Here is a 288,358-nt window from a genome sequence, read left to right on the forward strand (position 1 = left end):
TGTGCCACAAGAGCAGTGGCTGTGTCGGATTCCGTTTTTCTCTTTGACTGACTCATTCATTCATTCACCAATCGGCTAAAGTAGCTGCTGCTGAAGGAGGTGCTGAAGAAGAAACTACACGGAGAGAACTGACGATGACCACCACCTCCTTCACGTTCAAGGCTACGCGTTAGCTAGCAGGTTACTTGGCTCCTGCCCTTGAGGAGGTCATAGTCCAAAGAGAACAGAGGAAACAGTGTGGGATGCTTGCAACCTGTGATAGTGCTCTGGGAAGACAGGACATTTTCATAGAGACAGTGACCTTGAACCCGGCTCCCAGAGGGTGATTGCTGTATGGGGGCAGAAAACATAAAAGAAGAAACCACACACAGAGGCAAGGGGGTGTGACAGAGAGCCTTCTGGGGACAGTGGCCTTAGATGGCTAAATGACTGCGTGCATGGGCAGGGGGCAAGCTGGGAGACCCAAAGAGGCCAGGCTGCAGACATCCCTATTGAGCAGCTCGGAATTGGGGCCTTTAAAGCATCACAAACAGGGGCTGCAGCAGCCTGAGCAAGCAACAGACTTCATCCTTGGCCAGCACAGCGTTCTTGTTTCACTGCTGTCCGAACACCCGTGGCCCGGGGTGTGTTCTCTCTGACGCGGCCCCACCGCGGGGCTGCCTCCTCGAGAATTTGGGCGTGGGGTCCCTGCACACAGGCAGTACAAGGGCCACTGAAAATACTGGAGATTTTTAAACAACATCTAAATGGTAGAACACAATTTTGAGGAGGTGGATAAATCTAGAAGAGGGTCAGCAATGGGGCACCTGCCTGCTTGTCCCTCCCCGTGAGCACGTAAACAAGACCAATTCAGTGGGCAGAAGAGGGGCCCGTGTGAGGGACACGCCTCTGAGGTCAAATGAAACCCGACTTTCAACTGGGGGGAAGCTGGGCGAGGGTTTCGCCACATGGCCATCCGGGACACGTAACATCCTGTACCCGTCACAGAGGGCCAGCCAGTGCCACTGCCCTGGCCTGTAAATAACCTGTACGACATTAAGGCCCTTTCTTCCCAATCCTCCTCTTGCCCCGGCCAGCCCCACTCTCCACAGAGCAGCAACCAGAATACTCTCTCAGAGTCATGACAAAGGTCGGTCTGTCCCATGCTGAAAACCCTCCAGTGGGTTCGCAGATCCAGACAGGACACATTACCCATCAGACCTCACTCCCTGCTCCACGTGAAAGCCGTCCAGCTGCAAAATTTGAGGCCAGATGCGTGGCTCTGCCTGGCCCTCAAGTTCTCTCTATTCTGTGTGCCAGGAAAGCTGGACCACAGTCTGTTCCCCCAAACACGGCCAAAGGCTCCCCTATTCGCTCCTGCCGCCGCCCCTGCTGCAGAGAATCTTCCCCGACTCCCAGCGCAGGGGGAATCCCCTGCGGAGACTGATCCCACCAGGAGTGTCCCCTGTGGACATCACCTCTTCCGTCACCTCTGCCACCTACAGTGTTACCTGGCTCCCCCCCCCCCCCCCGCCCCGTGCCCCACAGCAACAAACAGCACCATCGTCACCCTTGGGAGGCCGTGGTTCTCTGTGGAAATCCAACCCCTTACCCCGGCCTTCTGACAGCTTCCCAAGGACTGTGCTCCCTCCTCCCCTCCCAGGGCATTCCTGTCCATCATTACCCTCAACACGCTTTTAGCCCTCCTGGTCCCTTCCCTCACTTCTTCAGGTCTTTACTCAAGTGTCACCTTCTCAGAGAAGCCTTCTTGACCAGCAGTTATAAAACTGTAATTCCGAAGACGGAGGGTCCAAGATGGCAACTGAGGAGACCCCGAACGTGCCTCCTTCACGGACACACCACATCTTCCCCAAATCCACACCTGCATACAGAGAAGTCCCTCCTGAAGAACCACCAAGGGCTGAATGAACAGCTCCTGTGCGACAGAGGACAAAGGGACCACAGAGAGCAAAGTGGGAGAGACGGACCCCACCCTGGTGTTGCCAACTGCGGCAGGACTAAGGAACCTGGAGCAGATCTGTCTGCCCTGTGGCGAGAGAGGAAAAAAACCCGCCAGTGTGGCAGGATTCTCGCACAGAGGGACGGGACACTGAGGTCTTTCTATCCAGGAAGCAGCTTTATTCGTGCCAGCATCGGCTCAGTGGGTTCAAACCCCAAAACTGAGCCCCCAGCATGGTGAGGTGTAGCCTTTTATAAATTTTCTACTTCTTGGTCTCGCATACATGGTAATACACAGACATAAGGTCTGATTGGGTGGCCTCATGTTACAGGGTCTTGAGGAATGTCACGTACAGACGGACAGCATCGTGAAGAATGTCATGTTCAGTCAGAGAGCCAGGTTGCGTTCCCTTATCTTGAGGGGTTTTTTTTTCTCACCACATTCCTTAGGTAAGGGACTCTATCACAACACTTTGTTTTTTCTAATCATTCATTTAAAAATTTTTTAAATGTCTCTTTATTTATTTATTTTTGAGAGAGAGAGACTGAGCTGGGAAGGGGCAAAGAGAGAAGGAGAGAGAGAGAGAAGCCCAAGCAGGCTCTGCAGTGTCAGCACAGAGCCCAACTAGGAGCTCAGTCTCATGAAACCTGAGATCATGACCTGAGCAGACATCAAGTGTCAGACACTTAACCAACTGAGCCACCCAGGCGCCCCTCCCCAAAAAAGCTACAGTTTATAGAAGGAACCAGGGGTCGATCATCTGCCAAATGGCAAGGGGGCTGCTGGGACTAGGTCCAGCGTCGGGTGAGCTGGTGGGTAAAACAGGTGATGTTCCCCTCTACTTTGATGGCAAGGTCCTAGTGCCCTGGCTGGCCTGCCACCACACTCAGCCCCGGGGCCCTAACCTGCACAAGCCCCGGCCCCATACCCACACCTGTCCAAGCTCCAGCTTTCCCATCACAGTGAGTCCCAGTGGGGCCAACACTGGGACACCCCCACCTCTCCCCTGGCCCATGCCTGTGAGCTATTCCATCAGGCAGCCAAACCCAACAGGCACACATGGTCTACACAGGCGATGTCCCTACATAAGGCCATTCCTGAATGGCTAGAACCAACTATTCCACCTAATTCATAGCAACAAACACAGAAAGTCAGAGTGAGGACACAAAGGAATATGCTCCAAATGAAAGAATAAGACAAAAACTTCAGAGAAAGAGCTAAACAAAACAGACATAAGCAGTAGGCCCAATAAAGAGTTCAAAGTAATGATCCAAGTCGATCCTACACAAAGCAACCTACATATTCAGTGCATTACCTATCAAAGTAACACCAGCATTCTTCACAGGGCTAGAACAAACAATCCTAAAATTTGTATGGAACCAGAAAAGACCCCGAATAGCCAAAGCAATCCTGAAAAAGAAAACCAAAGCTGGAGACATCACAATCCCAGACTTCAATCTGTATTACAAAGCTGTAATCATCAAGACAGTATGGTATTGGCACAAAAACAGACACTCATATCAACGGAACAGAAAAGAGAACCCAGAAATGGGCCCACAAAGGTATGGCCAACTTATCTTTGACAAAGCAGGAAAGAGTATCCAATGGAAAACAGTCTCTTTAACAAATGGTGCTGGGAGAACTAGACAGCAACATGCAGAAGGTTGAAACTAGACCACTTTCTCACACCATTCACAAAAATAAACTCGAAATGGATGAAAGACCTGAACATGAGAGAGGAAACCATCAAAACCCTAGAGGAGAAAGCAGGCAACAACCTTTTGACCTTGGCCACAGCAATTTCTTACTCAACATATCTCCAAAGGCAAGGGAATTAAAAGCAAAACTGAACTATTGGGACCTCATCAAGATAAAAGCTTCTGCACAGCAAAGGAAACAATCAACCAAACTCAAAGGCAACTGATGGAATGGGAAAAGTATTTGCGAATGACATATTGGATAAAGGGCTGGTATCCAAAATCTATAAAGAACTCACCAAACTCCACAGCCAGAAAACAAATAATCCAGGGAAGAAATGGGCAGAAAACATGAATAGACACTTTTCTAAAGAAGACATCCAGATGGCCAACAGATACATGACACAATGCTCAATGTCACTCATCATCAGGGAAATACAAATCAAAACCATACTGAGAGATACCAACTCACGCCAGTCAGAGTGGCTAACATTAACAACTCAGGCAACAACAGATGTTGGTGAGGATGCGGAGAAACAGGAACTCTTTTGCACTGCTGGTGGGAATTCAAACTGGTGCAGCCACTCTGGAAAACAGTGTGGAGGCGCCTCAAAAAATTAAAAATAGAACTACCCTACGACCCAGCAATAGCAGCGCTAGGAATTAACCCATGGGATACAGGAGTGCTTATGCACAGGGGCACTTGTACCCCAATGTTTATAGCAGCACTTTCAACAATAGCCAAATTATGGACAGAGACTAAATGTCCATCAATTGAAGAATGGATCAAGAAGATGTTATTTATATATACAATGGAATACTACTTGGCATTGAGAAAGAATGAAATCCTGCCATTTGCAGCAACATGGATGGTACTGGAAGGTATTATGCTGAGTGAAGTAAATCAGAGAAAGACAGATATCCTATATTTTCACTCATATATGGATCTTGAGAAACCTAACAGAAGACCATGGGGGAAGGGAAGGGGAAAAAAATAGTTACAAACAGAGAGGAAGGAGGCAAACCATAAGAGACTCTTAAATGCAGAGAACAAACTGAGGGTTGATGGGGGGTGGGGGAGAGGGGAAAGTGGGTGATGGGCATTGAGGAGAAAACTTGTTGGGATGAGCACTGGATGTTGTATGGAAGCCAATTTGACAATAAATTTTATTTGTAAAAAAAGTTAAAAATAGAATTACCCTATGACCCAGCAATTGCACTACTAGGTATTTATCCAAGGGATACAGGTGTGCTGTTTCAAAGGAGCACATGCACCCCAATATTTATAGCAGCACTATTGGCAATAATCCAAGTATGGAAAGAGCCCAAATGTCCATCTATGGATGAATAGATAAAGAAGACGTGGTATATATATACAATGGAATATTACTCGGCAATCAAAAAGAATGAAATCTTGCCATTTGCAACTATGTGGATGGAACTGGAGGGTATTATGCTAAGTGAAATTAGTCAGAGAAAGACAAAAATTTATGACTTATATGAGAACTTTAAGAGACAAAACAGATGAACAGAAGGGAAAGGAAGCAAAACTGATATAACAACGGGGAGAGGGACAAAACATAAGAGACTCTTAAATACAGAGAACAAACTGAGGGTTGCTGGAAGGGTTGTGGGAGGGGGGATGGGCTAAGTAGATAAGGGGCATCAGGGAGGACACTCGTTGGGATGAACAATGGGTGTTAGACATAGGGAATGAATCACTGGAATCTACTCCAGAAATCTTTATAGCACTATATGCTAACTAATTTGGATGTAAATTTTAAAAAATAATAAAAGAAAAAAATAAACAAAAGTATCCTCCAATACTAGTGTAATTTATTGAGTACTTAATAATATAGTGTTAAAAAAAAACTGAAGGAGAGTTTCCCAGACAAAAAGTTAAAAGGAGCTTAACACCACTAAACCAGAAAAAAAAAAAAAAACTGTTAAAGGAACCTCGTTAAGTGGAAAGAAAAGGTCAGAATTGGAAGAAAATTATTTTTAAAAATTTCATGAAGAAAAACAAACTGATAGTAAAGATGGCAGGTCAATTATTTATAAAGCAAGTATGAAGGCTAAAAGACCAAATCAATTATATCTAAAAAACTGGTTATAGGACTTACAAAATAAAAAGATGTAAAATATGACTATATAAAAATATAACGTGGAGGGGATAAAAATGGAGTTCTGCCAGAATGTTTTTGAACTTTAGTAATTATCAATTTCATATAGACTACAACATACTTAGGATGTTATATATGAGCCTCACAGTGACCTCAAAACAAAAATCTATAGAAGATATACAAAATATAAAAAGAAAGAGACTTAAGCATTAACACTAAAGAAACTCATCAATTACGAGAGCAAGAAAAACAGAACAACCAGAAAGCAATTAACAAAATGGCAATAAGTAAATACCTACCAGCAATAAGTTTAAGCAGTTTCAATGTTCCAATGAGAAGACATATGGTAACAGAATGAATTTTTCAAAAAGACCTACATAGGGGCACCTAGGTGGTTTAGTTGGTTGAGCAGCTGACTCTTGATTTCAGCTTAGATCATGACCTATTAGTCGTGAGGGCAAGCTGTGCATCTGTCTCTGCACAGAACATGGAGCCTGCTTGGGATTCTCTCTCCCTCTCTCTCTCTGCCACTCCCCTGCTCACACACATGTGATCCTCCTCTCAAAACAAACATTAAAAATTTCTACAAAATTATAAAGACCCATCTATATACTGCTTATAAGAGATTCACGTCAGACCTGTATGTTCAGAAACACACAGACTGAAAGTTAACAGATGGAGTAAGATATTCCATGCAAATGGAAGGGGAAAAAGACTGGGGTAGGAAAACTTACATCACACAAAATAGATTTAAAAAAAATTTTTTTTCCAACGTTTATTTATTTTTGGGACAGAGAGAGACAGAGCATGAACGGGGGAGGGGCAGAGAGAGAGGGAGACACAGATTCGGAAACAGGCTCCAGGCTCTGAGCCATCAGCCCAGAGCCTGACGCGGGGCTCGAACTCACGGACCGCGAGATCGTGACCTGGCTGAAGCCGGACGCTTAACTGACTGCGCCACCCAGGCGCCCCCAAAATAGATTTTAAAATGTAGTGTGTGATGAGCGACAATGAAGACCATTACACAATGATAATCAATCCAACAATAGTATATAACAATTATAAATACAAATCCACCCAATATTAAAGCAAATTTAAATGCCTAAGAAAATATCATACAAAAAAGGTGAAACCGACAGTAATCCAAGAAAAGTAGGGGACTTTAACAACTCACTCACATCAATGGATAGAACATTCAGGAAGAAAACCAAGTGGTAAACAGTATCCTTGTGCTGAAAGGTAACAATCTGCAACCAAGAATCCTCTATCCATGAAGACTGTCATTCAGAATAGAGGGAGAGAAAAAGAGTTTGTCAAACAAAAACTAACAGAGCTTGTGACCAATAAACCAGCCCCACAAGAAATACTAAAGGGGACTTGCTGAGTAGAAAGGAAAGACTATAAGTGAGAGTATGATAAGTAAGAAACAAAAAAGCAGTCAAGGTAAGTATTTCTGTTAAAAAAAAAAATCAGTCAAGGAATTCCCAAAACAAAAGGATATAAAATATGACACCATATAAAACCCAAACCAGGTGGTATACAGAATGGCTTCAAACTTAAGCGACCATCAACTTCATATACACTGCTATATGCAGATGTTATATACAAACCTAACGGTCACCATAAATCAAAAACCACTGATAGATACGCAAAGAATAAAGAGAAAGGAATCCAAGGATATCGCTAAAGAAAGCCAGCCAACTATGGAAGAGAGCATGAGAAGGATCAGAGAAAAACTACAAAGGCAACCCCAAAACAAGTAACCAAAGGACAGGAACACGTATCAACAATTACTTTGAGTGTAAATCAACTGCATGCTCCCATCAAAAGACATAGGGTAAAAGAGTAAATAAAAAATCAAGATCCATCCATACGCTGCCTACAACAAACTCATTTCAGACATAAAGACACTTGCAGATGTTAAGTAAGGGGATAAAGAAACATTTATCATGCAAATAGAGGTCGCTGAGTTCTCCAAGTCCTGTATGTGGTCTTTTGCCTTTCCCTCTTTTTTTTTTCTGCTTCGTTATTCTCCATAATTTTACATCCATTGTAGCATCCATTCAAGACTGCATCTCGGTTACAGCAGTTTTAAATTTTGGCCTGACTAGATTTTATTTATTTTATCTCTACAGAAAGGGATTCTCTGGTGTCTTCTATGCTTTCTTCAACCCTAGCTAGTGTTCTTATTATCGTGGTTCTAAATTCTAGTTCAGACATCCTGCTTATATCTGTGTTAAGTCCCTTGCTGTCATTTCTTCCTGTTTTTTCCTTTGGGGTGAATTCCTTCATTTTGTCCTTTTGAAGGAAGAAAAGGATGGCTCAGTCGGTTAAGCATCCAGTTTTAGCTCAGGTCATGATCTCACGGTCCCCGAGTTCGAGCCCCACACGTCAGTCTCTGTGTTGACAGCTCAGAACCTGGAGCCTTCTTCGAAATCTGTGTGTCCCTCTCTCTCTGCCTCTGCCCTGCCCGTGCTCTCTCTTACAAATTAATATAATTAAAAATTAGGGGCGCCTGGGTGGCGCAGTCAGTTAAGCGTCCGACTTCAGCCAGGTCACGATCTCGCGGTCTGTGAGTTCGAGCCCCGCGTCAGGCTCTGGGCTGATGGCTCAGAGCCTGGAGCCTGTTTCCGATTCTGTGTCTCCCTCTCTCCCTGCCCCTCCCCCGTTCATGCTCTGTCTCTCTCTGTCCCAAAAATAAATAAACGTTAAAAAAAAAATTAAAAACAAAAATCAGCTAAAGGGAGCTAGATCCTAGGTGTGTTTCAGTCTGCTTCTTGAAAGAAATTTGATACAACAGAGGGAAAAAAAAAAAGAGAGAAAAAAAAGATAAGAAAAAACTTAAAAATTACAAGAAATTTATAGAATAAGATGAAATAAACAAACTTTTAAGAAAAATAAAGTAAAAAAATAAAAATAAATTTTTCTCTTTCTGGTGAGTTTTGTGGCTCAAGTCATGCAAATTGTTGCATTGATCCTCAGGTCAGATTCCTAGGTTTTCAAAATGGTTTGGTGCTGATCCATCGGCATTTCAGGGACAAGACAAGGTCAGGATGTCCGTGCAGCTCTGCCATCTCAACTCCTCAGAAACAGTGGCTTTGAATGAAACCCTGGACCAGATGGGCTTAGCAGGTATATTCAGAATAGTCCATCCTAAAACAGTAGAATACGCACTCTCTGCAACATTCCCAGAAAAAATCACGTATTAGGCCACAAAACAAGCCTGAACAAATTCAAGAAGATCAAAGTCATACCCCCGCATCTTTTCTTACCACAGGGCTATGAAACTAGAAGGCAACCACCAGAACAACTCTGGAAAGACCACAAATATATGGAGGTTAAATGACATGCTACTAAGCAATGAATGGGTCAACCAAGAAATCAAAGAAGAAATTAAAAAGTACGTGGAAACAAAAATGAAAACCACAATGGTCTAAAAGCTTCAAGATGCAGCCAAAGTGTTTCTAAGAGGGAAGCAAATAGTTAATATAAGCCTAACACAAGAAGCGAGAAATTTTTTTAAAAACCTAACCTTACACTGAAAAGGAACTGGCGGGGGGGGGGGGGGACAACAAACAAAACCCAAAAGCAGGAGGAGGAGGAAATAATAAATATTGGAGCAAAAATAAATAACATAGAAACTTAAATAACGATAGAATAGATCCTTGAAATCAGGAGCTGGTTAAAAAAAAAAGAGAGAAAGAAATCAATAAAACTGGGGCACCTGGATGGCTCAGGTGGCTCAGCCCTGAATCAGGGAAAAAAGGAATTTGAACAGGTTTATTACCAGCAAGGAGAATTAATCAGGAATCAAAAAGCTCCCAACAAGCAGTCCAGGACCAGACAGCTTCACAGGCTAATTCTACCAAACATTCAAAGAAGTCTTAACACCTGTTCTTCTCAAACAATTTTTAAAAATACAAGGAAATTGGAGCGCCTGGGTGGCTCAGTTGGTTAGGCGTCCGACTTCAGCTCAGGTCATGATCTCACAGTCTGAGTTCAAGCCCCGTGTCGGGCTCTGTGCTGACAGCTCAGAGCCTGGAGCCTGCTTCGGATTCTGTGTCTCCCTCTCTCTCTGCCCCTCCCCTGCTCATTCAGTCTCTGTCTCAAAAATAAATAAAAACATTTAAAAAAATTTGTTTTAAATATAAGGGAAAATTCTAAACTCATTCTATGAGGCCAGTATCACCCTGATACCAAAACCAGATAAAGACACCACAAAAAAAGAGAACTATAGGCCAAGATCTCTGATGAACATGGATGCAAAACTCCTCAAAAAAATACTAGAAAACTGAATCCAACAATGCATTTAAAAAAATCATTCACTAAGATTAACTTGGATTTATTTCTGGGATCCAAGAATGGTTCAATATTTGCAAGGCAATCAATGTGATACATCACATCAATCGGAAAATGGATAAAAAACATATGATCATTTCAATAGATGAAGAAAAAGCATTTGACCAAGTACAACATCCATTCCTGATAAAAACCCTCAACAAAGTAGGTTTAGAGGGAATATACCTCAAGATAATCAAGTCCATGTAGGAAAAACCCACAGCGAACACTCTATTCAATGGGAGAGAAATAGAGTTCTCCCCCAAGGTCAGGAAGAAGACAAGCATGTCTCCTCTCACCAATTTTATTCAACCTAGTACTGGAAGTCCTGGCCGTGGCAGTCAGACAACAAAGGGCATCCACGCTGGTAAGGAAGAAATAAAACTTCCACTTTCTGCAGACGACATGGTACTAAATAGAGAAAACCCACAAGACTCCACCGAAGAACTACTTGAACTGACAAATGCATTTAGGAAGCTCCAAAGATATAAAAGCAAATGTGCAGAAATCTGTTGCATTTCTATACAGTAATAATGAAACAACAGAAAGAGGAAATAAAAAACAAACCCATTTGCAATTCCACCGCAAGTAATAACATACTTAGGAATAAACTTAACCCAAGAGGTGAAAGACTGGCACTCTGAAAACTGTAAAACATTGATGAAAGAAAGTGAAGGAAACACACAGAAAAAATAGCAAGATATTCCATGCTCATGGATTATAAGAACAAATTTTGTTAATCTGTATTAGCCAAAGCAATCTACACATTTCATGCAATCCCTATCAAAATACCAACAGCATTTTTCACAGAGCTAGAACAAACAATCCTAAAACGTATATGGAACCACAAAAGACCCTGAATAATCAAAGCACTTTTGAAAAAGAATAGCGAAGCTGGAGGCATCACAGTTCCAAACTGTTATATTACAAAGCTTTAGTAATTTAAACAGTATGGTACTGGCACAAAAATAGACACATGGATCAATAGAACAGAATAGAAAACCCAGAAATAAACCCACAACTATTTGCTCAATTTATCTTTGACAAAGCAGGAAAGTATATCCGATGGGAAAAAGACAGTCTTTTCAATAAATGGTGCTGGGGAAACCTGGACAACTACATGCCAAAGAGTTAAACTCGACCACTTTCTTACACCATACACACAAAAAAACCCTCAAAATACAGACCTAAATGTGAGGCCTGAAACAATAAAAATCCTCGAAGAGAGCACAAGCGGTCAACTCTGACATCAGCCATAGCAACAGTTTTCTAGGTATTTCTCCTGAGGCAAGAGAAATAAAAGCAAAAATAAACTATTTTAACTATACCAAAATAAAAAGCTTCTGCACTGCAAAGGAAACAATCAACAAAATTAAAAGGCAACCTACGAAACAGCAGAAGATATGTGTAAATGACTTACCTAATAAAGGGCTAATATCCAAAATATATAAAGAACTTATACAAGTGAACACCAAAAAAAAATCCCCCAAATAATCCAATTTTAAAATGGGCAGAAGGGGAGCCTGGGTGGCTCAGTCGGTTAAGTGTCCAACTTCGGCTCAGGTCACGATCTCACTGTTCCTGAGTTCAAGCCCAGCATTGGGCTCTGTGTTGACAGCTTGGAGACTGGAGCCTGCTTCCAAATATCCTCCCTCTCTCTCTGCCCCTTCCTCACTCATGCTCTGTCTCTCTCTCTCCCTCAAAATAAATAAACAAACACTGAAAAAAAATTTTTAATGGGCAGAAGACATGAACAAATATTTCTCCAAAGAATACATCCAGGTGGCCAAAATACACATGAAAAGATGTTCAACGTCACTCATCCTCAGAGAAATGCAAATCAAAACCACAATGAGGCATCACCTTACACCAGAAGAACAACTAAAATCAAAATCCCAAGAAACAAGTGTTGGCAGGATGTGGGGAAAAAGGAACCCTCTTGCACTGTTGGTGGGAACACAAACTGATACGGCAATTTTGGAAAACAGTATGGAGTTTCCTCAAAAAGTTAGGGGGTGCCTGGATGGCTCAAGCGGTTAAGCATCTGACTCTTGATTTCAGCTCAGATCACGATCTCATGGTTGGTGAGACTGAGCCCTGCATTGGGCTCCATGATGACAGTGTGGAGCCTCCTTGAGATTCTCTCTCCCCCCCTCTCTCTGCCCCTCCCCTGCTCACACACTCTTTCTCTCTCAAAATAAATAAACTTAAAAAATAATTTAAAGGGGCGCCTGGGTGGCTCAGTCAGTTGAGCATCTGACTTCGACTCAGGTCATGACCTTGCAGTTCGTGAGTTCTAGTCCCACATCGGGCTCTATGCTGACAGCTCAGAGCCCAGAGCTTGCTTCAGATGCTGTGTCTCCCTCTCTCTCTGCCCTTTTCCTGCTCATGCTCTGTCTCTGTCTCTCAAAAATAAACATTAAAAAAATGTTTTTAATAAATAAAAAATAATTTAAGAAACAGAACTACCCTATGATTCAGTAATCACACTACTGGGTATTTACCCAAAAAATACAAAAACACTAATTCAAAGGGATACATGCACCCCTATGTTTATGCATCTCTATATTTATTGCAGCATTATTTACAATAGCCAAATTATGGAAGCAGCCCAAGTGTCCACTGATAGACAAATGGATAAGGAAGATGTGTGTGTGTGTATGTGTGTGCGTATGTGTGTGTGTGTATACAAAGGGCACACATACACACACAATGAAACACTATTCAGCCATAATAAAGAATGAAATCTTGGATGGAGCTAGGGAGCATAATGCTAAGCAAAATTAGTCAGAGAATAAATACCATGTGATTTCAGTCATATGTGGAAATTAAAAAGCAAAATGAATGAGCAAAGGTGAAAAAAACAGAAAGACAAACCAAGAAACAGGCTCTTAACTACAGAGAATAGACTGACTGTTACCAGAGGAAGGGGGGTTGGGCAAATAGGTGATGGGGATTAAAGAGTGCACCTGTCTGATGAGCACTGGGTGATGTATGGAGGTGTTCAATCACTATATTGTACACCTGCAACCAATAAAACACTTTTGACTACACTGGAATTTTTTTAAAACACTAAAAATTCAAGATTTACATATATGATACTCAATTTCAATCTGGACTGAGCAGTATCACAATGGTGTTTAAAGGTACATGTGACCACATTGCCCGTCTCTAAAAGTTAACTCCCAAGAGGAAAGATACTGTGGTTTGTGAGTTTCCTTTAACTTTGGTTTTTCATGTTAACCTTTCCTAGGACATTTGATAATTAGAAGTAATTGGTTTTAAAATTTGGTGCCTATCATCATTGTTGCAATTCGTTATCAACTTATGTTTTGAATTTCATTACTGAAATATGTAAATGGTGTCCTATAGCTTCATGACAGAACTTGTAATGAGCTATTCTGGACGATTCCACTAGATGAAACTAGAGATAGAAAATAAAAAATAAAGTGAATTTGAGAAATTGGCACAGGGCATATTTGGATAGATCTAATTAATCTTCTCTAATAAAGTTTTCTGGTTACAGAAATTAAAATGTCCACCAGTAGTGGAAGAATTATCACTACCCAACCTCAGGAGATACTATATAAATCTACAGTATCACAAGTGTGGTACTTTTGACAGGGTCCGCAGACAGGTTAATGGAATAGGGTTTGAAAGTTCAGAAATAGACTCAAATAGAACATGGGAAATATTTTTAATTGATACATTTGTCTTGATTATACAATGAAATAATATTTGGGCCACTGAATTAAATAAAATATTAAAATTTTAAGAAGAAAACAGTAGGGGCATCTGACTTCGGCTCAGGTCATGACCTCCCCATTCATGGGTTCGAGCCCCACATGGGCTCTGTGCTGACAGCTCAGAGTCTGGATCCTGCTTCAGATTCTGTGTCCTAGCTCTCTGCCCACCCCCACTCATGCTCTGTCTGCCTGTGTCTAAATGAACAAGACAGACAGACAGACAGAAAGAAAGAAGAAAAGAAAAGAGAAAAGAAAGAAAAGAAAATAAAAGAAAGAAAAGAAAGAAAAGAAAGAGATAAAATAAAGAAAGAAAAGGAAGAAAAGGAAGAAAGAAAAGAAAGAAAGAACAAACAAGGGGTGTCTGGGTGGCTCAATTGGTTAAATGTCTGACTTTGGCTCAGGTCATGATCTCATGGTTTGTGAGTTCGAGCCCTTGGTCAGGCTCTGTGCTAACAGTTCACAGCCTAGAGCCTGCTTGGGATTCTGTGTCTCCCCCTTTCTGCCCTTCCCCTGCTTGCACTCTGCCTCTCCCTCCCTCCCTCCCTCCCTCCCTCTCTCTCTCTCTCTCTCTCTCTCAGAAGTGAATAAACATTTAAAATTTTTTAAAAAAAGAAAACAGGATCTTTGAATGATCCATTAGATAAGATGGAATTAACCATGAAAACACAACAGAATACACATTGTTTTCAAGTATACATGGAACATTCTCCAATACAGGTCACATGTGAGATCATAAAGCAAGTCTCAATAAATGTAACAAGACAGAGATCATAGCATGCATCTTTTCAAACCTCAAGTATGAAAGCTAGTAATCAGTTACAAGGAAAAAAATAAAAACCATCATGGGCAAATGACAACGTAGTCAACAACCCATAGGACAATGATAAATTCATCAAGAAATCAAAAAACACATGAAAACAAATGAAAATGAAAACACAATGACCCAAAATTTTGCAGTCACACCAAAAGCAGTTCCAAGAGGGAAATTAAAGTGCTACAAGTAGACATCAAGAACAACAACAACAACAAAAAAATCACAAAATTGTTTTTAGTATTACAACTAAATGAATTAGAAAAAAGAAAGAAATCTAGTTTCTAGAAAAACTAACAAACCTCAGAGTTGAAATAAATGAAGGAAGAGACTGAGAAAAAAAAATCAATAAAACCAAAGCTGATTATTTGAAAAGGTAAATAAATCGATAAACCTAAAGCCAGACTCATGGAAAAAAAAAATCAATAAAATCAGAAATAAAATAGCAAAAGTAATACATGACACCACAGAAACCATTAGAAGAAACTAAAAAAAAAAAAAAAAGTATGTTAAAATATTCAGTAACAAAAAGCAAACAAATTACAAAAATAAAATCTTCAAAAAAATTAAAAATGGGGGGCACTTGGGTATCTCAGTTGGATAAGCATCCAACTCTTAACTTTGGCTCAGGTCATGATGTCACAGTTTGCGAGTTTAAGCCCCACATCGGGCTCCGCGCTGACAGCTCAGAGCCTGCTTAGGATTCTCTCTCTCCTTCTTCTCTCTCTGATCCTCCCCTACTCACTTGCTCTCTTTCTTTCTCTCAAAAAAAAAAAAAAAAGGAAAATCTGAATAGAAAAATAATGAAATTGAATAGGTAATGAAAGACCTCAACAAATAAAAGCCCAAGACACAAGGATTAGAAAGTGATTGCAATGAGAGATTCAAGAAGCATTATTTTCTATTATCAAGCTATTCCCAAAATTAGGGGGGAAAAAAGATTCCAAACACATTCTTAAAAAAGAAAATTACCTGGAGACCAACACCAAAGACATTTACAATGAAAGAAACTATAGGCAAATAAGCCAGATAAACATATGCAAAAACCTCCACAAAATAGCAGCGAACTATGTTCAGAAACATATTAAAGTCATCATTCAAGACAAACAACTTGAATTTACTCTGAGAAATACAAGCGTGATATTAAAAACTAAATAATATACCACATTAACAAAATGAAGGATAACAATCAGGTGAATGTCTCAATAGATGCAAAAAACCAACGGTAACACTCATGTAAGTTGATCGTGAAAACTCTCCAAAAAGTGGGTTTTGAGCAAACATACCTCAGCATCATAAAATGAACATGTGATAAACACACAGCTGACATCATACTCGAGGGTGAAAACCAGAGAACAAGAAGGCAATCTTCACTTTCACCACTTTGACCCGGGGTATATTCCAAGTCCCAGCCACAGCAGTCCCGCAAGGAGAAGAAAGGAGAAGCATCCAAATTGTTGACAAGGAAGCAAAACCACCACTGTTTGCAGACGACATGATACTCTGCCTAGAAAACCCTGAGGACTCCTCCGAAAGGACCATTAGAAGATGTGCATTCAAGAATGTGGCAGGATGCAAAACTCACAGACAGAAATCTCTTGCGTTTCTATACACTAATCACCAAGTGACAGACACATGAAACAATTTCATGTCCACTGCAACCAAGAGAACAAAATACCTAGGCATCACCTCAGCCGAGACGGTCCAAGACCTACACTCCACAATCTAGGAAACACAGATGAAGGACACTGACGATGACACAAACGCAAAGATATTCCATGCTTACGGAATGGAAGAATATTGTTCCAAGATCCTTCCTACCAAAAGCAACCTACAGATCCAAGCCATCCCTACCAAAACACCAGTCATATTTGTTACAGAACAAGTGATCCTAAAATGCCCGTGGAACCACAAGAAACACCAGAGAGCCAATGCAACCTTGAGAAAGAAGAACAAAGCTAGAGATGTCACAGTCCCAGATTTCAAGGTTTGCTGCAAAGCTACAGTAATCAAAACAGGATGTGACTGGGGCAAAAAGGGACACGTACATCAAGGGAACAGAAACCAGAGCCCAAAAATAAACCCACACTCAGGGTCAATTACCCTATGATAAAGGGGGCAAGAACATACAATGGGGAAAGAGGCTCTTCAATAAATGGTGCTTGGAAAACTGGACAGTTATGTGCAAAGAAAGGAAATAGGACCACTCTCTCACATCATGCACAGTAATAAGCCTACTATGGATTGAAGACCTAAATGTCGGACCTGAAACCCTAACACTCCTAGAAGAAAACACAGGCAGTGATCTCTTGGACACTGGCCCAGCAACATTTTCCTAGACATATTGCCTCAGGCCAAATAAAAATAAACACTAAAGCAAAAGTAAATAATTGGGACTACACCAAGATAGAAAGCTTTTGCACAGTGAAGGAAGTCACCAATCAAATGAAAAGGCATCCTACTGAATGGGAGAAGTTTGCCAATGACACATCCCATGAGGACCTAATATCCAAAATTTCTATCAAGGACTAATACCAACCAATGAATAAACGTCTGATGGAAAATCAGGCAGACGGCCTGAACACACAGTTTTCCAAAGAAGACTCACGAAAAGATGCTCGACATCACTCATTAGCAGGGAAATGCAATAGAAAACTACAAGGTGTCAGAATGGCTAGTGTCGACAGTGGAAGAATTAACGAGTGTTGGCCCAGAACCACAGTGCCCTGGGGGTGGGAACACCAACTGGTGGAGTCACCAGAGAAAATAGCATGGAGATTCCTCAAAAAATTAAACACTGAAATCCTACATCATGCAGTAACTTTACTAATGTGTATTTACCAAACATAACAAAAATACGAATTAAAAATTATATATGTATCATTCTATGTTTACTGTATCATTATTTACATTTCACAGTTAGGGAAGCAGTCGGCGATCACTGATAAATAGTTAAAAAGCAGTGATAGATGGATCGTGGAATAGTACTCAGCCACGAAGAAGGTTATGTTCTTGCCTTTTTCCACAACATACATGGACCTAGAGGGTGTTAGGCTAAGTGAAATTGGTCACCCAGAAATAGACAAATGCCAGAAGAGGACACGTGTGTGTGGAATCTAAACAACAAAACAAACCAACACAAATCGACTTCTCAACACAGAAAACAAACCATAGTTGCTAGGCCAGGGGTGTTACGATGGGATTAACTAAATAGGTGAGGGGGATGAAGAGGTTCATACTTTCAGTTGTAAAAGTAAGGGCGATGCAAAGCACACTAGGGAACATCTTCGGCACATTGTAACATTTCATACTGACAGCTGGTAATTATGACAGTATCATGTCTAGGAGCTCCACTTCAGTAATAAGTGTCCCAGCAATTGTGTTATCAATAGTCCCCGGGCGCCCAGATTCTCCAGAGCAATTATCACCGTCTGACTTAACATGTGCCTTGTTTATTGCCCATCTCCCTGTCCTGGAATAGAGACTCCCCGGAGGCAGAGGCTTCATCTATTTGATGCTCAGTGCACACATGACGAACCAAGTGCCTCTGTTGCCACATTCCAGGCGTCACCTTAAAACGTGTCTAGAGGTGGCCGAGGTCCCGGCTACGCACACCTGCACACACTGGAGGTCTGGGGGCTGGGTCCTAACTCTCCTCAAAAGCCACGCGCTCCTGGAGCCCCCACCACCTCATCCTCGGGGGACAAGACGCGCACGGCCCAGAGGGGACTGGGCCAAAGAGCCTCAGGCCTTGGCTAGGATGGGGCCCTCGTGTTCTGATGTACGAATGAGGAGGTGTCCCCAGAGATGACAACAGGCACAGTCAGCATCCCGACGGGGCAGGGAAAGGCAGACGTCCCGGGCCGGGTGACCACACACTCAGGTGGCGCTCAGCAGGGCACCGGGACGGTCGTCAGCTTTGCCGTCCACAGCAGCCGCGGCCTAGAGAAAGAGGCGGCTCTTGCTCCCGGAGATTTTTAGTCACCTCGGGCTCAGCACACACCCTAGAGTCAGCTCTTCACATGTGGGTCCAAGCGCTCCGTCTTAGCGCGGCCCCGGCACTCTCGGCCCCTCCTAGAGGTTAACCAAGTTGCCCGAAGCCACCCAGCGCAAAGCGATCGAGTCGGCCCTCGCGCGGAGCTCGTTTCAGGCCCCAGCGGCCCAGCCTCCCGCGAGGCCAGGGGCGAGGAAGGGCTCACAGCCGCTGAGGTTGGCGGCCCTTCCTTCGGTCTCGCCACCGCCCCGGCACGAACGGCACGCGCAGAGGCGCGGGGGGCCGGCGCGCCCGTGGGCGGGCGAGGAGCTGCCGGGGGAAGAACCCCGAGAACCCCACTCCCCCGCGGCTGCCGGGGCGCCGGCGCTCGCCGCTCAGGCCCCCCTCCTTCCTGGCCGCCGTCCCCACGGCCTGCCCGCTCCTGCAGGTCGCCGGGCCCCCTCGAGGGCCAGGGCTCAGGCCGCAGGCCGGCTGCGGCCACGGTGCTCGGTGCCGTCTCCCCACGCAGACGCGGCGTGGGGGGCAGTAGCGCAACCCCTGCGCACCAGGGGCGCCGTGGGCAGTGGGGTTCCCAGTCCCGCCACCACGGACACGGCGGGGGGGGGGGGGGGGAGGGGAGGCGGGACGCCCGGTGCCCCGCGCCCTGCAGGATGCTTGCTGGCATCTGGTTCCTGCCCACGAGACACCAGTGCCCGACAGACCGCAGGTCCTAAGACTGGAAGATGTGCCCCCACCATGTCAAAGTCCCTGGGGCGGCAGCGGCGGGGGGTCAAAATCACCCCGGTGGAAAGCAGTGCTGTACCCAATATAAACGCTGAAGGAGAAGGCCGAGGAAAGGGAGCACGGGAGAGCCCCAGGGCACAGGGGGACACAGTCTGGTCCTAAGAATGAGGCGTGCCTGGGCCCCTGGGTGGCTCAGTGAATGAAGCCGGTGACTGCGGCTCAGGTCACGATGTCACGGTTCGTGGGTTCGAGCCCCGCATGGGGCTCCGTGCTGAGAGCTCGGAGCCTGGAGCCCGCTTTTGGTTCTGTGTCCCCCTCTCTCTCTGCCCCTCCCCCGCTCCCTCAATTTGTGTCTCTGAAAAATGAACAAACATGAAAGAAAGGGAAGAAAAGTCACTAGTTCTGACCAGTGAGACAGGACAAGAGTGTCATTCCTGGTCCCCAAGGTGGTGCAAAGCCCGTGCTGGCTTTTCCAGTCTCTGTCCCCCTGTGACGGCACCTGAGAAACCACACGTTCTGTGTGGCACAGGGACAGCAGGTCCCCCCAGAACTGTGAGGAACAGAACAGCCCAAACGCACGCAGAGCAAGGGGTGAGCCCCTGAGGTGTGGTCGGGGTCCATGCCAGGGCCTCGCCGCTGTGACTCACAGAAATGGGCAGAAGGGAGAAGGGAAAACCCTTCTGATGGGGTGGGGTGGGGGGGCCTGAAGGAAGGAGGGAAGTCTGGCTGCTGGTGGCCGACCAGGAGCCTGGCTGTGCTGGAAGGGCCGTACTGTGTGGGCGAGCAGGCACCCGCAGGGCACAGAGGGAGGCCAGCCACCCGGCAAGGCAACGCGACAGGTTGGGGGAAAGCGATTTTTCAGAATCCTCCCCCGTGAGGACTGGGGGCAGCACTCACCTGCAGGAGGGTCTAGGAGCTGAGAAAAACCGGGAGACCGTGGGGGACACGTGTTCTGCTTCTGGGCTGGCTTCTGGTGGGTCCAGGGTGTGAAGGTGCCTCACACTGTCCACGAACACGCCGGTGCTGGTACCTCGTGTCAGGCCGCGGGGTTTTCTGAAACCAGCCCCCGCCTCGCCCAGGAGCCCAGTGCCCCGTCCGTGTGCGCAGGTGCCCTAACGAGGTTGCATCAAGGGCAGCCAAGCGCGCAGGTGTCTCCGATTCTGTTTCGGACCCGGCGTTTCGGGGCCGGTTTGTGGCCGGCATTGATCCGACGCGTGTTCTGCGTGGAAGAGAAGTGAGTCTAATTCGTAAGGGTCTGTCGCTCCCCAAGGCCGCGGCTCCAGGAGGCGGTGGGTGTCTGCAGCTGCTCACCCAGACCTGAGAAGCTTCGCTGGCCTCGGCCTAGCCGAGGACACGCCGCTGACTCAGCCGGCCTTGCGAACGTGAACATGCAGTTGGGGAGAATGTGGGGGCCAGTCAACGGGTCTCCTTCTCCCCGCGTCCAGAGACACGGTCCCCAGCCCAGCAGCCACGGGCAGCCTCAGCTGGGAATTTTCTAGAGACACAAACGCTCCAGCCGCACGCCTCGCCCTGAATCAGAAACCCTGGGAGCGGAGCCGAGTGGGTGTTTTAACAAACCCTCCAGGTGACTCCAATGGCTGTTCAGGTGACAACGCGCACGTGTGGGGGCCCACCTGCCTCTAGCGGGAGGAGGAGCGGGCCGCACCCGGTGCCTCCAGCAGACAGCCAGGTCCCCACGGGCGTCCCCACGGGTCAAGGCGAGGCTAGCCCTGGGCACCGCCTCCTCTGCACACTCACCAGCCCGGCAACCGCTCCCACCTGCTCAGAAAGGGGGCGGGTGGGCCAGGGGCGGAAGAGCGACTCGTGGAAGCTGGAGGAGGGAGGTGCCCCCACCCGTGTGTTCCTTCACACGTGCTGCTGTGGGTGATTAGTGACCGGAAGTGACCACCTTTTTCCCTTTTGAATTTTTTTTTTTTACTGTTTATTTTTGAGAGAGACAGAGACAGTGCAAGCAGGGGAGGGGCAGAGAGAGACAGAGATCTGAAGCAGGCTCCAGGCTGTCAGCACAGAGCCCAATGCGGGGCTCGAACCCACAGACTACGAACCCGAGATCATGACCTGAGCTGAAGACAGACGCTTAACCCACTGAGCCACCCCGCTCCCCAGCTTTTCTCTCTTTTGGTTGCTATGCCCCTGTCGGTTTTGCCTGATGGGGACTGAAGTTGCTTTCCAAGGTCAAGGGGAGCACTTCTGGTGGGGTGGCTTCTTGGTCTGAGGCTTCAGCTTCTCACTCATCTGTCCCAATTCAGGGTCAGTTTAGCCTTTCTGTCCTCTGCAAAAGACAGCTCGAGGGGCGCCTGGGTGGTTCAGTCAGTTAAGCGGCCAACTTTGGCTCAGGTCATGATCTCGCGGTTTGTGGGTTCAAGCCCCGCATCGGGCTCTGTGCTGACAGCTCAGAACCTGGAGCCTGTTTCAGATTCTGTGTCTCCCTCTCTCTGACCCTCCCCTGTTCATGCCCTGTCTCTCCCTGTCTCAAAAATAAATAAAACGTTAAAAAAAATTAAAAAAAAAAAAAAAAACAGCTCGAGAAGGGACCAGCCGATGGCACGTGGAAAGTGAGAGCTGAGTCCCTCTTTCCTCCCCGCTGGAGAGGCAGTGCTTTGACTTGCCGTTGCCTTAATGCAGTTGTCCCTCTCTGGATGTAAGCCACCTTCCTAACTCTCCTGCCTCTCCGTTGCCCATTTTTGCCCTCTCGTGACCTTTCGTGGCTGCACTGAAGGTTGGCTACTCCCTTCCCTTGGCCAGAGGAGGAGAGACTCAAAGAACAGAAAGGATCCCGGAAATCATTCAGTCCCAACACCTCATCTCCCAGCAGGCCCATCAGAGGCACAGAGCGGGGGAGAAACATCCAGGCCCTGACTCCCAGTCGGAGGCAGAGACGGACCGGTGCCCAGGTTTAAGACCACAGGTGAAGACCACTTCTCCCTCCTCCACAGCTCCATAAACAAGCTTACGCGGCCGTGTCTATAATTGGGCTTATCTGTTATGACACCGTCGACAGAAGCAAATGATAATTTGTCACCTATGTTTTTAGATAACGTCCCCCCATATCACAAGCCATGGCTAGACCATGGGTGGAAAATGTCTGTGTGGGAGTACCGCGGGGAGTTGGAGGTGAAGGTTGCCGGAAGGTGAATTCACAGACCCGGCACCTTCCTGGTTATGAATCAGTGGCTCGAAGGGCTCGACCACGTGATTTCCTCGGGCCCTCCAGTCTACGCTGCTCTAATACGTAAAAAGCAGTCTTGAGGGGGCGCCTGGGTGGCTCCGTCGGTTGAGTGACCTACCCTGGATTTCGGCTCAGGTCATGATCTCACGGTGGGTGAGTTGGAGCCCTGCACGGAGCTCTGCGCTGACAGCATGGAGCCTGCTTGGGACTCTCTCTCTCCCCCTGTCTCTGCCCCTGCCCCGCTCGCTTGCCCTCTCTTATTCTCCATCTCAGAAGAAACACACACTTTACGGAGCCGTCTTTCAAACGCTGGCATGGGACACCCGACTTCCAGATCTACTACGTCCCGGGGGCAGAAAACTTGTGCGCCAGCTTCCTCTTCCAATCGAGGAGGAGCCTGAAAGACAGCAACCTGATGAGAAACCACAACAAAGTATGTGATTCTCTTTTCAGTTGCAAAAATGCCTGATGACCAAAGGTTTCAAGCGAATTATGAGACCAGTTTGGAAACAAATCCTCCTTGGCATGAGACCGACGGCAGGATCCCCGCCAAATCGAAAGGTTATTTGCTTAGGGGTCTGTCCCCGTTAGGAGGACATTTGCTTAAACGGCTCGACTCCTTACCCTTGAAGAACATCGGGGACAGGTGGAAAATTCAGCATCATGTTGGCGTATTTTGCCTTTTTTTTTTTTTTTTCTGGAAATCTTTAAGAGGTAACTGTGGCTGCGGGTGCCTGCCGGGTGATTGTAACACATTTCGTTCTTGGAGGACTTCAGAGCCACTGTTAAAATGGCTCAGAAGGCACACTGTCACCCAATCCTCTGAGCTTCAGCCCTGGGACATCTGAGCCACCCCAGAGTGTCAGACATAGTGCCCCTTGGTGAATTAATAATGCCGCGTCACATCCCAGCTCTGCCCCCACACTCCTCAGGCTTCTTTCGCCCAACACTGGCCAACTCCAAACTGACACTCTGTGAAATCGCGGCGGACGAGGACGGGGCAGGCGGGTGGTGCCGGTCAGCAGGGCAATTCCTTGAGAACACGCTATTTATACATTGCCTACCACGAGGGTGCAGAATCAGGCGCCCTAGGCTGATGTTAGAATATGTTTATTGCTACATTTATATACAATTATACAAACAGCCCAGACAGGAGAGGGAATGTAGCGTCGATTTCTCCAGACTCCACAGATGTGCACAAGTAAACGGAGCGGTATGCCACGACGTTTGCTCTCAGTTCGAAGCCAAAAATAAGTCACATACGTTTTGTGAAAAAGTGGAAAATTCTAGGAAATGCTCTCCATATATCCCTCCTTACAAGCTAGACATGCAGAAAAAAAAAAAAAAGCGGGTTCTCAGAAGCCGATGCCTTCAGGCATCTCTTGAGGGGGCAGTGCCTTGAAGACAGGACGAGGCGGATGCTTGGGGCCACAGGGCGCAATGCACAAATTCCCAAGTCCCGGCCCAGCTTCCTAAGGTCTGTCCCTAGGAAAGGCAACCAGGAGAGATTTGGAGAGAGACAGAACAGCGAGCGAGGGAAAACCAACAGTAAACTGAGCCGTGAAGAGAACCATCGGCGAAAGAGCCCTTGGTGGGGGGAATTCTTGTCCATCCGGTTCCAGCTGAGGTTCAGGGTTCGGGGGGGACAGACACATTCAGAACATCAGGCACGGCTTGGTATGTCCTCATCCTACAGCTCGCCGTGTGTCAGATGCCAGGGACCTGCACGAAGACAGGGAGGGAACAGGAAAGTCAGGAGAGAAAGGACTGGGCTACACCTGCATATTGGCATCGCAGAGCTGGTGAGGCCTCGGACCTGGACCTCCTCCCACATTTCGTAGGGGACACTTAGCTACGGTGGAGTGTGCTGCTGAATTATGGGGGGGGGGGGGGGGAGCGCTCCTGAAGCCGTGCGGTGAATACAGGCTGTTCTGGGACGACCAGAAGGCAGGTGGCTCCGACCGCAGCCCTGCTACCGTTCCCATCTCAGAGGGAATCTAACGGAGCGGATCTCGCCACGTTCAGACCCAGCACTGCGAGGGGTGGGTCTGAGACCACTCGTGTCACAGGTACGAACACCTTCGTGACGTGAATCACGGGAGAGCAAGAGGAGCAGGCTGGGGGTGGGGTGGGGGGACAGGTGTGCCCAAGGGGTGAGCTCACATTCCCTACACCAGCTCTGCCTTCTACACCTCAGGCCACCTCCCCCTCGAGGGTCCGGCATGAGGGTCTTCAGATCGGGTCTCACCCGGCCTCCCAGGCCACAGTCAACCTAGCCCCTCAGACAAAGGACAAGGCCTGGAGGATGAGAGCAAGAAGTCTGGGAGTCCGGACACCCCAGACCGCCAGAGGCTTTGGGGAGCGATGGGCAATTTGGCCCCCTGGCACCTGTGTCCATGGGGCCTCTGTCCCTGAAGAAACCAGCCAGTTCTCACTTGTCTGTGACTGTGACTTGTACGTGAACCTCTGATTCCTCCTCCCCGTAAGGCCACGGGCTGGCCACAACAAAGACCGCGTGAGATTTCTGCTGGGACGCCCTAAGGACAGCAGCAGAAGGAGCAGAAGACCACTCGCGAGTCCCTATCCCTTCTCCTGGGTCCACGACATCAGCCACAGAGGCCCCGGCACTTTTCCAAGGCCGCCAACTCTGTGACATCTCAAGCTGAAGGATGTGGCGATTGCCAACTCCTTTGATCCTTTAATAAATTCATCTCGGGATAATTCAGAACTCTGTCATTTGATCTTGACTTTCCCGGTGACTCATGCAGAAACCTTCTCTTCCTGCTCCTGACGACAAGAGCACACAGTTAAACTCGCTCAAAGGATTTGCTCAAAAAAAGCAAAAACGTTAACGGATGACAACCGGTGAGGGGACAGTCGCAAATCATCAGGTACATCTTAACTTGGGGGGCTTTTGCCCATCGGCAAACAAGATGGAAAGACTTACGTAAGTCCCTGCATTGGAAGCAACGGTTTAAAGAGGAGTAGCCAGAAAGAGAACTGTCTGTGGCTTTCGCTAGGACGTAAGAGCATGTGTGAAGTGGGGATTTTAGCTCAAATCCCAGGAATCAGGAATAGGACTAACTGGGACTCTATGAATTTACAAGCACCTACACCACTTTCAAAACAATGATGCATGTGCCACAAGCCTTTCCAGTGGACGTTGAAACACTGGAAACATTTGGGTGATGTCACAGAACGTCCGAGCTTCTTGGACGACCTTAAACTCATTTTGAAGCAATCCAAAATCCTAGGCCAACAAAGCACATCATTTCTAAAAATTCTGGACCTGGGTCGAACTTATATGACCATTTTTTAAATCTCATTTAAAAAAAAAAAATCTAGGGGCGCCTGGGTGGCTCAGTCGGTTGAGTGTCCGACTTCGGCCCAGGTCATGATCTCACGGTTTGTGAGTTCGAGCCCCGCGTCGGGCTCTGTGCTGACAGCTCGGAGCCTGGAGCCTGCTTCGGATTCTGCGTCTCCCTCTCTCCGTGCTCCTCCCCCGCTCGTGCTCTGTCTCTCTCACTCTCAAAAATAAATAAATGTTAAAAAAAAATTAAGAAAAAAAAAAAAAAAAGAAATGGGAAGGGTCTTAACAGTCTCCGCCAGAGAAATTAAAGAATTTTAAAACAACCTGTTTCAAGGTAACCGTGTTGGTCAAGGACTTTTAAATGTTTCCAAATTGAGATCATTGCAGAACACGAACCTGGCTGCTGAACCGATTCTGGATCTCTTCTATTCATTATATATGGACAGCCCTTCATTTTTCAGTATTTCTGAATTCCCAGCAGCACACGGCATCATCTGCGTGAGCTTGCGCTGCAATACTCCACATCACAAAAGAGAACAGTCTAAAGCAGCCTGTCCCATCAGCGCACATAGATTACGGACAAAGTCTCATCTTATCCAACGTCAAAACTGTTAAACTGGAGGAAGATGTGCTTGACTGGCAAAGAGCCCAAGAGATGCAAACAAGGGAGAAAGAACCTTCAGGGGGTGGAACTAGATGGTGTGACTGTAGGGGTTTCTCCAGGTGACCTCCTTTGGGGATTCACTCCACTAGATTAATGGTTCCAGGCTGTGGGTGAACAGATTTGGGTCTTATGGGGTCCAGCCAAGGGGCGGGCATGGCAGGTGTCATGGAAAGGTGGGCTGGCCCTGGCCATGGCCGCCATTTGTACTTACCTAGCGAGGGAGGGAGCCTTCTTCCTGTTACATCTGCTTTATACTGCTTTGACAAGAACGCATCTGGAACAGTGCATACAGTTTGGGTCCCCACCTTTCAAAAGAGACATCAGGGGTTAGGAAGCACTTAGCAAAAGAACCCAGAAGGAAGTCAAATAGTACAGAATGACAAAAGTACCCTTGTCACCCTGGATTGGGCAGGGCCTCCTGGGCAACCAAAGTGCCAAAGCAATCTTCTTCCTAATTTTAAACTTTTTTTTTTTCCAATCCAGTCTTGAATCTCCACTGTTACAATGTGGAAATAAGAATCAGGTGACATCTCCCTTTCAAATGGATGCTAGAATTCTAATGGTTGTAGCAACTCCACACAAATAAATCGGTTTCACGAGAATAATGGATCCCAAAGTGTTAAAATAACACTGATCAGATTTTATATTTGATTTGAGGTTCTCTAGTGATTAATCTAGGCACTACTAAAATGTCCTTTGGCCACGAAGCAGACTCACAGACCTCCTTTGAAATCAATATGTCTTTGAAGAAGCAAATTCTCAACAGACTGTGCCTGCCTGCTAGAAGACCGGGGTGGATTAAGACAAACGAGAAATAAAAACCTCTTCTGTGTCCATGTTGGCATTGCAGAGGTTAAAGAGATCGATTCCAGCCCTACTTTCTCTGGTCTGTCTCCTGCAGCTGACTCACCTTCCATTCTCAGGGATAGCCCTTAGAGACACCAAAAATGAAGTCACAGTAAATTCTACAGAGAAATCACGAAACCAGCCAAGCTTATCCACGCCCGAGTTCTCGGACTGGGGAGAACACTGCTCACAGTATGTTCTATGCTGTGGTTCAAGCAGGTAGAAGTGTAGTTACTGGCAATCTCTATCTTATACATCAGTTATGTACCGGAAGGGCATCTGTGGTGAGCTCTTTCCCATGGACAGCACGATATCAGTGGTAGTTGTTTCCAGGCAGTGTAAGCCACAATGAAAACCTGAGGCTTTGTAGTCAAAGACAGTAGAAATCCCTTATTTGTCAAAGCTAGTAATAAAGGAACACAGAAACCATGAAACTTATTAAAAGTCTTAAAATTTTTCTGTAATACTTGAGCTTGAGGTTAAACTGGGCAGGATTAATTAGGTGATTAAGGAGTACCTGGAACCTGAGAACATTTCAAAGGGAACTTGAAGTGTTTTCAAGGACTCTGAAGGTTAGCAGGGCTGGTACTTGATTGTCTCAGATTTCATTAAAAGATACGTCCTGTATTTTTTCCCTTAGTTCCCAGCACTACTTTAACCATGGTTAACCACAACTGAGGTACATTTACACTCATAAAAGAATGAAAGGAGAGACTGGAAGGAAGGAAAAGAAGAAAACAAAGGAAGGAAAAAAAGAATGATTTGCATGAGTATATTGAGGAAATTTGGAAGTGAAAGAATGACAGGGGAGTAAATGGGATAAATGTAAGGTACAAGGAAGAAACAGAATTAGATTAAATGACAGGTGTCAGTGATCACAGAAGAAACCACCCATACATTTCCCTAAAAAGTAACAAAAGCGGGGCACCTGGGTGGCTCAGTCGGTTAAGCATCTGACTTCAGGTCAGGTCATGATCTGCTGGTTTGTTAGTGTGAGCCCCGCGTGGGGCTCTGTGCTGACAGCTCAGAGCCTGGAGCCTGCTTCGGATTCTGCGTCTTCCTCTCTCCCTGCCCCTCCCCCGCTCATAAGCTCTCTCTCTCTCTCTCTCTCTCTCTCTCTCTCTCTCTCAAGAATAAACATTTAAAGAATTGCTTTAATAAAATTAAAAAATTAAAAGAGATCAAGTCAGAAATTTCTAAATTTGCCACCAGGTGGAGCCATGAGATTAAAATAACTTGGTTGAACACCCAATCCTTGAAGCGGGTGGGTCTACTATAGAGGGGCAGGTATCCACAGTACAGGGAGTTCAGGATTTGTGGAGCGCCGAGTCATGGGTTAGGACATAGATCAGATCAAGTTACCTCAGGACGGCAAACTTGGTTTTACAGGAGAAAATCTACCTAATTCAGTATGTTAAAAAAAAAAAAAAGTACACGAAGGTATTATCGCCATATACATTTGCATTTGATAAATTCTAAGCCTTATCTTTATTAAAAAAGAAAATCTAGCAAAATAGACGTATGTATATAAAAGGAAGTTTCATTAACTCAATAAAGGGCATGAACCAAAACCTAGGGCCAACATGTAGTGGCAAATGTTAGAGCTGTTGGAAGCATTCCTCTTAAATCAGAAATTCCAGTGATGTCCAACATGGTACTGAAATTTTCAGTTAAGTCAACACAGTAACGTAAGAAAAGTAAATGTTATACAGATTGAGAAGACAGATTGAGAACTGCCATTATTTGCAGGTGACTATGTAGAAAGCCTGAAAGATTTCACAGATTATTAGAAACAACAAGAATCAGCATGGTCCCTGCACATAGGGTCAGCAAACAAAAATCAATTTCATTTCTATATACCAGCCACAAAGAGTTTTAAAATGTAACTTTTAGAAGTTAGTGAAAATTAAGTTGCTTAGTAATAAATCCAGCAAAAGATACACAGGACCTTAAAGCAAAAATTTAAATTTTGGTGGAAGGCATTAAGGATGATACCAATAAATGGAGAAATATATTCATGACTAGGGATGCTTAATATTGTACAGATGTAATTTCTTCCCAAATTAATCTAATTAATTATTATTAATACATTTCCAAACAAACGCTTTTATCCTTATTTATTTACTTATTTAAGAGAGAGACAAAGTGTAAGCAGAGGAGAAGGCAGATGGCGGGACAGAGAGAGAATCTTAAGCAGGCTTCACGCTGACCATGGATCCATCCCATGACCCTGGAATCATGACCTGAGTGGAAATCAAGAGTCCGATGCTCAACAGACTGAGCCCCTGCCCCTCACATACAATTTAAATGAATTTTTTTAATTTTTCTAATGTTTATGTTATTTGAGAGGGAGAGAAATAATGTGAGATGGGGAGGGGCAGAGAGAGAGGGAGACACAGAATCAGAAGCAGGCTCCAGGCTCTGAGCTGACAGCACAGAGCCCAATGCAGGGCTTGAACTCGTGAACTGTGAGATCATGACATGAGCCAAGTCGGATGCTTAACAACGGAGCCACCTAGATGCCCCCAATTTAAATGAATTCTAATATTTATGTAATAGAAAGGATATCTGGCTGGCTCGGTTGAATATGTGACTCTTGATCTCAGGGTCCTCAGTTCAAGCTCATGTTGGGGGTAGAGATTACTTAAAAAAATAATAATAATAAAATTTATGTAGAATTTATGTAAAATTTATGTAAAATTATGTAGAAAAGGCCAAAAAAACCAAAAAAACAAAAAACAAAGGGCCAAACCTAGTCAGGAGTTTATTATTAAAGCAAGGTGGAGAAAAAAGAAAGCAAGCTCTATCAGAAATTAAGACTCATTATAAAACTAAGACTATAATTAAAACAGAATGCTATTGACACAGGGACAGACTGACCAATGGAAGAGAACAGAGACTGTACATGTGAATCCTTAATATAGGTAAGAAGTGGCAATGCCTCAATGGGAGAGGGATGGAGTATTAACATACCGGTCATCGGATAGAAAAAAAAATGGATCCATACTTCATCCCATACCCAAAGTTACTTCTAGCTGGATTAAGACTCAAGTGTAAAAATAACCAAATGCTTAGAAGAAAATTTAAAAACTCAAAACTTTTAGAGAAGATATAGGGGAATACCTTCATGACCTCAAGGAAAAGAAGAATTTCTTAAACAAGATGCGTGCACAAAAATTGCCACAGATCACAAGGAGGAAGATTTATAAATTAAGCTACAATAAAATTTAAATTCGTATCCATCAAAAACTCATAAAAATGTGAAAAGATGAGGTAAAATTTGGAAGGAGATAACTGTAAAACAGTTAAGTATCAAAAGATTAAGGGCCAAAATACAAAGAAATTCTATGAAGCAATTACATCGAGATAAAGAAGCTAATAGAAAACAAGCAAAAAAAATTCACTTCAAGGAAGAGGAAACATGAAAGGCGCATAAATATAAGAAAGATTCTCAATTATAGGGGCACCTGGGTGGCTCAGTGGGTTAAGCATCCGACTTCGGCTCAGGTCATGATCTCATGCTTTGTAATTTTGAGCCCCACATCAGGCTCTGGGCTGACAGCTCGGAGGCTGGAGCCCGCTTCCGAGTCCATGTGTGCATGTGTGTGTGTGCGTGTGTGTGTGCATGTGTGTGTCTACCCCTCCCCCGCTTGTACTGTCTCTCAGAAATAAATAAAACATTAAAAAATTTTTTAAAAAGATTCTCAATTATATTAGTAATCAAGAACATGCAAATTAAAAACACAGTAAGATACCTATCAAACAGGCAGAAGTTTAAAAATTCTGGTAATATCACATGTGGTAAAGATGTGAATGTATCTTTACTTTGAAAAGTAATTTAATGGCTACATAAACTGAATAATTGCCTCCCAACTAGGTCTCCGCCACCGAGATACTACTGCTTACATTCACTAGAGACATGTCCAACAAGATCTATGGCTATGTTGTCTGTAAAATAAAAAATATTAGAAGACAAATGTCCACCATCAGGGGAATAGATAAATGGTAGAGTATTCAAGTGAATGTACTCACAGCAACAAGAATGAATGAACCACTACTATATTAGTCAAAATGCGTGTGTGTGTGTGTGTGTGTGTGTGTGTGTGTGTGTTAAAACTATCTAAAGCTCATATGCATGCAACGCTAGACATCATATAAACTAGGTATCATATTGCTTGTGGACACAAACACAGTAAAACCCACAGGGAAGTATGATGTAATAGGGGAAGGCCTCGGAATGTCAAAGTTACCGTCGATGTACTATTTTTTAAACTAATACATGAGTATCTATTTTATTTATATATATATATATATATATATATATATATATATATATATATATACACACAGATCCTTTAACAACACAGGTTTGAACCCAAGCGCATAAATCCACTTACATGTGGATTTTTGTGAACGTATTCACAGTACAGTACTATGAATGTATTTCTCTTGCTTATGGTTTTCTTAACAGTTTCTTCTCTCTGGCTAATTTTATTGTAAGAACACAGTAGGTAGACATATAAGACAAAATATGTGCTAATCAACTCTTTATGTTATTGGTAAGGCTTCCACTTAACAGTAGGCTATGAGTAGTTAAGTTTGGGGGAGTCAGAAGTTACATGCAGATTTTTGAGCAGGTGGCTGGCATCCCAGGCCCTCATGTTGTATAAGGGTCAAGTGTATAATAATACATAACATGTTTTAGTAATAATTTAATAATATAGATAACAAGAATGTATACATTCCTTTTTATTTCCCCTAGGCACATTTCTTTCCCTAATACTGTTGTAAAACATTCTCTAGTTGTTATGTGTTTAAAACCATCAGAAATTAATGGAGGAAACATACTACAACAGAGAGAAAAGCTATAGATTTTGGTTCCAGTTATCTTTGGTCTTTGAACCATTAGAATTTGGAAGGTCTCAAAGAAAGCATCTAGGGAGAAAAGTCAATAGTTACTCTGAGGACAGTGAAGAGAAGCATTCATATTATTGCCATGGTGACAGACACTCTCACCGAAAAGTCAGGGCTTCTCACTAGGGCTGTCCGAACAGTTCAGCCTCCTCTGTTAAGAAGGCAAGTTCAGGGGCGCCTGGGTGGCGCAGTCGGTTAAGCGTCCGACTTCAGCCAGGTCACGATCTCGCAGTCCGTGAGTTCGAGCCCCGCGTCAGGCTCTGGGCTGATGGCTCAGAGCCTGGAGCCTGTTTCCGATTCTGTGTCTCCCTCTCTCTCTGCCCCTCCCCTGTTCATGCTCTGTCTCTCTCTGTCCCAAAAATAAATAAAAAACGTTGAAGAAGGCAAGTTCATGGAACCTGTATATACTCATTGAATCAACAACCTGGGGAGGAGGCCCTGTAATCTGCATTTAAAACAAACTCTCCAGGTGATTCTGATGCTAGTTTGAGAACCACTGCTCAAAGTGCTTCCCGTGTATAGAACAAAACAAAACAATACCTTTCATTTCAGCAAAATGAGACCCCTCCATGATCAAAAAAAATTCTAGACAGTCAGGAAAACCACACCACTGGCCTGCGGGTTTTTCCAGCCCTTTAATTCAGGGGTCAGCAAACCATGGCTCATGGACCAAATCCAAACCCAGCTCCCCACCTGTTTTTGTAGAGGCCATGATTTAACGTACATTTTTTTCAAGAAGAATATTTCATAATATAAAAAAAATTAAATGAAATTCAGATTACAGGGTCCATACATAAAGTTTTACTGGAATACATCCTTGCTCATTCATTTATACACACCGATAGCCCCTTTTGTGCTACAATAGCAGAATTGTGTAGTTGTGATAGACATTATCTGGCCTACAAAGGCAAAAATATTTAATACGTGGACGTGGACAGAGAATTTTCCACTTCTGCTTTTGTCCAATGATTAGAATCTACCAACATAAAAGCAAACTATAGGCAATCATAGTGATAGCTTTTAAAAATGCAATTTTCAGGGTGCCTGGGTGGCTCAGTTAGTTAAGCATCTGACTCTTGGTATCACTTCGGGTCATGATGCGGTTGGTGAGTTCAAGCCCCACATCAGGCTCTGTGCTAACAGCCTGCTTGGAATTCTCTCTCCCTCTCCCTGCCCCTACCCTACTCATGCTCTCTCTCCCTCTCTCTCTCCCTCTCTCTCTCAAAATGAATAAATTGAAAAAAAAATTTAATACAAATTTCATTTTAATACTGCAGGCAAAAAATCTAATAGCTTTAAGAATCATAAGGAAAGTTAAATCAGATCCATTTTTAGCTACAAAGTATATCAAATAACCCACATACAGCATTTGGAAAATGTTACTAATTATGCTCCTTTCTCTCTTCAAATATTCTAATAAGTGACAAAGAAGTGACTGATGAATTTTAATGAAACACTCTATCACACTGAGTTCTGAAAACTAATTTAGCAACCTCCTCCTCCAGACACTGACTCAGGTGGTTAACCTCAATGTAAGCCCGTCTTGAATGCTACGCAGACTTCCTTCCTCAGGCCTCACACTGTGGCGGCCTTCCTCTCTTCTCGGGTCTGCAGCTCTCCAGGCAAGAGCCTTCTTCCCTCTGATGCCCAAGCTCTTGAGTTGTCTTCCAGACTGAGTTTACTTCCTTTCACCAAAGACCTACTCGCAGAGTTCCTGAAATATTTTATTCAACGTCTACTGCATGGCTGAGAAAGCCTATTTCTATCCATATTCATTTTCACTTCTCGAATTCATTTTCCTCTGGGTGTCTGAGATCCCTCGAGCATAAACCCTCCCTTTGATTTCTAAGGCTTTGACACTCAATAAAAGGAAAAGGTTGCTTGCTCACCCCCACAAAAGTAAATCATGTATTTCAACTTTAAGTGATATTCACCTAATTTTGAAAAAGAAGCACTAAGCTCTCGGCAGTCTGGTGGAACCAGCCTGTGCAAAACAGGTGAACAAAGAAGTCTGGTCTTCAATTTTGTGGGGTCTGATCTTTAGGTTACTGTTATTCCATATTCACCTTAATATGGAAAGCATTCTGGGGTGCCTGTCGGTGAAGCGTCCGACTTTGGCTCAGGTCATGATCTCATGGTTTGTGAGTTCAAGCCCCGAGTCGGGCTCTGTGCTGACAGCTCAGAGCCTGAAGCCTGCTTCAGATTCTGTGTCTCCCTCTGTCTCTGCCCTCCCGCTGCTCATGTTCTGTCTCTCTCAAAAACAAATAAACACTAAACATTTTTTTTTTAATATAGAAAGCATTCTTCTTTGGCCTTTAAATTAGTGGATACATTCACTTTGAGTTAGTCAAGACAGGAAAATCCGCCAAAGGGCACTGTCCTATAAACATATCTCGGTTGGAAAAGTAGTTAGTGTTTTGTAGTAAAAAGGATCTGGGTGGGCTTCCAATTCAAAGAAAACCAAGCCCAGATGCAAACTATGCCACCCCTGTGCCTTGGGGTAGGTTACTCAACTGTAAAATGGAATAAGGCACCCACCTTCAGGGACACCTGTGGCATTTAGGACATCCTTGTGTGGATGAGGAAAAGGACCCTCTCCTCCAGGCAGATGCCTCCCTGTGTGGCCCCAGGGGCGTGTGCTTGTTGTGTTCACCCTGAATTTACACTTCTGTCCCCACGCTTCTGGCCCTGGACTTTGGTGAGCTCCTTGTGATCTGGCTCCTTCCCACCTTCATCTCACACACCTCTGTCCTCTGGGGTCGCTCAGCTCTGGAGATGTACGGCCCTCCTTTCTGTTTCTTGAACAAATTAAGCCCTTTCTTGCCTCCTAATTTTGCATATGCTGTTCCTTCTACCTGGAAGGCTTTCAAGAGAAGTCTGTAAATTGGTGCCCAGCAGGCCACTTTGGACAAGCAGATAACGTTGTTGGGTTTACAAAGCATTTCCTAAAATGTTTGAAATAGCTGGCATGTAGACTTTAGGAGCTTTTCACATAAACTTGACATTTCAACTGAATCGTCTCAAGCATTACTCTTTGAATGTCCTTTTTAAAAAAGCTGTTTTCTGGCTTTTCTTGGAAAGCCAGAAGGTACAGCAACAGAGGGCCTATTGCATCTGAAAAGCCGCTATGCTCATCAGAGCACAAGACTCCCGTTTATGCACAGCTGCCTTGGGGCCAGGGCACTCGGGGGTCCCTCTGGCGCTTGCATTCACATCCAGATTTAAATAAGGAAGAGGGGGAACCAGGCTTCCCTTGTTTCAGGAGGCAACTTACGTGCCACCTTGTACGGAGACTTTCTGACCTTCCAAGCCCCCATTACCACCCCCATATTTTCCCCAACTCAGTCCTGTGTTCCTTTCATCACATTAAGTTGATACAAATGTGCTGCTTTTATAGGTCAAAGATGCTTGGATAACGGCAATTTCACATAATTTAATTGAATGCAATTCACAACCTTGCAATTACTCTGTGCTTCATGTCCTTCTGTAGAAAATAACACCATTGGGGTAAGGACCTAGTCTTATTATTATATCCTCAGTGACAACTATGTACACAGTACCTGGTGGGTACTAGGTACTAAAATATTTGGATGAATAAATAAAATGCAACAACTCCTCCCAATGGAAGTTCCTTAGCAACTCCGGCACACACACAAGATCTGTTTTCACCCATCCTGAGGTCTCCAGAGTCAGCCCCAGTTAGAAGTAGACTTTCCTAATCTACTCAGCTCCAGAGCTGGCTTTAGTCCCAGACTTCCGCCTCTGCCCACCTCGCCAATGCCCCCAGTTCCAGCATTAGAAATTACTCCGAAGCTGTGATTTTTCCTAGAACCCCTGTACAAACAGCACGAGACCACTGCTGGAGGTCCACCGAGGCGTTCCCTCAGCCTTACGAGGAAGCGGAGGAAGCCGGGGGGCGGTGGGGGTGGGGGGAGGATGACACTTGTCCCTGAGCTAAGTGCTGACAATCACAATGACCTCTGTGTGCCTGGAGGTGCCAGCAAGAGGCTGGCCGCTCCCTGGATCCTGGTATGTGTCCTTGTCTCATAGTCATGCCATCCCTTAACTCTTCTGTTTCCTTCTCTAGACTATGAGTTTTTAAAAATTATCTGTGAACCCTCAAGATCTAACTCCAAGTGCTGAACAGATGTTTAAGAGCGAATGAAATTATTCCAGTAGCTTCGGTCATTCAGATGCCACACGGGGTGCCCCTGGAGGGTCAACATGGACACAGATGCTCATTGGCTGGCTCTCATCTCATGGGCTCGGGAAGGGCTGCGGGGCTAGGGTGCACACCAGCGTCTGCCTCAGACACCTGCACTTGACAGAGGACATGGCAGGGGAGAGGAAAATGCTCTGTTTTCTGTTTTTGGCTGTCATACCTGTTGTATGCACAGGTTTGTGGGAATACTTTCCAAAAGACACTGTACAGTTAAGTGGGGACAAAAAACTATTCTAATTCCACAGAAACGGCTCTTTTCAATTATTTGCTTGTTGCCGGAACCAGTGTGCGCTTTAAGTGCTGTGACAGGCCACCACGCTGGTGGTCACTCACACCGCCCAAATCCCTGAAATCCGTGCCCTGTGGTGGTACGTGCAGCCCTCTCTCCAGGTTGCACCTGACATCCTGTCTCTTCTGCTCTGGCAGCACCTGGGCTGCAGGACCCTCACCAAGGTCCTCGACCAAACCCAGTGTCTCTCCCTGCCCTTTCCCATTGGGAGGTATCTTCTGACATCTCGTCGGCATTCCAGACCTAAATTGTCCAAAATGACACGTCACAGGCACAGACGCAACTATTCCCCTCACGATTTTCTACTGTTTCACGACACCAACTTCTGCATCTCGCACTTCATGCGTTTAAGATATAAACTGGCAATCCCACCACAGCCGGGCCTTCTGAGCCTCCCCGTGCTGGTCTATGTGGTCCCTTCTATCCAGACAGTCTTCCCACCTCTGTCCCCCCTGAGAATAACTCATTCTTGGGGCGCCGGGGTGGCTCAGTTGGTTGAGCATCTGACTCTTGATTTCGGCTCAGATCATGATCTCATGGTTCGTGAGTTCAAGCCCCACATCAAGCTCTGTGCTGACAGCATGGAGCCTACTTGGGATTCTCCTCTCTCTCTTCCCCCCACCCTCCACCCTACGCTGCATGCACGCATGCACACTCCTCTCTTTCAAAATAAATAAATAAACTTAAAACTTCTAACTTTTAAACTTGAAAAAAAAAAAGAATAAAGAAAAACCAAGTCTTAAAGATTGGCTGAGGGGTGGTCTCCCTCCGGAAGCCTTCCCCAGGACCCTCCTGCAAGATGAGGAGCCTTCCTTCTGAGCTTCCAGACGCCATCCATCCGATTCGCTTAACGGACAACACGAGCATCCACCAGGTGCCAATCACCACTCCAGGCACTGAGCACACGGCCTTGCCCAAAGCTCCCGCCTTCATGGAACTTATGCTGCAGCGGAAGACAGACGGCCCCTGACTTACAACTTCACAAGGACGTGAGGGTGATACACACTCAGCAGAAACCACACTTCGAAATTTGTACTTCGCAGGCTAGCACCACGCGGTACGATCCTCTCTGGTGAAGCCGGGCGGTGGCAGAGTGCCCGGTCAGCCACGTGACCCTGAGGGTCAACACCGATAGGCTGACAACCGTTCTGTACCCACGCGACCCCTGCTTTTACCCTCGGCGCAGTATTCAGTCAACAACTGAGAAAGTCCACACTGAATTACAAAATAGGCTCTGTGTTAGTGCTGCCCAACCGTAGGCTAATGTTAAGTGTTCTGGGCATGCCGTCTAAGGTCAGCTAGGCGAAGCTGGGAGGTCAGGCGTATTAAGTGCATTTTCCACTTGGGATATTTTCATCTCCTAACAGGTTTATTGGATGCAACCCCATCATAGGTCGAGGAAGAGCTGCATTCAAAGAAACTACAGATGTTAGATGGCAAGTGCTTCGAGGAAGATGGTGGAAAGAAATGGGTAGGGAATACTGGGAAAGTCCCACTTAAAGTGGTAGATGGAAGGCCACACCGAGGGGACATCTAAGCAAAACCCTGGAGGTGGCCAGGAAGTAAATTATAAAAATATCTGGGGGAAAAGGCGTATCTGGGCCCTGGCTAGTTTAGAGAATGAGAGGGAAGCCAGCTGACTTCGATTCAGTGAGAGAAGGAGAAATTAGCAGATGAGGTCCAACAACAAGTGACCAGAGCTTGGGCTCCGGATGCCACTGAGGTTACGGCTTTTACCCTGAGATGGAAAGCCTTGAGGATTTTGAGAAGTGAGAGGATCCGACTTACCTTTTTAAGACCTCTGTCTTAACAGACTGTAGAAGAGCAAGAGAGGAATCAAGAAACCCCACTAGAAAGCTCTAGCAACAATCCAGGCAAACCCGGTGTGTGGAGGCAGGGGACAGCTGTGGAGGAGGCACAAAGGGGTCATGTTCTGGGTATATTGTGTATTTTGAATGTTGGGCCAACAGCTTTGTGGTTGGGTTGGATGTGGGCATGAGCCAACAAGGAGTGATACGTGGTCGAGGTTTGGCCCCGACTCACTGAAAGAATGGGCTCGCTCTTCATTAAGAGGAGGAGCCAGGCAGGGGCGAGTACGGGGTCCAGGAGGACCCTGAGTCTGGTGTGACATAAGGAGTTTGGCATGTTCATTAGGTATCAAAGTGGAAACACCAGGTAGACGGTTGGATACACGCATCCAAAGTTCAGAAGAGGTTCTGGCTGAAGACTTAAGTTTTCAGCATACTGATGGTATTTAAGGCAGGAACAGTGGATGGAGTCCTTATGAGATCCAGGTGTACCCAGGGAAGGGCTGGGCCTGGGGACACCCCAACACTGGGAGGCTGAGAAGGGGTTATCCATCAGGCATAAGCACACATCAATTATTGATTGTGTCTACTGGCAGTGAACAGTAACTATCTCTTACTTAGGACGGACCACGTTTCTTTTTATCTCCGCAGACTGAGCACAAGGCCCGAGCAATACTTTCTAAGAGAATCACAAGTACACTCCTTAAAGGGCAAACTGAAGCATTAAAAACAGAATTCAAAGCACATGGGTATAAATACTAATATCCACAATACTGACAGATGAACAAAAATATGATGAAATAGAGAACTTACCATTTATTAACATCTTTAATATGCCAGGGAATAAGCCAAATATTCCCTGTGTATTATAATCAATGCCCACAAGACTGGAGAGTGTTCCTCCCACGTAACAGACAAGAAAACTTAGGCTCCAAATGGGTGAGTGGTGTCCCAGGGCCACGAAGCTAGTATGTGGCTGGGCCATTCAAACCAGATGTGAGCCTCTCCTAAGCCCTACAGCTGCCTGCTCATACCTCTTTGCATCTTTCCTCAACACTCTTAGAGGGCCAGTCACACGGGCTATGGAGCTAATGTGGTTCAAACAGGCAAAACCTGGATCTAAGCATCTTCCATAAAAAGGAAAACATCTGCTGAAGAAGCCAGAAAATGTGGGAAAGGGTCCGTGTGCCCCAAGACCAAGAGGAACAGGGGGCTACAGGGTCATCGGACTACTGACGGTCTCTGAGAACACCTAGGACTCCGCACAATCGGATGGCAGGGCCAGGACTCCATGGCACGGGCAGCATACAGAGCAACGGAAACTGGTGACGACTGTAGACCTCTGAGCCTTTCTGAGAAATCAGCCTAGAATTTAGTGTGAATCTAGGGAAAAGGAGGAGAGAGGGAGACCACAAACCACTACGATCAATGTTTCTTCTCTCTGATTAACATGAAACAGCAGTAACCCTTTTGAAACACATTTAGGCTCTATACCTGGCCTCCCCCACAATTATTTGTGGCCCAAGAAAATCATTTCAGAACTAGGTCAAATTTAGAGGCATAAGAGCAGTATGTGATCTAAAGAGAAAGCTGTGAAGTCAAAGGACATTTTAACTTCAGAAAGATCACATTAGTAGCACTGAAATAAGGAAAGACTACACTTACGTTGTAGCTTCAAAGAGGTTATGTTCGAAAAACACTAAGTTGATCTACCCCCTTAAAATTAAAAACAAAAACAAAAACAAAAACAAAAACCCTTGCAGAATCAAATTTCTTCGTTAATATTTTTGCTATTTTTGTGGGGTGATGTGGTAAATAAAGCACTTATTAAGTGTTTCACAATGACCTGAGCTTGTCATTTCCTGTTTTTAATTTTTTTTTTTTTTTTTTATTGTGTAGAGAGAGCGTGAGCAGGGGAGAGGGGAGAAGAAGGGAGAGAGAATCTTAAGCAGGCTGCATGTTCAGCACGGAGCCTGACGTGGGGCTAGACCTACAACCCTGGGATCATAACCTAAGCTGAAACCCAGAGTTGGGCACTCAACCAACTGTGGCTGTTTTAACACAAGGCGGCAAACGAAAATTTGAACCACTGAAGAAACGGTGGCAACCGAAAGAAATTAAGAACCAAATGACTACCAACGTACATTTAGGAAACCCCACCCTACTGATTCTTTTATAGTAACATTTTCTGATTACAGAATTTGAAGAAGTCAGGTAAGTTTTAATGACTGACAGATCTTTGTCACTTGGGCCCTCAAAAGTGACATTATCACTACGTCACCTTTTAAGTAAACTTGATATGCAGAAATCCAACTGATGGAGACGTGTCTGTTTTTCTATTAAAGGTGCTTCCATAAGCATATGTTACTATTTAAATTTGTTAAATGTAAAAAACACACAACATTTAAGTAAAAAATTTCCTGTATTTTTGGAATACCTAAAATATAAAAAAAATCATATGTAGACTTACCTCATCCCCTAGACTGTAACACAATTTCTTAGGAAAAAACAAGCAAAGTGGCACCTGGGGAGCTCAGTCAGCCGAGCATCCAACTTCAGCTCAGGTCATGACCTCCCGGTCTGTGAACTCGAGCCCTGCATCAGGCTGTTTGCTGTCAGCGCAAAGCCCACTTCGGATCCTCTCTGTCCCACTCTCTCTCTATCCCTCCCCCGCTTGTTTGATCTCTCTCTCAAAAAGAAAAAAAAAAAAGCCTCTTGTGGTTTCCCTCTCCTCTTAAAACACACACACACACACACACACACACACACACACACACACACACACACACAAGCAGTGTTTCTACAAGACTACGGCGTATTGTTTGTAACAGCAAAGGATTGGTAAAGACATAAAAATTCATCACAAGTTAAGGAACATCCATAAATTAAATGCAATGGTATTTTTGTACTGCTGTGTGAGGATTTCCAAACTACAACGTTCAGTGAAAGAAGTGCAAAACCATGTGTACGGACAACAGAAAGCCCATAATATACGCATGTGGGTACGTGCACAGGTGGTCTCCAGCAGGAGGCACAGGTGCACAGCCACCTCTGGAGGTAGGTGGAAGACCAGAGGACAGGGAAAGAAGGCTTGTATTTTTTAGTGTTATTCTATCGTATCTATTGACTTTTGTTTCATGTTTCATGTACCACTTATCTTTTAGAATTTTGATGATTTAATGGAGTTATTTTTTTTAATGAGGCTTTAGCCACAGAGTAGCCAAGTAGAGCCTACAAGTACTTTCAGAATTTCACAACTTCAGCACATCATCTGATACTGTTTGAAGCCAAAGAAAAGCACACTTTTCCTAAAAAAAATTTGCAATTTAATACCTAGTTTTCTAGATTTTTAAAAAACAATTTTCTGGGGCACCTGGGTGACTCAATCAGTTAAGTGTCTGACTCTTGATATCAGCTTAAGTCATGATCTCGTGATTCTTGAGTTTGAGCCCCGTGTCGGGCTCTGCGCTGACAGTGTAGAGCCTACTTGGGATTCTCTCTCTCCCCTCTCTCTGCCCTTCCCTAACTCTCTCTGTCAAAAATAAATAAACTTAAAAAAACACATAAATAAAAATAAATAAAAACAATTTTCTTTAAGCATAGATGAAAAGTTATTTTTTAATTACAAAGGAGGGAATTTGGCAATAACTTGATCATTTTAATGCTTAAAAAGGAATCTCCAAAGAAAAATAACCAAAAAATCCTTAACCTGTTTTCTGATGCTTTGCTATGACACAAGCTATTACCATATAAACTCAAAAAAAAAAAAACAACCCACAATTAATCAGTGTTTCACAAGGAAATGCTACCTGTAATGCTTGAGGTAATGTATCTCCTAAAATTTACTTAAGCTAAAAAAAACTTTTTGTACTAAACAATGGTAAGCTTCATGACAGGGATGTCCACTCTCACCACTGTTATTCAACATAGTACTGAGAGTCCTAGCCTCAGCAATCAGACAACACAAAGAAATAAAAGTTATCCAAATCAGCAAGGACATAGTCAAACTTTCACTCTGTGCAGATGACACGATACTCTATCGAAAACCCAAAAGATTTCACCAACAAACTGCTAGAACTGATTGATGAATTCAGCAAAGTCACAGGATATGAAATCAATGCACAGAAATTGGTTGCATTTCTCCACACCAAAAAAGCAGCAGCAGAAAGGGAAATCAAGGAATCTATCCCATTTATAATTGCACCAAAAACCATAAATTACCTAGCAATAAACCCAACCGAAGGGGTGAAAAACCTATACACCGAAAACCATGGAAAGCTTATGAAAGAAATTGAAGACACACACAAAAAAGGGAATAATATTCCATGCTAATGGATTAGAAGAATATTGTTAAAATGTTGATATTACCCAAAACAACCTACATATTCCGTGCAATACTTATCAAAATAACACCAGCATTCTTCACAGAGCTAGAAAAAACAATCCTAAAATTTGTATGGAACAAGAAAAGACCCTGAATAACCACAGCAATCTTGAAAAAGAAAACCAAAGCAGGAGGCAGGACAATCCCGGACTTGAAGCTGTATTACAAAGCTGTAATCATCAAGACAGTATGCTACTGGCACAAGAAAAGACACTCAGATCAATGGAACAGAAGAGAGAACCCACAAATGGACCCGCACACGTATGACCAACTAATCTTTGACAAAGCAGGAAGGAATATTCAATGGAATAAAGACAGTCTCTTCAGCAAGTGGTGCTGGGAAAACTGAACAGCGACATGCAGAAGAATGAACCTGGACCACTTTCTTACACCATACACAAAAATAAACTCAAAGTGGATAAAAGACTTACACATCAGACAGGAAGCCATGAAAATCCTAGAGGAGAAAGCAGGCAAAAACCTCTTTGACCTTGGCCACAGCAACTTCTTACTCAACACATCTCCAGAGGCAAGGGAAACAAAAGCAAAAATGAACTACTGGGACCTCACCAAGATAAAAAACTTCTTCATGGTGAAGGAAACAATCAGCAAAACTAAAAGGCAACTGATGGAATGGGAGAAGATATTTGCAAATGACATATGAGATAAAGGGCTAGTAGCACAAATCTATAAAGAACTTAGCAAACTCCACACCCAAAAAATAAATGAAGAAATGGGCAAAAGACAAAAATAGGCACTTTTCAAAAGAAGACATCCAGATGGTAACAGACACATGAAAAAATGCTCCACATCACTCATCATCAGGGAAATACAAATCAAAACCACAATGAGATACCACCTCACACCTGTCAGTATGGCTAACATCAACAACTCAGGTAACAACAGATGTTGGCGAGGATGCAGAGAAAGAGGAACACTTTTGCACTGCTGGTGGGAATGCAAACTGATGCAGCTACTGTGGAAATCAGCATGGAGGTTCCTCAAAAAAATAGAACTACCCTACCATCCAGCAATTGCACTAGTACCTAATTTATTCAAAGGATACAGGAGTGCTCTTTCCAAGGGGCACATGCAACCTCATGTTTATAGCAGCACTACTGACAGTAGCCAAAGTATCGAAAGAGCCCCAATGTATTGACTGATGAATGGATAAAGATGTGTGTGTGTATGTATGTACACACACACACACACACACACACACACACACACAATGGAGTATTACTCAGCTATCAAAAAGAATGAAATCTTGTCATTTGCAACTTTGTAAACGGAACGAGAGTGTATTATCCTAAGCGAAATTAGACAAATATCATATGGCTTCACTCATATGTGGAATTTAAGATACAAAACAGATGAACAGAAGGGAAAGGAAGCAAAAATAATATAAAAACAGGGAGGTGACAAAACATAAGATATACACACACACACACACACACACACACACACACACACACACACAAACTGAGGGTTGCTGGAGGGGTTGTGGGTGGAGGGATGGGCTAAATTGGCAAGGGGCATTGAGGGGGATACTTGTTGGGATGAGCACTGGGTGTTATATGTAGGGGATGAATCACTGTATTCTACTCATGAAATCATTGCACTACTATATGCTTACTTGGATATAAATTAAAAAAAAATTCTATACCAATTTTTTTTTTGCTTTAGGCTTTAATTGAATTCCTCACCATAAATCTTTTTCGAGTGCTTTATTACTAGAATACTGTCCAACATATCCCTTGCTGTATTTACTATAGTTTGAAAATTTCCTACTCTGATTATACTGTATATTTATTTTAATTGGAGTGATTTTAAATATTGTGTATGATGGGGCACCTGGGGGGCTCAGTTGGTTAAGCATCTGACTTCAGCTCAGGTCATGATCTCACAGCTCATGAGTTCAAGCCCCGCATCAGGCTTTGTGCTGACAGCTCAGAGCCTGGAGCCTGCTTCGAATTCTGTGTCTCTGTCTCTGCCCCTTCCCTGCTCATGCTCTGTCTCTCAGAAATAAACATTAAAAAAAATTTTTTTTTAAATATTGTGTATGATGGGCTTTGATCATACCACTATAAATTTATTTCACTCCTATCCTTTAGAGATACTTCTGATCTCTACTTATTTAAGCTTTCATTTATATACCTATTTTTTATTCTCATTTATTCTTTTTTTTTTTTTCAACGTTTATTTATTTTTGGGACAGAGAGAGACAGAGCATGAACGGGGGAGGGGCAGAGAGAGAGGGAGACACAGAATCGGAAACAGGCTCCAGGCTCTGAGCCATCAGCCCAGAGCCTGACGCGGGGCTCGAACTCACGGACTGTGAGATCGTGACCTGGCTGAAGTCGGATGCTTAACCGATTGCGCCACCCAGGCGCCCCTATTCTCATTTATTCTTGATGACATTTGTGATTCAGTATTTGAGGGTTGTTTTTTTTTTTTTTTCATATAAGCTAAAACACTTCTGCTAAATGGCTGAAAAAGACCAAATCACCTTACTGTACTCTCCTAATCGCCATAAAGCTCAAGTATTTCGTCACTACATGAGCAAATATTTTTTCATATAAACAGCAGAGTTAAGAATGAGTGATTTTACTTAACGTTCAGTTTAGCATAACTTGTAAAGAAGGAACTGACTTTTGATAGATGACACAAACTGAAAATAAAATTTAATTTATAAGTTAAAAATATACTAGGTTTAATGGCAAGTTAAATACAGTAGTTAACAGCTATATGAAAACTTTAATGTTAAATTATGTATCAATACTGGCTATTCTAATATAAACCATTATTAATAAGGTTGCTTATGCTCAATAAACTTTAAGAAAATCAGACCCATTTACATTTGACTTTAAGGAATATGCAACTCCTCAGTGGCAGAGAAGTAAGCTAACAAACGTAAAATATTAGCCAGCCTGCCTAGTGATGAATTGCTAACTTTCAATGCTCCCTGGCTGCTGTCATTGTACAAAAAGACGAGAACACTTCCTGACCAGATCACTCAAATCCATGCCATGCTTCTTGTTTGCTAATTAGCACCTAATTAGCTAATTAGGTGACCTCTAACTTAAATCCTAACTAACCCCTGCACATTTTATCACACTTTTTCTTCTGGTATTTACTTTACTTTATACATCTTAATTTGGGTCTATGTCTCAACTCCGTGACTTAACTACAATTTCCACAACAGAGTCAAAGGGTTATCATCCATGCCCTGAAGTCTAACAGTGCTCTGCACAAACAGCCAACAGCAATTCCTCTGCAAACCCCTGGGTGTGAATGTGTAGGTCTGTCTGTCCGTATTAGTCTTACCACTTTGTGGAAAAAGCCACGCCTCCTCGTCTCCCATTCAGCATGTCTTTCATGACACCCTTGAACTGAAGACCTTGTAAATTCCTAATGTCTAAGAACTGAAGCATCATGGCTCACAAATAAAGGTGGTAGAGAACATTTTCTTACCTGTAGACATCAGACCAGTAATTTAGAAGATATACTTGCTTCCAGTCTTCAAAATGCTTGAGAACACCCCAAAAACGTGAATGCCGATAATCTCCCCTAAAGATGGAAAACTACTTTTCCAGTGAATACATTTTCTATACATTTTGATGCAGAGTCAGTCTTTCATACAGCCTATGTCCCCCGAATTCATCATAAACATCCTTAAAGCATCAGCATATCCTGGAATGTAATATGGCTCAGCGTATTAAACTATATATAAAGCATACAGATGATTAGGTTCTGGGTTCTAATTCTAGGGTTTACACTATTTGGTACCACATTTGCAAATACTATTTAAAAAGTAAACAGACCACTGAATTACGATTTCCTTTTGCATACATTAAAAGATTTTATGTCTTTTGTAAGTACTTTTAAAACATACAAATTAAGAAGGTGCAAATTCTACATTTAACCTACATACCAATGGTAAGCCATTAGATTTTAAAGTTAGGAAAACGACCCACCCACTTGCAACTTCAATTACCAAGAAATTGTATTTATCTACATTCAAAAACTTTTATGGCCTAAAAATTGGACAAAACAAGAAAAACAAGAAGGAAGAAACCCCTAACATATCATCTGAGCATAAAGAGATGAATCAAGTCATATGTTTGGCAAAAGCTACACTGATGAAGCATAATCAAACCTCAACTTGGAAAAACCTACAGAAATCTCCCAAGTAAGTTGTTTGAAGCTGTCACAGCAAATGAATAGCTGCATGTGTATATTCTGAGATCATCTTCACGGAGTTGTGTCTGGGTAAATAATAGAACCTCTTCATAATATGAAAGAACCATTTTTCTAACCCCTTAAAAGCTACTACAAAAAAATAAAACCTTGTAAGTTTCTCGCAATCACTTACATTATTAGGACCAACCGGGGACAGAAACGGCATCGACACAACGGTTATAAGCACGTTCTGCATTAATAGTTTTCAACTATGAACAAATATTAGTGTTTCAAAGTACATGGATGTTAACCCTGGGTCAGGCATTACACTCGAGGGAAGACAATGCTTCTGGAACCAGAATGCAGAGAAACACTCTGAAACAGACCATCAGATTCAGAACTCTGAAACGGCTTATAAAAACCAGAGGCCAAGAGAGTCTAAGACCTGGAATTATAACTCAGAATCCAATCCATTTGTTCTTGAATGTCTTTCATTTCTGGTTCTCTTTGTGTGCTGATGAAGAACCTCTCTCCAGAAGGTCACAGATAAAAGAAAAACAAACAGAGGTCTTAACTGTCCCCAAAGAGGTCATTTGGAAAATAAGCAGAAGAAAAAATACCAACTACACATAGCAAATAGGAAAGCAAATTACACCTAGGTGTTTCCTTTAAATTCTCAGCAGATAGTAACAGAATTCTTTACCGTGACCACAGCCTTTCTTCAGGCTAATTCCTGTATGTGAAGTTCTTCTACTTAGCTTTCCTTATCCTCTGTACTTCCTAGGACACCTGACACAGCAGCATAAATTCTCTGTTGGAGCAAAGTTTAGTTATTGTCCCCTTAGTAACTGCTTTCCCCCAAAGCACCCAATGTCTTCAAATCAAACTAAACTACCTCAGCAGAGGATTCAGGGCTCCATAAATTCCTGGCCCAGCCACCCTAGCTTTACTATCCTGTAGCCGACGCACAATGAATCACATTTTCTATTCCAGTCAGGATAACCTCCTCTTTCTAGACCCTCATCGGTGTACATAATAATTCTTCTGCCCTGCCTCTTTACAGCAACACCTCATCAAAAAAATTTTTCTCTTTAAAAAACATCAAGACTAAGGGCACGGGAAACAAAAGAAAAAGCAAATGGTCTTCATTAACATTAAAAAGCTTTTGTGCCACAAAGGATACTATCCATAGCAAGAAAAGACAACCCAAAGGATGGGAGAGAATATTTGCAACTTTTGTATCTGGCAAGGGATTAACTCAGGTATCTGATAAGGGATTCATATCCAGAATAAAGAACTCCTACAACTCAAGAAGAAAAAGTAAACAACTCAATTTAAAAGTGGACAAAACATGAATAAACACTTCTGCAAAGAAGATATACATATGGTGAATAAGCATATGGAAAACACGTTCAGTATCAGAGAGAAATGCATCATAGGGAAATGCAAATCAAAACCACAATGAGATACCACTTCACCCATTGGAATGGCCATTCAAAAAAAAAAACCCAAAACACCCCAAAATAACAATTGCTGGTGAGGATATGAAGAAGCTGGGGGCCCTTAGGCACGGCTGGTAGGAATGTAAAATGGTGCAATTGCTCCACAAGATAGTACAATGAGTCCTCAAAAAATTATCACATGATTCAGCAATTCTACTTCTGGATATGTACCTCAAAGAACTGAAAACAGGGACTTGAACAGATATTTGTAACGAACACAGCAGCCTGTTCACAAGTCAAAATGTGGAAATAATCCAAATATCCATTGACTGATGGATTAAAAAAAATGTGGCATATATCAACAATGGAATATTATCCAACATCTAAAAAGAGTGAAATTCTGATATATATGATAATACAGATGAGCCTTGAAAACATCATGCTACGCGAAGTAAGAGATAATAGAAAAGGACAAATGTTCAGAGTCACCTGAAGTAGTCAAATTCAGAGAGACAAAAGGTAGGATGGGGGTAACCAGGGAGCAGGAAGGCAGAAGAATGGGGCATCAGCGTTTTAAGGGCACAAGTTGTTTGGGATGATGAAAAAGTTCTGGAGATGAATAGTGGGGACAACTGTACAACATGAATTTACTTAACGTCACTCAACTGTACATTTGAAAATGGTTAAAATTTTATACGTATTTTAACAATTAAAAAAAAAAGATTCAACTGAAAGCTAACTCCATGAAACTTTGTTTAATACAGAGATTACTAATGACTCTAGGTGACCGGTTTATCAGCAGGGTCTAAAATGAATCTTACTATAAAGTTAGAAAACTTTCACAATAAGGCACTTGTTTAAGGCTATCCTTAAATACAGTGTTTAAAATTTGATGTATGCAATAAAAATTAAGTAATTTACCAGAGAACAAGCAAACTTGAGAAACTACACCATGTACTCTTATTCTTGGCCTTATTCACTACTTTTCTTCTATTGATTTTCTGTACATTATAGTTTCTTTCAACATACAACTGTATCTTTTATCCAAGATAGCTAAAATTTCAAAGTAAACAATTATCTAAATGGCATGAGGGCATGTAGGAGTCTAATGCTGGACTTGAATTACACAGACTTTTCAGTACAAACCAAAGGAAAGGGAGGGAGGAGGTAGTGTCTTCTAAGTCTAAAACATTCATGCATTTCTAGCTCTGACACCTAAGTTACGACATTTTAAGTTGCAAAAAATTAAAAGGGATATCACAGTATACGTTATAAACACAGCAAAAGAAGAATTTCATATAATCCATGTTTCGTCAACAGGAATGTTTCCAAGGATCATCACGTAAACCTGCGAGACTCTGAAGCCGTATTACCAGGAAGATGGACATTGGCTATTTAGGTTTTGTGACATTAACAGAAACCATCGCTACTTTTAGGAACAAACTAAATGACATGCATAAATATAAAAGTGAATCTTAATTTTTTAAATGATCATGAAATGAAAGTGAACAATTGGAACAAAGTAACAAAAATAATAATTACAAGGATGGAAGCAACTGATGTGATGGAAGCCGGGAGGAATCTGGGCATACAAGTCACAGCAATCAACCAAGTGGAGCTGCCATCTTAAAAGAAATCTAGTATTTTAACAGACTAATGCGAGTGACCTAAGAGCTAAGATATATTAGTATCTGAAGTTCCACGTTTTAAGACAGGCCAAAATGAAAGGCACAGTCATTCTCATCTTGCTTCTGTATCCTACAATACAGCATATAAAAATATAGTGGCTTTGGGGCACCTGGGCGGCTCAGTCGGTTAGGTGTCCGACCGGCTCAGGTCATGATCTCACGGCTCGTGAGTTCGAGCCCCGCATCGGGCTCTGTGCAGACAGCTCAGAGCCTGGGGCCTGCTTTGAATTCTGGGTCTCCCTCTCTCTCTGCTCCTTCCCCGCTCATGCTCTCTCTCTCTCTTCTTCAAAAAATAGATAAAAACATTAAAAAAATTTTTTTTAAATGTAGTGGCTCCATGAAGCTCTGTAAAGAAAGAGTCTGGAACCATTTAGTAGCTAGAAAACTCCAGAGCCAGGCGTAAACCTGAATTTAAAAGATGTGCCACTGGGCAATTATCTTTTAACCTTAAAATTCTGTAGTGAATGAGAGATACTTGAACTCCTAAAGCAGTGTATGTAACCAGAAATCAGATAACTTCATATCAGTGTTTCAGGGAAGTCACAATACTGAGGCAACAAAGCAAGGAGTCATGATTTTTCCAGAAGGAAAATGGCAGCTCTTAAAATCTTGAAAGATGGACCTATTAAGAAGTAGGCCCACTAGGAAAAAAAATGGAACTTTAGATTACTTAATTGGAAACGTCAAGGATGGGAATGTGATAAGCTCTGATATGTGAAACACTATTGTGAACCAAGGCTTCCTCGCCACCAGTCAGCATAGAATGTGAGGATTGCCTTGACATTTCATAAAGTTATCAAAACATCTGCAGAATCCACTGAACTTTTGAAATGTACTAGAATGCTGTCCTTTTACACGATAAACCGCAAGAGCAACTGAGAGATTATCTTCTAATTACAAAATGAAGTACAGAATAAGAAAACGCTAAGAGTATGGAATAGGCCCACCAGTATAGCTCCATATTTGAACGATTTCCCTTACCCTTAATTAAGGATACCTAAACTTTGGTTTGCTACCAGCTCAGTAAATTAACGATAAAGGCACTAATTCTTTCTACTTAAAGTTTTAAGCTTTAGAGATTAAGATGTTAAAATTTAAAAATTGTTTTCCTCATGCATACACATAATGGGATGCTTTGGGATCTAAAAAGTTTTTAGCTTCAGTTCTAAAAATATCACTAATCAACAAGGTAATCGAACTTCAGACAGGAAGTAGTGGGCATTTTCAATCCTAACACTAATATTGAAATTGCTGTCCAATGATAATCAGGAGTGAGGATTCCAAAAGAGCCTAAGACAACTCGGTAAGTGGGAATTCTAGTTCTTAAAGAAAAACCCTAATTAGATACAAAGGAATCTTATAAAATTCTCTTTTCTGACCAGATCAGAATAAAGAAATCACTACCTACTGGTAAGACAAAAATAAGGTGACAGCTAAGTATTACTATAAACTGAGAAGTCATCTTGCTTTTCCTTTTGGAATACATGACTTACTTAAGATGAATAATCTTTATGTTAAAAACCAGTAAGCTTTTAAGAGACAATAACTTTCTAGATTTATGGTAACTGCTCTGTAATGTCACTTTAAAATAAAAATACATATTTAAATAAATGCACTTAGAATATATATAATTCTTTAAAGAACATTAGCATTTTTATAGCAAGATCAATGGCAATGAAACTGTATCTTCGTTAGGAAACAGAAATTATCAATATACAATTAAAGCAATAATTAAAAATCCTAAATGATTTTGTTATCGAGAGAGTCGATTTAATGATTTTTCACAGAATTAACAATCACTATTACTTCCATACCAAAAGAGGTACAATTTAGGGGAAAGATAAATCTGTGAGGACTCTGAAAATTTACCCTATCCACTTCTCATTTTTAAGATGTGATGATTTGTGGGTCTAATAAAGATTATGATTCTGAGAAATATGCAAAAAAATCCATGTTAAATAACAACAGTGGACCTTGAAGGCATGAGCTTTTGTCACTTTATTGTTAACCAATGAATGTTATCCAAAATTATAGATGTAACTGTAGCTTAATTGTACAACACAGAATTATGCTAATGGTAAAACCTGCTGGAATTTACCAAATACTCATTAATATATTTTTACATTGCTATATGAGCATGTGCTCTCAACTGCTAATAATAAAAGTCATAACTGGCTTAATCACTATGAAAACTCATATTGCAAATAGTTGTTTCCTGTTTAGAAAAATTCACACAGCTTTAAAAATGGATTAAATCCATTTTAATCCTAATCTACAAATAGATTATAAACAGCAAATATAACTGGTAATTTTTCAACACTGAGAGCAAACTGATGCAGCAGTGATAGTGCACACAATTCAAAATGTAGAAAATTAATAAAAATCCAGTGGAAATCCAAGTTTTCACCTATTATGGCAACTGCTTTGCTACTTTGGAAAAGCGAGCACGCACGCCTTGGAGCATGACGAGTTCACCACCTGTCCCGCGAATGTGCTCAAGCAGAAACACTCTCTTCCACAGTGTTTTGAAGCATGTGCACAACCACCACACAACAGTCACGTCAAGGTTATCAACCAGTTATCTCTTGTCCTACAAAGTCCAAAAATATATTAAATGCAACCTTTCCTTCTCATATGTCTGCCCAGATTAATCCTTTTCAAGTCAGCAAAATCAAAAAAAGCACAAGAGATATTTTCAGACACAACTTGAATCTACTGTGCATGAAAATGCTTAACAAAATGGCAATTTTAATAGATAAATGTAAATTTGAGTGCATAATACCACATGAAAAGTAGCTGAACCACACAGAGAAAACAAGGCTTTCCTTATCTCCAAGTCTAGATGTTTTACAATAAAGAAAATGTTAGAACATATGAATATTAGAACATCTTTCAAACTGGAAAGATTTCTTCTTCTTAAGACATAATTGAACTTAATATAATCTAAAATTATAATTTCTAAAATAGGATTAACAAACCAAATTTAAGTATTTTTAGTTAGAGAACAAAAAAATAAGCACAATGATTCAGAAACCAAATCTGCTAAAATGATTATGTAACAATTATATCAAGAAATGAAGGTACAGACATTCATATGCTACAAGGGAAAATCTCTCGCGCGCACGCACACACACACACACACACACTTCCTCAGACACAGAACACCCCTCCAAGAAGATAGTATACCATCAAGAGCTTACAATTTTCATATAAATCAGAGTCCCACAATTCAGCTCAACGACAAGGCAGTTAAAAAATAGTAGCACTCTAAGATATTCTGAAGGAAAAGGAAATCTCAGAAATACTCCTTCATGACTGGAAGTACTGGTGCGTGTTGGAGAACACACTTACATACTCCGTTGTGTTGGAGCGACCAGTCATCGCAGGTGTAGTAGTGAGGTAGTATTACTGTCCCCTCTCTGGGACTGATGTTTTCAAACGCTGCTCTTCCAGAAAGGTCCACGGCTTTTTGAATGAGTATAATCAATGACCAAAAAACATATTTTTTTAATTAAACATCTGTTTGTCTAAATCAATCTTTGAAAGAACAGACTTTTTAAATCTTTTGGAGACAATTAGTATTTGCAGGTAGTGTTTCATCAATAAACTCTCCTAGGGTACTACCACCTGCTGTCTACACCTTTGTCAATGGTAGGCAAAGAAAACCAAAGGATGGCAGGTGATGAAACACCAATCTATTCAGCTGTCAAAGATGACTAATTAAGCAAATATCGAATATCCAATAATGTAAGCAAACTGGGATTTTAAAAACATTAACCACCAGCTGCATACTACACTATTAGATATTCTAATCCTTTTCATGATTCATAGCTGTCTTCTACACAATTATCAAAGACTGTCCACCCTGTCGCCTACCTTCATTTTGACCACTGCCAATGATCTATACGATGGCAGAATTATGGCTATCGGCATGGCAAGATATAATAAGGGCACGCCGAGGAAATCTGAGACAGAATGTGGAAATACACACAGGTCAACTATGGAAGGGTCCAAAGAAAACAGAGTGCTCTACCCAAACACTCATTAAGTCACCATCATCCTTTGAAATGTACAAAGTGCTTACATCACACATACACATTTGTCAGACATGATAATTAGTGTTAATCTTCAACAGAAAAAAAAAATGGAAACTGAAAATGTGAAAGGAGGCGATGGAACACTGTTCTCCATTCCCTGGCCCAAAAGGAAAAGAAAATCAAACATGACATCACACTGCCTTAATGCAGAAGGGCTCCCTCAAGCATGTCTTTTAGCCACCACAGTCAACTGGTGTAAGTGCTTTGGCAAGGTGGGGTGCATTCCATCACATCTGCAAAGGCCTGCTTTTCTCTGTTGGTGGTTCAGCTTATGAAGAACATGTATGCAAAATAACAGCTCTCACATTGCTTCAAACTCATCGATGCGCTGCTTTGTGTTGCCCTGTCGGATCTGCCGAAGAGTCTTGTACTTATCACGGCCTGCTTTCACGTTCTCAGCGTGAAGAACATCATTTTGTGTTTTCTTGGTTTCATCTCTGGCCTGGGCTAATTCTGAACTCAGCGCCTATGTTTAAAAAATAAAAACAATGACTATTATTTTCTTCTTAAAGTTTAAAAAGCTCATAAAAAAGGTTTAAAGACAAAAATACACATACAACAAATCTGACTTTTTTGCATATTAGAATTTACACTGTCACATAATTTCTTTAAAGTGTATAAATTTAAAAAATAAAATTAAAAAATATGAAGTATGTTAATTTGCTCTATTTTGGTGATAGTAGAGGTAGTAGTTAGGGAGAAATACCCACTGTCTTTCACTTCTACACTCAACAACCACGACGATTCTGTATATTATTCCAAAATCCCTTAACTTTCTCTATACAGTAGAGATTTTGAAATCACTTACAAAAGGTTCAATGTAGACAGTATAGGATGTTATTTTAAGATCTAAAATCTAGGCCATTAGAGAACCTTTCTCCAAAGTCTTGATCTATTTATTGCAATTATCACTTCATTTTCTTTTCTTTATTCATATTTAAAGATTTCGCCAATTAAAAAAATCAGAGAACCTATCAGGGAAAAAAGGTCAAATCAAATTAAGATTTCCTACTCTGATCTAATTATGTGCTTTTAATAAACCTACCTTTTGGTACTATGAAACCTGAACAAATAGTTCAGAGTATGTAGTGTCATACAGGTAATCTATTAAATTATATGACTTTTAAGGTATACTTTACTGGCAAAAAACTAAATTCATCTGTCTTTTAAAGATAACATCAAAACACTCCACCTTTTAGCGTGGAGTCAAGCTGTAATTAAAAAATAACTTACCACTTAAGGCCTAATTACCCAAAACTAACACATTTGCTACAATGGAAGAAATCAAGCACTGTGACTACAGGCCAAGCAATCACAAACCAATCACAAGGCCAGCTAAGGGCAAAAGCTTAAAAAAAACTGGAATGTTCCTTTTTAGTAAGTTTGTATTTTATTAAATGGGGAAAATGCTCACTGTACTATACATCTACACACAACTGTCAATTTGAAATACCTGGAGTTGTTTTTTAACACGCTCATTTTTTTGTGTTTCCGTTATACGTTCCTCCTCACTTCTGTGGTTCAGCACCCCGTCGTTTGATAATTCTGCGCTAGCCTCTGCATTATTCTCATCATGCTCATCGTGTTCATTTTCTGTTGGAGGAATGACTGGCGGTGGTGGAGGTGGAGGGGGTGCAGACATCACAGTTTTTAACTCTTCTTTGGTCTTTTCCAAGTCTTCCTGGGCTGCAAAAGCCTGAACGTTAACAATAAATTTATCAGCAACTTCATCTGAAAACTGGTAATGAAGAGAATCAAGTTATCTCTCTTTCCTAATAGAAACTATCTTTCAGGGTAATGAAAATAAGCCCTACGGATGAAAGCTCTACTTTTATAAAGGAATGCCAGGGGGCAAGAATGCCAGAATGAAAATACATCACTTTGCAAAAACTAATAAAATTGTTAACTCTGGCAAGCATAATCAAATATTGCTAAACCTGTTATGCAAATATTTGATGAGAAATGGCATCAGCCTAATGCCAAAGAATGCCACATCCAAGAGATCACATTTTAGCCACAAGAGGGAGCACATAACCCAGTCAAAGGAGGAATCAGCCTGTTTAGTGACCAGTTAATATCACTGATGGTAGGTTAACTAGATATTAAGTGTCTTCTGAGATGACACAACAGGAGGTATCCAACATCAGCAATTATTTTGGTGGTATACAATGTTGCTGTGCCTGGAAAAATCCTGCTTCACACTGTTGTCCTGGTGTAATTACTAATAAGAATACTTTCACTCTAAAAAATGTTCTAATTTGGGTGATAAATTATATGGAGGTCTCACCTATGAGGCACTGTAGCCAAAAACTTTTTAGGTTGAATCCTTCAAGATTTCAGGTCTATCTTCCAGTTTACAGGAAATATTGATGATAAAAGGACAAATGAATGGCACCATAAGGACACACAAAGGAGAAGGGACAATCTGCAGGTAATTCAGTATCAAACAAAGGAATGTCCTACTTTAAAAGAGACTGAGAGCAAACCTATGTAATGCAAGGTGCTAATTTGGACACTGGCCTGGCAAATTAGCTATACAAGATTTTGGGTCAATTGTGAATATACAAATATATTCTATATATAAACCCAGAAATAAACCCATACAAATACGATCAATTAATTTGGAGCAAAGCAGCCAAGAACATCCAATGGGGAAAGGACAGTCCCCTTCAATAACTGGTACTGGGAAAACTGGAGAGATACACGCAAAAGAATGAAACTAGGCCACTATCTTATGGCATACACAGTATCTACTCAAAATGATCACAAACTTGAAAATAAGACCTAAAACCATCAAACTCCCAGAAGAAAACACAGGGAGCAACTCCTTGACACTGGTCTTGGCAATGATTTTTTGGGTTTGACAGCAAAAGCAAAAAATAAACAAGTGGCACTACATCAAATTAAAAAGCTTCTATACAGCAAAAGAAACCATCAAAAAAAATGAAACGGCAACCTACTAAATGGGAGAAAATATTGACAAATCTTATATCCAAAATATATAAAGAATTCATACAACTCGGTAGTTATAAAACAATCTGATTACAAACTGGGGAGAGGATCTGAATAGACATTTTTTCCAGAGAAGACATAGAGATGGCCAACAAGGTCCATGAAACGGTACTCAACGTCACGAATCGTAACAGAAATGCAAATCGTAACTAACGAGCTATCACCTCACACCACTCAAAATGGCTATTATCGAAAAGGGAAGAAATAGCAAGTGTTGTCAAGGATGTGGAGAAAAGGGATACTGTGTGCACTATTGGTGACTATGTAAGTTGGTGCAGCTATTAGGGAAAACGGTACACAAGTTTGAAGGTTTTCTTCAAAAAATTAAAAATACAACTACCATATGATCCAGCAATTCCACTTGTAGGTATTCATACCCCAAAAACGAAAACACTAACTCAAAAAGATATATATACCACCAGGTTCAGTGCAGCCTTATTTACAATAGCCAGGATACGAAGCAAGCTAAACACCCATCAATGGATGAATGAATGGGTAAGGAAAGTGTTGTGTACACACACACACGAGTACTATTCAGCCACAAAAAAGAAGAAAATCTTGCTGTATCAACATGGATGGAACTTGAGGGCACTACACTGAGTGAAATAAGTCAGAGAAAGACAAGTACCATATGATCTCATTTATATGTGGAATCTAAAAAAGAAAAAATTAGACCAACAAAAAACGAGAACAAATTCCTGGTTACCAAAAATTGGGGGTGGCGGGGACGGTGGGGAATGAGCAAATGGGAGAAGAGGATTAAAAAGTACAAACTCCCAGCTGTAAGATAAAGAAGCCATGGGGATATAACGTACAAACAGCATGGAGACTACAGTTAATAATACTGTACACTTGAAAGTTGCTAAGAGTAAACCTTAAAAGTTTTCAGGACAAGAAGAAAAATTCTAACTATGTATGGCGACGGGTGTTAGCTCATTTCACCATACACACAGTATCAAATAATGAAGTTCACACCTGAAACTAATATAATGTTATATGTCTATCTGAATTAAAAAATTTTTATGAATACAGTCTAATACAGATGAGATGAAAAGTGACTAAAATGGAAGCGTGTGTGCAGGACGACCTCACTCTAAACATATAAATGTGTACGTATGCACACACGCAAACAGGAAAAGATCGTGGAAAGATCTGCACTAAGGTGTTAAAAGAGTGATCCTGGTTTGTGGGAATATAATTTTTCTTTTGTGTCACTTCCTCGTATCTATAGTTCAGAGGATTTACCTCTGTGGTGTGATTTTCATTTATTTACGTTTTTATTTATTTTTATTTATATACTATTAAAGCTTATTTATTTTGAGAGAAACAGAGACAGTGTGAGTTGGGAAGGTATAGACAGAGGAGAGAGAGAATCCCACGCAGGCTCTGAGCGGCCAGCACAAAGGCCGATTTGGGGCTCAAACTCATGAAACTGAGATCACGACCTAAGCCGAAGTCTGAGGCTTAACTGACTGAGTCACCCAGGTGCTCCTTTATTTATTTTAAATGTTTATTTCTGAGAGACAAAGACACACACACACACACACACACACACACAGAGTGCGCGCGTGGGAGAGTGCACAAGCGGGTGAGGGGCAGAGAGTGAACGAGACAGAGGATCCAAAGTGAGCTCCTTACTGGCGGAGCGCACAGTCCAATGCGGAGCTCGAACTCACAAACTATGAGATCATGACCTGAGCTGAAGTCAGACACTTCACTGACTGAGCCACTGAGGCACCCCTTTTTTTGTTGTTGTTTTTATTGCTTTGTTTTTCTTTCTTTTTTTAAAGAAGTTCATGTGTCTCTGTGAAATTCTAATAAAATAGTGTAACAGGTTAACAGAGTTCTATCATATTTGAGAGTTATATATACACACATACACACAATTTTCAATGTATCAAAATTTCCCTGTGAAATTTAAACTGCTACCAAGAAAATTTAAGGGTGAAACATTCACACATACTGTAGAAGGCCTTTGGGTAAAAAAATTATTATGGTTACATTTAAAAGTTAACCTTTATTTGAAGTGTGGAGTAAGCTCTGATTTTTCACTTGTGCACTATTTCAACAGGGGCTTCATCTACTTAGGAACTTACACTAGGTACCTCAGAATGTATCATCGTCGCTGCATCCTTCTAATTCCACTTTACATCCACGATTTGGTTGCCATGCCCTTTTGAGTCTACCCCAAGATGTCTCTCAGCAACCTCTGCTCCTCTTGACTCTCAAGTAATCCCACCTCTTGGACCAAGCCAGCTTCCACACCGACGGCCACATTATTTTTATAACACCATACTTAATCATGTTATAATCCTGTTTTGAGATCTTCAAAGTCAAATGTCTACAGACACTCCTTATCATCTTGCCATTGATTTAAAATTAAAGCCCTTCACAACTTAATTTCCTCTCTAATGTCCCAACCACATCTCACAAGATTTCTGAACCGATGCTCGAAAGCACTGCTTGCTTACTGGTTGCCCCTCAAATCCAGCATGTGCTTGCAAACTTCCTGTACTCATTCAGCCCCTCTGTCTACAGTCTCTAACCACTCCCAAAATTGAAGTTCACGATGCAACTTAAACTTCTAAGGGTTTTCCCCAAGCCTGCCTCATTCCCACAGAAATTAATCACCTCTTCTGTGCTCCCAAATACTGAGCTTGCGTCGACAGATCAGTAATTAGTACGATACAAACACATTCATACACACAGGTATCTTTCCCCCTCTCAATCGTGACAGTATTCATCTCCATAAACTCAGCATACTACTGGGTACAAAGTAGATATTCAACAAATGATACTGAGGGAAGAAACCAACGATCACCTTGTGCTGCCACTCAGTAGCTTCCTCTTCCTTTTTCTTCTTGGCTTCTTCTAGAAGTGCAATCTTGGCAGTGAATTCAGCAAGTTCTGCTGCCTAAAATACACAATATAATTACCAATACTAAAAATATGTATTTTCAAAAATTTATATTATGTCAACAAAGCTTTAATGTACATGCTTGGGCTGTATTATGTTCCTCTTTGATGGTCTTTCATTAAAAAAAATTTTTTTTTAAAAAGGTATATTTAAGATCATAAATATCTTATTTGTAGTATAATGAACTAGTAAGGAGATAAAGTAAAAATGGTTTCATTATAGGCAAGTAGTTATTCGTCTTCCAGTAGCAGGAACTTAGAATGTGTAACTCCAGAGCTATTTGTAAACTTTGATCAATAAAGTATTTGCTAAAGCCTACAAAGAAAAAATTTATATAATGCTTTATAGTTTGAAGAGCATGCTATCAAATAATGTCATGTGATTCCCCAACAATCCTATCTGGTGACACTATTTCTGTTTTCAAAGGGCAGAATCTGAGGCTCAGAAAGACCCAAGGACACATAGCAAGTGAATGTCTGAACCAATATTTAATTCCAGGATCTTTTAAATGTCATGCCCACTTAATATATCTAAGGCCACTACACAAACCAACACGAAGACCCCAATAAGTACAGCCCACGGTTATAAGAAGGAATCAGAACGTACTGTCAATTCATCTAAAGTAAAACACACCAGTGGTTTAGGCAAAGTTTAAGTGAATCAGAAATCTTTTGTTAGCAACAGGCTCCATTTATCTTTTATGGTCTTATTTTTAGTTTTTGTTCACTTGTTTTAAGGCAGAAATTAAATGTTTAGATTTATTTCCAAACTTTGCTATTAGATACTACTTATATCTTTGGTGTGCTTTCCAGAAGATCTCTGATGTGCTTAGTTGTACAAGGTTTGCTCTATGCTTCTGTCTAAATTTTCCTTTTTCTCTGAGAAAGAGCTGAGGTTCCTGACCAGTTGCTCCTGATTCTTCATCTGGTCGGCAGCTTGTTTTGCTATAGCGGACTTGGCCTCTTCAGCAGCTCGGCGCTCCTTTTCAAGCCTTTCTGCTTCTTCCTTCGCTCGTTTTCGCTCCTGGTCCAGTTCTAGAGCTTTTCGAGTCTGTTCTTCTAGTTCTGTCAAATTGTACACCCCCCACGAAACAATGGTTAATTCTAATTATTCGCATTATCAAAAGAAGCCGAAATGATGGCAAAGAATCTAATTTGTACAGTTTCTAAAAATTAGCACATCTGGAAATGAACATACATACTTTTATTTTAACTTGGCAAAAGCCTTGTAATTTTCTTTAGTACTCACAATTAAAAAACCTGAAGAAATGAAAACTTTTTGTAATTCAAGTTATGTCATAAAGCTAGAAGCACATCTTTATTTTTAAAAAACTAGTATCTCCAAAGTTTTGATCTAAATACTTTGCCATCTGTTTCAAAACTCTATAAAACAATACACTTTCAAACTTACATAACTTTCTGCTTATCTAAACTATCAGATAAGTAAACCCAAAACATTAAGACTGAAAACAGTAATTACTGATTTAAAATAGGAATTCTGATGTGAATTATATGAATTACTAAAAATTTTCAGTAACTGGTACATACCCATTTTTTGGGCATGAGACAAAATAATATTTGGAGATAAACAACATGAATTTTAATCTTTAAGTGTACAGACCATAAAGTTAATTCTCTTTTATTTGATGTGTTGAATGAAAAAGGAAAATACTACCAGCACAAATCCAAAAATTTTTAAGTGTAGAAGTACTAATTTTAAATATTATTCTAACAACTCTTGTTTAATAACAAGGACATGTTGTGACAGAAGACAAATGAATGCCATCCATTAAGAGACCGCAATGTCCTAAAAAGAATGTCTCCCTTTCTGTGTATTTTAGAAAAGAAGAAAAACTAAAAATCTAGGTCATGAGGTCTGAAAGCTAACTGTTACATACACACTTCTCCTTACCATTGTTAACTTTTTTGGTCTTGGTTGGAATTAATTTAGGTAATCGCAGTTAAGACTTGGGAAGTTTTGAGATGGTCAACAAGAAAAATAACTCTGGTCAAAGTTTAAATTTTCAATAAAATAATGTAAAAATTGTATGCAGCTATTATAGAGATAAAATGTATACAAAACTGGGTGTTACCACAACTAAATTCTAGGATTATTCATTTTAGGATCTGCCTTTTAAAACTGGGACATCAAACTAACCTATCAAACTTTTCTTAAAATCATTCTTTCCATCTAGTTGACTAATATTTATATAAAATAAAGCCCACAAAACTCACGGCTTTTTCATCTAAACAAGCAAACAAATAACTACAGAAAAATTCCTTCTGTACTATGAAAGAAGAAAGAAAATTAAGTGCAGGTTGTAAAGTTAAATTTTAAAATAAATATTCCCCAATATTCATTATTTTCTATCAGTTGTTTGCAATAAAGATTTTGAAGAACGGTAGACAAGGCAATGGTTGTTTTGTGATCTATTAAGAATTATACAAAAGTGTAAATTATTTTAAATGTTGAAAATAAGTAGAAAGCTTCAAATCTACTTTCTTTTAGAAAGGAAGGTTTTTTTTTTTTTAAATAAATTTTAGGAAGGGCAAGAGCAGGAACAGGGAAGAAGGGCAGGGGGCAGTGGGGGAGAAAGAATCTTAAGCAGGCTTGATGCTCAGCTCGGAGCCCAATGTGGGGATCTCTATCCCATGACCTTGGGATCATGACCTGAGCCAAACTCAACAGTCAGACACAACCGACTGAGCCACCCAGGCACACCCCTAGAAAGGAAGGTTTTGAAATGCTTTCTTTCTTCCCTCCCCAGTTAAATGAGTTAGAACAGAGATTGGAAAACTATGGCCCACTAACCCAATTTCTTATTTTTATAAATAAAGTTTTACCGGAACCCATACCCTCATTCACTAAGGTATACAACACCCTCACATGTTTACATACAGCACAGGACTGCTTTCATTCTGCAAGAGCAGGGCTGATGGTCGCAAAAGAGACTGTGTGATGTGGAAAGCCTGAGGTAGTACTATCTGACCCTTTACAGAAAAGTTTACAAACCCAAAAATTAGGTTATTTCTATTTCTATAAAAGAGACGTGCCTCCAAAACCGTGGGTCCCATTAGGATACCTGTAGAGAAGGATTAGCTCAGAAAGGTAAACAGTATCAATATTTTGCCTCTCTGGTTCATAAACATCTAAAACCTACAATTTTTGAGGTCCGGCATATGGGAAGAGGGTATCAAAGAATATGGCTTGTTGTAGAAGATGAGGGGCGCCTGGGTGGCTCAGTCGGTTAAATGTCCAACTCTCAGTTTTGGCTCAGGTCATGATCTCACGGTTTCATGAGTTCGAGCCCCGCATCAGGCTCTGTGCTGACAACTCAGAGCCTAGAGCCTGCTTCAGATTCTGTGTCTCCCTCTCTCTCTGTCCCTCCCCCACTTGTGCTCTGTTGATCTAAAAATAAATACTGAGAAAAAAAATTAAAAATAAAAGTATATTAATTGAAAACGGCAAGGTGCACCAAGACGTATGCCGTATACTCCATTTTATGTAAGAAGGAACAAGAATACAGTTTTGAGTATTTGCTTATTTTGTATGCAAAAAAACAAAAACAAAAAGAAACAAACAAAACATAGGTATTTAATACTCCCAGTAGAGTGGAACAAAGGTGGAGTGGAATGCAGCAAGCAGCCTGAAGCCTGTAGTACTGAACCAGACTTAGCAGATACAGATTTAAACTTTGGGGCCACGAAGGCATCCAAGGTTTGAGAGGCCAAGAGCCTGAATAGAAGAGTAAGCTCTAAAATCTGCACGCTATTGGGGCACCTAGGTGGCTCAGTTGGTTAAGTGTCCTGCTCTTGGCTTCAGCTCAGGTCATGATCTCAGTTTGTGGGTTCAAGCACCACATTGGGCTCTGTACTGGCAGTAGGCGTCCCGCTTGGCATCCTCTCCCCTCCCCCCACCCCCCAGTCTCTCTCAAAAATAAGGAAATAAATAAATAAATAAATAAATAATCATGTTATTTCCACTCAAGATGTTTGCCAACTCTTAAAAGATACACATATGGGGTGTAAAACAAGGAAAAGAAGCAAAAAAAAAAAAACCCAGCTGTAGTAGGCTGAAGAGTGGAGCAAAAAGATCGACACTCTCTTGCAGCCAGGAGTCAAAGGCTGGAGTTCAGGGCCCTCTAAGATAGAAGGGCCCTAGAAAATAAGCAGTCTTTCAGAAGATACTCTCGAGATGTGGCAGTGAGGGCAACAACAGGAGAAGGCCAACCTTAACAACGTCCGAAATCCCGCTCAACTCCACCAAGGCAATCTGCACACAGTGTGCCTGTCAAAAGAAAATCGAATCCTCTCTAAAAGAAAATAACTTCATCCTGAGCCTCCCTAATGTTTCATACTCAACGTTGGGCATGCAACGAAAATTACCAAGCACATGAGGAAGCTGGGACCAAAGGACCCCCACCAATGCCCGTAAAACCCCTAAAAGAAAAACAGACTACTGTAGAGGCCCAAAGATTATCCAGATACTGGAGTCCGCAAACAAAGATGTTGACATAAGTATGATAAATACTACTTATTTAGGAGAGATGAAGCAGCCGCAAGGCACGAAAAAAGATGCTGAGCCCAGAGGAGCACTGACAATAATGCAGAAGCAGAGCTGCGGGCACCTTACAGATCCTCCGCAGGGACGGCGAAGGCCAGAGTCTCTTCTACAATTATGCAAGCTCGTTATCAATCTTTTCTTTATGATTATGAAAATATTGTCCTTTGCTATCTTCTAGAAATTTCATTCTCCCTTCAACATTTAGGTCCACAATCCACAGCCCCTCCACAGAGAAACAGATACTAAAATTCAGGAGATCTTTGACAGGGACCCAGATATACTACTAATTTTACTTCAGCAAAACCTTGAGACACCAGAATCATGCATTAAGTGCCATCCCCCCAAAAGGTAAAATATTTATGACCACCAAACCACCAGTAAAGCTACAAAAGAGCATGCAAAGCTCCTCCTGTGGCTCAGAGTAAAGGTTAAGCAAAGAAAATTTGAAACGCCTAGACTTGTAGACGTCAGGGGAGGACACATCAGAAAAGCCAGAAATAAATGCCAGCTTGGAGGATAAATCAGAGTTAGGGAGCCACCGTTAATCACATCCTCAACCCACAGAATTCTGCAGCAAAAACATCCCAACAGCTCATGATCTTCCTGTCTTGGACTATCCCATCTCCAGAACTTCCCTTCTAGACGTGCTCTATTCAGAAGAGGGTTATGAATAACTAGAAAAGGAAGCCAAAGAACATGGGAAAAAAGGAAAAGTACAGTTAATACAACAAACAGAGAGAGAAGACTACCAACCGAGGAAGGATCCCAGTGGTGCCTCTGCCACCACCACCACAGGAGGAGAGGGTCTACACTGTGAAATACGCAGAACACCGGCACTGCTGACTCACACCGAGCAGTCCAGTCCTGGCAGAGAATAAACTGCTGGAGCTGTAGTTTGTCCTGTTATAAACTAAATGGTTCCCTATGGTAACTTGTTTCCAAGTCATTATTCTCCTTTTCTCAACTTCAGGATGATTTATACAAGTATGCAATGTGTAACAATTAATGCCATTAACAATTAACGTTAACAAATAATGTCATAAAAGATCATTTAAAATATAAGTAATCTGGAAGCCCAGGAGCTGCCCTTGTCTTTGCAACGTGCTTCCTACTGTACATGAGCATGCACTTGGCTGTACACCTATTACTCATCTCTGAGACATGTCAGTTTCAAGTTTTTCTAGATACAACTGGTAACTGAACAGTGTGGCACTGGCAACAGAGAAACAAGTAAGTGGAACAGCACAGTCCAGAAGCAGATCCATACACATACCGTCTTCTGGACTGGTGACAAAGGTGATGGCTGTAGTCCAATAGGGAAAAGGACAGTCTTTGTAGCAAATGGGTCTGGGTCAACTGGAAATACTTTGGGGAGAAAATAAACCTTGACTCCTACAAAACTGGTTATGTATGTACGGAATGTGAACCTACGTGTGAAAAGTAAAGCAGTATCGGGGCGCCTGGGTGGCTCAGTCAATAAAGCGTCCGACTTCAGCTCAGGTCATGATCTCGCGTTCTGTGAGGTCGAGCCCCGCGTCGGGCTCTGTGCGGACAGCTCGGAGCCTGGACTTGTTCAGATTCTGTGTCTCCCTCTCTGCCCCTCCCCTGCTCATGCTCTGTCTCTCTCTCAAAAATAAGTAAGAACACTAAAAAAATTAATTAAAAAAAAAAGTAAAGCGTGAAAAATAACACATTCACAGCTATAAGTAAAAGAGTGATAAATGGAACTTAAAATGAAAAACCTCTCTTCATTAAAAGACACTATTAAGAGAGAAAAAAGGTAAACCATGGAGAGATTTTTCTTTTAAAAATTCATGAAAAGAACTATGGATCAATTAAAAACAATTTTTTAAGAAAAAAAAGACATGAAAACACACTTCACAGGTAGCTATAAACATTTGCAAAAGTGCTCAACATCAGATTATCAGTCATCAAGAAAATGTCCTGGACTCACTATGCTCACCATCATGACTAAACAAAAAACACAAAAAGAAGCACTGACAATAACAAGTCATTAAAGTAATGAAGATGCAGAGCCAATGAACTTCCATTCACCACTGGAAGGAACGAACACGGATACAATCACTTTGGGAAATGATGGCAGGATCTCTGATAAACTGTGGCAGTGATCCTGATCCAGCAATTCCACCCCCAGGGGTATACACCTCCTCCAAATTCATACACAAATGCTATGTTTAAGAATGTTCATAGCAGCCTTATTTCACAACAGCCCCAAAATGGAAAAGCCTCAAATGTCTCCTACCACCAGGAGAATGGATAAATTGTGTGATATACATGCAACAGAATATTACACAGCCGCGTAAAAGAATAAACCACACCTATAGGCATAAGATTTGAGAAAAAGAAGCCACCTACGTGAATTTATATAAAGTTCAAAACAGGCAACACTATTCTTAAGCCTAACACCAAAAGCACAAGCAAAAAAGGAAAAATAAATAAGCTGGACTTCATCCAAATTTAAAATCATTGGGCTTAAAGAACACCTGCATCAAAATGAAGATAATCCACAGAACAGGAGAAATCATCTGCAAATCCTGTACCTGGTAGGTCATAAGACATCTGTACTGAGCTATATAAAAAACTCTAACACCTCAACAACAAAAAGACAACGCAGTTGAAAGATGGGAAATTTGAAAATACATTTTTCCAAAAAAGATATATAAATGGCCAATAAACCTATACAAAGACGCTCAACTTCATTCGCCATTCAGAAAATGCAAATCAAAACCACAGGAGCACTTCAAGGGTACAAGGATGACCATAATCCAAAAGACTGACATCAGCAAGTGTTGGTGAGGCTATGGATCGTACAAACCACATGCTGCCAGCGGGAATGCGACAGGTATAGTCGTTTTAGACACCAGTTCGGCAGTTCATCAAAAAGTTCAACGTGAACTTACACATGACCCATTAATCTACTCCCAACTTTACACTCAAATGAAAACATACGAATACACAATAACCAGTAAACAGATGTTCACAGCAACATATTCACAACAGCCAAATGGTGGAAACAACCCAAATGTTCACCAACTAATGAGTAAGTAAAATGGAGGATACCCATACAATGATTATCATTCAGCTGTAAAAAAGAATGAATGCCTGATACAAGCTACAACAAGGGTGAACCTCAAAAACATGCTCCATGAAAGACAGTTACCAAAGACCACATTCTGCACTTTTCCATTCAGATGAAATGACCAGAACCCACAAGTCTACAGAGCAAAAAAGTAGATGAGCCCTGGGGGAGGGAAGGCTAGGGAAAGAAATCTGATGGACTGCTAATGGGTATGGGGTCTCTTCGGGGTGACTGTTCTAGAATTGTGGGGTCAGCTGCACAGCTCTGAATACACTAAAAACCATTAAACTATATACTTTAAATCATTCATTTTGTGACATTCTACATCATATCTCAACAAAGCTGTTAAAAATTTAAAAGACTAGGGGTGCCCGGGTGGCTCAAGTGGTTAAGAGTCCAACTCCTGATTTCAGCTCAGGTCACAATCTCACAGTCATGGGACTGAGCCCGGCATCAGGCTCCATGCCCAGCATGGAGATTCTTAAGATTCTTAAGATTCTCTCCCCCCCTCTTCCTTTGCTCCCCCCCCCCCCCCGTTGGTGTGCACACCCACATGCGGGCTCTCTCAAAAAAGTAAGATTAAACTCTAATGAAGATACACATCAGAGTCACATTTGGGGTGAAAAAAAGACTGGGAAGGGACATAAGGGAGGTTCCCTGAGTGGAGGTAATGTTCTGTACCTTGCTCTGGGTAGCCACAGGAATAAATTCACTTAGTAAAAATTCATTAAGCTTTATATCTAAGAGACATGCACATTACTACATGTACACTACACTTTAATTAAAATGAAAAAAAAAAACTTGCCAAAAAAGTCTCAGAAAATTAAATTAGGGATTATCTCCTTCCATTCTAGAAATTAGAAACCTAAGGAAATTGAGAAGTTAAAATGACTTTCTGAAGGTCACATTCTAAGTCAATGACAGAATTAAAGCTTGACACCTATTTGTATACAATGTGTACATAAAACAAACGCCCCTGCTCCCAACTGCTTTTATCACACTATCATGCTCACCTCCTCCCGAACACTTGAAAAATAAAATGATCTTTATTATGTTAATTTTATTATTTTCTTTCCTCAAAAAATGTAAGCTCCATGACAGCAGAGACCTTATCTGTTCAGTACTCTATCCCCAGCACCTACAATAGGGCCTAGTACACACTAAGTGCTTGATAAATATTCAGAATGAATGAAATCACTCTACTTTTTTTTTATGGTTTATCTTTTCAAGGTGGGATTTCACTTTGATATTTGCTCAAGCAGTAACTGAATGCAAATATGGCTCTATTATATCTCAAATACAATCTGCAATATCTTCAGAGATGGTTTAAAAAACAGTAACGAGGTGCACCTCGGTGGCTCAGTCGGTTAAGCACCCAACTCTTGGTTTCAAGCTCAGGTCATAATCTCACGGTTTTCTGAGTTCATGCCCCATGTTGGGCTCTGTGCTAACAGCTCAGAGCCTGCTTGGGATTCCCTCTCTCTCCCCCACTCACACTGTCTCTGTCTCTCTCAAAATAAATAAGTAAACAAAAAAAAAGATAAATAATTTAACAGTGATGAATTGTGGAAATGTAAATGGTAGAATGGTTCTGTATAATGATTCACAACACATTTCAAATAATGACTGTAATAAAATTTTTTTTAATTAAATGGTAATAATGAAGTATAGAAAAAGTTTCTTCTCAAACAAAAAAATTTTAGGTTTATCTACTAAATACTATTACTTAGATACGGCCAGAGTTACTGCATTTGAGTGAGAATTCAGCATAAATTACAAGACAATCATGAAGATTTTAGCACAGCCTGGAAAAGCTTTATTATTAGGAAAAAACCAAAACCAAGAAACAATTAGATGTCCTTTGCCCTAAGATGACTGATTGGAAATTGTCTTGATTGGGACACTCTACATTCTTTCTTAGGTTCTATCTTCCTTATTATATTCTTTAGTGTTTCTTGACTTGAGTAGTTCTGTGTGTGTAAATCATTAGTATTTTTATTACACATCCTAAATAAACGAAATTGAAAGATAAGTAGCTATTCTCTCAGAAAGAGATATATGTAAATTAAAAACTGGTATCGTTCAATCTTTCCTTTAGAGTCATGCCAGTATGGTAAATTTCTTTCAACTTTTCCTTGAAAAACACACATTCCATCTGACAGCATTCTTCCTCTCCAAGCACTGCTTACAGTCTTCCACAACATCAGGCACACATGGCCTCCCTTTATCTGTATTTCTATGCATCTTATTTCTGCCAACCACAAAGACTTGGAGCCACGCAGGCTAATTCTCTGTATTCCTAGAAGGCAGCCCGAAAGGCACTTCCTAAGTGTCCACTTTATTCAACAAAAAAGGCACCTGGAGTGGTACAAACAGTATGAAGTTGGAAGTGAGAAAACAGGTTCTACTCTTGCGTTGTGGCCTGCAAACAAGTATATTTAATACCTCTGATCTTTGAACTGAGGCATTTTCTAGCTCTTAGAAGTGAGGTTTCTAATGAGTGAGAATAAGGCTACTAGGGTTTTTCCATTTCTTCTCTTACAATTATTATTTCCAATCCTCTTGGAATCAGAATGATGAACCAGTTTGTGGGTTTACAGCCATCTCTGGGACTTTGACCCGTAGTTACCCATTTGCAAATTCTCCTCCCCACTGCTCCAGAGCATCTCCCCACCATGGTAGCCTGATGTAAGGAATGAGAATAACCTTAAATAGGTTATTATTTAATAAACTTTAATGTTCTTATTTAATTTAGAAAAAATAGAACTAAAAGCTGGTTCTACCAGTTGCCAGGAAAGCAGTTATTAATTCCAGTTAATAGTATATATTTCCAATGTTTACAACCCTCACTAAATACTGTTGGTTGAGAAGAAAAACATCTTATTTTGCTCAACACCCTTTTTCTTCTGTTCTCCCTGCTATTTGTTGTTTGAAAGTAGTATATCCTAGGGGCACCTGGGTGAGAGTCTGACTTCGGTTCAGGTCATGATCTCACAGTTCATGGGTTCGAGCCCCGCATCAGGCTCTGCGCTGACAGCTCGGAACCTGGAGCCTGCTTCAGATTCTGTCTCCCTCTCTCTCTCTCTCTCTCTGCCCCTTCACCACTCATACTCTGTGTCTTTTTCCCTCTCTTTCAAAAATAAGTACACATTAAAAAAAAAATTTTTTTTAAGTAGTATATCCTAGACTTATTTAATATAAACCACTCTCTAAATCCAATTTTCCTTACTATACACTGTAGCATTCTGGTTACATTCTGCATAGGAAGTAGTTCTTCCCAATGTGTTACCAAAAACAAACACTTCTATGTGTTGTGTACTTTTTTAATATGCTAAAATGAACTTTAGAGATGGAGTTCCAAAGGAGTTTATAATAGAATAGCTTAAAACACTTTAAATTACTTAGCTGCCTTAAAGTACTGAAATATCCATAAAGCAACGAATAAAATGGCTTTTGTTGAAATGCTAGCAAGTAGTGAAAATGTGTGTTTACAGAACCCTGAACAGTAAGGGGGGAAAGTTAATATATGCACTCATTTACAACATTTAATAAGGGTACACATGAAAACAGCTCCGTGTTTAAATAAATAAAAAAGAAAGAACACACGAACACAGGAACATTCTATGCGCCTCAGTTAAATGTGTTTCGGATGTGATTCCAGTATGTATTAATCTGACAACTAAGTGGACTTATTCTACAAGACAAATAAGATAACACAGTAAGGAAATATTACATCTGACAAAAGAGGAACGATTGTGAATCCAACACTGAACAGAAGCTCCTACCTTTCTGGGCTTTCAGCGTCTGTTCTTCTATTTGCCGTAGACGCTCCATTAGCTCCTCCTTCTCACGTTCTATCCTCTCCTTCTCCTTTTCTGCTATCTCCCTTTTCTTCTTCTCATTCTCTAATTGTGCCCTTAAGAGGAATTAGAATTGCTTTGTTACATACTAATACGTAGAAATTTTGATGTGAAACTCAAGTACTGTGAGTAAACTTAGAAAAATGTAAGTGTAAGTATTTAAAATTTTGTTTTAATGTTTATTTATTTTTGAGAAAAACAGAGACAGAGCTTGAGCGGGGGAGAGGCAGAGAGAGAGGGAGACACAGACTCCGAAGCAGGCTCCAGGCTCTGAGCTGTCAGCACAGGGCCTGATGCAGGGCTTGAACTCATGGACTGCAAGATCATGACCTGAGCCCAACTCAGACACCCAACGGAATTACCCACCCAGGCACCCCTAAGTATAAGTATTTTAAGAGTCTTCATTATATTCAGCTGATCTCAAAAAACCATCCAGTTGAAAATACAAGACTGCCCTGTGATATGCACATGCACGGGATTACAAGGCATTCTTTTTGTGAGGTCACAGGAAATGTCATCCAGGACTGCTTAAAAAGATATTAACAACTTAGCCATCGTGGAAAGATTTTCAAGGTAAAAATTTACAGAAGCGCTAGGAAAGTAAAACTGTCAGATATATCCCTGTATACAAAGCATATTTTTAATGTGGACTTGAATGGGGGGTGGGGGGAAGCTAGGAGAATTATGACTTACATACTTGGTGAATTCTGACAACACATTACAGGTCAGCACAAAAGGAGTTAACTGCACACTTTTGTTGAGAGAAAGAAGAAGGCTTAAAAGGAGTACACAAGGCTATTTTACTTAAACTGTTTAAAGTAAAACAGGGGCGCCTGGGTGGCGCAGTCGGTTGAGCATCCGACTTCAGCCAGGTCACGATCTCGCGGTCCGTGAGTTCGAGCCCCGCATCGGGCTCTGGGCTGATGGCTCGGAGCCTGGAGCCTGTTTCCGATTCTGTGTCTCCCTCTCTCTCTGCCCCTCCCCCGTTCATGCTCTGTCTCTCTCTGTCCCAAAAATAAATAAACGTTAAAAAAAAAAAAAAAAAATTTAAAAAAAAAAAAAAATTAAAAAAAAAAAAAAAGTAAAATAACCTGGGAAGGCAAGAATGTTCAATCATTAACATGAATTAACACATTTTTAATTGCTAAGGTAGCACCAACTTAAGTTGATATAAATGGCCAGTTTTATCTCCTGCATCTGCCAGGGGCCTAATGAGACTGTTTCTTCTAAATATAGCCAAATTCACTCATCAAACATCTACCAAGAACTTACCAGGGGTCAGACTCTATGTTGAGGGCCAGAAATATACTATTTCATAAATTTAATCAATATTCAATATTCCCATTACTTTAATGGGAATAATTTTCTTTTTTTAGTTAAAAAAAAATCGATTATTTGGGCACCTGGGTGACTCAGTTGGTTGGGTGTCTGACTTCAGTTTAGGTCATGATCTCAGGTTTGTGGGATAGCCCGGATAGCATCCAGGCTCAATATGGACCCTGCTTAGGATTCTCTCCCTCCCTCCCTGTCTCTCCCTCTCTCTATCTGCCCCCTTCCCTGCTAGCATTCACCCTCTCTCTAAAATTAAAAAAAAAAAAAAAAAAAATCAATGATGATTTCATGTCTGATTCTTATCTGAGTACATCTAAATTTCCCCCCAAAACCCATCACTGCCATCTGGTGTCAATTCTGAATTTCAGGCACAAAATCTCTATTTCCAGTCTCTGATAAAGTCATTAGCAAAGTTTTATCATCGAAGCTTTTTTCCCTTACTCTATAAACCTAAACTTAAAAATTCCTGCAGCTCCTAGATATTTAACTGCCCCTGCCACAGAAAGAGGCTCCAGTTTTGGAGCAAACGGGTAGAGTTATAACAAGTCAACAAGAAGTAAGACAGACAGCTAATGGTGAGCTAGTACATCAGGCCAAAACCTGAAGTTCAAGGGCACCCCTCTCTAACTAACTCTAAGCCTATTTCTAACTTTCAAGCCTTAGTAAAGGTGCATTTTCCCATGAAGCCTCCTGTGGTTAAGTAAAGCCACAAATGTAAGTTTTTATTCAGAGTTTAGGTTTGGAAACCCTAATTTGACCAAGTCGTTCTAGTTTAAGAGCATATATAACATATTAACAAACTCTCAATTCTCCACTAACATACAGAAAATAAAGTATTTTAGAATACCTTACCTTTTAAAGAATATCAGATGAACCCAATTACAGGTTTAAAGGGTAAAAGCTAACTTATATTCAGCTTCCATCCAGACTATGCATTAATAATATTAAGCATTATTATACTTCTTATTAAGCGCCAGGGACTTGGCTAAATGTCTGTATGCCACTGTCGTTCTTTCTCACAAAAATCTCTGCAACCTTGAAGCTGGGTCACAGTGACACAAGCAGCCGGCCATGACACAGAATACCGCATGGCTAAGCTACAACTGGTATGTAGGTATCTGATTCTAAACTGTGTCCATTTAAATATATATATACATTTATTTATTTGGAGAGAGAGAGAGAGAGAGAGAGCTAGCAGGGAGGGGCAGAGAGGGAGAAGGAGATTCCCAAGCAGACTCCACGCCGTTTACGTGGAGCCCGACACGGGGCTCGATCCCACGAACCGTGAGATCACGACCTGAGCCAAAATCAAAAGTCAGACACTCAACCGACTGAGCCACCCAGATGCCCCTAAACTGTCTCCATTTTTTATCTGGTAATGATTTTAGCCATCCAAAAAAATGTTCAGGAATTACAGAGTGACTTATCATTCAACCTGGATGTAAAGAACTTAGAGCACAGACTGCAGAGCCCAACAACCCACGGTACAGAACATCGCCTTCACTGCCAAAAATCCAGTTACGGGAGTTCAGGTGACAGAACACGGCCACGCAAAACGGCACTTCCGGGAGAGAGGCTGCCTTGCCGCCCCCTCCCCACTCCGGCAGCACAGGCAGCGCTAGCGAAGAGACCCCTCCCCCCTCTACTGCTGGCTACTCCGCCAGAGGGCTTGACCACAACTGCTTCCACACGTACGGCTGTCATTTTTCTGTCTCTGATCTGGAAAGCAGGGACTAGATGAAGGCTCGGCACGCCATTTCTGAACGACCTGCCAGATCCCTGTGTGCTAGGCTAACGTAAAACCTCCTCTGAGCACTCTAATGAATTAAACGGTCACTAAATTCCTACATGGTACGAGGTAATAAATGTTTGCCAGTGAAAGGTTGCAAAATTTATCTGAGACAGAAATCACGGCATGGTTACTGCGTGAGAAAGGAAACTTCAAGTCTTCCACTTCCATCTGGGCTTCAGAGTAACTCAAATACCGTACGATCACCAAATGGTACTTATTAATCACACTACATACACTAGAAGCCATCCAGCACTCCTCTATGGGAGAGAAATAAAGGACAAATAGGCAAACATATTTAAGAATGGAAATCATGTATCAACATTACAGGGAAGCAGAAAAGAGGGCATTTTATGGAGTGATATGTATGAGGTGTGATTTTTTTTTTTTTTTAACTCATGACAGGAGATCTTAGACATGGGTCTGGAAGGGAAGGGAAGGGATGGAAAGTGAGAAAGAGAGGGTACGGGTAAGGGTGAGAATGCATAGAAAGAAGGAAGGAAGGAAGGGAGGGAGGGAGGGAGGGAAGAAGGGAGGAAGGGAGGAAGGAAGGAAGGAAGGGAGGGAAGGAAGGAGGGAGGAGGGAAGGGAGGGAGGAGGGAAGGGAGGGAGGGAGGGAGGGAAGAAGGAAGGAAGGAAGGAAGGAAGGAAGGAAGGAAGGAAGGAAGGGAGGGAAGGAAGGAGGGAGGAAGGAAGGAAGGAAGGGAGGGAAGGAAGGAGGGAGGAAGGAAGGAAGGAAGGAAGGAAGGGAGGGAGGGAAGGAAGAAGGGAGGGAGGGAGGAAGGAAGGAAGGAAGGAAGGGAAAAAGGAAAAAAATTAGTCTTTGTGAGGGAAATGGAGAGGCTATGATGGCTATGAATATATAGAAAGTAAAGCCCCAATAAGAACCACTTTAAAAAAAAAATTTTTTTAACGTTTTATTTATTTTTGAGACAGAGAGACAGAGCATGAACGGGGGAGGGGCAGAGAGAGAGGGAGACAAAGAATCGGAAGCAGGCTCCAGGCTCTGAGTCATCAGCCCAGAGCACGATGCGGGGCTCAAACTCACGGACCGTGAGATCGTGACCTGAGCCAAAGTCGGACGCTTAACGGACTGAGCCACCCAGGCGCCCCAATAAGAACCACTTTAAAAAGCATGTAAGCCTAAAACCACAATGTGATCCTAAGCTACATGAGAGCAGTGAAAAGGGACAGAGCACAGTCAATCCAAGTTAGTATCTTTAATGATGGGGTGAGGAATTACTGGAAAGTTTCATGCCTACATAAAAAAACGTCTGGCAACACAGTAGACTTCTCTAAGGCAGACAACCTGAGGAAAGCTATCTAAATTACAGAGAACATTTAAGAAAAAAACAAAACAAAAACATCATTAAACACAAACACTAAAAATGGTAAGTAGTAAAATTTTATCTAGCAGAGGACCTATTTAATTCTTATATTCAAATCGCGTTATTTCCAAGATGTTTGAAATATGTAAGTTTATATATGTTTAGAGCTCCTCAGTTTTGTTTTGTTTAGGACCCACTCATTTCTTAAATGACTGTACTATTCTATACCACAAAGATTTCCTCAATGAAAGTTAATTTTATTTTTTTTTATTTTTATTATTTTTTTAATTTTTTTTTTCAACGTTTATTTATTTTTTGGGGGACAGAGAGAGACAGAGCATGAACGGGGAAGGGGCAGAGAGAGCGGGAGACACAGAATCGGAAACAGGCTCCAGGCTCTGAGCCATCAGCCCAGAGCCCGACGCGGGGCTCGAACTCACGGACCGCGAGATCGTGACCTGGCTGAAGTCGGACGCTTAACCGACTGCGCCACCCAGGCGCCCCTGAAAGTTAATTTTAAAGTCCAAGTCAATCTAGGATGAGATTTGGGAATAATGCTGCTGACTCTGGTAATCTGGTTCCAGCGTCCACAGGCTTTCATTATCTATCCCTTTCAGGAACTCTCTAGGATATTTAATAGTATTGTTTTCAAAAGTCTATGTAACCGTGGTTGATAACATCAGTGTCACTGGCGGGGGTCCTGGTGTTGCTCTGTATAATGACTTTTCACTTGAGTTCAACAGTGTCACTGATATGGCTTTAAAGCAAAATATTCAGCAATTCTTATCCTGAAAATTTGGAAATACAAGTCAGAAGGGAAACAAACTTGAAAAATTCCAAACCACTATGGTACCCAAACCAGTGAGTCAGGGAAAAGCAAGTATGTTCAAAAAAAAAAAAAAAAAAAAAGGTACATCTGTGAAATCATGGGAAGCTACCCTCCCAGAAACGTGTCAAAGATTTGTCACTCGCAGAGCACACACACTCATTTCGGAAGAGGATAAGGAGAGCACTCATTCCATTTTAATACAATGAAAACAATGCAAAAATGTAAGCTCAGAGAATGCTAAAAAAACTGAGCATTCTTAAATTTTAGCTCACCTACTCAATTACGCATCACAGACCTAAATTCCATACCTTTCCAACTGCTTCTGATGTTTCTCCTCCCTTGCCTGAGCCTTCATCTGCTGCACTTCAATAGTATCAGGCTTCCTTCTCCGCATGTACAGTTCATGGTTTCCCATACATAAAGCCAAAATCCGCTTATTGATTCTCAGACGAGGTGCATAAAAAACAAAATCCTAAACATAAAGTTTCTGAATTAAAATCTTCATGAAGATAGTGTCTCTCACAATAACATGCACTAAATTTTAATATGTGTATGAATTCGAAAGTCGTATTATACACAGTTCAGAAATCATAAAACTTCCTACCTCCAAGTGACTAGGCCATGTTTGCACTGGACTAGGAAGGCTAGCAGCGAACAAGTGTTTTAACTGCTTCTTAGGAATGAGGATTGTTAACAAACATCACCCACCTTATAGCTGAATCTCAGTTAAAATAAAACTCTAATATTTATGTCATAAAAAAGATTAAAACTTTGTATATTTACTAGCATTCATTATTTTCTCACTGGGAAAGTTAAACTATGGAAAGAGCGAGTCAGGAGCAAGTCAATAAATGAACGATGCCACTCTTCAAATGATTATCACAGCAAAGTGGCGGAAATTAAAAAAGAGTTAATACAGAACATAAAGAATTTTACTTACAGGTGCCTTTTTGTCGATTGGCTTTATAACAAATTTTTTGTCATTAAATGAAATATTTCTGATTTCACTCCAGGGAAAACCAATTTTAGGTGTTAACCTTAAAAAATGAAAGCATTCCTTTACTTAAAAGCAAGAAACAAAAGGCAAAATTCATTAACATTTTGGGGCCAATTTAGCTGAATGACCAGTCTTAAGAGTGCCAGGCTTTCAAATGCATTACCTTACTTATACTACTGACATTATCTTCTAAGGGGAAACTTGATCAGTTAAGTCACATAAAACAAAGAATAACTATCAAAGGATTTCATAAATGTGTCACGAGCCTTGAAAGCATCACACTTGCTTTCTTAAAATTACCTAGAAAACACTAGCAACCCAGAGTGCAGAACTGAGCTTCCTGGGGTTCTGTATTAGCTCTATTTAGAATCAAGCTGCTACAACTATTAAAAATGTTTAAGGAGAGGGAAAAAAGAAGTCTTTGTAACTTTTTGTGTGATTTATAGACCTGTTACTAAATATGAAAATTTTTTAATTCCTTCCTCTCTTTACTTTAAAAATGAGTATTTGTGAATAACATTAAAAACACAATTTTCAGTATCTTTAATTTTTTTTTAAGTTTATTTTAAGGGGGGGGAGAGAAAGAAAGCACACACAAGTCGGGGGGGGGGGGGCAGAGACAGAGGGAGACAGAGAGAATTCCAAGCAGGCTCCACACTGTGAGCACGGAGCCCAATGTAAGGTTCGAACTCACAAGCTGTGAGATGATGACCTGAGGCAAAACCAAGACTTGGACACTTAACCGAATGAGCCACACAGACGCCCCTAAATTTTTTTAATGTTTATTTTTGAGAGAGAGAGAGAGAGAGAGAGAGAGAGAGAGAGAGAGACACGAAGGATGCATGGGGGAGGGGCAGAGAGAGGGAGACACGGAATCTCAAGCAGCCTCCAGGCTCTGTGCTGCCAGCTCAGAGCCCGACAAGGGGCTCGAACCCAAAAACCATGAGATCATGACCTGAGCCGAAGTTGGACACTTAACTGACTGAGCCACCAGGCACCCCTAATTTTCAGTATCTTTAAAATGATTCATTTTATGGTATGTGAATTCTACCTCCAAAGAAAAAAGGTTAAGACATTCACACACACCAATGTTTGGGTCAATGACAGGGCTGGAATTCCAACGTTAAACCTATGCAGCACTTACCTCCATTTTACCACACCACACACATACTGGAATAACAATTTTCTTCTGCTTTTCATATATTTTACTGTTTCAACTACCCATCAAATATGTCACTGTTATCCAATAACAAGTGTGCAAAATGATTATGACATCCATGCTGGCCAAAAGACATCTTTTTAATCAGTCTTCTGAGAACTGAGTATGAATTTCTACCTATTAATAGTTCTTTTAATTCTTAAGGAGATTAAGAACTGAAGCACAGCAAATAATTTTTTCTGCATAAAACTTTATCAATATCCACGACTTATACTGCCCTCTAATGGTCATTCAAATGTCAAAGTTACCTGCTTGAAAAGGGGGGGTGCTGGAACACAGTTGTTTTTTTTTTTATTATTTTTTTTAACGTTTTATTTTTGAAACAGAGAGAGACAGACCATAAGCAGGGGAGGGGCAGAGAGAGAATGAGACATAGAATCCAAAGCAGGCTCCAAGATCTGACCTGTTAGCACAGAGCCTGACGAGGGCCTCGAACCCACAAACCGCGAGATCATGACCTGAGCTGAAGTCAGACGCTTAACTGACCGAGCCACCCAGGCGCCCCCACAGTTTTTTTTTTTAATGTTTATTATTTATTTTGAGAGAGAGAGAGAGAGGGAGAAAGAGAGAGCAAGCACACGCATGCACGCACACAAGCGTGGAGTGGGGGGAGAGAGGGGGAGAGAGGGGGAGAGAGGGGGAGAGAGGGGGAGAGAGAGGGAGAGAGAGGGAGAGAGAGGGAGGGAGAGGGAGAGGGAGAGAGACAATCAGAAGCAGGCTCCAGGCTCTGAGCTATCAGCACAGAGCAAGATGCAGGGCTTGAACCCACCAACAGCAAGATTACAACCTGAGCTGAAGTCAGATGCTTAAGTGACTGAGCCACCCAGGCACCACAAGGAACACAGTATTTTTTAGGTAAGGCTGTACTATGTTTACACATTATTTTGAAAAATTCTAAAGCAATTTCCTCATGTAATTCTCACAACAATCCTGTGAGGTGAGCCTGGCAGTTACATGAATTTCAAAGAGTTAATAACCTGACTAGGGTCACAAAGGCAATTAGTAGCAGAACTGTTAAACGAACCTAACCAAGCTTTTAAAGTTGTCCACTATTTTGACTTTTAAAAATATTTTGGAAATAAAACAGATTTTACCTATTTAAAAAAAAGTGATGGGGCGCCTGAGTGGCTCAGTCAGTTGAGCGACTGACTTCGGCTTACGTCATAAACTCACAGTTTTTGAGTTTGAGCCCCACGTCAGGCTCTGTGCTGACAGCTCAGAGCCTGGAGCCTGCTTCTGATTCTGTGTCTCCCTCTCTCTCTGCCCCTCCCCAACTCATGCTCTCTCTGTGTCTCAGAAATAAACAAACATTAAAAAAATTAAAAAAAAAATTTAAAAAGTGAACCAGTATAGATAAGACCAAAATCCCTTTTGTCCACAATCTCAAATCTTAGTCCTTCCCATCCTGAGCTAACCCCTTCTCTTTCATATTCCCCATTTTTATCTGTAAGCATATTTATAATGGGTAGTCTAGTAGAAACTAATTCAATGATTTTTAAAAGAAAGAAAAGGGAAAAAAGATTTGGGCCACAAAATTGGGTCTGTAAATCCATTTTGCTTTTCAAAACTTTCAAAATATTCTATTCTGAATGATATAGCCTTTTAACTTGCTTGGTAATATAAGTAAAAACTATATTATCAGAGTAAAATTAGTAAAATGCTCTCTTTTAGACTTATTGTTAGAAATGTTTATTTTATCAGATATTTGTAATAATGAAACTAAAATTCTAGACAGAATAAAGAGAAATGCCTTAGAGGAAGACATTACTGGCATGGACTTAAATGTTTATGTGGTACAGCAAATAAATTAAAGAAAATATAAAGCAATTGTAGCTATCATTCCTAAAAGTATTTTAAGAGTCTGATGTATTTTATACCAATATAAAAATTACTACCTGGTCAATTAAAAAAAAAAATAATAATAATAATAACACTATCTACTATGCTTACTTGATATAGTGATATTCTACTTTATTGATGTTCAAAAAATTCAAAACAATTCCTATAAATGTCTAAAAAAAGGTGTTACAAAATACAATAAATCATGTATCTATTAATTTCATTCTCATTGCTCTTGATCTCTTATATATGTTAATTTCAATTTCAACCTATATGCCAAGCATAATATTTAAGGAATTATTATTCACCTATACAGGGAACAAATTTAATTAATTTACTGGACAGAACTCATTAGAGAGCAAAAGAAGTGAATCACTCCATCTGATAAATACACTGAGAAGCAGAACTCTGAAGCTATAAGATGTTGCAAAGATGGAGACATGATATCCAAAAGTCTATGGGGCCCTAACTAATCATTTAAGCAAGCAAAAAAAAAAAAAAAGGCAGTAAGAGTAATCAAGCCAAAAAAGAACTTTTACAGACACAGCATAAAATTAAAGCCATACAGATCATTAATGACTAGTTTTTACCATGCAACTAATTTACTCACTTGTCATCATGCTCATAAATATTCAGACCTAGAGCATCAACGCCTAGCCACAATTCGGTTCCCTTTTTATTTTTTATTTCAAAATAGTTGACTCCATACATTTCTAGATCTTGTGCAATCTTGAGGTATTCCATCATAGAATCTTCCCTGTTAAAATAAAGTTTATTGTAATACACTTAAATAAAGGTAATACCAAAAAAATTACAAAAATACTTTGGATTACAATGTAGTGCTTTATATTTATTCATATAAGTTGAATGATCTTTGGGGGATAATCTGATATATTAATACATGCTATGAAATAAAAATACTTTGAGGAAAAACACTAAGAAAATAGCTACCCAAATACCTCAGCATTCCTCTGTGTTCTTCATGCCAGTTCTGTATTCTTTCTTCCCACTGTTCTTTTGTCAGCTTGTGTTGTTCCAAAACACTGTAAGGGAAAAAAAAATCTATGAGAATGCCTCTATGATTCAAAATCAACATTCATTTAAAAGTCTAGACTTAGGACACCTGGGTGGCTCAGTCGGTTAAATGTCTGACTTTGGCTCAAGTCATATCGCGGTTTGTGGGTTTGAGCCCACATCAGGCTCTGTGCTAACAGCTCTGAGCCTGGAGCCTGCTTCAGATTCTGTGTCTCCCTCGCTCTGTGCCCCTCCCCTACTCATGCTCGCTCTCTCCATCTCTCAAAAATGAATAAACATAAAAAAAAAAAGTTAAAAAAAATGTAGACTCATTCAGTACCTTAACTGTGATGGTGGCTGTCATAAAGACCTATATACATGATCAAATTGCACAGAACACACACACACACAAATGCCTGACTGCAGGTAAAACTGATAAAATCTGGATCAGGTTGGCGAACTGTATCAATATCTTAGTTGATATCGTACCCAATATGCAAGACGTTACCAAAACGTTGGGAGAAGGATACAAAGAATCTCTCTAGTTTTTACAACTGCTTGTGAATCTGGAATTATCTCAAGATAAAAAGTTTCTAGAATCCTGAAATTATTTTAAATAATACATTTTTAAAAAACAGTTACACAGATACTTTATGGGAATTGAAATGTTTCCAATGAATACACTATTGGACAAAAGAAAAAAAAGGAAAATGACTTTCTCATTACTAACAGAAAAATAAGAGAACAGAGTGAAAATCAGAATTCTCCAGCCTTAATTTCTTCCTTTACTCTATGTATTTACTTTCCTTGGTGCTAAATTTAATTGTTATTTTCTTTAGATAATACTTTACATAAAATTATACAAGTGAAAAGTTATACTTTTTACCATCCCACACTCTCCAAATAACTTTGTTTCTTTTTAATCCTCCCAGTATTCCTTATGTTAATATAAGCAAACCTATTTTCTACTACTAATATCTTAACACCAAACCAGCAAATTCTACATGCATATATCTGCTCTACACACTACAGATTATTTATTTCTATTCTCTTCGGGTCAGATAATGATAATTATACATCTTTCTTTATTGGTGAATCCTCAGATCCTACTTTATTAATAGCAAAAGCTGTGGTGTTAAAATATTATCGTTCAACTGCATAAAAAATTTATGTGAATCCTAGGAATGTCTTGGCAGTATAAAGGAATCTCAGAATGTCGTCATGCTTTGCACAAGTTACTCACTATTTAGAATGGATTCCTTAATGAGGTCTCAAACAAACCATTATGTTCTTAAAACGCACTGCTCCTTTCTCTGTGTATCCTCTTTTAAGCCCTTGGCTTTTTGGGAGAGAAGTTTTGTCTTCTCCCTTAGAGCAATTAAGTTTCTACATTTTTCTTGTCTTTATACTTTCTCTTGCTGCCTTGCCTCCACTGCTCACCAAGAGGAATGTAATCAGCCTTGAGGGCATAATCAGTGCAGCCAAGTGCTGGGATCATGCTATTACATAAATCTGAAGGTATGGGTTAACTTGGATGCCAGTAAGATTTATGTTCTAGTTTTTTATACCCTGCGTTTCAAATAGCATTTGTTTGCATTTTGCATAATACACTTGTGCTATTAATCTGTAGGAGTCTGCAGGTATTCAAAAATTCCCGCCCTCTCTTTCTTCTGTCCAGAAAAAGGAGTCTTTCTTCCTGGCTAATCTGTCTGACTTGGCTTTAAATCTGTCTATCTGGGCTTTTAAGGGACTTCTCTCTTCACTTTCCCAGGATCTATACTTCATCATTTATGATGGGACATATTTATTGTCCCCCGCATGTGCACACGCGCACACACTCACACATATATACTTAGATGGCAAAGGACCACCACATCCATATTGCTCACCACTATATGCCCGGTACCAGCACTGAAGAGGTACTCAAAACTTTGTAGAGAGAATAAAGGAATTACAGTAAATCAGCTCTTTCCCATCTTTTAAAGAACATGTCTATAAACTCATGCTTTCCTAGTTTTTTATTTTCTTTTTCACAGCCGAACTTCTAAGAACTATCCATATTCAGTACCTTTCATTTGCATACCTCGCATCTACTGCCTCTAGTCCACCACAATCGGGCTGCAATCACCAACACCATACGGAAGCTTCTTCTACTAAGGTCACTACCAATCTCCTTACTGCTAAACCGACAGACACATTAGTTCTCCCTCATACTTGACCTGTTAGTACTATTTGACACTGCTAACCAGTCCTTCCTTATACCTTGGCTTCCATGATTAACATTCCTCTGCTATTATTCTGGACTCTGGCATTTTTTTTCTCAATTATGCCTTACAGGAGCCTCTTCCCCTATACTTAAAAATTAACTTCCAACAAGATCTGTCTTAGGCCTTTTGTTCATTCTAGATGTACTGTCAAGTTCATCTCTTTCATTCCATGGGATAATTATCTATTTGCTGGTTATTCCCAAAACTGTATCAGACTTTGTTCTGATTCACACCTACAAACGAATACTATCTCCCTTGGTTATACTGGTTATGTTTCAAACTCAGTAGATTCAGAAATGAAATATTCCTCCCCAAAAACATATTCCTTCTCCCCGTATCTTGGCAAAACTGTATTACCCACTACCTAGATGCCCAAGTCAGAAAAGTGGCACATAAAAATTTATGTGTATCTAGTTCTTTTCAAAGGAGAGAGATACTATCTGGTGGATCTGATCATCCACATCACGAGAGAGCTAAACTGTACTGTGGGAGAACAGATTGCTTATCCAGGTTTTTCTATACAAGAACTAATAGCATCCATCAAAGGCATCAAATTGTGTTTGATTTATGACTACCAAATAATCTGATTACTAATTCCCCCCCTCGGGTACTTAGTGAGAAAAAGTGTACTATACCATACATAAAATAAGTTCATCACTATGAAAGTATTTTCTCCATTTTATTTTATTTTATTTTTTTTTTCAACGTTTATTTATTTTTGGGACAGAGAGAGACAGAGCATGAATGGGGGAGGGGGCAGAGAGAGGGAGACACAGAATTGGAAACAGGCTCCAGGCTCTGAGCCATCAGCCCAGAGCCTGACGTGGGGCTCGAACTCACGGACCGCGAGATCGTGACCTGGCTGAAGTCGGACGCTTAACCGACTGCACCACCCAGGCGCCCCATTTTCTCCATTTTAAATACAAAAATTAGTATTCTGGTTTTATTTTTTTAAAGGAAACTTACTGTATGTATGTATTTATTTACTTATTTATTTATTTGGGGTAGGGGTGCCAGTGAATCAGGGGCAGAGAGACAGAGAATCCCAGGAGGGGTGGGTAGGGGGAAGGTTAGAGAAGAGAGAAGTGGGGCTCACCCACAACGGAGCTTATGTATTACCCAAAGTGGGGCTCATGTTCACCTGAAGCAGGGCTCAAGATCACCCAAAGTGGGACTCGAACTCAGGAAACATGAGATCATTACCTGAGCAGAAGTCAGATGTTTAATGACTGAGCCACCCAGGTGCCCAGTATTTTCATTTATGAGTAAGACTCTTTTAAGCTCAGATAGCTTAAAATAGTTCTCCAAACATTACCAACCTGAAGAACACCTATCTGTACCTTCAAAATTATGGACCAGATCTTGAAGGGCACGTGCTATCATCCTCCCTTTTGAACAAAGTGGGTTACAGCACACATACATTTAAAATAAAAAAATTAAATTTTGCTTAAATATGATTCCCGTGTGTAAAATATTATAAAACATCACCTATTAGATGGAAGCCAATTACTTCATCTTGCGCTCAACTAAACAGCAATCTAATCTAACAAAAGAACAACCATCGGGGCACCTGTGTAGGCGCAATTAGTTAAGCGTCCAACTCTTCGGCTCAGGTCATAATCTCAGAGTTTGTGGGTTTGAGCCCCACACTGGGCTCTGCACTGACAAGGAGAAGCTTGCTTGGAATGCTCTCTCTCTGCCCCTCCCTTGCTCTCTTTCTCTCTCAAAATAAATAAATAAACTTTAAAAAAATCTTGGGGAAAAAAAAGATCTATGTAATACCTGAGATAAAGCATGCCTATTCTACAAAAAATTAAGAAACTGTAAGGGTAATGTTGATTATACATAATATTTACCTTAGGCCCTGATTTAAAACTTAACCTCCTGTGCATTTTACTAAGTACAAATTATACCTCAATTATGGCAGAGTTGTGGAATCACTATGTTGTATACTTGAAAGTAATGTAACACTGTGTGCCAAATATACATCAATAAAAATAAAATTACTTAAATCTCAATTAAAAATAAAAACTAATCCTTATCTGAAACAAAATTCTACTGTGCTAGTAATCAACTATTTAATTCAATGCTTGAAAAAAAATCTTGAGACAAGAACTGGGGTTGGAATAATAATTGAAGCTAAATAACCACAGATTATGAGGTGTCCCATATTCCTGAGTCTTTGGTGAACAGCATGTATTATTTTATCTTCTTAGGAAACTATTACTTCCTCTATAGAATTAAAATTAAGTTTTTAACTTTTTATTTTTTTCATTATTGTTTTTAAAGTTTGTTTATTTTCAGAGAGAGAGAGTGCAAGTGGGGCAGAAGCAGAGAGAAAGGGAGACAGAGGATCTTGAAACGGGCTCTGTGCTGAGAGCAGAGATCCTGATGTGGGGCTTGATCTCAAGAACTGTGAGATCATAACCCGAGCCAAAGTCAGATACTTAACCTACTGAGCCATCCAGGCACCCCAGTTTTTAACTTTTTAAAATACTGTTTTGTCGTTAAGTTTATTTATTTAAGTAATCTCTATGCCCAACATGGGGCTCGAACTCAACCCCGAGATCAAGAGTTACATGCTCTTCCAATTAAGCCAGCCAGGCACCCCGAAAAGGTGTCTGAAACTCAGTTTTCAGATGCCTAGTCTAGGGCTCCGCTCAGCACGGAGTCTGCTTAAGATTCTCTCACTCTCCCTCTACCCCTCCCCCCACCCCTGCTCGCATGCACTCTCTCTCTGAAAAATGAAAAAACTAAAAATATATGTTTCACTTACCGCTGGGGTAGGAGTCTATCATTAGCCAGGTAGCCCGGTTTATGAATCTCTTTATTATAATCTCCATACTTGGCCTGAACAGCATAGGAAGCCAAAAGAACTGCTGTTTCTGGAGGACAATATATCTCATCATTTAAGATAGCTTCCTTAACTTGAAGGAAGAAAAGTCTCTGGGTTATTTCTTGAATTAATTCCTCAGAAACATCTTCAGGAAAGAATTTAGCTCTAAATTTGAACTGTAAAGGATTCTCCTTTTTAACATCTTGCTGTGTCACCTGGAACAATAATTTCAAACATCATCAACAAAAATGGTAAGTTCATATCAAATTCTTTTTGAGAAGAAAGTAGGATATGAAATATAAATAAGATTCTAAATCCGTAAGTAAGACTCTAGTGTGTAAGTAAGATTCCAAACTTGTAAGAAGCTTATTCTTTATGTTTAAGTCAAACTGAGTCAGTTACACCTAATATTTATTACACGTTAAGTTTTCAAACAGGAAAAGTGAACATTTCCTTTTTCTAAGATGATAAACTCATGGTAACTTATTGAATTAAAAGACATGACACCTTTAACGACTCAGAGATAATTGTAAAAGGAGGTCTGAGGTCAGTCAGACCCTGCGCTTTCCTAGTACAAATTCATGATCATAACTTCAAAATAACTTAATTACTAGCTGAATTTTATACATATTTTTACCTTTTTATTTAGTTTAAGCCATGTAGAATAACCTTTGCTGTCCACATACTGCAGCCCAAAAAACCAGACCTCACGCAAACCAACTGTTTTCACCACCTTAAAAAAAAAAGTTCAATTTCAGTTCAACATTCATAGTATAAGGAAATGGTCCTGTATTTCAAAAGAAAAACAAAACCACAGAGGTATTATAGGTATATTCCTTTGTTATAAAGATCTTTCTTAAATTTCATGTATTAATTCAAGGAACATTTCTGAAAATTTAAATTCAGGTTTTATATAGTTTATAATGCCATTTCCATTTTATGTGATCCATTTTTTTATACCTCTTCTTCTTTCTCATCTCCCATCATGACCCCAAGAGATCACAAGAAGGCCAGGAAATAGATACAAAGCTGTCATAATCCCACTTGCCTATTTCAATTTATCTCCACAACTACATAACTGGGTAGGCAAGGCAAATAGTATCATTTTGGTGATAAGAGTCCCTGAGGACATGTAAAAGCCATACCTCCTGATGATCCAGCTGGTGATTTCATGCCCCTTCTACTATACCCTTCACCTACCATCAGTATAAATATTCTATGTTCTTCCTTCACTGAGCAAGAAACCATTCTTGGAACATGCCCAAATTTTACCCTTCTGCACCTCTGCTCATGCTTCTTCTTCTGCCTAGAATGTTTCTTCTGTACTTTCGCCCCCTTTTGAATAATTTATTCCTCAAGGCCCAGCTCAACTAACACACCTTCTGTGAATGAAGCTGTCCTATTATACAGATAAAATTAATCACTTGTTCCTTAATGTTCCCACAGCACTTTATCTAGTATCTATAGCTACTGGAACATTGATTCTATCTTATCATAAGTAACTGTATGAGAAGTAGTGTGTCTATTTACCCGCCTTCATTCTTTAAAACTAAGGACAGAGATTACTGTCTTATTCATCTTAATTATGTCATCCTATAAAGAATTAGTAGCCCATGGAAGGTACTCAAAAGTATTAGAGTAAATAGAGTGGGGAGCTAGGACCCACCCAAGAATGTACCAACACTTGGAAAAAGCTTATTTTAAAAAAAAATCTATTTTAAGATGAAAGTGAGGGAAATGAGCCAGGAGAGGTGAGAGTTTATTAGTATTTTAAAAGCTTGAGAGAAAGATTCAACATTAGTTTTAAGTGATATTCTTGGCTTATTTTTTAAAAATAGCTAACAACAGGGGTGCCTGGGTGGCTCAGTCGGTTAAACTCCAACTTCGGTCCAGGTCATGATCTCACTCACAGTTTGTGAGTTTGAGCGCCGTGTCAGGCTCTGTACTGACAGCTCAGAGCCTGGATCCTGCTTCAGATTGTGTCTCCCTCTCTCTCTCTCTGCCGCTCCCTGGTTCACACCCTGTCGCTGTCTCAAAAGTAAGTAAATGTTAAAAAAATTCTTTTTTAAACATATCTAAAAATGTGTCAGGCTTTTGGATTTCAAGATAGCATACTGAACCCTTCAGTTGACTTTCCTTCTCTTGAAAAATTCACTGAAATTACACACACCAAAAAAATTAAAAATAAGAAAAAAACATTTAGCTCTGCTAGGAAAAGTTATCATCAAAAAACAAAAACAAATTTCTACATGATATGGGATATAAAGACTCACACTGATGCAAAAACTGATCAATGCCGGGGCGCCTGGGTGGCGCAGTCGGTTAAGCGTCCGACTTCAGCCAGGTCACGATCTCGCCGTCTGTGAGTTCGAGCCCCGCGTCAGGCTCTGGGCTGATGGCTCAGAGCCTGGAGCCTGTTTCTGATTCTGTGTCTCCCGCTCTCTCTGCCCCTCCCCCGTTCATGCTCTGTCTCTCTCTGTCCCAAAAATAAAATTAAAAAAAAAAAAAAAAAAAAAAAAAAAAAAACGTTGAAAACTGATCAATGCCAAACAACCAAAACTCGAACCTACACAAAGGAGATCCCAGGTAATTTAACTTTGGCAAAAGACAGGTTGTCCCATCAGGGCCAAAGAAAATATTCCAGCTCAGAGCAGCAGAGTAAGAAAGTTACTTAGGTCAAAAGCAAGGGAGAGCAATGTATCAAAGTAGCTGCCTCAACTGTTGCCTTTAGGCTTTGCCGGATTCATGAGCTTGCTAAGGAAAGGCGGGATCTGCCACAGTGGGCACAAAGGGCAGTACCTTAACTAAGTGGAGACCATCACAACAAACACCAGGAAGAACAAGAAGGCTCAGCTGTGAAATTCTTTAAGAGGCCCTATCTCTTCAGTGCTTTTCGTACTACTTCTCAAAGGGCTCTCAGAAACTTTCAGACACATACTTTTGTACGTAAAAACATACTTGAGGAAGGTGGTGCCTGAGTGGCTTAGTCAAACGTCTGACTCTCGACTTCGATTCAGGTCATGGTCTCATGGTTTGTGGGTTCAAGTCCTGAGGAGCCTGCTTGGGATTCTCTCTGTCTCCCTCTCTGCCCTCCCCAACTCTGGCTCTCTTGAGCATGCTCTTTCTCACACTCTCAATAAATACATAAACTTAAAAAAAAAAATACTTGGGTACTTAACTACAATATATGTATACTTATCTATAAATTATACACAGGCAAAAATCACAGTAATACATTATAAAACATGTATTTTTAAAGTAACTTGAAAGAGGACAAAAATATAAATAAACATTTTAGTTTTTTTTTCTTGCATCCTAACAGATCATATTGAACACTTCTTAGGGGTGCGAATACTCTAATCCCACAGGTGGAAGCTGTAAGTGAAGGATAATGTGGGAAGAATCAGGCAGTAAACCAAAGGACCCCAAGCACTCAATTAGAGCCCCCTATGCACAGCAGCTGACCTCAAGCTCACCATGATCAGAAGTAAGGCCTTGCTACACATGGATTTAGGCTGCTATGGACCCTTGTTTGAGAGGACCCCTATCTCTAGTCTGCTCCTGGTCAGGCCCTAAACCTACCTACCTGCCAACCCACTCCATATGCTCACTATACTCAAGGTAAAGCCTGGTTTTAGATCCTAACATTTGGACTCAAGAGAAGTTGTCAGGAAACAACAGCGACTCCAAGAAATAACTGCTTAGGGAGCACATCACAGATAACCATACTCCTTATCTAGAACTTCACTTATACTATGAACTGGGTGTGTATCAAATGCTGTCCTATGTACTTTCCATGGATGGATTCTCACTTAACTCACAGCAACCTCCTCAGGGAAGAAGAGTGCAATCACCATCCTCATTGTACAAATGAGGCAAAGCAAGTAATTTGTGCAAATCAAACAGCTAGAGCTGGGACTCTACCGCAGGCAGTGTGGCTCCAGAGCCCACACTCTTATACTACACAGTATTGCACTATAATAAAGGAGGTGTCCTTTCCCCCTGCTATCCAAACGAAAGCAACTCTGCTTCATAAAAAACAAGTATTTTATTTCTCATATGCAATACCAAAAAGGCCCACTTGCTCATTAGTTTTTGACTAACACAAACACTGCACTATGACATTTCAACTTGCTACAAAGTAAGTACAATGAATACCGACTCCATTAAAATTTTTCAACTGTTTATTTACTTTGTGGGGGAGGAGCAGAGACAGAGGCAAAGAGAGAATCCCCAAAAGACTCTGGGCTGACAACACAGGGCTCAATCCCACAAACTGTGAGTCACAACCTGAGCTGAAATCAAGAGTTGAATGCTTAACCAACTGAACCATCCAGGCACCTCTCCATTCACATATTTATTAAAGTAAAGTAAGATAAGCTATATATTCACAAACAGGAAGCCGAGAAGAATCAAGAGAAGAGGATATCATGTTAGTTCACAAGGTAAAATGTGTATAAGGTATGGTGCATGTAGCTGCTTATGATTTTGCTTTAAGAATTTGCTCACAAAAAAAACCTTTCATCTTACAGAAAGACCTTGTCAGGGCTTTCAAGATCATCAATTACCTAATCAGGAAGATTAAGTATACTTTGTTAAGAAAACAACTTTCCAGGAATTTTTGAATTTTATATCATATTTTGGATCGGTATGTGATAGAATGCTACAAAATAAAACCAAAATATCTACAAGGTTACTTATTGCTGTACACTAGAAATTCTGTCTCCTGTTCTGTTCTCTAAATTCAAGGAAGTCTAACCACAGACTACTGCTCTCTGGCTCAGCTCAGATGTAAAAGCTGACGTAAACATCCACCCTGGAGTCTCATGCCTTGCAAAATGTATCACCTTTCTCCCTTTTGCAATCAAGTCACCTTCCTAACCACTTGGCCTCTGGGTACCAATCTCTTTCCTCCCCTTCTCAATAAAACATCAGTTACATCATCATACTGCAAAACCTGGGGAACTTAAGAGTTTCAAGCTCTACCCACTGAGCTAGCCAGGCACACCTGGAGAGCTTAAAAAAAAAAACAAAAAAAAAAACTAACTAATGATTTACAGTAGGCCCCAGACAATTAAATCAGAAGCTCTGGAGGAGGTTTCCAAGCATTGCTTTTTGTTTTTTTAAAGCTCCACTGGTGACTCAAATGTGCACTCAAGAGTGAGAAAACAAAGAGAAGACCCATAGTCCAAATTCCTTAATATGACACCCATGTTCACTTATCATGAGGTTACAACACCAAACAGATGTTAGGTACCTCCTTATAGCCTATAGTTCCCTGTGCCTCTGCTCCTGCCACCCCCTCTGTCTAGGATCTCCACCCACCCCACTGTGCACAGTATCTTTGAATCCTTTTTTTTGTCCTCATTACAATGCTTTAGATAGCAGATGTTAAAGAAATACATGCTAAATGGTGTTGGGAAAACTGGACAGCAACATGCAGAAGAATGAATCTGGACCACTTTCTTACACCATACACAAAAACAAACTCAAAGTAGATGTAAGACCTAAATGTGAGACAGGAAACCATCAAAATCTTGAGAAGAAAACAGGCAGCAACCTCTCTGACCTTGGCCACAGCAACTTCTTAACTGACGTGTCTCCAGAGGCAAGGGAAACAAAAGCAAAAATGAACTACTGGGACCTCATCAAGATAAAATCTTCTGCACAGCGAAGGAAACAATCAACAAATCTAAAAGGCAGCCTACGAAATAGAAGATATTTGCAAATGACGTATCTGATAAAGGGTTCAAGAACTACAAACTCAACACCCAAAAAACAAATAATCCTGTGAAGAAATGGGCAGAAGATATGAACAGACACTTTTCCAAAGAAAACATCCAGAGATGAAGATACTTATCATCAGGGAAATACAAATCAAAACCACAATGAGATACCACCTCACACCTGTCAGAATGGCTAACATTAACAACTCAGGCAACAACAAAAGCTGGCGAGGATGCAGAGAAAGAGGATTTCTTTTGCACTGCTGACGGGAATGCAAACTGGTGCAGCCACTCTCGAAAACAGTACAGAGGCTCCTCAAAAAACTAAAAATAGAACTACCCTATGATCCAACAATTGCATGTTTAGGCATTTACCCAAGGGATACAAAAATACTGATTTGAAGAGGAACATGCACCCCAATGTTTATAGCAGCATTATCAACAAGAGCCAAAGTATGGAAAGAGCCCAATGTCCACTGACTGATGAATGGATATAGAAGATGTGGGGTATGTGGGATATAGAAGATGTGGGGTGTGTGTGTATATATATGTGTGTGTATATGTGTATATATATATATATATATATATATATATATATATATATATAATGGAATATTACTCAACGATCAAAAAGAATAAAATCTTGTCATGTGCAACAAAGTGGATGGAACTAGAGTGTAATGTGCTAATTGAAATAAGTCAGTCAGAGAAAGACCAGTACCATATGATTCCACTCATGTGGAATTTAAGAAACAAAACAGATGAACACAGGGGAAGGGGAAAATAAAAGGGAAGTAAAGCATGAGACTCTTAACCATAGAGACCAAACTGAGGGTAGATGGTGGGAGGGAGGTGGGGGTGGGTAAAATGGATGATGGGTATTCAGGAGGGCACTTGTGATGAGCACTGGGCGTTATATGTAAGTGATGAATCACTAAATTCTACTCCTGAAACCATTACTACACTGTATGTTAACTAACTTGGATTTAAACAAACAAAAAGATACAAACAGAAAAAAGAAAACAAAACAACCTAATAATTAATTTTAAAAAGTCCTATCTCTCAAATGCAGGAATGAGAAACAACAGTGTCTGTACCGCTGTGCCAGATATCTTGAATAGGTACCGTGAAAAATTTCAAGTGCCACACTGCTGCAATACCAGTAAAATCACAGAAAAACATACAAAGAAGTTGCAACATATTCCACTCTACATTGTCAAAAGCTGCATACTTCATGTGGTTAAACGATACCTGGTCAAAAAGCTGCTTGCCAGTTGTATTGGGCTGAATGGCAAACTCCAGCTCAGCATCCATGGTGGTCACTCTTACGTTGATCTGCAGTAAAAACAGAAGGGAAAATCACTAGGATACAGAATATATTTATTAAGTATTAAACGTGAGAAAATATTATCTGATTCATAAAATAAAGCATAATGTGCAGGCAATAAAGAGCTACTCCATAATTGTACCTAGTATTTTCTTTATTAAAGTAACCAACTTTGATTTTAATCACAGGAAATCTAAAATCTATTTGAAAAAGAACTTACAAAGTCCTCTTTTAAAAACATTTTTTGACTTCTTGGCATATAGTAGGCACTAGGTCATGACCTTTCCATCTTCTCATTTAGCCCCTGCAACAATACTAGGAAATATAGTCATTTCTATAGAAACTAAAAGAGTTCCCATTATTTGCCCACAGGGATATCAAACAGCAGAGTAGGTATTTCAACTGAGCCATAACTCCAAATTCTCTGAATGTCATTCACTATCCTATATTTCTTTCAACACAAAATTCAAATAGTTTTATTCATATTGCAAATATACTGACTTTATAAAAAGCATTCTTTGATTGACCTTTGTTAGACTCTATCCTAAATTCTCTTTTGTATAAATACCTTTCTAACTGGGTATCTCACCAAAATCTTAATATGCCTTAATGAAAATAATTTTAAGGGGCACCCGGGTGGCTCAGTCAGTCGAGCGTCCGACTTCAGCTCAGGTCATGATCTCGCAATTCATGAGTTTGAGCCTCGCGTCGGGCTCTGTGCTGACAGCTCAGAGCCTGGAGCCTGTTTCAGATTCTGTGCCTCCCTCTCTCTCTGCCCCTTCCCCACTCATGCTCTCTGTCTCTCAAAAATGAATAAACGTTGGGGCACCTGGGTGGTTCAGTCAGTTAGGTGGCCGACTTTGGCTCAGGTCATGATCTTGCGGTCTGTGAGTTCGAGCCCCGCATCAGGCTCTGTGCTGACAGCTAGAGCCTGGAGCCTGCTTTGGATTCTGTGACTCCCTCTCTGTCTGCCCCTCTCCCACTCATGCTCTGTCTCTCTTGTTCTCAAAACTAAATAAACATAAAAAAATTAAAAAAAAAAATAAACGTTAAAAAAAAATTTTTTTTTAAAAGAAAAGAATTTTAATTCCAGAGTATCATCTTCATTTAGAGTTTACCATCATGTGGTACAAATGTACCTTTTTAACTCATACTATTAGAACTCTAAATGTGACTTATTTCCCCTTTACATTTACATTCCCCCTGCACATGTAGCTTTTATCTGAAATACATACTCTAATCAAATAAACCTTACCAATCTACCTTTCTTTAAAATAATGCCTATTAGGAAATATGCATACACATATACATGTAACATACATAAACAATGAGGCATAACAACATAAAACCTATTGTCACAGAATATGTATTTGGTCTTCATTCTGTTTCTTGGCAGAGAGTTCCTAAAGCCCCTGGAATTTCCTGAATGACAGAAGTGAGTGGAGCATTTTTTGTTACTCACAAGCCCCTTTCAACCACACCTGAGTTTAGGCTAATGAAGTGACTCCAGATGGGCCCATACACACTTCATGATGGGGGCTGGTAACCACAAGAACCAAGCATGTGATTAGAGCCACTACCCTAATCTCCAAAGAGAGGAGGCTGGGAAGTTGGGTTAATCGTCACTGGCTGTACGTGATTTGATCAATTGTACCTACATAAAGGACACCTCATAAAAAACCTTAAACAAAGGGGTTCACAGAGAGCTTCCAAGTTGATGAATGCATCCAAGTACAAAGAGAAAGGTGGACTGCAAACTCTACAAGAACAGAAGCTCCCGTGCTCTGGACCTTCCTGGACTTTGCCCTAGGTGCCTCCTCTTCCTCTGTATCTTTCATTTGTATCCTTATAATATCCTTTGTATTAACCAGTAATAATAAGTAAAAGTGTTTCTCTGAGTTCGGTAAGCTGTTCCAGTGAATTACAGTACCTGAGGAGGGGACTGTGGGAATCTCCAATGTGTAGCCAAGTTAGAAATGTGGGTAACATGGAGATCCACTATTTGGGATTGGTGTCTGGAAGCGACAGCAGTCTAGTGGGACTGAGCCCTTAACCTGGACTGTCTGTGCTAATCTGGGTAGGCGGTGTCAGAATGAATTCAACTGCAGAACCCACAACTGATGAGTACACAGAACTACAGAATTGCTTGATGTGGAAAACCTATACAACTATCACCAGAAACCGAGTAATGAAAAAGTTTTTCTTTACCCATAAATCTACCACTCAATTTAATAACAAGAAATGGCAAATTATGCTGTGGATACCAATCTATTTCTTCTGAATTTCCCTGTCCTCAATCCCCCACAGGTGAGCAATAAACTGAATTTTTTGTTTGCCATTCTTTTTTTTCAAATAATACTTCTGAGGTGGCGCCTGGGTAGCCCAGTCAGTTAAGCACCTGACTTCAGCTAAGGTCATGACCTCGTGGTTTGTGGGTCAGAGCCCCACGTCGGGCTCTGTGCTGACAGCTCAGAGCCTGGAGCCTGCTTTGGATTCTGTATCTCCCTCTCTCTCTCTCCCCTTCCCTGCTCCTGCTCTCTCTCCCTCATAAATAAATACATAAACATTTAAAAAAAAAAAAAAGAGTAGTTTTGGGGCACCTGGGTGGCTCAGTTAAGTGGCTGCCTCTTGATTTCAGCTCAGGTCATGATCTCACAGTAGGTTCATGAATCTGAGCCCTGTATCAGGCTCCATGCTCACAGTGGAGAGCCTGCTTTGGATCCTGTCTCCCTCTCTCTGCCCGTCCCCTGCATGCACAGTCACGCACTCTCAAAACTAAATAAAGGTGAAAGAAAATTAAAAACAAAATAGCTTCACCACAAATGTGGGTATCTCTATGTAAAATATTTAGTTTTTCTTGATTTTTAGCTGTGTTAAAGTTGTACAGTACTGAATAAGAAAGTCTTCTTTCTTGATATGGGCAATAGCTACAGAAGTATATTTTACTTTATGAAAATTCATCAACTAAACACAGTATGTTCTTCTCAGTATGTATATTCTATTTCAATAAAAAGTTTATGGGCACCTGGATGGCTTGGTCAACTAAGCATCTGACTCTCAATTTTGGCTCAGGTCATGATCTCATGGTCTGTGAGATCAAGCCTCCTGTCAGGTTCTACACTGACAGCACAGAGCCTGCTTGGGATGCTCTCTCCCTCTCTTTGCCTTTCAACCCGTGATCTCTCGCTTGCTCTCAAAATAACATTAAAGAAAAAAGTCTAAACAAATGTTTTTTCACCTTTGTATTTCTAAAATTCATTGATTTTTTTTGTGAGTAGTTATAATTCATTCATTTCTATTGCTATACAATTATTGTTAGAAAATAATTTACCCACTTTCTCGTCAATGGACATTGTTTCTAATTTTCTGGTTATCAAGAATACGGTTATGAACACTCCTGTATATGTCTCCTAATATGTATATATCTGAGTGTCTCTAGAAGTAAATACTCCGATGAACTCCTGGGTAATAAAGTATGAAGTCAAATTTACCATGAAAAAGTGAACTGTCTTCCAACAACAGAAGTCCTGCTGATCTGTATTTTCACTAATAACGGGTATTACTGGATTTTTAAAATATCTGACAATCCAGTGGGTATAAAATGGTATCTCTATACGGTCTCACTGTGCAGATCTGATTCCAAAAGAGGTTGAGAACATTTTCATAGGTATAGTGTGCAGAAATCTAAGGTAGCCCCCATGATCTTCATCCCCTGATGTCACCCTCATGATTATGTTACATTACACGGCAGAAGGCATTTTTTTTAGATGTACTTGACCTCACCTACAGATGTAGTTGACCTCAAAATTGAAGGACTGTGTGTGAGTGGAGCTAAGCTATTCACAGGAGTCCTTTAAAAGCAAAGTGTTTTTTTCTGACTGGTTGCAAAGGTCACAAAAATTCAAAGTGTGACAGGAATTTGATATAAAAGAGGTTCTCCACTGCTGAATTAAAGGGGCCATGGGGCAAGGACCTGACACCAGCCTCTAGGAGCTAAGAGTGGTCCCTGGCCAACAGCTAGTAGGAAAATGGGAACTTCAGCCTCCAGTAATTAAAGATGGATCATTTTTGCAAGAAATGAATTCTGCCAATAGGAATACACTTGAAAGAAGACCCTGAGTTCCAGAGGAGAATGCAGCTGGGATAGACCTTGACTTCAGGCTAGGGAGACCCTGAACAGAGAACCTACCCAATCTTATCATCCCTTATTTCTAACCTACACAAATATGAGATAATAAATGGGTACTGCTTTAAGCTACTAAATGTGTGGTAATTTGTTAAAAAATAACAAAACTAATATATTATGTTTACTGACCACTCAGTCTCCTCATCTTTGGATGTCTGTTAACATCTATTGCTTATTTTTCTACTGGGTTGTCTTTTTTTTTTTTTTTTTCACTACTATGTAGTCAATCTTTACATATGCTACATACTAATACCTTGATAATTATTCGTATCACAAAAAAAAAAAATCTTCTCCCAGTTTGTAGTCTGTCATTCTATTTTGAAGTGTCCTTTATAATAAACATATTAACTTTAATGTTGAAGATATGTTGTATTTATGGGTGTCACTATTTTGGGCCATATTTAAGAAATCTATCTCTACTCTGGAGTCTTGAAGATACTCTTCTATTTCATACTAAAGTTGTTTTTCATAACTTGTCTTCAATGATTTTTGCTTATGATTTGAGGTAGAGATCCAATTTCATTTTTTAATCTCCATGAGGATAATGACATGGGGATTTAAAACATCTAAGTGATGTATATTGATTAGTTAATTTGCTTCCTGAAGACAACTGAAACATATCAAATATCTACAGGTCTGGGTTCTGAATTTGCGCTATTCTGTTGCACTGGTTGACGTACTACTCTGTCAAAACCACGCTGTTTTAATTACTACATCTTTCAAAAGTCTTGCTATCTGGTAGGAAAAGTCTCTCCTCATTATCTTCAAGACTTCTTGGCTATTCTTGGTTCTTTTTTCTTGTTCCTGACTTCACATAAAATCGTAAATTTTCAAAATACCTATGATTTAAAATGGAACAACACTAAATTCATTAGTCTCCTGAGGTGAGAAATAACGTCTTTTCAATACTGACTCTTCCTATCCATGACTGTGGTTCTCTCTGTGCATTAATTTAAGTCTTCTTTAAAATCTTCCAAAAAGTGTTTCTAATTTTCTCCCTAAAAATTCTATTAATTTGGGTACCTGGCTGGCTCAGTCAGTACAATGTGTGACTCTTGATCTCAAGGTTGTAAGTTCAAGCTCCCCCCTACTGGGTGTAGAGATTACTTAAAAAAATAAAATCTTAAAAAAAATCATATTAATCATTTGTTAGATATCGTTCCCATAAATCACTATGATTTTGTCACTATTATAAATACAGGTCCACTATCCGTTGATATCCCAAAGGCGTTGAAAACAAGTTTATTAGCTAACTTCTAGCAAAACCTTATTTTTTTTTTTTTAATTTTTTTTTTCAACATTTTTTATTTATTTTTGGGACAGAGAGAGACAGAGCATGAACGGGGGAGGGGCAGAGAGAGAGGGAGACACAGAATCGGAAACAGGCTCCAGGCTCTGAGCCATCAGCCCAGAGCCTGACGCGGGGCTCGAACTCGCGGACCGCGAGATCGTGACCTGGCTGAAGTCGGACGCTTAACCGACTGCGCCACCAAGGCGCCCCTAGCAAAACCTTATTAACATGAAGTGATGGGTGACTAGCTGGTGAGTTTAATTATACCATTTCAAATGAATACTCACACACTGACATAGAAAAACATTAATGTTTTTGAGGTGATACACCAGGTCTTGAGGGAAGCTTCATGACATGACAGAGGCACATAATAAAGTCTATATTCACCTTTATAAAATCCAAAAGATTCCAAATACTGAAACTCATGTAGCTTAAAGAGTTTCAAACAAAAGATCGTAGATTTGATGAAATATTTTTCCATAACATAATTGTTTCTGCTTTTGCTTTTGTAGAAATGCAACTCATTTCTATACTGATCATTTTATCAGGGGTTTCCCTGCTAATTGTTATAACAGAGCTGTAAATTTCCATGTTTATATAAATCAGGGGTCAGATTGGGATCCCCTCTCTCTGCCCCTCCCCCACCTGTGTACGTGCGAGCTCTCTCTCTCTCTCAAAATAAACATTTAAAAGTATATACACAGGTCTGCGAAGTGTGACTTGACCAAGTTTACGTATCTACTAAGTATAAAAGTAAGCCAACAGATCAGTGGAAAACACAGAAATCAAATTAATATACAATTTGTATCTACCTGCACATATAATTTTGAATCCTTACTCTAAGGAATAATACGTCAATGTTTCCACTCAATTATAGTAACAGTTTTCTAAAGTAACTATAAACTTTCATATTCCTATCAGAAATATTAGAGCTCCAGTTGATTCCCATTCTCACCAACACTTGATATTATCAAGCTCTAATTTTAGCCCTTATAGTGACTATAAAGTGCTATCTCACTGTAGTTTTGTGTTTCCCTGTAACTAAAGACATTGAGCATCTTTTCATGTGTCTGCTAGCTATCAATATATGTTCTTTTGTAAAGCATCTGTTCAAAGTTTTTGCTCATTTTTTAAAAACTGGGTTATCTTATGGAGTTCTAGAGGAATTGTATATTCAATTACTTTCTCCTGTTCTGTTTCGTCTTCTCATTTTCTCATTGCTCTCTTTCAAAGGACAAAAGTTTTTAATTATGATGAAATCCAATGTGTTTTTTTAAACGGTTCAAACTTTCAAAAGAAGTAAAAATACAAAATAAATGGTTAAAACTTCCTGTATATTATCTAAGAAACTTTACCTACCCCAGGGTCACAAAAATGTTTTCTTCTAGCAGTTTTACAGTTTGAGCTTTTGTATTTAGGTCTATGATCCACTTAGGGTTAATTCGGTGTGTAAATTGTGAGATAAGGGCCAATATTCATATTCTTCTATATGGATAACCCTTTGTTCCAAACCATTTGTTGGAAAGAATTTTATTTCCCCCATTGAATCGTGTGAAAGTCTTGTAAAAAATCTAATGAATGCATATGGGTAGTTGCATTTTTGCTTCACTGATTCCATTATCTACCAACACCATATTATCTTATCTTTGTAGTTTGTGACTAGGTCTTAAGATACAGAAGTGTAAGTTTTCCAACTTTTTCTTTTTAAAAATTGCCTTAGCTCTTCCATATAAATGTTGGCAGTTCTACAGACGTTTTACAAGCAGCTAATCAATGTCAGCCGAAGAAGCCTCCTTGGATTGAAGTGATGGAACTGCATTCATTCTACCATTACACTGGGTACAGATGACACCTTAATAGTATTTTCTAGACATAGCTACCAACATTACGGAATATTATCCTGCAAATTTAAGTCGTTAACTTCCCACAAGTTTTCACTGTAGAGATCTCGTACAGTTTCTGTAAATTTATTCCAAAGTATTTCCTATCTTTGATGGAGTTACAAATACTTTTTTTTATTTCATTTTTCAAATTTTATACCAGGATATTAAGAAAGGCTAGTGATTTTTAAAAATATAAGCCTGTGTCCAACAATCTTGCTAAAGTTATTAGTTCTAGTAGTTGGTTTTTAGATTCCTGAAGATTTTCCACATAAACAACTGTGTCATCTGCATCTGCAACAATGCAAATGTACTCTTTGTTACCTACCTGCTGAGTCTTTAAAGTAATTCCAAAGAGATATTCATGCCAGGAAACTCAAATAGCTATAACCAATGACTTTCTTAAAAAGATAGGTGGCCAAAAGAAACATTGAAAGACAACACCTCAATTTTGTTAGATGAAGCAAAAACATTTATCCCAAGAAAAAAGGAATAAATCTTAGTCAAAAACTGTATTAATTATACAACTAGGTAAAATCATACATACACCCTTAAACTAAAAAATCTAAGACTATACAATATCAGCATTGGTGTCACTAGCATCAAAGCTAGAACTATGAGAAAATTAATGCATGGATCCTTCCAACCTCTCATTACTTCCTCCTGCTTAATAAGAAGTTACTATTTACTGAGCACTGAATGTTCCAAGTTCTCATAATTCTCACCAAGTTCTCTTAAGTAACTAATTACATCTCCATTTTTTATATGAGGAAATTAAAAATTGGAGAGTCTGAAGTAATCTAACAGAGGTCACAGAGGGTAAGCAGCAGAGCCAGGATACAAATGAAGAAGTCTGGCTCCAGAACCCACGAATCTCAACTACGGTGCTACCTGTACCTCTTTTTCATTAGTTCACATAATACTTCATTCTAGCCACATTAATCTAAAACAAGACACCGGCAGCAGGATCAGTGCCTTTTTCCTCCCCAATGACTCTACCATAATATTTTGCCTTGTTCCAAGAGGAACTTAATGCTACTGACATTTTATTAAGTAAGTAGTGGTAAAAGCAGCGGTAAAAATACACTTACTGGTTTCGGCATTTTCCTTCTCTTTTTGTCACCTTCTTTAAAAATTCACGTTTATGAATTCTGTTGTCACCTTCAGTTAAAGAAAAAAGAAAGCAAAAGAGATCTATTACTTTCTAATTCTCTAAAAATATTTATACTGTGATTTAAAATAGCACACATCTCAAACAACATCATATACAGCACACCAATCACCAACTCAAAGTTTTAATTCAGTCAGAGACAACACAAAGCAAGGAAGCAAGACTGCTACGGATCCAAATACTGTCTCTGTCTGAGTCAGGTTCACCTCTACACTCAGCCTGGTAGAGAAAGGAATATAGTCAAGGGGAGACACAGATTCAAATTCTAAAGAGATGAACTCAAAAACACTTTCTGACCTTTTTTTCTGTACACCAAAGACAAAAGGAAATTCTGATTAATATAAATTCTAAAAAGGTAACTTTTAAAGAAAATTATTTTCTCTTGGAATTTAAAAAACCCAGGTAGAAAAAATTGTATCAAGTAGTTTATTCACCCAAGGTGTATTAAGCAGTCATAGACCACACACTAGCACTCTGCATGCTACTCACAAGTAAGCTGGTGGCCTTCACTGAAATTTAGAGTTGTCCTTAAGACCAATGTTAAATTCTATCTTCTCTGTGTAAAGCAAAAGTGAATCCTAATCCAAGAAACCCATCATGCTATACTGTCTTAGGGTAAACGTTCTTAAAAACATCTAACAAACCAACCAGAAGATCTAACATTCTTAACCATTAGTCCAGAAAAAATGATTATTCCAGTTTGAAGAGCCACAGTGAGGTACATTAGATAAATCACTTAAAAATCAGCTTCCGCTGATAATCTCTCTGCTGTGAAAATTTATCCACTATACTAGCATCAATATATAATTTTGTTTTAAAACTATATTACAGCTTTTTAAGATGCTATAATTAATGAAGCAGAAAACTGTCCAAATTGGAAAAAAATGAAACACTGAAGTCATTTCCCTAAATTTTATTCAATCATGTGCCAATAAATCTCTCTTTAAAAGGAACCTCCTCCTGAGATATTTTTTATCTAACAGTTGAACCATGGAATTCATTTCCTTAACTCTTAGCTAGGGAAATGTTAACACTCCCTTCCTACAGTCACCTACTTTGATGAATCTTCAATGTTCCTCAGACCTATCTCATTCTCTATCCCCTTTTCTTCCTTCTATTATTTATTGTCTGAGTTCAGATCCTTACCATCTCAGGTCCTCAAACCTCCTCAAAACTGACCTGCCCTTCACATCATTTCTAAGTTAGTAATTGCCAAATCTGTCTCTTTAGAACTTGCCTAACTTGCTTGCTCAAAGTCTAAAGATTACCTCAAATATAACATGACCAAAACATTTAAATCTCTACCCCATAGCCAAATCTGATTTTCTCCAAGTCTTGGTGACACATTTCTAGAAAGTTATAGTATTCTTTCAGGATTTCTTTATATGTACTACATTGGCGGTTATGACCCTCTTTTCATTCTTAATACTGTTAAATTTTACCTTCCCTTTTGCTTGATTACTCTTGCCACAAGTTTGCTTTAGTTTAGCTGTCTGAAGGTCAGCTTTCAGTTTGGCTGATCTTCTGTTTCTCTTATTGCTCTTCTTTTGTTGTTGTTAATTTCTGTCTCTTTCCTCATCGTTTTTCTTCTCATTAGCTGGCTTTACTCTGTGGCTCATTTTCTAATTCCTAAAATTAAACCTTTAAGTAACTCCCAGTATTTTTTCTTTTCTAGTATGTACATTAAGGACATTAACTAAATATGCCCAAGTATAAGGCAACTCCAAATATAAAGTATCCCCTTTTTTGTCAATGAGAATATTTAAAAACAATTTTTATCACCTGAATATGTAAAATGATCAAGTATGTACATTGGTATAGATATTAAAAACCCATGATCTATAAAATACTGAAAAAGTTTACTTCATCTCTTCAGAGAACATAGAACAACTTTAAACTCCACACACAAATGAGACATGAAAGTCTACATCAGAACTTCTTGCATCACAGCAAGGTTTCCAGATTATACAGGCACTTTGTGAATCAGTATATAATACTACCATTAAAGTTTTTACCCCAAGCTACACTATCCATTTATATAAAAGACTAGGAATTTTTCTTGTTTGTACTGTTGGAATATTTTAGTATCTACAGTGTAACCACTATATTATTTTTTTAAAAACCAGATCTATTCTAGATTTACCTCTTTTTTAATGTTTAAACCACTTAGTAAATGGGCTCTGTGAACCTTCCAAACTCCCATGTACTAAAGGCATTTCAGGTCAATGTGCCTGTCTTCAAAAATATTTCCACGCCCAAGAAAAAGAACAGAGCAGTGACAGAGTTCCTAAAAACATAAATATAAATCTCCTTTTCTGGGGAATATTTTTAAAACGTCTTGCCTTATATTTAAAACCATATCATTTCTCTAAGCATCACGTCAGTGGTTTCCATCTCTCTCTCTGTGTGCAACATTCCTCGAATCATTAATTCTCTTCCATTGTTTTTATGTTTTATGTCTTTGATAGTTTGGCATTTCAGTAATTATATATTCTTATTCCTAGAAATTCTTTTTCAGCTTTGTAAAAAAAATCTTAATAATGCCATGCTATTTTACAACATTTTGAATCTTCCGTTTATCCCTATGTTTATTTTCTCTCACTATAAAATTACTCTATTTTCAATTCATTATGGCTTATTTCTTTACAATTTTAATTTTGGACAGAAAGCTCATGTCCCTATCGGTGCTCAGCCTTTTGCCTAGGATCAAGTGTAGAAAGGTCGTGTCCCGAACCCAGTCCCCAGTGCGGGAGTCCTGCAAGCCCCGAGTTGTGTGTATGTATCACTACAGAGGTATTTCAGGCTTGCTCCTAGCAGAGTGTTAGGAATTTTAATTGTTTTAGACTAATTTTTACATTAACTTCTTGACATTGTATTCATATCAGACCCCCACAGCCACATGCTGGAGAACTCAGGAGACACTCAGGAGAGCTTCCACACGTACTGCTCATGTTATTTACTAAACCATACAGCTGTGGTGCCCCTTCTGTTCAATCTCTCATCAGCAAGGAAAAACCAGGGAAAGAAACTGAGCATTAATTATATGCCAGGCTGTATAAACTAAGTTAAAGCACCTAAATTACAGAAAAAGTAGTCCACAAACACAGGGCCAGGTGGGCAGGTAAATAAACACCAAGCATGTAGGTTTGCTGATACTCTGAACTTACACATGAACCTAATACTTGAACAAAATAAAGGTAGGTTTATTTCCTTTTCCTATAAAAAATAATGAATCCAAGTTTTCAATACTAGAGTTACTTCCAGTTATACTCTATAAAAAGGATCTTTCAAGAAGAAAATCTGCATTAAAGTTTTAGGTTTAATAAGGAGCTCTACTGACATGAAAGAAAAATGTATCATAGACCAACATACACACAAAAAAAACAGGTTTTTACACAAGCTAACTAAGTTTTTAAAATCTGCGACAAACCTAATTCATCTACATGAATGAACTGTGAGAACTGGGGGGGGGGGGAGCCTCACAAAAGCATCCACAAATAAGGATATGGTTGAATTTTAAAAGAAGCTTCTAAAAATGGGTGTTTTCAGACCAGTGTTTCTCTCTTAAAAATCAAGTTAGTCTCCACCTTGTTTTATTTCAGTGAAATTATAAATCATCTAAGAAAAGTAATAAGGTTCTACCTCTTTATTTACCAACTGAACATAGAACGATTACTCAACAACGCCTTGTATTTAAAGAATACTACATAGGGGCACCTAGGTGGCTCAATCGGTTAAACGTCCCACTTTGGTTCAGGTCATGATCTCGTGGTTCATGAGTTCCATCCCCACATCAGGGGATGTGTTGACAGCTCAAAGCCTAGAACCTGTTTCTCATTCTGTGTCTCCCTCTCTCTCTGCCCCTCCCCAGCTCAAACTCTGTCTCTCTCTCTCCACCACCCCCTAATAAATAAATAAAACATTAAAAAAATATTTAAAGAATACTCCATAGTTGTATGTTCTTATACATTAATTTTCTACTAACAAAAAGCTGAGGAGACAAGACAGGTCACATTATGGTTCCTTAGTTGAATAAACAAGGTCAACTGAACGAAAATATCTTGCTCTTAGTCGCACAAGTAATCAATGGTCAAATGGCCTTCTGACATCTACCCTAGAGTCCAGAGCTCTACCATATACCCACCTGACTTCCACTTTTTGATATTAAAAAAGTGCTAAATAATTTCACTTGTGGAAATTTACCCAAAGAAAATAATAACAACTATGTACAACAGCAAAGCTACAAAGATTCTAGTTACAGTGTTATTTATAAAAGCGTATGTAATACTCAGACCTTAGTTAAGCAAGCCATGTACGTCTGTAGGCTCTGCCAGACCTCAAGGCAACCAATCAAAATGGTACAGAAAGGGGCGCCTGCGTGGCTCAGTCGGTTAAGCGTTCACCTTCAGCTCCCGTCATAATCTCACCATTTACGAGTCTGGGCCCCAGGTCGGGCTCCATGCTGACAGCTCAGAGCCTGGAGCCTTCTTCAGATTCTGTGTCTCCCTCTCTCGCTACCCCTTCCCCACTCTCTCTCTCTCAAAAATAAATAAACATTTAAAAAAAGTTACAGAGGGGCACCTGGGTGGCTCAGTCGGTTGAGCAACTGACTTCAGCTCAGGTCATGATCTCGCAGTCTGTGAGATCAAGTCCCGTCTCGGGCTCTGTGCTGACAGCTCAGAGCCTGGAGACTGTTTCGGATTCTGTGTCTCCCTCTCTCTCTGACCCTCCCCTGCTCATGCTCTGTCTCAAAAGTAAATAAAAACATTAAAAAAATTAATTTAAAAAAAGATACAGAAAAATATTAAATGATATGGCAAAATATCCACGAACTACTAAAAAGGCAGGTTATAAAGCCATACATACAGTATCATATGAAAAGACCAATATGATCATACTCCAAAATAGCGAGTTCCTGTGAATTAATGTAAATCTGTAGACTTCTAAGATAATGTAGAGCTTTCATAATAAGAAAAACAAATTCTTTAATACAAAAGAACAAAATTACTCTAAGTAAATAAACCTAGGTCAGGCCTATTAACTTCACCATAACATTTAATAAAATCTAAGTAGGTGAATTTTTTTTCAAAAAGAGACTTTAGAAAAAATTCTAATTTTGGAGGAGAAATATGACTAAGAAAAATATATACATTATGATGAAAACAGATTATTTTGTTTAAAATCCCTACATCTAAATAGCAAAATGCTAATAGAATAAAAATATCCAATAGCCAGAACAAAAAGTTACTATGGAAAGAAATAATTAAATATATAAAGATATCACTCAGACTCCACTCAGTAAATGGTTAAATGACAAACTCTCTACAAACTCTTCACAAAACAAATGCACAACTCTGCTGACTAAAACCACAAATCAAATGGCCTTAACGGCCATTTTGATCATACAGTCGTTAAACTAGCAAAATAATTATTATACATGGCAATACCGATGAGCAGTACTGCTAAACAAGTAGATAAACATTGCTGGTAGCACCATAAATCGGCTCCATATTTCTGGAAAGTAAGTTGTCAATGTATAACAAAAGCTCAAATCTTTTCCGAACAGGAAATTCTGCTTTTGGAATATACGCCAAAGAAGTAAAGAAATGCAAAACAAAGTAACCTCTAGCAAGACATCCACAGCAGTACATGTCATAAAAGCCACTAATTAAAGTCACAATGTTACGTGATAACATGATAGACTATTACGGGGGTGTTTGTGTATTATGACAAACTGTCAACATTTACATAAGGGTAAGTGAAAAAGCAGATTATGTAGCCACTTGCTTTAACCATGTAAAAACACAGGTGTCCTTACAAATGGTATCTGGATATAAAGAACTGAACACATAATAATAATCAATATCTTATTTCTGTTAAGTTCCTAATTTTAAAAATCAGAGGAGAACCTAAAAAATGTACTCCACTAAACCGTTCATATATCAGTTTACCAGCTTATATGACTTAAGTAAGAATTCCACCTTAAATTTTTTTACAATGAAGCTGTGTACAGATATAACTAAAAATCAAGTTTTTAGCCAATTTAGTTATTACTGAAAAGTATTTATATCACAGTAATACTGTTTAACCTCAGTAATACATTTCGAGTTCTTCTATGATTTCATTAGTGTGTTTTCTCCTGAAACTAACATCTTAGTACCAGAATGGCCAATTTAATAAAATGTCACATGAAAAGCTAAGATACTGAGGCACCTGAGTGGCTCAATTGGTTAAGCGTCTGACTTCGGCTCAGGTCATGATCTCATGGTTCATGAATTGAAGCCCCCTATCAGGCTCTGTGCTGTCAGCTCAGAGCCTGGAGCCTGCTTTGGATTCTGTATCTCCCTCTCTTCCTGCCCCTCCCTGGCTCATACTGTCTCTCTTGCTCTCAAAAATAAACAATTAAAATAAATTTTTTTGAAAAGAAAAAAGAAAAGAAAAGCTAAGATACCAAGATACATGTCCTGGGTTTCCATCTCTGACTCATCTTGAAATTACTGTCTTTCAGTGTCTTCCTTTCTTTCTTGTAAAAAAAAAAAAATATATATATATATATATATATATATACACACACACACACATATACATATATATTACATAATCACCTAAACCATTGTACATTAGACATATATAGTAAAAATAAACTCTTCTCCCATCCACCCTCATATCTAATTACTGAGAAGAAAGTTACTCCCTCCTTGGTAAATTTCTTCAAGAGGTCTTACCCTACTTCTTTGCACAATCATGGCACAGACATGCTCAACAAGAAGTTTTAAGAGATGCTGCCAGCATACACATTTCCCATCTGCAGAAAAGTAACCGTACGGCTATAAACTCTAAGTACGACGTTTACAGACAATGCATTCACATAAAGCATTTTCTTCTTTATCCTTTAACTCTGAGGGGGACCTTAAAACAGCCTCCTCTCTACCTCACACAATGGAAAAACAGCCTCGTGCCTAACACCTTGAGCTCTAGGAAGTCAGTGGCACAACAGACTCTTCCCACCTGTCAGGTGGTAAAACAGGTGTTCACTCTCGTCCATCCCGGGCCTATTACCAAACCTTCAATAATTTATGTCACACTGCCTAATTTTACTCTTAAGATATCCTTTTCCTCACGCCTGATTGTAATTTTTTTCCCTGCCTTTTGAGACACAGAAGCAATCTCTGAACCAACCGTGTCTCTCCACAGACCAAAAAGTTACAAAAGAATTCCTCTGCCAATTTACTGGGGGATTAGGAAGCAGTATAACAAAGGAAAGTATAAACTGAATTAATAAGGTAACTCTGGCAGTCAGATGAACACAATAACAACATCTACAATAAAAAAGTTCTTTTTCCCCTGCATGGTCCCCCTCCGGTGAAGCCTATAAAGCCCTTCCTAGAAAAGCATTTTTAAATGCTTTTAATGTATTTGAATTTGTATTCAATTTGTATTTGTATTAAATGCTTTTAAATGTATTTGAATAAGATACATTATTAACATTGCATAAAAAAACCAACTATACTGGACTACAATCACCAAAATATAAAAATCACGATTTTATGATATAGTAACATATGTGTTTTTAAATTAAGTAACAGTGTCTACCAGCGGATCTAATGATTAAACTTCCAAGTAATGTCACTTCGACATCTCTGCAACAGCGACGGATTATGAAAATATCTACAATTTCTAATGGAAACAGTCTGTATTAATGCTAATACTACTAGGTGCCCACATTAATAATGGCAAGAAAACGTGTAAAAAACATGCAACTTTTTTTCCCTATCCAAGTTCACAGACCCATAAGCTTAAAAGCTCTAATATACACAGAACTATGTTTATTATGTTTTTAGCTCAATGTTAATACTCAATTTAATGGCAGTATTAATGCACCTTTAGCTATATAATGCCATGTCATTCCTCAAGTGAAGCAAAGAGGACAAAAAAATTTCAGCTCCATTTTGTAAATAAAGAAATAAGGCACAAAACAAGCACAAGGGGAGTGAATGAAGGAATTACCTGTAGAATACTTTTCAGCCACTTCACCTGTATCACCTAACCTTCATAATAACTACCCTTCTTCCCTCTGCCCAAGAAAGGTATCACAATCCCTCATTCTTTTAATAAGGAATTTAGATTCAGATAAGTGACTTGCCCTAAGTAATACGGCTAGTCAACAAGTCAGAGGTCCTTTTAAACTCGAGTCCTGGGCTCTCCTGGTCTTCCTATTCTTTTTTCTGACATCATTCCAGAGAAGCTCATCTGAAATAATTACCAGAGCTTTTCTAGAAGAAGCTAAAGCTCTTTCTTCCGTTGTTTTCAGATCAAAAGACTATCTCTAAAGATGTTACAAGTTACATTAGTACTGGTATAATCACCTTGAAAATGTATTTCCTATAAGGGTGATATACAGTTCCAAATACGGTATTTATAAGTACTTGCTTAGGTAGAAACTGATTTTTGTTCAAGGATATTTTCAAGGAAATGAAATCTTCAACATTTTTGAGCAATTTTTACATGTTACTATAAATGCAAACCAAATTTCTAGAACCTAAAACAAATATAAAGCAGAACTACAATACTAAAAACAAACTTTTACACTGAATTTAGATTCTCTTCTAGAAGAAATCTGGGGGCACCTGGGTGGCTCAGTTGGTAAAGCATCCAACTCTTGGTTTCAGCTCAGGTCATGAACTCATGGGTTTGAGCCTGGAGATGGGCTCTGTGCTGACAGTGTGGAGCCTCCTTGAGATATTCATTCATTCGTTCATTCATTCATTCATTCATTCATTCATTCTTTTTCTTTCTTTCTTCCTTCCTTCCTTCCTTCCTTCCTTCCTTCCTTTCTCTCTCTCTCTCTCTCCCCCCACCACTTGCTCTCTCTCAAAATAATAAAAATAAGCTTAAAAAAATAAACCTATAAATTTAAAGGAAACACCGTATCTATATTGTTCCCAAGGTGGGTAAAAAACAATATCATTTGCAATGATTAATTTTAAATGCTAAAAGCTAAGAAAGTTCAATGCAATTCAGTTTCATTTTACACTTATGAAAACATCAAAAGGTAACATAATGCATGTTTAAAAATGTTAAAACAAACAGATTCATTTAAGTCACCTATGCAGCAGGAAAAATCAAGTCTCAAAATGACCTGACTTCTCACAAACCATTCTAGGCTCTACAGGTTTTGAACCACTGGACACTATAGTAGCTTATTTTCAAAACAGAATAAAGTAATTACGTTTCTTAAATTGGACAATATTCTCTCATGCAATCACTAAGGCTCTCTAGAAGTTCTTTCATTAAGCTTCTAATTTCAAAATATTCAAAACTCCCTTTTAAACACTGGAAGGGAGGGAGCGCCTGGGTGGCTCAGTCAGGTGAGCATCCAACTTTGGCTCAGGTCATGCTCTCAAAGTTTGTGGCTTCGAACCCCACATCGGACTCTGTACTGACAGCTCAGAGCCTGGAGCCTGCTCTGGATTCTGTCTCCCTCTCTCTCTGCCCCTCCCCTGCTCACACTCTGTCTGTCTCTCTCTCTCTCTCTCAAAAATAAATAAATGTAAAAAAAAAATTTTGTTTTAAACTGGAATGGTGCCTGGCTCACAGTAGGGCCTCAGAAGTTTGTTGTCGATTTTGTTGGCATATTAAGTTTACATGTAATATTTGACTTTTTCTGTTGATTATTGTCAAGGGCAATATTTTCCTCTAATTTACATTATCAAATAGCTAAGTAACACACGAATAAGCCAACATACTACAAGAGACAGCAAGGGGTGCCAGGGTGGCTCAGTTGGTTAAGCGTCTGACTCTTGATTTTGGCTCAGGTCATGATCTCAGTTTGAGTTCAAGCCTCGCATCGGGCTCCATGCTGACAGTGAAGAGCCTGCTCGGGATTCTCTCTCCCTCTCTCTCTCTCTCTCTCTCTCTCAAATAAGTAAACAAACTTAAAAAAAAAAAGATTTAAAAAAATAAAAGAGAGACAACAAACATGAATATGGGAGAACAAAACTCCTCCCAACTAGGTCTCCCAAATTTAGACCTCTGTTGTCTCTATTGTCTCTAGTCGAGACATTACTCAAGAGATTATTTTTAACAATCTCATTTGATGATCAAATCAGAGTTAAAGGCCAGACAGTCTGACACTTCTAATGGTAACTATAATTATTCTGATTGTTGGTTAGATGATAGTAATAAGTTCAAGTATACACACCAACCTTGCTAATAACCAAACTAAAACTTTATAGTTTTTCTAAGTCTAGGATCTACAAATGGCTTAATTATCAGAAGTCCTGATGACGGCTAACAAAGTTTAGTCCATTCCATACACTCAGTAAAAGCCAAAGGGTTCCAGATCCAATTAATCATGGCTGAGATTTCCTGTATCCCCATTCTCTCTCCGTTTTACTAAGGGTCCCTCTGTTGCACTCATGTGCCCACATCATTCTGTGTACTAGCCAGGATTTTTAGTTGCAAACAATACCTACTCTGTTAACTTATTGAAAGGTTATTAAATTACAGAAAGAATAGGAAGATTAAAAAAAATAAAGTAGGAAACAAGAAATACTCAACTCACATCGCAGAAAACTCTGCTTAGAACACTGGTGCACTGAAAATTAACTCCTGTTAATATTATTAACACAAGGGCATTTAAACATTTAACACACTTTATACTATACAATACAGCACATTTGTATTCCCATTAGAATGTGACTTTGTCAGTATGTTACTTACCAGATACAAACAGTATTTGGCAGAGAAGTATAAATGTATGTATGCTATCTTAAAGTTGGCCAACTTTTTCCCTACATGGCCAGGTAAATAAACTTCTTAGATTCTGCAAGGCCATACGGTCTCTGTTACAACTATTCTGCTCTTGTAGCATGAAAGCAGCCATAGATAATATGTGCACAAATGATGTGTTCAAATGAAACCTTATTTTTTTTTATTTTTTATTTTTTTAATTTTTTTTTTCAACGTTTATTTATTTTTGGGACAGAGAGAGACAGGGCATGAACGGGGGAGGGGCAGAGAGAGAGGGAGACACAGAATCGGAAACAGGCTCCAGGCTCTGAGCCATCAGCCCAGAGCCCGACGCGGGGCTCGAACTCACGGACCGCGAGATCGTGACCTGGCTGAAGTCGGACGCTTAACCGACTGCGCCACCCAGGCGCCCCCAAATGAAACCTTATTTACAAAATCAGGCCATAGGCTGGATTTGGCTCATGGACCACATTTTGTCAACCCTGCCTCAAAAGTGTTTTAGCAGGAATCAACACTTTTCATTTCATAATTTAAATACATTTGGTAACCAAGAAGATATGAACTCACATATTCATGCTAGATCAATCTTGGGTGTGAGTTCAGGCGGGTGGGATTAAGAAAGAACCCAAGACACTAAAACAATCTAGTGGGAGCAGAGTTAGATAGATGAGGGGCAATCCCATTCCCCCTGCCAGTAACCGGGTTGGATAAGGAATGTATCCCAAGCCTGGTCAGTGACACTAAGAAGACATCTGCTGGGGGGCTGCTGGAAGAGGCGTTCCTTCCCAGTTCTTTGGGAACTGCTGTGTGTGGATGGCAGGTGGCTGCAGCCAAACTGTAACGCTGGAGAGAGCAGTCTCAGGACGAAGCCAATGGGGGAAGGCCACAGGGCAGAAAGTTGTAAAGAGAGTGAGTCCTTGATATCATTACTGAGCTATTCTTAAGTCTCTTAATTTTCTTCATTATTTAAGCCAGATTGAGAATTTCCTGTTATTGTGGCCAAAGCATCTTAAGTAATAGAAGTCCTTGAAAAAGAAGGTTGTTCACCTCACAATTTCACTGCAGCCAGTTTTAGTTAACAACTTTTCACAAATGAAAGAAACATTTAAAGTTCTGAAAGCCCACAGACTACCTACAACTTGGAAAAAACGATCTGTTCCAATTACTAAGATCTATAACTTTATAAATTCTATAATCACGGGGCAAAAAACAAAACAATGTGCTACCTCCTTCCATATGGTACCGAAGACATTCTTTCAACAAGATATTTTTTTCTCTAAATCAGGGGTTGGAAACTTTTTCTGTAAATGACCAGAGAGTAAATACTTCAGGATGTGCAAAATATATGGCCTCAGACATTATAGCTCAAAAGTATCCAGAAACACTATGTAAACTAATTATATTTCTGTGTTCCAATAAAACTTCCTTTATAAAATCAGGCCAGCAGGAGAGATCTGGCCTGTCAAAACAGTTTATTTCAAATGTATATAAACTACGTAGAAATGTAACCAGCATGACTGGATGGACACTCTATTCATCTGCATTGGACTGCATGAAACAAAACACTAAATAAAAAAATTAAAAAAAAAATCGTTACCTTATTTATATATATAAAACTTCTGCAAAATCCAATTTAGAATTCTATTAAAGAGTAACTGATGTTACAGCAGGAAAAAACAATACAAAACTTATGCATATACAAATTTTTAACATCTACCTTTTAAATAAAAGTTATTTTAAATTAGGAAATTTGGAAGGATCTCTATACATACTGTCTACTCAAAGGGGAAAAAAATACCCAAAAAACCCTATCCAACTCCTAACCTGACTGAGCCCCTCTCTTCTACGAAGCTGAAGCTAGACTTCAGTATTAAATGGAATGAGGAAAGTAAATTGTATGGACTATATTTCCTTTCCAAACAGCTCCCAATACAAAGACACATTTTTTTTAAAGTTTATTATTTTGAGAGAGAGAGAGAGTGTGTGTGTGTGCGCAGGGGAAAACAGCAGAGAAAGAGGGAGAATCCCAAGTAGGCTCAGCGCTGTCAGAGCAGAGCCCAGTGTGGGGCACAAAGTCACTAAGTTTGAGACCATGATCTGAGTTAAAGAGTCGGAGGCCTATCCAACTGCACCACCTAGGTATCCCCAAAGACACACATTTTTTTATTTTTAATTTTTTTTTTCCAACGTTTATTTATTTTTGGGACAGAGAGAGACAGAGCATGAACGGGGGAGGGGCAGAGAGAGAGGGAGACACAGAATCGGAAACAGGCTCCAGGCTCCGAGCCATCAGCCCAGAGCCCCACGCGGGGCTCGAACTCACGGACCGCGAGATCGTGACCTGGCTGAAGTCGGACACTTAACCGACTGCGCCACCCAGGTGCCCCAAGACACACATTTTTTAAAGGACACCAATTTTCACTATTATATGCCATACTATAGGGAGAAAACAAAAAGTGAACTTCATCTTCAATCATTAAGCAAGAAAATTTGCACAAGCACAAAAGCACACTTCGCTCTCCACTCTCAGCTCAGAGCCTGCTTCAAATCTTCTCTCTCAAAAATAAACATTAAAAAAATTTTAGGGGCGCCTGGGTGGCTCAGTCGGTTAAGTGTCCAACTTCAGCCTAGCTCATGATCTCATGGGTCCTGAGTTCCAGTCCCAGGGCTCTGTGCTGACAGCTCAGGGCCTGGAGCCGGTTCCAAATTCTGTCTCTCTCTCTCTGCCCCTTCCCTGCTTACACTCTGTCTCTCTCAAAAATAAACATTAAAAAAATTTTTTTAAACGTCTGAGAAACATTAATCTTTTCAACACAGTAATACCATTTCAGTGTTTGTTACACAATAACCTTATTTTTATAGACTTTAAAATCACAAATAAAGGATTTTTATGTTTATCTTTGCCTAAGTTTTGGCATTTTCTGTATCCAAGGAAGGAAGTGCTAACAGCAATACCTATGAAACACAGGAGTAGGAAAGACGTTGAGTAGTTCTGGGGAGTGAAGACAACTTGGAGCTTTACTTTTACATCTTTTAAGATGTAAATTTTTTAAGTTTGTCATAAACTGTATTACTTTCATCTCTTTAAAAATGGTTTAAGGGGCGCCTGGGTGGCTCAGTCGGTTGAGGGTCCAACTCCTGGTTTTGGCTCAGGTCATGATGGTCGAGGGCTTGGAGCTGAGTGTGGAGCCTGCTTTAGATTCTCTCTCTCCCTCTGCCCCCTCCCCCACTCACTCACACTCACGCTCTCTAAAAAATAAAAGTTTAAAATATATGTTTAATAGAAAATAATATTGAGAAATAAATGAATAGGAAAGACAAGATTCTATGAAAGAGGCTACAAACCGAGGACTTCGCTGGGGTCAGACTGGCCACTTGCATCACCCAAGAGGTGAGTACGCACTGGCCACAGGACTGAGTGAAGGTCCCAGAAGCACTTCAGCCATCAGTAACAACACTAGGAGGCTTAAAAATAACCTTCTAAGGGTGGAGTCGAGAGCAATCCAACCCAGTTCCGCTGAATTCAGTAGCAAAAGGGTAATATCAGGGTAGTTAAGAAGTATCCACTAGCCTTTGGTCAGCTGGAGGCCCAAGCTATCCAAGAAAGGGTTCCTTCCTTGAGTTCCCAGATTGAGAGAAGGAGCATCAACTCATACTGGCTCTACCCTGCCAGGCGTGCTCCACCAGCACAGCTCAGTCTTCACAATCCTCACAGAACACATTTCTTTTGGCTTTAGTCTTTGGGAAATACTGGTTAAAACCTGCCATTTTTTAAGCAGCCTAAGTTAAAATGCATTAAGTTAAAAATGGATGAAAAGATTCCCACCATCGTTCCACATTTCAGGCTCTATGAAACTATATGGAGAGGATATTAAACGACAACAGAAGTTAAAATAAAAACGTACCAAGACTTTCATTTCAACAACCTGCCGAACACATAAATGAGTAATAAAATCCAATTGTGCTGTTGGCAATGGTGAAGCAATCAACAAGAAACAACCCTTGCTCCCCTCCCTGAGACTACTGACACCAAGAGAGGGAAAAGCAAAGTCTGTCATTTCTTACCACCAAAGGAAAAATAATCATCAGTTTAAGTAATGACAATGTCTAAAAGGACAGACCCCACATACTTTACCCACACTGAAATTAATTGCATTTATTCTACAAATATTTCTGAGTCTCTCCTACCCACTCTCTTCCACGCGTAGGGACACAGAAGTGAACAAAACAACGTAAATTCCGCAAGAGCAAGAATTTAACATTCCTAAAAGCCACAATTAAATTTTGCCTCATTTAAATAAAGCTACAATTTCCAAGACGTATGTATTCATTCTTTAATAATGTTACCTGTTTACTAAATTCCTCCCTACATAAAAAAAGTGATTAGGCAAAGAACCAAAGTCCGTGACGATCCTTTTTACTAACTTCAAAAGGGGTGTTCTACCTTTTGCCATTTTTGTCATATTAGTTTGAAAGATAAAGCACACTAGTGAAAGCAATGGGATTCTGAAAATTAAACACACACACACACACACACACACACACACACACACAAAACAATGCAGCCCTGAATAGTAATCTCCTCTCAAATCTAATAATGCTGTTTTGGCAAATGGATTAAGCCATTATTTATTTACCCTGCCACATGAACGGGGCAATTGTTCATTCAGAGCTCCGTCCGACATATAAAAGAGTATTTAGTGTTCTAAAAACTGTACGCTCCGTAAACAATAGATTGCAATGTCGATGTCCGTACCCCTTCATCAAATAAACCCTTATTATCTCAGCCTTTTACATTTGCACCATGCCAGCCGTAGGGCCACAGGACTCACTAAAAAGTCTGGTACAAACCCTCAACCGTATTTTTAAACTGATCTCTGATGAAACGGGACTTCACTCAATCTCGTTAGGGGGAAAAAAGAAAAGAACCCAGTAGCGGGCACGGTGCAGGAATCCTGACCTCTCTGTACAGGAAGGGATGCGCTTCACCCAAGCCGCAGTAACGCAGAGCCCCTCTTTCAGACTTCGCCCGGCAATCAGGCGGAGGCGCGTTCACGGGAAGCGGGAAGCGGGGACCGGGGCCGAGACCGCAAGCCGGGCTGCCGCCTCCGCGGCCGGACAAAGTTGCGAGGCTCCGAGGCCGCCCGCGGCCGCGGCGGCAGGTAGACAGAGCGCGGCGGCCGGGGACGGCGGGCCTGGCCTCGCGGGGGCCGGGGCCGGGAGCGGCTCGGCGCCCCGAACCCCGTTCAGGACACAACATCCCTTTGCCGCCAGGGCCAACGCACTCTCTCTAGTAATTCAACACCCTTACTTTCAAACTGGAGGTCGGTGGGGGGGGGGGAGGGGCAGAAAGGAGGGGGAGAAGTTCTAATAAATTCCCCCCATCCCGCACTGCAACACAGAATTCTACCCAGGCTCACGGTATTTTCTGGGCGCCCCGAAGGGACGAGCCAGGCCGCGCCGGGGCCGCGCCCAGGCGGCGGGAACCCGCCGCTGCCCGGGGTCTGGGGGTCCGGGGCCCACCCCGGGGGCGGACGGCGCGCCCGCGCCGACCAGAAACGCCCGGCGGCCGCCTCGCGCTTCGGGCCGCGCCCAGCGCCTGCCGCCGACCCCGGGAGCGGCCTGGCGGGCCGGGCCGGGAGCTCGGCGGCGCCGCGGCCCGCGGGGCGCGGACACAGAGGCGCGCGAGGCCCTCGCGAAGCGGCCGCCGGGCAGCGCGGGCCCCCGCAACTTCTCGCCACCTCAGCGTCTCCGGAGCCGCCCGGGAGCAGCGACTGGGCGGGGGGTGGGGGGGAAGGGAGGGCGCCAGCGGCTTACCCCGAGAGCGAGCGGCTCCTTCCCGCCCCGAGCGTGGCCGGGGCGCTGCGCGGCGGCGCCGGGCGTCGCGGCTGCGGCCGGGAGGGAAAGGCGGCGGTGGGAGCGCTGGGCCGCCGGGGACAAGAGGCGCCGCCACCACCGCAGACAGCTCCGCAATATGGCCGCCCGGCGGCTCCTCGGGGGGAAGGCGGGGCTGCCCCGCGCCCCCCGCCTCCCCCTGCCGGCCGGCCGGCCTCGCGCCGCGGCCCGAGCGCCAACGCCGCCGCCGCCGCCGCCGCCGCCGCCGTGAGGGCCGCCCGCGCCCCGCCCCCCGCGCTCGCCGCCGCCCGCCGCACGCGGCGTCGCCGGGGGTCGCGGCGCGGGGTGGGGACGCGCCAGGGCCAGCGTCGGCCGCGGAGGCCCGCGGGAAGCCCCTGCCGGCGGGACTGGGCCGGAGGGACGCGGGCCGTTGGAGCCGAAGCTCGCGGCGCGCCCGCCGCCACCCGCTCCGCGCACCCCCGGGAGTGGAAACTTGAAACTCCCGCGGGTGCCGGAAAACTCGCCGAGGGCGTTTCCATCGCCCTCCTGAGGAGGGAGTCTTCTTCCCGGAGGGGGGAGCCAGGACGGAGTCGGGCGCGGGTTCCTTGGCTGCTCAGCTGGAGAATCCACCAGGAGATAGAAAGGGGCCTATCTTAGAGGGATTGATGTGTGCCACCGAGAACGTTGAAATTGCTCTGGCAGTTTTTGCCCAACTCGAAAAACGTGCTATTTCGGATAACTCCAACAAAACCTCGATGGATATGGCCCCAGGCGCGAGTGCAGACTTTTATCCACGCAAGGACGTCGACGATGTTTACTACCACCGACATTTCTGGGAAGGAGGCGGTCCAGAAGAAAAAAGTTGGACGTGGGGCCCCCGAAGAGCAGCCAAACCTAAATCATCCTGGAATTAGAGATGGTTGGACAAGTGGTCCTAGTCTGACTCCAGGCCACTCACTTTCATCAGTGGCTGGGACTAGACAGACTTGTGGTCAGTGTCCACGCTCCCATCCTTGTCCGTCTTCTGCTGGGATTCAAAGAGTAACACTTGCTCTGAGTGTACTTGAACCGTAGTGCACAAAGCCAGATCATTCCAGCTTGCCGTGCATGCCATCTTTATATAGTTTTCCCTTTATGAACAAACTTTACATTCAAATAATAAAACCTCAAGAGTGTACTTAACTTTTATGGAACAAATAATTCATATGCTTCCTGCCTTAGCATTTGCCTTCCCTGAGACGGTAGCTTTTTCCAGGAACTCTCTCCCCAGATCACTTTCACTAAGCTCACGCTTCAGTTCACTAAGCTCCCAGCCTCAGTGAGTTTCTTCCATTGCCCTCTGCGACCTTTCTGAACAATTAAAAGCCCCTAGAGTTAAACTCAAAGATCTTCAGATTGCAAATTTCTCCAGGATGGGAACCAGGTGTGTGCTTTTACTTAACTAAAGATGACTCCCTGACTTTATCCCTAGGGTGCAACGTTTAGCCAGGTAATTGCTCAGCGTCCCACATCAAGTTGCATGCATAAAGATAGCCAAAGTATTACATAAATTCCTGGATAGTACACTAATCAAAAAAAAAGTATGTAACACACTTTTGCACTGGAAAACGGATAATACGCTATTGTCTGTCATGTGCCAGGCACTTGGGTAACACGCATTTACATGAGCATCTCTTTTAATAATTACAACAACCCTGTGTTTGGGGTCAATATTAATATTGACTTTTTTTTTTTAATCAGTGACTGAAGAGACTCAAAGGAGTTAAGTAATTTGTTCAGCGTAACACAGCCAGGAAATGGCAGAGCAATGACCAAACCTTAGTTATGTTGGACTCCAAAGCTGTGATTTTATCCTAAACTCTGGCAACAGCAAACAGACCAGAAAATGTAACATTTCAGTTGGCTATAGTATTAGTAAATATTTAGGTAAAAGATAACATTCAAGGCTGGTGAGATAAAAAGGGTACTCTCAGACATTGTGAGTGGGAGTGTAAACTTAAACAGCCTGTTTAGAAAGCAATTTGGCACCGTGATTCAACCTATAAAAATGTTCATCCTCTTGTACCCGTAATCCCATATCTGGGATTCTTTCTGAATGAAATCATCTGGAATAGAGCAAAACCTTTATTCATAAACTCTACATCACAATAGTATTAAAAGATGCAAAAATTAAACATGGAAACTAAATATCCTGAAAGTAACTATATATATTCTGTGACATTTTGGGTAACAACTTGAAATGTTTATATAATGTGTCTAACACCTTGAAAAATTTTTGGTAGTATTAGGGGGAGGGAACAAGTTATGAAACTATCCAAGCAGTATGATTACATGTATGTTTAAACACACACACACACACACACACACACACACACACACACACACACAAGTACAAGGGGTCAGGAAAAAAGAGAAAGTTTGAAATCCAGGGTTGGCTGGGTGGTTTTCTATGGGCATTTTTCTTTATTCTTCAGTATTTTCTGTCTTATTTTTACAGTGTAAAAATAATTATTTAAATTCAGATCTACTACAATGTGGGTCATCAATTACACAAAAGCAGCAAAGCCACTGCTTCCCAAGTGTGAGACTATACTGTGGAAAACCGTAATGAACTGAGCTGACAGATAGTTAGGCGTCAGGTATTTTCATTGTAAATGTCATCTATACACACCATTGTTGTACCTTGTTCCTTATATCAAATATATTCATGTTTAATGAAATATGAGAGATTCAACTGAAAAAAAATTTTTTATTCCCACATTTATACTGTCAAGGGGAAAATTCACATACGGTTGTTGAAAGTAGATTTTTTTTTCAGAAAACCATTCTGATATTACCAGTAGTTACAAAAAATTTTATATAGCACCTACTACGCGTAAAAAAGAAAGACCAAAACCAATCTACTACAATCTATTACTAACTCTTGTATGCTACAATCCTACTGTACTCCACCATATTGACTAATTCTGAATTCTAGAATTCCAATGATAGTTACAAAGCATTTGTCTCAGTAGCACATATAAAAGTCCTTCTTGGAGAAAACTCATTTTTGCAAGTATGGTTTGTAAATGGAACCTCTTCTCCATCAAGAACAAACACTGAGCGCCAGCCCCCTTGCTAGTTTGATTAAGTCGAGGCTCCTGCCCTCTAGATTCAGTAATGGGAAAGGCAAACAAACAGTTGTGCAATATGAGCTATAATAAGGATAGACACAGAGTGTCAGGTGAAACACTGGGCAGTTACCTTCGCATAGAAAGGAGAAAGCCTCTCAGAGGAGGGAAGGTTGAAGGGGTGAGTAGAGGTTCCCTAAGACAAGTGGGGAAAGGCAATCAACTTTGAAGACTGAGTACCAAGACGGGGTTGATGTTGAGATAAGGATGTTTATAACTAGAGGTTTAGAAAGGTAAGTTGAGATCCATTTGGGAAGATCAGAATTTGCCCTTCATCCTTAAGGAGCTAGGAAGCCATACGAGGCATTAAGAAAAGGAATAATGCGATCCTCTCTGTGTTAGTAAAGTCACTGGCAGCCATGTGGATTACAGGGGAGAGCAGTTCAGTGAGAGTGATCTAAGATCAGGGACACCTCAGACAGTTTTGCTATAAAGGCCCAGGCACTAGAGAATGATGGACTGACCCTAGGAGGTTTCGAAGATGAAGAAGAGGAAATAGAATCTTAAAAAAAAAAAAAGAGGGGGGATAGACTTCAAGGAGTAAGAGGAAAGGAGATGTGAAAATGAGTACCCAATGGGTGCCACTAAAATAAACAGGGAGTATAAAAGATGTAGAACTCAGAGATAAAGATAATTAGGCAACTTACAGAGATGCTGATTTTCAGTGTCTATGGGTACTCTAAGAACAAGTATATATTCAGTAACTGGAAACAAGAACTATGGTGAATGAGACATCCAATAAATACTTATTAAATAGATGAACATCAGTAACATGCTGAAACAGCCTTTTCATTTCCAACTATGTCTTTGGAAAATGTGGTTTTGTTCAACTCAAGGATTTGAATATGAAATATTAGATGATAATCTAAACCATCATTGTATACTGAAATGTTTTTCCATGAAAAAACTTTATACACCCTTTTTTTTATTTACCATTTTTAAAAAGCTATACAAATGTGGGGCGCCTGGGTGGCTCAGTTGGTTGAGCATCCAACTTTGGCTCAGGTCATGAACTCGTGGTTCATGAGTTCAAGCCCCACGTTGGGCTCTGTGCTGACAGCTCGGTGCCTGGAGCCTATGTCTCCCTCTCTCTCTGCCCTTTTGCTGCTCATGCTTTCCCTCTCTCTCCCTCAAAAAATAAATAAACATTAAAAAAATTATTTTTAATTAAAAAGAAGCTATACAGATGTAAAATCACAGCTACTTTAAATACCTATACATAGAGATACAAAAGGGAATTTTCTATTATAAACTGTGATAGTTCATACTATTCCCACTACCTTGCATATTTAAGTACATATTCACAATGTGTTCAGCAATATGATAGCCCTCAGTAAAAACAAAGTAAATAAAACTATCTTATCATCTGCTTTGTGTGCCTAGTAAGCCATAGAAACTTAATTGCTGATATAAGCTATAAATTCCAGTACAGTCAACAGAGGTTTGATGGCTAATGAATCTAAAGGAAGATTCAAGAAACCACAGGCCTGTTCCTGCCTTTATTCTCTCCCTATCTAAGATCAAATTACATAAGTACATAATTCATGTGTTCAGAGATATGAGTGTATTAATCTTCAACAAAGGCAAGGTAAAAGTTATTACTTAATCCTCTCTCCCTGTATAATAAAAAAGCCAGTTTAGTTTGTGATAAACAATAAAGTTTCAGAAGTAACAGCGTGGAAAGAGTCTAAATGAGGGAATCCATAACCTTGGCTTTATTCCCAATTCCTACAAACAAGTTGCTAAGTGACCTTGAGAGATCCGATGGACTATTCTGTAACCTGCTGGCAAAGAGGGTTAAAGTGAGGGGAATGTGACACCTTTAGTGCTTTTCCAAGAGCTTAAGACGTCGGGGATTTTCAGGACTAGAAGAGAACCTCAAAAAGCAGTGACTCCCCTCTCCGGTATTACTGTGAAGCGGTCCCATCAAAAGTGGTTTCCACCCACTAACTGTGTGAGAGCTCCTAAGAAAAAAAAATGTTTTTGACTTTGTATTGACTCCCAGTTTTCTCATCTATTAAATAGGGAGCTAGATGAGACTAACCATCTGTAAGCTTTCTTCAAGCTCTCTAATTCTTCAACTCTAACTCCAATTCACCTATAAAATATTTTATTTGTAACTTCTAGAACTCATTATGTATCTTATGACCTATGCAGAAAGTATTTACGTACAATCACTTCCTAGTGTTTCACAATTTTTGACCCAAATATCCATCAGCTTATTATTCAATAAGCTTTGTACCTTGCTGGACTGTCCTTGTCTCATTACAGAGATATAAATAAATAAATAAATGAGTAAATATTCACCCTGACCTTTAGCACTGAGTATTCTAAACAGCTGTTTTCTAGTTTATAACACTTCAGTTTTATTTTAGTTTAGTTGAATGTATACAACAGTGGTTATTTACTAACCAGGAAAGGTGCCCAGTGCTTTGTGTAGTGGCAAGTGTAGAAGATTAGAGATGAACAATTAGACTGAGGCAACACTTTTCTGTGGTGGTTTTAAAATACATCCACAAACCAGGGTGCCTGGTTGGCTCAGTCGGTTAAGTATCTGACTCTTGATTTCCGCTTAGGTCATGATCTCATGGTTTATGAGTTCAAGTCCTGTGTCAGGCTCTGTGCTGACAGTGTAGAGCCTGCTTGGGATTCATTCTCTCTCTCTCTCTCTCTCTCTCTCTCTCTCTGCCCCTTCCCCACTCATGCTCTTGCTCTCTCAAAATAAATAAACTTTAAAAAATTTTAAAAATACATCTGCATATTTCTTGATAGTCCTCCCTTAAGAGGTGTGGCCTAATTCCCCTCCTCCACGAGTGTGGGCTGGATTTAGTGACTTGCTTCTAACAAATAGAAAAATGGAATTGATGGCAGGGGACTTTTGAGACGAGATCACAAAAGGGACTATAGCTTCCTCCTCATTGGCTCTCTCTGGGGCAAGCCAGGTGCCAGCCACATCACCAGCACATGCAGGCCAACTATGGAGATACCTGTGTGGTAAGAAATGGAGGCCTCCTGCCAAGAGCTAGTCAGGACTTGAGGCCTTCTTCTCACAGCCATGTGAGTGAGCCTCCACAGAAGCAGATAAGCCCTCCAGCCCCAGGCAAGCCATCAGATGACTGCAGCCCATGGCGAGAACCCGAAGGCCACCACCTGAGAGACCCTAAGCCAGAACTACCCAGCTCAGTTGCCGCTGACTCTTTGACCCACACAAGTTGTGAGATAATAAATGTTGTTTTAGGTCACTGAGGTTTGGGTAATTTTTTTTTTAACAATAGATAACAATAGATAGCTAACGTATTTACCTATACAGAATTTCCACTCTAGTTAGTTCACTCTTTATTTTGAAAAAAATGATTGAATTCCATAATCCAATTCATACCATTTTAAGTCTGGACAGTGCTTTAAAGGAAAGTCTGCCTCGGGGCACCTGAGTGGCTCAGTTGGTTAAGCAGCCGGCCCTTGATTTCGGCTCAGGTCGTGATCTCACGGGTTTGTGAGTTTGAGCCCCACCTCGGGCTCTGCACTGACTGTGTGGAACCTACTTGGGATCCTCTGTCTCCCTCTCTCTGCCTCTGTCTCTCCCCACCTCGCATGCTCAGTCTCTCTCTCTCATAAATAAACATTAAAAGGCTTTTTCTAAAGAAAAGTCTGCCTTTTATTTTGCAGAAACAAATTAAGATTTGCAGTTTGTCTTGCTCGAATCTGGTATGTTTCCGTTATTCCCTAGCTCAACCAGAAATGTAGGAGCCATCCTTAACACTTCCCTCTCATTCACCTCCTCCATACCCAACCGGTTACCTAACCCTATTGCTTTTACCTCCTCTTGCCTCAGTCTAATTGTTCATGTCTACCCCACTTCCGACCTGATCACACAACGGTTCTCTCTTCTGGACCAGCAGTAGCCTCTTAACTAGTCTTCTTATGCCAGCTTGTGCCTTCTACAATTATTTCTCAGTATTGAATCCAGATTTAATTTGTTGAAATGTAAGTATGATTCTCTCACATCTCCTTTCCACCTGCTGCCCCCCGACCCATTTGTTGGTCTCCTACTGTGTGTTGGCCATTGGTCTGCACTTGTTCTCCGGGCTCAAGCCACGCTGACCATCTATAACTCCTAGAGCCTGCCAGCTGCCCCATCCAGGCCACTAGGACTTTGCATATACAGTTCCCTCTGCCCCACTTGTCTAGCTGACACGTAAGCATCCTTCAGATCTCAATCACAATCAAGCCTGTGCTGACCACCTGCCACCCTGGCACAATCTCCCTGTAACTTTTCTTTGTGGTAGTTCAGAGCAGTTGTATTATTAATGCATAGATTTTTTTAAATTGGTATCTGTCCTCTCTATTAGCCTACAAGTCTATAATTGTAGCTACAATGTCACTTTCTTTTCAGTTTTGTTCCCTAACACTTACCACAGTGTCCAGAGCATTATACCCTGTTCAATAAATAGTTGTTGAATGAATGAATGAAATGACTCAAAAAGTTAGTGTGAGACCAACATCTAGGTTTCCTGAGTCCAAATTTAATGTTAATCACAACCTACCTGCTGCTCTCAATTTGGTGTACTCAGCTCTGAATATCGACACAATGCATTTATTAAGTGCAAAGAAAATTGTTGATATTTTTCCTTTTTTTTTTTTGGTCAACACTAGTGGTATATGATATCCAGGCATAGTTAACTGTATTAAAATGAAAAATTACTGGGGCACCTGGGTGGCTCAGTCGGTTAAGCGTCCGACTTTGGCTCAGGTCACGATCTCATGGTCTGTGGATTCGAGCCCTGTGTCGGGCTCTGTGCTGACAGCTCAGAGCCTGGAGCCTGCTTTGGATTCTGTGTCTCCCTCTCTCTCTGCCACCACCCCTCCCCACCCCCCCCTGCAACCCAGAGCAGGCTCATGCTCTGCCTCTGTCTCAAAAATAAGTAAAACATTAAAAAAATTTTTTTTTGAATGACAAAGTTCTTGTGCAGGCTTATTTACTTTGTGACTTGGCCACTTATTTCCTGAAATACATCTGTGAGGTTTAATTTTATGTGTCAGTTTGACTGGTTTAAGGGATACCCAGATAACAGGTTAAAAAAAATTGGGGGGGGGTATGTCTGGGAAGGTGTTTCTGGAAGAGGTTAACATTCGATTGAAGAGACTGAGTGAAGAGATCTGCCTTCACCAATGCGGGTAGGTATCAAACAACGTGTCAGGGGACCAAATGGAACAAGAAGGGGGAAGGAAGGGCTAATTCTCTCTTTTTGAGCAGGGACCTCCATCTTCTCCCATTCTTGCACTTCCGAGCTCCTGGTTCCCAGGCCTTCAACTCCAGGACTTGCACCAACAGCCCCTTTGCTCTCAGGCCTTTGACCTTGGACTGGGAGTGACATCACCGACCCTTCAGACTTCGACTAAATTGTACCATTGGCTTTCCTGGTTGTCCAGCTGGTGGACAGCAGCTCATGGGGCTTCCTGGCCTCCGTAACCACATGAGCCAATTCCTATGATAAATCTTCTCTTACGTGTTTATCTGTGGGTTCTGTTTTGTCTGTAGAATGCTGCTGGTACAACAGCCATTACTGAAACAGTTCAAAAGCAACTTCCACTATCAATTGCTTTTACCCGATATGAGATGTAATAAGCTAGTCATTGCGGTCCACCCTAACCCCTGCCAGTCAGCCTGTGGCCTGCCAGGTTTCGCTTGTGGACCAGAGTTCTTTAGAAGCCTTACCCAGAGGGGCGAGCAAGGCTTCAGTGGCTTTTTGCCAGGCTGCTTCTAGGCACTCCAGGAAAAGAAAAGAAAAAGCAGTAAGAAAAATAAGTTACGAATTGAATGTATGAATGCTTTTTTACTGAAGAAGTTAAGATATAAATGCAAGGCTTACAGAAAAGTTGGAGAGACGTTCAGAATCAGAGCCGGCTTTATTGAGAAATATCTAGCGATTATCGTTAACTATGTGTGAAGAAAGGGGCAAACCGTAGGCCCTGTGCAAATCTACTTGGGTCCCTGATCTAGTCCAATTATTAATTTCGGGAACACTTTTCAAGTCACTGGGCTGTGCTTCTGTTCGTCTCCTCAAAATTCTTTCTTTGGGCATTGCAACCTGATTCGGAAAGAGGGTAACAAGGGCGGCCCTGAGGCATGGAGGTGGTGACCATGCAGTGTTCTGACCCTCAGCTTTATGTTAGATATGGTGGCTTCTGGGACACATGTGCAGGATGTTCTGATAAGTTCTTCAGGGGAAAAAAAAAAAAAAAAAAGAATAACCCTCCCAACTAGTGAAGGACCTTTTGGTTCAAAAGTATGGTGTAAACTACTTTGGAATTTTAAAGGTGTTTTTTCTCTTTTTCCTATGGAAATGACTTAAAGGGCGGCTCATTTCTGAGGCTAGTCTGCAGAAGTTTATTCAAATGTAACACACGACACAGGGATAATCCGCAACTGACTGAGGTTTGTAATCATGTTTCCATTGGAATACATACAGGGGTTTCAACCTGAGATGGCAAAAACCTGTATCTTCTTTGACTGATTGAAAGTCATTCATTCATTAATCTGTCAATCACCAAACCAATTTTTATTGAGCATTGATTATGTTGCAGGTTTAGTGCCGAGTGCTGAGATTACAAGATGAGCAAGAAAGTCTACTGGGAAGTGTGACGTCACAAACAAAAATTACAAAATCGTTTGAAAAGTGCTCTAAGCCCTTTCTCCTGAGCTCCAGACTCAGTCTTTCGTTTCCTGTTGAGCATCTCCACGTGGTGCCCAGGGACACCTCAGACTTCACATGCCCAGGACTGCACCCGTCCATCATCTTCTCTACATTCTCTACTAAACCTCTTCCTCCCTCTGCTTTCTCCCTCCCTTCCTTTGTATGTGTCCCATTGCAATTTGTAAAACTGTCTCCTAGCCAGTCATCCATCCTAGAAGCTGGAGAGTAATTCTGAACCCATTCAGCCCCCACTTTCCATCAGTCACCAAGTCCTGCTGATATTATCTCTTCAAGAGTCCTACGTCCCACCTTCTCCTCCCTAACTCGGCTACTGTCCTCACCTGGAAGGCTGGTAAACTTCCCAAATGAAATCCCAGGCCAGCATTCCGACCCTCCGAAACATATCCTTCACAGAGCGAGATTTCCTGGGTTTTCTAACTGGAGGGCTTAGCACAGAGTGGGACCCGCAGTAAATACTATTGTAATTAACCCTGTGTGTTCATGGAGATGAGAGGCATTGACAGGCCAGCTTTCTGAGTGAGAGTGTTTTGTTTGTTTTATGCTCCTCTGGAAGATCAGTATTCCGTTATCTCAAAGGTGACCAGGTCACTGGACATCTGGCTCACATAATCTAAATTTGTAAGAGATGATACAATGTACTGGTAAAAACACTGACATCTGGATCCTGTCATGCCGTATGTAATGCCTCTAAAATGACACTTGATGCTATTTTTTTTCTTCCTTTCCCTTCATTTCATTCATACAGAACGCCAATTTTCTACTCGAACAGTTAGGATTAAGTTTAGCAGAAAATGACAGAAAACCCCAAATAACAGTCCTTTAAAAAGATAGAAATGTGCTTTTCTCTCAAAATGATGACCAGAGAGGCAGTCTGGAGCTGGAGTGGCGCCCTGCCCACTCACCAAGGACCCCAGCTCCCGCTGTCACCACGCTCGGCTGCCTTCACCATACGGCTTCTGCCTCATGGCAAAAGGGCTGCCCCAGCTCCAGCCATTGTGTTCGCATTAAAGCCAGGAAAGGGGGTAAAGGAAAAGGGAAGGGCATCTCCATTCCCTCAACAGGGAAGCCTCAGCAAGGGAGACGGTAGGCAGATGGCGTGGGCAAGCGGGGCGTCACCATCATGTAGCAAGCATCTGCACGAAGTCAGGGTACATGTAGAGTCAGTACCGCAGAGGCTGGGCCCAGACGAGAGGCCAAAGTCTGAGACAGACGAGGCCGAGAGATCTCAAGTGTCACCTCAGAGATGTCTGGCACAACCTAGCAGTCTCTGCCACACCACACCAAATCTGGATTACCCCCTCACCGACAAAGCCAGGGCGCTCCTGGGTACTCAAGGCCCAATACCCAGATGCTTGCACAACCCAGCTAGTAGCAACAACAGCAGTTAGCAACCAGCTGCACTAGGCCCGGTGACCCGCTAAGAGCTTTGCAGGTACTATTTCATTGAATTCTCACAACGAACGTGGCTGGAAGGTACTATTTCCTTCTTGCTTTCTTTCTTTTTCTTTTCTTTCTTCCTTCCTTCCTTTCCTCTTTCTTTCTTTCTTTCTTTCTTTCTTTCTTTCTTTCTTCCTTCCTTCCTTTCCTCTTTCTCTCTTTTCTTCCTTCCTTCCTTCCTCTTTCTTCCTCGCTCTTTCTTTCTTTCTTTTTTTCTCTTTCTTTTCTTCCTTCCTTACTTTCCTCTTCCTTCCTTTCCTCTCTTTCTGTCTCTTTCTTTCTTTTCTTCCTTCCTTCCTTTCCTCTTCCTTTCTTTCTCTTCCTTCCTTCCTTCCCTCTTTTTTTCTTTCTCTCTCCCTTCCTTCCTTTCCTCTTCCTTTTTCTTCCTTCCTTTCCTCTTCCTTTCTTTCTCTTTCTTTTCTTCCTTCCTTTCCTTTCCTTTCTTTCTCTCTCTCTTTGTTCCTTCCTCCTTTCTTCTTTCTTTCTTTCTTTTTTCTTTCTTTCTTTCTTTCTTTTTCTTGTATTTATGTGTGAGGAAACAAATGGCAATATTAACATACCTGGTCATCAGTGAGGTCAGGATCTACACTCGGGAAACCGGGCTTCCATGCCGAATCATGAGAGAGTTGTAAAATCAGCGTGGGGTTACAAGAAGGTATTTTCCAGGAAAGGAAACTTCATGATCTTAAAGAACATGTCAGTATCTGATGGAAAAACCTAATGATTTTTTTCTTCTCCACCACAGAGCACACCCATCATTCCTACCCAGAAACTAGCAGCACCGTAAGTGGCCAGGTTCTCCGGCTAGTGCAGATGCCTGGGTTCGTGTCTCCTTGCCAGGCTGGCCCCTTTATTCATCCTTTTCTCCCAGAAGGTCCAAGTGTGACCCTAGCTTTCTTCTAGCATTGCCCCACATTCTCCAGCTGAGTTTTTGTCTCTCTTGGACGCTGAAAAGAGTGTCATGGTGTCCCCCTCCCTTCCTCTTCTCTGGGCCAGAAAATGACTCTGAGTGTTTCTGAGGAATTTCACAGCCTTCAAAAGAAGAAAAGAATATAAGGGGTTGAAATAACATCATAGAGAAATTTCAAACTTAGAAGCAGCCTTAAAAGCTTGATAGTTATACCACTTACTCGTTTCTCCTTGGGATGCAAATGTAACTAGGTCAGACTCTCTAAGGTTCCTTCTTTTCTCTGGCCCATCATTTTGGTAAAAACTGGATCCGGACAATCCAGTTCCTCCATCTCTCATTTACTCCCAGGGCTGGAGCCTCCGGATCGGCTTCCTTTGATGAGGAAGGCATCATCCTTCTTCGCCCTCCAGCCAGTCTCCTCTGTAAGTCTGTATGGGAAAAAACACAGATACTTACAAAGCAGGTTGTCAAAGCCTCAGGTACGATTTATTTACATGTCAAGGAAAACTCAGACTGCCAGTCTTTACATCCGTCAAGTCATTCTTCACACGAACATGCAAACCAAGGTGTCTTTCCTTTGCTGTTGCTTTACTCTCCGTCTGTTTTCTGGACTCCAAGGTAGCAGCACCTCCTCATTCAGCAACCTTTTGCGAAGCACCTGCCAAGAACCAGGCACTGTGGAGGGCACGGGGCGTCACATACGTCACATACTCGTCCCTACCCTTTTGAGGCCACTCCTCATCTTCCCAACACGTCTTTATAACAGACTTCATTAGCTAGGGAATATGCACAGTATTTGCTTTCAAATCACAGTTTGGATTGTTTCCCTGAGTAGGCTCCTGTAGACCTTATTCGTGGCGTATTTATTCACTTGTTAGCCTCAACTAGTGCCACTTTTTTTTGTCTGCAGTTTAACCATTTTTCTTTCTGAATACCCCCACTGAAAGCTGATCTAACATTATCCTATGGACGTTGACCCTTGTCTGAATTATCTTGAGGGCCAAGGGTCCTAATGCATCACAGACTGTCAGACCACACATTGGTGCTGGACCATCAGGTACACATCAGTCATGTGGGTGAAGGTCAGAATCATCAGATAAAGACCCAGAAGACTCACGCACAAAAATGAAAAGGCTCTAGCACTCAACCTGTGTCTGAGTTTTGTCCCTGATATAACACAATTAAAAAACAGGGACTCTAGGGGCACCAGGGTGGCTCAGTCGGTTGGATGTCTGACTTCGGCTCATGGTCCGTGAGTTCGAGCCCCGTATCCAGCTCTGTGCTGCCAGCTCAGAACCTGGTGCCTGTTTTGGGTTCTGTGTCTCCCTCTCTCTCTGTCCCCTCCCCCTCTCATGCTGTGTCTCTCTCTGTCTCTCAAAAAAACAGCAAAAAAAAATTTTTTAAGTTAAAAAAAAAAGCAGGGAATCTATTTTTTAGACTTCCCTAAAAATATCTAAAAATAGATTCATCTAAAAATCTATTTAAAACAGAGATCTAAACAGGCTGTAGATCCTAGAATGCCTCTTCACAGTTTTAACTATTATAGTCTATAAAATTATACTTGGTATTTGTAGCTAAATAATTGTCACTTCTTACCAGGTGATAATTTCTACTGGAGACCTATAATTAAGTGAAAAAGAAATAAGCCAAACACATTACGTGAAAAAGAAAGAAGAATTTGTCACTTCACAAGCTGTGCCTTAAACATCTTACCAAATTTTTACATGTTTGTGTATCAGAATCAGAGACTATAGTAGGTAATTTGTCTATTAGCAAAAGAAAAATTGTGAGATTGACAAAGAATTGTAATGCACTGTTAATGAATGTTAATGATACGACTCTCATAAAAGGGGTGCGTTGGTTTTTACTTTTTTGAAAAGCTGATTCATATCTTTTAAGTAGGATGTCATATCAAAATGATGGTTTCCTTCAAGAAATTTCCTTGTTTCCTTAAATAGTGAGGGGGGGAAATCGTGTTAAAATTTAAAAGCTCTCTAGGCTTCAATACTTTGAAGAATATGGTAAGTAAGATAAGCTAGCAGCCATATACTTTTATGTATTTCCACTGAGATGTAAGTTGGTTCGGTATTGCTGAAAAAAAGTCTGACACCATATCAGGAGTCCTCAGTGTATTCATATTCTTTGATCATTAATCTATGTCTAAGAGTTTACACTAAAAAATAAGGAAATGGTTTAATACACACACATACAAATACGTTTAACACAGCATTATACATATTAGTGCAAGCTTGAGGACAACCTAAATGTCCCAAACAAGAAAAGTCAGGGGTGTGGCTCAGTCATTTGAGTATCTGACTCTTGATTTTGGCTCAGGTCATGGTCTCAGGATTGTGAAATCAGTACCCACATGGGGCTCCAAGCTAAATATGGAGCCTGTTTAAGATTCTCTCTCTCTCTCTCTCTCTCTCTCTCTCTCTCTCTCTGCCTCTCCCCTGCTAATTTTCTCTGTCTCTCTCTCTCCAAAAAAAAAAAAAAAAGTTAAAAAAAAAGAGAAATTAAATAAATTATGGCCTATCCATTACAGTGTAATGTTTACTATACAACAGAAAAATTGCATTTTTGAAATGACATGTAAAATATAATTACATGTAAAAGTGCTAAAATTTAACATGCTACATGTTAAAATCAAGATATAAAACATTACATGCAATGTAATCCCAGTTAAAAATTATTATGTTTCTATATGCATGAGAAGGTCTGGAAACAAAAATAGTGGCTGTTATTCCTAAGCAGTAAAAAATACACTTAAAATTTTGAAAATATTGTCCACATTCTGTCAAGTAACTTTTAATGACAAGATACTATTAAATCACATTTAGTCACCTTAAATATAATCTTTACTTAACAATATAACTTTTATACTTTTTTTTTTTTTAAGTAGACTCCACATCCAGCACGGAGCCCAACACAGGGTTTGAACTCACAACCCTGAGATCAAGACCTGAGCTGAGATCAAGAGTCAGATACTTACTTGATTTTGGCTCAGGTCACGAGCTCACGATTACAGGATCAAGCCACGCATCAGGCTCTGTGCTGAACGTGGAGCCTGCTTAGGATTCTCTCTTTCCCCTCTTTCTCTCTGCCCTGCCCCTGCTCGTGCTCACACGTGTTCACTCTCTCGCTCAAAAACAACAAAAAAGAGTCGGGCCCTTAACCAACTGAGCCACCCAGGTGCCCCTCTATCATTTAAATACTGTAAGCATAAAATTTTGAAAGGCTGGGTGAAACAGAAGCAAACTTGGATTGCTAACATTACATAACTCATGAACAAAGTGGGAGGAATGAAAAGAACAGTGCTCAACAAAGCATTATTATTTTTTGCTTGAGCTGTAATATCCATATAATAAATTGCATGTATTTAAGGTATAAAATGTCTTGACATATTTATACTCTCATGAAACCATCACCACGATGTGGATACTGAATGTTAATACCATTCTAAAATGTTTCCTTGTACATTTTCATAATCTATTCCTCACTTCCCCCAACCGAAGTTCAGGCAACCACTGCATTAGATTCTTGTTGCTACAGATTAGTTTGCATTTCCCACAATTTTATATAAATGAACTCATTCACCTTGTACTTTTTGGCCATGCTTTTTTCACCTTAGAATAATTACTCTGAGATTCATTCATGCTGTTACATGTATGAATAGTTTCGCTTTCACCGTGGAATAGTGTTTCCTATATCACAATATGCTTATCCATTTGAGCGTTCATAGACATTTGAGTTGTTTCCAGTTTTTGGCTCTTATAGACAAAGCGTCCATGAGCATTTATGTATCAATCTTTGTGTAGAATGTACTTGTTTCTCTTGAGGAAATGTCCAGGTGTGGAACGGCTGGGTCAAATTATAGGTATGTGTACAACTTACCAAGAAACTGCCAAACAGGTTTTCACGGTGGCTGCACCTGTTCACATTTCCACCGGCAGTGTATGAGAATTTCAGTTTTTTCCTACTCTCACCAACACTTGATATTGTCAGCCTTTTGAATTGTTGCCAATCTAGTAGTTGTGTAGTGATATCTCATTATGATTTTAATTTGTAATTTGTATTTCTTTAGTGGCTCATGATGACCTTTTCATGTGTTGTCATCCATGTATCCTCTTTGCTAAAGTGTCTGTTCAATTATTTTGTCCATTTTAAATAAAGGTCACCTTCTGATTGGTTTATAAGAGATATTTTTATATTCCAGATAAAGTCTTTTGTATGATAAAGGTTTTGCAAAGATTTTCTCCAAGTGTGTGGCTTGCTTTTTCATTTTCATGCCAGTCTTTAAAAAAAAATTTTTTTTTAATGTTTGTTTATTTTTGAGAGACAGAGAGAGACAGAGAGACAGAATGTGAGCAGGGGAGGGGCAGAGAGAGGAAGACACAGAATCCGAAGCAGCCTCCAGGCTCCGAGCTGTCAGCACAAAGCCCAATGCGGGGCTCGAACTCACAAACCACAAGATCATGACCTGAGCTGAAGTCGGATCCTTAACCGACTGAGCCACCCAGCTGCCCCCATGGCAGTCTTTTAAAGAGCAAAAATTTTTTATCTTGATGAAGTACAATTTACTATTTTTTTTCCTTTTCACTTAGTGCTTTTTGTGTCATATTTAAGAACACTTTAACAAACCAAATGTCACTAAGGTTTTCCCCTATGATTTCTTCTAGCTTTAATTTTATACTTAGGCCTATACCATAATAGATTTCAAGTTAATTTTTGCATATGATGTGAAGTAGATTTTGAGGTTCATTTTTGAGGGGTATAGTTATCCAAATTTTCTAGTAGTATTTATTAAAAAGATTTTCCTTTCCTCATTGAATTGCTTTAGTACCTTTGTAGAAAACCAACTGAATTTATTTCTAGACACTCTTCCTAAATGTCTATTTTATGCCAATTCCGCACAACTTTGATTACTGCAGATTTATCATTTTTTTAATGTTTGAGAGAGAGACTGTGGGTGGAGGAGGGGCAGAGAAAGAAGGGGAGAGAGAGAATCCCAAGCAGGCTCTGTGCTATCAGCACGGAGACCAACTTGGGGCTTGATCTCACAAGCCGTGAGATCACGACCTAAGTCAAAATCAAGAGTCGGATGACTAACTGAATGAGACACCCAGGTGCCCCTAGTAATTATGAAATCAAATGGTGTGTATCTGTTAACTTTATTTCTTGTTTCGAGTATTTGAGGTACTTTGCGTTTTCATATAAATTTTAGAATCAGTTTATGAAAAGCTACAGAAGACAAAAATTAGTGGTTTTGATTGGGATTTCACTGAATTTAAAGATTAACTTGGGAAGAGTTGATATTTTAACAATACTGATTCTTCTAATTTATGAAAACATTTTATGTCTCCATTAATTTAAGTCTTCTCTAATTTCTCTAAGCAATGTTTTATAGTTTTTGATGTATAGGTCTTAAACATGTTTGCACAGCTTTACCCCTAAATATTTAATATTTCTGCTGCTATTATAAATGGCATTGATTTTTAAATTTCAAGTTGAGATTGTTCTTCACTAGTATATAGAAATATGCTTGATTTTTATATATTAATCTTGTATCCTGTAATATTGGTACATTCAATTATTAATTTTAGTACATTTTTTTGGTAATTCCATCAGATTTTCTATAGGTGATCATGTTGCCTGTAAATAAAAATAGCTTTATTCCTTTCTGATATGTGTGTCTTTTATTTCTTTTTCCTACTTTATTGCACAGCCTAAGATCTCCAGTACAGTCTTTTTATGTTTTTTCCCTTTTTATTTAATTATTTATATTTTTAGAGCGAGTGAGCCTGTGAGTGTGTGCAAGTGGAGGAGGGGCAAAAAAAGAGAGGGAGAGAGAGTCTCCAGCAGGCTCCACACCCCATGTGGAGCCCAATGTAGGGGCTCCACACGGGGGTCAGTCTCATGACTCTGAGGTCATGACCTGAGCCGATCTCAAGAGTCAGACGCTTAACTTACTGGGCCACCCAGGCGACCCTCTGGTATAATCTTATGTAGAGGTAGTAAGAACAGATATCCTTGCCTCATTCCCAATGGTAGGGAAAAGGCATTCAGCCTTTGCTATTAAGTATGATATTAGCTATTGGTTGTCCTTTATGAGATTAAGGGAATTCCTTTCTATTTGTATTTTGCCGAGAGTTTTGTAATGGATGTTGAATTTTTAAATATTTTGAGCATTATTGAAGGTTTGAGCAATTACTTTAATTTAACCTTAATTTCTGTACCAAATACATATGAGTAAGTCGTCTTTTAGTTTTTTTCTGTAAAATTTTCAAAGGCTTTATAGTATCTCCAACTAATAAAAATGATGAATTTTCTTACTCATATTAAACGATAAATTCTCAGCTTCTTTATGGCAGGTTCAATAATAAATAGAACCTTGAGTGATTTGAGATTGAGGACTATTTTCTCCCCACAAGAAATAATTAAAATTTTAGTTTTGGTATATTGTGACAACGAGGGAAGTGAATTAGGCAGCAATGACTGCAATGTGCTGATAAATACAGATATTTGGTTTCAAAGACCTCTGTGTGTGACCGCAAGTATGTATTGTAGGTGAGGTTTGGGTGGCAGTGCTGTGTCTGTTCTGCGCTCTTTGAATAAGTGGAAGCCAACTTGCCATATAGACATTGTGGCTCTCTTTATTTATTGTAATGGGGCATCACAAAGCACAGATTTTAAGGGATGTGGACTAAGGTAAAGTTGGCCTTGATGTAGACTAATGAAATCAAAAGAACCATTGAAAATAAAATTCCCCAAACACCCAGAATCAAAAAGCTGATACCAAAGACCCATTGTTTCTTATCATAGGTGCATAATGTACCATTTTCTGAAAATACACAAAGATAGTATCATAACTTCCAGGCAGATTGTCAGGAAATCCTCTTTAAAAAAAAGAAAGAAAGAAAACAGCCACACCTAATTTACTATTATTTGAAAAAAAACCCATTGGTTTGTGTGATAAAGACTAAAATAGACTGATTATACACCTGGCCAGCGGCCAAGCCCTTCTTCTGTGAACTCTGAGATAATGGACCTTCATTGTTCAGTTTGTTATCATTGCCAAGTCCTGCCAGACTGGTCCTCAGTCGTTACGTGGGCTTCTGCCATTTATCAAGCCTGACCCTTAAAAATCTCTCTCTACTTGTCCAAAACAACAATTCATTTGTTTAGTAAACATACATTTGACAAAATTTGCAAGGTTCACAAGTAATTGGTTAAGTTTCCACTCTTTGTAAATAGAGGGAAATGTCACAATTTTCCCTAAGGCAGCAATATAGCTGTGTAAAACCACATTGCCTCAGGGAAAGCAGTAAAATCAGCTACATTGATCTTTGGTAGAGACATCTCCCTTCTTTAATTTGACAATGAATCATTTTAGATCTCACTAAAATACACATTTTCTATTATTTAAAGGAAGTCATATTTGGTAAAACATCAGATAACAAACTCCAGCATGCAGAATTAGTGATAGTGTTACAAAATTATATAGCTTTAAAGCAAAAAGGGATCTGAATCACTCAGGGATCTGAGAAGTTCTTGTAGAAATCCTATGCCAGCTTTGGTCTCCTAGAGATGAAGATTTCATTGTGTCCTTTGGTCTTTGTACCATTTAACTTCTGTACTACCAGGGTCAGAAAGTTCTTTTGTCGAGATTTCTTTTTGCATTTTAATCACAAAATCCTCCAGTCTGCTCTTTTTAGGAATAGGATCTTTTTTCTCAGTTAGACTCTAAACCTGCTCCTCGGAGATGGTCCTATACATACTTATAAGTGTGCTTCCTTCTGATGTGGGTGTGTAAGTCTATGTTACAAAACAGACTGTAAGGGAGAAAGATAGGAAGACAAATAAAAACAGAAGGAAAAAGTCTACATTCAGTTCCTAAATTCACCTTGGAAAATTCTGAAAAGTGAGCCCAGAAATAAAAATTAAAGAAGAGAAAGACAGGAAGTAGGAATGTAAATACTGACATATTAGACACAGAAAATTATGATGGATTTTTGTTAGTGTCCTACTTGACTTGCTTACATTCTGCAGAAGAGATTAAGGAAAGGCAACATATAACATCTTAATACAAAGGAAGAAAAAGTATCTTTTTTAAAGGTAGGAATCTACTTCTAAAATGTCCCTCAACCTCTGGCAACGTGAGAGTTGAGCGAACAGCCAGCCGTGTGTCCCGTCAGTGAGACTGGCTGAGCTGGTAGGCAAGCTGAGTTATGGGAACTTTCTCTGGCTTCCTCAAAGCTCTTACACATCCCAGAAGTTCACAACAATATTTGTCCACGAGTTCCATGGATCATCTGTGGGGTTGAGTCCCAGTGTTTTCCTCAAGGCTGTAATCTCCAAGACCCCACTCCCTGGGAAGGAGGAGGAAGAAACGACAGGGCAGGATCCAGGATTGGGAGTGGGTTTGCTTCCGTGGCCATGTTAACAGCCTGAGCAATTGTGGGCACTGCTTATGAACTCAGCCACTGCCCCACCCCCAGTGGGTCACCTACCTTCTTGTGCTTCCAGATATCCTGTGGCTTAATATGAGGCACTAATCTAATTGTAGTGATCATTTCACAATATATACAGATCTCAAATGATCATGTTGTACACCTTGAACATAACACCAATGTTATATGTCAACTGTATGTCAATAAAGCTGGAAAAAACTAAATAAAGGCACTGAAGACTATTTCAGGGGCCGTTCTAAGATATGACGGCAGGATTTCCTGCCAGAGAAGACAGATGCTTTTCTTTAGAATAATAAACATTCCACAATTCCATAGAGGCAATCCTTTGTTTGTTTCTCCAGCCGGACGATGGGAAGTCACAGGCCTCACGCCCAAGGCCGCTGCGTGAGCACAAACTTCCAGAGAAAGCACAAAGGAAAGGTAGAAATCCCTAGGAAGAAAGGTAGGACTGTGCTCTGTGGTCCAGAACCCCTCCCCACCGTTTCTCTCGGCCACCAACGATTCCCTGGCTCTACGGCCATCGCCACCCTGCGTGCTTCTGCAGCATTTCCATTATTTACCCTGATTTAGGTGTGGGAAATCACTTTCCCCCTTGGTTCAGCTGGGACCTGATTGGAATTAAAAATCAAAACAAAACAAAACACTGAAGGAAAAGCAAGCAAATATAAGAGCAGAGAAATGGATAGGTTTACATAGATTTTTTTTTTTAATCCTAATCTCACCGAGGTCTGGGCTGCTTAGATTGGCTCCGTTTGTAGAGTTTGCCAAGCTCCCGTGCTGTTTCTTGGCCTCCACGCCGTCTGGCCTGATGGCGTTCGAGGCTGGATGGAGCTCCTCAGATTTCTGGTGCAGTGTTACTTTGGAACAAACGATCTCTGGTGGAATCTCAGGAAGGATTTTTGGTTCCTTTCTGGCACTTGCTTCCGTGCCTATTCTCTGGGATCAGCCCTGGGATTGTCAGCTGCAGCTTGGGGCTCAAATGCTTTTCTTCTCATGCCACCCCCTCGCCTCACTTCCCCCCAACCCCAACTCTGTCTGCCCAGCTTTGCCTCTCTTTCTAAGTAGGAAAAGCATTTGCCTCGCTGACCTGAAAGGATCCTGCTCCATTTATGTTCAGCATCGCCATTCTGGTTAGTCTTCATGACTCTGGCCCTTGGAAATCCTGCTTTGCTCTAATCCCTTCTTTTCTGCCTCATTGGTCTGTCTCAAGTGGGTTGTTAGGGCTGGGTTTACCCTTTGGGGAAAATACAGCACAGTTTCTAAATTATAGTCTTCATCAACATCTGTAGGGTGATCCCTACATATCAACACGACCAGGTTGGGTGGCTGTTCTGTTCACACCTTCTATGTCTTCACCAATTTTCTGTCTAGTTGTTCCACTGGTCACTACAAGAGGAGCTCTGAAGTCTCCAACTGCAACTGGCGAACTCCCTCTCCTTTCTGTTCTGTCAGTTTTGACTTCATATTTTTGGGGGCCGATTTTAGATATTCTTTTACAATTTTTTTTAAACCAGAACATTTATTGTGTGACTAATCACTGAAATCCTTCAGATGAACTGGATGCTGCAACAGCTGCCCTCTTGTTCCTTCATGGAATCCAGGTCGGAATCTGTGGTGTGTAATTTTTAGGTGCCTCATTTGACCGGTCCCAGTGGTATTTCTTCCTTTAGCCTTGGCACTCCAGTTATACTTTCTCTTCCGCTTGGCAAGATAGCCACACTTGCCACAGGTTGACTTCTGAAGGTGGTAGGCCTTCAAGCCACAGCGGCGGCTAAACGCATGCGTCTTATTGCGGTGTTTTCCAAACGTTGATGTCCCCTTCGTCATCTTGTTTCCGCGGCTCAGACCAAAGAGCTCTGTTTACAATTATTAAATCTTGACTGACTTATCAATCAAAGGTCATGAGAAATAGTTTTCTTAGAGTATATTTTGAACGATATATCCCGCCCAGCTACTATACACTTTGTTTGCGTTATGTATCTCTTCCCATCCTTTTGCTTTCAACCTGTTTTGAGTCTTTGCATCTAGGGGCGCCTGGGTGGTTGAGCGTCCAACTTCAGCTCAGGTCATGATCTCACAGTCCGTGAGTTCGAGCCCCGCGTCGGGCTCTGTGCTGGCAGGTCAAAGCCTGGAGCCTGCTTCGGATTCTGTGTCTCCCTCTCTCTCTGCCCCTCCCCCATTCATGCTCTCTCTCTCTCTCTCTCTCTCTCTCTCTCTCTCTCTCTCTGTCTCTCAAAAATAAATAAGCATTAAAACATAAAATGAGACCAAGTTGTCCACACCCAGACAAGGGGAGAATCTTAGATATATGGTTTTTTTTTCCTCAAGGGTTTCTCTTTGTCCAGGTAATAGACATTTTTCTATTTTATCCTACTTATGATTATTTGAGCTTCTCAGATCTGCAGATTTAAGTTTTCCATCAAATTTGAGAAGTTTTTGGCCATTATTTCTTCGAATATGTTTTCCTGCCCCAATTTGTCTCTTGTTTCTTTCTGGGATTCCTATTTCATGTTTGATGTTTGTCTCACAAGCCTTCGGGGCTCTCTTCACTTACCCTGAATCTTTTTTTCATTCTGCTCTTCAGACTGAATAATTTCCAGTGCTCTATTTGGAGCTCACTGATACCTCCTTCTGCCATCTCCAATCTGTTGTTGAACCCATTTAGAGATTTTTTGGAAAATGTCAGTGTGGTTTTTTTCAACTCTAGAATCTGTGTATGTGTGTGTGTGTGTGTGTGTGTGTGTGTGTGTGTGTGTGTGGTTTCTATTTCTCTTCTGACATCCTTGAGCTGTTGAATTGTCATATTTCCTTTAATTATTTCAACGTATTTGTCATAGTTGCTTTGAGATCTTTTCCTGATAAAGTCGACATCTGGGCTGACTAGAAGTCAGTTTCTATCAAATACTTTTGTCTCTCAAGTATGAGTCACACTTCCCTGTTTCTTTCCACATCTCATAATTTTTTTGTAGAAAACTGGACCTTTTAACTAAATGTTGTAGCAACTATGAATTTTGACGTATTTTTTTGTAGTACTGCGGAATTACCTTCCCCCACAGTATGCAGCTGCTGACGTGTCTGCTGAGATTTTTTTAATTGTAATTTTTATTTCCCGCGGCCTGATTTCCTAGGGTTTCCTTTTATGTCTGCATCGCTTAATAGTCAGCCGGTGACCCGGGCAGAGGTTGTTTTCAAACACCCCGAGCCTGCGAGGCCTCCACACTCCACTGATCCATCCATGTGGCAGGTCAGCAGTACATTCGAAGCTTAGCCGGTTGTCACGCGTCCTTCGGTGTTGCTTTCTACGGAGCTCTGCTGGGTCTCCTCTGTGCATGTGTGCAGCTTCCCAGTCATCCAGGGATGTGTGGAGAGTGTACTTAGCATGGCGGAGGTGAGTTAATGCTTCAGTGTCACCCTCAGATGCAGACAAGTAAAAACCACAGAAGCGCGAGACACTGATACAGTCATGAAGAGGTGTCTTGGAAGAGGAAGAGCTGAAGAAATTACTTGTCAAATATCACGGGAGAGGAAACTATCATGGGGCCGTTCACTCAGTCGCTGAGGAGGTAGTTCGTGTGTGTCTCTTAAAATGTTAGGCTTACCTCATTGTATTGTGACCCGGTGGTCCTATATATATTTTAAGTCCAACTTGTCAATATGGCATAAAATACCCTTTAATATCTAGTGTGGTGTCTTCTCACCAGCCTCCTTCTCCTCTTGGCATCCACTGCCGCACCCCCATGAGGTCCCCACTTCTCCTGTAACTTCCTTCCACAGGCGTCGACTTGCCTGACCACCTTGGGCCCACAGAGAATGTTATACATTTTGCGATACCATTTCCAATTTCTGAGGCAAAGTATACTCAACTCTCTTGTGTGTTACAAACACAGGCTAAAGATGAAATTTTGTAAAGCAAAGTGCAGTGGGGGGAAAAAAGGAGGGGTTTTGGTTAAACATGATAGACTGAACAAAAGAAACGACTTAGGTCTTTTCTCCTGAAAACTCATTAGTCATTTAAGTGCCTATTGGGAGCAGATAAAAAGAAGTGAAATAGTTTCTGCCCTCGAGCTCCAGAAAGATTCAGGCATGCAGTCTTCAGCAACGTTTGAAGGCAGGGGTGTAGGGTTGGGCCAGACACAGGAAAGTGGTAGAAAGGAGCAGCTGGTACACTCAACATCTGCTCCCCCAGCCTAGGACCCCTCCCTCACCTCTGCAGAAGGCTGGGGCGGAACTCACCCTCCGGAGAAACCGAACCTCACAGGGGGAGGCCTAGCCGAATACTGAAAAAGGCATGTTTGGCGGGTATCAAATTCAAGTCTTAATAATAATTAGTGGGCTCTCCCAGAATCCTTAGAGGCAAGCTTATATTATACCCTCTAGACCACAGACTGGAGGATTTCTTTTATGTGAAACTGACGGCCCTAAGCTAAGGACTTTTACATGCTGATATGTGGAGGAGGCTGCCCAAAGAAAGGGCTGCATCCCTACTCAAGTAATCGATATCTACGCCCATCCATTGATGATCCTGTCCCTGCGTGAAGAGCTGCCGATCAGCTATTTCTTTTCTTTCCTTCCCTACACCCCCCAACCTGAGCTGTAGAAATTATTCTTCACTGGGTAAGTCTTTAAAGTGAAAGAATATTAATTTTAGCGCTGACCAAAGCCTGGGCCGTGGGGCATCGCTCAGCCTCTCTCACCTCCTGAAGGGGTTTGGTGAAGAAACATCACGAACCAACCCTCTGCCTCTGGACAGGCTGCTTCAAACCTTGTTAGCTGAAAAGAGCTCATGCTTCAGGAGACTCTAACAGATGATTTGCCTTTGAGGTATAGATCATTCTCATCAAAATTAGTATCCCAAGTTGCCTTGTTTGTGCTCTAAGAGTTTCCAGTAGGTTACAGTAAACGATCTGCTCCCTCTGCAGACCTGGAATCAGCCGGTGCAAGAAAACTCCTAACGTGAACAGCCTCATGTTCCTCTTAGAAAAGGGACAAAGAGAACATTCTCCTTTTCCATTACTCAGGGAGAAAACAAGCAACAGACAGCAGAGGCTGTAGCGATGACAGTGGAGCCTGGTGACAGGCCAACCTATGGCAGGGCCCCCGGCTGCTGATGAGGGGACGGTGGCAGATGCGGTCTCTATGGAACCGGTGGCAGCTTAGGTGACAGGCAGTGACACGGCATCTTCTCATGGTGAATCCAGCAGCGACAGGGGCTGAGGTGGCCGCGGCCCAAGGACGACGGACCTTGATGGTGTGGGACACGCAGCAGCTATTGGCAAAAGGCTGTGACAAAGCTGCTGTGACACAGTTGCTGTGACTGTAAGAACTGGAAAGAGGAGAGGAATTCTTCCCAATGAGCAATGAGATCTATTCTCCTAATTCACAAGGGGGACGCTGCTGCCCGTAGAGCTCAAGGCCACCGTCAGTTTGTGGGGAGAGCTGATTCTTACGGCTGTGAGCTGTGGACTCAGCTCTTCACAAACTTCCAGGTAAACAGTCTGCTTGGCTCAACGGTGTTTCTGGTAAACACCGTCTTATGTGGCCCAGGAACCCAGAAAAGGAGGAGGGTCGGGTGACTGGTTGCAACAGACAGGAGCTGCAGGTCTCTGTGTGAACTGAGTGGCAGTGTGACCCCAGTGGTAAGCCCCAGCCTTTGAGTTCCCTTTCTTGGTGACTGTGGAGGACAGTTCCCCGTCCCGCCCTCTCATGGGTGCACTGGCGTTGCTGTCCGCTCGGGGCCAGGCACGGAGAACCAGGGGGGCTGCTGATGGGGGCGAAGATTCCGTGTGAGCAGGGGCTACAGACTCAGGAGCAGCTGGCCTCTTCCACGTTCTCTAACACCGTGACTGTCTTCTGTGTTGCTGACCAATTCCCCAGTGAAGGCCGTGAACCGGGTCTAGCCAGACAAGAAAGTTCTTGTTCTTTCAATCACCCAAGGCTCCAAATCTTCAGAACTTATTCCCTGGCTCTTCCCACACGCGGTGCCCATCTGTCACACACGAGCGCGCAACCACCATATTCTGGCTCTAGAAAAACTGCGTAACTCCAATCTTAATCCTAATCCTTTTTACATTTTTGTCAGTGTCAGCTGGGCCTTCAGCAAGGCTTACCTAGTCCTGTTCTTGAGAATGAAATTTTTAAAGTTGAAAATACAAATCAAGTTTGTATATTAAGAGGATATACACACACATTTTTATTTACAATGAAAGTGGAGGCAGGATAGAGCGATGGAACCTTGCATCTGGGGAGGTAAGGGCCAATGTGGTCTGTGCCGTACGTTTTTAACCTAAGATACAATCCGGAGAGGGAGAAAAGCCTGTCAGGAAATAGTGGAGTCACAGTGAGCCAGGCTGGGGGGCCCTGGGCTGGTCATATTCAGGACCTTCAGAAAAGAGCCAGGGTCCAGGCAGCTGATAACGCTGGGTCATTAGTTTAGAGCCACCCCCTCTCCAGACAGCCCCACAGACAAGCCCTGATCTCCTCTCTCAGGAGCAGGTATCACTCTCTTCTCTTGCCTACTCTCCTGCAAACATTGCCACTCCTCTCCCACTGCACATCAACCAACACAGTCCCAGAATGAACGTTCAGGACCCAAGGCTGAGATGTGATAAGCCTCCTTAGATGCCATATGCCGGCTTGGAGAGGGGGACAGAATAGGCAGAACTGAGCATTGACCTCCTCCTCATTGCCACAATTTTTAGCTTATCCCACATTTGAGAACATTCCCCAACAGGAAATAAAAATGGATATGCAACCAAAGTGTCTTTTCAATCAGAAAAAAAGCATTTTGTCACTGTAAAGGTGGCATATCCCCTCCCAAGGTGAGATGGAAGTTTCCCTATGCACTGGGCTGGAGTGGATGGATAGCCCTGTTACTTGTGGAGGTCACAGCTGTGGTTTGGACAGTGTTATGGCACTGCTAATCTTTTGTTCTGAGCTCTGACCTGTTAGGTTTTAGGTCGCTTTTTGTTGTTGTTGTTGTTGTTATGGAGCATGGTTTGTGTCCTCCTTCCCCCATCCATCTACTTCCCGATATGAGGGTTTGGGGAGGTAGGGCCTTCGGGAGGTGATTGGAATTAGATGCGGTCATTGGTGTGGAGCCCGCGTGAGCGGGACTGGCGCCGTTATACAGGTCAGGAGAGATCTTGCCTCCTCTGCCGGGTCGGCCATGAGACGACATGGTGAGAAGGCAGCCGTGGGCAACCCAGAAAGGGGCTCCCTCCAGAGCCATGCTGACGCCCTGATGCTGTCTCCCCAGCTGTGAGAAATGAATGCATACTGTTCCTGTGCCACCCGTGTGTGCTATTCCGTTAGAGCAGCCTGGGCTAGACGTCGTTAGAAGTGGTGATTCAATAAGACTGGTGACTGGGCTCAGGAGGTAAGACTTGAAACACAGGCCTTACGAGACCCACATGCAGGACGTTGGCTTCGTTGACACAGAACTCCCCAAAGGGAAACAACAAAGAGATAAAATGCATTTAAATCTGGACAGCTTATAGGACCATTAATTCAGGTCATGAGTATTTTATTTATTTATTTATTTATTTATTTATTTATTTATTTATATTTTAAAATGTTTATTTGTTCATTAACTTTTTAAAGTTTATTTATTTATTTTGAGAGAGAGACAGAGAGAGCGAGCAGGGGAGGGGCAGAGAGAGAGGGCGACAGAATTCCAAGCAGGCTCCGCACTGTCAGCACAGAGACTGCTGCAGGGCTCCAAGTCAGAAACCAAGAGTTCATGACCTGAGTGGAAACCAAGAGTCCGACCCTTAACCTCTGAGCCACCCGGTGCCCCATCCCCCCTTGTTTTTTTTTTTTTTTTTTTACTGTAGGAACAGCCTTTATTGTTTGCGACGGGAAGTGAAAGAGGAGGGGACAAGGCTCCAGAGGCGGCTCCTTGGACCCTTTCTCTGTCTTGGGAGAGCTATTTATTTTTGAGAGAGAAAGAGAGAGAGAGAGAGAGCGCCAGGAGAGGGGCAGAGAGAGAGAGGGAGACACAGAATCGCAAGCAGGCTCTAGGCTCCGAGCTGTCAGCACAGAGCTGGACGCAGGGCTCAAACTCACGAACCATGAGATCATGACCTGAGCCGAAGTGGGATGCTTAACCGACTGAGCTGCCTAGGCACCCCAGGACACGGCTACTTTAAAATGCATATATATCTTTTCTGCTATATATTACTTTTGGAGTAAGACTGATGACATACGAGACATACAAAAGCAACAGGAAAACAAACAAAAAGGACAAATAAATGCAAGAAAATGTGAATTACATATTTGCAAACGTTGTACCATAACAAATAAGGCCTGTAAAGAGCTCTTCATTTTCTATCCCAAATATATTCCAAAGAAGTGAATCTGCCATCTGCCAGAGAATTGAGGAACACAGAGGCTGGAGATGATACTCCTTTGGGCCTCCTTTGGAAGCTCCACTGCATTTCCCCCATATTGCACTTTTTAGTGGCAGTTCAAAAAACAAGTGCTATAAATTTGGAAATAGTGTTGAAATCTCTCAGTGGCTAAATGTCTAACAGTAGATCTCAGGGCTTTTAGGACTTTAAAATATCTCTGTCCTGTTTAACTGACTTTTAGTTTAGTTTAATACACAGGGTGTTAAAAAAATATTACTTAGCTGTATTCTTTGCTGATTGGTTGGTTTTGAGAAAGCATAGGCATGTGCGTGTGCAAGTGGAGGAGGGACAGAGGAAGATGAAGAGAATCCCAAGCAGGTTCCATGCTCAGTGCAGAGCCCCATGTGGGGCCTGATCCCAAGACCCTGGGATCACGTCCTAAGCTGAAAGCAGGAGTCAGATACTCAACCGACTGAGCCACCCAGGCACCCCTGATACATAGGTCATTTTAATGGAAATTGGTACCAACATGTAAATAGGTCACAAATGCAGAGTTACACAATATAGTCAAAATACATGTTTTGAAACATTTCTATACTCGGTGGCAGTAATGATGACATGTGGTCCAAAAGAGTCTTAAAGCTTGAACTTTATATAGAGATTTGACTATAAATGCTTAGACTGTATACACAACTACAAAAAATACAAAAAAGTTCTCCCAAAGAGGAAAAATGGTCAATTGCACAGCAAACCATCTGATGTATGTACACATTGAAAAGGAGAAACTTTGATATCAGTTCCTGTCTCCTATGGCCCTTGACAAACAGTCTCTTGGATGATGTAATGGTTTTCCCTATACAATTTTAGGAAAATATTTCTATTAACTTTGGAAAGAAATATACTATTTTGTACATAGAGCTGCACAAAGAAATGAAGATCTCTGGTATAAATGAAGGTAAATATAAATTTCTATTTTTCCTTAGCTTAGCTGCTCTAAAAGATAACTGATTATCTAAAACAATGATCAGTTGTATCAATATGTTTTGTTTTTATAGCAGATAGTAGAAAGGATGGATGGGTAGAAGTGGAAATATATTGTTGTAAGGCTCTTAAACAATATACAAAGTACTATAATATTATTTGAAGGTGGACTGTGATGAGTTAAAGATATATATTTAAATCCTAGGGTAAGCACTAAAATTTTTTGAAAATGAGGTAAAAAATAGTAAGTCTACAGTATATATAAAATGGAACCAAAAAAAACCAAAAAAACAAAAAAACTCAAGCAAAACACTCCAATAATCCAAAAGGAGGCAGAAAGAGATGGAATGAACAAAACAACTATAAAATGGTAAATTTTAATCCCATCTCATAACTACATTAAATGCAAACGTCTAAACACACTAGTTAAATCACAAAAAATTGTTTGGATAAATGAAAAGATTTGATAGAAAAACAGTACCCAAGAATATACTGTCACAAAAAACTCACCTTAAATATAAAGACAAAGGTTAAAAAATTAAATCTAGCTCAATCCACTATGTATTAGGGCAGACAAAAACCCAGCGCTGGTCAGGTATTACTGCCATCCCTTCTCCACCCACAGTGAGATTGCACAAAAATGTACGAACCTGTAGGTAAACAGGAGGCCTGGCCCTGAGTCTACACAGTTGCCACAGCTACATGTGTTCCTTCTACCACTTACCACATGACGCCATTTTCAGTCCCTCCTCAGGTGTCTCCAAGCATCGGCCAGGTAGACAGACATCCTTTATGATGAACTTCTCTACTAACCAGACTTAGCTACAGAGTAGCCTACCTTTACTCTTGGGACTGTAGCACTTGGTGATGTTGGTAACACTCATCTGAGGTCCTAGCCCTCTAAGGCACTGTGTGGGAGCCACTCAAGGCCCCACTATTTGTGGGGTCTGAGAGTTTCCCACCCTTCCCAATCTTGGGACTCTCCTTCTTTCCTCAGATTAGATCCCTCCCTTCTCTTGAATGATTCAGCCGTATCCTCCAATTAGGCTACATTAAAAAATAAAAACATCTTAGCTCTTCCATGGTGACCAAGAAGCCCTAGACTTTTGCTTACACAGCTCTGGATTTTCTCTGTAAAGGAGGCTGTGATGTGGTGAGGAAGTACCTGTTTATAGGCTAGACTTACATTCACCCATAAATAACAGGAAGACCACCTACAGCCACTTAAAAGAGAAAAGCTTATTTTTCTCTCTTAACAAGAAGTACCGGCTTAGGTTCTCTAGGTCACTGCTGTCAGGGTTGATGTATCTGATTCTCCTGACCTTTCTCTCACAGTTACAAGATGACACTGTGGCTCTAGCCATCAATTCTGCATTCAAGGAAGAAAGAAAGGGAGAGAGGCGAATAGGCAATATTGATCTCAACTGTTTTCCTTTTTTTAGGAAAGCACAATCTTTCTCAGCACCCCTCTCTCTCCACCAGCACGCTCCCCTTGTGTCCCAGGGCCATCTCTAGATGCAAGGAAAGATGGAGAAGTATCTTGCTTTTCAGGCTGTAGAGTTAAGGGTACAAATGGACAAGAGGGTTGGAAATAGCTTTTTAGTAGCCATTTAGCATTATCGTCCATCACCCCCCATCTTTCCTCCTGAGTAGGAAACAAGGCCGAGTTATTTCTCAAACACAACGTTCCAGTATTTGTGCCACAGCTGGTTACTACAGAACTGTGAGGTCCAGCACTGCCCATAGGCCCCACGGTACTCCAGTAGGTCTCATAAAGGAAAGAACAGAACATATTGTGCATCAGACCACGGTACTCCAGTAGGTCTCATAAAGGAAAGAACAAAACATATCGTGCATCAGACACTGGGGGCAAATGGCCAGAAGAGAACAAGGGTTGGAAGAGTTGGGAGTGAAACGGGGCAGAAACACGGAGACACTGAGACAGAGAAGCACACAGAAAGCAACAGCCTGAGGGCCAATGTCTGAGGGAAAGAAATGTCAGATGCCATGTTGTGGCTGGGGCATCAGACCAGTGACTGTCTACACCTACACTGATGGAATGAAGGAATTCTGCAGGCCACATCAAACTCATCTGTCACTGTCATTTTGATCTTATCATATACCTGTACTGCAGTGGGAGAACATGAGTGAATTTACACATTACACAATGAAATCTGACATCAATAAAGTTATACCTGACAAATATAGTTTGTTTATAAACTTTAAAAGATACTTTGACATAAATATGAGCAATCTGATAGTTGAGAGGTCACTAAGAGTAAAAACACAGAAGCCAAAGAAATTTAGGTAAATTCTCCATTCAATCCTGCATCCCAATTCCATAGATTTCAATTCTGTTTATGCTACAAATCCCTTTTCTTTTTTTTTTAATGTTAATTAACTTTGAGGGGAGAGAGAGAGTGCACATGTGAGCGTGGGGGAGGGGCAGAGAGACAGAATCCCAAGCAGGCTCCACGCTGTGAGTGCAGAGCCTGACACGGGGATAGATCTCATGAACTGTGAGATCATGACCTGGGCCAAAACCAAGAGTCGGATGCTGAACTGATTGAGGCACCCAGGCGCTCCGAAATTCCTTTCCTTCACATATGCCCAAATCACTGGGAATTGCACCTGTGCACATGTGAACACACACCACAGAACCTGCTTTCTTACTCCCTTTGCTCTTACCAACTAGTTTGTCAATTCAACAAATATGTATAGAGCACCTACTCTCTCCTCATACCTGGCTACTTCCCACACTTTAGAACTTAAGGGAGTCATGATGAGAATTACAGGTGGTGGTTTGGGCTGAGGAGATATAAGAGAAAACATATCCACTCTGGACAGATCTGCAGAAACGTCTCTCCCCCACCCCCCTGAGGTTCTGGAAGCAGAGATCAGTAATAAATCAGGAGGATCAATTACACGTCTAGTTCTGCTGCTATCATGCTGGGTATGTCACAAGACTGCTCTCCATTTCACTGCCTTTTCACGAAGACAAAACTGGTATTATTCCTTTCCTTTCATCTCTCGTGTCCAACTACCTACCAGATCTGTCACACAGATAAATGGGATATTGCTGGTCACATTTCTCTGGGAAAAAGCAAAACCAAACTATACATGAAAAACATTTTTCTTCAATAGAGCTTTTATGTTTACCCCACACGGGTCAGCTCAGAAGGAGGGGTGTGCAACTGTCTTGAGAGCATTAGAGAACTCTGTCACCCACATTTGCACAGCTGCCTTTTCTATTTATAGATGTTCACCAGAACACATATTTGCTGCCTTGTCTGATACCTCATTCTATGTCACATCCATGTATGATCTTATCATCCTTGTAAATTTCCTTTTTTTACCATCATCACATTCATTCATATATACCGGATTTGAAGAGTACTTACAATTTGCCAGACACTCATTGTTCTAGGCACTGAGGACACAAAAGTGAATGAGACAAAATTCCACGTGCTTTTCAATCTTACATCCTAATAGAGATACACAATGAACACACACACACACACACACACACACACACACACACAGGCAGTGTCAGGGGGTAATAAGAAGTGGAAAGAAACAAAGCAAGCCAAGAAGGTTGAGAGAAAGAGATGGGGAGGGAACACTGCTTTAGTAGGTTAATTTAGCAGTAAGGAAAGTCCTCTCTGTAAAGTCGACGTTTGAATAGAGATGTGTGTGAACTGAACTGAAGAAGAGAACCATCATAATATCTAGATGAATAAGATCCAAAGCAGGGGGACACCAATGCCAAGGCCCTAAAGTGGGAATGTACTGAGCAAACTCAAGAAATATCAAGAAGAGTAGGAAGGAAGGTGAGCAGAGAGGCCGATGAAGACCAGGTCACGTGGAGCCTTATACGCCACGGTGAGGGTTTTACCCTAAGTGTGAAAGGATACAAACAAGGAAATAACATAATCGTTTTAAAAGGTTCTCTCTGACTGCCATACAAAGAATAGAACAAGAGAGGAATGAAAGAGATCAATTGGGAATCTATTAGCATGACCCAGAGGACAGAAAATGGTGGCTGGTACGAAGACAGTAGCGATGAAGGTGGTGGGAGGTGGTGAAATTGTGATATGGGTTAAAAGTAAATCCAACAGGATTTTCTGTTAACTTGAATGAGGAGTATGAAGGAAAGAAAAGCTATGGACAATTCCAAGATTTGTGGCCTGATCAGCTGAATGAATGGGTTCCATGTGGTAAAAGCGTGAACACTAAGGAAGAGGTGGGTTATGTGAAGTGGTGAAGGGGATTCGTGGTTCAGTCTGGGGCGTGTTTGATTGGGGCGTTTTAGAAAAATGAGTGAGGCTGAAAATATGAATTTGGGAGCCATAAATGAATTTAGGGGTTATAAATTTTAGAGTTCTACCACAGAACTGGAAATCAATTGAAGAAATGTTTTTTTTTTAAGTGTATTTATTTTGAAAGGGATGGGGAGAGAAAGAGAGGGGCAGAAAGAGAGAGGGGAGAGAGAGAATCTCAAGCAGGCTCCACATTCTTAGTGCAGAGCCTGATGAGGGGTTTGATCTCACAAACCTGTGAGATCATTACCTGAGCCGAAACCAAGAGTTGGATGCTCAACCAACTGAGCCATCCGGGTGCCCCAATCGAAGAAATGTTTATAAAAGGAAGATGTGATTGATGGTATCAAATACTTTGGAGGAGCTGAGTAAGACTGCCTGAAAGCTGACCGTTGGATTTAGCCATTTGAAGGTCAGTGGGGACCTTGATCTGAATGGATTCAGTATATTACTGGGATCAAAATCCTCAGATTTTTTTTTAATGTTTTTATTTTATATTTGAGAGAGAGAGAGAGAGAGAGAGCGAGCTTAAGCGGGGTAGAGACAGAGAGAGAATCTGAAGCAGGCTCCAGGCTCCGAGCTGTGAGCTGTCAGCACAGAGCCCGACGTGATGCTCGAACCCGCAAGCTGTGAGATCATGACCTGAGCTGAAGTCGGACACTCAACCTACTGAGCCAATCAAGCATCCTCAAATCCTCAGAGTTTTGGTTAGACATTTATTATATGAAGACCTGTTAAATCAGTCTTTCTAGCTGGATTGTAAATTTCATGAATGTAAGGATGATGTCTGTTACAGTCACCATTTTTTTTCCTCCATTGATTGGCCCACTGCCTGGCACACAGTTAATGCTCCACAAATATTTGCTCAGATTATTTTAAAGGAACTGAGAGGCACCTGGTAGGCTTGCATGCTGGTAGAGTATGCGACCCTTGATCTCAGGATTGTAAGTTCAAGCCCCATGTTGGGTGTGGAGATTACTTAAAAATAAAATCTTAAAAACAATAAAGGAATTGATTGGTAGAAATTCCACTGAGGTTGTACAGTGTTTGGAGACTTATTGGTGATTATAATGAAATGGGGAAGGGTAATATATAAAGTCATTAAAGGACCACTCTCTTATTTTGATGAACATTGACTTTGCAGCTTAAAATGGTGAATGTGTTTCAAGATTATACTATGAACAAGAGATGCCTGATATGCGGTACCCTGAGATTAAAAATGCATGTTTTAACTATTACTTGATGTATTATGTAAAAAAAAAATTAACCCTGAGAGAAGTCACGAGGGGCAAGCAGAATTTCTCTTTAGGTTATTTTCCTTGGAGAGAAAAATAGAACATTTCTGTGTTCAGAGAGCCAGGTCTGTGTCTGTGAGTACATTTGTTGTACATGCTTACTTAATTAGGCAACAGTACTGATTTTAGAACAGGTAAGATCTAAGATTGCCCATTTGTTCATATTAGCTCAGATCCTCCCTTTGAATAACTTCCTGGAAACAAATTCAATACCAGGAAAAACTGCAATTTTTTTCTCAGATAACTAAGTAACATTTGGTAAATTACTGCTTTAGTGCACAAAATCACTTGTACTATTCCCAAAGCTTTAATGTAGCTTCCCAAAGGTGCCTAATTTGCTCTGAGTAGCCTCATGCCCAATGAAATCATGATTAAAATTAGACAGGCCAACCAGATACAATACCTGAAATATACTTGGGACAAAATAGGGACCATTTGGAGAAATCACAAGACTCCTGCCATGTTAAACATCCTTTTGACAATGATGGCTGATAACAAATGGGCCTCTTGGAAAAAAGTATCTTTGAGGAAAAAAGAAGGAAAATGAAAATTTCCCAGAATTTCACATACTACTAATATACAGTGGGTTGAGGTGCCTGGGTGACTCAGTCAGTTAAGCGTCTGACTTCGGCTCAGGTCATGATCTCACAGTTCATGGGTTCGAGCCCCGCACTGGGCTCTGTGCTGACAGCTCAGAGCCTGAGCCTGCTTCAGATTCTGTGTCTCCCTCTCTCTGCCTCCTCCCCCACTCATGCTTCGTCTCTATCTCTCAAAAATGGATACATGTTAAAAAAAATTTAATATACAGTGGGTTTACCAAGCAAAGTAGACCCAGGAAAATTTGGGGGAAAGGAAGAACTCAATCAGCGAGTGACTGAAGTTGGTAATGATAATGGCAACTGTGACCTACACCAATAGGACTGAACTCCTCCAAGCTTTAACTGTCACCGAAGCTGCCGATCCTGAAAAATGCACTGCTATTGTCTCCTTGCACAACTTTCTCCTGCCCTTTACACAAAAGAGAGAAAGGACAGTCACATGGTCAGGGTCAAAGGCAGAAAAGGGATGATTTGTTGTTACTATGATCTTTTTGGACCCACAGGCCTGTAAGCTGACCTAACCTTTCCGCCTTAAATACTGGATCTAAAAAATAGTTATATTTTACATGTTCTAAAGAACAGAATTAATTTTGGCTCTTTTTAAGTGCTCGACATAAGCTTTAGTTATTTAGAGTAAACTTAGAGGAGTATTTGCTCCATTTAAAGTTTCCGGCTGAAAGTCAGTTCATTCTCCGCTGCCTCTAACACTGATGATTCATCAATCAGTATGGTTCACCAGCATTGTTGGGCACCTACTTTGTCCACTCTCTGTGCCAAACTCTGGGATTTGATTTATTTTTTGCTGGATGTAGGTTTATTATTATTTATTATTTTTGATTTTATTTTTTTAAATTTACATCCAAATTAGCATACAGTGCAACAATGATTTCAGGAGTATATTCCTTAGTGCCCCTTACCCATTTAGCCCATCCCCCCTCCCACACCTCCTCCAGTAACCCTCTGTTTGTTCTCCATATTTAAGAGCCTCTTATGTTTTGTTCCCCTCCCTGTTTTTATATTATTTTTGTTTCCCTTCCCTTATGTTCATCTGCTCAGTCTCTTAAAGTCCTCACATGAGTGAAGTCATATGATATTTGTCTTTCTCTGACTAATTTCACTTAGCATGATACCCTTCAGTTCCATCCACATAGTTGCAAATGGCAAGATTTCATTCTTTTTGATTGCCGAGTAATACTCCATTGTATCTATATACCACATCTTCTTTATCCACTCATCCATCGATGGACATTTGGGCTCTTTCCATACTTTGGCTATTGTGGATAGTGCTACTATAAACATGGGGGTGCCTGTGTCCCTTCGAAACAGCACACCTGTATCCCTCGGATAAACACCTAGTAGTGCAATTGCTGGGTGGTAGGGTAGTTCTATTTTTAGCTTTTTGAGGAATCTCCATACTGTTTTCCAGAGTGGCTGCACCAGCTTGCATTCCCACAAACTCGGGGATTTTAAAGGTAAATCTGGTAAGTAGAGATAAACGCATAAACCCACAGTACCAATGGAGTATTACAGGTACTCCGACGAAAATAGGAACCCAGTCACCAGTTCTGTTGGGCATATATACTCAAGAGGCTTCTGAGAGAACGATGTGGCTGAACCCCAAATGGGAGTAGGTGAGGAGCCATGGAGGGAGGAGGAAGAGCACAAGGTGCAAGTTTTAGAGGTGGATACCACCTGGTGACCTAAGGGACTATGAATTGCGAAGTATTGTAGGGCAGGGAGAGGACTGCCAGGGACAGGAAGCAGGGGTGAGGGAGGCTGGAGACAGAGCAAGATAAAAAGTAGCAGATGGTAAAAACTCGCCTGCAGAACTACTGGTAAGCAAGAAAATGTGTCTTCCTCTCTGAACCTTGAACAGACTTTGTGGCTAAAATGGAGACATACTGACAGGTTCAAGTTGGTCGGCCTGCTCCCTGGAGTTCATAGGACAAAATACATTTTTGCTATCTTGAAATAACAAAACTGATTTTTTTGTCCTCCACTTGTTCTTACCTGGTTGGGGTTCTTTACTCATTGGAGTGACCCAAATTTTTATCTCCAAAGGATCGGAGGCCTGCCCGTGTGCTCTTACAAGCATCCCCTACTGACTTTTAGCACTGGCATGGTGTTACAAGGAGGTATATCTGGGGAACACCTTTCGGCCCCTCTACGATCCCTCTCTCTCCCTTTATAGTCAGAATTAATCACCCAGCGTACACTTGAACTTTCTTTTCTGTGTGCCAAAAAATGGCAAGGTGAGAACTTCATTTTCCAATTCAGTGGGATCTTTAATGTGTCCCTTGACTAAAGCCTGTTTCCCTTGGATTCTAAACCCTCAGGCCATTGCTCCTCTCAGGAAGGTGGGTGAGGAGATACACTACTTAGAGTTCTTTTTTTTTTTTTTTAAGAATAACATTCTTATTTTATTTTGCTTTATTTATTTATAATTTATTTATTTACCTTTTAAGTAATCTCTACACCCAGCATGGGGCTCAAACTCTCGACCCTGAGATCAAGAGCCACGTGCTCCTCCGACCGGGCCAGAGTTCCAACCCTGGGAAGATGTTCCTTCCAACTGTCCTTCTAGGCCATCCCTAAGTGGGTGAACTGCAACAGTAACTGTGTTAGTGTCGGCGATCAGGTAGGAACCATCTGCAAAACCAGTCCTGAACACTTCCTTCTTTGGCAGGTCACAGGGGGCTCCCCCACAAGGCCACTACGTGTTGGCTGCAGGGGGCCCTATCTCCTCCAGCTCCTAAAGCAGGAGGCAGCGTACTCTGTCACGCCAAGGCCATGCACAGCGGGGAAATCCCTCCCTTGGAGGGGGAAGCCTGAGGCCTGGACAGCCAAGGGGCAGGCTTCAAGCCCCCGTTCACTGAAAACTGGTAAAAACATTCATCTGAAAGTTTCCAGTACTGGGTGGCTCAGTCGGTTAAGCATCCACTTTGGCTCAGGTCATGGTCTTGCGGTTCGTGAGTTGGAGCCCCATGTCGGGCTCTGTGCTGACGGCTCAGAGCCTGGATCCTGTTTTGGATTCTGTGTCTCCCACTCTCTCTGCCCCTCCTCCAGCCTCTCAAATAAACAAACATCAAAAAAAAAGGTTTTGATACTTTATGATTTAAAAAAAATTTTGAATATTTATTTCATCTGGAAGTTTGAGGTAGGGAACCAACTTTGTCATTTTTCCAAAAGACTAGGCAGATGTCGGAATAACACATTTCATTACTTCATTATATAACCAAATGCCATTCATATTTGGATCTACTTCTGTGCTCAATATTTTACTGATTATCTGTCTCTTCCTTCAGCAGTCTATTGGTAGTAGATACTGCAGTTTAATTTATTTATTTATTATGAGACAGAGACAGTGCAAGTGGGGGACGGGCAGAGAGAGAGGGAGAGAGAGAATCCCAAGCAGGCTCCACGCTGCCAGTGCAGAGCCCGCTGTGGGGCTTGAACTCATGAAACCTCAAGGTCATGACCTGAGCCAGAACCAAGAGTGAAATGCCTAACCAACTGAGCCACCCAGACGCCCAATGCCGCAGTTGAAATAACTTCCCAGGTCCTCCATAATATCCTTTCGTATTCAGATGTTCCTTGCATATTTTTTATTCTTCTAAGCTTTAAAATGGTTTTGCCAAGTTCCAAAAGAATTCCAGTAGAATTTTTATTGGGCTATAATAAATTTATAGATTGGTATTAAGGAAAAGTGACATCTTTACAATGCGTGTCTTCCAAGCCAAGAATATGACACGTCTCTTTATTTAGGTAGGTGTTCTTTCTCACTGGGCACGGATTCTTAGTGATAGGAACTAGTTTCTTCTAAAGAGACTAGGTTTTTGCTGTTGTTGTTTGATTTTGCTTCTGTTACCAATCTTGCTGTTACCAACCAAGCAAGCTCAACAAAAATGTAATCCTTTCATGGTGGGACATCAGTGTTCTTGACAGCATAAACACATGGGGGTAGTGTTGAAAACTGTGTTGTGATGATTAGCTATCGAAGTTTCCAGACGGGATTTTTTTTTTAATTTGAAATTTATTGTCAAATTGGTTTCCATACAACACAGTTCATCCCAACAGGTGCCCTCCTGGGATTTTGTTTTTAACTGAACGTAGAGGAATGGCCAGTTGAAAAAACTGATTGGAAAATTCAAAACATCCAGAAACCACAATGTGTATTTCTATTATTTGCCTACGAAGGATTTGTTTTTATTGAAAAGTTGTGTCATTATCCCACAGCAGGAATGAAGACGATAATGTTATCTTGGGCACATATTTGTGGCACATCTGAGAATTGTTTGCATAAACGCATTGGCTAGAAGCCACATCTCCTGGTCCAAAACCCGTTCTAATATTGACAAGACAATAAAGAAGAACAGTCCATGCCAAGTTATTTAACAAAGCTTGCCAAGGAAGTCACCACGCTGGCTTTCCTTTTCCAATGCCTAACACAGTGCCTGGTATGTAGTTGGTGTCTAACTATTTACTGAAGGAATGAATGGAGTCTCTAGCAAGGATTTATGTATATGCTTTTTAAGGTAAAAACTTGAAGAGTACCACTTGCTGCCGGGCTGGCTGACTACCATGGCAGAACCAAGAACTTCTGGATTAGTGGCTGAGACTATTGAGCCCTCCTGCCTGTGCCCCATCTGATTTCCTCCAGGGCCGGCCTATGATCCTTGGTCAATTCCTCCCTGTCAACCTTCCATTCCACTGGTGGGTGTTCCCAAACAGCTGGCTTCTGTCTTCCTTCCAACCCAGCCTTCCGTTGCCAAAGGTCCTCTGTGCCTCATACCAGCCACATTACAAAACCTTGAACAACCACACTGACATTCTGCTGTTGGCACTGGAATCAGAGAATACCAAGTTACAATTTGAGTCTCGGAACAACACATTAATGACAGACATCGCCTGTTCTCCTTTACATGATGAGTAGGCTGATGGGCCAAAATCAGTCAGTCACGGCCAGAATGGGGCAGTGAACATAATTTTACCCACAGCTGCAGATATGAGTTATGAATAAGAATGACATTAGATCAAAGAGAATGCGGAGTGAGAGAGAAGCACATCCTCCCAGGTGATCAAAGCCAGGAGACTCTGCAACTGGTATTAGGAGCTGGAATAGAATGCCCACAGACTGGAGAGCAGAAAATACTGAAGGAAATTTCCAAGACAGCTGCAGCTGAAAGCTGAGCTTCTGTGTACTCTCGGGATACAAGGCAGTCTGAATGTATATAAACGCCCTAGGATGGAGCAGACATAACGAAGAATGATCATTAAAAATGCAGGTGTAAGTGTCAGGAGGTCACTATGTCTAAGTGCGAAGTATTAAAAGAAGAGGAGAGTCAGAGTGTGAACAGAGAGGCCAGGAACAGATTCTAAGGTCACTTCAGAAGCAAAATTAGCGGGGACAGGTGGCCTGAATTCTAGAGGTATTCAGTGAGCCAGGGAGAATGGACAAGCAGAAAAAACTCAAATGGTAGAACACGGTCCATAAACACCAACAAGCGTTGTGAAAATGTGAATAGTGCAATAATTATTTTTCATGGGTTTATTAATAATTGACCATTTAGAATGCATCATCATTATTCCTCATGACAATCCTGTAATGGTGGCATCTGTTAAAATTGCTTCCATTTTAATGGTTAAAAAAAATTTTTTTTTAATGTTTATTTGCTCGAGAGAGAGAGAGAAAAGGCAGAGAAAGAGGGAGGGGGAGAGGGAGAGAGTATCCCAAGCAGGCTCTATGCTGTCAGTGCAGAGCCCAATGCCGGACTCAAACTCACAAACTATGAGATCGTGACCTGAGCTGAAATCAAGAGCCAGACGCTTAACCAAATGGGTCACCCAGGTGCCTCTTAATAGTTTTGAAAGTGTGGCTCAGCCAGGTTTACCCAGCAGCTTGGAGGCACAAGAAGATAGGGCTATTGGACTCCACTCGTATTTGCAATTCAACTCACACAGTCTAAAGTCCAACTCTGATTGACACACACAGACACACACTCTCTCTCTCTCTCTCTCTCTCCGAAATTTTAAGTGTGAGGTCTGAGACTAAAATTAAAGTGATATCTCTATTATCAGTATTTCCAGATATAGATAAGTAAATAGATCTTAAAAATGTATAAATATTGTTATGCTTTTGGACCTAGGAAGGTGACCCCACTGTGACACCTTGTCCAGAATCTCTAGTGACAACACCACTGACTCCTCCCTCTCCTCCTTCTTCCTTCCCACTTTTCCTAGCAAACATTTATGGAGTGCTAATGACATGCCAGCTCCCACTGGGCTCTGAAAGCCACAAAAATAAAAAACACAAAAGACAGGGACAACCAGAATGTGTAGGATGGGGGAAGTCAAATGCGCATGGGGCCCCTCAGAGACATGTCAAGGGTACTGAGGGAGGATCTGAGTGCTGAAGAGCCAGCACCCAGACACCAGGCTGAAGAAGGAGAGGGCCTTCCCAATCCTGGCTGGAGATGCCTGAGACTGGGGGGGGCGGGGGGGGGTGAGGGAGGGAGACTGAAGGCACGTGCCTCCTCACGGGACACAAGGTCAGGGGCAGTGAGGAGGGATAAGAGTACAATAGAGGGTTGTGTGACACAGATGGGCAGCCACCCCCCACCCCATCTCCTCTCCAGCACATGAGGGCTGCGAACTTGAAAGAATCAAGTGACTCCCTTTGGCAGGCCAAAAGAGATGCGTCCGCTTGAAGGCCATGTCATCTGAAATTGGCCGAAAGAGCTGTCCTTCTTAGGACGGAAACCCCCCATTTGGGTGTGGAAAAGCGGAGCACTGGGGGGGTGGGGTCACAGGGGGATATTTCACGTGAGGGTAACAAAGTGTTGGCTAGAGAGACTGCACAGGGAGGTGGGAAGAACAGACTTGGAGGACTGGGATTTCGGTTTTGTCTCCACCACTTACTGGCTGAGCAAACGACAGCTGTGAGCTCTAGTTTCTTCACCTGCAAAAATCCCTGGTAACAGGGGTGCCTGGGTGGGTCGTTAAGCGTCTGACTTCGGCTCAGGTCATGATCTCACGGTTGGTGAGTTTGAGCCCTGCATCGGGCTCTGCGCAGACAGTGTGGAGCCTGCTTGTGATTCTCTCTCCTTCTGTCAAATAAGTAAAAATAAAACTTTAAAGAAATTTTTAAAAAATCTCAAGTGATAATAAGTGGTCCCATTTATTGAATTATGTGAATTTTTAATCTTTACAACAACCCTAAGAAGTAATTATTTCTACTCCCATAATATAAATGAGGAAACTGAGGCTTAGGGAGGTTGAGAACATTTTCAAAATTTACATAAAATTTACAAATCTCGTGAATGGCAGCACTGGAATTCAAATTCATGTCCTGATTTAAAATCCGGTGATGTTAACCATTTACATCTTCTGCCTCTCTTCCATGGGTTTGTGTGAAGGACTAAATGATGTCCAGTTTTCCTGGAATGTTGGTAATTAATTTGACTACTAACTGCCTAATTGTTCTGATATTTCAATCTTAGTTTTAGAGAATAGATTTGTATCTGTGTATTTATATTATTTTTCAAGCATACTTACTTTTTAAATTTTTTCCCTTCTTTATGTTTTCTTTTGTTCAGTTTATTTTGCCACATAATTGCTTTTTAAGGAAGGGTACATCTTTTGAATCACAAAAACAGAAAATAATTAGCATACTCTTGCCAGGGCAGTAGAGAACTTTATTGACTGTAATTATCCATAAATGGCCATGGGAAGGGGCTGTGGACTGGAAGTCTGGGGAACAGGCTTTAACCCAAGGCTTGGGGGTCACTATCCTGTGTTTATCTTAGCCCAGCAGTCCCTTGCAGCATGAATAGCCTACGATTCCTTGTAACTTTAGAAGAGGATGCAATCCAGGAGGATACAATTCTAAGTGAAATTCTGTTGTTGAGTATTAATAATATGTGGAGGGGCTCTAAGCAAGTAATAGATGAGAGACCGAAACTGTGAATTAAAGAAGATAATTTCTAACTTCTTTTCACTTGTGATGTTCTATCATCCAAATGATACTACATTGTAATCTCAGTGCACTTTGCAGTATTTCAAAGGATTTACCTTTGATCCTTTCTGATGCTCACAGGGACAATATGAAGGGGTGAGGAGAGTGGTTTTATCTGCTGTCTACGGATGAAGGAGCTACAGATGAAGTGGTGGCCAGGTCACTACATAGTTGGGGACACAGCTGAGAAAGACAGACTTTCTGCCCCCTGCTCTGTCCCCTATGCCACCGCATTCCCTGGCTCAGTAAATAAATATTAACTGTTAGAGAACGTTGCTTAATACAAACTGCATCTTATTCTAGTTGGACAGAGGAGTAATCCTCAGTGATGAATTCCTTTTTGGAAAGTTCAAAGTATTTAGTTCATCAGTTTTTGAGCCATCTGTAGGATTGACAAGGATAGGACACATAATACTTGCAACTTTCTCCCAATTCAAAATGACAAAAGCTGGAGAGTGGATTTTACTTTCTCTTTTCAACTTAAAAAAGACAAGCAGATAATATGTGAGGCTCTTTTTTTTTAACTTTTTATTTATTTATTTTTTTACTTATTTTTAGAGAGTGAGAGAGACCATGCAAGCTGGGAAGAGGGACAGAGGAAGAGTGAGAGAATCTTAACGTGGTGCTTGACATGGGATCAACACAGGGCTCGATCCCATGACCCTGGGACCATGACCTGAGCTGAAATCAAAAGTCAGACGCTTAACCGACTGAGCCACCCACGTAACCCTGTTAAGCTGTCTTTGACCTAAGACACTTTTCCTAAAACAATCATGAGCCTTTGAAGACAGTTAGCAACAATGACTAAGCAAGTTCTCTTTCAAGTACATATACTTAAATACTATTGCCTCGTTTGTGGAAAAGATTCATTCATTTTTTAAAATGTTTATTTATTTATTTTGAGGGTGAACATGTGCGAGCAGGGGAGGGGCAGAGAGGGAGGGAGAGAGAGAATCCCAAGCAGGCTCCATGCTGTCAGCACAGAGCTTGACACGGGGCTCGATCTCACAAACCATGAGATCAGGACTTGAGCTGAAATCAAGAGTCGGATGCTAAACCGACTGAGCTACCCAGGTGCCCCTAGAAAAGGCTCCTTTAGCTTTTCACTGTTTAAAAAAAATTAACGTACTTACAATTGTTGAAGTAGGTCACTGTTATTTTATAGCAGTTTTACATGCATGTAATAAGAAAAAATGTGTATCAGTACAGAAGAGTATAAAATGAACGTGATCTCTATACCATTCCTGCCCAGGCTGACACTCCCAACACAAGCACTGTTAACAGCTACTCCTGTCACGTAGTACTTACTATTGTAATTGAAAATAATATGCTTACAGCTGTTTCTCAATTCATCAGCTTTGGAAAGTGTCTACTGACTTCCATCTATGAAAGATAAGGAAGAATATTTATACTTTCTCCCAACTTTTCTATCTCCTGTGTGTTAGCTCCATTATTTGTAATTCACTTCCGTAGTTAGTATTTCTCTTTTTTCTGAAAACTATATTTTAAAATATTCTTTGTAGCTTTAAATAATACTCAAACTTCTACATCTGGAATTATTTATTTAGATAAGGCACTCTTGATTCCCAGTCATGTGATAGGCTCTACTTCTAAGTTTTTCTTTTATGGATAGATTTACACATATACGTAAGTATATATGGATACAGATATATACACATGGAATATATACATGGTTATGGTTTACTGTATTTATATTTGGCTCTGTGATTATAAGTAAGTCTTCTGAAGATTAAAAGAGTTAATCCATATAAAGCACTCAGCACAGTGCCAGGCACATAGGTCCTCTGTAACGGCCAGCTATGATTAACAACTGAGTAGTATAGATGAACCTCCATTGAGAAGGAAATGTAATGTTATTTCACTGAACTTCTGTGGCTTAAATGAGATTCTTCTAAACTTGAAGAACTAATGGAGTCTTACTCCTCCCTCCATTCCTTTCCTCCTTTCCTTGCTTCCATCACTTCCTTTGGGTCATACTCACCACAGCTTCTTGTTGTCTTTCTTGGATTACAACTTGTTGGGTTACTCCTTGGAACTTTGGTTTTGTTTTGTATGGGAAGTAAGCTTTCTGAGCCTTGAGTGTCTAAAATTGTTTTTAAGTCCTCAAATTTGATTAACAGTTTGGCCAAGTTTAAAATTCTAAGATCTAGGGGCGCCTGGGTGGCGCAGTCGGTTAAGCGTCCGACTTCAGCCAGGTCGCAATCTCGCGGTCCGTGAGTTCGAGCCCCGCGTCGGGCTCTGGGCTGATGGCTCAGAGCCTGGAGCCTGTTTCCGATTCTGTGTCTCCCTCTCTCTCTGCCCCTCCCCTGTTCATGCTCTGTCTCTCTCTGTCCCAAAAATAAAATAAAACTTTGAAAAAAAAATTAAAAAAAAAATTCTAAGATCTATTTTCCCCCCTCAGTAACTTGGAATACATTCTGCTAACGATGCACCAGGGCAGGGTTTGGTCTGTTTGGTTCATCGATCTATCACAAGGACCTAGAAAAGTTTCGAGCACAGAGTATACACTCTGTGTATATATATTATATTAGGATTTTTGTTTTGTTCTTAGAATTCTACAATTTCACCAGGGTGTCTAGATGTACTTTTGTTTGCTTTCCCTGCCCTATCATTGGTGGGTTTTGTCAACCTAAAAACTCTTTAGTGTAAGGAAATTTATTTCACCACTTTCTTGACTATTTTTCTCCATGGTCATCCCCTATACCTTCTAGAATCGCCTTTAGAGAAGTATTAGATTTCTTTGAGCTACCTTCCACATCTTAATTTTTTCTCATATTCTAGGTCATTTCACTTCCTTTATCTTCCAGGTAACCAACTCGATCTTCCATCGTATTTATATTATTATTTAGCAATTCCATTGGACATTTTTATTTTTACTTTCCAACAACTCTTTCATGTTGTCTGATGGTTTCCTTTTCTTTTCTTTTCTTTTTTAACATCTATTTATTTTTGTGAGACAGAGAGAGACAGAGAATGAGCAGGGGAGGAACAGAGAGAGAGACACACACAGAATCTGAAGCAGGCTCCAGGCTCTGAGCTGTCAGCACAGAGCCCGACACAGGGCTCGAACCCATGAACCGTGAGATCATGACCTGAGCTGAAGTCAGTTGCTTAACCAACTGAGCCACCCAGGCGCCCCTGATGGTTACTTTTCATCACAAGCTATAATTGTCTTAAAAGAATGCAGGTTATAAATTCTCCTGATATGAATTAGCATTTTTATTGCTTTTATATTTGGCTCTGTGATTATAAGTAAGCCTTCTGAAGATTAAAAGAGTTAATCCATATAAAGCACTCAGCACAATTTAAAAATTGTTTTAAATATTAATTGTATTAATTGGCTAATATAGGTGTTAATGATGTGAGTGCTCTGTGTGTGCATCACTAGGTGTTTTGGTTTTTTTTGTTTGTTTGTTTAATATGCTAACTGCTTAGGTTGTCTTTTTTCTTCAGCTTCAGTTATTTATTTTTCTAAGCCTCTCCCTTTTTGTATTGTTTGTTCTCACAAGTCTGAGGCTCCCTGCTGTCCTTCTATACCAACACCTTAATTTAGTATCTGGTAGCTTGTGTGGGTTTCCTCTTCGGGGGGTTTCGCGTTAGTCTCTCTACGCTTTTTCACTGGAATAGAATGATGACAGCGGTGGTTGTAGAAGCAGGTGGAGCCTGGAGGCGGGAAGGCCTCCCTGCAGGGTTTCCTGTGGGCAAAGCGCAAACAAGGGGATCTGGGAACCCAGAGGTTTCCAGGTGGGGGTGCATCTGAAGTCTGATGATTTCCAGTCTGAGTTTATCATAGACATTCAGAATTTCTTCAGTATCTCCTCTTAGCCACAACATCCTCAGCAAGAACGCTCTCTGAGCCCATAGCTGGCTTTCTAGAGGGCAGCGCGTTGGCTTTTAGCCTGAGGGCAAAAGTCCCAGCTGCCAAGCTGTGTTTACACATGTGAAGGAAAGGGGCCCAGCTGTCTCTAGACACTGCATCTGGCTCTTTAATGAGGCCACTGGAGGTGGCCCCACAGCCCATCATCTTATTGATGACTGAGTGTGAGCTCCCTTGGGGGTGGGGAGGGCACCTTGGGAAGACACATGCTCATTTCTTGTGCCCTGGCTTACAGTTTTCTCTGCACTTTCTTTCAGGTCATCTGTCTGCTTTTCTCTTTCAGAAACGTCTCAGCACTTTTGGCCAGCTGATGACGCTTTTTCTCGTATTCTCTCTACAAGATCTTTTTTGTTACTTTGATGGGAATATGGGAGACAGGAGAGGCAAATGCATGTGCTTAATCTACCACTGTGTGTACACACACACACACAAAACACATGTGCATTTGAAAAGATACAATAACACATCCAGTTAATCCTTTGCGGGGAAGATGAAGTCCTATAAATTGACAGAATCAATCTCTCAATTCTTTACTTGGTTCTAGTGTTTTGCCCAGTTTATGCTTATTTAGAATATTTCATACTGAACAATGTGTCAGGAATTATAAAGTCTGAAAATAAAAAAAAAAGTTTTAAAGTGACATTTTAGAGTATTTTCTAAAATTATTTGTACCTCAAATGAAGTATCTGGTCATTGTTGCTTTTCCAGTTCCCTTACCCATGGATCAAGGCTGGAGTCCCCCCACTCCACAGCAAGTACATGGGCCTCTGGCTGAGGCACTGTTTTAGGCATAATTCTGAAAGGAGCACTGTTCAGCTCTTAGATCCTCGGGGCATATCAATGTCATTTGCATTCTCCTGATTCCAATTCCTTTCCTAAGAAATTCCGTAAACAAGTGTTTAACTTACGAACAACAAAAAGTTTTTATTAAGGGGTGTCTAGGTGGCTCAGTTGGTTTAGAATCCAACTCTTGATTTTGGGCTCGGTGCTAAGTGTGGAGCCTGTTTAAGATTCTCTCTCTCTCTCTCTCTCTCTCTCCCCGCTTCTAAAATAAAAGAAAAAGAAAAAATGCACTAAAACCCCCCAAAACTGAACCCAAACTCTGAAATGAGCAACATGGCCAAATCTGGGCTCCACAGTGCCCTAACTCTGCCCTATGGGCAAATGACTTAAAACTTTCTAAGTCTTACTTTCTGAATTTGAAAATGACCATAATAATAGTACCTACAACTACACAGGCTGATTTTGAGAGTTAAGAGAATGTGTTAATTCCCTTAGCACGGTTCCGAACACATAGTAAGAGCGTTGTTAGAGGTTCGTAGTTAACATTCACAAATAATTCACATCTACATTACAGAACAGTTCTGTAATAGACCATCAATCCCTTCTTGTGAAGATACTAATAAAATATAGGAAAATATTTATTTCCTTGTTCCATCTGCTTGGTCTTTTGGCACTTTTTTTATTGCAGTAAAATACAAATAAGATAATATAAATAATATAAATAAATAATAAATATAAATAAATAAAATAATATAAATATAAAATTTACCATTTTTAAGTGTACAGTTCAGTGGCGTAAGTACAGTCACATCTTGCAGAACTGAATCTCTGTACCCATCAGACAACAACTCCCCATCTCCCCTAATCCTTGGAAACTACCATCTGCTTTCTGTCTCTGTGCCTCTGATTGCTGTGGATATTCCACAGAAAGGGAATCCCACAATATCTGTCCTTTTGTGACAGGCTTATTTCACTTAGTAAAATGTCCTCAACGTTCAATGTAGCATGTGTGAATTTCATTCCTTTTCCATCATAGGTAGAGACCACGTTTTGCTTATCTGTTTATCTGTTGATGAACACTGGCTACTCCCACTTTTAGGCTATTATGAAAAATGCTGCTATGAACACGGTGTACGTTCTGCCCAAGTCCCTGCTTTCGTTCCCTTTGGGTGTGTACCCAGAGGGCAGGTGCTGGGTCATATGGCAGCAGCTTTTTTTGTTCATTCTTCTCATTTGGTATCCCATGTCAGTTTGCACTCTTGTGTTTGAGAGATTTATGTCACACACCAGATTTGTTTTTTTCTTTGTATCCCAAGTATGCTGATGCAGCTTTTCTAATTTTTTTTAATGTTTATTTATTTCTGAGACAGGGAGAGACAGAGCATGAGTGGGGGAGGGGCAGAGAGAGAGGGAGACACAGAATCAGAAGCTGGCTCCAGGCTCCGAGCTGTCAGCACAGAGCCCGATGCGGGGCTCGAACTCATAAACCTTGAGATCATGACCTGAGCTGGAGTCGATCGCCCAGCCGACTGAGCCACCCAAATGCCCTGAGATGCAGCTTTTCAAAGAGGGGAGCCAGAGTCTCTTGCTAAGCTGTACCAGGTGATGACTCACCTGGCGGGATCTGCTCACCAATCCCAAGGGCTCCTCTGGGGATGAGGTGTCCTCTCTGTGGCACTGTTTATTTAAGACAGGAGGAGCACCCTCTCTGTGAGCCACGAGCAACAGCTCTACAAATACTACTTGTCAACTACTCCATGAATTAGGAACTCTTACTTCTCCATGAAAATTCACTGCCATTTAACAGGGCTACAAATGGTTTCTGATTACCTGAAATGTGCCAGACATGGGCTAGGTAGGCAACAAGCGTACAGAGTGTATGAGGCTTGGCCTCCCAGTTCAATGGGGAGTTTACAGGCATTCCCCCCCACCCCCACCTGCTCAAAGCATAGTTAGAACTAACCTGCCTCATACAAGGACAGGGACAAACTTGTCAGAGACCATTTCGGTGTGCTTTGGCAATGGTGGATCTGGGTTTGGTAGATTCTGCCGCAGGATAATTTATGGGCCTTGTCATCCAAAATCATGAATTCAAATGGGATACAATATTTTGAAAGGGATCAGTGTAAGGGAGGGGGAGGCCCTCAAGCATAAGCTTTACTAGCTTCACAGTAAGTTGACTTCTGGGCATGGGGAGTATTAAAAAGATCCTTTACCCCTCAATCTCTCCTTCAATTAGTCCTATTATACGTTTCAAGTTTCTGTCATTATTTTCATTCCACAGTTAAAAAATTAGAGCTTTCTGACACTGGAAATATTTGGGTACCAGATAACTCTCTTCAGTTCTCCAAGGGCCCAAGGAGGCTGATGGCAAGGCATGGACAGAAAGATAAACAATGTTTTTAAAAATACCGTGCTCATTGTAGGAAATTTGGAAAGGCACAAAAAGAAAAAAAAATTCACCTATTTCCTGCTCTATTACCCAGAGATAAATCACTGTCAACATTTTGGTGAATTATCTTCCCAGTCTGTTGTACATCCCCTCAAACTGGTAACCTGCTTTTCATTTCTATTTTCTTTTCGGATACAATACTCAGGAACGTTTCCAAGTCATATATTTTATAAATATAATAAACATTTTATGAAGTTTTTTCTTATGAAAAGGAAAAATAGGACCTCCAAACACTATTGCTAAATGATCCTCAAGGCTCGGTAGGTAGATGGACTGTACTCCCAAAATGTGGATGCTGCCACCTAAAGGAAAAATGCTAAAAGTAATGAAATGACATTTGAAGATGATGTCTGAGGAGTTAAGCTGAGATACAAAGGGGACTAATTTTGTTTCGTTTTGTTTTTTTAAAGTTTCTTTCCTCTTGCCAGGTATTTTTCCCCCTCCCTTTAAGAAAGCATTTGGCAATTCTTATCAAAATAACACCAGCATTCTTCACAGAGCTAGAAAAAACAATCCTAGAATGTGATTGGAACCACAAAAGGCCACAAATAGCCAAAGCGATCTTGAAAAAGAAAACCAAAGCAGGAAGCATCACAGTCCCAGACTTCAAGCTATACTACAAAGCTGTAATCATCAAGACAGTATGGTAATGGCACAAAAACAGACACAAAGATCCGTGGAACAGAATAGAGAACCTGGAAATGGACCCACAAACGTATGGTCAACTAAGCTTTGAGAAAGCTGGAAAGAATATCCAATGGAAAAAAGACAGGCTCTTCAGCAAATGGTGCTGGGAACACTGGACAGCAACGTACAGAAAAATGAACCTGGGCCACTTTCTTACACCACTCACAAAAATAAACTCAAAATGGATGAAAGACCTAAACGTAAGACAGGAAGCCATCAAAATCCTAAAGAGAAAACAGGCCACAATCTCTCTGACCTCGGCCGCAGCAACTTCTTGACACATCTCTGGAGGCAAGGGAAACAAAAGCAAAAATGAATTATTGGAACCTCATCAAGATACAAAGCTTCTGCACAGTGAAGGAAATAATCAACAAAACTAAAAAGCCACTGACGGAATGGGAGAAGATATTTGCAAATGACATATCACATGTCATTTGTTAGTATCCAAAATCTATAAAAAAACTTATCAAACTCAACACCCAAAAAACAAACAATCCGGTGAAGAAATGGGAAAAGACATGCAAAGATACTTTTCCAAAGAAGACATCCAGATGGCTAACAGATACATGAAAAGATGCTCAACATCACTCATCACCAGAGAAATACAAATAAAAACCACAATATCATTTCAGAATGGCTAAAATTAAAAACTCAAGCAACAACAGATGTTGGCAAGGATGCAGAGAAAAGAGGAACCTTTTTGCACTGCTGGTGGGAATGCAAACTGGCACAGCCACTCTGGAGAACGGTATGGAGGTTCCTCAAAAAATCAAAAATAGGATAACCCTATGACCCAGCAATTGCACTACTAGGTATTTATCCAAGGGATACAGGTGTGCTGTTTTGAAGGGGCACATGCACCCCAGTGTTTATAGCAGCATTATCGACAACAGCCAAAGTAAGGAAAGAGCCCAAATGTCCATTGACTGATGAATGGATAAAGGATGTGGTATGTATATACAATGGAGTATTATTTGGTGATCAAAAATAATGAAATCTTGCCATTTGCAACAATGTGGACGGAACTAGAGTGTATTATGCCAGGCGAAATAAGTCAGCCAGAGAAAGACAAATATCATATGACTTCACTCATATGTGGAATTTAAGATGCAAAACAGATGAACATAGGGAAGGGAAGGAAAATGAAGATAAAAACAGAGAGGGAGACAAACCATAAGAGACTTTTAAATACAAAGAACAAACTGAGGATTGCTGGAGGGATATTGGATGGGGGGGGATGGGCTAAATGGGCAATGGGCATTAAGGAGGGCACTTGTTGGGACGAGCACTGGGTGTTGTATGTAAGTGATGAATCACTAAAATCTATTCCTGAAAAAAAATTATGTAAAAAAACCTCCAACATTTGACTAGGTAATATATTTGCTAGCATAAAATTTTAAGTAACAAAATGGTATGTAGTGAAAAGTAGGGCTCTTATCTATCCCTGCCCACCTGACTAGTTTCTGTCCATAGAATTGTTTCTTGTGTATCCTTCCAGAGATTGTACATACACAGACTCAATGTTTGTGCATGTTTGCATATGTATATTTATTTTCCTCCTAAATAGTGATACTGTATATTGGACCCACTATTCTCCAACTTGATTTTGTTTGTGTGGGCTTTTTTTGTATTCACTATCTGGAGGTAGTTCGTGTTGGCATATACTAGGATGACTGTTTTTTTTTTTTTTTTTTTAATGCTTGCATGATACCCCATTTAACCGTGATCTATTCAACCAGTTCCAAAGACAGTTGTCTCTGTTTTTGCTATCTTTTGTTCAATGATATGGGGACCTTCTTTGTACATGTATCAAAATACCTAGATTGAGGGGTGCCTGGATGGCTCAGTTGGTAGAACATGTGATTCCTGATCTTGGGATTGTGAGTTCCAGCCCCATGTTAGGTGAAGAGATTATTTAAAAACATATATTTACAATCCCAGAAAGGAAATTGTTGAGGCTTTTGATTTCTTATCCAACTCTAACTTTCCCCACTTCACTCCCTGCCTTTTCCCAATACAGTGATATCAAAATCTCTAGTTTAGTCAAAAGTCAGTGTTTATATAAAACTCAAATATTATTCATGCTGAACCAAGCAGTCTATATACTTGTATCTTCTTCTTGCATAACTTCCTGCTTCCTGTCATTAGTAATTGAGAACCCCCATAGCCCTGGCCAAACTGCTTCCTTTTCTACAGACTATCACCCTTCTTCCCCACAAACGATCCAACAGACTTAGAAAACTCTTAGTAATAATATCCCCCTACATTCTCAACACCTGAAATAACCTGTCAGTTCTAAATTCCTCTCCTTAGATGTCTCCCTTTGGCACTTAACACAGACCCCTGTTCTCCGGAGGTGTGATAAATACCCATCATCCTAGGATTTCCCCTCTGCCACTCTCCTGGGTACATCCTCTAGTTTTTTTTCTGGATCCCATGTTGCCTCTCTTGTTCACGCCACATTACGATGGAATTGCACCCTTTGGGAGCTTCCACCTAGATGATACATGGTTGGCAAATAATTTGAGACTTTGCATGTCTGAAAATACCCTTATTTTCCCCTTACACTTGTTAGAAGTTTGGTTGGATACAAACTTTTTCAGTGATATTTTATCTCAGAGTTTTGAGGTGTTGCTCTATCATCTTCCAGTATTTTGAACTATTGTTGAAAAGTCTGATGCCAGTCAGATTGCTGACCCTTAGCATCTTACGTGGCCTGGTTTTTCATTCTGGAAGCCCTGGTCTTCTCTTTATTCCCAGTTTACTGAAAGTTTACAATGATGTGCCTTGGAGAGTGTGGTAGCCACCAGAAAGCTTGTCTTCTTTCCACAGGGCAGAGTGGACAAGGAGAAGACCGTGCCCAGCCCCGCATAGCATCTCCTACCCCCTCGCATCCAGGAAGCAACAGTTCTCTCCAACACAAGGAACGGGAATAGAACATCTGTGTCAGCTTATGTGATGGTGGATCAAGGGACTGGACTGGGGTGAGCGAGGTGGGAAACAGGGATATACCTGGCTCCTGGCAGCCAGTATCAGAGAAGGGAGTGGGGCAAGGGAACCAAGGCTCGTGTTCCTACTTCCACTGTCTCTAATGTCCTGCTCCTCACCCCTGTGCCTGCGTGGTTGGTGCTTGCAGACCCTGAGTCTGACCTCTCTGGGAGAAGTGTCTTCTGCCTTGATCACATCTTCCTTTCCAGGGGGTTCAGCCTGCATTGTTCCCAACTCTGATAGTCTCCTCTCATTCATTCATTGATTCACTCCTTCACTCGTTCATTCTTTTCCATCTTCCAAACACTTACTGAAGTCCTTTTCTGCTATTCTCCTTATCTTTATGAGCCGTATCATTTTCTCACCTGTAGCTTATTCTAGTGGAGTTTGGATGGATCTAGAAGTATGCTAATTTCATGGGGCTGCTATGACAAATTACCAGAAACTTGGTGGCTTAAAACCAAAGATATTTCTTCTCTCACATTTCCGGAGGCCAGAAACCTGCAATCACTTTCCCTGGGCTGAAATGAAGACATCGGCAGGGCCATACTCCCGTAGAGACACAGGCTCTACGAGAAAATCTTTTCCTGGCTTCCTCCAGCTTCCTTGTCTTGTGGCCACGTCCCTCCAATCTCTGCCTCTGTGATCACATCTCTTCCCTCTGTTTCTCCAAAAAGATACTAGTTATTACTTTTAGGGCCCCCTCAGATAATCCAGGATAATGTCCATATTTCAAGGGGCTTAACTTAATCACATCTGCAAAGTCTCTGTCCAATCAGGTAACATTCATAGGTTCTGGGGATTACGATGTGGACAGACCCTGGGAGCCATTATGTTGCCCACCACAAGGAGAGAAGATAAAGGCATATGGTCAATGTACCATGTTTCATGGGAGACCTTTCTATGTTTTCTTCTAGTACCTTTAGATTTCCTTTTACACATTTAAATCTTTGATCCAGTTGGAATTTTTAGTAATGGAGCTTCCCCATTCTCTGAAACACTAGTTGTTAAGTATCTGTATTTCCCCCATACAGAAGAAACAAAGGTGACTTCCTCTTAAGAGAAAAAAAATTAGAACACGTTTTATTGTCCTGTGGTAAATACAAAACTATTTTTAAAAAGAAGTAAATAGGGCCGCCTGGGTGGCTCAGTCTGTTGGGCGGCCGACTTCGGCTCAGGTCATGATCTCGCAGTTTGTGAATTCGAGCCCCGTGTCGGGCTCTGTGCTGACAGCTCAGAGCCTGGAGCCTGTTTCAGATTCTGTGTCTCCCTCTCTCTGACCTTCCCCCATTCATGCTCTGTCTCTCTCTGTCTCAAAAATAAATAAACGTTAAAAAACATTTTTTTTTTTTTAAAGAAGTAAATAGATTTAATCTCAAAGAAACCGCCTTTGCTCACTTTGGATTCTGGAGAGTATGCATGGAGAACAGAAAGGCCCTTCCTAGAATCACTTCTCGTCTGATGAGAACACCCCAGCCTCGGGCAGCGGGATGGAATTGTCTAGGCACTGACATTACGTGACAGACACGTAGCAGTGGGACAGGTGCGTGTAAGGAAGGACACCCTCACCTTCCCTCTCACTTCCCAGCCTGCAGGGAACAACACACTTTGGGGCCTGCGAACCTGTCCCTGCAGTGCATGCGGTGAGGAGAAGACCAAGCAGGCTAGGTCTCCGGTCATACTTCCCAGGGGCCGCAGGTCTGGCTGGTCCTCAACCTGAACAGGAACAAGTACAAGATGTCTGCATTTATACCCCATTTCTGATACGCTCTGAGGCAGTTTGCCAATGGCTTTCCAGGGGCTTCAGTGCAGGCTGTGCATAGAATTTTCTGTCGCAACCTTCTTTTCACTTAACGAAAATTTAGAGTACGCCAGGGAGATTGTTTCAGGTGAAAGTATTGCAATTTAGCTCCTTTCTGGACCTTGTGGGTTTGAGTCATGTTTTGCAGGAGCGCTAGGGGATGCAGACAGGATATTCTTTCTGAAAACTTGGGATTTCAAGCTGGGTCTTTTATTTGTATTCCCTCATTTCTTTTAGTCTTAATTGTGACATTTCTATTATGAAAAGAGAATGACAGAATTTGAGTCACATTTCCCTCTAAGCACTAATCTAATGTAATGAGCTGCTTCTCGATTTCACACTTAATGTCTTTTACACGTGGGTCCTGATTGCTTGGTCTTGCTCCCTTCCACTCCTGAATGCCTTGTCTCCCATTCACATACACGTTCATGTCTGGATCCTAGATCTCTCTTTACGGGCCCTCTCGACGCTTGTGTGTTGTCTTTCGTTACTTTTCATACCTTCTAAGCGTCCCTCTTTGTCTCAGTAGGATTGTCTTACACTTGCCCGGCACCAGATCTGCCTTCTTGCAGTGACACAGTAACACGGTCTAATGTTTTACCTTTGAGTGTGCCCAGAGAGTGACAGTCGGAAGGACGCATGAGCGGTGGACAAAGAAAGAGGAGGAGGTGTGAAGAGATCTTGGGTCTTCTCCTTTGAAATCTGAATCCAGGACCAGAAAGCATATTTAATTTTGAACTATACAGAATGGCTGGCACACGAGCAAATGTTGGGAGCAGTGACAAAACTGAGTGCCACAGCCAATTTTCTGGCATCTCCTACTTGTTCCCCTTGGCTTTCTTGTGAAAACTTTACCGTAATACACTACCACTTGCTTGTTTATGAAAGTTCTGTGAGCTGACAGCAGAGATTTTAGAATCAGAAAGACTTGGTTTTAATTCTCAGCTTTGCTATGTGACCTTGGACAAATTATACAACCTCTTTAAGCTTCAGCTTTTCCACAGTCCATGTTTATCTCATGAGAGACAGAGAAAAACGCATGTAAAAGCCTTGGTATAGTGCCCAGCAATCCAAACAATCCAGAATGCCAATTCATACATTCAACAAATATTTACTGAACATTCGCTGCGCTCCGAACTGAACTGTCTGTTGGGTGCTGAGCATGCTGTGGGCAACGTGCCTTTATGGAGCTTACATTCTGGGGCGGGGGAGGGGGGAGCAGATAATTAACATATACATAAAATGTAATTACAAATGCTGATTAGCCCCTGAGTAACTAAATAGGATGTGGGGCTGGGAATAGCAGGGAGGATCTCTCTGCTAGCAAAGCGGAGGAAGGCTTCACTGCAGCCTGAGGAAGAGAATGAGCCAAGCGGAGCCAAGAGCAGTTTAAGGCAGAGGCAATTAGATCACTGGCTTAGCGAGAGCCCCCCCTCACTCCAGCCCCCCACCCGCAACCGACTGGCAACTGGCAAAAGCCCTGGGTGGGTTGGGTAGACGCCTAATGGACTCTTAGGGGCTGGAATCCACAGTGGATTCCCAGTTTTGAATCCCTCTTTGTGCAGTTTCACAATCTGCCAGACTGTTTCTTTTCTACTCTGGCTCCATCTATTGAATGAAAACGACCAGTGCTACCTAAATTTCTCCATTATGGCTTTGTTTGCAATCTTCAAATTAAGTGGAGACTGAATACACTTTCCCTTAACTTTAGACTTAATTTTCACTCTGCCAAGCTCTATGTCTGGATAGAAGGAGTTTAAAGGGATTTTGATCATTCCTTCTGAGCACATTTTCTTTCTTGCAGGAAAGTTTCAGTGTCTCATAACAGTAATTAATTACTTTGGCTACTGTGGGCTTACAGAAGCCAGAGCCTTCCATTTGTTTTGTTTAAATGAAAAACCACCTTCTAAAGTGGAGTCACTCTGGGGCGCCTGGATGGCTCAATTGGTAGAGCATGTGACTCTTGATCTCAGGGTCATGAGTTCAAGCCCCACACTGGGTGTAGAGATTACTTAAAAATAAAAGCTTAAAAAAGAGTCACTTATGCCAAGAGTTCCATGCGAATAAGCCAAGACTTACTTGGCCTAACCTGCCTGCACTTTCAACCCCCAGGCGTGTAGCCTGGGACTGGTCAACGTGAATTTCTAGGTTAGTACTAGGAAATTTACGGATAGACCCTCCTGCTCTCCTTAGGAGGGTGACCTTGCCTGAAACAATGCCTTCTTTGGTAATAATTTCCTCTTTTTTGCTCCTTTTCTGCTTTAAAAACCTTTCCTTTTCTGCAGCTCAAAGGAGCACCTTTCAATTTGCTACATGGGCTGCTGCCCCTTTCATGAATAGTTTGATAAAGCCAATTTTATCTTTCAACCTACTAAGTTGAATTTTTGTTGTTTAAGGATTTTCACTGGTCCTCAATTAACTATTTTCAGTTTGCAAACGTCGCCTTTCTGGAAGACCTTCCACTGATAACTGTTACCACTATGAGAGTCCCAGGGGCTGACCTGGTCTAACACAAGGCTTATGCAGCTTTCCAGTCCTTTTGGCCTCTTTATCCTAGAGAAACCTGGCCCACCAGGTTGTCCACATTATTTCCAACACTTGGAATTGCTTTTCTGACTGTTTCACTTCATTTCTACTCTCAAGCTCAGAGGTAGTTTCAGTTCATTAACTCTTTAATGTTTATTAAATGCTTACTATGGGGCAAAACATTTATTTATTTTTATTTTATTTTTTTAAAAGACAAAGCTACTCTTAATTTTTTTTTTTTTGAGAGAGAGAGAGAGAGAGAGAGAGAGAGACTGAGTCAGAGAGAGAGGGAGACACAGAATTCGAAGCAGGCTCCAGCACAGAGCATGATGCGGGGCTCGAACTCATGAACCTCAAGATCATGACCTGAGTTAAGTCGGACGCTTAACTGACTGAGCCACCCAGGTGCCCCAACACTGATTTATCTAAATAAGAGGATTTACTATACTCTTATCGGGGGTACATTAAAGTTGTTACCCTCCTGAAGAGTGTATGCCAGGAGGTGGGGGAAGGGTGGATATGGAGAGAGACCATAAATAAATAAGTATAAAGTGTGTGAGACGGCTGATAAATGCTGCACAGCATAGGAAGCATGGAAGAGGAGACAGAGAATAGGGGGTAGGCAGTTGCTATTTTACGATTTGCAAAGGCCTCACTAAAAAAAGTGACATTTGAAAAGACATGTAAAGAAAGTGAGGGAGTGAGGCATGTAGCTTTTCGGGGGGAAAAGCATTTCAGGCAGAGGGAACGGCAGAGGAAAGATGCTGAGGCACAGGGCCCGTGCAGCCAGTGTAGTAACGGGGTATGACTAATGAACAGAGACATATAGACACAATATAGTCACAAATACAGACACAAACATGGAGATTGTTTATTAGGGGTCCTGGGAATCTCGTCCTGATTTCTCCACAAATAAGCTGAGTGATGGTGGCAAGTCACTTAACATGTGGGGCCTAAGTTTCTCAATGTACACAAAGGTTTCAGTATCATTTAGGTCTTTTTGTGTAGACAGTTACGCTGTTTTGCCATTTTATGCTCTCCTGGATCCAGCTTTCTCTCATATGCTGGCTCTAAGTTTTTTTCTCACAGGAGACTGTGCTGCATTTTCCTCTCTTGTTCTGGCTTCTAAATGCCTTGAGTTCCCGTACAAGATTATCAAAAAGTATAACATGCTCAAAAAAAAAAAAACAAAAACAAAAACCCAAAAACCTATAAACAGTGGAAAGAGGAATATTGTTTCTTTCCAAAGCTTTCCTTACTTTGTTTTGTTTTGAATAGGTAACGCATCTGCACTGTCCAAAAGTTAAAGCCCTATCACGACGTACACACTGGGGAGCCTCGCTCCCTGCCCTGCACCTGTCTACCCTACCCTACCGTTCTATTTCTTTTTCATTTATCCTTTCAGGGCTTACTACACAAGTTCAAGCCATATGATTATAAATACTTATTTTCTCCTCTTTCTTACACCAAAGATGATACATTATATTCACTTCAATTTTTCAGTTAATAATATATCTTATAAGTCACCATGTGTCAGTACACAAAGAACCTCATTTACTTTATTTTTCAGCTGCGCATTATTCCATTGCAGGGTAGTACCAGAGTTCATTTAACCTCCAGATGAAGGACACTTTGAGGGCATTTAAAAGTTTTTTTTTTTTTAATGTTTATTTATTTTTGAGAGGAGACAGAGCACGAGTAGGGAGCAGCAGAGAGAGAGGGAGACACAGAACCCAAATCAGACTCCAGAATCTGAGCTGTCAGCATGAGCCTGACAGGGGGCTCAAACCCACAAACTATGAGATCATGACCTGAGTTGAATCGGGTGCTCAATGGGCTGAGCCACCCAGGCGCCCCTGAAGCACATTATCAATATTTTGCTAATACAGACAGTGATGCAAATAAATAACACTATACACATATCAATTCATATTATACAGCTGTACACACAGGGCTGGCAGCGTGGAGCCTGCTTGGGAGTCTCTGTCTCCCTCTCCCTCTGCTCCTCCCCTGCTTATGCCTGCTCTCTCTCTCTCTCTCTCAAAATAAATAAAGATTAAAAAAAAAAAAAGAATCAAAAAGAGTTGGGAAGTTGAAACGCTGGTCAAAATTAAGTTAAGTTTTGATAAAACTGGATTCTTCAAAGCAGACCTCAAATCTGAGGCTCTGCAACAGAATAGTATTCAGAAACTCCTGTAAGTAACAACTAACATTAGAACAGAAAAACATCTTTTGTAACCCAAAGCTTGGTGTCAACTAAGTCCAAGGAAATTTGGCAACTGCTCTCTAGTTACTCATTCTTAATCCAAAGAAACCAACTGCCACCCTCCTGGAGACCGGTCTTAAGCTGTCGCACAACACCATTAACTCGAGTTTTTTTTACTGTTGTTTTTTCATGCTGGTCTGGCCTGGGTAGGAACCAACGGCAGCTCACGCCAAAATGTGCCATTCTGACATCCAGATTATCTCAAGCCTTCTTCCCAAAAAGACTCAGGAAGAAACTGTGACCTTCCCTCTTACTGCCTCAAAGAATTTAGACACAGGACCTGCTCCAGGAGGAGAGTCAGCACCAGATACCTACATCACACTAGGAAGTAGGTATAGTAGACGGGGAGAAGCCCAGCAAGGCCTCCTTGATCAAAATCCCACTGTTTCTGAAGAGGGCAGAAAAACATGTTCACCAAATATTTAGTCTTTTTCATCTTCCTGTGAATTGCTTTCATTACCTTTGAAGTTCTAGACCCCCTACCCTCTTTAGGATGACATATACACCTCATTTTGACTGTCTTTGAAATCTTATGTCTTTGTGGATTTTGATAATGACAGTGCGAATCAAGAGCTATTAATGTATGCTACCACAGTATGGTCCTGAAAGCAAAATATGCCAACACTGAAATATCAGAATTCTAAAAACATCTCCAGGGGGTAGTTAACATAAACATAAATCCGTTTAGAAAGCTTCAATTTACCTTGTGAAGTACTTAAATTTTAGAACAAAGTAACTAATCCTTATTTTTATTTTCAATTACAAGGTGTTCTCTGTAAAAAATTGTTAAGATTTACTGATACTTTATCACTCAGTACACTGTCAATTTTTATCAGTGTTCCCTCTGTACTTAATTGGAAATTTAGATTATTCAACTAAGTACAGGTTACTACACCTGTCAAATTTACTAGAGTCTTACCGAATGTTTGATGCATTAATTTCCAAAAGTATGCTAACAATCTCCCAATGTGATTGCATTATTTGCCCATTTTCCCATGAAATTGTTTTATATATAATACATAACGTACATATATGCTATGTTCTTGATACTTATAAGTTTAGAGTTGCTAGATATTCCAAATTAATTTAATGCTTAACATTTTTTTAGTGACCCTGTTTATCCTTTAAAATGCATTTTTTTCCTGGCCCATTTAATTGGATTTAAATAAAGTCCCCTTAATTGGACAGCAATACACCAAGGTACTTACCTTGTATTTTTCCATCCTTTTATACCTTTTACAATTTTGATATACCTCATCTAAATGTGGCAGAGTCAGAATTTTTGCATTTTAAATGGGGCGCCTCGGTGGCTCAGTCGGTTAAGTGTCCGACTTCAGCTCAGGCCAAGATCTTGCAGTTTGTGAGTTCGAGCCCCGCACTGGGCTCTGTGCTGACAGCTCAGAGCCTAGAGTCTACTTCCGATTCTGTGGCTTCCTCTCTCTCTGCCCCTTCCCCACTCGTGTTCTGTCTCTTTTTCTCTCAAAAATAAACAAACATTAAAAAAAATTTTTAAAAAACAAAGTCTGCCTTTTCATTGGTATATTTAATCCACTTACTTTTGATATATTGGGACTTATTTTCAAGATTTCACTTTATTCTTTTAAAATATGTGCTTTTAAATGTTTTTTTCCCTTCTTTTATTCTTTCGGAGCTTAAATTATATATTTGTCAAGACAGAGACTAAGCTGTGGTAACAAAGTCTTTAAAATATGTACCTTAAGTAGCATCAATTTTAACTTGTCCCTCATGGAACACTGCAGCCGTGGGCTGGGGACACTGCTAGGTGGCTCTGCTACGTGATGTCATACAGGCTCTGACAGTCTGTCATCTTCAATCTTTACCTTCCATTTTTGCATCTCACGTGATCACCCTGGTTGTTGCCATTTTCTAGGAAACTGGGAAAGGAAAATAGAAAGGAAAACAAATAGCTTCCTTTAAAAAGGGTTATCTGGTTGCACTTGCGTGGCTTTGGCAAGAGCTGTTACAGGGACATACTCACCTGCAAAAGAAGCTGCGAAATGTGGTCTCTAGCTGGAAAGCCATGTGCTCCGCTAAAGTTCAAGATACTCTGTTACCAAAAAGAAGAAAGGGAGAGAGGATCTTCTCAATAACACTTTCACCCTGATTACTAATTTCCTGTTTTATATGATGTATCGGCTCAGTCATGGAATTCTCTTTTGCTTTTATTTTTATCTTCTCATGAGATCATAGTTGTTATTACTGTTTTACAATCAGTTTTTATTTAGATTTACCCATATGGTTGCTAATATTTTGCTGAATCATTTCTTTTTGCCTCTTATCCCTTCTTTTTGGGTTCAATTTCACTATTCTTGAAGAACATTATATTGGCTATCTATCACTGCCTAACAAATGGTTCCGAAGCATAATGAACTGAAACAACATTTATTATCTGTTTCTCGACGTAGTGTGGCATCACTGGGCCCGCTGCTTCAGGGTCTCTCCTGGGCCACAGTCAGGGGTCAGCTGGAGATGTGGTCGTCCCCCCAGGCTCGACTAAGGAAGTCTCTGCTTCCCAGCTCACTGAGATGGTTGTTGACAGGATTGTTATTCGCGAGTGGATAAGTGGACTAACGTCTCAGTTCCTTGCTGGCTGTTCTTGGTTCTTTGCGATTTGAGCCTCTCTGACCTGGCAGATTCTTCATCACAGAATGTAAGCCAGGAGGGCAACAGAGGAAGAAAGCCAGAAAGACAGAGTTCACAGTCTTTTATACCATAATGCAGAAGTGACACCCCATCGCCCTTTTTCTGTTTTCAATTTTTAGGAACAAATCATTAGGTCCAGCCCGCCCTCAAGAGGAGGAGATTACACTTAGGTGTGAATCCAGCAGGTGGGGATCACTGGGAGCCATGTCAGAAGCTGCCTACTGTAGACACAGTCTTTGTAAGTTCTTTCAGTGAATCTGAGAGCAACAGGTCTATTACTTTTTGTTGGTTTAAAAATGACTTCATTTCAGTCTCATTTTCCTTCCTTCTGAAACTCCAAATAGCAGTATGTTAGACCATGTGATATTGTTCATAGGCCAATGACGCTATGTTCTTACATTTTTCTAGACTTTTTTCACTGTGGATGTCACTCTGGAAACTTTCTATGGCTGTGTTTACAGGTTCACTGATCTTTGCTTCTGCAATGTTACTAACTTCTAACCTTTGAATATTTAGACATTTAAAACACTTCCAAATGGCTCACCATCAGAGGATAAACAGAGTGGAAATCTGATAATATTTTTTTTTTTCAACGTTTATTTATTTTTGGGACAGAGAGAGACAGAGCATGAACGGGGGAAGGGCAGAGAGAGAGGGAGACACAGAATCAGAAACAGGCTCCAGGCTCTGAGCCATCAGCCCAGAGCCCGACGCGGGGCTCGAACCCACAGACCGCAAGATCATGACCTGGCTGAGTCGGACACTTAACCGACTGCGCCACCCAGGCGCCCCGAAATCTGATAATATTTAAACTGAACAATACAGGGGCACCTGGATGACTCAGTTGGTTAAGTGTCTGACTCTTGATTTTGGCTCAGGTCATGATCTCACAGTTTGCGGGCTCAAGCCCTGCATCGCGCTGGGCTCTATGCTGATGGCACAGAGCCTGCTTGGGATTCTGTCTCCCTCTCTCTCTCTGCCCCTCCCCTGCTTGCTCTCTGTCTCTCTCAAAAATAAAGAGACATTAAAAATTAACTGAACAATACAGAAAATACCACATTTCAAACTCGTGACACAGCTAAACACACTACTTAGAGGAAATTTAAGTACTTCGAGAAATTAAATACTTACTTTAAAAACGAGACTGAAAACTAATGAACTAAGTATCTACATCAAGAAGTTAGAAAAAGAACAAAGTAATAAATCCCAAGAACCCAGAAAGAAAGAAAGAAATTATAAAGGTAAATGAGTAAGATTAGAAAACAAAGATAAATGGGGCGCCTGGGTGGCTCAGTCGGTTAAGCGTCCGACTTCAGCTCAGGTCACGATCTCGCGGTCCGCGAGTTCGAGCCCCGCGTCGGGCTCTGGGCGGATGGCTCAGAGCCTGGAGCCTGCTTCCGATTCTGTGTCTCCCTCTCTCTCTGCCCCTCCCCCGTTCATGCTGTGTCTCTCTCTGTCTCAAAAATAAATAAACGTTAAAAAAAATTAAAAAAAAAAAAAGAAAACAAAGATAAAGCACAGAAGATCACTGTCCAAAGCTGTTATCTGAAAAGACCAATAAAACAAACTTTTGCCAAGGTTATTCAAAGAAAAAAGAAAGGAGATCCAGAAAATAATATGAGAAATATGAAATGCAATATTAGTTATAGATCTAGCAGAGATTTTTTTTAAAAAGATAAGTAAATACTGGGAAGAAACTTATACCAATAGATTTGGAAAATTTAGGTGAAATGTACTATTTGTTAGAAAATTATAACTTTTCAGAGTAGCTTTTGAATAAAGAGAGAACGTGAATAAACCTGCAACTATAGCAGATAAACTATCAAGTATTTATCCTGCCTTTTCCATACCGGTTCTCTTTGGGGAGATCTGAACAGAAGTTGAGGACAAGTCTGACTTTTTTTCTTTTAAATATTTACTTATTTTGAGCGAGAGAGAGAAAAAGAGAGAGAGAGAGAGAGAGAGAGAGAGAGAGAATCCCAAGCAGGCTCCGCACTATCAGTGCAGAGTCCGACACAGGGCTCAATCCCATGACTGCGAGATCGTGACCTGAGCTGAAATCAAGAGTCGGATGTTTAACTGACTGAGCCCCCCAGACACCCCAAGTCTGCCTTTATAGAAGTAGTCTAGATGATCAATGAAGAAGGAATGATAAAATTAGAACACCCGCATTTTGCAACCCCAAGCAAATTGTTCATCAGGAGTGACTAACACGACAAAAAAAGACAACGAGCTGTTAACATTTGGGGGGCATATTAAAAAGTTTAAAAGAACATAAAAAGTAATCTTAACAAGAACTGGGACCTGAAACTGCAAGTTACTTGATCCAAGCTCTCATTTGCATATAACAAGTTAAGTGTAAGCTGTGGCAGAAGGATTTACGGTGTACAGGGTTCCCAACAGTTGCCTGGGTCAAAGTGCGGCTCCTCCAAGGACTGAAAGGAGTGCCAGAGGCCGGCTAGAAGTGAGCCAGCAGCAGGCGGCCAACATACCCTGCAGAGGAGAAAGACACGATGCAGGACTGATGGGCAGGGGAGGGCAGAGCTTGAGGGCTATTGTGCGTCCAGCTGAACGGTTTGTTTTATTCTATTAATAAATGATGATGAAATGTCATGCAAGGGTTTTTTCCATCATGTCAGTATTTTAATAGTATCAGCCTACTGGCAGTATGGAGGATGTCTCAGAGCAATTCTGATAAGACCACAGGCAGGAAGATCAATTAAGACAAAACCATTAATTTAGGGGCACCTGGCTGGCTCAGTCAGAAGAGTGTGTGACTCTTGATCTCAGGGTTGTGAGTTTGAGCTCCATGTTGAATGCAGAGATTACTTAAATAAACTTAAAAAAAAAAAAAGAGACAGAGGGCAACTTCCTTAAATATCAATTATACCTTAAAATTTAGGAAACACACCAATATTAGCCATATTAATAAATCACCTGGGTGGGGGGGGGGGCACCTGGGAGGCTTAGTAGGTTAAGTGTCCGACTCTGGATCTCAGCTCAGGACTTGACCTCAGGGTTGTGAGTTCAAGCCCCATTTTGGGCTCTGCACTGGGCGTGAAGCCTAGTTAAAAAAGATTACACTTAAAATTAAAAAATAAATCAGGTCGGGGTGGAGTGAGTAATTTCTTGAGATGAAACATACTTAGGTCTAATTTTGTACTCCTTTTAAAATACTTAATTTCTAAAAACAAACAAACAAAAAACCCCAACAAAATTTAGATGATTTCTGACCCTATCCCTAAATTACACAGGCTGTGTAGAATCTTTAGCATTTATTACTGAATGTAGAGTTGGAAAACATGACATATAAAATACGCATTAATAATATAAAAAGCTTATTGGCACCGAAAAAATACATAAAAAGTTTACATGGATGACATATGTAAATATATAATAAAATATAAGAAAAATAATAAAAATATCATTTCTTATGTTCATACCCTGGACTTGGGACCAGGAAGACCCAGATTTACAGTCTGGATCTATAGGTCACCAGCAGTGTGAGTCTAAGGAAGGCACAACCATCCTACGCCTCACTTTCCTCACGTGCAAAGTAAGCGGGCAGGGGCTATTTTGCTCACTGCTGTCTCTCTAGCACCAGCATGGCGATTTACATACTGCTTACGTCAATAAATATTTATGGATTAAAGACATTTATGGATTAAAGACAGAGCTGCTGTGATAATGAAATGAGATAAAAATTGTGGAAGCTCCTAACACAATTTTTTAATTTATTTATTTGAGAGAGAGGGAGCATGTAGGGGAGGGGCAGAGAGAGAAGGAGAGAGAATCCCAAGCAGGCTGCACACTACCAGCACGGAGCCCCATGTGGGGCTCGAACCCATAAACCCTGAGATCATGATCTGAGCTGAAACCAAGGGTCGGAAGCTTAACCAACTGAGCCCCCCAGGCTGTCCTGATACAATTCTTAAGAGACGTTATAAAATGGCTGCATCGTGCCAGGCCCTACGCCAGGTGCTGGGAACATGAAGACGAGTAAGACTGCATCCTTATCTTGGAAGCTTCCATCTACAAAAGCTATGTAAAGTATGTGTGATGGAACCCACAGTGCCATGAAGCTCAAAAGTAGGTGCTCAAGAAACACTAAATCTGAATTGTTATGACACTTTTCAGTTTAGAAAGCATTCTTGTGAACATTATTCTATTTGAAGAGGTACAAGTTTTACAAGAAAGGACAAAGGTGTCAGGCATTCAGCAGTGGGAGGGATGATCTGTTGGGATAAGTAGGCACCACTTTAAGGGAAAGGATTTGAAAAGAGCTCCCAAATATGGATGGATTTCAACATAAGTGAAGGATGGAGGGGTGGGAGCTTTAGAAGAAAAGAAATACATAAGCAAAAGCTCTTCCTAATTCTGTATTACTTTGTACATGTATTAGGGCCCACATGTTTACAAATCCCATATGGAATACTGCTGAATTGATATTTGTAACCTTTGCAATCAACTCTGATCCATCTTTGAAGATCTGGAAAACATGTTTTTTCCATCTTTCATTTTCACCTACAGGCTTCATGAACTGTCATGGTTACTAAAGGAAGTTACAGGACAACATTAACTTATTCACGACTATTTACTCAACACTTGATGTGCTCAAAGCCCTGGAGCTGCTAGTATGGGGTCTACTAAGATGAACAACTACCCCACAAAGCAGAAAGCCGGAAGTGCTAAAACCCAGTAGAAGCTAGATTTGCTGAGAGGGAATGTGTGCACTCCCAGGCCATCCCTGTTTCCTTCCTACAATTAATTAATCGAACTTTGAAGATTTGATCTTATAAAAACAGACAATTAACTTTTTTTTTTTTACAACCTTCTCTTTCCGATTGTCAGGGCTTGTCGTGTCCTTTACAGCCTAGAAGTCTTTTTTATGGGAAAATTTAAGCAATTTGGGAGCCACACGACTGCTGTCTCCCTGCCTCCGGGTTTAATACCCCCCAAAGGCTGTCTAGAGAAACTCTGGTCAGGTCTAGCCTTTCTTGTTCTGAATATTCCTTAAAATATCTTTTATCGCATTTAACATAGCTACAATATCCACCTTTTTTGAAATATTGACCTTTTTTGAAAGGTGGCCTTAGGGAAGGGGGTCAAAGCTTGTGACGCACTGTACCGCTGTGCGTATTTTTCTGTAACCCTCAGAATGGCCCTGGACAGCGGAACATCTTATCAGTGTTAAAGTGTTACACTCTGATCCTTGGGGAGGATAATTTATCCAAGGTCTCAGAGAGTTCAAGAGTGGCAAACCTTGGATTTGAACATTGCTATTTATGACCTCAAAGCCCCATGCTCTTTCCGCGGCAACGTATTCATTTTGAGAACGTGTATTTTTTAATTTATCTGTCTTCATTTTCGTAGAAGTCTTTAGTAAAATCTCAGTTCATCCAAAAGTTTCCAAACTCTTGGATTTCATGTACTGGACGCGCGTGTGCTTGCTGTGGATTATTACACGTGCTTTCCCCAGGAGCCCCTAGTTTCTTGATCACTGCGATTATTTATAACGTCATAGTCAAAGTTGTTCCTCTGTGTATCACGTTGGTTGGCACTGAAATCTCCTACTGCCCTTGTCTGACAATGCCCAGAATTCCCTTTCAGCCTATTGGGAACTCCAGGATGACAATCTCCCCGCTTTGCTTTTTATTTTAACAGGGAGGAGGAGAAAGGAAGTGCGGAACAGGAGAAAGCGGTTTCGTTACCTGGGGGTGTTTGACCGCATCTTGCCGTCGAACGTTCGGCTATTCTTTAAAATTCCCCGTCCTGACACTGGGGACCGAGCAGCCAGGTGAAGACAAAGGCGGTCCTTGGGTGCAGACCCAGCGCCCGGCCCCGCCCCCTAAAGGCCACACCCGCCCGGGAGGAGTGGGAACGGGCGGGGGTGGGGGGACGGGCCGCACTTGGGGAGCCGCAGGGTTTATAGGTCACCCGGAAGAAGCGCAGCCCGCGGCCGCAGCTCGGAGCAGGCCCTCGCCCGGACCGCGATCGCCGTGCTCCTCCCCGCGGCCCCCCGGCGTCTAGGCTATCCCGCGCTCGCCGAGCCTCTCGCGGCCGCTGCCGTGCGGCCTCAGCGTCGCTTCCGGTAGTTACCCGACCGCCGGCCATGGCCGCCGCGGGGGGCGCCCGGCTCCTGCGCGCCGCCTCCGTGGCCCTGGGCGGCGCGGCCTATCGTTGGCTGCTCCACGCCAGACCCCGCGCGGGAGCCGGCTGCCTCGCGGGGCTCGGGGGGCCGGGCCGGGGCGGCGGCGCTGTGGCGCCCCGGACGCTGAGCGTGTCGGCGCCGGCGCGGAGCAGGTGAGACGCGGGCCGGCGTGCGCATGCGGGCGGGGGTCCCCGGCGCCGTGCGGATGCTGGTTTCCCTGCCCCTTCTTGGACGCCTGCGGCCAGGCCGCTGTCCGGGGTCGCTCGCCTCTCGCCCCGCCTGGGCCGTGGCGCTCCTCGGGGCCCTGTCTGCCTCCATTCACGCCGCGGTTTCCTTTCCCAGCCCGGACGCCTGCGGGAAACGGGGACCCGGGGCCCCCTGGACCCCGCTCTCCCTTCCGCCCGGGGCCCTCCGGAAGCCGCGCGCTCTGCCACCGTCGATTCTGCAGTGCTTTGGCTCGGCGCTGACCTTTGCTTTGCCCGGAGCCTGCGCTGACCTTCATAAAACGCTCTCCGTTGATGTCCCGGCCAGCACTTTGGTTCTGGGCCTTTCTCCTGCTCTTTTAGGACGTTCCGTCTCCAGTTCTTTGGCTGGGAATGCCTGTTTAGGATACACACACTCTATCCCCTTATTGCCTGTATGCTCTCTTGTAGCTGATGCGGGGCTAAAACTCCTTGCCTCGCACTGGCAAGGCCGGGTTTTAAACTAGGCTTGGGCACTTAATGCCTCACTTCCTCCATCACTATAAACCTCAGTTTCCCCATTTATAAATGGAGCATAAGTCAAGCATAGGCCTCACAGGGTTATTTGAAGAATACGATAGTACAGATAATAGGGGTGGTGTTGTGTCTGGCAAATGGTGAGGGCTCAGTAGATGCCACCTGTTGGCAGCAGCTGCTAAGGCCCACAGTGTTGTGTTTTGTATTAAACGTTGAAAGTGATGTAAAAAAATGTTTCCCCAAAATATTTTGAAGATTTGTATTCTTGGGTATATTTGTTTTTCGAAGACACGATCCCTTTAGATATAATGGGAATAAAATTTGCTCCTAATTTCAGAGTGCGGTGGAGCCTTACGTAATGCTGATCTCTGGACAGTTCTCTGACTCCTTGCTGTCATGTAGTGGGAAGCAAGAACTGGAGGGAGACAGTTTTGGATTTGTATGCTGCCTTTTCTAGTTTCTTCTTGATAAGGTCCCTGAGAATGGGGTCTAAGACTTAATTATCTTTTCCCCATTAATATTATGTAGCACATGCTCAATAAATTTTTGTTGCATGAAGTGTGAGGGAGATAACGGAGAAGGCAAGCTGGATTCATTTGTCCCTGTTTCTTTGACACTCCCTTCCCCTACCTCTCTACATGGATGTTTTTGTACAATGGATGCTTTCTTGGGAAAAAAAAAAAAACTGTGTATACATTGGGGCAACATATATTGAACTTATTCACGAACCTAGTATTTCAAGGGAACGTGAATGCTTTTGTAAATGGCATTTATCTCCCCTGCATTTATCAAGCCTGAACTTGGATATATCAGGTTGTCTTAAAAGGAAGCACATCTGTTCTATTCCCTCCTAATCCTGCTTTCCTCCTCATTGGCACAGTTTCAGTTGATGGCCTTGTGCTTTGTATCACACACGTTGGAACTAACAACTAGATCTTTCACCTCTTTCTCTCTCAGACTTGTGTTTTCCACTATGGTTACAACCAACCACATTTAAGTTTAAGATAACATCATTTACATTTAAATGTAAATACATTTAAAAGAGTCGGTATCCCAGTTGTGCTGGCTGCATTTCAAGTACTCAACAGCCACGTGTGGCCAGTGGCTACTCTATTGGACATTGCAGGTGTACAACATCTCTGTTAGTGCACAGAGTTGCACGGGACAGAACAGCCTAGAAACTGTATGGCTAAGTTATCAGTAATTGAGAGTTGGGGGGCGAGAAAAAAGGCTTTTGCTCCAAAATACTCCAACATAATACTTCCTATTTTGTAGTGATTGAGGCTTCAAAGGGCTTTCACAACAATTGCTGCATTTCACGCTTAAGAAAATCCTGGGAGGTAGGTGAGGTGGGAAATAAAAATATATTAAGTAGCTGGCAAACTAGGAACAGAAGTCAAGCAGTTTTAGTTTGTTTCCTTGAGCACCATGAGGGTTGACAGTTCTTTAGCCCACAGGGTCATTAGGAAGAGTTAAGGAGGCTATGGAAGTAGGGAGCCCCAGAATAGGCCAGACCCTTTTCTTGGACCAACGGCCTCAGGCCACCCTCCCTATATGGTGAAAAGGTAGGCATCAGCAGCTATAATAACTTCCCTCCCAATGAGAAGTCTGTTAGGAACTGTACCACCGCAACCCCAGACAGCTTTGTTAAAATATCGGCTCTGGTTGAGCAGAAGAGATGGCAGTAGTAAAAGGTAACAAGTGAAGAAAGTAGTTGTTTGCGCTGATGAATTGATGTTGGTAGAAGATTTAGAAGGATTGTGTTTATTTCTCAGTGCGTGAAATCTTCTCCTTGGGAACAGCTAAAAGCTTGTTGCTAGTTCCTGGAATTGGGGGGGAAACCTAAAACCCAGCAATACCAATTATTAATAGCAAATGGATAAAGTTATTTGGGTAAAGTACATGTGTGTAATGCTTTAAGAAACAAAGTGTTTCCACTAATGTACCTTTGATTCTCCTTCACCAGCTTGGTGAAGTCACAGTTCCCATCTTACCCATAAGGCAGTGGCTTCCCCTGGTCATCTAATGTGTGTATGTCAGACCCAGAGCTAGAATCTACATCTTCTGATTCTCACATTCCATACGCTTTCAACTGCAGGATTACCTTTCCTCTCTCATTTCTGCTTCCTCTCCGCTCCTTTGACAAACCTATTATTTCTCTTACTGTGCAGAATTTTTTTCTGGGACTGTACACCTCTAATTCATAGCAGTTGCTTCTTAGCAACAAAAGGACTGAAGCTGGGGCGCCTGGGTGGGTAAGTTGGTTAAGCATCGGCTTCCGCTTAGGTTGGTGGGTTCAAGCCCCATGTCAGGCTCTGTCTTTCTGTTTCTCAAAAATAAATAAACATTAAAAAAAAATTAAAAATGACTGAAGTTTTAAATAAAAGTTATTAATCAGTGTTTTTTGAGCTCTAGGTATTTTGCGTACATAATCAAAACTAGAACATAAATGTTACCCTGATTTTATGGAAGAGGAGTTTGATGTAAAAGACGTTTCAGTGCTGTGAGCTTCTAAAGTTTTTTTTGTTTTTGTTTTTGTTTTTGTTTTTTTGTTTTTTGCTTTGAAAAGAAGTTGGAGAGCACAGGCCCTTCTGGAGAGCCATTCTCTTTCTCTCTCTCTCTCTCTCTCTCACATACACACACACACAAGCGATACTTTTTAATTCATAGAATTCTCCTTTTTGCAGCATTGAATTATCAAGGAGGCCATTATCTGACAGGGGCTTTAGTTGCCTCATTTCTAAAATAATTTGACCTGATAATTTGCAATATATTTACAGCTCTGAAATTATATAATTCTAGTTTTACCTACATTAAAGTTTTCTTTGATGGATTATTACCCTCTATTGGCAGTAGTGAAAATTGCAACTAATGAAACTAAAGTACATCTTTTCAAATGTGAGGTCAAAATTAAAATGACCAATGGTGGATGACAGGCATCTCGTTGTTAATATCATTTCTTTTCCCAGATTTTGGAGTGATGTTTATGAGAAGGGAAAGAAATTCAAGTCCGCTGACTCTATTGGGTAATATAATATCCTATAATAAACACGCAAGGAGGCATATTTATCTTCCCATTGATTCAAACAAACAAAAACCTATCATAGCCTCTTTGAGTTTTGAGTACATGATGTGGACCAAAATGAGATGTGTAAATGCTCTGAAAACAGACTGCTGCCTCTCAGACACCCGCACAGCTGTTACCCTACTGATAGCAGAATGATCTCACGGTGTCGTCTTCTAGGGATGCTACATACAGATGACGCTTTTTAGGGAGCTGTGTGAGAGTAAAATGGACTTCATGACTAAGGATGGTTTCTACGTGTTGTCACAGGACTCAACCTATGGCTGTAACCCCTGGGGGGACACAATGGGTGGCCTTGACAGTAATATAGTTGCCCTTTCCTGTAGGGCGGTAGAGCTTCCGTTCTGGTAAGTGGGTAGATAGACATGCCTCTGATTTGTGATGCCTTCTCTAAACTGTAGAAAGGAAAGAATACTATAAAAAGCATATTTGCATGCATGCATTCACATACACACCACCCCCCCATGTTTTTGACAAGTTCCTAAAACAATTCCTTTAAAGTATCTTTTAAAATTACTAAAAATAATAAAGGACTACTTCCTTTTCCAGCTCAGAAGATAAAATAACAGTCCACTTTGTAAACCGTGATGGGGAGACATTGACAGCCAAAGGGAAAGTCGGTGACTCTCTACTAGATGTTGTGGTTGAGAATAACCTAGATATTGATGGCTTTGGTGAGTATGAAACATTCGTTAAAATTCGTAAATGAAACCATTCAATAGGTTCAATTTTTTTTTTTGCAGAATTTTAATGTCTAGCATACTAAGATAAATATTAAAATTCAGGATGTATTAGTGTTACATTCTCTTTTATAAAGAATGAGTGACACTGTTTCTGTCCTTTGTACATTTAATTAACCCTTTACCCCAAAGTTTCTTGCCTCATTACCTTACCTGTGTGACGCAAAGCTGGGAGTAGCAAGTGGAGTTGAAAGGTACCAGGTTACAGATGTTAAATGTCCTACCACAGAGGAGTAGTTAGTTTTGACTTAGTTTTTTTTTTTTTTAACTTTGTATTTGCACATACCTTAGATGTACAGAAAGGTTGCAAAAACGGTACAGAACTTTCCGATACAATCTTCACTCAGCTTCTTCTACTGTTAACAGTTTACAGAACTATGGTGTAATAATCAAAACCCAGAAAGTAATGTTGGTGCAATAACTAAAAAACTATAGACTTCATGAAATTTTCCTAGTTTTCCCACGAATGTCTTTCTGTTTTGGGATTCAATCCAGGAGACTTCATTGCATTTAGTTATCATACGTCCGTAAACTCTTTCAGTCTGTGACATTTCCTTACTCTTTTTCGTTTTTCACAGCCTTGACACTTTTGACAAGTAGTGGTATGTTGTTTTATAAAATTTCCCTCAATTTGGGTTTGACTGGTGTTTTCTTGTATCGATTGAGCTTATGCATCTTTTAAGTGAGTTTTATTTTATGTACTCTTCTATTTTGTTTTATTGAGCTGTAATTGCCATTTAACATATTACTTTTAGGTGTACAACATATTGATTTGATATTTGTATATATTGACAGATGGCCACCGCCACATGTCCACTTAACCTCCGTCACCACACAGAGTCTCGAATGTCTGTTCCCCTTCCTCGGATGTGCAGTTTATCTCCCTCTTGTTAGAGAAGGAAGTATTTTATTTAGAAAGTTTTTATTTCTAGATTTCTGACCATATTCTGTAACCACTCACACGAAGCCTGTGTCCCAGAAACTGCCATCTTCTAGGTCAGGGATACCCGTTCTGTCAGCTGTCACTTTTGCTCAAGTACTCTCTCTGTCTGGAGTGGTGGTTCTCAGTGTTAGCATCCGCGTCACTTGGGAGATGCAGATCCTCAAACCCCACTCCAGATCTGCTGAATCAGAGTGTTTGCGGTAGCACCCAGCAGTGTGTGTTTTCACAAGTCCTCGTGTGACTTTGCTGTATGTTAGAGAACCACTGGTTTGCAGCAAGGCAGACTATGATTGTGCCTGTCTGACTCTCATTCGTTCTAGGCACGGTTCACATTACACTTTTAGGGGCCTTTTCCAGCACAGAACTATTTCTCTTCCACCGTTTTCCCATCATGTAATAAATATATGTGTCAGTGCTCATCACAGTTTGCCTTTTTAGGGAGAATGCCCCTCTCCCGTACGCGTGTGTTAGATTGTGAGCTCTTACTCAGGGACCTCACAGAGTTGGTTTTGTCCAGAGCTGATAGTGAATAACATTTGCTGAATTTCTAAATCTAAGTCAGGGTTAATCATGACAACGACCGTTTGCGCGCATAGTACATTCCAGCCTTTGTTACCTGTTCTTGTAGACTTGTTTTTCAAACTTCCATTTTATAGATGAAGAAACTAAGGTTCAGAGAAGTTAATTTTCCCTGGGTCGTACAAGGAGCGAGTGAGAGGTCCAGCACTCAAACTCAAGTCTCTTAACTCCCAAAGGTCTGCTTTTTCCTTTATGCCATTTCCCCTAAGAAGCATCTTTCCTGTGTGAACACCTGTCACAGAAATTAGGTGGTGAAATAGTTGATACGGTTCTAATTTTAAGGAGTTTTTGAGTCTCATGCAGTGATTCTTGGCTGGGATTGAGTTTCAGAATCTCTACAGAACTTTTAAAAGTGCAGACATCTGCGTTCCATCATAAATAGTACAGGGAGAGAGGGGAGTTGTGTAGGTATATTTTTACAAAGTTCCACATGGTTCAGATCCACACCATAGTTAAGAATGACTAATTTAGGGAAAGAATTCATTTAAAAGAAATGAAAATACTTAAAAGAAAATTTAAGTATAATACATATTCTATAAAATTTATCTGTAATTGATCTTCCTCATGCATTCATATTCAGCTACACTTAAAAAAAAATTTTTTTTTGATAGAGCACAAGTGGGGGAGGGGCAGAGAGAGAAGGAGATGGAATCCGAAGCAGGCTCCAGGCTCTGAGCCGTCAGCACAGAGCCTGACACGAGGCTCTAACTCACAAATTGCGAGATCATGACCTGAGCCGAAGTTGGATGCTCAACCAACTGAACCACCCAGGTGCTCCTTAAATTTTTTTTTTAATGTTTATTTACCTTTGAGAGAGAGAGAAAGCACAAGCAGGGGAGGGGGAGAGAGAGAGGGAGACACAGAATCTGAAGCAGGCTCCAGGCTCTGAGCTGTCAGCACAGAGCCCGACGCAGGGCTCGAACTCACGGACCGCAAGATCATGACCTGAGCCGAAGTCGGATGCCCAAATGACTGAGCCACCCAGGCGCCCCCTTTTGTTTTGTTTTGTTTTTTTTCCAGCTACACTTTTAACTAAACCTAGTTTCTCTGGATTATTCTCTCACAGATGAAAAGTAGTACAAGCATAGTCATTGAGAATAAGACTCTGGAATCAGACCGATTATGGTTCCTATCTCTTACTAGCTGTGAGACCGGGAGCAAGCCACTTGAAAGTCTGCATGCCTCAGTTTCCTCTTCTATAAACTAGGATTATAATAGTTCTAACCTCATCGGGTTGTTAGAGGTGAAACGGGATATTGGAAATGAAGTGCTTAGCACAGTACTGACCCTGGTAAGCATGGCAGGACTCGTGGCATTTAAACTTGGCCTTCTCTCATCCTCTCATCCCCAGTTCTACAGTAGTCTTAACACTTCGCAGCTTCAGAACTACGGTAGCTGTGAAACCCAGCAGCCTTGCGGCCACTGGAGGGACACATGGGGCTTGAATCCCTCAGAACGTCCAATCTCCAGACCGCGGTCACTTGTCTCACAGCTTTCCAGAAAAGCTCCAGCCCAGGGAGCTACCTGACCTGCCTCAGAGATTGCTCCTTGGAAAAAGATCTACCCCTAGGACTTCAGTCTAAAACAGTCACGTGCGGTTGTTTAACACAACTGCTGAGGCTGTGATACCAGTTGGGCAAACTGGAGCCTGGCCAAAAATTTAAAAGGAAGATCTGAGGAATGAGATGTCTCTGGTGGGCTTTGGACTGTGCTGGGGATCTAGACGGCCATGCCCGATGTGCGACCCTGCAGGAAAGATGTGTCAGGGCCCTGGCCTCTCATCCCTGGCTAACCTGGAGTCCCGTGCGGGGACTGAACGTTGAAGGGGCACTGAGTCACACGCCAAGCTCGTCAGCAAAAGGTGGAAGAGTTAGTGATTCAATACATTGAAGGAAACCCTGTCCAGTCATCTGGCTGACTGCTGAGCTAACTGAGCAGAGACTTCAGAGGCCACACACGACGGGGGAAACAGACTTCGGAGCATTAGAACAGGAAAGTCACTGGAGAAACAAATAACAACAGGCACAGGGTTGGAATCCTGATTTCCCTGGTTGCCACATTTTATTAGGCACAGTGTCCACCTGCGATGAAAAAAAATTCAAGACATCCAGAGAAATGGGAAAGTGTGGCTCGTACTCAGGAACAAAAATAGTCTATAGAAACTCCCCCGAGGAGGCTCAGGTATTGGACTTAGAAGGCAAAGACGTTGCATCAGCCGGTATAAAAGTTCACAGTGCCAAAGGAAACTTACGTGACAGAACTGTGTCTTTGTCATCTTTACGGCTGACTGTGGAGGCCATTACCGGTCTAAGCGAGGATACTAGATGAAATAATGAACACTGTTCGTGTCCTTGAGAAAGTTGATCTTTTGAGTTCTGAGAAAGCTGACGTGGAGGCTGCGACCCATGCATCTATTTTTCTACATGTCTCCACAGAGGCAGTTGTATATACGAGGCATGTGTATTGGGCTCTTCACTGCAGAGATACTTGTAACAGCAAAAAGTCTGAAACAACCGAATGCCCATTAGTGGAGGGCTGGTGTGTCGTTACACAGTGGGATATTATATGGCCGTGTTAGAAAAAGTCTCTGGAAGGAGTCTTAAAAACAAAGATCAGTGGTTACCTGTTGGTAGGAGGGAGATTTTCATTATAACACTTTTTATACTTTCTGAGTTTGGGATGGTGTGAATGCGTTACCTATTTTATTTTTATTTAGTCAATTTGTTTTTAAAGGAGATACAGGTTTATTGAATACAGGATAAGGGAAGCAGCCGGCAGGACAGCACGGAAGAGGCTGGCTCGTCACCTATTTGAAAAATGTATCTAAGAAAAAAATTAGGGGAGACAACCTAAATGTCTCATAATGGGAATTGTTTAAGTCCAGGATGGCATTTTTAAATTACAGTATGTGTCCGTTACAAATAACATTCACAATGTATTTATAATAACACAGGTAGATGTTTATAAGTGAAAAAGACAAATGTATTTAGTTGCTTTTGATTTTTCAGAATGTACTGAAAACAGTCTTAGAAGGCGTTCAGTGCTGGTTGTCTCTTCTTGATCTGATTATGAGTTTTTCATTTTCATTCCACTTTTCCCTGTATTGTAACTTTTCCTGTAGTGACTTACTTTAATACCTTGAGTAAGTCACTGACCTCCCCTCTGCCTCACTTTCATTATCTGTCAAGTGGAGTTAATAATAATACTCACTTCATAGGACTTTTATAATGGTTAAGTTAATATGTGTCTTCATCCCCAAACGCAAGGGAATTAAAAGGAAAAATGAACTACTGGGACCTTACGAAGATAAAAAGCTTCTGCACTGCAAAGGAAACAACCAACAAAACTCAAAGGCAACCAACGGAATGGGAAAAGATATTTGCAAATGACATGTCGTACAAAGGGCTAGTATCCAAAATCTATAAAGAGCTCACCAAACTCCACACCCCAAAAAACAAATAACCCAGTGAAGAAATGGGCAGAAAACATGAATAGACACTTCTCTAAAGAAGACATCCGGATGGCCAACAGGCACATGAAAAGATGCTCAACGTCGCTCCTCATCACGGAAGTACAAATCAAAACCACACTCAGATATCACCTCACGCCAGTCAGAGTGGCCAAAATGAACAAATCAGGAGACTATAGATGCTGGAGAGGATGTGGAGAAACGGGAACCCTCTTGCACTGTTGGTGGGAATGCAAACTGGTGCAGCCGCTCTGGAAAACAGTGTGGAGGTTCCTCAAAAAATGAAAAATAGACCTACCCTATGACCCAGCAGTAGCACTGCTAGGAATTTACCCAAGGGATACAGGAGTCCTGATGCATAGGGGCACTTGTACCCCAGTGTTTATAACAGCACTCTCAACAATAGCCAAATTATGGAAAGCGCCTAAATGTCCATCAACTGATGAATGGATAAAGAAATTGTGGTTTATATACACAATGGAGTACTATGTGGCAATGAGAAAGAATGAAATATGGTCCTTTGTAGCAACGTGGATGGAACTGAAGAGTGTGATGCTAAGTGAAATAAGCCATACAGAGAAAGACAGATACCATATGTTTTCACTCTTATGTGGATCCGAGAAACTGAACAGAAACCCATGGGGGAGGGGAAGGAAAAAAAAAAAAAGAGGTTAGAGTGGGAGAGAGCCAAAGCGTAAGAGACTCTTAAAAACTGAGGACAAACTGAGGGTTGATGGGGGTGGGAGGGAGGGGAGGGTGGGTGATGGGTATTGAGGAGGGCACCTTTTGGGATGAGCACTGGGTGTTGTATGGAAACCAATCTGACAATAAATTTCATATATTGAAAAAAAAAGTATATGTCTTCAGAATAATATCTGACATGAAAAAAGTGTTAGAAATGTTTGCATTAGTCTATTTTATTATATAAAAATCTGTATACATGGTGAGATACTGCTTCACATCCACGAGGATGACTGTTGTCAGAAAAATGAGAGAATGACAAGTGTTGGCAGGGATGAGGAGAAATTGGAGGCCAGATGCATGGCTAGTGGGAATGTACCATGGTGTAGCCACCATGGAGAACAGTTTGGCAGGGCCGCTAATAGTTAAACACAGAATTACCATGTGGTCCCGCAGTTGCATTCCTAGGTAGAGCCTCAAAAGAACTGAAAGCAGAGACTCAGACATGTTGTACCCCATTGCTCGTAGCAGCATCATTCCCAGTACCCCAGAGGTAGAAATCTACTCAACTGTCCATCAACCGATGGATGGAGGAACAAGATGAGGTATATACATATAATGGAGTATTATTTAACCGTTAAAAGAAATGAGATTCTGACACATGCTGCAGTGTAGAGGAACCTGGAAAACATTGTGTAAGTGAAATAAGCCAGACACAGAAGGACAAATACTCTCTAATTCTTCGCACGTGAGGTACCTAGAACAGGGATATTCATAGAGACAAAGTAGACCAGAGGTTCCCAGAGACTAACGGAAGGGAAGAACCTGTTTGGGATGTTGAGTGTCTTCTGGAAATAGATGGTGGTGATGCTTGTACAACATAATGATTGTACTTAATGCCACTGAATCGTACACTTAAAAGTGGCTAGTGATGGTAGATTTTATGGTATGTATTTTTTACTACAAGTAAAAAATTGGGGTAAAAATAAAATCTGTATAAATACAGAAAGTAATATTTTTCCTGATTAAAAACATCAGTGCATGTTATTCATTGTAGAAAACTTTGGAAATTTTAATAAGCATGTAAAATAAAATTCATCCATTATTCTACTCTCCATAACCACTAATAACTTTCCATGCTTTTTTCTTTTTAGTTTAGTTTGTTTATTTGGGGGGGTGGTGGGGAAGAGCAGAGAGAGAGGGAGAAAGAATCCCATGTGGGGCTCAAACTCATGAACTGTGAGATCATGACCTGAGCCAAAATAGAGTCGTAAGCCTACCGGACTGAGCCACCCAGGTGCCCACATTTCTGTGCTTTTTAAAACCCATCTTGTGGTGACATTTTATGCAAACATGAATGAAATGAAATAAGGGTGATAGGAAAATATTAAAGTTGCATATTCTGTATCGTGTTTGAAATTGTGTGAATCTATCCACATGTATTGTTGTTGTTGTTAAGTTTATTTATTTTGAGAGGGACCGAGAGAGCGCCAGCAAGGGAGGGGCAGAGAGAGAGGTGCAATCTCAAGCAGGCTTGGTCAGCATAGAGCCTGATGCGGGGCTCAAACGCCCAAAAACTGAGATAGTGACCTGAGCTAAAATCAAGAGTCAGACCCTTAACCGACTGACCCACCCAGGTGCCCACATTTTTAAAATGTGAAGAGATTCACTTAATTTTGAGGCTGACAGTCATGGTGAATTGTAGACTATGTTCGTGCTAATGCCATTATGGGGGAGCCACGTTAGCAGATAGATAGATGATAGATAGATAGATGATTGATAGATAGATAGATAGATAGATAGATAGATAGAAAGAAAGAAAGAAAGAAAGAAAGAAAGAAAGAAAGAAAGAAAGAAAGAAAGAAAGAAATGTTTTCTGGGGCCCTGGGCGGCTCAATCGCTTAAGCCCGTGACTCTTGATCTCAGCTCAAGCATTGATATCAGGGTCTTGGGTTCAAGCCTCACATTGGGCTCCATGCTGGGCACCAAGCCTACTGTGTTTCCTAATCTCTGACCAGAGCAGGTGGACCATGCACTGACTCATCAGGTGATGGTGTAGTGCTGAAATAACCGCCCTTCCCCAAACCAGTAACTTTGGGATGGAAGTTAAATGTGACCTGATGCCCTGACGGTTGAACGATCCCCCTGACAGTGTGTGCTGTTAATTTAGGAGTGGATATGCTATAGGTGCTTAGAAAATAGGATTTTAAAAGCAAAAAAATTTTTTTTTTTAATTTTTTTTTTCAACGTTTTTATTTATTTTTGGGACAGAGAGAGACAGAGCATGAACGGGGGAGGGGCAGAGAGAGAGGGAGACACAGAATCGGAAACAGGCTCCAGGCTCTGAGCCATCAGCCCAGAGCCTGACGCGGGGCTCGAACTCACGGACCGCGAGATCGTGACCTGGCTGAAGTCGGACGCTCAACCGACTGCGCCACCCAGGCGCCCCAAAGCAAAAAATATTTTTAAGCTCACAAAAATCTCCGGGAAATCCAGACTGGTGCTGGAGAAGCAGGTGGGTGCCATGTGTCCTGGACCTCAGCCGGCAGGCCCGCTTCCTGTCTAGGTGGGCGGGGCCGGAAATGCGGAGGTGGCCCGCGCTCTCGCCCCACCCCTTTCTGCCTTTATTCCCTTGACAAAATTAGTCTAGACTTGAGTTTTGAATTACGTGAGAATTTTGGGAGTAGTGTCCCTGGGGGAAAAAAAAAAAAAAAAAGATCATTGGTTTTAAGTGCGTTTTTTCTCCCCATTGAACATACCAGGAGAGAATATCTGACATTAAATATACTTTTGTAAACATCATTTAAAATGTCTGTATAGTTTTCTTTCATATAGATATACCATGATTTATTTAATCCATTTCTTTGGACATTTAGGTGGCTTCCAGTTTTCAAGTATTCTAAATAACTTAAAGGCGAACATCCTCAGATATACTTTTTTATGTATGTGGTTTATAATCTCCTTGCAATAAATTACTAGGGATAGAATTACCTGGTAAAGTTTGTTTTATAAGTTGTTTGCTCAAATTATTTGCCTGTTTTTCTGATGAGGTATTGTTTATTTTCTTGGTTAGCAAAATCTCTCTAAATGTGCTATTTGACCAAAAAAAAATCATAAAAATGAAAACTAATTTTAAACATTTAGTTAAATGACTTTCAGCCTTTTACTTGAAGCCACGTTTTTCTGAAAGCATTGTGAATACTCTATTTGCTGTCGATGATTTTCATGAGTTGCTTTCCACTAATTCTTTCTAAATTAAAGAAAGCCTAAGTATTATGGTCTTACTGCACATACTCATTGTGATCAAAGTATCTTTTGAAAATTTTTTAAATATTTCATCATTAATGAGTATGTATTGTACTAAAGTGTTTTTCAAACTGCAGATTCCAACCGTTAGTGGATTGTGAAACCAATTGGGTAGCTCCCAGCAAGATTTTAAGGAAATCAGAAAGAACAGAATATATAAAAGCACACCATCTTTCGCACGGGTATTATTTCATGAACTATTTGTTTAGCTTTTTTATAAAGTATATGTGTCCTGGGTCATGGTGTAGAATAGAATTCATACTGTGAGTCACAATTTTAAAAAGGGTTTTTTTGGAAAGGCTTTAGTTAGAATGTTAAGAATGGAGTCTTCCTGTGAAGGTTTGAGTCTCAGATCTACCACTTTTCCAGCTTCGTGACCTTGGGTTAGGTACCTCACCTCCTTCACACCTTGTCTTTTTGAGGGTAAAATGGGAATAATGTATCTACCTTATGAAGCTGCTGTGACGATGAAATGAATTAATCTAAGCAACTGCTTAAAGTAAACATCAGCTATTACTGTTAACATAGTGATTAATACAGGCTTATTTTTCATCATAGAAAATTTTTAAATACATTAAAAACTGCTTCCCATAATCTCATCCCACCAAGATAATCACTAGAAGAATCTTTTCTCCTTAATACCCTAGGAATATAAAAATTTAATGCCCACACAAGTTTTAGTCATTTGATGAGAATTATGTGTCCACGTATGCAGTCTCAGAAGAGAAGCTTTAAAGATTAACGATCTAACATGTCCAGAAATTTTGGCATGTAAATATAACCTACCTAAACTAGGTTCACAAAAGATAAGAGTTAAGCCTAAGCCACTTTGTAGAATAAAGATGAAAGCAATGAGGTTAAGAAGTCTGAAATGTTAGGACACCTGGGCTGCTGAGTCATTTGGGCCAATTCTTGATTTCAGCTCAGGTCATGATCTCACGGTTTGTGGGTTCAAGCTCTGGGGTGGGCTCCTTGCTGACAGTGTGGAGCCTGCTTGGAATTGTCTTTCCCCCTCTCTCTGCCCCTACCCCCCACTTGCGCGTGCTCTCTCTCTCTCTCTCTCTCTCTCTCTCTCTCAAAAATAAATAAATAAACTTAAAAACCTTAAACTTAAATAAACTGAAAAAATGTTTTTTTTATAAAGAAGAACTCATTATAACAGCTTTATGTGGGCAGCTATTTCATTAACTCCTAAAGTTGAGACCCTTTAAATATAGCTCTTATTATAAGTCCTACTCAAATGAGCCTGACCAAGTAGACAGATTTCTTAACAACTTCTCCCAAGGTGATCTCATCCCTTCTGTGACTTTAAATCCCATGTAGATGCCCATAAATTGTTACATTTCCATTTTTAACTCACTTCTCCTCTGAGCCCTGGACTTAAACATCCAACTTTCTGCTTCATGTCCCTTCTTGGAAATTGCACAGATGTTTTAAAGTCAACATAACTAAACAGCTTTTGATTTTCTTCCCCCCACTGAAACTTGTTCTTCCTAGGGCCTTTCCTGTTGTCAGTGAGCATCGCCCAGCTGTTCAAGCCTGAAGCCGGAGAGTGTCTTTTATTCTGCCTTCTCCCCCAGTCCCTACCTCCAGTCCCATCAGGAGCTCCTGTCACTTGCACCTCCAAAATATGTCTCCAGTGTGTCCTGTTCCCCACGTCCCTGCAGGCACTGCTTGGGGCTGGCCAGCCACGGTGTACTAGGAACTGTGCTTATCTGCCTCTGCTCTTGAGCCTGGAACTTGGGGTGATTTGTCCTAACGCACGTCAGGCATGTGCCCGGATTAAAACCATGAATAACTTCCCATTTCACTCAGGACAAAATCCACATTCCTTACCCTGAGCCTAAAAGGCCCCAAAGCCCTTCTTCTTCTCCAGAATTTCTCATCATCCTCTCTCTCTTTTTGACCACACTGGCCTTCTCTCAAGAGTGGAACTCACCCAGAATTTTTACTTTGAGACTTCATACACACTTTACATTTTTCTCTGCCTGGCACACCTCCCTCTCTCTCCTATACACGGATTTTCATCCATCTAGTCTCAGTTTCTATGTTACTTCCTCAGTGAGGCTTTGCCCAACCACCCAGTAGGATTCCTCCTGCTGCCCCGAACCCATCATTCTCCATCACGGCACCCTATTGTCCTATTTGTTTCTTTCATAGCACGCATCATGATTCATTCGTTATATATTTCTTTATAACAACTTCCTCCTGTTTTATTCCTCATTAAATATGAAGTAATGAGTGAATAACTGAGTAAAAAGGAAAAAGGGTAAATTTTGGAAGGAGCACATTTATTTATAAGCTTGCTTATTTCCAACGTTTATAAGATCTAGGTCTTTCGGAGGATCTTTTACGTTTTCAGAGTGCATTGTAATATTTCATCACTAGGGGGCAGTTCTACCTCTCTGATCAAGTTTACCTAGTTTATTACCTCAGACCTTGGTTTTTTTATGCTGTATCATCTACTTCCTTCATATGTCTCTTTTGAGGAAAAGTATTCAAATTGGGAGATCCTGATCATGTTCACATAAATCTATATGTATTCCTGTCATGTTTATTGGTTCTCTGTTGGTATACTGTATTACAGGCTATGCTACATCAAACTTTAGAAAATTAAATTTTATATTTATATATAGTTTCACATTTTTAATATATAATATTTTAATACCGTTATCCTCTGGATTTTGGGGGGAAAGGCATTAGGTCAGGGTGGGCAATCTGTCTTGTCAGCATCATAATATCTCTACAAAATGATTTTTTTAAGTTAATTTGTTTATTTTGAGAGAGAGGGTGAGAGAGAATCACAAGTGCAGGCAGCACGGAGCCTGACACGGGGCTGGAACCTGTGAACCCTGAGATCATGGCCTGACCTGAAATCAAGAATCAGATGCCTAACCGACAGAGCCACCCAGGCGCCCCAACAAAATCTTAATATAAGATACAGGCACACAGGTGTGCAAAATGATCTTTTTCCTGTTGGCAACACTCAAATTACATGAAAGGAGCAACAGTCTGTAGATCTCTATCCTTTCCTGGGAATTTATGGCAAGGATTTCTGAGCATTTCCCCCAAACTTAATATCATTAGCCTTGTTTAAAAAACAAACAAACAAAAAAAACCCCCAAACTGAGTCTGGAGATGTTTTATTTATTACCAGCCTTCAGATTAGCCAATAACCATACTTACTCTTAAGGTAATTTTTCAGTTCTGCAAATTTGAAATGCTTTACTCTAGCAAAATCAGAAGCATGTGGTCAAGAAACTTTGGTCAAGAATCCCATAGTTACAAGCTGACAGGCTGTATAAACTGTCAACTTTACATTTGTTACATCGGCCAAAGCGATGTCATGTTAAGTGGCAAACAGACACGTGCCATCCTTTGTCACCATCATGTCAACTGCTATTTACAGACATCTGAATGTCTGTATGATTTTGTTGATTATAGTGCTGATATTTTCAACCCTGGTTATAATTTACTATTTTTAAAGCCTGTAACAGTTTCCAGCCAAGCATTCATTAAGTGCTAATGCCGAAAAATGCATCTGAAAATCAGTTATTTGGGAATAGAGGTTAGAAGTGACAAAAAGCTATGAAGAAAGCAAAAATCTGTTGTGATACATATTACTTTTAATTTAGGAGAATTCTTAATTGTTAGAGAGCTGGCAAAATAAAAGCAGCACTAAAGCATACATACCTTTAACTTCAGGAAAATTATTGCATAACCAGGCAAGAATGATGGATATGGTGTGGCTGTAATGTGTCTCTAAGTCCAATTATCGTCTCTACAAGTATTTTTGATTATTTGAAAAGTGGACATAGGAATGTAAAAAAATCTTATTTCAAATGTTTGTTCTACCTAAGTATATTTTAACACAAAAATGTGATAAGAATATTATAGATTTATGAACAATTAGAACCCATCTCCCTATTTTACCTTTTGGTTCATCAGGAAAATAACTCTTGAATTATGAGACCAACAATTTCCAAAACCTTTGAGAATATGTCCCTCATAAAGTGTGATCATTTTATGCTTACATGTATATGTGTGTATATATCTATATCTAATCTATATCTATATCTATATCTATATCTATATCTATATCTATATCTATATCTATATCTATAAGAGTATAGATGGGGTACCTGGGTGGCCCTGTTGGTTGAGCATCTGACTCTTAATTTTGGCTTAGGTCATGATCCCAGGGTTATGAGATTGAGCCCCGCGTTGGGCTCCATGCTGAGCATTCATTCTCTCTTGAGATTCATTCCCTCTCTCTCTCTGTCTCTCTCTCTGTCTCCCTCCCTCCCTCCCTCCTTCCCTCCCTCCCTCCCTCCCTCTCTCACTCTCTCTCCCTCTCTCCCCTGCATTTTCTCTCTAAAAGAAAAAAAGAAAAAATACAGATAACATATACATACATATTTATATGTACACACATACACACATTTCCTCCATTAATTTATATAACCAACCACTTATAAAGACACTAAAAGCTGACAGCCATTGATATTACTGTGGGGTTGTATATGAGTGTGTCACATAACTTTTGCCCTTTCAGTCCCATCTCTTTCCATGTGTCATTATATTAGTGCACCCATATTCTCATCAGCTATCACTTTTAGATTGAAGGTGCTGTAGTTGTTGTTACTTTTGTATCCTTTATCCTTTTATAGGTTGCCTTCCAGCCTTTGTTTTGTAGACTTGGTCTTCCTGTGTGTGATAAGATTAAAACGTGATAGTTGTTCCCCATTTTATGAATAGTGTTTTGTTCCCCAGATCCATTTTCAGGTTAACTGCTTCGAATTTAGGATCTGTTTTTCCATGAAAATAATATACATGGTGGCTCAATTTCCAAGCCAACCCACAGAACCTGTTTCTTCATAACTAACTTAATCACCATTTACAGCCTGGTTTCTATGAGAAAATTATGCATTGCAATTTCTAACTCTGGATCAAGAAAACATACTTAACTCCCTGGATCCATCTACTACACACACACACACACACACACACACACACACACACACACACACCATACCACACACATTCACTTTAGAGACTCCTTTCTCCACTTTGTACCCCATTCTGGATTTGGTACCCCAAATCTGGCACAGCTGATTTTCAATACAGATGATTTCCCGGAGGAATGGAGCCTGGGAATGCCATGATGCTTAAAGAGGAGTTAGAAGATGAGGCCCAATAGGATTGTCATCTACTTTGTTCCTGCCCATAGCCTTTGGCAGTTTGGGTTGTGATTCTAGTGGAGTTGGGAGCTACGGGAATCTTCATTAAGGATGTGAGCAGCTTCCATGTTTTAACTGAAAACAAGTAGGCTCTGGTTGTGCAAAATCAGGTGCTGATGAAGGGTATCGACAAAAAACCTACAACTAACATCCTGCTTAATGGTGAAAGATGGAATGCCTGTCCCCTAAGATCAGGCAAAGGTGACTAGCCTCACCATTCCTGTTTAATGTCATGCTGGAAGTCTTAGCCTGTGTATTAAGGTGGAAAAAAAAAAGGAAAATTAAAAAGGCATATGGATTGAAAAGGAAGAAATAAAACTGTCTGGTTTTGACAATGATTGTTGTTTACATTTAAAAAATCACAAGGAATGTACAAAAAAATCTTAGAACTAATAAGTGAGTTTATTTAGCAAAGTCCCTGGATACAAGATGAACACACAAAAATCCATTGTATTTCTATGTACTAGCAATGAACACCTGGAAACTGAAAATTTTTTTAAAGAACATTTACAATAGCTCCCCAAATTGACATTTTTTAAATTTTATTTTTTATTTTTTACAATTTATATCCAAATTAGTTAGCGTATAGTGAAACAATGATTTCAGTAGTAGATTCCTTAATGCCCCTTACCCATTAGGCCCATCCCCCCTCCCACAGCCCCACCAGTAACCCTCAGTTTGTTCTCCATATTCATGAGTCTCTTCTGTTTTGTCCCTCTCCCTGTTTTTAAATTATTTGTGTTTTCCTTCCCTTATGTTCATCTGTTTTGTCTCTTAAAGTCCTCATATGAGTGAAGTCATATGATATTTGTCTTTCTCTGACTGAGTTATTTCACTTAGCATAATACCCTCCAATTCCATCCACGTAGTTGCAAATGGCAAGATTCCATTCTTTTTGATTGCCAAGTAATACTCCATTGTATATATGTACCACATCTTCTTTACCCATTCATCCATTGATGGACATTTGGGCTCTTTCCATACTTTGGCTCTTGTTGATAGTGCTGCTATAAACATGGTGGGTGGGCCCACGTGTCCCTTCGAAACAGCACACCTGTATCCCATGGATAAATGCCTAATAGTGCAATTGCTGGGTCGTAGGGTAGGTCTATTTTTAGTTTTTTGAGGAACCTCCATACTGTTTTCCAGAGCAGCTGCACCAGCTTGCATTCCCACCCAAATCGTCATTTTGAGGTTTAAATCTAACAAAATATGTATAGGATCTATCTTTTGAAAATTATAATACTCTGAGGAAAGAAAGACCAAAGTAGTGGAGAAGCTTACTTTGTGGATTGGAAGACTTAACGTAGTAAAGATGTCAGTTCTTCTCATTGATTTATTATCTTGTTCCTGATACTAGAGGAAAAGCTTTCAACTTTTAACAATTAGTTGTGGGCTTGTCATATGTAGCCTTTATTATGTTGAGGTATGTTCCTCTATATTGTAAACTTGTTGAGAGTTTTTATCAGAAATGGGTGTTGAATTTTGTCATGCTTTTTCTGCATCTGTTGTGTTGATGATATGATTTTTAACTTTCTCTCTATTAATGTGGTGTATCACATTGGTTTATTTGCATATGTTGAACCATCCTTACATCCCAGGAATAAATTCCACTTCATCATGGTGTATGATCCTTTTAATGTGCTGTTGAATATTTTGCTAATATTTTGTTGAGAATTTTTACATCTATTTTCATCAAAGGTACTGGCTTGTTGTTAACTTCTCTGGTAGTGTCCTTATCTGGCTTTGGTATCAGGTTAATTTTGGCCTCATAAAATAAGTTTGGGAATATTCCTTTCTCTTTAGTTTTTCAGAAGAGTTTGAGAAGAATTGGCATTAATTCTTTTTTTAAATGTTTGGTAGAATGTACCAGTTAAACCATTTGGTCCTGGACTTTTCTTTTTTGGGAGGTTTTGATTACTCATTTAATCGTTTTACTCATATTGGTCTGCTCAGATTTTTTATTTCTTCATGGTAGGTTGTATGTTTCTAGGAATTTGTCCATTTATCTTAGGTTGTCCAATATGTTGGTATATAATTGTTTCATAGTAGTCTCTTGTGATCCTTTGTACTTGAGTGGTGGCTGTTGTAATATCTCTTCTTTAATCTGATAAGTATATTTTTGAGTCTTCTTTATTAGTCTAGCAAAAGGTTTTTGTTAGTTTTATGTTTTCAAAAAAACAACTCTTAGTTTCATTCATCTTTTCTATTATTTTCTGTTCTCTTTCATTTATGTTCTGTTCATTGTTATTTCCTTCCTTTTGCTAACCTTGGGCTTAGTTTTTTCCTCTTTTTCTAGTTTCTTGAGGTTTAAAGTTTGAGATCTCTCTTTTTTCTTAATGTAGCTATTTATCATTATACACTTCCTTCTTAGAACTGCTTTTGTTGCATTCCATAAGTTTTGAGTTGTTGTGTTTCCATTTTTGTTTGTTTCAGGATTATTGTTATTACTATTTTTATCTTTTGATTTCTTCTTTGGACAATTGGTTGTTCAGGAGTGTATTATTAGTTTTCACATATTTGTGAACTTTATAGTTTCTCTCCTGTTATTGATTTCTAGTTTCATATTGTTGTGGTTGGAAAAAATACTTGGTATGATTTCGGTCTTCTTGAATTTTTAAGACTTGTTTTATGACCTAACATAGGACCTATCTTGGAGAATATTTAGTGTGCACTTGAGAAGATTATATATTCTGGTGCTGTTGGGTGGAATGTCTATTAGGTCCATTTGATCCAAAGCATAGTTAAAGCCTAATATTTCCCAGTTGATTTTCTGCCTGGATGATCTATCCACTGTTGAAATTGGGGTATTGAAGTCCCCTACTATTGTTGTTTTTCCCTTTAGATTTGTTAGTCTTTACCTAATATATTTGGGTGTTCCATGTTGGGTGAACATATTTTTAAAATTGTTACATCTTCTTGATGAGTTGACTCCTTTATCATTATCATAAGTGCCTTCTTTTTCTCTTATTATAGCTTTTGAATTAAAGTCTATTTTGTCTGATATGAGTATATCGAACTCTGTTTTGGTTTCCACTTGCATGGGGTATCTTTTTCTAACCTTTCACTTTGAGCTTTTGTGTCCTTGAAGCTGCAGTGAGTCTCTTGTAGGTAGCATATAGTTGGGTCTTGTTTTTTATCCATTCAGCCACTCTATTCCTTTTGAATGGAGAATATAATCTATTTACATTTAGCGTAATTATGATAGGTAAGGACTTACCAGTGCCATCTTATTCATTATTTTCTGGCTGTTTTGTAGCTCCCATATTCTTTTATTCCTTTCTTGCTGTATTCCTCTGTAAATTGATGATTTTATATAGTGGTATCTTTGATTCCCTTAATCCTTTGTGTATCTGCTGAGGTTTTTGCTTTGTGACTACCATGAAACTTATATAAAACATCTATAGATAATTACTGTCTGTTTTATTCTGATAACAACTTTGATCACATGCCACAAAACTACCTTTTTACTTCCCCCTTTCAGTTTTTGATTAATCACTTTATATTATATAGTTATTAACAAATTGTTGTAGCTATAGTTATTTTTATACTTTTGTCCTTTAATCTTTATACTGGAGTTAAGTGGTGAATACCCTACCATATTACAGTATTAGAATATTCTAAATGTGACTGCATTCTTATTTTTACCAGTGTGTTGTACATTTCCATGTTACTAATTAACATCCATTCATTTTATTTTGTTTTATTTTTTTAGTACTCTCTACACCCCTTTGTGGGGCTTGAACTCATGACCCCAAGATCAAGAGTCACATGCTCTTCTTACTGAGCCAGCCAGATGTCCCACTTCCTTTCATTTTAACCTCAAGAATTCTTTTTATCACTTCTTATAAAGCAGGTCTAGTGGTGAAGAACTTCCTCACCTTTCATTTGTCTGGGAAAGTCTTTGTGTCTCTTTCATTTCTGAAGGACAGCTTTGTCAGAGTGTTTTTTGTTGGTGTTTTTCCTGTCAGCATGTTTTGTATGTAATTTCAGTGTCTCCTGGCCTATAAGGTTTCTGCTGAGAAATGCAGTGATAGCTTTATGGGGATTCCCTTGTAAATTACAAGCTGCTTTTCTCTTGCTGCTTTTAAGATTCCTTCTCTGTCTTTGATCTTTGGCAGTTTTATTGTAATGTGTCTTGAAGAACATCTTTTCAAGTTGAGTTTGTTTGGGGACCTATGAACTTCATGAATTTGCATGTCTAAATCTCTCCCAGATTTTGGAAATTCTCAGCCTTTCTTATTTCTTTAAATAAGCTTTTTGGTGTCTTCTCCCTCTATTTTCTGTCTGGCACTCCAGTAATTCATGGATTGTTTGTTTTGATCGTCAAAACACCAGTAGATCACATAGGCTTTCTTACCCTTTTCCATTCTTTTTTCTTTTTCTCTGACCGAATAGTTTCAAAGATCCTATCTTCTAATTCACAGATTCTTTCTTCTGCCTGGTCCATTCTGTTGTTGATGGTCTTGCTTACATTTTCCATTTCATTCATTGTATTATTCAGCTCCAAAAGTTCTTTTTGGTTCTCTTTTATGATTTCAAAACTCTTTGTTAAACTTACCATTTTGTTCATGCATTTTTCCTCCTGATTTCATTGAATTATCTTTCTGTGTTTTTTTTTCTTTTTTTCTTTTTTTGGAGCTCATTGAGTTTCCTTAAAAGCCTTATTTGGAATTCTTTATCAGGTAAGCAGCAGATCTTCATGTCTTTGTTGTCGGTTACTGGAAGATTATTGTGTTCTCTCAGTGGTGTCATGTTTCCTTCATTTTTCATGTGCCTTGAAGTCTCATGATGCTGTTTTCACATTTGTAGTAGCAGCCATCTCCTCCAGTCTTCACTGACTGATTTTGGGAGGGAAATACTTTTTGTCAGCCCTGCTAGGGATTCTGAGGCTTTCTCTGGCCTTCAGTGGATTCACCTGCTGTAGTCTTGCTTCCTCTTGTGGCAGGATCTGAAGCTTATGTGTCTTCTCTGGATTCTGCAGAGCCAGGTTGTGTACTGACAACCTTCCTTTTACTTTTCCAAGGGCAGTCTCTCCCAGGCCCATAGGTTCGTGCGCATTCTTACTAGTCGTCTACATAAGCTCAGCATTGCTTCCCTTGGGAGTGTGCATGGGGAGTTGGCCACCGGCTCAGAAGGGGGATGTATGGGTGAGATGTGTGGAGTGCTTGGGGTATCTTTGGGCTGGTTGGCTGAATCTGTGGGTGAGGCATTCCCAGTGCTCATGGGAGGGCCTTCTACCAGAACACATGACATGGTCAGTAAGACTCATGTCTCTTTGATATATTGTGAGCCCTGGCTGCTGTCTCCTAGCCACTCACTGACACCTATTTGTTCAGCTCAAACTCAGTACTCTGGATGAGGCAACAGGCCTGTTTGGCAGCATTTTCTCAAAATGGCTCTCCTCATTCTTGGGCCACACCAAAGTTTCAGCCTCCTGCCTGTATCCCACAGCTCTCACCATGTTGTGGGTGGGTGCCAAGTTATCATTGCGAAGCTGGGATATGATAGGGACACGTCTTTATTGTCCATCTTGCTGATACCACTCCCTCACCACAGTTAATTTGAAAACACTTTCATTACTCCAAATGGAAATTCTATACCATTTAGCTATCACTCCCCAACCCCACATTTCCCTCCCCCTATACAATTACGTATATACTTTTTATATCTGTAGATTTGCCTATTCTGGATACTACATGTAAATGGAATCATATTATAAGTCATCTTTTGTAACTGACTTCTTCCATTTAGTATATTAAAAACATTTTTAATGTTTATTTATTTTTGAGAGAGAAAGTGCGCGCACAAGCCAGGGAGGGACAGAGAGAGAGGGAGACACAGAATCCAAAGCAGTCTCCAGGCTCCGAGTTGTCAGCACAGAGCCCAACATGTATCTTGAACCAGCAGACCACAAGATCGTGACCCGAGCCAAAGTCGGACATTCAACTGAGTGCGCCACCCAGGTGCCCCCCATTTAGTATATTTTTAAGGTTCATCTATGTTGTAGCATATATCAGTACTTCATTTTTATGGCCAAATAATATTCAATTTTATGGATATACTACATTTTGTTTACAGTTTTGTCCCTTCATGGATATTTGGATTATTTTAACTTCTTGGTTATAGCCAAGGTACAAAGGCAACTAATGAAGGAAGGATACTTACTCTTTTCAACAAAGGGTATAATGTTGGAACAATTGGACATCCATATGGAAAATAAAAAGGAATCTTGACCTAAACTGCACACTTTATACAAAAATCAACTTAAAATTGATTGAGATCTAAATGTAAAAGTTAAACTATGACACTCCTAAAACAAAGCATCAGAGAAAATCTTTGGGACCTAGAGTAGGCCAAGAATTCTTACATAGGATGCTAAAAGCACAATCTAAAGAAAAAAATATATGAATTGGAATTCATCAAAATTAAAAACTTTTACTCTGCCAATGACACAGTCAAGAGAATGAAAAGACAAGCTAGAGTATGAGAAAATACTTGCAAATCACATGTCCAGTTAAGTTCTAGTATCGCTAATATGTAGGGAACTCTCAAAACTCAACACTAAAGAGCAAACAACCCAATTAAAAAATGGTAACAGATATGAACAGGCACTTCACCAAAGAGAATATAGAGATGACAAATAAGCACATAAAAATATATTCATGGGCATCTGGACTTGAACTTGCACATACATACAACTCTGGGCCATTTGAAGCTTTCTGTTAGTGGTATAAGAGACAAAATGATGCCATTCTCCCAAATGGCTTTGGAAAAAGTGATGGAAATCCACCTCCTCACCCCCAAACCAATGTCTTCAGTTTTTGGAGAAAATGCAAATGAAAACCACAATGCAATACCACGACATACCTGCTGGAAACAAATTGTAGTTCATCCACACAGTGGAATACTTGTCCGCAGTAAATAGGAATGAATTGTGGACGTCTGCACATGACAACTTGGATGAATCTTGTAGGCATTCTGCTGAGTGAAAGAAGCCCGTTTCAAAAGGTTGCGTATGGTATGGTTATATTTATGTGACGTTCTGAAATGACTACACTATAGGATGGAGACCAGATCCATGGTTGCCGGGGGTTAGGGATGGGGGAGGGTGTGACTCCAGAGGAACAGCCCAAGGGAATTTTGGGGGTGATGAAACTGTTCTGTATTGATTGTGGCGGTGGTCGCACAAATGTATACAGGTGTTAAAATACATAGAACTACATCCAGTCAGGTGCTTGCTAACTGGGGGGCAATCTTGAACTATAAGACCAGGAGGAAATAGCCATCATGAAATAATGTTTTATGAGATGAAAAACGAAAAAAAAGGAGTAGCTTTTTTTCTGAAATAGCCTCTTGTTCTTCTCACAGTTTTAGGCTCTTTGAAAAAAATGTATTTTTTCCTCCTAAGTACTTTTTTCAGAGACCTGTCTTCACTATTTTCTAAAAGCCTTCCTGATTTTTTTTTTTTAGAAAAAAATTTTTAGAAAAATTTTAGCTTAAATCTCAAAAAAAAATACCACTCAAATTGTCTTATTATCTTGGGGGGGTTGTAAGATTGTTTCTTCTAGTAAGTGTGATTCATGAGGTCTTAGAAATCTTTGTTGCAGATTTTTTTCTAAAGTGACACTGGTACCAAAATAGGACCATTATGTTTTTCTGGTATAATGTTAGCCATCTTACACAGGCTGAATTGATTTCATTCTGAGACATTCTATTGTATTTGAATTCTTCCTATTACAAAGAATAAGAAAAGCATACCTTTTGACATCTTATGGCAGACAAAGTTTGAAAGGGACCATAAAATAAAGGGTGATCCTGAATGCAGTACATCCATTTCCAGAGTAAATACAGGACTAGAATGTATAATAGGAGCTTAACTTGTATGGACCAAAAGTTAACCTTCTGTATATTATACTCGACGTTTGTCAAATCCCTATTAGAATCCTCTTCATCTCTGAGCTTGGCAACGTAAGCAAGATGTGGAAACAGTTGGCAGGTTTCCTGAGAAGGCAATGGAAATTAGAGTAGAGAATGAAAATAAAACCTTCAAGAGAAGGTTGAAAGAATTGAGGTTTCCTACGGAAGGGAGGTGAAAGCACATGGAGAGCTGGAACATGGATGGTAACTCTTCATTTCATCTGACCAGGGGGTGCAAAAAGGACTGTCCTAAATTTTTCCAGAGAGATTTGTTGGGCATGTGACGACCTTTTGTCTCCATTCCAAGATGATTGAGACCATATTGTACGCACTGTCCTCTTCCCTGGGCTTTTCTCATATTGCACTTTTCTGGTTCGCTCTCTACCATTGGGGACATTCTTATTTTGACTCTCTTTCTCGGAGGGGGTCTCTCCTTGGCTGTCTCTGCTTCCTTCCATCATTTTACCCTTCCTCCTGGAGAAATCTCATGGTTTTTGCTTCTGTCTTATTCATCTCGAATCCATCCTTTCCACAAAACCACCAGTGAGATCTGTCCAAAGTAAAACATGCCATGTCACATCCTGCTCAAAATCCTTCAGCTGCTTCCTGTAGCCTACAGCAGAGGCTCGGACCCACCACCTCTGCAGGGGCTGGATCTGGGAAAGGAGAGGAGGAGTGATGGGTGTCCGTACCCACCCCCCCAGCCACTCCCATCGCTGTGGCAGCCCAACCTGAGAGATGGTTGTTTGCCTGCGTGTGTGAGTTACCCACCCAGCATGTGTGGAAACAAGGTAGAAAATAATGGGCCTATGGAACAAGTTCTGCTCCTGAGAAGAGCATGGGAGACCCTCCAGGCTTGGTCCCCTGCTTGTGCAGCCCCCGCACACCCCATCCTGCCTGGAAGCAAGGGTTCTCTTCCTCGCGTCTTCTGTCACACACGGCCCACAGTTCTCAGGATTCGGTTTTCTCAATAGCAAAACTCTGAAGGCAAGTATAAGCTCTTTAAATTAAGAGAGTGGTTTGAAATACTTTGTAAGGATTGTTTGACATACATTTTAAAGACCCAAGGAGGCCGGCTTTCCCGATTTTTGTCCTACAGTATCTGGAGGGATGTGCCATTTTAGTTTCGAGTTTGGATGGGGTATTGATGAGATGAAAATAGGGATCAAGATTTAGTGTATGTTTATTGGATATTAGTGAAAAAGCCCATTAAGAATTATAATTCTTCTCGGGGCGCCTGGGTGGCTCAGTCGGTTAAGTGTCCGACTTTGACCCAGGCCATGATCTCACAGTTTGTGGGTTCAAGCCCTGCATCGGGCTCTGTGCTGACAGCTCAGAGCCTGGAGCCTGCTACAGATTCTGTGTGTCCCTCTCTCTCTGCTCCTCCCCCGCTCATGCTCTGTCTCTCTCCTTCAAAAATAACTTTAAAAAACATGAAAAAAAAATTAAAAAAAAAAAGAATTGTAATTCTTCTCTGTGGAGTCATAAAATACTGGAGGCACAAGGCCCTTAGAGATCATCTACCTCAATCATTATACAGATGAGAAAAAAACCGAGGCCCTTGTGAGACTTGCCTGGGACACAGGAGACAGTGTGCTTAAGTCTTCAGGGTCCCATTACAGCAATTTCCCTTTTAACACAGGACTTTCTGAACTTGAGATGTATATATGAAGCCCCCCTCCCTTTTAAGTAAAATATATCCATTTACTTTTTTGTGTGAAATGTTTCAAATTGACACAAAAATAGAATAGGAAGCTATTGTTCAAATAACTGATTGCTGTGTGTATATACTTGTGTGTGTGTGTGTATGTATATATATTTATATATATATATATATTTGTATATAAATATATTTATATATATTTAATATTTAGGTAAGGTGACTTAAATTATGGAGTGGTAGGAACTAGTTATCTTCGACATTGGGAATCTCAGCTGAAGCCGTTGACTCTCTCTTAACTAGCAATATGACCTCTAGGCTATTGATTTAATTTCTTGGGTTTATTTCCTGTTGTATTTAAAAAGAAAGTAGAATTACTTTACGATTCTTTGTAACTTCCAAATAATGGTATTAATACATAATAATGTTAATATGTGAATAATAATAACAACAACAATAATGCAGTTGTATCGGGCTTACTACCTACCAGTCATGGTTACAATACACATGTTAAGTAAACACTCATGTAATTCTTGCAACTACTGAGTGAGGTTGGTATAGTTACTGCTGAGGGAACTGAGGCATGGGGGCTGTTAAAGTAGCTCAAGGTGATGCCATTAGTACAAAGTGCAGGTAGGATTAAAGCCTGACAGTCTGGCTCCAGAACTCACCTGTAACTCCTATGCTCCACTGAATGCTCTCTCTTCTCTTTTTTTTTTTTAATATGAAATTTATTGTCACATTGGTTTCCATACAACACCCAGTGCTCATCCCAACAGGTGCCGTCTTTAGTACCCATCACCCACTTTTCCCTCCCTCCCACCTCCCATCAACCCTCAGTTTATTCTCACTTTTTAAGTCTCTTATGGTTTGCCTCCCTCCCTCTCTAACTTTTTTTTCCCCCTCTTCCCCCTCCCCCTCCCCCATGGTCTTCTGTTAAGTTTCTCAGGATCCACATAACAGGGAAAACATATGGTATCTGTCTTTCTCTGCCTGACTTAATTCATTTAGCATAATACCTTCCAGTTCCATCCATGTTGCTGCAAATGGCCAGATTTCATTCTTTTTCATTGCCAAGTAGTATTCTATTGTATATATAAACCACAACTTACTTATCCATTCATCAGCTGATGGACATTTAGGCTCTTTCCATAATTTGTGCCCTCTCTTCTCTTAATCCCGTTACTACTTTGAATTAGATTTAGTAAAAATGAACACTTAAGGAAGTTTCTCATTCCTCTGTTAAATTTTTTAGATAATAAAGTGTGATTAACAAATGTTTAAATTATAAGGGAATAACTCTTATTAAAATGATTAATTCATTCAAGGAAAATTAAGAAGGTTACTAGTTATTAATAATAGTTCTGTATTTAATGTACTGTTTATTGACCAAAACCAAATCTAAATCCAAGTAAGTTACTCCTAGGACTCTATAATCTTTAAAGTTATGTAAAGGCTTTAAAATTTATTTTAAAAAGCGGCGCCTGGGTGGCTCAGTTGGTTGGACGTCAGACTTTGGCTCAGGTCATGATCTCGTGGTTCGTGGGTTCAAGCCCCGCGTTAGGCTCTGTGCTGACAGCTCAGAGCCTGGAGCCTGCTTCAGATTCTGTGTCTCCCTCTCTCTCTGCCCCTCCCCCACATGCGCTCTGTCTCTGCCTCTCAAAAATAAACATTAGAAAAACAAAAAAAATTAAAAGAAATGGAACAAGAGAAATATTCTTATCTTATTATTTAAAAACGAATGGCTCTTAAAATGACTTCTTTGATTCTCTCTCAATTACGGGGAGAGATAGAGAAGAGTATTTAATTTGATATAGGCATATGTTTGGTTGCTTTCTAAATCTTCTCATATACCACAAGGCTTCATAAATTATGTTGAGCTCTTCAGAATAAAGGTAAATAACTTACATAGCTATCATAAAAATTATCACCATGTAAGTTTAAAAATGCATATTGGTATATGCATGCATGTCTGAGTTTATTAACTTGTAAGCTCTTTGATATCAGGATCGTGTATTTTTGTGTTTCTCTTCACGGCATGTAACCCAGAACCTTTTTGAAACAATATGTGAAAGTGATTTTATATTGGGGGGGAGGAGAAAGGGGGATAAGGGGGATTGGGAGGTAGAGGGGTTGGGGAGGGTAGTCCCTAATACTCATTATTATTCAGAAACAAAGTCTGTATACTAATGTTGATTCTAAAATTTAGAAATAATTAACTTTAATTAAAACTAGATTTGAATTCTGTGTAATGGAGGGGAGAGTGTCTTCAATGTCTGTTGCCTTTATAGGTGCATGTGAAGGAACCTTGGCCTGCTCTACGTGTCACCTCATCTTTGAAGACCACATATTTGAGAAGTTAGATGCTGTCACTGATGAGGAGAATGACATGCTCGATCTGGCGTACGGGGTAACGGATAGGTAAGATTTTAGGATGACTTCAACTGTACTAATAATCTGGGAAGATAAAGGTTTTAGTAGTTCATATCTACCTAAGACCAGCCTCATGCATGTAATAGTGATCTCCTGGCATAGATAGATGACAGACACGAACTTTGAATATCAAATATGTGACATTTCTTTTTGTTTTCACTATTCTACAGTTTTCACCCTTGTGAAACTTTCCATTTTGCTAAAATAAAAAAAATTAAAAAAAAACAATTGAAGGTATTGGAGATACAAGTTCTAGATTCTGATAAATCTACTTTAGTCTTTTTTATTCCAGGGATTAATATTTTTCACAATTTAATGAGTTGGGATTCAATTTAATGCTTTTTACAGTGTTCTTGAAGGACAGATTTGAAAATTGGGTGAAATTTTCATGGGAAGTTTTACCTACTTCAAAGAACAGAATTTTAAAAGAAACTTAATGTATAATAACAACTATATTAAAATGAATAGTCCTGTTTCTAAGTGTACCTGGTAGTAATTTATTCAGAGCTTATTCTTGTTAATTAATTAACGGGTGGAATTCCTCTCAAAGGTAGTCAGATTTATAGTACCAGATGATATCAAGTGATATTTTTAAAAAATATCTATTTAAAAAAATTACCACGTCTTTTCGTTGGAGTTAGAGGAGGTAGCTAGTTGAGTTACTGTTTCAAAGGACAACATAATGAGGGCTGGCTTAATTAAGGTTGGCTTTGGTGTCTAACCATAACTTGGCGACCCTAATGAAAACAGTTGTTTAAAAAATTAAAAGTAATAGTAATAATAATAGCTTGATTTGTGTATTATGTAACCATAATTGTGTTAATTCCTTAACGTAGATCATCTTACTTAATACTCACAAAATTGCTTAGCTCGTTAGTATTTATTTAGAGGTGAAGAATCACCTTCTTCCATTTGTGGTTCATTTCTCCCGTGGTGGCAGTGAGACGGATACCCCGGCGGGAGAAGCCGGGAAAGCAGTATCTCTGTAGACTTCACAGCAGAGCGGGCTGTGGCTGCCATCGTCCTGTCCCCCTTCACACCTTCAGGTGCCATATTCTCTGTCAACACCTTTTTTCTCCCCCACGAAGAGTGACACATAGAGTACACTCAATGACTGTTGTGGGGAAAGAGTAGGATGCTTCTCACAGGTAGCAGTGATAAAACACTTGGACACATCTGGAACGAAAATAATTTTGTTCAAACCTAGTACCATAGACAGAAACTGTTTCTAGGGTACCATATACGAAGGATTCCAAAACAGAGGAACAAGGAAGTTCAGCCTTTTGGTTCATACATGTATTTTAAAGTTAAGTGCTCTGTAAATGTCTTAAATTTTTAAGCTAAAACACCACTGTTTTAATGTTTATTGTAGGGTGTCCTTACCCACGATTATTGACCCACTGGTGACACATGGGCTCATCTGGCCCTTACCGTAGTGGTTACTTGTCTCTCTTTTCGTGTGACAGCTGGTGCCGTGTCTGTTTCTTCACTGTATCTCCAGTGTCCGATTCACAATAGGGCCTCACCAGCTCTTTGTGAAATTAGTGGTCGATAGAAGGAGAAATTCAGGAATTATCTGTGAATCTGTATTTCATGATAGTCATTGCTCGCTGCCACCAATTTCCAGGGATAATTTGCCTAGAGGCCTCAGTTTCTGTAGTTGTGAGATGAGGATAATATTAGTACCTACCTGGTAGGGTTGTTTGTGAACTTTTCAGAACAGGGTCTGGGGGGAAAGCATTCATTAAATAGCTTTTAGCACTGTAATGATAAAAATACCAATTTATATGCCAGATACTTAACTATAATGCCTCGGTACTTTACAGAGGCGATTTCTAACCTTCAGGGTTAGACAGTATCGTCACCATTTCATAGGGGAAAACAAGGTTTAATTAATTATCAGAGATTTTCTCAAGGCTCCGCAGCTAGAGAATAACACAGCCTTGATTTGAATCAGTTATGTTGGGCCCCAAAGCCCTTGATTTTGCACTGTTTCAAGCTGCTTCTCTGAATTGAAAACCAAACCTTAGGAGGAAAGTAAATACAATACCCCAGTGTATTTGCACTGTCAGGTAAAAATGGCAAAGGTGACTGGAGAAAATACCTTCAGGGTTGGCACAGTGTCAGAATTTTATGCAACTAATAGTGAAATCAAGGCTGCCTTGCTATCTGTCCTTGTCTGCAGGTACCAGACACTTTCTAGGCTGGGGAGACCTAGAACAAGGGGGTAGAGGAAGGAGAGAGTGAGAAAACAGCCACAGGCCCCCACTGCCCGGTCTTCCAGGGCCAACCCTCTCTGGGTTCCCATAACACACACTTCCTGTTCCTGCACTTCCACGGCACTTCTTGTATTCTGCCCCTTTTCACTGACCGCTCTTTCCTCTCTGTTTCTCTTACTAAATTAGAAGTGCCTCCGGAGACTGGCATTATCTTCTCTCTATATGAACAGCGGGAAATCACCAGCAGTCTCTCTAGGTAGGACTCTCCACAGCCCTGAGGAATTGGTCTAAGATGGCTTGCCACATTTTCTCTCTTGCAGACAGAGCTAAATGCATAATTGAGTACCGTGAAGGCGTCTGCAGTCAACAAATAGGAATTTTTGGTAGAAGGGGATTTTTTTTTTCTATGAGAAATCAAGATTTCCTGTGGTTATATTTACTCCCTTACTCAAAAACTTCCCAGTGGTCCCTCCTTGCTCACTGGTTAAAACCTAAGCTCTTCTGTTGGTGTTCAGAGCTGTCTGTGGCCTGGTGGCCGTTCCAACCCATCTCCCTCCTTGCATGGCAGCCGAGCCAAGCTAAAAACCCGTATCACCTCAGATGTGCCTTGAATCCTGGTTACCTTTGCTTCAAATGCCTTCCTCCTTTATCTTTTATTAAACGTTACCTCCTCCCCATCCTTAAAGCCTGTTCTAAACACCATCTCCCCTGGCCAGAAGTAAGTGCTTCCTTCTCAGAATTTTTGGCTTTCTCTCTCTGTGGTATTGGTCACAATCTCCCATGTTCATTATCTGCAAATGTGTCTCCTCTCTTCTACTTGATTGAGAGTACATTCCTCAATACTGGTATTGGTAAATCATTTCCACAGCAGCCCTGTGAGGATCTCATTTATTATTCATCTTTAGGGTTAGGCTAGGAAATTAATGTCTGGCAGGGTTAAGAAAGTTGCCTGTGAACATGCCACGTTCAGTGCTGGATCCTGGACCACTGGTTGGTTGGCTCTAACCCCACTGCTGCCTCTGTACTGCGGCCCTGGTACTTAGGACGTAAAAGTGTCCAACACAGATTGAAGTGAGTTGCTATTCTGTGCTTACTCACTGACATTTAGTGCTGTTCCTTCAGATGCTCAGTAAGTGCTCGATGGCTGCGTTAACCAAACAAAGACCTGCATGCCACATTCCACCAAATTGTAGACAATCTGATTGCAAGACTAATATTTTTATGTGCTTCTAAGAAAGCAAAAAGCACTGCCGATTAAAATACGGTACACAGTTATCACTCAGCATTTTGTGCATCTCAAAAGAGCTAGACATAGATTTGTCTAAGCATAGATTTGTACATCACTGTTAAAAAAGTAAGATGTAAATAAAATAAAATTGGTAGTAATCCTGAAAAAAAATGGAATTATCGGGGGTGCCTGGGTGGCTCAGTCGGTTAAGTGGCCGACTTCAGCTCAGGTCATTATCTCACAGTCCGTGAGTTCAAGCCCCACGTCGGGCTCTGTGCTGACAGCTCAGAGCCTGGAGCCTGTTTCATATTCTGTGTCTCCTTCTCTCTGACCCTCACCAGTTCATGCTCTGTCTCTCTCTCTCTCTCTCAAAAATAAATAAACGTTAAAAAAAAATTTTAAAAAAATGGAATTATCGTTCTTCTGATGACACATATTTGCTTTACTAATATCAAATTTATGTCCTGCTGTGTATGTTTCTGTATTCTTAACTTTTATAATCCATTTGAACTCATTTTGAGTGGTAATTAAATTCACACATGTAGTATTACCATCTTTCCCACAACTCAGTAGAAGAGACACCTATAAAACATCGTCGCTGAGTTCATAGCTGTGATGTGACACAGCTCCTGGCACGGCTATGATGGTTAGATGCATCTCAATTTCAGGGATGTCAAAAATGTGGCAAAAAATATGCATCTCATAATTGATGACTTAAGTCTACGCATTATCTCAAATTTCTTGTTTTAAAAAGTATAGCTTTGGGGTGCCTGTGTGGCTCAGTCGGTTAAGCGTCTGACTTCTGCTCAGGTCATGATCTCAACGGTTCGTGGGTTCGAGCCCTGCATCAGTCTCTGTGCTGACAGCTCAGAGCCTTGAGCCTCCTTTGGATTCTGTGTCCCCTGGCTCTCTCTGCCCCTCCCCCGCTCATGCTCTGTCTCTCTCTCTTTCTCTCTCTCTCAAACATAACTAAACATTAAAAAAAAGTATAGTTTTCTTTTATAGTCTATATAGTTTTAACTGTCGGGGGATTGATCAGTCGTTCTCTTGGTGTTGCTGAAACTTCTATTCTTTCCTCCAATGTTGTGCCTTCTGATCATTTCACTGCTTGCCAGCCCTCTCAGCATAAACCAGTGGTTGTAGTAGATGACAGAAACTGAAGATTAAAGTGCTTTGGCAACACCTCGCTTTTCATTTTTCATATCTACGTTCTACCCTCTATACCATCTAGCTTTGAAAGGGTTGGGTATGTCTTTTTGATGCAATGGGAATTTAAAAGGTAAGTGAATCTCTAACTGCTTTGGGTAAGAAAATATCCAACCAGCTGCACTGCCTTGTGAATAATCTATACTTGACCCTAAACCACATCTCTCCCTCTCTTACACAGATCTCGGTTGGGCTGCCAAATCTGTTTGACAAAGTCTATGGACAATATGACCGTTCGAGTACCTGACGTGGTGGCCGATGCCAGGCAATCCATTGATGTGGGCAAGAACTCCTAAGCTAGAATAAATTGGAATATTTTCACAAAATTCTACCTATTTTTATAGTTATTATTTCTTAATGTAATGAAATGAGAACATGGGTGAAGGGGTTTATTATGATGATTAGCTTTACTACTTTAATTGACCTTACATAACTACTGCATTTTGTAGTTCTAAAGGTATGCAATCCTTATTTTGGTTAAATTATAAAAAGCAAATCAAATATTAGAAAAATAGTTAATATTATAAAACCTTACATATTTTACCTTAGGTTTGTTTAGCAACTTTAGCAACATATTTTCACATAAATTTTATCCTTAATTACCTGTAAGTTAGGTTAAAAAAAGATATTTTCCCTGTTAGATGTGGGTAAAGACAGAGCCCCTAGATGGCTTATCTAGGGCCATGGACCAAATTAGAAGGTATGTACTAGAACCCACATCTTCTTACCCAACATATATGTTCAGATTGAAACTAGAGAAGTTATGAATATCTTGTTTATATCAGTAATTAAGTGGACAAAACTAAGCACTCCGTAAACTGCTTCATTTCAAAGATAACTAGTTATTCCCTTCTAAATAGTATTTCAGAATTTTGATTCATTGAAAAGTATCTGGACTTCCTCACAGCACGGTGCTGGTTTCTGAGAGCCTGCACTGTAAGAGTGAGCTCCTGTGCCAGGTAGATGCTGTATCCTTTCAGTGACCCAGTTATGGAAGTCACACAGCATCATTTCTGCCTGTTCTCTTCATTAGAAATGAGGCACTAAGTCAGGCCCGTCACTTGAAGGGAGGGGTGTCAGAGAATTTGCAGACATGTCTTAACGCCACTACAATAACCATTATTTTCAGGTTAGCTTACTGGCAGGCATATTATTGCCTATGAAAATTGTCTCTTTAACCAACAGTGTTCTAAACTTTTTTGAGAAGGGCTGGATTCGTTCTTATATTGCATTTTGAAAGATTCTTGTGTCTTCTTTTTTATGATGGTTCATTGGTTTTATTCTATAACTCCCACAGTTTTCTTCTTGACATTCGGTTAAAATCAGAGGGAATAATGGTGGGTTCTTTTTCAATGTTGTATAATTTTAGTTTACATTTTTCTGCATTTTTCCATCAAGAAAGGCAGCTTCCTTTGGTATAATAGTCTATGTAATTGTTGGTTACATGCTAATACTTAATATTGTATTTGCTTTTCACAAATAAAACCAACCTATAATTATGTAAGTAACTCAAAACTGCTGAATTAGTTTTTCAAGTGACCGATTCTAAGAATTTTGAGAACCTTTTGCCTAACTTTCATTGTGAAAATATTGTCTAATTTTTGTCTTAAAGGACAGTTTTCTTATTTTCCTTATAATATTTAAGTATCACATGGTGATCCATGTGGTTTCTATCATAGTCATTTAGCATTAGAGCAATTAGGTTTTGCTTGAAAAAAATGTTTTCTAAGGGGAACTTAGATTCATTATTTATTTTCCCATTTTTTCTTCTTCTTTTTTTTTTTTTTTTTTTTTTACAACTCTGTTAAATGCTTTTCCTGCCCTTAAACTCCCTGAAATTTTGTGTTAAATCATATTATGGATCAGAATTTATTAGATGGATTTCTTATTTATAGGATAACTTATCACCCTATAAATTAAAAAATAGAAATAATGTGTTGTATGTATATTTCCAAAAATAGTATATGAAACTTTATTCTAAGTGTAAACTATTCAAAGGTATTCAAACATTACACACATACTTTGTTTCCCGTTAGAGAAATATTTAAGAATAGAAAGATGGTCTTGGTTAAGCAATAACAGGATTCCTTTTATGTGTCAACACATCACATGATATCAAGTTGTTTTTATCAGATTTTCTTTTGTTTATAAGTTTCTAGAAACTTAACAATTAGAAAACCAGCTGGCAAGGGGAAGACATGACCACTTGCAGACACAAAGTTCCTATTTCAGAACAGAAACAGGGAGTTATAAGATAGTTTAAATCTACTAGAGGCCATCGAGGAGAGAAGCGGACGGAAAACATGTCTGTAGTGAGAGGTGTTACTTCTGCAGAAACTGGCAGTAATACATTCTCTAACCAATGCCTTTATTCCTCTTTCCTTATGACTCCCATCTGCTTGTTGTCTTACTACCTGGATATATTAGTTGCCTTAATTTTTAGACTTGATTTGATGTTATAAAATTAAGGACAGCCTCTGTGACTTTCCGGTCCCCTTCGTCTGCTAGCTGTTACCAAAACCGTGACTGCTCAGCTTGATTTACCCAGTAGTCTCCATCCCTCCCTCATCTGCCCAAGTACTTTGCCCCGGACCGCCCTTTATAGCATTTATATAGTGCTTATCACATGGAGCACTGACTACATTTCTTCCCTAACAGACTATGCTTTTTAAGAATCAGGACTGGGTTGCGTTCAACTTTGTAAGTGCAGTGTCTATCATGGTATTTACCCCACAATAAGTATACAATAAAACCTGAGTTAATCAAAACCTGGTCGTATAAGAAATACGCTTCTAGCATCTTGCTCTGTGGTGGTCTGTTACAGATGAGACTGCATGAGCCCAGGATAAGCCCATGTATTGAGCCTGCCTCCTAACTCCAATTTAACAGAAATCAGGACACACAGGACTATTTTCCTGAGATATCAGATAATTTCCACTCTATTAAAGAGGACCGTGTTCAACTTGTCATCTTTTTTAAACATACCTTGAATGAAACAGCTTTTGAATGAGCCGAAGTTAGGTCCCTCTGCCAGTCTTTGTTCTTCAAATACATAGTGCTGAGGTCCTGAGGGTGATAGATGGTCTCTGGCCCCATGAGTCACGTGACACTGTCATGACCAAGCCTCCAAATGGGTGCTCCTCCATCTTGGAAGTGTAGGCCATCATGTATTTCTGCAGGCTTCAGTGATTTTTCATCAGCGTTAGACTTCCCACTGGTCCTAAGGAGAATTCCTCAGGGCAGTGAAACCAAGCAAACCAAAAGACCGAGAAGGATTAGTAATTTTGTTTTAATGTCCTTTCTTTAGTAGAGTCTTTTGTTTCTTAACTGAACTCCAAAGACTGAGTAAGCCTCAGACAGATGGCAAGATAGTGAGGGAAAAGCATGGGACTTAGTGTTCGAAGACCTGGGTACTGTTTTAAAAATTATCTAAAACATGGAAATAAAGCAAAAAGATTCCTGCAGGTCACTCTGAGGTGGTACTTAGAGGACTGTCTACCTGGGCACCCAAGGATCACCTGATGTTCTAAGATAGAGGCATTAGCAAACTATGTCCTATGGGTCAGATCAAGCCCGCCACCTGTTTTCTGTCAATAAGCCTGATTGGAATTGCAGCCATGCCCACCTCAAGCTTATTGCTTATGGTTGCTTTCATTTGACAACAGCAGAGTTGAGTAGTTGTGACGGAGACCAAATGGCTCATAATGCCTAACATATCTGCTGTCTCGCCTGTATTATACAGAAAAAGTTTGCTGACCCATGCTCTAGGGGAGGTAACTTTGACTTGGTACTTATTATTGACCTGGACCCAGTCCTTCTAAAGTTAGATGTGAAGTAACTTCGAAAAGCTTGTTAAGTTGCAGAGGTTTTCTTTGCGGTAGGAAAGGTGACTCTGAGAGTTATGGTTTCTTGCCTTGTAGGGCATTATCCTGTTTGATGTTTATCTCTGCAGTCTTCCTACAGCATTCTTTTTTCCACTGTGTGTGTGTGTGTGTGTGTGTGTGTGTGTGTGTTTGTGTGTTAGTTCCTCATGTCTTTCTCTGAACCAGCTTTGTCCTTCTGCTGGTCCCCTCATTCATGAGTTAAGTAAATCTTTGCCATAGGCTCACTATGTATTTGTACGAGAATCCTTTATAACTCATAGAAAATTACATAGTGGCCTCTTGAGGCCCCTCTGTGCCTCCTCACAAATGTTTTCTCTTGAGGTAGTCAAGCTTCTGGTTACATATCTGTTAAGTAGAGATAATTAGACCCAGTACCTCAGCCAAACTACTGTCTCATCCATGTAATCATATCCACTGGACAATGTTTTATAGCTTTTTCAATTATAAGGTGGTGTGTGGAAACATTTTTAACTGTAGAGCATTATGCCATTATTGATTGTTGCTTCTTGATGAAATCTAGACGTTAGGTAATAAAGTACAGGTAGAATACTTGTTATGTAAGAATTGCAGACTGAGACTCGATTCTTTGACTTTCCTATTTAGAATAGTTATTTTTTTTTCCACGTTGCTACAAAAGGCCATATTTCATTTTTTCTCATTGCCATGTAATATTCCATTGTGTATATAAACCACAATTTCTTTATCCTAGAATAGTTATTTTTAAAAAGCAGATGTGTATAGGGCTTAATCTTAAGCCTAACTACCCATCTGATGAATGCACTAAAAATAAATGTGCTTTATCTTTTATGTGAGAGAAATGGTCTATTGATAACCACCTCTGTTAAATCTTCCAGAAGTAGCAATGAGTTGGATATTTCTAGACTGTCCTAACTACAAAAGGAAGCAAATAATAATACAGCTTTGAACATGGGCTGGAAATAATTCAGTGCCTTTTTATTGAAAGAAAAAAATAAGGAGCAATTCTGATAAAAGCAAAGAAGGGAAATACCTGTGGCTGAAAATGGAAATACACACCGTTTCCTTTTTCGAGGATGTCCGTCCTTCCACACAGCACGGTTCCTTGTGATACTCCAGAACACACTGCCCTTTGCAAATCTGTTTTGAAAGGATAATAGCACTCCCCTCTCCGAGTTTAAATATATTTTATTAATCAAGCTCAAAAAGAAAATTTTTTTTACGTATTTCTTGACAGCCCAACCTGATTTTTTTCAAGTGATCACTCGATAGATCTTGCATGATAGATATGCCTTTTTGGAGGCACAAGTTGAAACACTTTGGAGGAAGTTTTAATAATCCCATTAAAGGTCCATTTAATAGTTCTGCTCTGGGGAAGTAGCATGCTCTGGGTGCTCAGTGGTGAGCTGTGTGCTGTACAACCAAGTGAAATTGCTAGAAAGATTCCTGTGTATATAGTAATTTCAGGTGATGTGGTGTACCTACGATCAGATTTGAATTACAAAATCAAAAGTGACAGTTCCTGTGGTCTTTTATTAAAATCCAATCTCTTTCATTCATGTCATCTTCCAAATGCCTTGAGAAGTATCTGACACACAGTAGGTGGTCAGTCAGTATTAGCTGAAATTTTTAAATAAATCTACTGGCCTGCCCACCACTGTCTCCCGATTGTGGGATAAAATAGCAGGGGCTTGTGAGAGGAGAAAATCTCGGGTTAGAGCTTTGGATTAATAAGCATAGTTATGTGAAATGAGTTGCTAAACTAAATAAAGAAAATCAAAGGTTTTTATACCATCAACAGCTTCCAAGGTTAAAGTCTTGGGTTATAGCTCTTATCAGGGTGATGAGGAGTCAAACTTTCAAGTGTTTGTAAGTCACTGTTACTTTTGCCAGACAGCTGAACTCTTGAGAGGACAAAATGATTATTTCTTTTGAGAATGCTGCTAGATTTCACAAAACTGAAAACAAAGCGCTCATGTACTCAGCAGTGGGGTGGGCATACTTTGACCTGGCACCCACCTCTACCAGCTTCTGCTTGTGTGTCGAGGGCAATGCTTGATGATCAGACCTTTAGAGTAGGGAGGTTTCTTTTATTGTAAAGGGCAAAGCGAGGGTAGCCCTAGAAAGCAGATTTTTCTGGCCTTTTTGTACTCCACCAGGAACTAAAATCTTCGTCTAACTGTTCTTTGAGCTTTTGGCCAACCAGCTGGTTACATTTGTGCAGGAATCATGCACAGCCTTGGGGCTCTGCCAGAGCCCCAGTGAAACCCCATCCTAGCAGGGTGAGAGCCTCATCTTGATGTGGTTAATGTGCACACCTCAAAATATCCATTATCAAGCTCAGAATTCGTGCCAAGCAGCAGGGTAACAGAACTTACCACAAGGCCTTAGATTATGAAGCCACCTGTTGGCACCCATGTGTCTCCATTATTACAGAACTTTTTTATGCCACAAGTCCAATTTTGTGAACTGACTAGTCTTCCAAACCAAAAGTTGTTTGGAGAGAGAGCAAAGGAAAAACTAAACAGGAAATAAGTAAGCCAACAGTCATCACCTAATGCAACTGCACAGAAAAGTTCAAAAATATTTTAAGTGTTTTCAAAATGTTTGTAGATATCAAAGAGCCAAACCATCTGGGTGAAGCATTCCATTAGCCTTAATTTTTTTTGTAGGGACATTAGTTTTGAGCTAGAAAAAGCTCACCCCTGCCCAAGGTAGCATACTTTGCACTTAACACCTCATTCAAAACTTCCAAGCATGTTACATTCTAATTAGCAATAAAACTTAGAAGTGCATGGCTATTAATGTTTTTCTTTTAAACATTTATCCATGAGCCTTGAAAAGGAGAGGAATCTCTCCTTACCCCTCTCACAGGTCCTGCCAAGATGTTCATTCCATTCTAGCCCCTCCCCTCTGTCCTGCCCCTCCCCCTTTCATGTCTTTCCCTTTTCATACTTACCCAGCTCCTTCAAGCCTTGAAGCCTTGCAGCCTTGAAAGAACTGGGTAAGTATTAAAAAGAATTCTGATTCTCAGGAGTGCTCTGTCTCCCCCCACTCCTCACCTGACACTACCCTGTTCTCTGTCTTCCCCTTTGTGTGGTACCTGTTGTGTCCCTCTTTTCCAAGATACCTTCCACACCTAACCAAACACTAGCACGGAGTAATTAGCAGGAGAGAGTTTGTTGGTGGAACTCATTTGTCTTCAAAGAATGTGCTCATTTGGTCGCCTGATAAACCCAGACTGGAGAGGAGGGGCTGTGGTTTTAAACAAGGAGGACACATTCAGAAATGTTGAGGGTCAGCTTCTGAAGACTTGAGGGTCACCTGTAAAGTCCCATGTAGGGCCTGGCATTTTCAGTATTTTCAGACTTTTTTTTCCTGAAGAGAAGCTGGGACCCAAGTTTTTATGTGAAATCTCCTGATTGTTCTATGTTTGCAAGGATTTTAAGTTTAGTTTGTTTTTAATATTATACGGGATGGATAAAAGAGCCATGAGCAGATACAGTGGGCTGCCATCTTGGATCCTCTGGTTTAGAGGACCCAAGAAGTGGGTTAGTTGAGTCCTAGATTATTAGGACTTTCATTCATACTTAGAAGGCTCTGAAATGTCCACTTGGGTCTCTTTCAGTGACTTTGACTTTCAAGGTACCTCAAAATTCATTCACCTGCTAAAGGGCTTTCTGGGCTTAGGAGGCTGGCCAGACCTGGGGTGAGCCTGTTGACTGACCATGGACTGGAGTAGATCATCCAGCCTCTCCAGGGTATCTGCCTGATTTTCAGATAGCCTCTAGGCTGCAAGGCTTTCTGAAGGGTCTGTATCCTCTCCTGTCACCACATGGAAAGGGTCTGGTGTGTCGTCCAAGATCTCGCCAAGCCTTGCTTTAATAGACAGAAGAAACCTTTAAGCCTGGATTAAAGCCATCCTCCATTAGCATGATCTATTTGAAAACAAATTGGATCACTTCGCATTCCACAAGTGAAGTTCAAGCCTCAAGAGATCCTGAACCTCATGTCTTATGTAGTAACACAAAAAGCCTTGCAGTTCCCTGAATACATCGTACAGTTTCATAACTCTGTGTTTGCTTAACCCGATCCTTGGATCATGCTCCTGCCCCTTCCCTGCTTGGCTAACTCTTGATCCTCTTTTAGGCTTCTCTGGGAAATGTTCTCTGAAGTCCCATCTGGGGTGAAATGCCCCCTTTCTGGACCCCCCAGAATATAGTTCCCTCTCAGCATTTACCGTATTAGAGTGTAGTGAGGTTGGCTGTTGGCTTTTGTGTCCACCACTGAGCTATACACACATCCTGTGTATCATCCTGCCCAGAGCCTGGTGCTCAACACACCCTAGTCAGTCAAGAGATACTTGTACTAGAATGTTGGAGAGCAGGTGTCTTCATGCCCACGGGACAATACATGGGAACACACACACACACACACACACACACACCCCGAACATAAAGTCCTAGATATCCCAAACTCAGGAAGGAGTTACAGCGTGGATAACCTTACTTGTAACATTACTTGTCCCTGGTTTGGACATGTTTTTTGTCCTGGAGCCCTTTAAATGTGCTTCATAGTTCCTTACAGTTTTTGTTTGTTTTTCTACTTTTTTTCATACTTTGGAAGGGCAGAGGCTTCTGATCTAATAAAGTGTGTGACCTTGGAAGAGGAAGGAGAGGGGGAAGGTAATATCCATTTATTTATTTAGCAAATATTTATTGAGCACCTACTGGGTGCTGGGGGTTCTGCAAAGACAAAACAATTACATCACTGTCCTCACAGTTTACTTTCTGGTGGGGCAAACAGAGAACACGTGAAGGTATAGTGTATTTTCGATGGTAAGTGCTTTGGAGAGCCATCACCCAGAGAGGAGGGATAAAGGTGCTGAACGGGGGAGAGGGAGGAGTAAGGACCCAATTTTAAATTAGGTGGTTTCTGAGGTGTAACACGTGCCAGGGGCCACAGGGCCTAGGGATCAGGCAGAGACCAGGGGAGGTCTGGGGGGGGGGGTGGTCAGAAAGGTCAGCAAGTAGAGAAGGGGAGTTTCCAGGTGGTGAAGGCCCCGTAGGGTCATGGTAAGGTCTTGGCTCTCCTCCCGTGGAATGGAAGGTTTTGAGATCAGCAATTTTACCGAGCAAATGCCCAGCGCTGTACTAGGTGTTCAATAAACTACCTCACTTAATCACAGAAAGTACCCTGCAAGGTGGGCTACTATCATCACTTTGTCGGTGCAAACTTACACAACCTTATTTACCCAGACTTACACGACCTTCTCCAAGATCAAATAAGCATTCAGTTGGGGAGCCAGGAAGACCTAACGTCTGTAAGCCCTGGCTTCATTTTTTTTAAAACAGGGATGATACCTATAAACCCGATGCAATTATTGTGAAAATCAGATGCTAATGTATGTGAAATTCAATAAATGTTAATTTCCTAATTTGTCCCAAGGTCACACACACAATTACGAACGAAGGCAACAGTAGATAGAAGGTGACCACCCAGCAGCATATCCATGCACTTAATAGATTTTAGTTTCTTCTCTCCTTTTCTGCCTCCTGTCTCTGGGTTCAGTTTCCTTATCTTTATGTTGAGCTCTTGGACTGCCCTCTAAGGCAATTTCCAGCTAGAAATTTCCTTATTGGTTCTACTTTGTCTTACACGTCTGTTACACCCTCTGGACGACCCACGGAAGGTTGTGCACATGGCGGGTGGGTGTGGGGGTTTCATCAATGCCCGATGGATGATTTCAGAGGTTAAATGCCACTGTCACATTCAAGTTTGATTGGGTCAGCGGTCTCGCCGAAGGGGCATGCCAAAGTGCGCCAAGGAAGACCTTGGAGTTTCTGAAAATGAATGTAAAATATAAAACGTCACCACTTCCCCAGCGATGCTGGAGTGATCCGGCCACAAGTATGTCGTCCATATTGCTTTATAATTACCTTCCGACCTTTACTGACTCTGACAGTTGTGAATCTTTTAAAAAAGGATTCGAGAATATTACCATTATGCAGTTGCCTAGAAACAGGGCCTAAAATACATCTGGCTTTAATAGAAGAGCTAAAATGAGTTTTCATTTTTTGGCATTGTCTCTCCCCACTCCTCCTCCCCCACACCCTCTCTTTTTTTTTTTTGTATCAACCCTGAATTGTAGTCGAATTTCCCTCTAATCCTTTCTGAACTGTCCAAAGCCAAGATACTTAACATAGGGAGCGTTTTTCCATCCCGGGAAGCTTTAGCAGCCCTGACTTGGCATTATGAAGCCTAATCCTTAGCCCACTTACACACCGCATGTGTGGAATCCGCGTTGTCAAATCACTCACCACTCTCCCTGAGTGAGAGCCTCTGCCAAGCACTCCTGAGAATGCGAGGAGACGGTATCCGTCTCTTCATCAAGGCATGTTCTAGTGCCGCTTGCCAGATGGCTGCAAACATAATTTTTCTGACCCGTAAAAATTTCTGTTCCCCACTCCCACCCTCCAGGACGCATCCTCTGTTTTCCTTCCACCCCACTTACCGTCACGGCATTCGGTCTACAGCTAGGGCGCAATGCAAACACAAGCCCTCATAACCTGATAAAAAGAGAGGGAAAAAATGTGAAAAAGAAGGAGAAGCAATATATTCCATTGTCCAACATCACCTCCAGACTGTCTTCCCAAATTTGCCTGATCCCGAGAACCACCTGAGGGCTTGTTAAAAATGGCTCATTGGAAACCTCTCCTCCCAAGACTGGGATGCAGTAGGCCTGAGTTTGAACTTGGAAAGCAGCTTCTAACGATCGCCGTGCGTGATTTTTGTCAGGAGAGTGTAGGAAACGCACAGGCCAACACGGTAGAGCCTCGGCACCTTAGGACTGCAGACGAAGGTTCTGTGACCTTGCTTCGGATGCCACCATTTCTTGCCCACACTTTTGGTTCCAGACGTACCACCCACATGCACCCACCGTGGTGCCTGCCCCAGGGCCTTGCCTATGGCTCTGCACACCACCCTCCAGGCCGCACATCCCTCTTCACCGGGCTTCCCGTGCATTAAGACTCCGTTCAGGTGTCCCTGCGTTGTGTTTCTGAAGACTCTGCCCCGGCTTCTAACGCAGGAACTGCACCCGCCAAGATGGGTTACAGTTACTGGCTTACCTGCCACCATCCCGCGTTCTGCTTCGTCTAGTTCACCTCCACCTTGGAGTCCTCATTTGAATGCAAGGGATCTTGCAGGCTCTACATCTGTGGACGCCCGTCCGAGACTTCTGCCAGAAAGCCTGGCGTGTGGCGGGTGCTCCAGGATCCTTTGCTGATCAGCCTCTGTCCACAACTGTGAGCTCCTTGAGAGCTGGGTCTTTCTCCTCAGCCACCCTAGCACCGCATTCTATGCCTGTCAGTTGAATAAGTTATTGAGAAATTTGACTTTATAACCAGGGTTGGGTCCACTCAGGGCTCTCGGGAGAGCGGGGGATTAAGCACATGCAACTCCGCAAGGGAAAACAGGAGCCAAGTAGGGGTAAACCACAGAAAACTGTAAAAGGGGAGAGGGAAAAAAGGTAGGGTAGAAAGACGAAGAGAGGCTGAGAGCACAGGCTTTGGGTTGGGATAGGTGTGATCCAGAGACAGAGCTCAACTGCTTCCTAGAGATGAGACCTCAGGCAAGTGACTTTCATTCTCTGAGAGTCACATTCTCAAGTGTAAAGTGGGGGTAAAGGTGACTGTTTGTTGAGCACTGTGCATCCATAGCTAGACGGCCGTCCTCTGAGAATACTACCCCATATACCCACCACCCACTTTCAACAAATACCAGCTCCTAGCGATCCCTGCTTCTTCTCTGACCTCAACCCCTGCCATCACCCTCATCCCGCGCCCACCCCACACCCTGCTTCTTTTCAAGCAAACCCCAGATACAATTTCACGTCATCTGTCAATATATTTTATAACGTTTTGGCAGCTTCGTCTGCTGTTGTTTTAATAGGTAAGCAAACTTGGTTCCGGACAAGAAACACAGCGGAACACATTGCCTGTTGTCGCCATCCTGTCTTTCGGCTTCTGACGCACCTTTCCCAGCCCCCTGATGAGCTGAAACCATGGGCTGCAAGTGACACTGGGGTTGGAGGAAGAGCAAGGCTAGGTACCCTGTTCGCCACCTGAGAAGGCCGGGCCAACGGGCAGCGTAATAGGAAATTCTTTGGCCTCGGCCTTGTGCGGACTGATTGCATCTGGATGCCTGCGATGACTGCTCCGGGCCAGGACCAAGCCAGGGGCTCTCCCGGGACACGGCTGCCTCCACACCTGAAACTGTCTCCATGCCACACTGCCACAGCTGCTTAGCAGAAACCAGCATGCTTTCCTGGGGACTGTTCCAAGACCACCAAGACCCCTCTAGAACTGGTCTCCTTTAACAGCAAAGAACCACAAAACATTCTTGACCAAAATATCACTTGATCCTGTCACATGAGGCTGTCATTTTGGCTCATTGTCCAAAGTTCTTTGTATCCTCAAACTGTAAGAATTCTAAAACACCTGAGCTCTAAAGTGAGCTGACAACTGTCCTGAGTATCTTTCCTTCTTTTATTTTTGTAATTTTTAATTTATTTTTAATTTTTATTTATTTTTGAGACAGAGCACAAGCAGATATGGGGCAGAGAGAAAGGAAGACACAGAATCCCAAGCAGGCTCCAGGCTCCAAGCTGTCAGCACAGAGCCTGATGCAAGGCTTGAACTCATGACCCGTGAGATCATGACTTGAGCCAAAGTCGGTTGCTGAACTCTCTGAGCCACCCAGGTGCCCTTATCTTTCCTTCCTTTAGACATGGATGCTTTTGCCATTCTGAGACTATTGTGCTGTTTAAAAATTCCTTTTCTTTTTTCCCAGAGCTCACATTGCTATTAAAGCAATTAGCTCTAAATGGATTGGGTCACTGCTGCTCCAAAAAAGGGAGCAGTCCTGTAAAAAAGGAAATATGGTCAAGCTGCAACGTCAAGTTCTCTCTGTACATGAATATCTGTTCCTCTTAAAGAGGACTCCCACCCTGATGGAGTCTCCTACCTACTCCTTGTGGTCCCAGGAGGCAAATCTAGGTAAGCTTGGAGCCAGAGACAGCTTTCCTTCTTTATTCAGTTTTGGTGGTGTTGCTGATATTCCCATTTCACCGGAATTTCTGAGGGAGACAGTATGGTGTAACTCCTGCACCAGATAAATATCACCTCCGGCCTTTCTGCGGAGGGAGGCTGCTCCTTCCCCCTTCGTGATGAGCTGGAGACTGTCCAGGGTGAGCAGGCAGGTACCACACTGCCTTCTCTTTGTTGCGGAGAGAAGTTTTGATGTCACCCCTCGGCGTGAACGGAGACCCTTCCATAAGCCTGTGAGGCGAAGCGTCCTTATCTGGGCTCTGTCCGAGGACTAGCGGAGGTTTCTGACCTCCACGTCTGTGCCTCAAAGCACAGTAAACACGTAGGGGACAAGGTTCTCATTTAGAGGGACTGCTGAAGTTCCGGTTTCAAGACCTCAGTAGTAAATTCACGGGAAGGCTGCTTCCACTACCTTTTGGGGATAGTTGTCGGAGTGGTGTCTGTGAGCTCAGTTTCACTTTTTGGTCAGACGAACCCAAGGCGAAAAAGGTGGCCCCAGGGGCTCCCCGCATTTTAGTTAACAGCAGCTGATGGCTGACAGCCCTGCTCCCCCCGATTCCACTTCGCACCAAGAGACTGTTTTTCTCAACCACGTTAAGAAGTTGACCACGTTCATTGGCAAAGTTAACAGTAGCTGCCCTAACAGACAAACCCTAACTAAACCTCAGTGACTTAACACACCAAGACTTCGTTCTCATTTACATAAAACCCAGTGTGGGTCTGGCTGCCCCCCTCTGTTCTGTAGCAGGACCACCTGAAACAGTCTTCCCTGGACTCCCCAGGGAAGAAAAAGGACAGAGAAGGTGCCTGGCTCACAACCCATTGGCCAGAACCAGTCACATGACCCCAACCTAACTTCAAGGGAGGCTGGGAAACAAGAAATATTTGGGGAGCACGGGTTTCCTTCTGTCACATTGACCATCTAATTCCATGATTTTGTTTTCCAGCAAGTCACTGACACAACTGTTGAGTAAGTTAAAGTCAGGACAAATGCCCTGAAGGTACCAGAAAGTACCTTCCTTCCTGTTTTTTGGTTCAGAAAGCACCAGTGTCCACACTGCAGGCTTCAGGTTAGGCTCTGGATCCTGGCAGGAGGATTTCCAGGGAATGCCCGGGCCCTGTCCTAAAGGAGGTTCAGGGCAAGGTGAATGCTTTCCTTTGCAAGTAACCAAAATCATTCCTAGAAGGAAGGGGCGAGGAACATAGGCCAAGATAGTTCTTTTTTAGGGGGCTGTAGTTTACACGCTCATTTTGCTCCTCTGTTGAGGGAGCGTTCCAAGTCCTCGCTGGAGGATGCATTTTGTCATTCTGTGGCTTAGTTCCTAATGGACGCAAGGAAGGTAGTAGCTATAGAAAGTCCATCCCATGGCAAAGGAACTACTGAAAAATAAAACAGAATTCTTGTCCTATGAATGGCCTTTACCTTGGCTGACCTAGAGATTGTGCAATTGAGACTGGCCACATAAAAAAGTACAGACAGGGAAAAATTTTGCAACTGTCAGAAGTCAGCAGTCTTTTCCACGGCTTGAGAAGCAAGTAGAGACAGGTGAGCCTCGAACCTGGTGCAACTCTGTGTGAGTGATCACTAAGAGGCATGTGTCCTCCAAGGTTACGCCAGAATCTTGGAGGGATGATGGGTAGGAGGATGCAGGATGTTTATATCAATCAATGTATCAGAAAGGGACTTACATTTAAAAAGAAGGAAAGAAAAACGGGAGGAGAAAGAAAAAGACTTCCCCAACTTCATAGCTGGCAACCTTTCAAACCTGGGTATGATTATAAGGTGGCGGAGTGCACACATATCATTAGTTGCTAGGAAAATGAGGTGTGATCCAGTACTATAGGGCCTCATATCATGTGGAGTAGAGGTGAACAGATTTTCTGAAGTGCTATGGCTAGACTTAGGCCACTTGTATCATTCCGGATCTGAGGTGACATGGTGAGGGGGCTTGCTTTCTCCTGGAAGGGGTTTTCTGTCTATGACCCTGCTGTCACTAGAAGCACTGTCAGCCCTTGAGATCTAGGTAGTAACTTTCTAGAACATATTACCATACTAACATAACATAATAACATTAGTTTTACTGCCTGTGGAGGTCCACTGGAAAATTTCTACCAATTCTTAGGGACTCACCCTCCTGTAGTCCTACACATAGGGAAATGCAAAGGATCTAGAATAGCCAAAACAATCTGGAGAAGAACAAAGTTTGAGAACTTATACTACCTTAGTTCAAGATGTATTATACATCTACAGTAATCAAGATGTTGTGATACTGGTATAAAGACAGCTATATGGATCGATGAAACAGAATACAGAATTCAAAGACAGACTCACGCATATATGGTCAGTTGATTTTGACAGAAGCACAAAGGCGATTTGGTGGAAGAAGGATGATTTTCAACCAATGGTGCTGGAACAATTGGTGTCCATATGCAAAAATATGATCTGTGGTCCATACTTGCTCTGTGAACAAAAATGAACTTGAATTGGATTATAGATTTAAATGTAAAAGCTAGAAATATAAAGTTTCTAGATGAAAGCATAGGAGAGTACCTTTGGGACCTTGAGTTAGGCAAAGATTTTTCAGCTTTGACACCAAAAGCACAACCCATAAAAGAAAACAATTGTACTGCTTCCAAATTAAGAACTTCTTCTTTAAAAGATACAGTGAATAGAATGAAAAGTCAATCCACAGACTGGAAGCAAGTATTTGCAAATCACATATCTGATAAAGGATTTATGTCCAAATTTATGAATAAATCCTAGACTCCGTAAAACAACTCAATAAAAAAAGGGAAATACCATAATAGACACTTCATCAGGTAAAAAAGTAAGTGCATGAAGAGATGCTCAACATAATTTATTACAAAAATGTCAATCAAAATCAATGAAGCACTACTACACATCTTTCAAATCTTAAAAAATTAAAAGACTGACCATACAAGTGTTGGTGAGGATGTGGAAGAATCAGAATTCTCATAATTTCTGGTCCAACCACTTTGGAAAACAATTTCTTAAAAAAGTTAATACAGGACCCAGCCATTCCAGTCTTAGGGAAATGAAAGCATATTTCATACTATGAATTTTCAGAGTACTTTTATGTGTAATAATCCCCAGTTGGAAACAACTGGAATGTTCAACAGGTGAATGATAAAAATTTTTGATATATCGATGTAAAGGAATACTTCCCAGAAATAAAAAGGAGTAACGACTGATATGCACTAAAACATGAATGAATCTCAAAATAATTACACTGAGTGAAAGACACTAGACAAAAGAAGAGTACAACTGTATGATTTTGTTTACATGAAATTCTAGAAAATGCAAACTAATCTATAGTGATAGAAAAAAGATCTGTGGTTGTCTGGGTGGGTAGGGGATTATAGAATGGCATGATGAAACTTTGGGGGTGATAGATATGTTCATCTTGATTGTGGTGATGGTTTTAACTTATCAAATGGTATACTATAAGTATGTAGTTTACATCAATTATACCCCCCTCAATAAAGCTGTTGTGAAAAACCCATTGTAGACATTCCTGTCCTCCAAAGTCCTATTTTAAGCTTCCCCACAACTGAGGAGTTCTTCTCTTGGCCTTTCCCACATCATTCTTTGACTCTTTTCTCCTCTCCTCTGTTCTTTCTTTCCATCCACTTTCTTTTGCTTCAACCATAAATTTCTTTCCTTGTCTCATACTGAGCACTCTGCCCTCATCTCTGAATTCTGAACCTATGATTCTGGCTCAGACGTGAGCCCTTGGCCTTACTACCCATCTTGTGGTGGTTCAGACCCCAGGTTCTGAAGCCAAAGTGCATGGATTCACGGGCTCTGCTCTCCCACTTTCTAGCTTGGAACTTCAGTAAGTTCCTCACTTTCTCTACACCCAAGTGTCTTTAAATGCAAAATGGCGGTGAAATCAACAGCACTCTTCTTAAAGATTTGCTATGAGGGTCAAATGAGTTAATAAATACAGAACACTTAGAATGACACTTGGCATCTAGTCACTATTCAATACATGTTAGCTGTTATTATTACTTCTTTCATTGTTAGTGTTATTCTGTTGTTGTTCTAAGTTGAGACAATTCTTTCCTTGAGAGGAATTACAATAAAGAAGAAGTTATATAAACTATTATCTATCCACCTAGTGGAATATTACACATACCTTTAAAAATGATCCTTCCTGGGGCGCCTGGGTGGCTCAGTCAATTAAGCATCTGACTCTCGATCTCAGCTCAGGTCATGATCTCATGGTTCATGACAGTGAGCCCCCTGTGGGGCTCTGTGCTGACAGCATGCACCCTGCTTGGGATCCTCTCTCTCTAACTCTCCCATGCGTGGCACTCTCTCTCTCTCAAAATAAATAAATTAATTAAAAAAAATCCTTCCCATGAGTCTATAACAATCTGGGGGAAATACTTGATAAACCAAAACAGAGTAGGCTTCATAATCATACATTGTCATCTCAATTACACTCAAGAGTCCAAATGAAAATTAGGCAGAAAATTATGAATGAAAAGACTTCTACTGAAATGTTAACAAGTGCCATTTTTCATAATGGAAAAAAATGCTTTCGTTTTTGTTTTTTTTTAAAAGAGTCCTCTAGTTACTAGTGAAAACCTCTTCAGTGGGTGGGGGCTGTGCACACAGTATGCTTTTTGTAGTTAACTTCTTATCCAGCCACACCCTTCGCAGGAAACAGCGCACTGTGACTGCGGGAGGAAGACTGGGTTAGAGAGGGAGGGAGGAGAGAGAGAAGAGGTAAGTGAAAGAGAAGGAGGACACTGTAGGGAAGACGGGAGATGCCAAGGACATGTTTGCTTTCTGACTGCATCTGGAACCAGGGGCGTTCGCTGCCATGCCTCCCCCTCGTGTTGGCATGTCCAACCAGCCTACTGCTGAAACTCACCCCGATGCCATCTTACGTGGAGACCCCTAACGTGGAGGCCCAGTTCTGCCATGGTGCCCACTGCTGTGTTTGGCTTGAGGTCTGAGCCTGTAGGAAAGGGTATTGCTCATTCACGATGATAATCGCAGAGACCATGATTAAATTACTAATAAGCTGCACAAATCACTTCTTGATCTTCCATCCCAAGCAGAAATTCAACTTGTGTCACGCTGACAAAATTCTGACCCTAGTTTATGCTTAGTTATCCATATTTAATTGCAGAGAGAAGACAACCTTCCCCTTTTCTCCTTTCCTCATTTTCTCTTCCTTTGTGCACAATTTCTGGGGTGAGTAATTTGTTTTCGTGATCACATGTAACTCATGAGATAAGGCAATGCCAGCAGTTATCTAAGTTCTTGGGTGCTGGGTTCTCTGCCATTTGGAGGGGTTGGTAATTTTAGCCGGATGCCTCTCTTCGTCATACTAATTAGACCCTCAGCACTGCGGGTGGAGCACACGGGTCATGAACTCACGTCCAAGAGTTCTGCCAGGGACTGCAAGTGTCAAACTGCTGTCTGCCCACAGTACCTGCAAGGTTAGGAAACTGGCTTTGGCCCTAATGCCCATGGCACCCTTTCACTTTCGCTCAAGAGATCAAGAAAATAGAGTTACCGTTATATAGGCTGTAGGCTAGGAAATGTGGCCTCACGCTTTGAGGGAGCCAACTGATAAAAAATATTTGGAGCATTCCCATGGGACAGCCTGGCTATAAACCATCCAAAACGCTGCTGGCGGCCAGCCCAAGCTACGCCTGCCTCGTCTGCCTGAGGGCAGCTCAGGTCCAGCTGGAGTGAGAAGGTCCAGGCCGGGGAGAGGGTGTTCCTGGTCACCAGTCTGCCACCACACCAAAGAGAGGTCAACACTGAGGGCCATCCGAAACCGCACGTTTTTTAACAAAGTTACTTTAATTTTGCCTAATTGTTAAAGCATGAAGGCACATTGTTGAACTAGAAAATACGGAAAGAAAGAAGAAATCATAAAACAATATTCTGGAGTATTTTCTTTCAAGAATATGGATTGCCCTTTTTTACATAGTTGAGCACATATGATGTATCTGACTTTTACGTCCCACTTTTATTACTTTATATAACAGGAGTATTCTTATATCATGTTGAGAATACTTTGCACTCATCAGTTTTAACGGTTATTTACTATTTCCTCCTCCTGTAGTTTCTTTAGCCTTTCTTCTATGGCTGGACATTTAGGTTATTTACTATTTCTCAGTATTATGAATACTACAGCAATGATTACCTTTAATGATAGAACTCTTTCATATTTCTCGCAATTTTTTTTTTAGTATAGAATACCAAAAGAGAAAGCTAGGACCAAAGATAATAAAAATGGTTTCCACGTATTAAGTATGTACTATGTGCCAAGCAATTTATATTCATTAGATAACTTAATTCTTCTAACCCTGCAAGATTTGTATTATTATTTTTATTTTACAGATAAAGGAAGGCTTAGAGAATCACATACTCATTAAGTGGCAACACTGGGATTCAAACGCTGGTTGGTCTAATTGTAAGATGTATTTGTGATGGTTAATTTTATGTGTCAGCTTCGCTGGGCCACAGCACCCAGATATTTGGTCAAATATTTTTCTGGATGATTCTGTTAAGGGTGTTCTTGCATAAGGTTTACATTTAAATTGGCGGACTCTGAGTAAAGCCCACTTGTCCTTTATAATGTGGGTGGGTCACATCTAATCAGTTGAAGGCCTGAATAGGAAAAGAAAAAAAAAAAAAAAAAGACTGACTTCCCCAAGTGAGGGAATTCTGACTTGAACTGCAACCCCTAGCTCTTTCCCGGGTCTCCACACTGATGAGCTCTGGGCTTGAACTGAACCATTGGCTCTTCTTTGGGTCTCCAGCCTGCTGGACCACCCTGTAGACTTTGGACTTGCCAGCCTCCATAATTGTATGAGTCAATCCTTAAAATAAGTCTCTTTGTGTATATATATACATGCACATTCTATCAATTGTGTTTCTCTGGAGAACCCTGACTGATAGAACATTCTCTCATTAGAATATTTTTGAAGTTTTTCAGTTATTTTCAAATTGCATCTCAAAAGGCTTAACAATGAATATTCCCCCCGCAGCAGTGTATGAGAGGACATGAACCAACAATTCACAAAGAGGAGAAATAGAGTGCATGAGTACTGGTCTCAGTCACACCATCTGGCATTCCTCTTTTAAAAATCCCATCTAGGGGCGCCTGGGTGGCTCAGTTGGTTAAGTGTCTGACTTCGAGTCAGGTCATGCTCTCATGGTTCGAGGGTTCGAGCCTCTGTGCTGACAGCTCAGTGCCTGGAACCTGCTTCAGATTTTGTCTCCTTCTCTCTCTTCCCTCTATCCCCCTCCCCCCCGCCCCCGCCATGCTCTCTGTCTCTCTTTCAAAAAAAAATAAATATTTTAAAAATGTTTAAATCCTATTTATATACTAGATTAAAAAGGACATTTTGGTGTTGCTTGAATCACATTTTCTTTTCCTGATGAAAGTAATCAAGTATTTCTTTATAAAATTTTTTTAAACAGATGAATATTTACATATATTATTTTCTGTGTTTCTATTTTTAAGGATTGAGTTTTAACACTGAAATTTCTGGAGTTTATTCTCATATATAGTATATGATGAAGATTTGCTTTGGTTTCTTCCAGAATGGTTCATATATGGATCTAATCCCTTTTATATTGTCTAATCTGCTGGGCTGTGGTTTTTCTCATCTACACCATGAGAGGGTAGAATTAGAAGTGGTTCTCAACTCTTACTGAACGTTAGAATCACCTGAGGTACTTTTTAATTTTTTTTTAATGTTTATTTATTTTTGACAGAGAGAGAGAGAGAGAGAAAAAGACAAAACATGAGCGGGGGAGGGCAGAGAGAGAGGGAGACACAGAATCTGAAGCAGGCTCCAGGCTCTGAGCTGTCAGCACAGAGCCCAACGTGGGGCTCAAACTCATAGACCATGCACGAGATCATGACCTGAGCCAAAGTTGGTCGCTCAACTGACTGAGCCACCCACGTGCCCCACCTGAGGTACTTTTTAAAAGCATAGTTGCTTGGGTGACTAGAGTTTTTGTTTCAGCTGGGCTAGAGTCTGAATTAGAAATTTTTTTTCTTCTCTTTTCTGGTCTTTTTTTTTTTTTAATTTATTTTGATGGGGAAAGAGGGAGAGAGTAAGCAAGCAAGCGTGCTTGGGAGAGAGGGGCAGAGAGAGAGAGAGAGACAGAGAGAGAGAGAGAGACAGAGAGAGAGAGAGATTGAGAATTCCAAGCAGGGTCCACACTGCCAGCTCAGAACCTGATGTGGGGCTCGATCCCCCAAACTGTGAGATCATGACCTGAGCTGAAATCAAGAGTCGGATGCTTAACCTACTGAGCCACCCAGGCACCTCTTTTCTGTTTTTTTTTTCTTCCATTATTTAATGTGTAGCCAGGTTTGAGAATGACTGAGCCACACAACCACTGAGGTCATTTCACCTCTAAAATCCAGATTTGATGTGAAACCACTGTGATACCTGGGGGCCCCTGCTCTCCAAGCTGGTGGAGTTTGGAGAACGTGTGGGAGGGACAGGGAATGCCCTTCTCCCCTTTCCTGCTCCCTGTGCACACCTCCCAGAGGGTGCTGGTCCATGAGGACACAGGCCCAGCTCCGCTCCCCTTGAGGGCTTCCAAGTGTGGAATCCAATGATTCCTCAGACCTGGATTTCTACAAACACTTTGTCCAAAAGAAATCAGTAGCAGAGGAAAGCCTCTTATGTTTCCTGTGGGTAAAAATCAGGCTCCAGTTGATTTTGCTACTAATTTTGGACCCACTGCCTGTCCTTGTCCAGCTCTGTAATCCAGAGATTGTCCCCGGTCCAGTATTTCTGCCGACTCTTGCCCTCACTCATCTCAACCGAGACACCGGCTCCTTGGGAAGTGGTGTGCAAGGTTGGCTGCACATAAGACCCCCTGGGAAATTACAAAAATGCTGATGCTCGGGCCCTACCCCCATCCATTCTGAACTGACTAGTCTCAAGGGAGGCTAAAAGCATCCGTAGTTTCACATTTCTCAGGTGTGGTCAGATGTGAGCTCCAGTGCCTGGCAGATGGTGGTTGAACTCAAGCTGCATGTAGAGAGAAAAGTATTCCTGAGAAAGAAAATCCTAGTCAAATTAATGTTTGTTTTTGGCAACAAGGGAAAGGGAGATGAAGTAGGGGGCCCAGTGTGGACAAACCTCAACGAAGGGCCCTCCTCAGTCTGCAAGCAGCAGGGCACGGGCTCCTCCCTTCCCCACGGCACATCCTCTCCATGCGTGTCTGCTCCAGGATATGGTGTGGGGTGGGTGGGGAGGCAGGTCCGGTGGACAGATCAGGTCTGCTCGCCCATATACTGTGGGAACAGGGTCTGGAAGTGGGGAACCGCAGGATGATTTCTGCCCGATTACCACCTGCCCCAATCTTTGGGCTGGACAGACAGCCTGATTCACTCCTCACTTCTCTCACTGCCCCCAGCTTCTACCCCTGAGAGTGTGGCCCCTGAAAAGAGTTCCTGAAAGGGAAGTGCCTGGCATTACCTGTTTTGGCATTCACAGAAGAGGTCAGCGAATCTTCAAAGAGGCAGGTTTTTCCTTCAAACGCCCTTGAAAAGCTGTTCCAGTGCCTTGCTAACAGTTTGCACCGTAGCCAAAGACTTCACGGACTGCTTTTCCAACTCGGGAGAGGATTTCCTTAACTTTAGAAAAGCGGGAATGAGCTACTGCCAAGGCAACCAATAGGCAACCATAGCATTTGGCCTCTTCCACGTTAGTCGTGCCCAAGGCAATTGGAGGGGTCACAGGGAGGAGGGAATCAGCCCTTCTAAGTAGCTAGTCTCTGCTTCCATCAGACCACTTCCCTTCTGCTCTTCAGGTAAAGGCAGTTTATTACATCTGACAGCTGGCTCTGCCGCTGTGGTGCAAACAGGCCATTTCCTCTTTCATCTCACAGTCTGAGACGGCTCCCTTACTAACTGCACGCGCTGATTCGGGGAAACGGAGCCTTAAAACAGGCTTTCAGGGAGGTTCACACCAATCGGTCTTTCCCATCCGCAGTTGATGGATAACGGCAATAGCCTGGCCTCTCTGCCTCCCATCTTTCCTTTCCTACAAGACATGCTCCTCACAGCTCAGCCGGTGATCATATCATGTCACACACACCACCCCCCGCCTCCCCACACCGCCGCCTGCTTAATTTCCATTAGTGGGTTTAAAAATCCAATCGGGATAAAATCCAAGCTCCTTAGGAGGGAGGCCCACGAGGCCCTGTGACCTCAGGCCTCACTGGATCCCAGCCTCAGCTTATACAAGTCTCCCGGCTAGCCCATTCATACCTTCCTTTCTGTTCCTGGTGATCCTGGTTTGACCGTTTTCATCCAGTCCTGCCCGACTCTGTTGATCTGAGCGCTGGTGATGCTTCAGGCTCACACTTTTCTCGAAACAGATGAACTCTTATGTAGATTCTCAGGCACTTCCTGGAAAAATCCAACATTGACAGATATGCCCAAGTCTGCAAGATGACGCAAAAATCTGGCAATGGGAAAGAAGGGAACAAATGGGAGGCTTGGGGGAGAGGAAACTGCAGAAACTGGGTGCACAACAGATAAGGGGAGTTACTGAAATTACACTATTGTGACATTTAGTCACTGTATGTGAAATGGTACAATATTAATTCCAGGTACACTGATAAGAACCCATATTATAATCCCCTACATCAACCACTCAAATATATACAACAAAGAAATACAGGTAAAAAATCAACAGAGGAAATAAAATAGAATATGAGAAGCATTATGTTAATTAAAAATTAAGAAGACAGGAAAATGGGGCACCTGGGTGGCTCAGTCAGTTAAGTGTCTGACTCTTGATTTTGGCCCAGGTCATGATCTCACGGTTTGGTTTCTGAGATAGAGCCCCATGTTAGACTCTGTGCTGACGGCAGGGAGCCTGTTTGGGATTCTCTGTTTCCCTCTCTCTTTGCCCCTCATCTGTGCATGTGTGTGTGCTCTCTCTTTCTCTCTCTCTTTCAAAATAAATAAGATTAAAAAAAAAAGAAAGGAAAGGAGGAAAAAGAAATAAACATCTGGGAAATAAAGAAACAAAAAGCTAGATTGCAGACATAAACTCAACTGTACCAATAATTACAGTAAATGTTGTGTTAGTGTCTAGCACTACCATAACAAATGACCACAAATTAGGTGGCCTAAAACCACAGGAACTTATTCTCATGCAGTTCAGGGGGCCAGAAGTACAAAATCAAGGCATTGAGCAATGCGGGTTCCTTCTGGGGACTCTGAGGGAGAATCTGTCCCATGCCTCTTTCCCAGCTTCTGGAGAGTGCTGCTGATTCTTAATTCTTAGTGTTCCTTGACTCGTAGCTGCCTTGCTCCAATCTCTTCACATGGTCTTCTCTCTGTGTCTCTGTGCATGTCCTCTCCTTTTCTTATAAGGACACCAGTCATTAGATTTGGGGTCTGTTCTGATTTGGAAAGATCTCACCTGAACTATCATCTACAAAGCCACCATTTCCACATTTGGAGGTTCTAGGTGGACATGAATTTTGTGGGGACACTATTTAACCCATTTAAATATTAACGGATTAAACACTCTGATGAAAAGGCAGAGATTATCAGCATTAAAAAAAAAAAAAAGGAAGACTCCACTGTATGGCATTTATAAGATATGTACTTTAAACATAAAGACAGATGAAAACTAAAAAAAAAAAAAAAAGGAAAAAACACCATGCAAATTGATGTCACTGTAATAATATAAAAAAAATATATATATTTTTAAAGCACCAATCAAGTGTCACGTAACAAGAGAACAGCCAGCATTTATTAAGCAGCCATGCCAAGTGCTTTACGATTATCTTTTTTTTTTTTAATTTTTTTTTTCAACGTTTATTTTTATTTTTGGGACAGAGAGAGACAGAGCATGAACAGGGGAGGGGCAGAGAGAGAGGGAGACACAGAATCGGAAACAGGCTCCAGGCTCTGAGCCATCAGCCCAGAGCCCGACGCGGGGCTCGAACTCACGGACTGCGAGATTGTGACCTGGCTGAAGTCGGACGCTTCACCGACTGCGCCACCCAGGCGCCCCAAAAAATAGATTTTAAATAAGGAATATAACTAGAGATAAAGAGGGACATTTCATAATGATAAAAGGGTCAATTCATCAAGAAGACATAAAAATACTAAATGTGTGTGCACATAATAACAAAGCTCCAAAACATATACAATAAAAATAGATGGAACTGGAGAAAATAGACAAATTCACAATTATAGTTGGATATTTCAGTACCCTTTTCTTAGCACATGATAGAAGTAGATGAAAAAACTAGCAATTATATGGAAGATTTGTACTACGGTATCAACCAACTTGTCCTAATTGCTATTTATAGGACATTGTATTCAACAACTAAAAAATCCAAATTCTTTTCAAGCACACGTGGAACATTTACTAAAGCAGACATTGGCCATAAAACAAGTCTCTCTGGTTTTAATATGTAGTTTTTGATGACTAATAAGACACAACAGCTTTTCATATACCTTTGATTATATTCTCTGGAAAACTGTAGTTTTGTGTCCTTTCGCAAAGTTTTTGTTGGGTTCAAACCTCATTAGCCATTTAACTTTGAGCTTGTCACTCTGTCTGAATCTCAGTTCTTTTTCCTATACATGGTATGCTCATTCATTCATTCATTCATTCCTGCATCTGGCAAATATTCATTGAGTACTGACATGTGCTTCTGTTCTGCAATGTTGAGCAAAACATAAACATTCTTTTTCTCGTGGAGCCGACATTCTGATGGGAAGAATAACTACCTAGCTCACAGGGTGATATCATGCACACGAAAGCACTATGTACTGTAGAGAAAAAAACATGAGTGGTTATAACTTTCACTGCTTTGTCTTTCAACAATGGTATGATTAGGAGGACACGAAAATATCCTCTGGGTCTCTAAATAGCAACTCCAATATTCCTGCCTTGGGCTTTGTATTACTGGTCTCTTTTTATGCCAAATCATTTTATGTAAGAAGAATGAAAAACAAAATATATTAAAGTTCCTAGCTTATTAAATGAACCTGTCATCCAGCAGGACTCTTAAGGTACTTAGGTATTGGTTGACTTTAATTTTTGTGTCACGAGAAGGGTCAAAAAAGAAAAAAAAAAAGGCAAGAACATGGGGAATTGCTAGGGGGGGCCAAGTTGTGAATTGAGGCAACACTAACATCTTGTGCTGGAAACTGGAACTGGAGAGAGAAACGATGACATGAGTCTCTCTCCTCAAAAGCCAAAACCATCCACTGGAGCCTGCAGGAAGACTGCAAGCTCGATGAAGGCAGGAACAAGATGGAAATTGGGTAAATCGCTGTATTCCCAGCACCAACCACGGTGCCTGGCATAGAGCAGTCACTTAATAAACATCTGAAGCATTATTTAAGTGCCCACACTCCACATATTATAGTTTAGATTTAGCAGAAATCCCCCTATGGTGTTCACGAGGGGAGAGCAGATTGGATTTCATATCAGACTATAGAAAACTGCACATCCGAACCAGATAACCAGTGTTTTTGGAAAAAGTACGGAAACTACAAACTATCTTTAAAAGGCCTTTCCATTTCAGGTTCAAGTGTTTGAAGACGATGTAAATTCCCAGAGACCCAGCGACATCAGAGATAGAACCAAGTGGGTCCTGAGGATCCAAGAACTGAGTTTAAGGACAAATATCAGAGGATCGCAGTTTTTTGGGCTTAGTCTCATTAGCCTCCATTCGCCACTATAAACACGTACATCAGGAATACTCAGTAAGGGAGAGCTCATGTTTTGTTCATGTTTCAGTGAGAAAAATTGCTCTTTGGAAGTTGTTAGCTACTTCTCTGCATTAATAGAGATAGGTCACCTTGGGAAGAGCTACTTGAATCCTGCCTCTAAATTATTCAGTGACGGGGAGCCTATGTGGCTCAGTCAGTTAAGTGTCCGACTCCTGTTTCGGCTCCAGTCATGATCTCACAGTTCTGTGAATTCGAGCCCAGCGTCGGGCTCCGTGCTGACAGTGCAAAGCCTGCTTGGGATTCTCTCTCTCTTTCTGCCTGTCCTGCACGCCCTCCCTCAAAATAAATAGATAAACCTAAAAAAAAAATTATAAATTATTCAGTTATAAATGATAACAGGTAAAGGGCAAACTTTCTTATTAAGTTGACAAAGCCTGTCCCAGAAGACTCCAGGGAGCGAGTGGGCAAATTTGTGTCAGAGCCAAGGAGCCCTCTGGGAGAAATAATTAGAACACTTTACCCCCCTCCTTTTTAAATAATAGCTTTATTGAGATACACTTCACATATCGTAACATTCATACTTTTAAAGCACAAAATTCCATGGCCTTTTGTATGTTCACACAGTTGTACGACCATCACCAAGACCTAATTTGAGAATATTTCAATACCCCACCAAGAAACCCTATACTGTTAGCAATCACTCCTCACTTCCCATTGCCCTAGCACCAGGTACCACTAAACTATTTTCTCTACCTATGCACTTCCTATTCTGGACATTTCATATAAATGGAATCATGCAAAATAGGGTTTTTTGTTTTCTTGCTTCTTCAACTTAGTATGTTTTCAAAGTGCCTCCACGTTGTAGACTGTATCGGTATTTTTTCTCTTTTATTGGTAATAATTTCTTTGCTATTATTCATAGTTCTATCAACCAAGTAAGATAAGGACTACCTTCCCTAGACAATATTGTTTTATTTTGCCAATTTTTTATTGTGGTAAAATACACATAACTTAAAAATTACCATTTTAAATGTACAGTTCAGTGGCATTAAGTCCATTCACATTATTATGCAACCATTGTCACTATTCATTTCCTAGAACTTGTTCATGATCCCATACTGAAATTCTGTACCCATTTAACAATAACTTCCTATTGTCCCCTCCCTCCAGCCCCTGTAACCACTGTTCCACTTTCCGACTCAGTGTATTTAGCTATTCTAGGTTCCTCATATAAGTGAAATCATACAATATTTATCCATTTATTTGGATTATTTCATTTAGCATCATGTCTTTAAGGATCATCCATGTTGTGGCATGTATCAGAATTTCCTTCCTTTTTAAGGCTGAATAATATTCCATTGTGTGAATTTTGCTTGCCATTTATTCATTGATAGACGATTGGATTAATTCCACCTTTTGGCTATTATGAATAATGCTGTTATGAACATTGGTGTACAAAACATCTCTGAGTCCCTGCATTCAATTCTTTTGGATATACATGTAGGAGTGAAATTGCTGGATAATATGGCAATTCTATGCTTAATTTTTTGAGGAATTAGCATATTGTTTTCCATAGCTGCTATACCGTTTTACATTCCCATCAATAATGCACCAGCTTCCAGTTTCTCCACATCCTCACCAATACTCATTATTTTCTGATTTTTTTGAATATAGCCATCCTAATGGGTGATTTGCATTCTCTTAATGATTGTTGCTGTTGAGCATATTTCCACACGCTTATGGGCCATCTGAGTATCTTCTTTGGAGAAATATCTATTCAAGTCCTTTTACCATTTTTGAATAGGGTTGTCTTGTTGTTGGTGGTGTTGAGTTGTAGGAGTTCTCTATGTATTCTGGATAGTTATCCTTTATCATATATGCAGTTTGCAAATATTTTCTCACATTCTGTGGGTTGTCTTTTTGATAATGCTTCTAATGATAGTGTCCTTTGATGCACAAAAGTTTTTACTTTTCATGAGGTACAATTTCTCTACTCTTTTTCTTGTTGCCTGTACCTTTGAGGTCATAGCCAAGAAATCATTGCCAGATCTAATGTCATGGAATTTTTCCTGAATTAATTTTCCAAGTCTGTGTTTTTTGTCATATGCAGCCACAGAATACTCTGTTCATTTTCCTTAGAGGTCAGCAAATGATTGGGCAAGTGATTTCCAGTAGCTCTGCATGTATGTTGGGGCACATATTCAATGATTAGACAGGAAATTTACAACTCTGCCTTTGCCTTTACTTCCTGTTTCACAAAGCCACAAGGTCAGGTAAATGTGAGAGATTAGGATCTTCTCAGATCTTTCCTGAGTAGGTTCATAGTCCTAAACATGTGTATGGCCTTCTAGATTCCCAGGAATATGTTTGAGCTTTTCAGAGGCCCCTATAAACATCTCATTCCCCAGTTTTTCCTTTTAAGATTTTTGCTCAGGTCTGGATAGCCCCAACTTGTATCATCTCTTCTGGTAACTGCATTGTTAAACAAATGATGCTGATTTGGGGGGATGGGGTGGGTGATGAATGGCAAGGGAACAGCTGTTTACAGAGAGAAAAGTCTGAGTTAGGTAAATAAAGACAAGCTCTGAGAATGGAGTGTTTTAGCAAGCTGCCAGACAAGTCAAGTAGTGACAGTTCTCTGGCGATAGAGCTTTTGGGAAGTTGCAAACCTTCTCTTTCCTCTCAAGTGATAGCAAGGTGGTCACTTTGAACAACTAGTAGTTAACAACTAGTAGTGCAACAACTGGTAGTTGCAAGGGCATTGGGTTTTTTTTGGTCCCCCTCCCTGTTTTTATATTATTTTTGTTTCTCTTCCCCCTTATGTTCATCTGTTTTGTATCTTAAATTCCACATACGAGTGAAGTCATGTATTTGTTTTTCTCTGAGTGACTAATTCTGCTTAGCACTCTAGTTCCACCCATGTTGTTGCAAATGGCAAGATTTCATTCTTTTTGATTGCCAAGTAATAATCCATTGTGTGTGTAGGTATATATATGTATATATATATATATATATATATATATATATATATACATACACACATACACACATATATATACACACATACACACACACACACACACACACACACACACACATATATATATATATATATATATATATATATATATATATACATACATACACCATATCTTTATCCATTTTTCAGTCAATGGATATGTGGGCCCTTACCATACTTTGGCTATTGTTGACAGTGCTCCTATATACATTGGGGTGCATGTGCCCCTTCAAAACAGCACTCCTGTATCCTTTGGATAAATACCTAGTAGTCCAGTTGCTGGGTCATAGGATAGTTCTATTTTTTGATTTTTGAGGAACTTCCATACTATTTTCCAGAGTGGCTGCACCAGTTTGCTCCCACTAGCAGTGCAAAAGGGTTCCTCTTTCTCTGCATTCTCGCCAACATCTGTTGTTTTCTGAGTTGTTAATGTTAGCCATTCTGACAGGTGTGAGGTGGTATCTCATTGTGGTTTTGATTTGTATTTCCCTGAGAATGAGTAATGTTGAGCATTTTTTCATATGTCTCTTAGCCATCTGGATGTCTTCTTTGAAAAAGTGTCTATTCATATCTTTTGCCCATTTCTTCACTGGATTATTTGTTTTTTGGGGTGTTGTGTTTAATTAGTTCTTTATAGATTTTAGATACCATCCCTTTACCTGATACGTCACTTGCAAATATCTTCTCCCATTCCATTGGTTGCCTTTTAGTTTTGTTGTTTCCTTTGCTGTGCAGAAGCTTTTTATCTTGAGGAGGTCTCTATAGTTCATTTTTGTTTTTGTTTCCTTTGCCTCCAGAGACAGGTTGACTAAGCAATTGCTGTGGCTGAGGTCAAACAGGTTTTTGCCTGCTTTCTCCTCTAGGATTTTGATGGGTTCCTGTCTTACGTTTAGGTCTTTTATCCATTTTGAGTGTATTTTTGTGTATGGTGTAAGAAAGTCGTCCAAGTTCATTCTGTATGTTGCTGTCTAGTTTTCCCAACACCATTTGCTGAAGAGACTGTCTTTTTTTCCATTGGATATTCTTTCTTGCCTTGTCAAAGATTAGCTGGCCATACGTCTGTGGGTCCATTTATGGGTTCTTTATTCTGTTCTATTGATGTAAGTATCTGTTTTTGTACCAATACCATACTGTCATGATGATTACAGCTTTGTAATACATTGTGAGGTCCAGAACTGTGAGCTTGCAGGCTTGGTTTTCTTTTTCAGGATTTCTTTGGCTATTTGTGGTCTTTTCTTGTTCCATACAAATTTTAGGATTGTTTTTTTCTAGCTCTGTGAAGAATGCTGATATTATTTTAATAGGGATTGCATCGAATATGTAGATTGCTTTGGGTAGTATCAACATTTTAACAATATTTGTTCTTCCAATCCATGAGCATGAGATGTTTGTCCTTTTATGTGTGTGTCTTCTTTAATTTCTTTCATAAGCTTTCTATAGTTTTTAGTGTATTGATTTTTTACCTCTTTGGATAGGTTTACTCCTAGGTATTTTACAGTTTTTGGTGCAATTTTAAATGGGATCAATTCTTTGATTTCTCTTTCTGCTGCTTCTTTATTAGTGTATAGAAATGCAACCGATTTCTGTGCATTGGTTTTGTATCCTGTGACTTTGCTAATAAGTTCATGGATCATGATCCTTTATACCTACTCTCTTGAGGGTTTTTATCAATAAAGGATGCTGTATTTTGTCAAATGCTTTCCTTGCATCTATTGAGAGGATCCTGTGGTTCTTATTCTTTCTTTTATTAATGTGATATATCACACTGATTGATTTGTGGACATTGAACTAGGCCTGAATCCCAGGTATAAATCCCACTTGATTGTGGTGAATAATTCTTTTAGTGTATAGTTGGATCCGGTTGGCTAGTATCTTGAGAATTTTTGCATCCATGTTCATTAGGGAAATTGGTCTGTAGTTCTCCTTTTTAGTGGGGTCTTTGTCTGGTTTTGGAATCAAGGAAATGCCAGCCTCATAGAATGATTTTGGAAACTTTTCTTCCATTTCTATTTTTTGGAACAGCTTCAAAAGAATAGGTGTTAACTCTTCTTTAAATGTTTGGTAGAATTCCCCTGGAAAGCCATCTGGTCCTGGCTTTTGTTTTTTGGGAGATTTTTGATTACTGATTCAGTTTCTTTACTGGTCATGGGTCTGTTCAAATTTTCTATTTCTTCCTGTTTCAGTTTTGATAGTTTATATGTTTCTAGGAATTTGTCCATTTCTTCCAGATTGCCCAATTTATTGGCATATAATTGCTCATAATAGTCTCTTATTATTGTTTGTATTTCTGCAGTGTTGGCTGTGATCTCTCCTCTTTCATTCGTGATTTTATTTATTTGGGTCCTTTCCTTTTTCTGTTTGATCAGTTTGGCTAAGGGTTTATCAATTTTGTTAATTCTTTCAAAGACCCATTTCCTGGTTTCATTGATCTGTTCTGTTTGTTGTTGTTGTTGTTGTTGTTGTTGTTGTTGTTTGACAGCATTGATTTCTGCTCTAATCCTTATTATTTCCTGTCTTCTGTTGGTTTTGGGCTTTATTTGCTGTTCTTTTTGCAGCTCTTTAAGGTGTAAGGTTAGGTTGTATATCTGAGACCTTTCTTCCTTCTTTAGGAAGACCTGGCTTGTTATATACTTACCTTTTATGACTGTCTCCGCTGCATCCCAGAGTTTTTGGGCCATTGTGTTATCATTTTCATTGCCTTCCATGTAGTTTTAAATCTCCTCTTTAATTTCCTGGTTAACCCATTCATTCTTTAGTAGGATGTTCTTTAATCTCCAAGTATTTGTCTTTCCAAATTTTTTCTTGTGGTTTGAGTTTCATAGCGTTGTGGTCTGTGGGACATTGCTTTTCAAGGCTGAGTAGTTGGGAGGCAGAGGGTGGGAGTAGGGATAGTTAGAATGCCATAAACCTCATGTTCTTTCCACAACCCAGACTTTTTTTTACCCAGGAGTAAATTCTCCTTGGAATGTTGCAAAGCCTCAATTAATTTCTAAAGTCCTGAAAAAGTTGGTTTCACACAATTTTTCCCAGTGTTGTTTTTGCTTTTAATGGAGGAGCAGATTTTTAGAGGCTCTTACTCTGTCATCCTATGAATGCTTCAGCTCCTTTATTTTTTAGCTCTGATACAACCTTGAGTTAAGAAAGCCATTATGAAATGACTCCAGGATGCTTTCAGGGGGAGAGGAAAGTTTGAACCAGTGACAGAGACTTAATTCCAAGTTGTCACTGATGCTGGAATCCCTTCTGCTCAGCCATTGGGTGCTGTGTAAGCCCACTGGATGTGTAAAAATTTGAGTTTGGTGCTATTTGGATTTTGAGCTAATGGATCCCAGCCTGAGTTGAAGAAATAAACCACTTAAGGGCCAATATACATAGGCTGTGTTTAGGTCTGTAATATCCAGGGAGCTCTTATTCCCTGGAGAGAATCAGGCCAACATAATAGGCCCATAGTAACCCATCTATAGTTGAATCAGCTTTGCTGGGCAGCGGACCTGAGTCTCTTAAGATGGCCGCTAAAAGATGTAGAACTTAAGTCAATAACTCTAAACAGAAATACCAATAAATTTAAACAACCAGTTTTGGTCAGAACCCTGCCAATGAAGAGTAAATAGATAAACAAATATTCATAGCATTTGGGCGACTTTTGTTTCCTCTCTCAGTACATTTGCCTGATGACGCTTTACAAAGTCCTGAAACCTGTCCAGAGTTGACAGATGCTGTGTATGTGCAGTGGCAGGCCTGAGCTTGGGAATGGATAAGGGGACTCATAATCATAGCAGTTAACACTTGTGCACCCTTACTCTGCCAGTCTCTGTGCTTCTCAGAACATGATCTAGGATTGGTGTTGATGTGTGATCTGTTTGTTCACGCCTCATCACAGGAAGTACAGAAATCAACAGTGAGTATTTAAACATTTTTGGTAGCATTTTGACATTGCTACAATTTCCAAGCATGTGATCATTGTTTAAGCATTTTATGTTCATTGTATTTTACCCCAGTATCAGTCTACGTTTGGGGGGAAAAAATGAAAGACAATCCCAAAAACGGTCCTTTATTTCAGATAGTTGAGAGTGATTATTTCCATTTCATAGATGATGAAACAGAGAGGCTCAGAGAGATGAATTACTGGCCCCAGATGACCCAGTTAGCAAGTAGGTGCTGGGATTTGAACCCAGGTGACTTGACTTCAAGACTGCAGTCTCAGGGACCAGGCTGTGAGCCTTAGGATGCTGCACTTCACCCCATCAACAATGGCCTGTGGTTGTGGCTGCAGCAAGCAGCCCTTAGCAGAGCCCTCCCATTTAATGCCTCCAACGCCCAGTATAGAACTTAAGCTCACCTATCACTGGGCAGGAGGTAAGCAGGGGGCTGCCAGCGGGGCCTGGACACCAGGGTGGAAGGCTGGGGCATAGGTATTTGTGTTATTAATCACTTGTGGCCAGGAGGCCAGGGTTTCCAGCCACAGAAATGTGGGTCTAAGCACTTCACACTAATTACCATGGTTTCACAGCTGTGATCAATTCACGTTTTCTCACTTTGTGCTCAAGCCTGGTCTGTGGGGACTGATGTGAAGAGGTGTAAAAATAAGTTCTGTTTCCAGCCAGATTAATTACGGGCTCTGCTAAGGCCCCTGTGCGACTGCCTGGGCTGCAAGATTGATCGACTCAGCCCTGGGTCCAGCTGTGGGAAGGCCATGCTGGCCTGTACAGGGCTATCCGGGGAGGAAAAGCTGAGCTGAAGGGTGGCTGGCTCTGCCCAGCACCCAGTCTCGGCTGTCACTGCAGCCTCCACTGGAGGGCTCTTCCTCACCTGCCCCACCCACCCTGCCTAGTGATGTGCTGGGAAGAGGAAAACGAGGCAGGGTCTGTAAAAATGCCTAGGATAGGATGTGGAATGCATGGTATGTTTGGCATAGGCATTTGTTATTGTTATTAGTGTCATTTATTTTTATTGTTATTAATTTTGGTAAACATCTGTCTCCTGCTAAACTCTTGAGTTCCTTGAGGGCAAGGACTGTTTCTCATTTTCTTTTATTCCTGGGACCCAGCATGGTGCTAGGCATGCCGACGATGGTCTGTAAATGCTTGCTGAATGGATAAGTTAGTTGATTAAATTGACTCTGATTCACCTTATTTCCTCTTTATAACTAATTCTTTTCACTTGTTACTGGCTTCCTTCCCCATAATCTCCATATCCTGTAAATAACTAATTAATCCCAGATGGGCTTGTCCCACAATTCATGGAAAACTAGCCCCAAGTCCATTGGTTAAGCGAGACATCTTTCAGTTCAATGGTGCCCCTGCCCCACCCCTTTTAATTTATTCACACACATTCATTCAATCCCTAATTATTGAGGGCCAGCTTGGCTAGGGTGCTGAGTTGACAGTGGGAAGGACAGCTGGGAAGGACACAGCCTCAGACATCAAGTTGTGTTTTGATTGGGGTGAGCGCACAGGAGGGACCTGAACCAGGGCTGGAGGGGACTGAGGAAGAGGTCCTGAGCAGAGAGAGAGAGAGAACGGCTCTGCTAAGTGTGGCTGGATGAACTGGAGGAGGTGAGAGGGGCTGGAGGAGCCAGATAAGTCCTGATGGGGAAATTGAACTTCATTTGAGGACAACATGGAAAGAAAGGGGGTGGGGACGGGGTGGGGAGGAGGTGGGAGCTTTATAGACTCTTGGATTTGCCGTGTGGACACCTCACTTTCACCACAACAGAAGGGATGGACTGGAAGGGAGAAAAGCCTGGAGGGCAGACATAGATTTTGTGAGGTCCTCCTTAGCAGGCTGGGTTTGCTGTTATAGAAAACCTGAAAATCTAGCACCCTCTGTGTTGCCATGGCCAGAATTCTGATGGGCTCTTTTTGCTCAACAGCTGCACAAACCCTGATCCAATCCATAAACTGCTTCAATAAATAATGCATGTCAGTACTCCAGAAACAAGCAATATGGCACTGTGTATTTCATGAGGCGGTGAGTGAAGGGGGGGTCATGGGCGTCACACATCATGTGTGTGTGCATGTGCACATTTGTGTCTACACAGGTGAAGGAAGTAGAAAAGTCTTGGAGGCAGTGAAATTTACTGCCTGAAATTGGGCAGGCAACAGCGGTGAGAGCTCATCAGTTAGCTAAAGGCCACCCTGAAGGCTGGTGCTCTCTGTGACACACAGGGCAGTGGCTTGCTGCAAAGTCATGGGAGAAAGCAGGCGCTGGGGGTGGATTGGGCGCAGGGCACAAGTCAATGTGTACTCTTTGGAAAAGTGATTTTCAAGCTCCTAACTGAATTATGAAGTTAAGAAATGACACCTCTGAGAAACAGCTAATCAGATTTGCTCACTTTGCCTAGACTCAGCAGAAGTCACAGGTGGTGAGGTAGGGGTGAGGCTGAGGGGTATTTACAGTCTCATGTGAGCAAAGGGACAGATTGTGGGTGACAGAGGTAAATCGTGTTTTCTATTCCTGCTGATGATGTGGGGGTGGGGGGGAGGTCAATACACTTAACATGCGACTGTTGGGATGAAATGCTTTTGTTGAAAGAAAGTCTCCCTAGGAATTTGTGAGCTTTCCCTTGGGGTGTATCAAGAGAGCAGCTTTTTGAGGCGGTGGCCACAGATCCTGTCCAGGTGGTCGGAATGAGCCAGGTCGTCTTGCAACAACACCGTGGTCCCACCAGAGCCTGTGGGCTGCAGAGCAGCCATAGCTAGAAAAGGGGTCCGTCTGCCTCTGAACAAAGGTTTGGGCCAACCAAAGGTGGGAACTACTGACAACGATGACTGAGATGTACTGAGCAGCCACTGTGGGCCAAGCACTGGTCTAAGCACCTGCCCCACCTGTTTTTATTAATGCCTCAGAACTCTGGTGGTCAGTACTAAGGACAGCCCCATTTTACATCTAAGCAAACTGAGGCCGAGATAAGGTAAGTGGCTACTCAGTGTCACTGAGCTAAATACATTCTGGGATTTTGTAGCCCGCAGCCTCACTTTCCTCCTTCTGACAGCACACGGAGAGATGCTTTGGCCGGGGAGGGTGGGACTGGATTTTCTCCAGGAGCAGCAGCAGCTCTGTCCGTGGCGTAGATTTCAGGGGCCATCCCAGCTCTTGTCCTGGTCTCCTGGCCACTACGCAGAACACCCATCTAATAAATTTCCTCCAGGCTGAAGTCGGCCAGAATCGGTTTCTGCTGCTGGTGATGTAATCGCAGGTTAGCAAAGCAAGGGGATTTGGGTCCAGGCAGCCTGGCTCTGAGGCTCGTCCTCTCCATTGCCCCAGGCTGTGCCCATGGGCAGGGGCAGCCACAGGGCTGCCTCTGTGGGACACACAGCATGGAAAGCAGGGACTCTGGAAGAGGCGATGAGGCCCAGTGAGAGGTGAGTGGGAGCCTTTGGCTTCCTTGCTTCATCCCTCCCACTCCTAGAGGGGCCTGATAGCAGTCACATAAGCTGTGGTATGGCGCCATCCACGGCCAGTGGTTTCCCCCTCTGCAATTTGGTCCTGGAAGGAAAGGTTAAGTCCCCAGGTAAAGGAATGCGAAGTTTCAGGAAGTAGGTGAGCAAGACTGGGTGACCTTGGGGGCTGCGATTACACTTGTCTGCGAGAGGCTGGCGGTGCCTCGCTCATGATGGCTGCTTCCAAGCCATTGTTCTCCAGCCATCTTGGCTCCTCTGGTTCCCCTAAAGATTGTTCTGCCTCACTGGCCAGAGCTGCTGCACAGGCAAGCCAATTTGGTCAGGAAAATGCCAGCCTGATCATTTTCCAGTCTGGTGTATTTCCTTGCCCAACCAGAGTTTCTTCCATCTGACTGAATTTTTTCCTATTTTTCCTGGCTTGTTCCATGGCTCTCTCGCCCATCTCCTGGGCATCAGGCCTCCTGGAGTCCTGTGTTCAGTGTCCTGGGAAGCCAGTGAGGAGGCCCAGGGTAGAAAATGGGGCTTTTCAAAATGCTTATGTACTTCAAGAGAAAAAAGGCATAGAATTTGTGATTCAATGAACTTATTCAGCAATGTGGAAGAGATTAGCTTTTAATTACTTCAAACTTGAAAAGCAAAATAAATACTAACAGACCAAAGCAATCAATTCATTAATCTTGTAATGCCATTTCTTTTCACTTGATACAATATAATTGATTGCATTCTAGTTATTTTTATTTCATTTTTGATTAGGTGATATATACGCATGGTTCACAAACCTGTAAGTTTAAGAACTTAGAACAGAGATAAGTTTTCTTCCCAACCTTGGTCCTCATGTGCCTTTCCCCATAAATAATCGTTACTTAAATGTTTTTTAATGACTGAAATCTATCTTAGGAACCAATATTTGTCCTTTGCTAGGCTCATCTCCCAGATTTTCTTATATTATCTTTTGAGATGATCGTTTCCTTTAAAAAACATAAAAAATACATGTTATGTAACTAGTACTATGTTGCCATCTTTAAAATTGTTGTCTCTGGTTTTTTTGTTTTTGTTTTGCTTTTGTTTTTGTTTTTACAGACCACTCTCTACTGACTTCAGATGATCTGGTAAGAGGTTTTGTGTCTCAAAATCCCAGAAAGATTTGTTGAGTGTCAATTTGAACGTTAAGGTACATGCAGGAAATGATCAATACCATGGAAAAACTTACCTATAGTGGCATTCAAATGCTGAAACCCCCCAAAAGAATTTTTGGCTAGGCACACCCCTTGTCTGCCCAGGGTCTCAGACCATCAGTAGGAGTGTGTTCTGTTACACCAAACAGAAAGATGTTGGGGGCAATGGTCTCCTCGGGAAATGCCTTCAACTCCAATCAACAAGTATGGCCTGAGCACCACCACGTACCAGGCACTGTGCCGCGGGCTGTGAAGAAAAAAAAAAATGGTGTTGAGGTAATTCTACAGTTGGATGTTTTGGCTTTGGGTGGGCATGTAGAGAAAGAAAGAGAGAGAATGCTAGAACAAGACCAATAGAAAGGATAGTGTCCGACTCTGGCCACATATTAAAATGAGTGGCCTAGGGGAGTTTTTTAAAAACTACTGGTCCCTGAGCCTCACATCCTGGATTTCAGATTTAGCTGATTTGGAGTAGAGCCCAGGTATGACCGTGTTATTTTAAAGCTTCTCTAGGTGAGTCTACTGTGTAACCAGGTGACAAACCACCACTCTAAGGTCATTACAGTCCAAAATATTCACCTTGAATTGCATTGAGATACAAAAGCATGTGAATACAACTTATATAATGTAAGTGTCCTATTAAAGACATCAGAGAGTAAAGTGAATAAAAATGGTTTTCCCTTGATATATCTGGATGAAGCCATCTACTATCTATTTGAACTTGACTGTATACCCTGGAGCTATGGTTAGAACTGAAACAGGCAGTGTAGGACCGATCCCCTTTATAGTTTGGCATAATACGGGTAGTGCTGAACTTCATGTCTCAGTGACTTGCCTCTAGACTTCTCTCCCTGCTCTTCTCTTTAAAATGATTACTACGTGTTTCTCTTTCCATCTGAAAACAAGGGTTCCCATCAACACAGGCAGGGTACTACTCCACAAATTGTTCCAAGGTCACATAACCCTGCTCTATGCATGACTCTGAGGAGGTAAAGTGTGTACCTTTGTTTAATCCAGTGTTTCCCAAGCTTATTCGAACACAGAACCCTTCTTCTGTCCAAGGAAGTGAAATGAGATGTTCCACAGACCCAAGCTTGCATCTCGAATGAAGAACTTACTGGTAGGTTGGCAGTCTCTAAGATGGCCCTCAATGATTCTCACTTGTGATATTTATGCCCTGTGTAGTCTCCTCCCAAGCTGTGTGACCAATGTAATATTGTGTGAGTGGTGGTGTGTGACTTCTGAGGCTAGCTAGTAAAGGGGGTTGTGGCTTCTGCCTTGTTTTCTCGGGCAGCTCAGTCTAGGGGAAGCCAGTTGTCATGTTGTGAGGACACTCAAGCTGCTCTGTGAAGAGTCTATGGGACTGGGAGGGACCTGAACTCTCCTATCAACAACCACCACCGAGCTGTGTGGGTCAGCCTCCTTGGAAGTGGATCTTCTAGTCACAGTCAAGCTTCCAGCAGATGGTAGGTCTGACTGACATCTTGACTACAACCTCACGAGAGACCAGTAGTACCAGCTAAGATGTCCCCACATTCCCCCACACTCTTGTGAGAGATAACAGATGTGTATTGTTATTTTAAGCCATGATGTTTTGAGATAATTTGTTATTCAGGGTTGATAACTAATACAGTGGGAGATTTTATCTTTGGGTCTCAGTTTCCTCATCCATAAAGTGGCAATTATAGTACCTTCATCACATAGTTACTATGACAAATTTTAAAGGAGCCAATGCTTGACCAGTAGTATGTGAGGAATAATTGGAAGGTATTTTGATTAACTCACTCAGAACATTCTTTTTAGTCTCTATCCCCTTAAAATCTCATTGTATCATATCATTTTGCTATTTATGCTTATATCAATTGTTCCAAATAGATGGTAAGCTCCTCGTATATTATTTCTTTTGCCTCACCTGACAACACTTTGAAAATGTTCTTCCACGTTCACAATATAAGCAATAATAGGTGGCCTAAGGCTTGTTTTGCTGTGTCCTGTGAATGCCAAAACCATGCTACGTTTATCTGATTCCCAAGCCTGGAGACCAGTCACCTGTATATGACCATTAGAGCCACAGGACAACCTGCTTCATAGCCTTGGGGATCCCATCTTGTCAGGTAAGGGTAGGTAGACATCACAGTTGACAGTGCTGATGTAGGGCTTGAGGAGCCTTACTACTCAAACACCATAGTTCCCACTTTCAGAAAAGCCCTCAAGTCTTTCTATTATGTCTGTCCTCAACAGTGACTACCCTAGGTCAGGTTATTATATTGCCTGAACTATGGCAGTGGCTTCTTCCTACCTGGTCTTCCAGCTTCCAAGATTGCCCTTCTCTCCCTGCTCTAATCTTGCAGTTGGAATAATCTTTTTTTTTTTTTTTTTAATTTTTTTTTCAACGTTTATTTATTTTTGGGACAGAGAGAGACAGAGCATGAACGGGGGAGGGGCAGAGAGAGAGGGAGACACAGAATCGGAAACAGGCTCCAGGCTCTGAGCCATCAGCCCAGAGCCTGACGCGGGGCTCGAACTCACGGACTGCGAGATCGTGACCTGGCTGAAGTCAGACGCTTAACCGACTGCGCCACCCAGGCGCCCCTGGAATAATCTTTTTAAAGTTTAAATTTGATCACATCACTTCCCAGCTCCAAACTCTGTAATGTGATTTGTAAGACCTTGCAAGATCTGGTTCCTATCTACCCTTCCTGTCCCAATTACTCACACATATCTATTTGCAGTGCCTGAATGTGCTAACTTCTTTCTAGTCTGCTGAACTTTGTACATAATTTTCCCTCTGCTCTGGGACATGTGACATATGAAGCTCTGGAAGGTACCCCCAAAACACCACCACCATCAAAACTCCACAGCTCTCTCATTCCAGGCATGCTGTACCTACATAAAATCCTACCATTCACTGGTGGAAACACCAAGAGTTTAACAGATAGTTCCTCCTATTGGATGGGAGATAACTGGCATGGGGCAAGTGGGCAGGGGTTGGAGAGTTTGGTTTCTAGACTTTAGGCCATACTGTCCGCATGATTCCCAAAACCATTCCGGTTGACTGGGGACTATGGCAGATTGAGATTGGTGGGTGAGGACGGTTAGAAGTGAATGGAAGAGGGCCAGGTTAGAATTCTGGGATCCATGGGCCAATGCATGGACTAGACTCTTTCACCCTAGACCTGAAAAAAACAACAATTGCCAACTGGGATGTCCAGTTGCCGGTCCTAAAGGCACCTCAAACTCCACATGTCCATGACCAAACTGATCCTGAGCTTTCCCAAAACGTCTGCTCTTCTGGCATGTCCTATCTCCGTGAACTAATATCACTGTTAACTACCCAGTCCCTGAGGGGCGCCTGGGTGGCTCAGTCGGTTAAGTGTCCGACTTTGGCTCAGGTCATGATCTCATGGTTTGTGAGTTAGAGCCCCACGTCGGGCTCTGTGCTGACAGCTCAGAGCCTGGAGCCTGCTTCGGATTCTGTGTCTCTCTCTGTCTCTGCCTCTCCCCTACTTGTGCTCGCTCTCTCTCATAAATAAATAAATAAATAAATAAGTAAACTACCCAGTCCCTGAGCCAGGAAACCTGGACATCACCATGTCCTAACCTCAGACACAGTCACTCATGATGTCCTGTGAATTCTCCATGTTAAATACCCCTTCAGGGTCACTCTTCTCTCTTCCACCCATACTGCTGCAGCCTTGGTTCTGAGGCTCCTCCCCTCTTTCTTGGACTATCATTATGTGAGTTTCCCAAGAGTTTCTCTGCTCCCAGTAGTGTCTTCCTCCAGACACTCCCATAATGATTTCTGGAAAATGCAAATCTCTTTTGATTAAAAATCCTCAGTGACTCCTTTGTTCCATAAGACTGAGTCCCAGATCCTTGTCATTACACACAGGGACCGCGAGGATGTGCCCTGGCTTCCCCTGCAGCCTCACCTTTGACCCGCACCTGACTCACATCTTACAATCTGGCCATGATGAGGTTCATGTGGTTCTACTCTTCCTGGGCCAGGTTGTGAGGTTTCGCCTCTGCCCAGTGCCTTTCTCACCCTCTCTGCCTGGAAAGTCCATTCTTACTCAGTGCACCCACCCCACAAACACCTCCCCTGGAGGCACCCTAAAGTCTTAAAGTCTTGAAAGATCTCTTAAGACGCAGTATAAGCACCAGAGGCTTGCTGAAGTCTCTCCCGACCACCACTCTGTCTTCTCCCCCTCAGATGAGTAGTTAACATGGTGGGTGTTCCCCATTTTAGCAGCAACTGGCTGACTGGGGGACGGTGTGTGTGGGGGATGGAGTTCAGATCTGTTAGGCAATGGTATGAAAAATTTGCTCAGCGGAAACCATCAGTGGGAGGGAGGGTGATCCAGGATTAACTCTACTTTGGATTTGGCATCAGCACTTTGGCCCTCAGCCTACATGAAACCGGAGTGGGCCTGGAGGATATGAGGCTGCTGGCTGGAAGAAATCAGTCTGGGACAGCCAAGGATGGCAGGCATCCTCTCCGGCCCTTCAGGACCTCCACGTTCCTTGTCTTTGTGTTTGTGGAAATCTCAATGTGAGTGTATGTGTCTGGTGGGGAGGGGAGAATTGGGTGGAAGCAGCAGAGAGAAAGGGAGAAAGAAGACAGATTCTTGAACATAGGCGGCCACAGGCTTGGAGGAGGTGGCCCTCAGAGGGAGAGGAAGGGCCAGGCCTCTGGGCAGGTAAGGGGTAGGGAGAGTGTCATCCCATGTGACAGCTCTTTTCCAGGCCACTTGACATCAAGGTTTGGACCTTCTGGCACTACCAATCCAGAGTCCTACTTCCAGGATGTCTTGGAAGATCCAAGGTGTGTGTAGGGGTTGCATGCACACTCCCACCTCCAGCACTTAGCCGATACAATATGGCCACAGGGACCCGTTTCTCGACAGCAGACATCCTGATCTTGCGGATGGGAAAAAAACTGAGCGTAAGAAATGAAAGTTGCCCTGTGCAATCCCACTGCTGGCTTGCAGGGCGCCCAGTGTGGCCCGCTGGCAGGGGCTGCCCTTGCCTCATTCTGCAGGGGCTCGCTCGCGAAGCCATGGTGGTGCTTTCCCAAACACGGCGTTTTTATTTAACCAATTCAAAAGGAAGTTAACTTCTCCCGAAGCGTCACATAATTGGAAACATGCGTTCTGGCAAAGGGGGATGGAGAAATTCTTGGTACGACTCCAGCGAGAAGGCCAATCTATCACCCGCTGGGCCTGACAGAGGCTGGCCCGCTGGAGCCTGGCGAGTTTGGCTGGAGGTGAGGCACAGCGCCTGGCTTGCCCGCTAGGGAGCCGCGTGAGCAGTGCTGCAGGGGAGGGCAGGAGAGGGGTCTTCATAAAGAAAAGGGGGTGTGGGGAGAATGACAATAAAGCCACAGCAAATCTCTCCACTGAGAAGCGTAACTCAGCCAGGTGACATGTCGACAACTAACAGAAGTGCTCACTCTCACAGGCAGGTAGGTACGTGAGAAATATTTTGCCCGGACTATGTGGCGTAGGGGAAAGGAGGTGACTTCTGTCTACTACCTAGTAATACATGTCTCAGCTTTTCTAAACCCATTTCCTCGTAGGTAAGTTGGGGGGCACTGACTCCTGACCACAGAGCTGTCATTAGGGTTAAAAAATTACTTATGAAATAAGCATTGTACAGTCACTAGCACTCCCTATGAATGATAACCTTGCAAGTAATTCCCTGAGTTGACATCCTCCTACTATTTATAAGATCTTGTTGGCCAGCTAATGAAGGGAGAGGAGACACCACCAGAGCAAGCCAGAAGGTCCCTGGGCCATTTTGGCACCTGTGTGGCTCTCAGCTGGTCACATACTCTCCCTTGTGTGAGCCGCCCACCCCGCCTTGATGCCTCCACTTGGCTTTGCCCTCTCTTGTTCCAGACCTCACTCCCGGAGCTCTGGCCCAGCCTGTCCCAGACCCAGCTCTCCACACCTGCACCATGCTTCTCACCTGATTGTCATCAGACTGCTCTTTGCTCCCAAGGCCGTGGATGGCTTCCTTCTCCCTTCTCTGACCGCTCGCTTTCTCGACTTGTAAGAAGCTTCCAGGGAATCATTACAAAGACTGACAGCAGCCTCCCTTCTCCATCACGACCTCGCTCCTGGATTTGAGAGAAAGAGTTTCTTGGAGGTGAAGAGCCAGTCTTTGGAACACCCAGGCCTAAATTTGAATTCTAGCTCAGTTATTTAGTGGCTGTGGGACTTTGGGCAAGTTGCTTCATGTCCCTGAACTTCAGTTTAATTGTAAAGTAAGAATAATAATAACAGCCTCATAGTGATATTATGATTTAATTAGAATCTAGCGCTTGAGAAATGTCCGATAAGTGGTAGTTATAGAAAAGGTTATGCTTATAGTTGTATGTGGGTATATACACACATATACGTTATATATAACCTCCTTGTCTCCTCCAGTATTCGTCTTTATCCCTGGGCCCACAAAAGAGCACACCCCCTGCAGCCTGCTTCCTCAGGTGGGACCTGACTTTCTAATTCTGGTACTGCCTCTCAACAGCTGTGTGACCCTGCAGAAGCCACCTCCTAGAACATTTTCTCCAGGCGCTTTCCTGGTCTGAACATAAAGCAGACACACCCTCCAAATGGAGACAAAGGGACACTGTGTTGGTGGACACAGGGGCTAAGTAGCCTGGGTCCTCACACGGTTTCGAAGCTGTCAAAACCAAGCTGTGGGAGAGAATGGTGAGGGGCCACCATACTCCGATTCTGTTTCTCCTCCTCCAGATTCTTCTGCAGACCCTCCTTTGGCCACAGCAACCATGCAGGCTGCAGGAAAGAGGCTTCTCCACCCTGGGACAGCCTCTTCCCTCTCTAAGCCTGAGGCTGCTGCAAAACTGAGACTGAGTCCTTAGAGTCCCTGAGCTTTGGACCACGTGGCAGATAACAGCACGTGGGAGCCTACCACGTGTTGTGAGGGGACTTTTACCCCCTGGATCAGGCCCCCGGGGCTGTAGTAATCCTGGTGCTGGATATGGGGACTCCCCATTCTGACACGTGGGCAGAATGCTTGCAAATCCAGGCCCTGGAAAGCCAGGAATAAGATAAAGCTGTGATGCAGGCACAGTAGGTCCAGAAGCACATGAACTAAGGAAGGAAGAGGAACTCATAAACATCAAAGCCCCCACCATGGGTGGCACTGCATTAGCATTTTACATGTATCTGTGCCTCATTTATATTTCTGCAACAACCTATGGAATAGTCTTAGTTACCAGTCCCATTTTAGAGATCAAGAAGTTAAGGCTGAGAGTTTGCGTAACCTTGCCCAAGGTCACCCAACTTGTAAGTCCTAATGTCAGAATCTGAATCTAGGTGTTTCTCACTTGACAACTTAAGCACTCAACCATTAAGCCATGCAGGATGTTAAGGAGGCATTCAATTCTCTTAATAGGCTTGCCAGCTTGCCACCATGATCCTCATTTTAGAACTAAGACCCAGACTTTCCCAAAGATTCGAAGTAGGGATGTGAACCCGGGTCTGTCTCACGCCATGCCTTGTGTGAGAACAATTATCTGTCCCATCTCCTCAACGGATGAGGATGAGGAGAGCTGGCTTAGGTTTCCTTGGGACAGGACACACACAAGTGGAGTCTTGTGGTCCCTGCTTTACTGAAGACTTTAAATCATTTTCAGTAACACTGACCACTTTTGCCCATTTAGTAAAAGAAATGTAACATCAAGAGGAAGCATAAAATTTATGAGGGATTTGTTTAATCTGGTACTGTATTACAAGAGCCATTTCAACTCACTGAAAGTATGAAAAGCATTTTGCATTTAAGCAAACAAAAGTCTTATGAGTCCACTGATAATTATGCAATTCCAAATTTATGGTTCCTAAGTCCCATTAATGGGATGAAATGTGAAGTGTAACAATAAACTTGTTAGATTATGACACATTGGAAGAGGAATGTGAGGCATTTATTAAAGCCACAGGCATTGATGAAATAGATAGCTTGGGGCCTGATACTTGAGGATGAGAATAAAAATTCTGGGAAAATGCCAGTATTTCTGCTCTTTTGCAAAATTCATTAACATCTGTCACAGAAGGTCAAGGGACCTAGAAAATCTGCATGAAAACAATTAACAACCAGGGGGAGTTGAGCTGGGAAACCAGGTGGAGGAGAAGGTGTGAAAAACCTTTAGAATGTCCCAGAAGGCTTTCTTTTCATATGTGTAGGCCAGGAGCTTAGAGGTGACCTGGGGCTATTTTCCAGGAAATTCACAATTATGCCACTAGGAAGACCCTGAAAAGATGGGTTTTTACCAGTGTTGCCTTTTGAGAGTGATGGTGAGTGGAATAATTTACAAGCCTGTGTGGTTGCCTTCATTAAAAAAAAAAATGCAGTGTTGGGGGTGCCTGGGTGGCTCAGCAGGGTTGAGCGTCTGACTTCGGCTCAGGTCATGATCTCACGGTTCATGGGTTCGAGTCCCACATCCGGCTCTGTGTTGACAGCTTGGAGCGTGTGTCATATTCTGTGTCTCCCTCTCTCTCTGCCCCTCCCCTGCTCTCACTCTGTCTCTCTCTCTCTCTCTCTCAAAAATAAATAAACATTAAAAAAAAATTTTAAATACAATTTTGGATCACTTCTTAAACACTATCTTTCAATATGTATGTTTTAAATAAATGACGGAGGTGGGGGGCTCACCTGGACTAATCCTGAGAACACGGGTGAGAGGTTTAGTCTGAGCAGCGTCCCCCACTGTTTCCCTCTTGCCTGCAGAAGCCCCAGACTTGAGCGAGCAGAGACCAGCCCTCTGAGCTGTGCCTGTCCAAATTTCCGACCTGTAGAAACACGACATGGATGCGTTCTATGCCACTAAGTCTGGGTGGTTTGTTACGCGGCAATAGATAACCAGAACATGGTGGAGCCTCCGAAATTTCAAAGCCAACAGTTAATTCAAGATTTAAACACAACAGCAGAAATACAATTATGCCGGCCAGCAGTATGCCAAATGCAATTGCGCAATCCGTGTCGGGAGACACTAATTTGAGCTTCATCCTAAAAAATTATAAATGGTAGGTGGCTGGTGACAAACAGAGAACCAGCAGAGAGGACAGAGGTGGCTTCATAGGCAGGTGGCGGGCACAGAGCTTAGTGGGGTGCCCAGAATTATGGCAGTTTTCAAACAGTGAATATTAAATCAATGACAGCGCTCACTGGGAGGCCAGAGAGGCTTGACAAACCCGGAACACATGGGCTTCTCACGCACCATATACTCAGGCCTTTCAGAATCCACACAAGCAAACCACTAATGGCTATTCTTAATGCACAAATGCCAAATATTTGCTTCCTGCAGGGAACCTCGGTCTGGAGGATCTCATCTGTTTCTTCCTGGCCTAGGAGTAGCCACGTGCTGTGTTTTCCCAGGTTGAGCTGTGAGGAAACACTGTGTTAGACAAGGCAAAGGCCAATGCCATAAGGATACTGGGCCATTGCAAACAGAATCCATGGAAATAAGGCTGCTTGGACCGGGGGAATACATAACCAACTCCTGCATGTGCAAGCCAGTTCATCTCATGCATGGTTTGCTCAGTCACCCTGGGATTGCGAAATCCATTTACATGAGACTGCTGGTCAGTGACAGTTAGCAGAGTGAGGGCCACTTGGAAACACATGAAGTCTCAGAGCAAGAAGAGAGCCTACAGTCTAGACTTCTTATTTTACAGAATTGGGAAATCAATACCCAGAGACGGAGAAAGATCTCGAGGTCACACGGACAGTTGGTAAAAGAGTGGAACTACAACTCAGCTTGCCTGACTTCCACTGTGCAACCAACTCATTTTTCTGCACCTTCACTAGCTTTCTGTCTGACTTCATCTAAAGGTCTGCAGGGTATAGTTTGTATCTTTCCTCACGACTTTAATAATAGGTGAAGATAGCAGAGTTTTCTACGAAGCTTGAGGTTTTCTAAGCCACAACTTCAGGCTCACTTTCTCGTTGCACTATCTGTGTAGGAATGTCACGGTGCTGGAGAAGTGAATAAAGTATGCCAAAGATGGCCCATGGGGCTAAAACAGACTCTGGTCTCTAGCTGAGACCCCTCCTCCGGGTTCTTCTTCCTTTGTTCGCTGTGCACGCGAAAACCCCCACAGATATGGAAACTGACGACTATAAATTACCCTCCTCACTTGCATTCGTAGCTCAGATCTTTGGAGAAACGGCCTCCTCTGAGTCTGCCAGTGTTAAATCAATCTCCGATCCACCAAGATCTCTGAGTGCCACTTGGTTTTTCTGCCAGCGTTCCAGGTTGGTTCCGTAACAGTGGAAGTATTTCATGTTGCCTTCCCAGCTCTGCTGGCCACTGATGAAAGGGGTGGGCTTATGAGGCCATATTTGGGCCACACGACCCTGTTTCCTAGTCCCTTCTAATTTGTACCTTAATTGACTAAAGACGGCTGGTGCATCAGCCAGACAGCAAACAAGGACTCTCTCTCAAAACTTGTTATCAAGAGGCTCAGAAACCATGGATAGATGATCATGAACATTTGAAGTAAAAGATTATATAGAGTAATAGCCATTATAGAGAAGTCTGCCCTGCAAAGTCAGAGTGGGGAGGGAGAGCAAACCAGCAGAAACCAGCAGGGGAAGAGACCTTGTGGCCCAGTGGATGAAGGAGAGCACAGCCATCTGAGGCCTTGGCCTCCCTGATGCCAATTCTGTGCCCACAGGGCCTGGCTGATTGATCCCTGGTGTACTTGTACCGGCTGGACCATCTGACACAGCACCTTCTTCAGGAGGCTCACAACCCAACAGTGGGGACAAAATACAGAAGGAATACCTGCAGATTCTATGTTGGGAAGTCAGGAAAGGAACTGAATGTTGTATTTTAGAAGCTCCCCACAACTCCGAAGACTAGCCAAGGTCAAGAACATTGCCTTGAAGAATAAAGTCCTAGTTTCTTTCAGGTCCTCCTTACCTTCTAAGCGTTGGCCACTACTCACCCCCTGGCCCTTATCTCTTTCCCAGTCCTGCCTCGGAATTTCTGCTTACAACCTAGATATTGCTACCAAAACGTTTCCCCTTTCAGAGAGAGACTTTCTCTAAAATACAGGGGGCAGCAGGGCGGAGTACCATCAGGGGCGTCCACAGGGGGAGACTCATCCCCGCTGCCAGCTAACCTCCTGCTAACCGCACTCCACACTGTTTCTCCCGCAGGCCAGGACCCCTCTCTTTCCACTTACAACCTATCCTTCCAGTGCCCCGAGACTACCTCTGTTAGCGGCTATGAGTTTACTAGAGGGGCTGCGACAAAACAGAAGGAGTTCTTCCATAGGTCAGGAAGAGGTAACCATCTGGTTTCCATACCCTGGACTTCCCTTGGGCCCCAAAAGGACTGCATGGGAGGAATTAAGTCTTTCTCAGGGGCCACCCCAGGCCTTCCCCTGCCTCTCTGCTCCCTTCATCAGGCTGGGTCTCTGAGAAGCTCCAGCTACCTCCTGGAACCCTCACTCTTTCCCCCTCTACATGTGATTTCCCTGATCTGAGTAGGTTAGGTTAGAAGAGCCTCCTGGGCCTCTGATGCATGCAAGATTCTGTTGACAGAACTGCGTGAGGCAGTAAAGAAGTAAGACCAGTGTTCCTGGATGTGTCTTCCAAATCCAATGTTCTTTGTAGATGCAGGCTCACTTATTTTTATTTCTGTTCTTTTGAGCCTAACAGTTAATGGAAACACCTATCTCAAGAATGGACACTTTTTAGGGAAACTGGCTAGTGCCACCTTAAGCTAAATAGAGAAAAGTGTTTCCTTCATTAGCAAGACACCTTCTATTTCATCAGAGCTGTGAGCTCCTGTTAGGGTACAGAGACCACTTCCTACTCAGTGGTGGCTTCCATAATGATGAAGAAGCATCAGTATGCTTTTGGGTTGCTTTCTGTGACACCAGGAAGGAAGTCCCACTCACATGTCTGATTCTTGGGTTATCCCACTTTTTCAGACTTGTTTCTTGCTGCTGTTCCCCTCCATCTTGCTTTTATTCCAACTGTTCCTGCTACCTTCAATGCTCTTGTCCTTCCACTCTTTACTATGTGGACTCCTGTCTAGTCTCCTGAAAGTGACTAAATATTTTTATCTCCCATTTAGAACTCTGGTAATTGCTTAGTAAGAGAAAATTCTAATGTCTCAGGTAGCACTTCCCCTGGAAGCATTTCCTGCCATCTTCCTCCCTCCGAGGGTTTCCCCTTCCGCCTTTACAGATCCTGTGACCACCTCCATGGTGCACTGATCACAGGCAAGTTCAAGGGCTTGGTGACAGAGTCATGCCTTAGCAGAGGCCTAGAGCAAAACGTATCAGGACCAAGGAACTGGTAATGGGGAGAACAAGCATGATTCTAGATGGTCATGCATGGAGCATTGAAGCAACAGAGAATTGAGGAGAATGGACAGGATGAGAGCAGAGACGGGGGAGCCACAGTCTGCACAGTGGGCCAGATGGGGAAGGAGAAGGACTCCCCCACAAGGACAGAGCTGGCACAGAAGCACTATGAAGAGAAAAAAGAGGAGAAGGGGTGGTATTAGGTGGGTGTCTTTAGTTCTATCGGCCTGAGACTTGCAAATTTTTCTGGATTGTAAGTCATAATAAGGCAAACATTTTACTTTAGAAACCAGCAGAGATATACCCTACCTGGAAACAAGTTTCACAAAACAGGCATGAGAAACATTAATGTTTTCTTAAAAAAAATCTTTTTAAATGTTTATTTATTTTTAAGAGAGGGAGAAACAAAGTGTGAGTGGGGGAAGGACAGAGAGAGAGGGAGATACAGAAACTGAAGCAGGCTCCAGGCTCTGAGCTGTCAGCACAGAGCCTGATGTGGGGCTTGAACTCACAGCCTGGGAGATCATGACCTGAGTGAAGTTGGACACTTAACCAGTTGAGCCATCGAGGCAACCCTAATATTCTTTTCTATCCTACCCTACTCCATCCCATCCCACCCCATCCCATCTCATTCTCTTTCATTACGAAAATGCTGATAGACTCTTTAAATTGATCTTATAACCCATTAACAGGTCACAAGCCACAGTGTGTGTGTGTGTGTGTGTGTGTGTGTTCTTTTCCAACATTTTCTTTTGAAAAAGTTAAATCCACAGAAAAATAAAAGAGTACAACAAGAACATCCATATCCTCTTCAACTGGATTCACAAATTGTTAACATTTGGTCACATTTGTGCACACTTCCTGTTTGTGAAAATAGCACATGTATGTGCATATGTATATATGTGTATTTATGTACACACACACACACGATCCGTTTCCCTTATTCATGGTAGTTACATTCTATAAAGTTGCAGCGAACACTGAATTAGCAAATACTAAAAAATTGCTCCTAGGGGAAACACAGGGTTCCTGTGAGCCTCTGATCACATTTTCATTAACCTTGTTTTATGCATGTTTCTGTTTAAAGACACTTTCTTAAATATATGTTGTTGTTTCATGAACAGTGAACTCACAGCCAATAGCATTATATAATTCATGCCTGAGCAAAGCTTATCTGACAGCTGAATTTTCTCCATGTGGCACATCATAGCCTTTTGCACTGAGGGTCACTAGACAGCACTCGAGCACTATTCTGGGGCCATTTTAAAAAGCAAAATTTCAAAAAACAAGCAGACAAACAAAACCCTACAAAAATGTGGAAAACATGGCATAAATAGACTGTGAAAGAGAAACCTGTCTTTGGCACAAAACAAGTGAAATGAAGGCAGAGTGTCGCCTTGTTTGACCTTTGCCAGGAATGTGCACCTTGTGCGACTCAAAGTTTTCACCTGTCTGCAGGTGGCCCCAAAGCACCAGGAGTATTGACTTGGGGGTTACAGATAAATCTTAGCAAGCAGACAGATTTGCAAATGGGGGACATGCGAAGACTGTGCATGAACTTTATATATACCTGACTATTGTAAACACCATCTGTCTTCACTCCTGAACGCACCTCTTCAGAGTAAGGACGTTCTGCAGCATAACTACATTACCATCAAGCCCCCCAGGAAAACCAAGCTTCACCCGATAATATCATCTGATATGCAAACTTCTCCAATTATCCTCAAGAATTTAAAGGGCAGGTTTTGGAGAACCAGAATCCTATTCAGGTTTGGATTTTGTTATGTTTCTTTAGTCTCCTTTAAACAGTCTTACACCAGGGCACCTGGGTGGCTTAGTGGGTTCAGAGACCGACTCTTGATTTTGGCTCAGGTCTTGATCTCACAGTCATGGGATCGAGCCCTGCATCGGGCACCGTGCTGAGTATGGAGTCTGCTTTGGGATTCTCTCTCTCCCTCTCTGCCCCTTCCCTACTCATTCTCTCTCTCTCTCTCTGGCCCTCCCCTACTCATTCTCTCAAAATAAATCAATAAACTTAAAAAAATAAACAGTCTTGCGCCCTTTTTAAACATGGAATTGACACTTTTGCAGAGTTTGAGCCAACTGTCTCTTAGAACGTCCCACATTCCAGATTTGTCTGACGGCCTCCTTGTGACTCCCAGCCTGGTGATCACGGGCGTAGGTGATTTTGTGCACTTCTACCGGCACGCCAGGAGAGGGCTCTTGATGTCAGTTTGTCCCACTGCTGGTGAGTCCCAGGTTAAGATGATGACCTCTGGTTTGAAAAGCACAGCTCTAGGTGAGGTAGAGGCCCTGCCGTCAGCTGCAGGAGAGGGGAGAATGGGGCCCCAAAAGAGGAGATAGGGCCAGGATTTGCTGTGTGATGAGTGGCACAGGAAAGCCAGGGGCCTCGTCCTGGCACTGAGAGCCTCCCTCTGGGGGCAGAGGGCCTGCCTTTGCTGTGGAGCCTTTTGCTTGCCAAGAGCATGAAGAAACACAGCGTCAGTGTCTGGGGACTGAGTTTTAATTTCCAGTGAAACTGGGACAAAGTTCTTTTAGGCTAGATATAATTTCTTGTTAAGCCTTGGGCTCAAAGCCTTGGAGCATTCTAAATGCTTAGGAAATTGTTATGGATAGTAACAAAAGGCAGAATAGCTAATGCCTGACATAGTGTTTTTCTACGCCAGTGCCACCAGATGATTTAATATTTAATATGATTGTGGTCAAACCACGTCTGAATGGAGTGAGCCTGAGGCGTTTGTAGCCCTGGAGCCAAGTGGCTCGGTGCCCGAGGTGATAGAACTGTGGTTTACACACCAGCCTCGAGAGGAACCTTTGGGGCTGGTTGAACTCTCGGACACCACTTGGCATTTCCTAACAATGATCTGTAATGCATTTGGGAAGCCCGTTTGAGTCATCCAATTAGACCATGTTTTCTGAGGGGCCCTGGCAGAGCTGAGTGGAGCTGCCCTCACTTTATGAGGCGGCTTCCGCTCTCCGTCCCTTATGTGATTCTCACAGCAGCCCTGTGCAGGACCCCAGGCCCATGTTACTGCCCCCGCCCTATGCAGACAAGGAAACTGAAGCTCACAGAAGTTAAGTGACTTGGGTATATCACAAAATCAATGAATGGCCACCATGAACAGAGGCCTTGACTTTCCAGCCAGGTGTCCTTCCTACTGTGGCTTTGGGAGTTGAGCGGGAGAGGCAGGTTGCTAACTGGTTGGGAAATGCACCCCCCCCGCCCCCTGCCCCCCGTGAGCCATTGCAGCTTGTGTTTCTGTGGTGGACTTTAGCAGTGCTCTGACTCATCAGAGACATGGTCTGTGTGGTCAGAATTGGTCAAGAGGTGCCCACTAAAACCCTAACGATTTTCCACAAGGTCAGGGGGGCTCACCCCACTTGTCCCGCTTAAAGTGCTCCCATAACTTGGGGGTTAAGACCATGGGCTGAGGTTGGACTGAGATGGGAACCCCAGCTCTGCCTCTTATGAATGTATGAACTTGAGCAGGTTGTTTGACAGCACTTAGATCAGCAGCGAGTGCTCTATAGTTACTGCTATTATGTAAAGTGTTTAGTAAGCACTCAACCAATAGACATTGTTATGGTGGCACTGGGAAATTTTCATAAATAATGGTTCTATGTGCAGATGTTGAGCACTGCGTGCATTTTGTGACATGGCTCAAAGAGGCTAAAGAAACTTCATCAAGCACAGAAGCCTGTGATTGCACTTACTTATGATGTACTTATGAGATGATTTTCTATCTTGTCATCAACGTGCACTGAGGTAAAGGCTGGACAAGCAGAGATGAGAGATGTGTTTCTTGCCCTCAGAGTTCTTCCAGTCTGGCAGGTGGGGGAGGAGTGCAAAAATTCCTGCATAGAAGATGAAAACCAGGTAAGCTACTGTTGGCCACACGGAGAGGGTTGGTTCCCCTTGGGGTATGAAGAATGGGGGAGGCAAGAACGAGGGCAGCAGAGCAAGGTCTGGCAGAGGAGGTAAACTGGAACAGTGTTTCTGGGTTTGTATGAAGCCATTCCTATACCATCCTTACTGACCAGGGATGAGAGAGCCAGGTCCCAAATTGCTATGACCTCAGAAGACCTCACAGGTGCAGCTACCCTATGGGCAGCTCAGAGGGTCTAGGCAGCTAGTATGGGTGTCCATCGGAGTCAGTCTGCACATGGGTCAGGGCATCTCTAACCACCTATTTATCTGTCTGTCCATCTATCTATTTGTCTGCTCACTCGGTTCTCCATCTGTTTGTCCATCTGTGTATCTGTCCACGTGTTTGTTCATTTGTCTGTCCATCTCTTCATCCATCTCTCTGTGTATGTTCATCCAACCACCCTTCTATCAGAACAACCATCCGTCCATCCACCATCTTTCTGTGCATCTACCAGTCCTTTTCAGTATGTCTATTTCCCATCTCATTCTATGAAGGATTTGCACTGGATCACAGAAAACACATACCATAATAAAAAACAAGCAAACACACACATAGAGGAACAGGAAGGTGTGAGAAGCCAAGAAGTTGAGAATGAGAATAGGGAAATAAAACTCAGACTATGCTGGAAGAACATAACTGGTTGTTGCTGTAGTCTGAGCCACAGATTTGTCTCCTAGTTCTTTTTACAGTTATTTTCACTAAGGCAGAGACAATCTACCATGTGTTCAGGGGAATAAAACCTTTTTCTCTTGCTCTCAGTTCGAAGAATACTTTCTCTCATGAGGTTTCCTCCAGTTTCTGGGGAGAGGCAGTAGTTTGGTGGTTCCAAACAGTGACTTCTAAATCAGACAAGCCTGAGTTCAAATCCATCACTGAACAGCTGTGTGACCTTGAACAAGTCACTGAGACTCTCTGAGCCTTACTTTCGTCATCTGTATAAATGGGATAAGCATGGTGCCCGGCCTCAAAAAACTGCAATCAGGATTGAGTAAGACGGTGTATATATGGTTAATGTAGTACAGGACACATAGGTAGCCTTCAGGACAAGGCAGCAGTTGTTACTATTGAACAATCAACCTGTTGAATATGGTTGAGAATCAGCATTTACTCAGCTTCTGCGTGTAGAAACTATGGGGAGAGTCAAGGCCAGAGTACCCAGCACCAGAACAGTGCCTGTGAGCCCTGGATGGCTGGGAAAGACTGTCATTCCCCACAGTCCCTCCTGTTGGTTCGCAATCTGCTTTTTCCCAGTCCCCAATGTCCAGGCAAGGTAGAGGGCTTGGTCAAACTGCCCTGACCTTGTGGCCCCAGCTGGAAAGCAGACACTTAGCAAGCTGCTGAGACTCACCTAATCTCCCCAGCAGCCATTCCCTTTGCACTTACAGATGATTAATTGCATAGGAGAGAAAGTCTGCATCCCTCTCCCTGGCTGGGATTCCCTCTATCCTGCAAGTCCCTCATAGCCGATAGTAATTCACTCTTAAACTTGCAGTCTGCTGGGGCCCGGTTTGCATCTGCAAAGTCTGTATATCCCAAGTAGGAGGTGAACCGTCTCTCCTTAGAGACAAGGAGTGGGAGGCAGGGGCAAACAGGAGGTGGTGTGGCTTATTCTGTCTGATAACAAAAGCCCACGACTTAGTGGTGAGTGTGTATATTTGTGTTTGAGGGAAGGCAGGGTGAGAATAGAACCATTTCATTTTGTTTTTACTTTTAGGGATCGTACAAATGGGCTCTGGCAGCTGGTGGACTTGGATTCAGCAAGCAGTGAATTATATCCTCCAGTTGTGAATAAAATTACAAATATCTTCAAGATGTTCAGTGCTCCAGGGAAGGGCAGCCAACCCTTGCTGGCTCTGTGGGTTACCTCCTGTTGGAAGAGTAAAATGCATCATCTCAGCAGCAAATATTCACCAAGTCTCCCCACGTGGGAATAGATGGCTTAGAATTTGTAGTCATCAGAGCAAGACCAAGGCATATAGTGGCTCTAAAATGATCAATTATTCACTCAACAAAGTTTTGCTAAAAAAAAAAAAAGACAGCTAATGATATTCTAATACCTGATAATGCATTCAGTTTCTATTATTTGAAAAACGAATACAGTCTAGGCATATGCCACTGGGCCCCCAGAGACCTCTGTTTAACACCCATTGTGTTATTTGGAGACTCTGCTTATAGTCTGACAGTTGGGGCTAGTTGCTCACTAGCCTGTGAGCAACAGGTGGGCAAAGACTGGATTCTGTTTATCTGACATTATAATGGCATCTCTTTCCTTCGACACTTTTCTGGGCTTGGGAACTAGTAGCATTGACTAAAGTTTGCCAAATGAGTGAGATAGAGTTAGTTTTTCTTGTCTCTGTTGATGTGGTCAAGCAAAGGCAAAGATAAAGCAAAGAGCACTCACTTTTTAGGTTACTTCTCTGGAAGGGAGCTTTGGTCTCATCCCAGCTCACCATTGTGGCCAGCCTCTGCTGCAAGGCACCTAGCCTAGTGCCTGAGAGTTCACCCCTGTGGAACTTATAATACAGTTGCTGAGTACCTATAAAGAACAAATGTTGAGAATTTGTGCTGGGATTTGCATGTACACGTGCAAACACACACACACACACACACACACACACACACACACTTAAATGATTAAATGATCTGGGCTATTCTCCCTGCCTACCTATCCACTCAGTGGTTACAGACCTATAAGCATAGGTGGGAAATTAAAATATGTCCCTTCTTCAGGTGGTCTCAGCTTTTATGAACCTTACAGAGAGGGAGTTATTTGTCACTTTGGTGTTGAGAGGTGTTTTGTTTTTGTGTTTGTTTGTTTGGTTTGTTTTTTTATGTGATCCATTTCCTCCCATTTCATACTCAGTTGAAGAATCAGCTCTGTTGTAACCATAAAGGAAACCGTGGCTCTGCTGAACTTACTGAGAGATAGGGTCTCCAACATGGTACTGTCCCAAGGAATTTCCAAGAGTATTTTAAATCATTTGAGATTGTGTAAGTTTACTTTAGATGCATAAAGTGGAAAACCTGAGTGACATAAGCAAGTGGGTTTCTTTCCAGCCAAAAAAATGTCCAGAGATAAAAGTGTGTTGGTGACTCCATCCATGGCTGTTAGGGACCCATCTTTTGGCTTTACTAATGTTGGTACACATTTCCATCTCAAGGTCCCCTCATGACCCAGGATGGTTACAGAAACATTTTAGAGTTCATAATCCAGGCAAGAAGGAGGAAGAAGGGAGGAAAGAGAAAAAAGTTGAATCTCCCATCTAAAATGCTTTCCTGGCAGCTCCAACCATTAACTGTAGCTTATGTATAACTGGCCACACCTAACTTCAAGAGAGACAGGGAAATATAAACCTTTAGCTGAGCATACCGTTACCCAGAATAAAATTTGGGTTCTATTAATATGAAAGAAGAGGAGAATGATTACTGGGGAGGCAAACAGCCTCTCTGCCACAGTGAGTTATTGCTTATGAGCTGACTTCAAAATCCAACCTCTAGTAAGGTAAATCTCCAGAGTTAACTCAGAGCCCTTCATGTCCTCTTGGGCCGTTTCTGACTCGCTGGTTTCTGGAGGGCAGATGTACTGACCTGGGCTAACCCAGACGGCACCAGGCACCAGCGTGACAAGGTGTGACTTGGCTCTTTGGATGGAAAGAAGCTAGCCTTGAGGGCAAAAAGCAAGTTTCTTTATTCTCATTTCCTAGAGAGAGAAACACATGTGGCAGTGACAGTGTCTTGGGGGAAAGGGTTAGAAACAGGACAGGCAGTTTTGAGGGAAGGAAAGGCAGAGCTTTCGTCACTGGGGCTGGGGGTGGAGGGAGGACCTTTAGCACTCGGATAACAGTGGTGAGTTTTGGGAGTCTTCTGTTGAGGGTGTGCCAGAGAACATTTTAGGAGTGTCCACTAGTGGGGTGGGCATCTCACCAGTCAGGAAGGGCAGTTTCTCTGCCCTTACACAAAATACACCCTTGTTGCATCTACTGCTGGAGTTTGCCAGCTTTCTCTTGTCCCATTTACAACCCTAGCCTGACTTTGGTTAGTCTAATTCCCTTAGAATTATTTGAAAAAAATATAGTCTGAGAAGATAGCAGAAAGGTACACAGGGCCAGATATACAAGGATGTTCAATGTGGCATTGTTCAAAACAGTAAAAAATTGGACATATCCTAAATGTTTTTTTTTTTAAAGTTTATTTGAGAGAGAGACAGCGCCCATGAGCGGGGGAGGGGCAGAGAGAGAGAATGGCAAGCAGACTCTGCACTGACAATACCAACTTGGGGCTTGAACTTTGGAACTGTGAGATGATGACCTGAGCCAAAATCAAGAGTTGGATGCTTAACCGACTGAGCCACCCAGCCACCCCCATGACCTAAATGTTTTAAGTGTTCATTAACAGGATATCTATTAAATAATGGAACAGCCACCTAAAGAATGTTATGTGGTCATTAAGAAAGATAATATTTATATATTCACTGGCAAAAGATGGACTCTATGACAGAGTGATAAAAAAAGGATCACAAACCCCCTACGTATAGGATTCCACTTATATAAAATGTTACACATATCACATATGCATATTTATGCATACAGCAGCATCACAAAGGATGTGTTCCAAAATGTCTGAAGTAGTGACATTTTAAATAATCTAACTTCTTTTTAACAGTGATTGAACTTTTCTATAGTGATTGAACATACACACTTTTCTATAGTGTGTCATTTCTACAATCAGAAGAAATTAACTATTTTCACTTAAGAAAAATTCACATAAATAAAAAATTGGAAGAAAAGTCACAAATGGTCACATTTTTTTGTTGTAGTTCGGATTATAGACGCCTTTTTTGTCTTTTCTTTTCCCCAGATTTTCTGTGGGGGCGGTTATGGCATTTATAACAAGAAAAATGAATAAATAATACATTCTAAAGGATAATACTAATGACTGTAGATGATTTTGCATCTCTAATCTTATATTGACATAACTCAACAACTATCTGTCTGATCTAGTCAGCAAAGGTGTGGAAGGGGACAGGAATGACTGTAGGGGATATTCATTTCCAGCAAATAAATAGCTACAAAAGCTGTGCTTGAAATCACAAGTCAAGGAATTGAGAGGGACCCTCTAGGTTGTCTTATCTATTTCTTATTAATGCAGGGTTCCCTTCCTTTATATTCTACCACAGGGAATTCAGTCTTTCCTTGAACAACTGCAGTGGCCAATGAGCTCATCACCATGAAGGTCTGTTAAATACATTGTTGGTTAGCTCTATTTATTAGAAAGTGCCTGGTCATAATGATCTCAACTCTGTCGCCTTGAACTCCTACTCATTGTTCATAGTTCTTCTAGTCTGTGGAGTAACAAGAGGCAGGTCTTGGCAGTGGCTTTCAGACTGTCTTCGGGGAAAGCCAGGTTTCCCAGGGTTACCTCTTCTAACTGTGCATGTTTCTTTAAAATGCAAGGTGGGAACTGAGAACTTTATCTGAGGTCTGGGCTGGCCAGCTCACACCTACTAGGAGCAATGTTTCTCTTGCCCAGGACTTCTGTTTACAGATGGGGTTCATACTCCACCATTCCTGCTACCAGATCTCTCCTGTGGTTACTACTTCCAAGGTTATCCAGGTTTTTGCTCATTTCCAAACCTGGCTCTGTAGATTTCCTGCCAACTTCCTGAGCAGGAATTATTTGCTATTAAACCCCTTTTCTTTGTAAGTTAGCTAGAGTCAGTTTCTGTTGTTGTAGTCAAGGAGCCGTGGCTGATGCAGAGTCATTCATCTCTTTATTGCAAAAAGATATTCCACTGATGGATCACATTGAGATTCTGGTCATGCAAACTCATCCTTAACCCACTCCACCACACTCCTTTATACCAAAGCTGTCCCTAAGCTAGATCTCTCCATCCTGTGCTTGTGAAGGTGATCTTTAACTTTTAATCAATCTCCATTAAACTTAATTTTGTTGGTTTGGTCAATTTCCATTGAGGTTATTTTTAATGTGGATGCCAGGATAAATTGGGGTATTCTGGGACCCAAATTTCCAATGTGTGTGTGGGGGGGGTTCCCACCCCAACAAGCTATTCTTAGACACACTGTTGGTATCCAAGAATTCAGCTCATTCTGACACTATTGCCCCCACAGATAGCATCAGATTCCACAGATTAAGGGCTCAGTTTTAGGAGACTACTCCCCCCAGCCTCCCCACTTCAGATGCCAATGGCAAGCTCAGGTTGCTACCTATGCTTCTGACCAACTAGCTCTGGATCATAAGTTCCCACGAACCCTTCCTTAGGCTCAGTTAATTTGCTAGATACAGCGGCTCACAGAACTTTGGAAAACATTCTACTAGATTTCCAGTTTATTATAAAAGGATGCAAGAGCCAGACGGCAGAGATGCATAGGGCGAAGAATATGGGAAGGGTGTGGCTCTTCCATACCCTCTCGAGGTACACCACTCCCAAAACGTCCACATGTTCGCCTACCTGAAAGTTCTCTGAATCCAGTCCTTTCGGGTTTTTATGGAGGCTTCATTACACAGGCACAATCAATTAAATCATTAGTCATTGGCAACTGATTAACCCTCCAACCTCTCTACCCTTCCTGGAAATCAGGGCATGGGACTGAAAGCCCCACCCCTCTAAGCATAACTGTTGCACTGCTGGTTCTCCAGGCAACCAGCTCTCATCCTTAGGTCATTTCATTAATGTAACAAAAGACACCTTCATCACCCACTTACTTAGAAAATTCCAAGGGTTTTAGGAGATCTGTGCCAGGAATGGGGTAGAAGGCCTGATATATATTTCTTAGTATCACACTGGCATTCTCAGGTCTTGCTTCTCTAAGTTCTGTGTTATTTGCAGACACTATCAGTAAGAATTCTAAGTCTTCATCCCAGCCACTGATGCAAGTAGGCAGTCATCATAACAGTTTTAATTTTAATTATGGAATATTTCAAAAGTACAGGGGAGTACAGAAAATAAGATAACACAGCACATCCACACACCTACCATCCAGATTTTGCCGTATTTGCTTCTGAACTTGGTAGCACCAAGTGATGGTAAGAATGTATACACTGATCCTACCACTTAGACGAGAGCAGCTCAAAGAGCGTTAAACATGGAGGCACCCATACCCTGCAACTGAGAAGTCTCGTTTCTAGGCATGTACCCTAAAAAAGACCTCTCACACGGCACACAGAGCTAAGTACTGGAGTGCACACTGTAATAACAGAACACTGCAAAGGACTTAGACATTCACTAATCTAGTATATCCATAAAATGAAATACTGTTATGAAAGCAAGTAGGGTAAATTTATCAACATGGATAAATCTCAAATATATACTGTTGAATGAAAAATAGCAAGTTGTATAAGGATAACCTGATATGAAATCATTTATGTGAGTTTTAGAAAAAGAAAGAAAAAAAATACCAGTTATTAAAGTACTTGGTGCTGCAGATGACCTCTGGGGTCACACTGATCTGGGTCAAATCCTGGCTTCAAGCTTTACAGCCACAGGCAAGGCATAGAAACTTCCTGAACATCAGTTTCCTCATCTGGTAAGTGGAAACAATAATAATACCTATTTTATAGACTTGCTGTGAAGACTGAATTATAGACGTATGTAAATTGTTCAGCACGGTGCCTGGTATGTAATAAGAGCTGAATAAATATTAAATTTTGGTTCCTTTCCTCTTGCTGAGGCTAGTGAAACATAAATAGAAATGAGTAGGAGTAGAAAATGGTAGGCAGGGGAGGGCAGGGAGGAAGCTAAATCAGAGTTGTATTCACAACTGGTGCTGGGAATAGCATCGCGGGAGAGGAGAACACCCCAGGACTGGGAAAGTGCACATAAGCAGAGGGCAGGGAGTAAAGCAGCTGGAAGGATTCAGGGGAAAACAACCCAACACAGCGGGTAATCCAACCCAGCGGAATGAGCTGGGAAGCGTGGCAAACCGGTGACCAAGAGAAGAAAACACATTTGCATTCTTGGAAGGAAATCTGGTGGGAAAACAAACGCTCAGACCTGGAGTCAGCAGGCTGGCCCTGAATCTCCGCTTGGTCCCTGGGCCGGGGCCGGGGGTGGGGGGCAGGGGCTCCCAGCCTCAAGCTCCACCTTCTGCAGGTTCCATCTTTCTTAACCTTCTTCAGCTGTACTTAGGTTTCTGTCTGGAAACTGATGGAATGAAATGGTCCACACTTTTCTGGAAACAATCTTAACCTACCCTCCCTGTACTTTCTGTGATGACCTTACGAAGTCTCATGCTGATTAAAAACCCTGACATGATGGTGTGAGTGCTTTCAAAGTGCTTCAGGTGGAGAAGAACAAAGGCTGATCAAGGTAACACTCATTACCATTTACCTTGAAAGCTGCTTCCCCCCCTCCTCCCCCAAA

General features: G+C 41.5%; 2 protein-coding genes, 1 long non-coding RNA gene, 1 other non-coding gene and 1 pseudogene across 6 annotated transcripts; 2 read left to right on the forward strand and 3 right to left on the reverse strand.

The window, feature by feature from the left end:
• Nucleotides 1–23,655: 23,655 nt before the first annotated feature.
• Nucleotides 23,656–119,752, reverse strand: RDX (radixin). Of its 3 annotated transcripts, XM_043579275.1 has the most exons (16): nt 119,460–119,752; nt 102,811–102,880; nt 94,287–94,370; nt 87,947–88,042; nt 87,250–87,524; nt 82,152–82,235; nt 81,803–81,949; nt 78,078–78,174; nt 77,446–77,609; nt 71,785–71,915; nt 61,240–61,400; nt 60,241–60,333; nt 55,861–56,103; nt 54,713–54,873; nt 26,747–26,840; nt 23,656–24,283 (listed from the first exon to the last, which is right to left on the reverse strand). In XM_043579275.1, the coding sequence occupies exons 2-15, from the start codon at nt 102,820–102,822 to the stop codon at nt 26,774–26,776; spliced, it is 1,815 nt and encodes a 604-aa protein (XP_043435210.1). In that variant the 5' UTR covers nt 102,823–102,880; nt 119,460–119,752; the 3' UTR covers nt 23,656–24,283; nt 26,747–26,773. The 3 variants fall into 3 exon arrangements, with proteins under 3 accessions (XP_043435210.1, XP_043435211.1, XP_043435212.1); XM_043579276.1 differs by lacking the exons at nt 23,656–24,283; nt 26,747–26,840 and adding an exon at nt 45,429–46,691 and having other exon boundaries at nt 119,460–119,709; XM_043579277.1 differs by lacking the exons at nt 23,656–24,283; nt 26,747–26,840; nt 119,460–119,752 and adding an exon at nt 118,603–118,922 and having other exon boundaries at nt 52,294–54,873.
• An 8,532-nt stretch (nt 119,753–128,284) lies between these two features.
• On the forward strand, nt 128,285–128,418 carry LOC122484591. The gene has a single exon (XR_006297647.1). It is a non-coding gene; the product is annotated as a small nucleolar RNA SNORA52 (small nucleolar RNA).
• Nucleotides 128,419–131,440: 3,022 nt separating this feature from the next.
• LOC122482932 lies at nt 131,441–189,625 on the reverse strand. Its single transcript, XR_006297250.1, has 5 exons — nt 189,514–189,625; nt 183,138–183,206; nt 182,854–183,033; nt 131,931–132,138; nt 131,441–131,832 (listed from the first exon to the last, which is right to left on the reverse strand). It is a non-coding gene; the product is annotated as an uncharacterized LOC122482932 (long non-coding RNA).
• On the reverse strand, nt 141,238–142,265 carry LOC122482931 (annotated as a pseudogene).
• A 53-nt stretch (nt 189,626–189,678) lies between the features above and the next one.
• On the forward strand, nt 189,679–226,896 carry FDX1 (ferredoxin 1). The gene is made up of 4 exons (XM_043579278.1): nt 189,679–190,105; nt 194,307–194,431; nt 220,587–220,716; nt 225,563–226,896. Exons 1-4 carry the CDS (start codon nt 189,915–189,917, stop codon nt 225,675–225,677), a joined length of 561 nt encoding a protein of 186 aa, XP_043435213.1. The 5' UTR covers nt 189,679–189,914; the 3' UTR covers nt 225,678–226,896.
• The last annotated feature ends 61,462 nt before the right edge of the window (nt 226,897–288,358 follow it).

Source organism: Prionailurus bengalensis, chromosome D1 (genome assembly GCF_016509475.1).
Source record: "Prionailurus bengalensis isolate Pbe53 chromosome D1, Fcat_Pben_1.1_paternal_pri, whole genome shotgun sequence".
Taxonomy (NCBI): domain Eukaryota; kingdom Metazoa; phylum Chordata; class Mammalia; order Carnivora; family Felidae; genus Prionailurus; species Prionailurus bengalensis.

Bases quoted from the DNA above. Each gene is read 5' to 3' on its own strand.
- RDX (XM_043579275.1), bottom strand. The intron at 88,043-94,286 runs GTATCGTTTAAC...TTTTTTTTTAAG, and splicing joins GCAAGCAGCTTTTTGACCAG to GTGGTGAAAACAGTTGGTTT. The intron at 56,104-60,240 runs GTGATCGTTGGT...GTTAACGTTCAG, and splicing joins CTACTGAGTGGCAGCACAAG to GCTTTTGCAGCCCAGGAAGA.
- FDX1 (XM_043579278.1), top strand. From the start codon at position 189,915: ATGGCCGCCGCGGGGGGCGCCCGGCTCCTGCGCGCCGCCTCCGTGGCC. The intron at 190,106-194,306 runs GTGAGACGCGGG...TTCCTTTTCCAG, and splicing joins TCGGCGCCGGCGCGGAGCAG to CTCAGAAGATAAAATAACAG. The intron at 220,717-225,562 runs GTAAGATTTTAG...TCTCTTACACAG, and splicing joins GCGTACGGGGTAACGGATAG to ATCTCGGTTGGGCTGCCAAA.